The 288,358-nt window shown below is 40.6% G+C and overlaps 1 protein-coding gene across 1 annotated transcript; it reads right to left on the reverse strand.

The window, feature by feature from the left end:
• Positions 1-14,979: 14,979 nt before the first annotated feature.
• PLXND1 (plexin D1) lies at positions 14,980-237,488 on the reverse strand. The gene is made up of 36 exons (XM_089512571.1): positions 235,932-237,488; positions 181,790-181,966; positions 175,893-176,024; positions 171,170-171,270; positions 159,739-159,868; positions 157,523-157,697; positions 153,830-153,938; positions 151,920-152,022; positions 132,343-132,447; positions 127,948-128,037; positions 127,256-127,349; positions 122,579-122,742; positions 119,020-119,171; positions 111,966-112,065; positions 106,427-106,566; positions 104,529-104,696; positions 99,571-99,661; positions 96,628-96,894; positions 94,738-94,887; positions 83,738-83,852; positions 77,279-77,386; positions 76,122-76,234; positions 72,161-72,268; positions 70,510-70,640; positions 68,828-69,026; positions 49,829-49,975; positions 46,689-46,845; positions 44,780-44,883; positions 42,707-42,770; positions 32,020-32,054; positions 30,960-31,064; positions 29,040-29,203; positions 27,144-27,291; positions 20,442-20,582; positions 19,710-19,784; positions 14,980-17,422 (listed from the first exon to the last, which is right to left on the reverse strand). The coding sequence occupies exons 1-36, from the start codon at positions 237,486-237,488 to the stop codon at positions 17,306-17,308; spliced, it is 6,036 nt and encodes a 2,011-aa protein (XP_089368697.1). The 3' UTR covers positions 14,980-17,305.
• Positions 237,489-288,358: the final 50,870 nt, after the last annotated feature.

Below are 288,358 nucleotides of genomic sequence, written 5' to 3' on the forward strand. Positions count from 1 at the left end.
GGCACACCACAGCTACAACAACATATGAGTTATATAAATATGAGTTCTATATTTGTATTTAGCAGGATTCCATTCAATTTCCATTTATAATGCATTGCAAAGCAGGTAAATGAAGCAACAACTGGTTGAGTTAGAGGCTTAGGACTGGAGGATTTTTTTTTAAATGAAAATAAAATATGGGAGAGTGGTGTTAATGGATAAACAGGTTTGCCATACTGGAGTATATTGCGTGTGTGTATGTGTGTGTGTGGTATGTGTGAGCATCTTTACACAAAGGAACACCTTTTCAGACTTTTCAGATAATTAGTCATGTAAGTCTTTTGCAGGAAAAAATAGAAGAATCTTCTGGAATTTTAAAGATTAATAAACTTTTATTTGACATTATGGTGCATTGTTGTCATTGCCTCCAGCTGTCCTACTACCTGATGTGGAAGTAGAGGTACCATACCCAGCAGATTCACTAGTAACATAGCCTAGAAGGGGAAGCCACAAAAAGCCAGTTAGCCTGGCATCAATGTCAGGAAAGATTCTAGAACAGATTATTAAACAGTCTGTGAACATTTAGAAATCAAAATGGGTTCCTGAGAAATAGGTAATGCCAGACTAATCTTATCTCTTTTCTTGATGAAATTACCAGTTTGGAAGATGAAGCAAATGCTGTGGATATAGCATATCCTGATTTCAGTAAAGTGATTGACAAAGTCCCCCAAGATATTCTTGCAAACAAACTAGTAAAATTTAGGCTAGACAATGCAACTGTTAGGTGGATTTGTAATTGGTTGACTAGCTGAACCCAAAGAGTGCTCAGCAATGGCTCCTTTTCATCTTGGAGAGAAGTGGGGTGCCACAGTGTTCATTCTTAGGCCCAGTGCTATTCTACATCTTTATCAATGTGAAGTCGAAAGCTTTCATGGACGGCATCCATAGTTTTTTGTGGGTTTTTCGGGCTATGTGGCCATGTTCTATAAGAGTTTATTCCTGACGTTTCACCAGCATCTGTGGCTGACATCTTCAGAGAATGCTAACCTGGAAGAGAGTGGGTATATACTGTATATACTGTGTGAACCTGGGTGAGGAGGAGTGATTCCCATGTTAATTTGTGTATTGTTCTGTTGTTGACATCACCAACATTTAATATTGTTCATATTGGGCCTAGGGTTTTAGCCTATTCTATGAGTTCCTCCCGCTCTATGCCATCTCTGGAGTTAACTTCCCTCTGGAGGGGTGACTTAGGGTAGCAGACCCCTTTCTCCAAATGTTCCCATTCAGCTTTCTCAAAGGCCACATCCTACCTTCCAGCACCATCCTCAGACCTCCCACAGAGTGGTCTCTTGGTGCAATGATTCCCAAGACACTGTGGACCTAGGTGTGGCTCAGTCCTTGGTCGCAGAACCTTTGGCCCTTTCTTGTATGTCCCAAGGAGCATCTCTGGCAATCGTCTCATCCCATGCTCCTAAGGAAGCTCATGTGGGTCCTTGCCCTCTCCCAACATGGAGTAAACTTGCTGATGAGCCTTGGCATTTTTCTCCAACTCCACTTGTTCTTTACCTGTTCCTGGATGTTATTCCACCCCTCTAGCTCCACCTGCCCTCCTGACTCCACCTTTCCCTCACCTCATTTCCAACTCTTCTCCCTCCTTAACTCTCAATGGCTCCCTCCCCCTTGCCCAAAAAGCTGTGTCTCTTATCCTGTTCCAGGTACCCCATGTCCAGTTTGTCTCCATGGTTGCTGCCTATGGTCCCAGAAATTTCCAGCTTGTGTGAGATCTCCCTCACATAGCAAGGACACCCGACTCTCTCGGCAGTATGCCATAGAAGCATAGAAAACTGGCTATGTTTTATGGCATCTTTTCTTTCCAGTCAATTATGAAAGAACTCTTATCTACTCCCCTCCTTAATCCAATTCATTTCAAGCCTCACTGATCTTTTGTTTTGTGTGTGTAGTGTCTTCTTCTGGTCTTATTACACACAGCTAGAGGTTACCGAAACAGAAGATGAGCATAACCAGCAGGGCTATCCTCCCACAGAAATGGGGAGTTGAAAGAAAGCATATTCTTAATTGTACTTATGACTGAGAGTGTATCTCCAATATCCAGATAAAGTAGTTCAATTTTCTCCCCTGGGCTACAACATTAGAGCTATCTATCAGGAAATTTTAAGACTCTAAGCAATCCGCAAAATCCCAGGATTCTGTAGGATGGAGGTATAGCCATTCAAGCAACATAAAAGAGGCCTCGGCCTCCTCAGAGGCCGGGAAGGAGAGGGGAGGCCGCAGGGAGGCGGGGAGGGTGGCGCGGCCACGCACAGGAGGCACCACCTCCACCTTCGTCTCCTCCGCCCCAGGCCGTGCGGCCTTCCTCTTCCTCCGTCTCCTCCGCACAGCCATGCATGGTGGAGGAGGAGGAGGAGGGCAGCGAGGCCCCAGCCACGGCGCAACCCAGCTGCAACCGGGGTTGTCCCAGTTTTTGACGGCACCCGGGACAGGAGGGGCCCGGTACCGCCAAAACCGGGACAATCCCGGTCGCAGCCGGGTTATGGCAACCCTACGTGATATAGACTGTGCAAAAACACCATGCTGGTGCTGATTTTTGGGTTAGGGCCCGCACGGCAACTACATGGTCCCTATCCCTGACATGGAGTGGCACTGTAACAATGGCGCGCCCCATGTTCATGGGCATCGCCATTGTTACATAAGCGCCATGCAGCGTCTGCACATCACCGCACGGCACTCATTACGTTGCACCTTTGGTGCAAAAAGAAGCCAGGTTTTTTGGCTTCTTTTTCCTGCGGAGGGAAGCCGCTTCCCTCCAGAGGAAATTAGGCCTCCGGCAGGCCACCCTTTTTGGGCGGTCTGTCCTGTGGCTTAGTGAGACTTTTTAAGGGGAAGGTTCCTCAAAGGATAGAGACAGCTAAGTCTCAGTTTTCAAATTTAAATAGATGTACTTCTGATGTCCAGCTTGGTGTAGCAGTTGGGGTATTGGACTATGACTATGGAGAATGGGGTTTAAATCCATAAACCTAGTAGGGGACCTTGGGCAAGTCATACTCTCTCAGCCTCAGAAGATGCCAATGGCAACTCCTCCCCCAAGAAACTTGCTAAAAAAATCCCATGATAGGTTTGCCTTAGGGTCACTATAGGTCGGAAATGACTTGAAGGCACACAACAACAACAGGTACTGAGGTACACATAGCTAAGCCAAGCTGCCATTGAGAAGAAAATGCCTGCTAAGACATTGGTGGGTCACACAAAGAGAACTCAGTCACAAAAGCAACAACTCTAGGTAAACTCTGAGAGAATGGTTTTCCTCCAGAAAGAAAAAAATGGAGGAAGAGCGTGGGTAGATTGTCAGATACACAGAATGCAAAATCCACCAGGATCCTTTCCAATGACTTCTCCTGTCAGCAATACATGTTTTTTATATAAAATCATGACGGTAGTACTTTCTGGGTTTCTCATCCAGGCTTCCCTGGAACCCTAGGGTCCTATGAGAGGTTATGATTGGAAAAACAAAAACAAAGCAAAAACCATTTCCCCCCTGAACTGTAGATATAATACTTTTTACGCAGGGGTTCTCTGAGACGTGAACATTAGTTCAAGGGTTTTTCAGGGTAAAAAAGTTGAGAAAGGCTGCAGTGTTCTGTCCCTGTATCAGTAATCTGACTAATATAGGTTTAAAATCATTCTTATAAATTGGAAAAAGATGTAACCCTTTTATTTCCAGTAACAGACAGCCTGTTTTGTTAGTGGAATAATTTAACCTATCTTTAGTGTTTGTATATGTGTGTGTGTGTGTGTTTGTTCCTGTATAAAAGCCATAAAAGTTCATGAGGGAAATAGAGGCAGCCAGGATGAGAAGGCACCCAGAGCTACACAACTTTGTTCTAGAGGTGGGGTTGAACCCAGATTTCTTAGTCAAGTGTAAAATCCTTCAGGATGTCTCACTCCCCAGAGGTTCAAATGAAACCTGACCTCTGTTTGGTACACTAAGGTGAAAGGTTTATCAGCCACTTTATACCCAGGCCAGTGTCATTTTGTGGGAATTAGCACCCTTGCCCTATGAAGTGAAGCATTTTCTTTTTGTCTTAGATTCTTTATTCCTGCTAAAAGCTTTCATGAGACCTGAATGAGGCCCCAGCTGTGATACATTCAATCTTTCCTTGCCCTTGTTAATTAGAACAATGATAAATGCCAGTTGGGTGAAATAGAGCTAAGCTGAATGTGTGTGGCAATCTTCCAGTCCTAAGGAAAGAATAACATGTGACTAATTAACAAAATTCAATCAAGGGTTGCTCTACAAGGGCAGCCACATTCATTTCCTTTAGCAGCTGAAGGTGGTGTCTGTTGGACTACCACAACATCCTAAACTACGTGTTAGTTTCTAAACAGTTAATTAAAACAATCCAGATATACAATTGAGTCATTCAAAGTAGTGCGAGTATATGCATGTACAAAGAATGATTCCAGTCCAGACCAGGGGTAGAAGATGAGTTTTTCCTTCTGGTGGCAAAATATATAGGGGCAGATTCATGTACTTATAGCCATCCTTTGGTTGCAACACAAACATGTTTGTGTCAATGGTCCATTATAGAGCTAAGGCCACAAGCTGGACCTGATATAAACCCAAATGCATTTCTTTCTTTCTTTCTTTCTTTCTTTCTTTCTTTCTTTTTAATTATGCCATTTCCAAACAGCATCCTAATCACATTTGGGAAAATCCAGGGCTGCACAGTGAGGTATATGTGGACTAAAACTAGGCTATCACTGGATTCTGGTAAAGGGAAGGGACTCTGTGGAGCAGTCCTTTTGTGAACGAGTTAGAAGACCCTGTTTACGTAAAAGAATGAAGCTGGCACCTGCAGAACCTGACCTTATTTTCTTCCATGCTTAATCTTTGATAGTGGCACCACAGGAAAGTGTAGTTCCAAGGCTGTTGTTGTAGGCTATATCCAGTTTTCTCAACTAATATAGAATCATGATGGTGTAATAGATCATACTGAGGATCCAGAAGACCAAGATTCAAATCTCTCCTCTGTCACATAGCTGTCACAGGATTGCTGTGGCAATACAGTGGTATTGGGCAGATCATATGAACTAATTTGGAGTGCCTTGATTCAAGATATTTTCTTAGATAACAAAATTCCACCACTTCTATCTCTGCAAGCTAGGCCCTGAGGGTGTTTTGAACAAAGATGCTCTCAGAAGTAGATAAAGTAACCCAAGCAAATGCAGGGCTGCCTCTGGTTCTTTGTGAAAGTCCTCACCCAACAGAGTGGGGAAATACTGCTGGAATTTTAAATTGAAATATGATATCCCTTGATCCACTTCAAATTAGTTTTACACCAAGTGTTGAGACTGAGACCTTAGTGGCCCCAAGTGATTCTCTTTATCTGAAATTATAAAGGGAGCTGTAGTCCCCATCACCTTGTATGGATGTGATAGCTAGACAGTTAAGAAAGGAGATAGGGGAAAAAATCAATTCACTTGAGATATGGTGCTAGAGAAGAGTGCTGAGAATACCATGGACAAAAAGACAAAGAAATGGTTCCTTAAATGGATCAAAACTGAGACTGTGGTATTTTGGATACATCATGAGAAGGCATGACTCATTAGAAAAGTCAATAATGCTAGGAAAGGTGGAGGGAAGCAGAAAGAGAAAGGCTACATGCTAGATGGATGGACTCTATTAGGGAGGTCGCAGGTATGAATTTACAGGAACTAAGCAGAACAGTGGAGGACAGAAGATGATGGAGATGTCTCATCCATAGGGTCACATGAGTTGTGGTTGACTCAAAGGCAGCTAACAACAAAAGAGGGTAATAATAATAATAATAATAATGATGATGATGATGATAATAGGATTTATTTATATGCCGCCCAATCACTGGGAATCCGGGCGGCTTACAACAGAGGGGATAATAGACAGTTCCCTGCCCTCAGGCTTACAATCTAAAAAGACACGACACAAAAGGAGAAGGGAATGGTGAGGGGGGAGGGGATCAGGTCCAACATTCTTCTCTCCCTCTGAGGCCTGGACCAAGGCAGATGGACTAGAGAGAGGGCTCTTCTTCTTCAGGCTAGCCCTGGTGCCTGTTAGTATCTAACTCTCAAGAACACTGTACATCATAGATCTGGGGCAGGCAAATTGCATCCCTGGGATTATATGTAGCCCAAAGTACTATTTTACAACCCTCGTCCTTAATCCTACTGGCACTGTAAACCAGAGCAGACCCACAGAATCAATGGAATTTACATGAGCTCACCATTCAATCATGAATTCAGTGAAACTGCTCCAGTGGAGATTAGCAATAGGATTCAGCCCATTGACTCCCCTAGATGGCCATTTTTGACAAAAAGTGTAAATCCCCTGTATTTGGCAGATATTCCTCACATTATTTGCCCAGAAAGTGAACCCGTATACCATATCCTCCAACATTTCGCAGAAGAAAACTGAAATACATGTGGCCAAGCAACATCAGAGTGCCGTCAAGATGGCAAAAGTTATTAGTGAGGAAGCAGAGACAAGCTAGAAGAGGTTGCAGCTGTTTGCTTTTTCCTGAGTCTACTGGGAAAGGTGAGATTTCACCCATTCCCTCCCCTCCCCTCCCCTCCCTTGTCCTACTTTTGCATTTTGAACTCAGTTTGCAGAAACTGAAGAAGAAGCAGGGAAGTGGGAGAATGAGAAAGAAATTGGGATACTTCAAAAACAGCTGGAAAAGGTGGATGGCAGAGGATTAATCAGGACTAATCCTACTGAGGATATGCTTCTCTTGTCTCCTGACTGATGCATTAAAACTACCACATTTTTCCTGTACTCACTGAGTACAAGATACAAGTAGAAAAATGGTCCTTCCCCCACACCCAGAACCCTCATTAGTTGCATATGAACTTCTTGTTTTTTAAAAAAGGAAAATGCAGTTTTCTCATTGTATCTAGTACATTTCTCCACCATGTAAATGCTGGGATAGTAGTTGTGGTTTGCTATTTATGAAATGCTTGCACTATTGGGGCTGTTCCTACTAAATCAGGATGGATGGAGGACATCATGTCTGAAATCATCTGTAGGCAGTGGTAGTCACACTCATGTTCATCAGCAACAGATCAATTACAGGAATCATTTAGCCTAGCAGTTCTTAACCTGTGGGTCGCGACCCCTTTGGAGATCGAACAACCTTTTCACAGGGGTCGCCCAAGACCATTGGAAAACATATATTTCAGATGGTTTTAGGAACTGAGACACTGCTCTTCTATGGTTGGGGGTCACCACAACATGAGGAACTGTATTAAAGGGTTGTGGCATTAGGAAGGTTGAGAACCACTGATTTAGCTCATGGGCCACTTGCCGAACCCTAAAGGATTTTTACTACCTTTCATCTTCACCCAGATCCTCCTAATTTTAAAAAAGAGGGATGTTTTCCACTCCCAGATCATCCGCATAGCTCCTGGAGACCCCAGGAGAGGTTAGTCCCATGCAATCTTCCTATACTTTCTAGCCCCCAAACAATGGATGAACCAGGAAGTCACAACTGAAAGTGACTTTTTGATGAGATCCCTGGCCATAAGATGGTGTGGACCAAAAAGTGGCCTCAAACCTTTAACTCATGTCCACCCCTGTTATGCAAATAATGCCCACCCTGAGGCAAGAGCACTGTAGTGACAAAACCAAAGAGGAATGCCAGCATTTAAATTCTATTTAAAACCAGAACAGTATATGTCTAGAACACCTTCAAGTACTCCAAGCTGGTTAAAATTAGAATGCTGGGTCTTCAAACTGAATGAGTCTCTAAGGAGAGAAAATTCCAGAGCTATTAAGCACAGGCTGTAATTGCTAATGTATGTGCTCTCTTTCAAATCTAGATTGCTGTTTTTCTGAGACGTTTGGGACAATGCAATGTTTGAGGAAATGTCAGGAGTGTAAATGACAGAAAAACTAAAACAAATGCAGGCTATAGTTGATTGTTTTTCAGAGGACTTTGTAGAACTCTGATGATAGCAATGCACTTTTCTGCTGTCATTCTGTCTGGTCAGGGTTGTTGGCCCATTATTCTTTTCCATACATTTCAGTAATTAATCAGTCTTGTAGCATCTTAAACACTGACAGATTTATTATGATATAAGCTACACTAACACAAACATCATTGTGCAAGTAGCTGTGCTTTCTCAGAGGTTGAGTAAGTGTGGTCCATAGTGTTGCCAATAATTTCACAGGCACACACATGGTCCTGTTTCTCACTCTTTCACTTGGTGTGTGGGGAGCTACAATGGGTGAAAATAAGGAGAAACGGCACCCATTGGGATGCAGCCATGGACTCCCCAACATACTTGCACTGGGTACATTTGTGCTATACTGAAATATATATATATATATATATATATATATATATATATGATCTTGGTATTATTGTTTAGGTGCCACAAGAGATCCAATATGGTGTCTTGGTCAAAACGTCAGAAAATGACTAGGTAAACTTGGGTTCCAGTCCCTTTTTGTTGTTGTTGTGTGCCTTAAAGTCCATTCTGAATTATGACAATGCTAAGGTGAACCTATCATTCAATTTTCTTGGCATGATGTTTTCAAAGGGGATTGCCTTTGCTTTCCTCTGAGGCTGAGAGAGTGTGACTTGCCCAAGGTCACATAGGCCCAAAACCCCCACAAAAAACTAAAGACTCCTACCATATATGAAGCAAAAAATCCTCAAGTTGCCTCCACATCTCATTGCCTTTCGGCTGAGGACAAGAGGCTGAAGTCAGGACTGAATATGGAGAAAAAGAATGGTTCTGAATCAGCAAAGGGGTCAGGCAAGACTGTATTCAGTCTCCCTAGTTATACAACCTGTATGCAGAAAATATTGTATGCAGAGGCAGGAGGAGTGAAGATCAGAGCAAGGCACATTTAACATCCTAAGATATACAGGTATACAGATATACAACCTAAGATAAATAAACAAAGACCTGAAGCAATTACAGAAAAGGTCAAGGTGGAAAGTGCCAAGATAGGCTTAATGCTGAATGTTAAGAAAACAAAAATAATGACAATGGAAGGTCTACAAGAATTCATTCTAGATAACAAGAAAATCAAATAGTCAATGAGTTTCAATATTTTGGATCAAATCTTGATCCCAGTGGAGATGGCAATCAAGAAACTAGAAGATTAGAATTGGGAAGGGCAACTCTGATATAACTCAGTGAGGGTCGTCCAGGATATTGTATTCCCAATCACTGTGTGAGAGCTGGACAGTGCAAAAGGCCAACAGAAAGAAAATAAACTCATTTGAGCTGTGGTGCTGGAGAAGACTGCTTAGAATACCATGGACAGCCGAAAAGACAAACAAATGAGCTCTAGAACAGTTCAAGCCTGAACTCTTCCTGGAATCCAGGATGACTAAATGGAGGCTGTCATCTTTTGGCTACATGATGTGAAACCATGAATTACTGGAAAAACAAAAATGCCAGGGAAGGTAGAGGGCAGCAGAAACAGAGGAAGATCACATACCAGATGATTAGACTCAATCAGAGAAACCATGATCATGAATCTGCAGGACCTGAGCAGAGCAGTGGAAGACAGGCGGTCTTGGAGATGTCTCATCCACAGGATTGCTGTAAGTTGAGGTTAACAACAACAGCAGCAGCAACAATGTGCCTTCAAATTGCCCGCCAATTTATGGCAAAGTGGAAAGGTCAAGATGGAAAGTGCCAAGATAGGCTTAATGTTCAATGTTAAGAACACAAAAATAATGACAATGGATTTCATGAATTTCATAGTCAAAGGATAGTCAAAGGTAGTTTTGCCAGTTCCTTTTTCTGAAATATAGCTACAGTACCAGGTAACTCCTTGGCGATCTCCCATCCATGTACCCCTGCTTAGCTCCTAACATTACACAGGATCTGCTGCCTTTAGGGTAAGTTGGCCCTGTGGTTGTTGTACTGTTGTGTTATTGGAATAATGTACTAATATGCATTAGTATTTTTGTATTGGCATTTCCTTGTTGTAAGCTACCTTGTTATCAGAACATATTGTGTGGCAAAGCAGTAGACAAATGGGTGAATAGAAGCAGCAGGACGATGGTAAGTCTAATGTGCCTCATATAGCTTTTATAAAAGGACCACCTAGTGTATTACTCAGAATTGCTTAGAGGAAAGGTGAGATTAAATAAAACCATGTTGTGTGTGTAATTTAGGGCCATCTAGTAGTTGTTGTGACATTGTTGTGTACCTTGAAGTTATGATTTATGGCAACCCTATCATGGGGGTTTCTTGGCAAGAGGAGGTTTGCTTTTGCCTTCCTCTGGGTCTGAGTGAATGTGACTTGCCGAAGGTCACTCAGTGGGTTTTTCATGGCTGAGCAAGGATTTGAACCCTGGTCTCCAGACTCATAATCCAACACTCAAACCATGACACCACACTAGTACTAGCCGTACACAAAAGAAGGGATTTGAATTCTTGTTTCCTTGATCCAAGGAAAACACTCCTTTGGAATGGGGTTAAAAAATGGAATGGGATGGCGGACAGCCTTCACCAGTTATGGGTTCTGAAAGCCAATAGCTGTCACTATCCACCTATAAATGCTGTCCTTGTAGACTGACTGTGGTTTGCCCTAGCCAGAGTTCAGGCAAGAGCTGAGTGAAATTGTTTTCAGAGACTGCAAGCTGGCTGTTTCCTGGTTGATACAGGTTTAATTGGACTGAGGATTGTATTCTCCTTAGGCAGTCATAATGTAATAATAGCAACCAGAGATGCTCTATGTAACTTCTTCAGCATTTAAGCCAACTGTTAGTATTTTCAAGTGTGAAAATATTGATGTGGTATGTAGGTGAAACAACACAGACCTATTGTGTTGAATATCTGTGGCGTTTATCAGACGAGGTTTCTGCAGCTCAGATCTGGGGCTTCTGCAGATTGGGCCATTCGCATTGACATGATAAGGAGACTGTATTTTCATACCTGGTAGCTTTAAAAGTGAGCCCCTTCAGCGGGACTTGTGAACGGAATCCTTACTGACTCCTCATTTTCTGACGATTTGGCAAGTTCGCTAAATAAGTGGATTGACACAATTCACATTGGGGCTCAGTTCGAACTCATTGCGAATTGGTCTGGTGTGGAATCCCAATCCTGAACACGATCGCAAGACCCCCAGGTTGCAAATCTCCCATGATGCCCTGCTGAAATGTGTCCCATTTACTTCCGGTGGCTCTTTTTGCTTTCAGGGCAACCGAGGCTCCATTGGAGTTCTCTCTCTGCTTCCCCCTCTTCCCTGATGCAACTTCGGCAGAGCAGCCAGGCTAGCAGCGCTTTCTCCCTCTCTGCCTCTCTCTCTCTCTCTCACACACACACATATCCCTGGCAGCCAAATTCAAAGGGATCCTGTGTCAGAGCCCCATCCATTTCATCCTCATGTACATCTATCCAAAGGATGTATACTAATGTTTGCAAAATAGATGTGAAGGAAATGAAACATGAGGATGGAGGGAGAGATGGAACTCCCAGAATTCCATAGCCTCGAGTCAAGGACCCCACAACAAACTCCAACTTCCATAATAGTAATACTTTATTTTTATGATGATAATAATAATAATAATAATAATAATAATAATTCAGGTTACTAGTTGGCCGAGCTCTCTGGCAGAGAAGGCTCAATGTCAATTTCATGCAAATCTACATCCAACCTCCTGTCAATCTCAACATCTATCTCACACACATACACACACATACACTCATACACACACATGTATACACACACACACACACACACACACACACTCATACATACATACAGACACACACATATATATACACACATGTACACCAGAGCTCTCTGACAGAGAAGGCTCAATGTCTCTGGACACTACAGTTCCCAGAATTCCATAGCACTGAGCCAGGATAGTTAAACTGGAGTTAAACTGGATTATCTCCCCAGTGTGGATGCAACCTAAGAGAAGGCAACTGAATGACAGGATGGTTGTAGATAATATATAGATATAGATATAGCTCTTTAAGGGCTTTTGGACTTCAGCTCCCAGAATCCCAGGCTATTGGCCAACATGGCTGAGGCTTCTGGGAGCTGAAGTCCAGGATCCTTTAAAGGGCACAGTTTGGGGACCACTGGGATAGATATAGATAGATATAGATGTGGATAAATTGGCTCGAGGCTGTGACATGGAAGACCCTTTGAATTTGGCTGCCAAGGAAGGGAAACTAGAAGGGAGGAAGAAAAAAGGGGTAGCTGTCATTCAGGTGAGGCTAGCATTCGCATGAAAGTGGAGCCTGGCTCCCTTCTTAGCCCCGGAAGTGCAAAGGTTCAGGATGCCTTCAGGGCCCCACTGAGCATGTGCAAGGGTCCCAATTCGAATCATTGAATACCCCATGGTATGCACCGGTATGGAACTACAATTTGCACTCACTCCGCTTTCCCTGAATCCGCATCATGTGACTTCCTTCAATTCGATTCCTCCTCAGTTCGGAAGGGCAACAGAAGAGCAACCTTATCATGTCAATGCGAATGGCCCAATCTGCAGAAGCCCAGATCTGAGCTGCAGAAACCTCGTCTGATAAACGCCTATGTCTTCTTTCTTTGTATTGCAGACATCTGTGCGTGTTCATGTGAGTAGAAATAAATGCTTTAGACTGGCAGGTGTGTGACTCTTCTCTAATGTCTACATATCCAAAGATTCAGTCTGCATGGATCTTTAGCACACAGCTTACCATACTGAATGATCCCTACTTTTCAGGGAGCTCACCTGAGCCTATGCGTTTGAGTGATGTGTCCTTGAACAAGTAATCTGGAAGAGGCTCAGTTCCGCCTCCATTCATTCATTTCTACAAGGATGAACCCCTGAACAAGGATATTATTTCCTGTGAAAAATAACTAACAATAAGTTGACACATCGAGCAGCTAAAATCTATCTTAGCATGACCAGTTGCAAAGAACAGGATTCATACCAATTATTGTGCAAAAGAGCAGACTCCAACAGGTTTATATCTTCTCATATGACTTCTGCCATCTTTGATATACTCTGTTCTATATTAAAGATAGGCACCCAACGTACCTTTATATATGGTTACGATTACAGTGTATTGAATCATCACAGATCTTTTATATTTCTGTGAAAAGGGTCTTATTTTGGGGTACTTAGTCTGTGATATTCAAAGTTAATGAGCCAGAGTAATGCAAGTGGAGATGGAGTCTTTGCCACAGACTCGCGAAAGCTGCAATTCAAGTGAGAGCTTTAATTGCCACAGAAAAAAACACCATTCTTTACACTTCTCTTTGAACTCCAGTCTGCTTTTTTTTTGACAGATCTCAGCAGTTGTGGGAGGTCTAGAACGTCATTTCTCCTGGCTGATTCAGCCTCAATTGCATTTAAATTGCCCGTGATACATACTGACTTCAATCAATTGTACAGAGACCATCATTCATTAGGTGTGGGGATTTGTGACCACTGAGTGCTCTATAAAATGTTTAGATAATGAAGTAGGATTTACCAACAATAATTCTTCAGTTCCTTGTTTTGATAGCATGGATGGAGGGCTGGAGGCGGCCCTAGTTGGTAGTTCAACGGGGGCAGGCTGCTGACAAGATGTAGCAATCTACTTCCTAGGGAAAAAGCTGTTTACATTGTAGTCACGAAGGGAAGAGGTTGCTACCAATGTGCTGTAGAAACTTACCAAGATTCAGGTTGCCTAAAGAAAACAGGACTGAGCAATGGATTTCAAGGCTGGAAATTGAGCAACGATAGATACTGGGGGAAGAGAGATGCACAACTGAATTCAACATTCCCTTCTGTGTACAGTCGGCTCTCCGTATGCATGGATTCCTTATCAATGGCTTTAAAATATTTTTAAAAGCATATAAATTCCAAAAGGGAAACCTCGATTTTGCCATTTTACATAACAGACATCATTTTACTGTGCCATTGTATTTAATGGGACCAGAGCATCTATGGATGTTAGTATCCACAGGGATCCTGGAACCAAACCCCATCAGATACAAAGGCCCACTGTACTTTGAAGATCAAAACATTTTTAATAGTCTGAAAGTAGAATCCATAGGTGATCAGTAAGGCTCAAGATGCAATTAGTTTAAAAAACTGCTTAGAATTAACCTAACACACAGGTCATGAAGTGCTGTAGATGTACTGAGCAATGGGCTATGATCCTTCAGGTCGGCACTCACTTGGCAAGGTGAGTGGTGGCAGCACCAGAGTTTACCTGCTTTCCTACATAGTAGTAACAGTTGTGCCTTCTGAATGACACTTCTGCTGCCAATACTGAGGCACATGCTGGCAAGGAGAGGTAGATCCTGGTTTAGCCCTGGATTTGTCTTATGCCTATTGCCTATAAAGCAGGCACCCTCTAATAAGTATTCACTACCACTGTCTCAGTCTCTTAAGATTCAATCAAGAAGTTGAGTTTGTTTGGACTCCAGGGTAATTTTTTTCCAGGTGGTGGAGTGTGTGTGAATATACCCACCCAGTTTAGAAACTGACTTATCCCTTGGGTTTTCCTCCGACCCAGAGGGGAAGAGTTTCGATTTTGTTATGCAAGGCTTGTGGTGTGCAGAAGGTTCACCAGGATTTGCTTGTAGATCCCTAGATTTGTGATGGATCAGAAAGGATTTCTGACTTGCAACTGTTTAACAATGGCAACATAAAAATGACTCTTCTTGCCTCCTCCTCAAAGCATACTATGTACTGTAACCAGAAGTAGATTTTTATGAGGAAGGAATGTGAGGTAGGTTTTATTCTGGTACTAAAACAAATCCCTGGGGGTTTATTGTACTTGTATATATGACTTTTGCACCTGGCTCTGATTGGTGATCTCAGCATTTTAGTAAAAAAACCAGTGTTGACTTTGTCAAGCATGAAGTCTGTGAAGCCCTGGGCTAGGCTACTTCAAGAGCATATACAGCTGAACAAACTGTGCTCTAATTTGCTTTTGTTCCTTCCCCAAAGGCTTCGAATGGATACATCCCCACACAAATTTGATAATCTTGTTTTATTACAAAGATATTCCCGCAGCAAAGATTCCACCACTTAAAACAGCAGGTAAGGAAAAAATGCACCCAACAATAACTTGACAAAGATAAAAATATATTACAATGGAGTGGGGTTTCTGGGCAACAGCACCAACCCTCAGCTTCTGGTTTGTAGATGTTTCTTTTCAATGGTTGTAGCAAATATTTGGACGAAGAATTAAATAATAAAGCAGTTGCTGTTAATACCCATGTGCCAAGCACATCACTTGGAACCCATACACACATACTCAGGATATAAAGAGCAATCCCTCTGGTCTAGGGCCTGTCCAGACACTGTCCTTTTGCACCCCTAAATAGGTGCTAAAACTTTGTTAATGCTTCACCAAATTATAGCTGTCTGAACAATATGGACTAGGAAAACCCCAATTTCTGTATACTTTCAACTCTCTCTTCTTAACCAGTGGTCCAGGAGGCTTCCATTTTATATTCCTGAGTTGACCCTATGTGAGCATATGTGTAACTGGCAGCTCTTCACAGTTAAAAAAAAGTATTTTAAAGAAAAAAACCCAACTCTTTCAAAGTTAAATGTAGCCCAGCTACATTCTTAAAAGTTTCTCTTCTGCAGCCACTTTCTCAGCAAACATCACTTCCTCTGTCTTTTACAGTTCCTTTTTCACGTTTTATATTCCTCTTTATTTTTTCAGTGGATAAAATCTGTACTTCTCATATATTGATATATAAAATTAATTATGACAGATCAGTTCCCCATATAATTTACTACACTACACATTTCTGAAAGATATACCTGACAAAAGATAATCATTTATAACAACCAAATTTTGACTGAAAAAAATTTAAACCATTCAATTCCCACCCAAGTGAACAAATCTTAGCCTCTTAAATTGTGGCAATTCCCCTTCAGACCTTGCCTTTGGTGAGGTAGTGTAGTATTCTTAAGCTTTATTTGGCAGTTTATGAGCTTGGCATTGTCAGCAGCATTAGCTGGCTTCATTGCTCACAATAAGTTTGGGTTTCCCTGTCTGGAACAGCCATTGCCTTCAGGAAGCTACCTAAAATGCTGAAGAGGAATTCCAAGGGAGAGAGCTAAGAATACTGAGGTTCTTCCTCACAGCAGAGTTAATGCTTCCTAGTGTAGTCAGTGTAAAGGCAGACAGAGAATAGTTAAGGGGCATCACATGGGGGATAAATGTTACAAGAGACGGCACAAATGGATGCTACCTTATCGTAGAAACTAAAGCAGAGACAGACATTTTTCTTTTCTTTTTGCGTTAGTGAAATCCAGTGGTCTTGTATTAAGCCAGCTGTGGATTTATGCTGAGCTGAGAGTTCAGCTCTGTATATTCCCTCTAAAGTAATTGGGGGGCGGGGGGAACAAAAGGAAGGAAGTGCATCCCTGTGACCCTTGTCATGTATATATTTTTCTCCTTCTAGGGAAAACTATTTGTAGAGCCAGATGGGCATTTAGAGGAGAATTTGTCAAGTGCAATTCAGTCTGCACACACATCTGGGAAGCTTTGGGAAGTGGGAACAGCTGCACTGATTTGTTCCTTTCCGACATTGTCTGCTATACAATAACGATCCCTCCAGCAAGGTAACAGCCATTTCCGTTGTTGGGGTAAAGTGCTTTCACATGTCATGACTACTTAGGAAGCAACAGCATTGTCTGTGGGGGTTCCCACCTCTTTCCAATCTTGGAGGAAGGCGTGGTTATGTTTACATGTACAGTAGAAAAATAAAAGGCACAAAATACATCTAATGCAGCAGACTGTGTACAGTAAATGGGTTCCCTGATATTTAAAGTACACAGAAGGAAGAGGGGCACTGTTAGAGGGAGCTCAGCTGTTGCTCCAAGGGCCTTTTGAAACCTCCATTCATTGTTCCCTTAGGTACTTCTGCTTTTCTCTTAACCATCTCAGCACTATTTCCATATCCTGATATCTGCTTTACAGCAGTCTCACTGGGAAAATGAATGAAGGAAAAGACAGTCACTTTGAATAAGAGTAGGAGCTCTTTAGAAGAAGCTACTACATTTCGCGGCCCAGGTATTGTGCCTCTGTCTTAAAGATCAAATAGATTATGGGTGCCATGCAGTGCAGACCACATAAAGGATTCCAGGCTGCTGGGTGGACAACCCTCATTTTACCAGGTGGTTTAAGGAGATTGGCCAGACTCACCATCAAGTTGGTTTCTTAATCACCATATACATACAATAGGCTACATATTGACACACAGATACTTTGAAAGGGTGTTCCATAAAAGACAGTGCACTGTAGAGAAGGTCACTTCTAGACATAGAAAAAAGGTCCGGGTTGCCACCTATGCTTCACTGCAACACTCATAAATATTGTCTTCCATAAGTGCAATCACTTGTTCAAATTTGTGCTGCAGCTGTGTACGCCTTGTTGTGGGATTGGAGTCCAATGCATTCACTATCTGAGGGAATAAGGAATTGAAAAACAGAGAAACTGGGCTTTAGACTGGAGCTGGTTTGAGATTCTTGTATTCTGACAGTGCAGTGCAGTACTATATATGTCTTCTTGCCACTGAATTTGATGGTAGAAAACAGTACAGGACCAAAGAGTAGAGAATGAACGCCCCCCCCCCCCCAATTAGTCACTCAACACCTTAAATCGCCACCTCTTTAAGTCCATGTATTTCCTGAATCTTTCAGTAATCCTCTTTTCCATAATTCACTGACTTACCTTTTTTACTACTGTTTCCCACTAAATTCAATAATTATTTTAAAATTGTTTTAAGAATTATTCAAACTACACATTGAAACAAACTGGTTCCAAAGTGGCTGTAACTTTTTGGGAAATAAGTTATGATAGAAATGCCATTAAAAATGCCAGCAAGGAGAATCAGTGGCACTTACTACTGAATAGACATGACTACACATATATTCTTAATGTGATAATGTCATTCGGTAACATTTTCACTCCAGGGTCTAGGTGAGGGATGGATAATGTTGTGAAGACATATTTTACAGCAACTGGGTTGAAAATAATATTGCTGCCCAACCTTGTTCTGCACCCTGGTACAATGGCATTTCCCCAAATACTACAGCAACAGCAGCTGTGTTCAGATGCGAATGCTCTAAAATTATGAGCAAATCTGCTCAGATACACAGTTTACCAGTTGTGTGTATGTTCAGTGAATAAAAATAGCATCAAACTTAGTTTGTATTACTAATATTTTGAATACTGTTCTGATTATATTTTTAAAGCTTTGCTCTGAAGTCCTTAAATGTAGGAGTATATCACATGGGGGAAAATATAGAGTTAAAACAGTGATTAACATGTGGAAATGGTGCAATTGACATTAAAACACAATTAAAATGAGATTAACACAAGAGCCATTGTCCTGTGAATAACCAGGGAATAACCATGCAATAAACAGCAAAAAGTCATTCATGGAAAAATCCCATGAATGATGTGCTGCCATTTCTTGCCTTGTTATTCACGGGATACTGGCACTTTAATTATGTTTCATCTTGACATTGTGTGAAAACCATTAGTGCAATTGCGGGATTATCATGGGTTATTCATGGGATAATAGTGCTTTGAACATGACGTTGTATTTTTTTTTTTTTTTTTTAGAGTTAAGCAACAGTTTATTTTAGTAATTTGTTTAAGCCACCCTTCATCTTTGCAATATCATATACAAATTGTACAGAGATGATTAAAAAAACATGACGTTGTATGAAAACCATTGCAGCATTATCATGGGTTAATCACCGTTTATACTTCCAGTTGTCCCTCGTGTGATAAACACCCTAGAAACAAAAGCTCCGTGCAAATGGGGTGCGGGGGGGGGGGGGGGAGAGGGATGAAACTTTACGAACTACTTTAACTACATGGACATTATTTTTTCTTTCATTGTCTTTTAAAAACTTTCTGTGTCAATCTGTCTTTTGTAATCTGGCCTGATGGAGACATCTGGAGGTCTTGAAATCTCAAATATAGTTGCACCAATACAATGCACCAATACAGATTTGGAACTAGACAGAACCCTCCCTCCTGTACATCTGGAATAAAATTCTTTTGTATATGTATGGGAGGGGGAAGCTAAAACAGGTATGCTAGAAAAAAAGCTTTTTAAAAATTGGAAGCTGTGTGGTGCATTTTCAGCAACTGGAACAAATGCTTAAAAATCCCAAAGGCACATCACAGACTCATAGAAATGGGAAGTCTAAATACAGTCTGAATTGTGTGGCCTTCTTTGTTCCAGGGCCAAAGATCCTCTAGAATAATTATTATAAGTCATTAATAAATTCAGAGCTCTGTTTGCTGAAATATATCTCAAGGTATTGGGGGTTACTTTGTGAACTGTTCGTATGAATACATTGTTTTGCATTTTAACAAAAGCTTCTGGTAACTATTTATCAGTGACTTAACAAAAAATCATGCACTGAAACAAAAACATACAAACCAGAATCTGGATTAAACAGAGGCTGGATGGCCATCTGTCGGGGATGCTTTGATTTAGATTTCCTGCATGGCAGGGGGTTGGACTGGATGGCCCTTGGTCTCTTCCAACTCTATGATTTCTTTAAAAAAGCATCAGTGCAGTGGGCACAGGATGAAACCTCACATGACTGTTTCCTCATCCATGAACAATCCAGCCTAGTTACATTCAACCCACATCAGCCCAAGGCCATGTGAATCTGTAGTGAAAGGTGAAAACTGTCTCTGCCTATTAGACAAAAGAGTGTATTTACCTGACTGCGGTATCTCTTGGCATATTTGTAGATTTCAGTCATGGCAACATTGGTGTTAAACTCATTCCGATATTTCTTCATAAAGGAAAAACAAACAAACAAACGGGGGAAGAATATTAATCAACATACAACAAGTGAGATCCATTCTGTTTGACAGAAATCAATTGCACTAAAATGGTACTTGGATTTGATTTTGCGTTCTAAACCAACATCAGCATATTTCAGCTCAGGTTCTCTTTGAAGATAATTAATATGTGACATATATAACTTCTGAGTTGTGGGGGAAATTGAAAGTCTAGTGTAACCAAGGTCAATCACTTGATTGATTTATACATGGTTTAGCTCATGCACACATTAATTTGATTCCTCATTTTGTTTTTAATACTTTCTCTTAGCTTCCCATGGATATAGAATGGTGTGGGAACTGCATACTTCTATATCTTGTGGGACTTTATGTCCTATTAGCCCTAGCCAGTATTACTAATAGTGACCAAATGCTAGGAGTTGCAGTTGAACAACATCTGAAGAGCTCCACAATACCCATCATTGCTATAAATATAGAACTTGACATTATTTGTATTGATTTGAATTCAATATTTTATAATTTGGAGGAAAATGATATAATTGTTGATATCATAAGCTACTGCTTTGTTTTGTTGATATCATAAGCTACTGCCATGAGTGCTATACAGAAATTTGAATAATAATACACTAGAAGAGCTGTTTTCTTACCCTAGATTCCTCTGCTAGGTGTGCATTCATTTCTTGTTCACTGAGAGGTGGCATGTCATGGATCTGTTTGTAATACTTCTGAACTATTTTTCTATACTCAGGAATTTCCTTGGCATATAATAGTTTATTAGTAGGCGAGTCCTAGAAAGAAACAGCCAAAGAGAAAGCACTGATAAATCACTGTAAGCATGAGAGTGCACATATGAACAATTACATGAATGTGTGTGTGAATGAATGGATGAGTGCTAATTGTGAGTAAGGATATAGGTGTCCCTTACTAGTTGACATATATAAACATTTTGTGTGTGATGGCCCTTCCCACTGCTGTCTTTGTGCCTTCCTGCTTTTTGCAGGACTCCCACTCACCTCATGTGTGTGGGCCAAAAAGAGGGTTCTTACCTCTGATTTATACAAACAGTATTGTCAACGCTACAAGGAAGAAGAGAAAGAAAGGGACCACTGCACTACTCTAGCAAGAACTGACAGTTTGCAAGTGAAATTGTCCATGGTAAAGCTGAGCAGCCACATTGGTTAGAATCACTATTTCTTAGTTGAATCTACCACTGTTCTCGACTGTTGAGATTTTTTCTAAAAGGGTGACAGGGCCCATATAGACAGGCCAAAATAAAGCTGCTTCAGGTCACTTTGGAGGTATGCTGTTTAAATGATGCATGTGTCCTAAGAGGCCAGAAGTCATGCCGAAGCCACGCTACAGTCCTAAGGATTGGAGCACAGCTTTGGCGCAGCTTCTGGCCTCTTACGATGCCTGTGAGGCTGTACAGACTCACCTGGAAGTGTAGGATTGGGGCCACGGTAACTGCACACGCAGCCCTGTGGCCCTAATCCAGCATTTTTCCAGGCCAAAGAGCCATTATGCTACTTCTCTTCGGCCTGGAAAAGCGGTGCCCTTGCGGCTTCATGCCCGGTGGCACCCTGTCCCTAAAGAGGAGAAAGGGGTGTCCCCTTTCTTCTCTGCATCGTTGGTGTAGTTGTGTAGTTGCCACGTCAGCAATGTACCACTGGTAAGGCGCATTAAGTGGCCTCCAGCATGCCGGTGACGGCAGCGCCCACATGTACTAGGGTTAGGGAGCATGCAGTTACTGTGCACTCCCAAACCCTAGTATCGGCGGTGGCATGCTGCTTTTGGCCCGTGTGTACCGGGTCTGTGTCATTTAAACAGCATACCTCCAAAGTGACCTGAAGCAGCTTTATTTTGGCCTGTCTGTTCGGGCTCTAACTTTCAGTTAGACCTCTGGATAAACCCACTGACAGACTCCACTGAAGTCTGTGGTCTTTCCCTTTAAATCGGGGGGGGGGGGGGGAAAGAAGAATGGGCCCACACAAGTAATGACATACTGCATACACATGCAATTTTATTTTGATGCTAGGGATTTATTTCTCCCATTTATTCAACAATGCCTTCTTTTGTGCAATTGTATTTCTGAAAACATTTCCATCTGCTGTCTGACCCCAACTGACCTACTCTGTCTTAACTTACAGTCTGACAAGTTAAAAAAAGTTTTTCATAATAGATGAAAAAAAGCCTGCAGAAACCCAAGCACCCACAAGACTGGCACCTCTCATTAGAACTTCACCCCATATTAATCTGTCTTGAGGAAGAGGTTCCTGGGGCTTTCAAGCGAAGAATCAAATGCACAGTGGTGGTGTTGCATAGGGACCTCTCCACCTTACAGCTCTGCTTCATGCACACTATGTGCCAGTACTGAGCGGGTTGTAATTTACAACATTCCCTAATAAAACATATTGATGCTGGAAAGTTTCAGATGTCAGCATCAAACTCAGCAAAGCCATAAGGACAATAAAACACACATGCCTTTCTAGTTTGCAGACTGAGCTTGTTCCTGAATATGCTCTTGTTCCAGGAGCTTTTATATAGAAACAGAATAAGGTGTATGCTCAGTAGGCCACAATCCAGAAATATCTTTTACATGGAATTTGTAATATTTTATTGGATTGGAATTTGTATAATTTTATTGGATTGGAATTTGTATGACAACACTTGCATTATTTCCTCCATCCTAATGACAGCATACAACTCCTTCCTCCTCATCTTCCTGAAACTGGTTAACTGAGCTACAGTAGAATTTATCACCATACACCAGTCATTTAACTGTGGTTTAGCCTTAAGCTTTCCTGGCCTTATCTGGGTTGTAGGTAGTAATTTTCATAAGGGATTCCCAACTAAACCTGGCTATACTGGAAGAGTGGTTTCCTACTGAATACCTCCTTTGACAAAGAGCTTTAATACATAATAATACAATAACTACTTTCATGAATAATTATCTTTACATGATCTTAATCTGTTCTTTCACCAGGAGAATACTAAGGCCTGACAATAAGATAAAGGAAATATGTCTAAGATCATAAACTCCTTATTCCCTTCTGGAGTAGATTCTATGAACTACTAATATACCCCAGCTAAATCTTAAGCTCCTTTTAAACAAAATGCAGGTTCATAAGGAAGTCTCTGCAGGATAATGAATGCAATCACTTGAATACCCAAAGGCAAAACATGACAGCTTAATAAATAGTAGATGTATTTCAAATGAACTTATTAAAGTGTAATTCAGATGATGATAATAGAGCAGTACACAATTTTTGTGGCTAAAAATTCTGTTGTTACAATTAATGGTTATAGCAATCAAAAATACAACCCATAAATCAGTGTTAGGCTTCCTGGAGTCAGGAAGCTTCCTAGAACCCAGCATATAATATCCTGTTAGCTGAACAAGAAAGAAGAAGAGAATCAAGGTCACAACCCTCAAACTTGCCCTTCCAGCTGTCTGAACAAAGAGAATTTGAATTGATGTGACACCTATTGCTCCACAAAATATTGCTTCTGCCTTATCTTAGTGAAAAAAGTTAGTTTGTGATAAACAGGTGATTCTCCTTTAAAAATTGGGCTATTGCTCTTAAAGTGGCTTTAAAACTGTAAAGTACACATAAAATATTAATCACAAGAGAAATACATTCACACCCTCTTGAAAGAATCTGGCATGAAAAAAGCCAATTTGAAAACAGTTACATCAAAAACTGCAATAACTTTTATTCCAGCAGAGTGGAAATAATTTTAAATCAAACTTTCAACCTTAATAGCACCCTTTTACTGTTCCTTTTTCAAACTAGAAAATGATGAAATATTTGAAGTTCTAAAACAGCAGCAGCAGCAACAACAAAACTAAAAGATCATGCCCATTGATAAATTCACAAACTGAGTTACATGGCTGGCTTTTCTTGGGCAGGGAATGAATGGGGATGACATGGTAATCCAGAGATCAACAGGAGCCAGAGCTTATATGTGTTGAATTCTGCTTCTCAATTGCTAATGCTTGCTGCAGGAACCAACAAATGAAACATGGTGCTTCATTCCATCATTTATTTATTGTGCCATCCAAATGCAAGCTCTTTCCTTTCTCAAGTTTGTTTCTTTTCCAGTAAACCAGAGATGAAATACTGTATCTAATCTGTGTGTTGGTCTGCTGTTGAATGGCAAGGCCTCAGAGTGTCCATTTAATTAGTGATCCATTGTCTGCTGGGAAACCCCCTGACCCTGGGTGGTTTCCATTTGCACTTGCTGGGTCTTGATTTTGGTGTTTTTCAGGACTGACAGCCAATCTTTGTTCACTTTAAGGGTTTCTTCTTTCCTGTTGAAGGTGTTTGTGGATTTCAATGGCTTCTCTGTGCATTCTGACCTGATAGTTGGTCCAGCATTTCAGTGTTTTCAAATAGAACTTTATCACTTCCACCCACTGCTCTGACCACATCTCTCCTGTGTTGGCATCCCTTCACTGGCTCCCTCTCCCTTTCCGCATTCAGTATAAGCTCCTGCTGTTGACATTCAAAGCCTTCCATGGGCTGGCCCCTCCTTACTTATCAGACTTTCTTTCTCCTCACCTTCCCACTCGGGCCCTCCGTTCTGGTAGTCAAGGGTTCCTGTCTCAGCCCAGGATTTCCTCTGCCCCATCCCGGATTCGCCCCTTTTCACTTGCTGCCCCTCACTCCTGGAACCTTCTTCCCCCACAAGCAAGAGCCATCACTTCTTTAACCAGCTTCAAAACGGAGTTGAAAACCATCCTGTTCAGAGAAGCCTTTCCAGGCATTGCATAATTGTCGCTTATTATCTGATGTTCTTTTGTTGCCTGTTTATCGATCCATTTCCTGTATTGCTATGTATTATCCTACTTGAGAGTATGTATTTTCCCTGGATGAAGATTAACCTTCCATTTTGAAGCCAAGCCCTCCCTCCAGTCCATCTGCCTTGGTCCAGGCCTCGGAGGTAGAGGGGAAATGCTGGACCTCTTACCCTTTCCCGCCACCACTCCCTTCTCCTTTTGTGTCATGTCTTTTTAGATTGTAAGCCCGAGGGCAGGGAACCGTCTAACTAAAAAGATTGCATGTACAGAGCTGTGTAAATTTACAGCGCTTCATAAATAAAGGTTAATAATAATAATAATAATAATAAGTCCAGTATGGTTTATAACATGTCCTGCTACTGCTTTTTCTGGCTAACTCAGTCTGCAGTGTCTCTCATGTTCCTTGATTTGTGTTTGAACACTGCATTTGGTGGTCCCTATGTAGACTTGTCTGCAGCTGCATGGCATGCGGTAAACTCCTGTGACCCTGAGAGGTCTCCCTTGTCCTTCACTGAGTGCAGCATTTGCTGGATTTTCATGGTTGGTCTGTAGATCATTTGGAGGTTGTGTTTCCTCACCAGTTTCCCTTTTCTGTCTGTAACTCCTTTGGTGTATGATAAAAATACCTTCCCTTTGGGTGGGTGGTTGTCTTCACTCCTATGGGTTTTTCTGGGTCTGGCAGTCCTTCTGATGTCTGAGCTGGAGTAACCATTAGCCTGTAGAGCCCAGTCTAGGTGCTTCAATTCATCTTCCAGGAAATGGGGTTCACAGATCCTTTTTGCCTGGTCTACCAGTGTTTTTATTGTGCTTCTTTTTTGTCCTGGGTGATGGCTCTACAGGCTGCCAGGAGTAACCATTAGCTTATAGAGCCATCACCCAAGGAGGCTTACAAATTAAAACAAAGACAATACAGTGAAAATATATGAAAGATCAACAGTAAAATAGAGTTAAACCAATGATAACTTTAAAACAAATTAAAACACACAATTAAAAATAATAAAAAGCTGTTTAAAAATGGTAGAACTGAACATTAAAATTAAACACAGCATTCAAAATCCATTTAGTTCTCCAAAACCTGTTGCAATAATAATAAAAAAAATCTTTGCCTGCTAATGAAGAACAGCAAGGACAGTGTCCTTCTAGCCTCCTAGGAACGGAGTTCCAGAGCCCAAGGGCAGCTATGAGAATGTCCTAGATGTTGCCATTGTAAAAGCCAAGATCCATGTTGCATTTTTCACTAGGTGAAGCTTTGGGACAATTTTCAAAGCTAACCCCATATACTGAATAACTCTGGGCAACAAGGTCTCAGCTTCAGTTGCTGCAAGAGCTGATCGTTCAGAGACACTAGGGCCCCTTTCACAGTGGCGCTTTTGCACTGGGTAGATCCGGTCAGATTTGTTAATCCAATACCCGAATCTGTCTGGAATGGAGTTCCCACTACCTAATCCTGATTGAACCTCCCTGGTGCAATTTACCCTGCTTGATATTCACACTTAAAAAGGAACAATTTAGGATGGAGCCTCCTTATAACTTGCAGTTATCAATCACTTGCATATTCACTTCTGCTGTTGTTAATGATGACATTTCATGTATCTGCTGCAGCCATTTGCCATTGGCATGGGTGCTTTCCCCTCCTGCTTTTTTAAAAATTATTTTTAAAAATCTAGCGGCAATGTTCGCATATTCTATCACTGTGTCAAATATAATGCCAGCCCTGGCAGCATCCCAGCAAAAAGTGTATGCAAACTTGTATTTTGGTTGCAGTGGCGGGAACAAGCGAAAAGGAAATATATGTAGCAGAAGCATTCACATATTCTATCAATTTGTGTAATTAAAAAAAAATGCCAGCCTCGGCAACATCTGAGCAAAAAAGTTAAAACTTTTATTTTGGCTCCAGTAGCAAAAGGGAAAAATGTTAGCACAAGCATTTGTATAGTCCATCCGAGAATTAAAATTTTAAAATAAGCCACTTGCAAAGTGACTGGTGCAAGAGGGGAGGCATGTTCTGCCCACTGCCCACCCTCTGACCTTTATCTCTCCCCCTAAGTGACCAGATCATGATTGGGGACAAGTTCCCATTTGCCAGCACCATGGAAGAACCGGGTTTTCTGAAAAGAAACGGGGAAAAACCCGATATAAGAAAACCCGCGCTGAGGGAGATTTGCCCCAGTTCGAGTGTGCAAAACCCCAATCCAGGTGTGCAAAAACTCGTGCCAGTGGGAACAACCCACTTATAATCCGGTTTGAAATTCGGTCTATATTGCAATGTGAATGGCCCTTTGGATGATTATTTATTTGAGCAACATGAATGGGACCTGTTTGTTATCAATCATTTCAGCAATCAGCACTGATGAATGGATTACCATATTGATGATGATGATGATGTAAGTGTAAATATAAGCTTATGTATCTTTAAAATATATTATAACTCTCAGTTTGCACATTTCCTTGCAAACCTATGACCACATGTTAAAGCCCTACAAGTTCTAGAGAAAGATGCTTCTTCAGAAGAGCTAACAAAACCATCAACTTTTTGGTAGATATATACCTTTCCCAATTGCAGATCTGAGATGGAACAGGCATCAATAAAGGCCTGGGCAATTACAGAAAGACAGGCATCTATGTGGTCAGTTTTGTCAATGTCAAAGACGAACTGGGGATTCTTCAGAATGTTGACCCAAAATCTCAGAGGTAGGCTGCACAGATAAAACACAAAATTGATAGGCATGGTTATCATGATCGGTTCTTGTTCCCTCCACTGTAGGCTGACAGAAATAATATGGGACCAGGGCCATAATAAAATAGATACTGGTTTCTATAGTGATGGGACTGTTACCAAGAGAAAGTTTCCTGGGTTTTTTATTCATTACTCTATCCAGGTATTATTATTTTTTGTAAGTATGTAAAGACAGCTGGAGAGTGTGCCCCCATCCTGGTTGCTCCACCCCACTTTCCAAATCTCTCCCCTCTTGTTGACAGTGAAGGAACTGCAACCATGATCATTTAAACAGAACTCAACATAATTGGGACTGTATGCATTATCAGGTTTCTTTATGTCATGGAGCTCTGTAATCTACATGTTACATGTTTTTGCAGAACTTCCCCATCAACATGGGGACTTGAGAATGGAGGGGACAGGACTGAAACACTACATGCTCAACATTCATTCCAAATACACAAACAACAAATACTTTTGGATTCTAACTATTCTGTCTTTCTGAAAATACACATATTGACTGGCTTAGAAAACAAGAACTGTCAGTGTTGTTGTTGCCACATCACACTTGCCAAAGAACATGGGTTCATCTACATTGGCTCAGCTTTATTAGATCTATTTGTAAAGGACATATCTAATGAAGAAGGGGTGTGGTGGCCTAGTGGTTAAGATGCCAGTTCTGATGATCAGAATATCAGAAGGTTGGCAGTTCAAGGCCCGAGTGCTGCATGGTGGAGTGAACTTCTGTCATTAATAATAATAATAATAATAATAATAATAATAATAATTTATTTATATACCACCTCTCACTGTATTGGATTAGTCCCACCAAAAGCACGTAGATAGATAGATACCACTTAAGTGGGAATGTAACAGCATTTGGTGCAGTCATGCTGGCCACATGACCACCAGAGCAATCCTTGGACAACACTGGCTCTTCAGCTTAGTAACAGAGGTGAGCACAGTACCTTAGACATTCATGTCAAGGGACTACCTTTACCATTTTATCTAATGAATAATAGGGGGAAAACACCCTACTAATTACTGGCAAATGGAATAGGATAATATAAGGGGATAGATTTGCTCCCCACCTTTAATGAGTCTGTCCACATTTGTCATCAAGTACAAGAAATATAAAGAATGGTATGAATTTGCACAAATATCTGTGGTAACCTATATTTATATGAACTTGCTGACATTCCATTTTGATTTATTTTCGAACTTGGAGCTGGAATATTTGTTTCCCTTGAGACAGCTTGAAAGGCACTTCTTTAATATTCTCGGAGGAGCATAGAATTTTCACTGCTGAGCAGTCCTGAAGCTATTTCCTGCTCCCTTGCCATTTTCCTCCAACTCCTCTTCTGTATAAGCTGTCTCTAGAGAAACTACAACTGGAATCAATGAGCTTCTCAAGGATGAGTATATGTCAAAATTATAGCAGTATTCTCCTTTTTTATTTGTTTACCTCAATTTTCTAGTCTTGTAACTCAGACTTTATACATTAAAAATGATTACATGTTCCCTTCTTTGCTCAGTACGATTGCTCCTTGCTCCCACCCAGTTCCACATCTTTCAAGTCTAGGGGCTCAAGCATTCCAGCTCTTTCCATATACTTTGATTAAGAATTCTAGTAATTAAAATTATACAAACCATTACTCCACATATCAGATTTTAAAAAACAAGCAAATTATTGCAAAAAGCAAAAGGAATATAATTTCTTATTCTAACCTGTTCGTTTTCCAAATGTGCAATGTGTCTGGGTCAGAAATTCCCCGTTTCTCTGCTTGTTCTTCCAGGAAATCAAAGAAATACTTGATAGCCACAGGTGGCTTCTCATCTCGGATGCTCAGAATGGCTTTGAATAGGTCATCCAGGAATTTTTGCAGTGTGCCCTGAAGAATAAGTATGAGAATATGGCTTAAGAAAGCAACTATGGTAATTCTGCTCTTATTACAACATGATTATTATTTTTCAAACTAAGTTGAAGAAATCTCGCCATACACGACTGAGAGAAGGCAACGTAGACACATGGGTTAATTTTGAACATAGTGATATAATTAGTTTTCGCTTGCATTTAATCTCTTTTGGCACTGAGATTCTCCTTCTCTGGTGCTGGAATCAGAGAGCACATCTGTGATTGTTCTATGTGGTAAACAGTGGAAAAGCTACAGACCCCTGGCAACTCTTGTGATCTCTCCTCCAATTATGAATCACAAAGCAGTGGAATTACAGAATGGCTGAAAGCCAAACTCTGTGTCCAAGTCCATTAAGAGTAATCGTACTGATGCTGTAAAGTGGTGTTTCTCAGTGCAGACTGGACTATTCACCACCACTGCATCAAACTTTTCCAGATGCTGCATAAGTTTAGTGCTATATTTCAGATCCTAGTCTGGCCTGCACACTTCCCATGAGTGTTAAATGCAGGGCTTGAAAACATGCTATTGTATTTCCCAGAGAGTGCTGGTCCCATTTAAGCAATAACACAAGAAGCAGATTTCATGACAGACAAATGCTTGACTTACACTGGTGTAATCTCATAAAAAAAAATTTTTTTTAAGTGCTGCATATTGGTAATTGTAGGCTAGTGATAAACCACATTATTTTTTTCTGTTGTGTATTTAATCTAGTCTTGCAATTAATCTGCACAATTTGTTTTTAACTAGTCTATATATGTCATGTTATTTATTTGTAAGCTGTTGAGGAGCTAAATCTGTGTTGAACACCAGCATTCCCAGCATTTTATCAGCAAAAGTACTTTTGCAGGATAGTTTGAATTGGAGAAGTGAAAGGGAGGTGCACTTCATCTTTCTCCTTCCACTGCTATTCACCTTAACCCCATCCAAACTGTTTCTAATTCATTCAAAATATTTATATTAAAATTCTATTTAAAAATTTCAAGTTTTGCAAACCTATGTTTGGAACCCATGGGAGCTGGGTTTTTTTTAAAATAAAATAAAATAAAGTGGAACAGCAGTAAACTGGGAGAGGATTAAGCATATCTTGGCCCCATACAGACTGGCCAAAATAAAGCTGCTTCGGGTCACTTTGGAGTATGCTGTTTAAATGATGCATGCATCCTAAGAGTCCAGAAGCCATGCCAAAGCCACGATCCAGTCCTAAGGACTAGAACGCAGTTTTGGCGCAGCTTCTGGACTCTTAGGATGCATGCATCACTTAAACAGCATACTCCAAAGTGACCCAAAGTGGCTTTATTTTGGCCAGTCTGTATGGGGCCCTTGATCCCTATTTCTATCAGATATTTTCCAAAATGGTGGGATCCAATGGAGGCACTGTACATGACTGTCTATGAATGCAATTCTATGCAGAACTTCAAAAAACAAAACAAAACAAAAACCTTTCCCCCCAAACAACAACAACAACAACAAAAAACCAAACAAACATAAGTGGACTTTCTGTGAATTCAACTATTCTCTCGATGTTAGACAAAGAAAACAAAACAAAACACAAAGCTGAACAGCTCAAGGTTGCCTCTTGAAGGACTTGACTACTGTCTTTTTTCTCCATCTACTGGGATGTGGAGACTGGTGAGATAAGTATTTGACACCAAGATAGATGCAAAGTGGGTTGGTCTGTGGCAGCTTTCAATGCTCTGTTCTTTATGCTAAGCTCAGACCTCAAGTCTCCTACCTTTGTGGACAGCAATCTGGTCAGGTAGATTTCTGGAAGGACTTTTTTTCTATGACTCTGCCGATGAGATTTTTTATTGTCATTCAACTCATCTGTGGGAAGGACCTAAAGACAAGATTATATACAGTTAAAATGATTTAAAGTAAACGCTGCCAAAAAGCATTCTTGTTTAAAACAACAATGGCAAAGGTGAGGAAAGAATGTTATCCCATGCAATAAACCAGAGCATTCAGATTATGAACACCAAGAATATTAATAATAAATTGTAATATTTGCCAGCTGTGATCCTTGTTTCCTTTTGCTTTCTAGCTCTCTCATTTTCTCACTTAATGAAGACTTTTGCTAAATACTTAACTTACAATGAACTCGGCTGTCTAAAACATCACCATACAGAATGCTCCTTTTCTTTCTGATAACTGACAGTCATCCGAAAGGTAAAATATGTTAAAGTATACATACAAGATTATGATTTAAGATAAAAATGGGTTTCTTCCCCCTTTCCTGCCAAACATAGTGTGTGTTCAATTATTATCTTATTATGCAAAGACAGAAGAACCACAAGGGTCTCAATCAACCCCTTGATGGGTCTGATCCTAGGCCAGGATGCTGGCCAGCTGACAATTGCATCAGTCTGCATACACTGTACATATGGAAGGCGTTCCTAGATTTGCCTTTGACAATAAACTATATGCAGCATTACTGCCCTTTTGCTGTACATTGCTAAACTATGGGAGTGGAAGGTGGGCTTGTTTCCTAACAAACACACTTTGCAAATTTCATTGGACCAGATCTACCTCCCACCCATCAAACCATTTGGTTAAGCAATTATGTCTACAGTTTTACATAAAACCATTGAGATTTGTGAGTATATGCTGACTGGACTTTCCTTAAGTTATCATGTCATTCACACACTATCTTGGTGTGTGGGTCCAATTCCCAAAAAGACATTTCCTACAGAGGAAATAGGGGAGAGGAGGAGAAATGATCCCATAAGGGCAATATCCCAGGCCCACCCACAGTAGGAGAGTCAATTATCCTGTTCTTGGAACAGGATACTTACCAAGTGAAAGTATTTTTCAGTGTCCAAATCTTTCACTGAAAAAAGAAAAAGAAAAGGTTTGAAAAAAATGAATTAAAGAAAATGGCAATTTTGCACAATAATCTTTTCTAAGAGAGGATGTTTGGGTATTTCTTCTCCTGAGTATAAGCAACAATAATAAGGCATGGTACACTTACAGCACTCATAACTTAAATAACATGGACCAATGAAACATTAACTAACCCGTATTATATTTATATGGAGTCTGGTAGTTAAATCCATGTTTATAATTTGAGAACTTGGTGCTGGGCCTGAACTGATCTGGCAATGCAGATTTTGGCTTCCAGTCTCACTTTCCAATTGCTAGGCTTCAAATGGGTTTAGCAATATTTGGCCTTGGCTGTCCTTCACCACTAAACATTTGTCAACTTCTTTCAAAATTCCTTGAACCAACTTTTAGGTTATTTTAGTTATATAAATGAGGATGAAACAATTGTATGTAATCAGAAACTTTTTACTCAACAGTAAATAACTGAAATAGATATTTGATTGTATTACCCTTCAGTCACAGCCATACATCAAGAAAATCATTCAAAAAAGGAAGAAGAACCTAACATTATTCTACTATTCTTGCACTGGCAACAGGAGACTTGCTAGATTTCATACAGAAGTACAGAATCCTAGAATTATAGAATCCTAGAGTTGGAAGAGACCACAGGGGTCATCCAGTCCAACCCCTGCCATGCAGGAAATCTCAAATCAAAGCATCCTCAACAGTTGGCCATCCAGCCTCTGTTTAAAGACCTCCAATGAAAGAGACTCTACTACACTTTGAGGGAGTGTGTTCCACTGTCAAACAGCCCTTACTGTCAGGAAGTTCCTCCAAATGTTGAGGCAGAATCTCTTTTCCTGGAGCTTGAATCCATTGCTCTGGGTCCTTGTCTCCAGAGCAGCAGAAAACAAGCTTGCTCCCTCCTCAATATGACATCTCTTCAAATATTTAAACAGGGCTATCATATCACCTCCTAACCTTCTCTTCTCCAGGCTAAACATCCTCAGCTCCCTAAGTCGTTCCTCATAGGGTATGGTTTCCAGACCCTTTGCCATTTTGGTCGCCCTCCTTTGGACATGCTCCAGTTTCTCCACAGCCTTTTTAAATTGTGGTGCCCAGAACTGGACACAATATTCCAGATAGGGCCTGACCAGAGCAGAATAGAGTGGCACTATTACTTCTCTTGATCTAAACACTATACTTCTACTGATGAAGCCTAAAATCACATTGGCCTTGTTAGCTGCCGCATCACACTGTTGACTCATGTTCAATTTGTGGTCTACTTGGACTTCCAGATCCCTTTCACACGTAGTCTTGTTCAGCCAGGTGTCGCCTATCCTATATCTGTGCATTTCATTTTTCTGCCCAAGTGCAGTACTTTACATTTCTCTGTGTTGAAATTTATTTTATTAGCTTTGGACCAGCTTTCTAATCTATTAAGGTTATTATGAATTTTTATCCCGTCCTCAGGGGTATTAGCTACTCCTGCACCATCAAATCTGCTACACTAAGGCCCGGGACAGGCAGACAGGAGGCACCATCCTCGGGCCAATTCTAGGGCTCCAGAGTACGGGCAACTGAACACTCCGGAACCCTAGAACGTGCCGCTGCCGTCATCATGCTGGACTCCCGTCCACACGGGGCCGCCATCTTGATGTAAGCGATGTACTGCGCATGGATGTCGCTGCGCATCGTTTACATCATGAGTGCTCAAAAGGCACATTTGTGATATGGGCGCATCATCCGAAAAAGAACCTGCAGGAAATCCTCCGCAGGAAAACTGGCCACCCCCAGCCCACCTTTTTGGGGCAGTCTGTTTTGCACCTAAAATACTTAAAAATAGTGTTAAGGGTCCTGCTCTTGAGTAGGAGAGGGGAAATTGCCCAAATTCTAGCAGCCGTGAGCACCCAATAATGTTTGCATCCTGAGATCTAGTGACTTACTGGCAAGTCACTGAGGGGTTTAACTTGCCCTTTTCCCACCTCTGACTGCAGAGACTTCCCCTACCCTTCTCACTGAAAATGAGAATCCTACACACAAATGTACATATCCACACCCAGCAAAGGCACATGGAAAGAGAGTGGAAAGGTGGAAATCTTTTAAGGAAAGCTTTGATTCTAAGCAACCTAACTTACATTAGCAATAGGCATGCAGTACATGAAGGCACCTTCCTTCAGGTGTTACTAATGAGTAGTTACAAAGTTACAAAACAGTCTGAAATCCTATTCATCGGACAAAGACAGCAAGCCCTATTCTACTCATGATACAGATGGTTTTCTGGGTTTTTGGATGATCATGGGAACCTAGGAGTCTGGAGGCCCTTGGCCAACCTACAACCAAGTTTCCCAAAGGATGGTAAAGCAGGAAGCACCTCTTCTACCCCTCCATCATCCTCCACAATCTCTCATGCCTCATGGTGTCGTGTTTTATAACCTTCATCACTGAAATGTTTGGAAGTTTTCACACCTCTCACAAGTAGGTTACCTTTACCGGGTTGTTGTCCCTCATAGTTTCTGCTGATCCTATGTAATGGTGAGGCTACTAAATGTAATTTAACACTAATGTCATTAACTCTTTATTTCCCTGGAGGTGAGCCCACAGTGGTATTGCCCCTGATAAATGGCAGAGCCTATTATCACAGTTGCATTCATATAAATGTTGACCTAGGAATACCCGTTGCTGAATTCAGTGGGTCTTACTTCTACACAGAAATGTATTTCTAACCCAAATAAAGTTAGAAACAAACTAAAAACAAAACACCAAAACACTTTTCTTTGCTGGATGCCTCATAGTTATTTTTGAGACTTTTATTTTCTGAGGAAAGGAAACGAGCAGAAAAGCAGTGTCTTCCTGTTTTGCGAATGACCTTGGGAATTTTTCTTTTATCAAGTTTTGTCAGTTTCCACCTCAAAGTGTCACAGTGACTGCTGAAAATGTGATATGCCTTCTTTGTAGGCCACTTATCCAGCTAAAAGCCATTCTGCCTGATGTGTGAAGTGGGTGGAGATTCCAAGTTGGCATTGTCACAATGGAAAAAGACAGCCATTACAGTACAAAGGTCAACAAACAAGTCTATTTAGTAACAGTGTGGAGGATGACCTCATAACATCCAGTCTGATAACCAAAGCTATATTATATTTATGGATGGCTCCAGGCCGGAGTCTCCTTAGAGTTTTGCCAAAAAACTGCTTGCTGCTCTTTGGACACCCATTCCCTCCCTCCTTCCCCTCCAGATTGCTGGCTGCCATTCAGAGAATGTCATGCACTGTAGTGAACAGGGCACTAAGTGTCTCTGCTCTGCCTTTCTGTCTCTTTGTCTGGCCATCAATCCTACTGTGGAGGATGTTGAAGGCTTTTAGATGAATGGCAGGATTCAACAACATAAATTACTGTAGCTTAATCACTGTAACTGTCACAGTGATGTGAGTCTTGCTAAATCGTAGTTACAACAAAGTAATGTCACGAGGGCTGATTACATCAAAGCCATAGACATTTCTGACAGTGTCAGGAGTGCTTTCACTTTGGATGGGAAGACAAAAAATATTTTTACAAATGAGGCTTAAAGTGCCTTTGATTTATCTTGTGATAGGTATATGAATGTTTAATAATGATTAATCCAAAATGAAAAGTGGGAGGGATCCTTCTGACAATATAAGATTTACAAATTCAACTGATGACTGTAAATCTCATATACAAATATACCTGAAGAGTGTGTTATTTTAGCTAATTTGTTTCAACTTACATTATAAATTGCTTTGAGTCCTACTCTGGGACAAAGGATAAATGCATTTTATAAAGGTCGGGGAGGCCTGGTAGACTTTCAGATCAGGGCCAGACAAATTTTTTCATGGGACAGAGTTATGAAATTCCAGTTCCACTCATCTTTACAGTGAATTAACTTTTTCCTCTCTTAGGGACCAACTAGCAAAATCGTATCCAGTTCCATAGCCCCCGTCTTCCCAGAGGAGAAACACTTGACATTACTAATTTATAAAAATAATTCTATATTGTCTTTTGGCTTTAACAGAAAACTGAAGGGAGTTTACAAAAACATTCCTCAAAACCAAATTTAAAATTAGAAACAAAAACAAAACAAAACAAAATGAGAGTATTTGAACCAAAAGGAACAGAGGTAACAATATTCATTCTCAGAATAAAATGTGCTAAACTCTGGGGATGCTGCCACAAAAAGGACCTGTTCCTTTGTTCTCATTAACCAATCTTTTCCTAGTCTCTCTCTCTCTCTCTCTCTCTCTCTCTCTCTCTCTCCATGTGTATGTGTGTATATATATATGTATATGTATATATATATGTATATGTATATGTATATATAAAAACATGCTCTCAGAAGACTGTGGCAAGCTATGGGCAGGCTCATACAGGTGGAAATAATCTTCCAGTTATTATGACCATAAGAAATTTAGGGCTTAACAGATAAACACCAGCACCTTGAAATGAGCCCAGAAACAACATGGAAACTGGTGTTATTGATATAAAACAATATGCAATGGGAGGCTGGGTTAAAATACAATGGAAAGCAATCTGGCTGCCAAATTTTACATCAGCTATAGTTTCTGAAATTCTAGAGGCAGCTTCACTTAGTGTGTGTTGCAGTAGTCTAATGTTTCATTGTGCCAGATCTACATAACCTAAGAGGAAATGCTGCTGCTGTGCCACCACAATTGGACAAAAGGCACTTCTAGCCACACTAGCCACCTGGTCATCCAGCATCAGTGCTGGAGCCAAGAACGCTCTCCAAATGCAAGCCTGCTCTTTCAAAGGAAATACAATCTTATTCAGAATTTATCCTGTATACTACCAACAGAGCCACTATTTTGCCTGGACGGAACCTCTACTTGTAAGCCTACATCCAATCCATTACTGCATTTAAGCAATGGTTCAGAACCTCTATAGCCTTGAGAACAGGTTTGTTACTGTAAGTGTACTGAGAAGACCCAAACCATGGATCTCTCTCAGCAGCTTCATTCTGTCAGAAGAAAAAACAAAGGCCTGAGATCAGGGAGGTGAGTAAAAGTGCTCCAGCACTACTTCCTGAACCACAAAAATAATGGTGTTGCTGAGTCTGATGCTTGATGCAGAAAGGTCCAGCAGAACCAACAAAGAAGCACTCTCAAGGTAACCATGGATGTTTCAGTCCCCAAACCAAATCTGAACACAGACAGGAAAGAATCCAAATACTCAATTTTGTGCAAGACAGCTGGTGGTTGAGTGATTTGTACCAGCCAACAACAACAACTTCTTACCCACTATCTTGTCTGGATTCAGGTTCAGTTTATATTTCCTCTCCCAGCTAATTACTGCCTCCAGACTTTCATTCAGAGGAGATACACTATCCTTAGCACTATCCTTAACTGATGCTATTTTTGAAGATATGGGGATGTGTATTTGGAGAACCATGCTCCAAAAAGAAAGATTGGAGACTGGTCAATAATTATCAATTATTGGTCAGAACCAATGCGGATTTGTTTAACAATGATCTTGGCATTGCTCACTTAAGGACACATGGTCACAATCCTCCTGCAAGCAAGCTTTTATCATCACCATCACCCCATTTCGACAGTCCTCATCTGGCAAGGATGGGCCCAGATCCAATAAGTAAGTTGTTGAGCCCACCCATCAGAACGACCTGTCCACATCGTTACATTGAATTCATCAAGTGCCATACACTGAGAGAACATGTGTTTGTGGAGCATCTGAAATAGAAGATATTGTGCATGTCCTATTTAACTGACAGCTATATGCCTCCATAAGGGCCCAGTACCTACACACAATACTGGACAGAACTATATACTGGGAACATAACAAATGGTTATCTTATTTCCTTCTGGGTACAAATACATATGTAGTCATTAGAACTGCCAAGTTCATAGTTAGGGCTGTCGAGCTGAGAGCACCTTTTATTGAACATACTGGGGTTGCATGAAAAGATGATGAACTTGCTTAAAATATGTTGCTTTGTATTTTATTATCTTTTACCTTATTACAACATGACAATTTATTATTATAAGTATTATCTTATACTATTTCATTTTACCTATATTTTTATTTTATTCATCTTACCTTTTTCATTATATTTTATTTTACTTTAATCTGATTTATCTCATTTCATTGTATTTCACTCACTGTACCATTTTGTATGAGAGCCAGAATGGCATAGTAGTTTGAGTGTTGGACTAGGACACTGGGAGAACAGGGTTCGAATCCTGGCTTGGCCATGGAAACCCACTGTATGACCTTGGGCAAGGAACATTTTCTCAGCCTCAGAAGATGGCAATGGCAAACCCCCTCTAAAGAAACTTGGCATGAAAGCCCCATGATAGGTGAATGCCTTAGGGTCACCAAAAGTCGGAAGCAACTTGAAGGAGCACAACAACAACAGCTCTTCTGTATTTATAATAATGCTAATTGCATAATTATAGGGATGCGGCGGCTCAAGTGGTTAAGACGCTGACTCTGTTGATTGTAAGATCAGAAGGTTGGCATTTCGAAGCCCAAGTGCTGTGTGATGGGGTGAGCTCCCATCACTAGTCCCAGCTTCTACCAATCTAGCAGTTCAAAAGCATGCAAATGCAAGTAGATAAACAGGTACCACTCCAGTGGGAAGGTAAATAACTGTCTGTGCAGTCATGCTGGCCACATGACCTACAGAGTAGTCTTTGACAACTCTGGCTCTTTGGCTTAGTAATGGAGATGAGCACCACCCTCTACAGTCAGACACAACTTGACAACCTTGTCAAAGGGGAATACCTTTCAGTTTACCTTTAATTTCATAGCATGGTCAATTGACTCATCAATGGATTTTAACTAATTAACTAACTAACATTACATTGAATTAGATTAAATCCATCCTCCTAATTCAGATAAACAGACACTTTAGTCATTACTCCTTCAATCCTGCTACGAATACTGGGTCCAAGCCAAAGTAAACATGAACCATTTTGCCAGTTAAATATTTTGGAAACATGAGTCAGTTGAAAAGAGTTAATTTACATTTTTCTGGGATCTAAAATGTATCAGCCCACTTTCACTACACTAAGTAACTCTGTTTAGTGTCACTGCATTGATATTTGTGGCATCACTGTCACAGAATAGATCTTAAAATGGATTCTACTCCAGGTTCAGCAGGTTTTCCTATTCCATCATTCTACCCAAGCACTTCATTAGCTCCTCAGAAAATGAAGGAGCCCAAGCTGTCTTTCATGAGAGTATCTGGGGAAGTAGAACAAGTCTACGAAAACCTATGATACAACTGCTTTCACTTAGTCTCAAAGGTGCTACAAGATCTCTTTGCATACTAATATTCCAGACTAACATGGCTATGTCTCTTAATTATACCTTGTTGAGACAGGGCACTTACAGTGTGAAAATAATTTGGGGAAGGAGAAAAGAGACAAAAAGAAATGAGGCTATAAGGAGGGCTTCCCATCTTAGGCTCCAGTGTTCTAATTATTGTTGTTGTTTGCCTTCAAATTGTTTCTGATTTATGTCAACCCTAAGGCAAACCTATCATGGGATTTTCTTGGCAGGTTTCATCAGAGGATGTTTGTCACTGATATCCTCTGAGATTGAAAGAGTGTGACTTGCACAAGGTCACCCAGTGGGTTTCCATGGCTGAGGCGGTATTCAAATCCTGGTCTCCAGAGTCAGTCCAATGCTCAAACCACTACACCACACTGGCATCCTAGTGTCCAATAGGTACTCCCATTGTCTGTCCATCTTGAATCAGAGTACACTTTGAAAGAGGACTGTCCTAATAAAACTATCTGCAATAAAAATCTAAAGGTAACAGAAGATTAAGATAATTCAGTACTATACTTATCATGAATACAGGAAGGACAAATACCGTTTCTAACACCGTAGAAACGGTGTTACTATGGCATTTTTTTAGACCCTGCCTGCTGCATTTTGAAGTTGCTTCAGTTGTTTTGCAATAGCAGTGGCAGCAGAAGAATAAACAGACCAGGATTTAAGAGGACTATTGTGGAGTGGTAATTAGTGTTGGATTAAAACTCCATTTCAAATTTTAAGCCAGGCTTGAAGCTCACTTGGTATACTTTGCCAACTGCTATTGATCAGCCTAATCTACTACAGTAGGTTGTTGTGAGAATAATAATAATAAAAAATCCTTGAAGAAAAAGTGGAATATAAACATAGTGCATAAAAAGGTCACTTGATGGAGGACAAGTTGTTTGCCAACGTCTCCCCTCCATAGCCACAATATACTCCCTGCTCTTATTAAGCTTAGAAAAAGGTTAAGGGTAACAACATCTCTCTCTGTGTATTTATCTACAGTTTTTGTCAGGATTGTGGCTGGCAAGGGAAATTCCCTTCTCATACACTGCAATCCCAGGTAAAAGTGCATCCTGTCCCACCCCCAAGCCAACATGGTATAATGGTTTGAGTGTTGGATTACAACCCTGGAGACCAAGGTTCAAATTCCCGCTCGGCCATGGAAACCCACTGGATGACTTTGGGCAAGTCACATTCTCACAGTCTCAGAGGAAGGCAAAGGCAAACCCTTCTCTGAACAAGTCTTGCCAAGAAAACCTCTGATAGGTTTCATCATAGCCTTAGGATTGCCATAAATCAGAAATGACTTGAAGGCACACAACAACATTAACAACCCTAACCCATGCTAGCTACTATATTTAAAACTGCTGACATTTATTTTTTGTGTATGTAGTTTTTATGTAGAGATTGGTATTCTCTTCCACCTTCTGCAATAACCAAAGCCCCTCTCTCCAAGGACTCAACAATCCTCCTCCTCCTCCTCCTCCTTTATTGTGGGTAACAAACCATAAGGCAGGCCTTATGGCTCTGCTGAACAGCCATTCTGTAATTGATGGAGAATGAAAGAGGGAGGATTGCCATTGGCCTATGTCTGGGTATGGGGTATAGCTAGACACTTCTCCAAAATCCCCCACCCCCAGGCCAACTATTCACTAGGCATAGAATGACCATTCAGGATTGCTACTGCAACAGAACTGGGAGTCATGGGTGTGTGTAAGGGGAAGCCATAACTGAGTTCTGCCTGGATAATGTAGGATTTCAGCCATAGACTATAATGCCACTTTAGCAATGACACTAGCACATCTAGTTTGACCCTCAGAATGTTATGCTTGGCAAACCTCAGAGCATACTTCCGCGCTTAACATGATTTGAAAAGGTGGTGGTCATAGTGTGACAATAGCTATGTTATGCTCAAAGGCAAAACTATGTGTGATAGTAAGTTTAATGTCATCAAACAGGCTAGAAACCTTCAAAGCTCTGACTTCTCCATAGTTTTGCTGTAGGTGACAATGCAGCAAGAAAATGAAATGCAATATCTCAAAGAGAAAATTATTCCAAAGGGAAAAGACAGAGAGAGAGAGAGAGAGAGAGAGAGAGAGAGAGAGAGAGAGAGAGGACAGCTCTGCAAGCTTTTTCTCTGAGAGCAAAATGGAGATGTTCCAGCAGATGAAAAAAGAACTGAATAGGGTGCCCTACTAGAAGAATGCATGCTGGAGCAGGAGAACAGTTCCTGCTGGAATGCTCTGTTCCAGAGGGTCCCAAACAAGGTCTTTGTGCAGGCACAGAATCCACATCCATGATTCACAGAGACCATGATTAAGAACAACTTAGTATGGGACACATGCAATTGTCCTCCTGACTAAAATGCTCAGGGTGATCTTCAGATGGATAATTAAATCAGGGAGATATGATAGAGGTTTGTAATATTAGACATGATGAGAAAAAAAGTAGAGATGTTCTCCTTCTCTTATAATATTTGGATTTGGGATAATTCAATGAAGCTGAATGGTGGAAGATTTGGGACAAATAAAGGAACGTATTTCCTCACAAAATGCAAACTTAATCTGCTGAATTTGCTCCCACAAGTTGAAATGATGCCCAAAGCTTTAAAATGCAACTGGACAAATTTTGGAAGTATTGGTTGTGCTTGTGTCTTACTCATGGCCTCAATATGCTGAGCAAGATAGACCTTTGGTATGAGTCAGTACAGCTTTAATGTTCTTTTTGTCTCAGACTGCTGCCATACTGCAGAATTAATGCAGTTGGCCACCACTTTAACTGTTATGGTTCAATGCTATGTATTTCTGGGATTTGTAGCTTGTTGTGGCACCAGAGCAATCCATCAAAGAAGGCTAAATATCTCACGAAATTACAAACCTCAGAATTCTATAGCACTGAGCCATGGCAGTTAAGGTGGTGTCAAATGGCATTAATTCTGCAATGTAGATGCAGCCCCCAATTTTTATTTATTTGTTTGTTTTTACAAAATGCAAATATGGAAGCTGCAAAACAAATGAGAAGATTTATTTATTTATTTAGGTATTTATATCCCGCCCTTCAGCCCTAATGGCTCTCAGGGCGGCTTATAATATTATTGATATTAGGGGAGAAAATTCCTAACTTTTTAGTCTCAGGTTGTCTTTGCTAAAATCTCTGTGCCAGCTGCTTATTGTCCTGAGGCAAATAAAGCTTCGATGGCTGTTTTTTTTAAAAAAAATAAAAATAAAGCAAATATATAATTTGGTCTTCAGGTAGTGGTCTGGAAACACTTGCTTTTCCTGATTTCATTCTGGGCACACCCCCAGTTCTATTAGTGTTGGGGAAAGAGAAAGAATAGCAACTTACCTCTACTTAAAGTAGTATCTTTATTATCAGTTAAACTCATAGCTAGGGAGGCACCATCAGGGATCTGTAAGTGAAAGGGATGCAAAATAATTAGAGTCTATCAGAGACAAATATTTTATTACACTGTGATTCTCATGTAAAAGTCCCTGGAAGGTTTATTTACAGAAGGCAAAACAGTAAGTACCAAAGGAATTAAGCATCTAGTTTGGGTCACAGGCCAAAATAAAGCTGCTTCGGGTCACTTTGGAGGTATGCTGTTTAAATGATACACGCATCTTAAGAGGCCAGAACCTGTGGCAAAGCTGTGCTTTACTGCTTAGGACTAGAGCATGGCTTTGGCGCACCTTCCAGCCTCTTAGGACACATGCAACATTTAAACAGCATACCTCCAAAGTGACCCGAAGCAGCTTTATTTTGGCCTGTCTATTCGGGCCCATTGTTTGGTTCTTCAGCTCTAAATATACATGCATTTTCTGCATATAACAATTTGTTAAAATACATATAGACAAATCTTCAGAGCTCCAGCACTAGAGGGGAAGTGCTTCACAAAAGATTATTTTGCCTTTAGAAAATGCAACCATTTCCACAAATGTTCTAGTCAAAAGTCTTATACTAATTCTTTTCACAGCTATGGTCCTGACTCTTCTGTTATTAAATTTTAAAAGTGCTATAAATGTGTGCAATTTCATTATATTCACTATTTGTTGTCGCTGCTGTGTGCTTTCAAGTTGTTTCTGACTTATGGTGACCCTATCATGAGATCTTCCTAGCAAGTTTCTTTATAGGGAGTTGTCATTACCATCCTCTGGAGCTGAGAGTGCAACTTGCCCACAGTCATCCAGTGGGTTTATATGGCTGAGCTGGGATTCAAACCTTGGTTTCCAGAGTCATAGTCCAACATTCAAACCACTACATCATGCTGGCTCATATTCACTATAGACATGAGACACAATTAATTTGACAAAAGCTACATTTCATTATGTAGTGATTTAATCTTAAGATTTCCTCCCTTTCATGCTGTATCAAATTTGTCAGGATCTGTTTCATGTTCCCAAGAAACAGTGATTTTAAGTTTTGAGGGGAAATACGTAAAGATCAGTGGAGGGACACAAAACACAAAACAAATAAAATGTGACAAGACTTCTAGCCAAAATGCATTCTTAAGGCTACAATTCCACCCAGATGTGCTAGTGTGTAAGCCCTTTGAACACACTGGACTTACTTCTGGGTAAATACACATAGAAATACACTGTTAAAGTAATTTCCAATATATAATATACTCTTCTGGAATGAAATGCTGGTCAAAGAAATGATAAAAGTTGCATGAATTTTGCAAGAAAGACCCATGAACAGGAGAGGGGAGAAATCTAATATTCTGTTTGCAGATCCCTCCTGAAAGATACACATGAATTTTTCATTATGTTAACAACATTTGTATATGTATGCCTTGATGGGGCTTATCCCAAAGGCTGCTGCAGCGGCAGCCAATCATATAGTTGGCTGGCCATAATGGTCAAAATATGGGTTTCACTTGATATAACTTGTATGAAATTGCTTTCTCCAGCACCAGCATCAAATAAAAGCAATGGTAGTCCTGTGCTTGTCACTATCTGCATGAAATTACTGAATGTGCATGAAATTACTTCAGATACAGGCTTAAATTAACCTACTGTCTCTTCAAATGAAATTAATTCCTGATAAAAGACATGTAAAAAAAGGACCATTTGAGGGCAAACCAGGTTCCCATAAGAGACCAATGGGAACTCTGACATCACTGTCAACATGAGGAATGGTATGATTTTAATTAGGATGGATAGCGGCCACTGGGAAAAGGTTTTTTTTTCCCTAGCAATAACTTGTTTTGCATGAAGAGCTTTTAATTAGTCTCGATGTGTTGCAATATTAACGAGTTTCTCGCCAGGGCAGATGTCTATTCCCCGGAAGGTCTCATGGAGTTATGGCAACCTTCCTGCTTGCTTCTGCTAATCCTGCTTAGAAAGCAACTCGTGGCATTCCCCAAGGAATGGCAGGCCCAAAGGAAGGGGAAGTTCTTGGAGCATTCACACTTTTTACCTTATAATGTGCTAACGTGTTCAGTTTCTTCCTGCCATCTTCCATCACTGAAGTGTCATCAAGGTCCCGAAGGATGTAGCTGTCAGTGCTTGTGGCAAACCATTCTAAATAAAGAAAATGGAGAAATGGAAACCCTGCCTGAACACAGCATGTGCTAGTAAGAACACAAATGGCTTCTCTTATTCTGATGCCACGTTTGATGAGGGACACAGGTGTTTTCAGTGTCAAACTCTGCAACTCTGAAGGGGCATTCTTGTGCCACAGGACTCAGATGCAGAGACCTTTCAGCACCCACGAAAAAGCTTTCAAGATGATGATGAGTAGGTAAAAATGAAATCACTGTATTGTATTCTGTGGGGTAATTTACGTTTCCTAAGGCTTCAGCCTTTGCTATGGAAACAAAAATATTAAATGTCAAAAATGTCAAAGCCAAGCCTGTTAGGGTCTAGCTTTAAATTAGCAGAGTAGCAGAAATGTGCTCTTGTCTATGCTTTCCTAAGAACTGAGACTGACTCCAAAAACAACAACAAACACATAGCTTGCAGTTTAAAACAAAAGTTTACTAATGGGTTTAATCTATATTTACATAAAGGCTATATCCTAATCTAGCTAGTGAGTAGTTCAGGTAGAGAAAAAGTTTTTATTTCACTATCTTTCCAAAGAAAGACGAGAGAGGAGGAAGGCTGCATCAATAAAAGTATAGTGTCTAGATCAAGGGTAGTAATGGTGCCACTATATTCTGCTCTGGTCAGGCCGCACCTGGAATATTGTGTCCAGTTCTGGGCATCACAATTCAAAAAGGATGTGGAGAAACTGGAGCATGTCCAAAGGAGAGTGACTAAAATGGTGAAGGGTCTGGAAGCCATGCCCTATGAGGAATGACTAAAGGAGCTGGGAATGTTCAGCCTGAAGAAGAGAAGGTTAAGAGGTGATATGATAGTCCTGTTTAAATATTTGAAGGGATGTCATATCGAGGAGGGAGCAAACTTGTTTTCTGCTGCTCCAGAGACTAGGACCTGGAGCAATGGATGCAAGCTCCAGGAAAAGAGATTCCACCTCAACATTAGGAAGAACTTCCTGACAGTAAGGGCTGTCCAACAGTGGAACACATTCCCTCGGAGTGTAGTGGAATCTCCCTCCTTGGAGGTCTTTAAACAGAGGCTGGATGGCCATCTGTTGGGGATGCTTTGATTTGGATTTCCTGCTTGGCAGGGGGTTGGACTGGATGGCCCTTATGGTCTCTTCCAACTCTATGATTATATGGGAGGGCCAACAGCTCAGTTGAAAATCTTGAGAGAGAATGTCAGTTAGTCCCAAAGGAGGAGTGACCTAAGTCACATGGTTAGTCTGAATGAGAGAAAAGAGAGTTTACATGCAGGAATTCCCTATCTATCTAAGGAGGGGAAAAGGGAATGCAAAAATCTTCCAACATATTCTGATACATTAGAACTCTGACATTATATTTCCTACAGTAATTTAAACACCAATCACAGATGTCTGTAGTGTACAAATACAAGGCACCTGGCTGCAGAGTAAAAGCAAATGTAAATCTGGCTTTCCATTATGTGGTTTAATTTTTAAACAAACAAAGAAAATCTTATATTGAACCCATTTAGGTGGAAGTAAGTTCAATTGATTTCAAAAGTATATTTTGTATCACAGATTGAGAACTATAAACAAAGCTAACACCTATTCTTTACAAGCATATCTTGCCATCTGCTTATATGCATCTCTGTCTGGTTTCAGCTCAGCACTTTTCCCTAGTGGGAAATTCAAATTTCCTCTGGTCTTCTAGCAAATGTAAAATACTGAGTGTAAATATTGCATGTTTGAACAGTATGCTTTTGTATGATGAGTATTTGTTCCTAAAATAAGGACTGGTGCTCCTGAATAAGGAAAAAATATTTACCTAGATCAACATCTTCAACTCTTGGCCATTGGGAATATGGAATATTCTTGCAAAAAGCTTCAAGTATCTTCTCTTTAACTTGGCTGAGAGTGTCTGTATCCATGACCCGAACACTCAAAGAGTCCATTCCACAGCCTTGGAAAGATACATTAAGATTCTGTGGAGAAAGATGGTTGCTTAGGGTCTAGATGATATGCATGGATTGCAAGACATAAAAAGCCTGTTAGCTATAAGATGGGGGGAAAAATCTTGGCACATTATATGCACTGCACTAAGAAAGGGCAACATTCTACAGCTAGTGAGAAGAGCTGATTTATAGCCCTGTATGTGGGAATCAGCTATTTTATTCAAAGAGCTTCTCTTGAAATGTCCTGTCTATGAACCTAAACCCTGAACCGCAGGAGCAATCTTAGCAGGAGGCAGGAAAAATAACTATTATCATTTCCTTTTGTAAATATGCTTTATTACTGAAGGAAAAATGGATATTTGGCAACAGGGAACATGGATATACATGGATATTAGCTGCAATGGCAGCTAATCAACTTAATTTGGTTTACAATTATGATGCCATAAGTGTTGAATCACTGTACAGTATCACATATAGTAATAAAAAGAGTATGTAGATAAAACATGGTCTTCTCTGACCATGTTTGTTCTCTGAGTAAGGAAAGAAATGAATCACCTCAGCTACTATGTCTCCGTGTTGCTACTACAGTTGCAGATATAGTCAGCTCTCCACCTTTGCGGCTTTAACATTTGTGACTTTGATTATTTGCAGATAGAATTAATATGTTCTCTCTAGAAATCTCTTGGTCCTCCAGCATGACTCTGCCAGACATTGGTAGACTCTGCCAGCTGGTATAGTCATGCTGGAAGACCTAGAGATTCCTAGAAAAAACATTTATCTAAGCATTTATAGGGCTTCCAGCGTGATTCTATGGTCAGCTTCTGGTGGATGTTGACCACAGAATTGTGTTGGAGGACCTAGAGATTCCTAGACAAGCGTTCTCTTAGGTTTTAAAACTTTTTTAAAAAAATTGTGCTTTTCCCACTGTCATGTGGGTCATGTGCACCTAACCCTGCAAATGTGGATCTATTTTTCATGTGTTAAACCTGTATTTTAACTGCACTGTTTCAAACATGAAATGACACCTGACATGATGGAGAAAATCGCGCATCCAAAGCTGAGTAGCATGAGGTAACTAGAAGCAGAATTTGAGACAATACACATGCAGAATCTACGCAAGGGAAGGGATAAGTCTGGCCCTCTAGATAGTGCTGGAACCCATCAACCCAAGCCAACATAGACAAAGATGATGGAAACTGCAGTCCAACATTATCTCTATAAAAAGCAACAGGTTCAGAGATGGCATTTCCACTTATCTCAAACAGCACGGGTAGCAAAGATTTTGCTTGATATCCTAGACAGCAACTACAAGTTTCAAATTAGTGGTCTGGCTCAAGGTTTATGAGGAATGGATGGAAGAGAAGTGTAATAAGAGGTGGAGATAACTGATTGACAAAATAATTTTGGGTATCTCTAAAAGTCTGCTAATGGCTTTTTATAATGTGCTTGGAACATGGGACACGGCAGAAGGGTAGATATGTATTACTGTCTTAGCTACAGGACACCACTGTAGCTATCAAGACAAGTACCCATTGTGCCATTACAGTTAAGCTGTACACATTTCTGTGACCAGGGTATTTAATAAACGGTCTGTGACCGAATTAAAAGTGTGAAGTGATTACAAATTTTGAAACAAAATCAAGTTAATTATGCTTGGGGGGCTATTCATGAGCAATCTGCATAAACTTGATTTACCATCACCTGGGAAAGGGTGAATTCACTTTCAGTTCAGTTACATGTAAACAAGAGTCAGCAGTGCGTTACCAGGTTGTTCTTATACCGTTATCTCTGCAAAGAGTAAGTTAACATTCATGTCCCTGCTGCTAACCTTTTTAGCTATGCATCATACATTATAGATCAGTCAGTAATGGGAAACTGCAGCAAAGAACACAGTGCCAAAAACCTGTTCTCATTTACACCATCATAGCTCCTCAGTGACCCCACTGATTCTGGGAGAGCTACTCCAGATTTATGCCATGTAATCAAAAGCAGAATTTAGTTTGGACTTTGCAAAGGTCTGTCTATTGCATTTACTGTCAAGCTGAAGTTAACATATTCCTCCAGACTCTACATTTTTAGTATAAGATAGTCCCACAAGAAACATTTTACAGCATTACTTTTCAGCACAATTCCTGTAACACCCTGTATGAAAGCCTTCATCATTGTCTCAGCTTTACAAGCAGCAACTTTTCTCAGTGGCATGAAAGTCACTGTTTTGCCAGAAGCTGTAAAGATGAGATTATTCCTCAAAAAAGAAAACAAAAAACCCCAAGCTAATTCATTGTTACACAGCAAATGATACTGGCATATTTATTTTTTTCAGGATATCCTGAATCTCAGCCAATCTGACATAATTCGCTAGACTTGTATTCTCAGCCTTTCTGTTTTTAGTGCCCAAATATTTTAAAGTTAGATACCCATCCGCATGCAATCTGACTGGAAATTTGATATATGATAGAATAAGTATTTCTGATTGCTAGTCTGAAAACACCGATATTGGATATGTACAATTCATAAGGGGGTTGTGTGGTGTGCATAAGCTTCTGTGTATCTTGACTTGTAAATCTCATTGATGTTGTGACTTATTAGTCATCTGCCCAATGGTTTTGTTCTATTTTCAGGAGCAACTTGCTGCTCCTGACTTGGAAGATGTCCCACTCCTGCTTAATGCAGTGCTCCTACTAAACCTCAATGGTCAGGAAAAATGTTTATCTTCTGGACCAGATGGGCATACGGACTCTTATTCTAGGTTCCATGTTTGCTATTGTTGCCTATGGACACTACTTCATGCATTCTGCCTATCAAGGGAATAAGCAAACTTAATTGTGGTGGCTCAGAAATCAGATGAATTCTCCACTTTACTTCCAGAACTAAAGAAGTTCCAGATGAAAACCTAGAAAGATGACATTCATCAAAATTTCGTCCATTCTTAAAGCTGGTACTAATTACTCAAGCTTCAAATATAGTCATGGAAATAAGAAGCTGTTTCTACTGAAGTACAGAAATACCTTACCCTTGGTTTTGCTTCAATGTTCTCTCTCAAAAGCCATTCTTCATTCAGTGTGTACCTGGCTTTTCCTGTGATGGCATCTATTGATCCTTTATTGATCTGTTGCTTGATGGCACAGAGCAGAAGAAAGAAGGGCTCCCCAACGGTTTCCTGTGAGGTGAAAAAGCAGGATATAATTTGCTGATCAGGAACCAGCGAAGGCAGTTCCTCACTAAACTGCCCATACGTTTGCAGAATCATTTTTATTTCCAGTTATAAATTTTACCCTTCAGAAAGATTGGAATGTTATAAGCAAAGTTTTCTTAAAATCTTGATGAGGGAAGGCAGTTCAAACATGTTCAGATTTTAATTCCACATTTAGTTTATATGGCTGCACTTCTATACTGCTGTCAATCAAACTAGACAACAGTAACTTTATACATATTATCAAAACACCTTTTCAAAGATTCAAAAGCCAGTTTTATAGATCCAGTTTTGAATGACTGCAAGCTGACCATAATGTATTTTCTTAATTAAGAAATCCTTTCTATATCAACCTCCTTAATTATCCTCCATATTTTTTCCAAGTAAAAAATATTTATATTAATTTAGATTTTTGTAATTCAGTTTTCCTTTTTACCTCATGAATGCATGCATGTACAATCACACTTCTGAATCTCTTCATTGCTCAGGGCAAAAGAAATACAATTACTGTAAAAATGTTTCAGAAATTCAAGTGGCCAGCATCTGTTCTGATTTCTTTGCTTGATTAGTGCTAAAATGGTTAAAGGTTTTTACCACTACAAGAGCTAGGTTAATGTCAGCTTTGCCTTTCTAGGACTTTAGGTACCACTGCACAACTATAAACAGATACACACCATCTGTTCTGTAGTATCAAGATCTAATTTGCCATGATTAATATTAACAACAACAACAACAACGATAATAACATCATCATCATCATCATTATCATCATCTGTGTATCATCATCCATGCAGCAATTGCACGGCCTGCTCTTAAAGTAGGCTGCCATCATGGTCCCAAATAGGCTGCTGCCAAGGAGCACTTTTCCCATTCTTCTTTTTCCAGTGGCCCTGGAGTGGCTTCTAACCGATCCGCTGGCATGCAGCATCTGCATGCTACACCCCCCCAGATGTTTTTTGTTGCCCATGTATTTCGGGCCCCTGAGCCATAGCTAAGTTAGTCTGGAATATCAGAATGCAAAGATCTTGCAGTACCTCTGAGACTGACTGATTGAAAGAAGTTGCAGCATCTGCAGATTTGGTCTACTTCCCCAAATGCATAGAGTGGATACCATGCAACTGAGGAAGCAGACCTTGCATCAAGGGAAGACCAAGCATCTGAGAAAGTAGATCAAGTCTCCAAAAGCTCATGTTACAACTTCTTTCACTCATTTGGTGTTAAAGGTGCTGCAAGATCCCTTTGCATATTTATAAGATCTGTTGAACTCATCCATTTACGACATAATTTTATTTCCTTGATTTTTTTGTATGAGTCACACAGCAGTTTCATAAAAAAGCAAAATTGCCACTGAATGGGAAAAAAGTTTAAAAAGTAGGGTGGAACCAATTCCTGATCAACAAAATCAAGAATCTTGAACCCTAGTAGCAATGAAGACTACTATACACCAACATAACGTACTTCTTAAGCTATCTGATCTGCAGGACCAGATATTGTATATATATTGGCACCAATCATATTGGTGCCAATGGTCTACAACTGTTTCTTTCTCTCCTGGAGATGCTCTAGGGACTGGCAGCCAATGGCTCAGGGAATGTCACTGAGTATCACTACTTTTGAGTATCATTAGCTCAGAGTATAAAGGATGCATTGCCTCTGGATATCTACATATCTAGGGAGAAAAGAATAACAAGTTTTCTTGTAAGCTAGTTTTTATGAGATTTTAGAAGATCAGAATTGTCCCCGTGTCTGATTTTTATAGCATAATTCTATACATGCTTACTTAGAAACAAGAATGCTTCCAAACGAATTTTTCATCATGCAATCATCCTGGCTCACTAAGGGAATTTTATGGAGTGGGGGTGAGGGCTAAATTTAGACAACATTGGTAAACCCCTGCATTTTCCCATTCCTTCTTCCATCTTTTATCTCATCACAAAAACATCTGTTCAGGAAAAGATAGACCAGTTGAACAATATTTTAGACTGGTAGCACCAGGAGCTCCTACTCTCTCTCTCTGGAGGCATGGTAAATTCCACTGTACTAAATATAACTTAATCCCTTAATTAGTATGCTTATGACTGCAGCCTTAGTCTTGGCTGTGAACCTGGGCAGTGTGTAGGTGGGGAACTTTTGTTGAAAAGCTAGACTATATTATAAAATGCTCCTAGCATATAGAGAATGATTATATCTTAAATTCAGATTAAGACCTTCACAAGCATCAAGGTCATTTGTGGGTCTGGATCTAGATTGGGATTTCGATCCATTCTCCAATACATCAAAGCATGTGACTGAATCTCTACTACAGAATATGTCAAAGTCTCAGAGAAAGACAAATTAAACATGAATCAAAAAGCTGTTTTGAAAGCCAGTAAAGGTCTTCTGCAAGAACACCACACTGACAGAGCTGGTGTTTACAGCCCTCTTGAATAACTTACATTATATATTATTAAGTAGAGTAGGTGAGCAGTTCTTTTTCTGTGTCCAGCCTGCCACAGAAAGAAATCGCTAAATGTTGCTGCAGTGTTAATACTGTAGACTTTACAAGAAGAATTACTATACAAGAAATAAACTACAAGGCCCAGTCTCTGGCATGCTATTCCTTTATTCATTTTTTTGACTCTGAATTTCAGAAATCATGGGTTGTTGTGAAAATCTGCAGAAACAAAGACAATATATCTAAAAGATGGGAAAGGAAGTGGACAGTCAGGGGCTACAAATGAAATGGCTCAATTGGAATTCATTTCAGAACCACTGTGGGGAAACTGGTTTGGAAATAAAACAAAATCATCCTCAGACCAAGCTTTTTGTTACGGGGGAGGGAGTTTAATGTGCTTATTCAGGGGAAAAATAGATCTTTTGAATACATTAACAGAACACATTTTATTCTCTATTGTATTTCTTTCTTCTTAAAAACAAAAAAACAAGATGCTCAGTGATTTCTGACCACAATGTTATGGGGTTGTAAAACTAGCCCGAGGCATCAAATAACTTTGCATTAATGAAAACTAAAATTAGTGTTGGCATGCTTTGAACTTTTCCATATAAGATGTGTGAAGCTATGTTTCTAAATGTCTGGATTTTAAAACCTCTGTTAAAAAAAATTGAATGCTTAGGGTACATTTACATGCTACTCTTGAAATGAGACTGATATGTTAGAGAAGACTTATTGGTAACATATTATAGACAGCTTAATCCAGCCTAAGGGCAAACACCAAACTATTCAAGTTCACCAATTCAAAGTCATTTCCTACCAGATCCGATTATTTACTGAATGGAAGCCAACAATGTGCATAGGCAGCAATCGTCAGTGTCTTCAGTCTACAATACTGGCTTCATATTCTAGCTTTTTGCCTAGATCCAGTTCTGTTACAACAAAAATTAAATCTGAATTCCTGCCTCTTTCCCTCCCTGTTTTCTGTTGACATTTGCACATTAAACTTTGTTTTAATGTTCATGTCCTAATATGATACACCACATACTTTTAGTTTTGTGCTTATTTATCCAGAGGACTACAAATAGTGTCCCTCCAGGTTCCATATTAAGCATCACTAAGATTGGTTTAGAATTTCTATTCATGTCTCAGCATAGACTGAAAGGATTAGAAGAATCATGCTAATACTATCTTAACTTAAGAGGACAAAGGAATGCTTCGAGGACATTAATTTACATTGAGCAAACTTAGGTTCTATCTATAATCACAACATTTCTTGGTTCTATCAAGGAAGGGAGAAGGTAAAAATGTAATTTAGGAAGGGCTCCTTTATTACTATTTATTTTAAGGGAGAATGAGCACCGGTCCACAGAACACAGTGGGTGGAAGTCAACCCCTTTCCTCCATGCTGTGGCTCACAGAAAATAAACCTCTCTTCTCTGAAATATATTTTAACTTTACAGAATCTCCCACTGCAGTCAATTAAAATATATCTTCTAGATCAGGATGACTAGCACCTTTGGGGTAAAAATGAAAGGAGTCTGGTGGAATTGTCACGTGAAAAGGGGGGCATATCCACTCCCTCATCTCCAATCTTGACCCTCCCATGAGCTATTTAAAATCTGAATACAATGGCTAGCATCCTGTTAGTGACTTACTAAGTGCAGCTTACACATGTATATGTCCCTTTTTGGATTGGGTGCAGAGCACTATTCTCTTACCCTTACGGTCCATCCAAAAACCTCCCTAGAGGGGCTACTCTGGCTCCTTTTTACTAGGGAGAAGGAGGGGGACATGATTCAGACCACAAAGATCCTGCTGCTCTGAGCTCCCAGGGCATTACATTGGAGAACAGACCTAATTTCTCTCCCCATCCAAATAAACTGAGACCATCTGCTTTCCTATGGTTTGCATCATCTTGCCACTCTCTCCCACCAGTAAGTGACAGCAACAGGGATCTCTCCTGGGGGTTGACAGTTGCTAGATAGTAGGAGGACATGTGTACATGTAGGATCTAGGCTGACATGTTAAAAGCAACCATGCAATTAAGGCCATCGCTCATTTGGCCTTCATTGTATGGGTATGTATCATCTCCAGTATCAGGGGAGTGCAAGACAGGTGATAAACCTGCACTCCTATATTGCTGGTGCACCACCAACAGCCACCCTTTTGGTCACTGGATAAACAGAACTTTGGTCTGATTCAGCATGATTGTTCTCATGTTCCTATTATAAAGCAACATATTTCTGTGGCTTCTTGAGTTAACTTTGACTCATGGTGACCCTATGGATGAGACATCTCAAATGCCACTTGTCATTAACCTCTGTGCTCAGGTCCTGCAGGCCCATGCCTGTGTACTCCCTAATTGAGTCTAACCAACCATCTGGCATGTGGTTTTCCTCTCTTTCTAATGCCTGCCACCTTCCTAGCATCATTGCCTTTTTTACTGATTCATTTATTCTCATGATGTGGCCAAAGATAGCCTCAGTTTAATCATCCTGGCTTCCAGGGATAGTTCAGTCCTGATCTGTGCTAGAATCTGTTTGTCTTCTTGGCCATCCATGGTCACTGTTCGTATGTTTCTTCATCCCATGTTTCACCCATCCTTTCACATTTTTAATGTAGTTTTTCTTGATATTGTTTCCATCTTTTTATTTTATCATGGTCATGTGTTACGTTATTCTACTGATTGTACAGCATTCAGACCCTTCGTGTATATTTTTCTTTGATTACATATTCTTGTGGAAGAGGTTTCTTGTTCTTCATTTTTTGTCATCAGCTTCTATTTCTTTGCATTGATTGTTGTTGTACCTGTAATTCTATTTGTCCTTTTTTGCTAACGACTGGACAGTAGCATTCATATTTTGATTGTGTCCTTGTCTCCATTTTTTTTTTTTTGCTTCTTGTCTTTCTTTCACTGCTTGAAGTGTTTCATCTGTCATTCATTGTTACAGATTAATTACAGATTGGTACAGAAAAATAAAACTTTATGTTTGTTTAAGGAACCTAAGTTTCTGGTGAGCAACTTCCAAATTCTAGTAAAAAAATAATACACATTCAGTTGGAATTTTTCTGCATGAGTCATACAACAGCTTCACAGTACGCTCCTGGCAGCAACATCTCTTTTTTATGAATCTATCTGTGACACACTATATCATAGTTTAGACCTTAAACCAGAGGTAAGAATTTCATGGTCCTCCAGATGTTTGACTGAAACTCCTGGCATTCCTCACCACTGGCTAGAGTTGTAGTTCCGCAACTGCAACTAGACAGATGCGAAATTACTAGAGAGATGCAAAATTACTTACTTTTATCTTCTATTTTATCTTCCATTTCTTCTGTGAAGTGCAAGGGGTTTTGGGCATGAACTGTAGTTATGGCATGACATTAATTCAAATAACACTAAACCACAGGAAGCACAAAACCTCTTTTGATTTAGCTACAGTAGACCAACATGACTACCTCTTTAGAAAATACATTATGAGTAAAGTGTTTCTGATACAGGTTTGCTGAATAACTGCAAACCCCAAATTATCAATTCAGATACCACACCACACACACTAGAAGGTCCTCTAGCCGTGATTTGGTGTGATGCTATAACTGAGATAGTGTGGAGTGTTTTTTTTCTTTTAAATATTTTCAGTTACTAATAATGATTTTAAAACTCCCTGTATTTTTCTGAACCTACAATATTCACAATAGCAAAATTTGATCCCTCAGCACTTGGCCAGAACCTGAACACATTCACAATAAATACTCTTGAGAATCTGTCTTCTATGGGCTAAACTAGATATAATGGCATTTATGCCATAAGCAATTACTATTTCAAGGAATGGAGCTCATACCAAGTTGTATACAATATTAATATGGCCTGGCAGTACACATTTTGGAAAAAAAATCTAGATACACTAGATGTTGCTTCCAAGGCCCAGCACCACAGACAAAAGTCTTTAAGTCCATCTAAAGCCAGCATGGTGTAGTGGTTTGAGTGTTGGACTTCTACTCTGGAAACCAGGGTTCCAATCTCCACTTGGCCATAAAAACCCGCTGGGTGACTTTGGGCAAGACACACTCTTTCAGCTTCAGAGGATAGCAATGGAAATGTCCCTTTGAAAAAAGTTGCCAAGAAAGCCATTTGATAGATCCACCTTAGGGTTGCCATACATCAGAAATGACACCACACACACACACACACACACTCCACTCTATATAAAATGTTAGTAGCAATTTCACAGCAAGAGGGTGCAACAACCCACTAGATGAGATGACAGGTTAGGTAGAAACACCAGGAATTCTAAAACTGTGGGAACTAAATATGGCAGCGGTGGCATATCTAGAGACTCAGTAAAGTGAAGACAACATCAGCACCTAAGTTCATATAAGCAATGTGTAGCAGGTTGTGCACTGCATCCCATATTTGGTTTCCACACAGTGAGATGCAGAGTAGCTAGGTCTTAGTAATGGTGTATTTTCCCAGATTCTTGGATCAGAAGATCTTGATCTTTCAGAAGCGTTATGATGCAGTGAATGGGAGGAAGTGTTGCAAACCACAACTGTCTGGACTACAAGAGGTAGCCAGTATGTATAGAATCATAGAGTTGGAAGAGACCGCACGGGCCATCCAGTCCAACCCCCTGCCATGCAGGAAATCCAAATCAAAGCATCCCCGACAGATGGCCATCTAGCCTCTGCTTAAAGACCTCCAAGGAAGGAGACTCCACTACACTCCGAGGGAATTTGTTCCACTGTCGAGGTGGAATCTCTTTTCCTGCAGTCTGTATCCATTGTTCTGGGTCCTGTTCTCTGGAGCAGCAGAAAACAAGCTTGCTCCCTCCTCAATATGAAATCCTTTCAAATATTTAAACAGGGCTATCATATCACCTCTTAACCTTCTCTTCTCCAGGCTAAACATCCCCAGCTCCCTAAGTCGTTCCTCATATAGGGATGCCATATCCCGCCTGGGGGCGGGACTTTCCCGGTTTGGGGCGGGTCCGCACGGTCCCACCCCGGTTTGGCCCCGCCCCCGGGACACCCCCCCTGCGACGGACGCCAGGCAGGGAAAGGAGCCTCGCATGAGCGAGGCCCCTTCCCTGCTTGGCCTCCGCCGTCGAGGGAGGTGGCCTGGCTCTCCTCCCTCTTTCCCGGCCTCTGTGAAGGCCAAGCCTCCACAGAGGCCGGGAAGGGGAGGGGGGCTGCCCGCGATTGTGGCGATCGCGGGCACGCTCCTGGCTCTTTCCCGGCCTCTGTGAAGGCCAAGCCTCCACAGAGGCTGGGAAGGGGAGGGGGGCTGCCCGCGATCACGGCGATCGCGGGAGCTCTCCTCCTCCTTTCCCGGCCTCTGTGAAGGCCAAGCCTCCACAGAGGCCGGGAAAGGGAGCGGATTCCTTCTCCGCTTGGGCTCCGTGAACGGAGCCCAAGCAGAGAAGGAATCCTCGCTGAGCGGAGGGATTCTTTTCCCCTTGGGCTCCGTTGGCAAAAACGGAGTCCAATGGGAAAAGAATGCCTCCCTGGGGGCGGATTCCTTCTCCGCTTGGGCTCCGTGAACGGAGCCCAAGCGCAGAAGGAATCCTCCCCTCAGCGAGGCTCTTTTTCAAATGTAGGACCCCAAAAACATAGGTCCTACATTTGAAAATTTTGTCCTACATTTGTCCCGGTTTGGAGGCCCTGACTAATGGCAACCCTATCCTCATAGGACATGGTTTCCAGACATTTCACCATTTTAGTCGCCCTCCTTTGGACACGCTCCAGTTTCTCCACATTCTTTTTTAATTGTGGTGCCCAGAACTGGACACAATATTCTAGGTGGGGCCTGACCAAAGCAGAATACAGTGGCACTATTACTTCTCTTGATCTAGAAGTTTACTTCATTGTTCTAAACATCAACTAACACCCCTGTGATCACAAGAAAGGTAGAAAACATGCATAACAAGAGGCTGATAGTTGCCAAGAGGATGTAGTTTCGCCTAGCAACTACTATACCATATATGTAGTTTGTCCTTCTGGTTCTATGCATATATACTTTGTTGTGGCATTTTCTGCCAACCTTCAAGCTCATAGAAGAGATGTCTCTTCTATGATCCCTTTGGTAACATCTCAGATGGTAAAGCATGCCAGGGAATGTGGCTTCAGGTTGGTCCTTCTGACAACCTCAATCACAACTTCTGTTGGTGACAGATATGACACAGAAGTGTTGAGGGGATGCACTGCAAAGGCCTATGCATAAATGGCAAGTAGTTGCTAGGCAAAAATACACCTTTCTGGCAGCTATCAGCCTCTTTGTTACGTGAGTTTTTCCCTTTCCTGTAATCCCAAGGGTGTTAATCAATGTCTGGAATCAATGAAGCAAACCACATACTAATTACCCATTAAAGTAAAACTTTAAACTGATAAAGTCATCAGTACAATTCAAACTGGAAGAGCCTGCAATGATCTTGGCAAATGCCAATATGAGTCTTTAAAATATATTACTGCACATCTGTCCCCTTGAAATAGCAAGGGAGGAAAGGAAGCCAATATCACCTTATGAAATTTCTTGGGTGTGATGTAACAATTCACACTGCTCCGATCCAAAACAAGTCTGAGGCCACTGCATAACAGAACATGAATCTGCACAGCAGTATCAGTTCTATGGCTTCTTTCTTAAGAAAAGTAGCATTTTTTCCTCCAATAAAAGAGTGGATTAGTAGCTTTTTCAAATGGCGAGCTATCAAAATCTATGGCATTACCCTTCAGAGTGTTAAAACAATGGTTAAAACTGAAGCAATGCTGTAGCCTGCCCACTGGAGATGGAAATGATGGGTGGTGAGCTGAAAGTAGAAAATCAAAGGCTGTGTTTTGACTTTCGGGAAAGAATGCTTAGGGAAGCTATAAAGATACTTCAGTTGCTTTTGACTGAGATGAAACTTGAAAATTGCAAAGGAGAGCTAGGTTAACATAGAATGTAGACAAATGATGCCATAGAGTTTATGCATGTTTGACACCTGAGTTTATGAGTGAATATCCATCTTCTTGTCTTTTATGGTCCATGAAGTCATCTATCCTAGCACTAAGATTAATCAGAAGATCTTCAACACATACATACATATCTTCTGTGACCTCTGCAGATTTTGGCTACCTGTGTTTTCTTAACACAATGAATTTTACCATCATCTCTCAGGCGCACAGCCACAGGCATGCCATCCAGCATGAACTTGCTGGCAAGCAAATTTATGGATTTCTGCTTAGAAGAGTAGTGTGATATTTCTTTCCTCTTCCTGGAGACATTGCAAGAAAAGGGCGATCTGCAATAGCAATTTCTCACTTGTTCATATAAGCCTGGCATTTACAGATTCAATGGACCCCAAACAGAAATCGGTGAAAAATAAAAGTGTTTGTCCATTAAATCAAAGTTATTTTCTACCTTTTTTACTGGTGTGATGTTGTGTTTCCTACCAACTTTTATCTGAAAGGCCTCAACCAGTTTGAAACCAGATGCTGAAAAAGAAATATGGCAGATTCTTATTGTATATAGTACAGATTCTTAATAAATCTAGATGTGGGATGCACTGATTACAGCTTAATCCATTATTATTGTACTAGGTGAATCAGAGCTTGTCATAACAGAATCATAGCTTGTTGCAAAGATGCCTTCTTCACTCTAATGAATACTTGAATAAGGCTGGTAGAACTGGTGTTATGATGACTTCAATCCCTAGAGATTTAGCCACAGTATCTGTTCCAAGTATGAACAAATGTTTTCTGAAAGGGACAGTGGTGATGAATCTTCCACTGGCAGATCTAGAGATTATGTTAAAGAAAAAACCTATTCTGGAGATGAGGAATCAGAATCAGAATCCTCTGCAAAAGATGCAAGCTCTTCTTGTGCAGATGAAGATTACTAATCAGTATAAAGTAAAACTTCCATGCCCACTGTTACTAATAAATCAGTGGTAATTATCTATGTCAATACCAACGAAGCAGATAAGTAAGTATCTATGTCAGTACTAAAGACTGAGTAGCAACCTGTGCTGAAGATCAAGTCATAAATATCAAAGTTTGAGCATGTCCACTTGTTGTCAATTTAGAAGCAGATAGGATGAGCTATTGGGATGGTGACAACACAAGAGACACAGATCAAACCCATGATTCAACACCATATCCACACACTGTACAGCAGTATCCAGTAGTCTCAATATAATAGTTGAAAAGTGATGCCTTTTCCCATGGCAATATGATGAAGCAGAATGACATCAGTAAAAAAAGCCATGGCCATGGTGATGATGGCACTCCTCTGTATTCAGCAAATAAGTGTATGACCATCCTCCTTTTCAAGATTAAACAGATGTAAGACAACTTTGTAAGGATGAATATTGATCCCAACTTGAAGAGAACGGGAAAAGGAACTAGTCAAAAGCTGTCTCCAAGCTGGTTCTCATACATACTGACAATATCATGGGTCCTTAAGAGATATCCTTTCTGCCTATATTTGCAATTGTTTCTATAACAGCAAGGTGAATGTTTGAAGGACATTTGAATACTGCACCTCACTTAAAACTGAGATAGGACAATTTCACTTTTTGAACAGGAACCCATACATTTCCTCTAAATATCAACAGCCTACATTTGGGCCAGCTGCTGAGGTGGAGGATTGTGGTGGAGTTCCACTGACGTTCCAGTGCTAATGGTCTGAATAGCATCATCCTCCGGATGCATATGCTGCTGTATAGCTTGATGGTGGTCTTCTGTGCTCTATTTTCTCTGTTTTGGTTGAACTAATGCTGACTTCCCCAGGGTTGGAGGGGAATACTTTAATTCCTGCAATGGTTCAGAAGCTGTACCAGCAGACCTGTTAATTGAGCACTCCGACAGAAGTGAGTCATGCTACAACATCTGCATTGGGATCAGTTCTGCCAGTGTCAAAACTGATGGGATAAATAAAATTTATATAGAAGCAGGAGTTTCTGGCAAAGTTGATGGGGCTCTTGAGACATATTCGGTACCAAAGTTGAAGTCATTTTCTTGAAGGAGTAAGGGAAGTTCTTTTAAAATAGCAGGTATGTTAAAGACTGAGAGAGGCAGTATGGAATAGGTGATGTTGAGCCACTTGATCTACCTCTCAATAGTGATCCTAAAGTGAGAGATTCTGTTTTGAAGGGCTTGTTTGGTGAAGCCTTGGCAGACTGAAGAGGTACACATGTTAGGGCCTGCCTCTAAGCATAACAGACAGAGGCAGTGGTCATCCTTTGGTACTATTTTTCTTCCATAGAAGGGACAACACTTGAATAAAGCCTTAGAGACATACAAAACTGAAACTCTGTGTGTATTGTAGCTGTTCAATTGAAATATCATCTGTTCCTGGTAATTACACAGACAAAATGAACTCTAGTGTTAACCAGCATATGCCAACAAATATGGAAAACAAAATGGTGGCCAACAGATTGGAAATAATCAATACACATCTACAAAAAAGAAGACACAAAAGACTGAAACACTATAGGACCACAGCATTAATTTCTCATGCAAGCAAAATAATGTTCAAAATTCTACAGCACAGAGTCCAACCATACATGGAGAGAGAAATCCTAGAGGTGCAAGTGGGGTTCAGGAAAGAAAGAGGCACTAGGGACCACATTGCAAATGTACAATTGTTAATGGAGAGTACCAAGGAATTCCAAAAGAAAACCAGCATGTGTTATATAGACTATAGCAAAGCCATTGACTGCATAGTTTATGAAAAGCTATGGAATGCTCTTGAAGACATGGTAGTGCACCACATCTGATAGTCCTAATGAGAAATGTGTACATAGGACAAGAGACTATTGTTAGAACAGAATATGGAGGGACAGAATGGTTCCCAATTGGCAAAAGGCTTCATGTTCCAAAACTAGTTAATTTGCTTCAGAGTTACCAAATCAATGAACAATAAGGGACTTGAGACTTGCCCAGGCTAATCTATCTTGACTGGGTTAATAGAAATGCACTGAACATAATATAGTCTGGTGACAATAAGAGAGTTTTGTGTCAGCCAGCTTTACGTTTGGGCGGAAGACATTATTTGTGAACGAACCTAAAAACATTTGTTGTTGTTGTGTGCCTTCAAGCTGTTTAGAACTTATGGAGACCCTAAGGTGATGCTATCACTGGGGTTTCTTAGCAAGAATTGTTCAGAAGGGGTTTGCCTTTGCTTTCCTTTGAGGCTGAGAGAAAGTGACTTGCTCAAGGTTACCGAGTAGGTTTTCACAACTGAGTGGGAATTAAAGCCATGGTTTCCAGTCATAGTACAATAGTCAAACCACTACAACATGCTGACTCACCCCAAAAATACCCTACCACTTTTTATAATGGTACTGTCTCTTTATAATGAATTAACTAGTCAAGCTCACCATCACAGTTACTCTCTGCCTAGACCGTAGCGAACGACCGTAGCGAACGACTGTTGACTATTTTGAATGTTTCCATTTTTAGATGCCTTGCTCTTCAACCTTCCATTTCTGTAGCACAAATGGATAGATTGTTTGGCACAGCATTAATATAAAACAAATGTTTAAATCCTGTAATGCTAACTTATGAGGAAAAATACAAGCAGCTGGAATTTTTCCACTGCACAATTGTTAAGGACCTTTTGCAGCAGCTGCTTCAAATAGATGTTGTGATTAATGGGATAATTCAAGAACTAAAAACAGACCCATCGTCACATATGTCTCAAGGACCAGTTCTACAGGATGGCTAGTAAACTTTTTTAACTCCCCCCCCCCCCAAATGCCTGCATAAGTACAGATGTTTTACTAAAAGAAAAAAGGTACACAGTGGTGGTATTTGACTACCATGTAGCATTTAAATTGCAGACTGACCCACAAATATCCTGCTGATGAGTCTGGAAGTAATGCCACTAAGTTCAGTAGATTAACTTTCCAAAACTTTGCCACTAACACAAACACTTGTCTCTCAATTTTTTCTTCCTGATGTGACACATCTGTGCATCTCCTAATGCCCTTGTGATTTCAAGACGAATATGTATCCTAGATTCTTTTGATGAGTAGTTCTATCAAATCTTGCTTTTGCAGCTCTTTGCACCAGGCCAGTGGCTCTAGCTCACCTATCCGTGGCCAACATCTAACTTTCAATAGATCTCAGTGAGGTGATTTTCTCAACAAAGGAGCTGCCCTACTATGTACAAAACCCCGACCCAGAATGATGTCATCTAAAAATGATTTAGTGCTGGGTTCCCAGTGAACATGTGCTGTGCTATGGGCGAGAGGCAACCCCTTCTGGCCGAGCTCTGCTCTTGAGTTGAATGGATATTGGTACAGTATAATATGTGCCTCCATATTATATTGGTACAGTACAGTAGGTGTCTCCAAATATGCAATCCACTTCTGATCAAAATGTGGATTTTTGTTGCACTTACTTTTATACTGGAGGCACAAAACCAATATAGAGTCTCATATTTGCTGTTCAACTGTGCATGAAGAAATGGAGAAGCCTTCTAGAATGTGCAGCTACTTATGACTTCTTTTCTGCGACCCAGAGAAACTGTTGAGTGGATTCTGGGATATCACTGGAAAATTCATGTGTGGGCAGAAATGTTCTCGGTAGTAATTATGACCAGTTTTAACACAAACCTCTCAACAGTAACCACAAATAAATGGATCACTAAACAATACAATGAGAATAGTTTGTAAACACATTTGGCTAGGAGAAATATGGCTCCCAAACTTATAATTTCATTAGCACTGCCCTCTTCCTGAAAGCTTTTTGAGAAGAGCTAATATAAACTGGATGAATGACTTTTCCCTCAGGACAAACCCATCAGTCAACATTAATGAATTTCTTCAGCTTCTTCAAGAAAGGGACCATTCTGTCTTGTTGCATCATCCATCACAGAATGTGGGCTTGAAGAGGGAGCTCATAGGCTGAGAGCTAGCAGGGTCCAAGAATTTCCTTTACACAGGAAGGAACAAGAATCTATAACCCCAATCTTTGTGCTTGGCAAGGAATATAAGGCCTCTGATTGACTATGCCAGATACCAGATAAATATCTGGCCATTTTCCCTTGCCTGATCATCACAAGAATCCTATTTCCTGAAAAACAGGAAAATGCCTTCTGTACTCAAGCCTTGTCTCAATTCCAGACTAAAGAACCCGAGGATGGAAAATACACACTGAAGGTAGATATCACTGCCCAAAGCACCAGAGAAAAACAGAAGTCATCCACAAAATGAAGTTTAGGTAGTTCCCCCACCATCACCTGGGACAGGATAATTTACCCTACTGAAAAGCAGTACATAGACTTTTCTCTTTTCAAACATCATCCTTAATGTTGACTTTTAAAATAGATACCCACAACATCTGGTGGTCTGGGTAGTCATGAGAAACTTGTAGCCATCATCTCCAGTCCTGCTTTTCCTCCAGCTTTGATATAGACAGGAGATGTATTGCTTTTGACATGGAGAGGCATATGGGAACATTGAGAACACTCTCTGCTTCAGAGCAGGCACAGAGCTTAGTGTCACTCTGTAATAGTTCTTCCAGTGTTGGACTTATAGCTTTAGTTCTGCTGGACATTAGAGATGCTCCAAAACAAGGTGGTGGTTAAGAAACCATGGTTTCCATTTATCTCTGAAAGTCAACTCTGATGCTTTGGGATTTCATAGAATCATAGAGTAGGAAGAGACCACAAGGGCCATCCAGTCCAACCCCCTGCCATGCAGGAAATCACAACCAGACAGATGGCCACCCAGCCTCTGTTTAAATACCTCCAAGGAAGGAGATTTCACCACACTCCAAGGGAGTGTGTTCCATTGTTAAACAGCTCTTACTGTCAAGAAGTTCTTCCCAATATTGAGGCGGAATCTCTTTTCCTGTGGCTTGCATCCATAGTTTCATGTTCTAGTCTCTGGAGCAGCAGAAAACAAGCTTGCTCTAGCCTCAATGTGATACCCCTTCAAATACTTTAACAGAATGAAAACAAAAATAAACAAAATGTTTTGGTAGGTGATATATAGCTTAAAACTGTTTTCACATCCATGACTGCAATCATATCGGATTTATGATGTTCATGCTTGACACACAGTGGATGTGAGTTGGACGTGAGCCCATTCATTCGATGTGTAACTCAGTCTCTGGTATCTCAACTGGATGTGGCAAAAAGGACATCTTTCAAAGCCCTTGCAGATGGGCTGAGGATTTACTGATGGTACCGTCCGGTCATCTATTCATCTCAGAGTGATCTATAGGTTATTGTTCAAATCATTAAGCAAGGGAAGTCCATGGTAGCTATTCTGCTTGGTTTTTAATGAGACACAGTCTCACCACTAAGGCAAAATTAGAACATGCTATCTCTTCCAAAATTACTAATGTATGTGACTATTGTCATATTTTTTTGAAAACTGAATGTTAATGAAAACTGCCGTGTAATTGCATATGTATATACACATACAATATGCAATAATACTGCATGCCATCACATCAGTCCTCTTGTTCTATAGCTACATGGACAAGAGCTGATTTTCAGCAGAACAAACAACAGCAGATGGAGAGGTGGCACTGTCTCACCCTTGTAAAAATCAGCCTCCTTCCAAGTAGTCTAGTTTACTGGCAGGCTTTCTCTGGATTCAGCCAGTAATCGGTTGTTCCAGAAAATACCACAAGAATTAAAGCATTATCACAGCCCACATGTATAATCAACGTATGTCCATAACATCTGTCTTTTATCTTTTAATAGTTGAGACTATGCCAAGTTTAAAAGATGGGGACAGGGTGGACAAATTATTTACAAGCCAGCTTCATGTTTTAGATTAACTTTTAAGAATCTCAATTTGTGCTTCACTCTCCTGCCACAGCATCTGTTATCTTCCTTCCTGGCAGTATATATGAAACTCTTCCTATGAGATATTTCTTCTGCTCTCAGATTGGCATAAGGTGGAATCTGACGTTCTAAAAATGTTTGTGAACAGATACTGAGGTTTTCCCTTCCTTTTTACAATGATTAAGGAATTACAAGAAAAAGAGTTCAGAAGAACTTGGAAACTACAAGAACTGCAGATGCTATTGATTTCTTTTGTAAACCATCCCACTCATAAAATCTCATAAAGTAAATCTCAATCCTTTCCCTTTCCCCAGGAAAGCTTTCTTGCATAATATCACCCTTCAGAAGAAATTAAGCAGTTGATTTGGGCTGTATCAGGTTCCAGATGCATCACGTACTCCCACAAGTGCTCTCCACTTTCATAATGGGGAGACCCTGTCTATGGAACATCAGCAGAATTTAGTAATGTAGTGTGTAACTGCAAAAAAACTAAACTGAACAAACCCCCCCAGCACATACACACTTTCAACATATGTCCTACATCTTTTACTTTTAAGGATTGTTGAATGTCTACCACCAACCAAACATGAACAAACAGATCTTATTTAAATGTATGGTGTATTTGAGACCATGAGAGTGTATAGTCAAATAGTACAATTATTTTTCTCTTTAACCAGGGAATTCTAGATAATTCATATAGAGTTTTAAATTCAACATTATAACTAATGATGAACAGCCTTTTTTGCAAGCATTCTCATGATAAAGCTGGATAATTAAGTAATACATTGTTTTGAGTAAATTTTGAAATTCTATGCACAGTGATTCTACATTTATGCAATAGCTGGCAATCCTAATACATATTTACCTGGGATTAGAGAGGGATGAGTCAGTTTTGCATTTTACAGTGTTCACGTTTTTTACCACCAACACAAACTCTTTGTTTTCACTTTTGCATCATTTTGCATATTTAAAAAAATACATATGAAATTGTGTAGTAATAAGTTCACACAAATGAAAATTTGCATACACATTTTGCACATGATTTCCCTAATATGTATAATTTCTGCAGGCAATTTCCTCTAGGGAACATATAATATGCGAACATTTTTAAATAGAGTGCTATTGCAAAATTCAGAGGCATATGAAAATCAAAGGATAACTGCATTGAGGTTCATGATTTAGGTCAACCTGTATTAAAATGCGAACCACACAATTTTTTTCCTACATCCCTGCTTGGAACTAAGTCCCACTGACCTTAATGGAACTTATTTCTAAGGAGATGTGAATAAACTTGTATTGTTCTTTGTCAAATATGTGTTTGTCAGGGTTCCAAAGTGGGTGAAGATGAAGTAATGTAAGGGATACTGCTTAGTGTATGTAAGGGACATTGCTGAGTATAGCAATGCACATTTGGGACAACAATAATCACTGATTATGTTTAAAAACTTAAGCTACATTTTGAAAAATACATTTAAGACTATTTTTTGAAAGCAAACTTCAAACTTCAAGTACTTTGGAAGCCAACATTTGCCAACAGCACACAGACAGTATTTGTAAGTGCTGCCAATTACTAAATTTGCATAAACAGGTGCAGCCTTTGTGTTCAGTTTTGGATTTCTTATGTTAGCTAAGCTATGGAAATATCTGTCTCACAATTTTCTAAGAGCAAACAAAACTCCTTGGAAAGAAATGTGGCCAATACCAACAGTTTTCATTAAAATATGATTTTGAAACTTGAGTGATTCTGACACAAAATCTGTGTCTGACACTTGGCATTTGAGAATTTCTACAGAAGCAGTGTAGAAATATATTTTTCCTAGAAAAGCCAAATCTTGGAAGCAGGATGCTATGCAAGGGACCCTTGTGTAATATAATAGTTATTAATTTACTTGGTACTATATTATAATGGTAAAATGAATGTTCTGCTAAATATAAATACGTTAACTCTTTCAAAAACACAGTGTGATAGAAGGTTTACAAAATCTCTGCTTTTGTGTAATAGCTTATGCATTTTCTATAGCCTTCTAGCAGTCTGAAATCCCTACTCAGCCATGTTTTCTGGATGGACCTGTACAACTTGCTGTCCATCAGCCTAATGTGTGCCAAGGTGTTGCTGTGAAGATTAAGCTAGATAATATATCTTAATCATTCACTTGTGCTGCTATTCCCTAAAAATAGACCAGGAACAAAGTTTAAATCCTCTGACTGTGGATTAGTGAATTATAAAAGGGTTGTGCACAAATCTTCAAACCACAGTCCCCATCCTAATTCCCAACACAAGGTAATATATTTGAATAGCTTTATTTGTGATTGTGATTAGAGATATCATTAAAAAATGACAGGATATCCTGAACCAAAATTACAGTGCTAGGAATGAAATATCTTCTAATACCACCAAAGGGATAGAGGGTACTAGGAGAAATTTTGACTTGTCAGTTTTGATTTCAAGGAAACATTCTGAAATATTTCATATTTTGTCTCCACTAAATACTGGACAACCACCTAGTGAGGTATTTGAAAAGCTAAACATCTGATCTCTCTTCTATATTAATGATTTAGGATGCTAGCCAGAGACATTTTAAAACTTCATTTATGTTCTTACTCTGAGAAAGCTGTACATGCAGATGGACATCCAGTTGGTCAGCATCTTCTCAACCACAGACTCTGTCCTCCTCAGCATAAGCTTGGGATTTTTAGAGGCAGAGGCATCAATGAGATCCACCAAGAGGTCCTTCATAATACTGGTATAGTACTCCAGTTTCCCATGCAGTGCAATGGTAAGCAAAGAAGCTAGGTTGCATCTGAAGGAAGAGTTAACAGAAGATACTGAGATTGATGGAACAAGATGGGATTCATCAATCAACATGAGAGAAATTAAAACCATGGTAACATTCCAGATTGTTTTCACAAAGCCTCTCAAAAGTGTTGAAGTTTCAAGCCATTTGTATCACAGCTGTGCATAATCACATTGTATTATGCCACCCTTCGATGGAAATGGATGCCAATCGTTCAACGAAGAAATCCTCCCTGCTATTCTGGCACTCTCAGTAATAATAGAGAAGGTTAACACCTGCAAGTTGAAAAACAGCATAACTTTCTTCTAAGAATAATAATTAAAAAAAAGGAACAACAGTGTGAAGACTTGATGTTTTGGTAGATATGGCATTTTGTTATAGAGCCCTTGAAATGCTATGGTACCAGTTCTGTACTGTACTTTAAAACTTTTTTAAAAGACACACACAACTATTTCAGTTCTTCCCATCTTTTCTTGCTCCATTAGACAATCTTAGTTGTCATTTTTTGGCTTTTTAAAAGGGTATTTCTTATAGTACAATTAAGGAAAATATATTGCATCTCTTGCTTACCGTTAGAGACATTCAAAGAATGTACTTCAGTGCGCTTTAATGCTGTTTTATTAACACTAACACCACTGAGGTCACTTGGCTAGTGACTCTAGAGAAAGTGTAAATAACTACTAAAAAGGCCTTAATACCACTTGCTGTAGAAATGGTGCAGCACAGACAGGATGCAAATAAATTTTTAAAACATTATTTAAACCAGATTATTTGTTTTGCAATGGTGGAGAAGGGATCTTGCCCTCCAAGAATATTGATCATATCCTCCCTCCTTTCCCATATCCCATGATTCTTGTATGTGGAGGAAAGATATAATATTTTCTTCTACTGGAAGTGTGGATTAGCTTGTCTCTAGAAGGTAGTATTTGTATGATATATTTAAGGCAAAATATTAACAATTTCCTAGTGTCTTTCTCTTTCAGTAATCAGAATGTTCCAAATTACATATGCATCAGGTTTTGGTGGAAGTAATTTTTGTAGCAGTTCTGAAAATCCTATGAGTGACAATTGTTTCTTATATATGAGTCATAAGAATTATATACATAGTTATGAAGAACTATATACGTAGTTATAAATACTTGTTTCATGCAACAAAATCCAGAATCAGCAGTCAGCAGCTGATTTAGTTAGTTATACCGCTAACCTCTCTTGTTCTTTACAAAATCTGAACAGGTTTGCAACCGTCTTTAAAATACTGAGCTGCTCTAACACTTTTCTTTTTAAAAAAAACCATCTGGAAGCATTCAGTCCTTGATAAACACAGATCTGTGGATCAGAAAAATAGAGAGCAATTGCTCAGACAAAATTATATAAAGCTGAAAGACAGTGCAGAATCCATCCAGGTTTTTCGGGAGAAATAAAAGTGTAGTCCAGTTTGTCCCAATCTCAAAAATAAGAAGTTTACACTGAAATCTCAGAAGAATCTTACCTGTCTCTGACAGCAAAGTCTTTCTGCTGCTCAAGGGCGTGGACAAAAACAATGAGAAAGTGCTTGTTGTTGAGCAAAGTGGAAAATAATGCAATTCCTTCTTCCATATTGGGTCTACAGTTTTCAGGTATCTAAGACAAAACCAGCAACGTGGATGAGAAAGGCATACTTCTTTCCCCTCTTATTACTCTCTTTTAAAGTGGCCTGTCATTCTATTTTAATATTATATACAGCTGTTGTTTAACTGCCTTGAGTTGACTTTGACTCACAGCGATCTTGGGAATGAGACACCTCCAAGCCCCCGTGTCCTCAACCGCTCTGCTCAGGTCCTGCAGGTTCAGGCCTGTGGCCTCCCTTACTGAGTCTAACCACTTGGCATATGATCTCCCTCTCTCCTATTGCCTTCTACCTTTCCCAGCATTATTGTCTTTTCTAATGATTCATGCCTTCTCATTATGTAGCCAAAGGTACAACAGCTTCAATTTAGTCATCTTAGGGGTCATTCCAAAAGGACAGAACAGAATAAGCCAGAACAGAATTCATTGTTTCTGTGGGGAGGGACAAATGGCAGAGGAATGTGTTTTTGTTTGTTTGTTTTAAATAATTTTTTTTAAAACAAGTGTGTCCCCTGTCTTCCTCCTCCTGGGTCCCCCGACCTTGCCTTCATGCCCTCCGGCTTTGGCTCCCCCCCTGCCGGCCTCCTTGCTGTCCCTGCCGGCCTTGGCTCTCTTCCCCCCGCCAGCTTGTGCTCCATCCCCCATCCCCAGCTTGAAGTGGCGCAAACTATAAATGGGGATGAAAAATAAAAAACGATTCAACCAGCATAAAAAAGATCCCCCTTTACAGCGAGAATGAGAGATCTTTTGAAATCGGGTACAGACATGGAGCAGAGCTGAATCACAACCCACGTTATTTTGCCAGTGGGAATGACCTACTAGTTTCTAGGGACAGTTCAAGCTTGATCTGTTCAAGAACTCATTTGTTTATCTTACTGGCCGTCCATGGTGCTGAAGAAACCATGGATAGCCAAAAAGACAAACAGATCCTTGAACAAGTCTTGGAAGCCAAAATGATTAAATTGAGGCTCTTGTCCTTTAGCCACATCATAAGCATGACTTATTAGAAAAGACGATAATGCTAGGAAAGGGGGAAGGCAGTAGAAACAGAGGAACACCACACACCAGATGAATAGACTGAATCAGGGAGATTACAGGAATGAATTTACAGGACCTAAGTAGAGCAGTGGAGGATAGGGGATCTTGGAGATATCTCATCCACAGGGTTGACATGAGTTGGAGTCTACTTAAGGGCAATTAACAAGTTAACAAATTAGTGGTGATCTATACCTAAACCAGGCCCAGTTCTCTAGCTGAAGATAATTGCTCAAGACATTAAGTACAGTATGATGAACCTAGGGATATAGGATATAAAATCGGTCAGTAGAGGTAAATGTCATGAATAAATGAAGAAACAAAATTTATTTCCACCCCTATCTGGAGCCAAACTTGATTGGTAAACCCATCTTTCCTTTTCTGCTACCATAAACACATTTTATTTCTCATGAATACTTGAGACACTATAATTAAGTGATCTATACTATAGTTCCATGTGCTAGCATTAGTTAATCTGGTTTTACTTGAGAACTACTTACTTTCCATTCCCCCAAAAGCAATGGGTGAGTTTCTTGGACCTGTGATCCCATCTGTGTATTGAGATGCTGAGAAGGCAGAATGTAACGCTCCTCATAGAGTGAGGAACACTGAAAAATAAAAAAATAAAAATTACAAAACAAAACAAAAAATAACAAAAACAGAAAACATATCTAAAACATATTTTGTTACTTGCTAAAGGGCATGTTGGAATTATTTACGTCTTCTCTACGTCCTGTACCAACAAAGCATCATTGTTTAAGAGTGGTAAGAAGAGATGTCATAATGACTTGCGGCCACTCACAAGTAAGAAATAATTTGGTGTGTTTTATGGAAGCTCTCTTAGCAAGAGGCTTTTGAATGAACAAATACAAGAACTTAAAGGGAAGACATGCATTTTGGGAGAAACAAGGCATTCACAGTACTGAAGTTATGAACTAGCTAATCTGACATTCTTGACTCCTCAGTTAAGGGGGAATTATTCAGGAATAAGCCATGGTCAGTGGTTAATGGCTATCTGTATCTTCCTAGGTGAAAGCAGGAAACTATTTTATTCTCTTACAGAAAGGGTAAAGTTTTGTGTAACCTGCAAGAAAATACCAATTTTGCATACAGAAACTATTTGCAAAAAAAAAAAAAAAAAAGAAAAAAAAAAAAGGAAAATTGGAGCTGTAATGGTCTACCGTGGTTCCATCTCCCTGATAAGATGCCCTCTCTCACAGTCTACTGGTTTTGAGTGTGTATACCTAAAGATGGGTAGCCAGGACAGAATAGGGATTTTGTTGGTGCACCGCCCACACTACTGCTCAACAGTCTCTCTTTCTGAGCTGAGATGGTCTTGGGGTTGGGGTTGGAGTCCCATGGCTACTAGTGCGGGGGGACTTCAACATCCACACTGAGACTGCCCTTTTAGGAGTGGCTCAGGAGTTCATGGCCTCCAGGACAACCATTGGTCTGTCCCAAGTGGTATCTGGTCCTGCACATACTGCTTGGCACACTCTGGACCTTGTTTTCTGTGCTGGGTGGGGTGACAGTGATCTTGATGTGGAGGAACTTCCCATTGTTCCATTATCATGGGAAAATCATTATCTGGTCAGGTTTAGAGTTCCTGGGATTTGGAGCCTCTGCAGGGGTGGGGGACTAATTAGGATGGTCTGCCCCAGGAGGCTGATGGATCTGGATGGATTCCTGAGGGCTCTTAAGGAGTTTCCTGTCACCTCGGCAGATGATTCTGTTGAAGCTCTGGCCAACCTTTGGAATGGGGAAATGGCCAGGGCAGTGGACACAATTGCTCCTGAACATTACCTCTTATAGAGTGCAGCCAAACCAGCCTCCTGCTTCTCCAGGGGATTAGCAGTGATGAAGTGAGTGAGACAGAGACTATAATGACATTTGGTGGAAGAATTGAAGCAAATCTGACTGAACATGGGCTAGAGCCTATCTGAATGCTTACTCTGTGACAATGTGGCCAGCAAAGAAATTATTTATTTATTTTGCTGCCAGCAGTGCATCTGCAGGGAGTCATCCAGCAAAGCCATTCCAAGTGGTCAGGGGTCTCTTGCACACACACTCTCAAGCAGAAAATACAGATCACATGGCACCTCGCTGTGAAGAATTTGCACATCACTTTGCAGATAAACTCATTAAGCTCTGCTCTGACTTGGATGGTGTAGTTGATTACAGTGCCTATGGATGCAACCTTGGTGCCTGTTTGTCCAGTGTCAATGGATACTTAACAATTTGTGCAGCCTGATGATGTGGACATGATCCTTGGAGAGATGAGAACCATCACATGTCTGTTAGACCCTTGTCCTTCTTGGCTTATCAAACTGGCCAAGACTTGCTTAGTGGGTAAAAGGGGTAGTCAATGACTCCCTACAACAGCAGCATTCCAACTTGCCTAAAAGAGGTAGTTGTGTGGCCTTTGTAGAAAAAGCCCTATATCCCATTATAGTGGATAATTATCAGCCAGTGTCCAACCTATCATTCTTTGGCAAAGTAAGGGATGTGTGGTGGTTTTCCAACTCCAGGGGTTTCTCGATGGAATGGATTATCTAGATTCATTTCAATCTGGTTTCAGGCTTGATTGTGGAACAGAGACAGCCTTGGTAGCTTTGGTGGATGACCTAACCAGGGAACTGGACAGGAGGAATGTGTCCTTGTTAATCCTGCTGGACCTCTCAGTGGCTTTCAATACCATTGACCATGATAACTTTCTGGGTCACCTCCCTGGGATGAGATTTGGAGGTACTGCATTACAGTGGCTCCATTCCTTCCTGGAAGGGCGAACTCAGAGGGTGGTGCTGGAGAATCCTGCTCGACCCCCTGGCCATTGGCCTGTGGGGTCCCTCAGAGTTCTGTGTTGCTCTCTATACTATTTAACATATACCTGAAACCACTGGGAGAGGTCATCCCGAGTTTTGGGGTGACATGCCACCAGCTCTACTACTCCTTTCCATCCCAATCTAAAGAGGCTGTTCTGGTCCTAAACCAGTGTCTGTCATCAGTAATGGACGGGATGAGGGAAAAACAAGTTGAAATTTAATTCAGACAAGACAGAGGTACTCCTGGTCAACTGGAAGGCAGATCAGGGAATAGGGAAACAGCCTGTGTTAGATGGGGTTACACTCCCGCTAAAGATGCAGGTTCACAGTTTGGTGTGTGTGCCCAGGAGGCAAAAGCTGAGTGAGCACAAGGAATGGTCATTGTCTCACTAAATACCTCACTAAAACAAGACTGAATGCCATTATGCCTAAAGAAGGCAATTATAAGACCACTGTTGAAAAAGTACCCCCGCCCGTACCAATACTACCGCTTTGGACAACTATTGACAAATTTCCAATATTCTATTTCTGAGTTAAGTACTGGAGCATATGGTGGCAATCCAGTTCCAAGGATATCTGGATGAAATGGATTACCAACTGCAAGGGAGAAGCTTCTCCCCAGGGAGTGGGGACTCTCAAGCCTTCACTGAGGCAGAGAAAGGCGCAGCTGGTGTGTACGTAAGGGGTTTACAGAGGCCACATGTTCTGGACTGGAGACTGGTGTGGCCCAGAAAGGGAGAGATTTTAACTACAGGAGCTACTCCAAGATGAAAGTCTTTTTCCAAGAATTGAGCACAGATACCCCTTCCTCAGAGACATGTCTTCCTCAAACAGCTTCAAGTGTCCACTCTCCCACAAAAAATTGTTTCTTCTGCTAACTTTTCTCTCAGCCTGTGTGATGAAAGAAAGCAGGCACACCAATGCAATTCCAATCTGCTAGCCAAATCCCAGCAAAGCTCACAAAGCTAAAGCAGGATCCCAAATCTGAAAGCTCCCTTTTGCCGCCACTTCTCTCCCACCACTATGTGCTCTAACTCTTTGCTCCGGTCTGTCCCAAAATGGTGTCACTCTGAGCCACAAGAGTGATGCCCTGTGCCCAAGCCTCACAAGAGTTTTCTAGTTGCCACTACTAGCAAAAGATGCCGGTAAGGGAGTGAACTCATTTGGGCAGGCAAAGAGCAGGAGACAGCAGCACACAAAATGATTAGCAAGGCTGTGTGGTTGCTTTCTGGGAACTTTGTAAAGATGTTTAATGACATCCTCACCCACACCAGGGTCCTAAAAACCACTGCGTCTTCTTGTCTTTCCTGAACACCAATACTTTGACAGGGCTCCCTGTCACCTCTTTTTCCCCCTCACCACCCCCTACCTGGATCCTTCCACCGCCCACAAGAGGGGCTTATCACCCACTTTGGGAATCATTGGTCTAATGGAAAATTGCCTTCCAGTTATCCACAAGGTGTACTAGGCAAGAAGCGAAGGTGAAGTAGTATGCCTCTGGAAAGCTTAATATGATTAATATCTAGCACCATAACTATTGGGGGATGGAATTAAGCCTTATTATAAAAGTCAGCAATGTGCAGAACTATAAAAAACAACATGCATCATTAGGCTTCCATTGTATGTCATATTGTCTTACTTTGGGAAAGAAGGTTCGGGTCACAAAGTATTTGTATTCCAGGAATGGAATTCCTTGGCTGCGATTTAGCTCCTTGGTTAGGTCTGTCATATCTGTCTGAAGTTCAGCAAAACCTGATCCAAACCACAATCAAAGCAATGGGTCACATTCATGTAATGTACAGATTTTTTCATATGTCACAGCAACCTAGCAGTAGTTATTATTAATTTTTGACAAAAGTAACATCCTAAGTTATTTTCTGAACCAAATTATATATGGTGGAAAATCTGTGAAGCTCTGTGTGATAAATAACCCCACCCCATCCCCTATCCCCCGGTAGCTTTTCCAGGAAACCAAATGTTATGCAATTTTGCTCCTTGTATTAGTGGATTCAAGAGCAAGATCGAGGCTTATCAGTCTTTTCATGAAGTATTAAGTGCCATTTCATCACTTCTCTTATATAGAAACAAAAAACTAGAGATCCTCTACATGTGGGGTTTTGCTTTTTTTTTTGCCTTCAAGTTGTTTTTGATTGATGACAACCCTAAGGCTAACCCCTCTACCAGTCATCAATTTATGTCTTCAGTTTATAAGATTACACTGAAAAAATCTACAGACAAGAACAGATGTAGGCTGAATCCACACTGCATCCACACCACTTTAACTGCCATGGCTCAATGGAATTCTGGGAATTGTAGATTATTGTGACACTAGAGATCTCTGACAGAGAAGATGAAATGTCTCCAAATACAATTCTCAGGATTCTATAGCACAGTTAAGGTGGTGTCAAGCTAAATTAATTCTGCAGTGTGGATACAATCCTAGTGTTCCTAGGATTCCCTCATATCCATGAAGCATGTTCCAATCAAACCTCTTGGCATTCACCCATTAGGCTGTGGTTTGTTATTTCAGAATATCTGTTTACAACTCCTTAAATTCAACAAACATGATTACGAATTTAAATCACAACATAGGGCTGCAGCTTCCATTTTGTTGTTCTGCAGTCATCAAAGAAGCTGATCTCAAACTGTGGTCCCTGCTGTTTTTGTACATGTTAATTCTGTAAAGCAATAAGTACGAAGAGTATCTCAGGACTGAAAATGCCCACTAGAGCATACCAGAAAATTCTTTGATGTGTGAGGGCACTGAATCCACTCTTCCAAAATACAGACGTTTACCTTTGCGGATTTCTTCTCGGATCTGGGATTCCATCTCTTCCATCTGTAGCAGAGTTTTCTGCCAGTAACGCTCAGCCCTGCGGCTCTTGGTGCAAAACACAAAGAGAGCTGGGGGGAATGAAAGTCAAGATGATAAGAAATCATAGCTATGATAGGTATGCAGTTTTCTATGAAGACAGCACTGACTTAAATATTGTTTGTTAAGAAAAATGCAAACCCTCCTCCAATAGGAGAACTGTTCTCCAGTAAACATGGCCACTTGGAAAGAAAAATAATTGACAGAGCTGAGATTCAAAGTTAGCCCTTTGAATCATATATCATGAAAGGATTCCAGGAGTTAGGAAGATTCAGTTATTTCCACTGAAAAGGCAGATGTCACTGTGACCCATTCTGGACCTTATGAGATGAGCACATTTGTATTTTATTGACAGAGTGTATATGAGTGTGGTCTATTTATCCATGTTATATTCAAAAAACAATAGAATTTGGAGCTGAGGAGGTATGCCATGCAGTTACCAATGAAACAGAAGAAAGTTGTTTTGCCTTTGCTTATTATTATTATTTCCTTTATGAATTCTTATTTATTCCATATTTACTTATATAACTCTGCCTTACAAATATCTTCTCAGGGCACTTACAATAAAAGATTTAAAACACTACAGAATTAATAATACATATGTTTCCTCTATTATTTAAAGGTAATAAGGTATCTGTATGATTTACAAATCTATAAAGCAGCAACCACATAAAATAGATCAAAACAAGTTAAAAACCATGGGGTCATTAACACTATGAAAACAACACGGTGTGAAAATGGGTTATTTCCTTGGTGTTCACACTATCCCTGAATACATCCAGTGCACTACTGTGGGGGGGGGGGGGGGGCTGCCCAAAACCCCACTTAACCCAGGATATTTGATATTGAGAGTTTTCCTACGTCTTTTTGAAAGATCCAAAACGCTGTAAATGATAATAATAATAATAATAATAATAATAATAATAATAAATTTATTTATATACCGCTATTCCAGCGATCATAGTGGTGTACAACAATATAAAAAGAATGTAAAAACAGTTTAAAACCATCGAGACCCCAAACCCCATCATATTACACATAAAAATCCATAAAACACTTCAAAAACAGATATAAACAACAGGCTGTGAAGATGGAATTATCTCACAACACATTGGGAGGGGGATGACCAAAGGGGTTCACGTGGGAAAAGCCTGGCGGAATAAGTACGTCTTCAGATTTTTCTTAAAGACTTCAAGGGAGCTAGACGTACGGAGCTCATTCGGGAGAGAGTTCCAGAGTTGCGGGGCACAGATCGAAAAGGCCCTCCGAGAGGTTACATAATGCGCCTCTGGGACTAACAGAAGATGTTTAGCTCCCGACCTAAGAGTGCGGGGCGGACTATATGGGGAGAGGCGGTCCTTCAAGTACCCTGGGCCCAAGCCATTTAGGGCTTTATAGGTGATAACCAACACCTTGTATTCGGCCCGGAAGCGGATAGGCAGCCAATGGAGATCTTTCAGCACAGGTGTAATATGGCCGGACCTGGAACAGCCAGTGACCAGCCTAGCAGCCATATTCTGCACTAATTGTAGCTTCCGAGATTGGTACAAGGGTTGCCCCATGTAGAGCGCATTGCAGAAATCTAATCGAGAGGTTACCAGAGCGTGTACGACAGTTTCAAGGTCCCCCCGGTCCAAGAAGGGTCGCAGTTGGCGTATCAGCTGAAGCTGATAACAGGTGCTCCTAACCGTCGCATCCACCTGAGATGTAAGGTGAAGCGACGAGTCCAGGAGCACCCCCAAGCTGCGAACCGAGTCCTTCATAGGGAGCGTGACCCCATTCAGGACAGGTGGAAAAATTTCCTTACCCGGACCAGGAGAGCCTATCACCAGTACTTCCGTTTTCTCTGGATTCAGGCTGAGTCTGTTTTCCCCCATCCAGCCCATTACCGACTCCAAGCAGGCATTAAGAGGAGAGATGCCATCCTTAGTTACTGCATCAGTCGGAGACATAGAGAAAACTATTTGGGTGTCATCAGCGTACTGATAACACCGCGCCCCATGTCTCCGGATGATCTCTCCCAGCAGCTTCATGTAAATGTTGAACAGCATGGGGGACAAAATCGCTCCCTGAGGGACCCCAGATGTAAGGGCCCTCTTATCAGAGCGACAGTCCCCCAGCTCCACCATCTGGAATCTACCCGAGAGGTAGGAACGGAACCACTGCAAAGCAGAGCCCCCTGATCCCCAACTCCCTCAGGCGATCCAGAAGGATACCATGGTCAATGGTATCGAAGGCCGCCGAGATGTTCAAAAGCACTAACAGGGACACGCTTCCCCTGTCCATGCCCAGACGGAGATCATCAACCAAGGCGACCATGGCAGTCTCAACTCCATAGCCCACCCGGAACCCGGTTTGAAATGGGTCCAGATAATCCGTTTCATCCAGGACTCCCTGAAGCTGAAAGGCAATGTGCTGTTGAATTGATTCAGAGCACTAAATGATCTTTCCTAAAAAAGATGGGAGGGGTTTTGTGAGCAGGGGTGGTCCTTTGCCTCATGGACATAGATGTGGCTCAGTTCCCCTCTTTCTCTAGGGGCTTTTCCAGGCATCTTAATCAAAGCAGCAGTGCGGTAGAGGACTGAGAGAGCTGACGGTGGAGGAAGAAGGTGATGGAGAGGCAGTTATCTGATCTGGGGAGCTGCTCTGAGCCAGGAATCCTCCATCCCAGATGAGTCTCATCTATTCCCCCCTTCAGCCAAAAAGAGGGGAAAGGAGAGTGGCAGGTTTGGAGAGGTGCCTGGGAGACATAGAGGAGCAGGATGAGCTGGTACTTACCTTCAGCCAAAGAAGGACAGAAAGGGTGTCCCTTTAGCATTCCCGGAGGTTATATGAGAAGTGCTCACTAATCACCAAACAGCTGTTTCGGGCAATGGCAAGCTATTTTCGGGCAATGGAAAGTCAGTTCAAATGCAATTCGAATTCATGTAAATTCGCTGAACTAGCAAATTCACGTGAATGCGTTCTGCCTCCACTTTCTTTTCATTTGAAATTAAGAGAAATTCCTCCCATGTGATAAACTCCTGCCTTGGACTTTGTTGCTGGACCCCTTGCTTCCTAGACCTCGGATTGACCTAGAACTCTTGACCCCAGACTAGCTCGCTGACCTGCTGTCCGGAACCCTGGACCTTGGACTGGCTTCTGTTTTTGCTCTCATATTGTGCTCATAGATCTGCTTCCTTGTTGCTGCAAAGCTGTGTATTATTTGCATTGGCCTGCCTCAGTGTTATCAGCTTCTCCAGCTTTCCCGGACATCAAGCTTGAAGGTCTTTAAAGATCAAGGATAGTCCTTTAAATTGAGAATGGACTAGATAAATTTATCAAACTGAGATCCCCCCCCCATGGCCATGATTTAAAGAAGCGTTTATTTAGAAAGTGGTGGTATTACTATGTGGCATTTGCACAGGTTTCAAGACAGCATGGCTATGTCTGCCACTATAGTTTAGCACTTAGATGCCAGTTCTGACGATCAGAAGATAGGAAGGTTGGCAGTTCGAGGGCCGAGTGCTGTATGATGAGGTGAGCTCCTGTCACTAGTCCCAGCTTCTGCCTACCTAGCAGTTCAAAAGCATACAAATAGATAAATAGTTACCACTTCTCAGTGGGAAGGTAGCAGTGTTTGGTGCAGTCATGCTGGCCACACGACCACCAGAGGAGTCCTCGGACAACGCTGGCTTTTCAGCTTAGAAATGGAGATGAGCACTGCCCCCTACAATTGGTTACAACTAGACATTCATGTCAAGGGACTACCTTTACCTTTTACCTTAGTTCAGCTTTTTAAAATTTCTAGCAAAGCCACAAGGAAGAGGTTAGATGTATTTAGTAACACTGTCAACTAACTGTCATTGTAATTATGTCCCAATCTAGACCAATTTTGGTTAGTGTTAACTGCTTTATTGAAAAAGCTTTAGACTATGGTTATCAATATTAGATTACTTCAATAGTCTTCTGTTAACACTAGACACAGTTCCTGCTTTCAGACACAACAACAATGGTCCTTTGAAAATGGATGAAATCTCTTCTAATCACCTCCTCATGAACATGGTGGAAGAATAGAGGGGAGTCCTATGCACTGACATACAACAAAGGATACAAACTTCACCAAATCTATTGGTTAATTTCTTACTACTATAGCAAGCAAGCAACATTCTCACAGAGATGCTATTTTCATTGATCCCACCTGTGCCAAGCAGAACTGCTGAAATGACAACTGCTGTGCTTTCCATTCTCACCCATCCCTTGGAAGGAACTGTCAAAATATCCAATTTTACCATGGTGGACTTCCTGTCACTCCAACAGAAACCAGTGAGATAGCTGACTTTCTATTTATTGGGCTCTGTAGTGTAGAGGGACACTCCATTACCCTCCTCCTTCATATAGCAGCTACAGCTGCCACCAAATTTCAATGGTTAATGTGGCTATAGGGAAAGAATGCTGTTGCTGAAGGATTCTGGGAGATATATGCAACCATTAAACTTGCCTATCCCTGTTTTAGTGTTACATGTAAACTGAACTAGCAGCTGAACGCTGAGTAAAATGCTCTCAGAATACAATTTAAACTCCTGTAGACTTTGCTGATATATTGTGTTTTTCAAGGCAAAAACTCTGACATCTTGATCAGGTTCATTAAAATGCAGCCTGCAGTAAAACTTGGAATGATTTATCAGCATATAATGACAAAAAAGACAACTTTAAGTGAGGAATGAAGCACAATATATTGGAGAGGAAGCAATGAAACAGGAATTCAAACGTGATTTTGAGTATAAGAATTGTTATTTAGTGAAAACGTAAAAAATATGTTTGCTTATCCCTATAGAATCAATTGACAGCTGATGAAACTGTGTTGATTATCTATATTGTCATTAAAATAGCTAGAAACCACAATCACAAAATTAACAACTCTGTCAAATTTAGGCCTAAATATTTTATATGTGGAAAGATGTATTGTAAACAATCTTTAACAAGTGAATATTTTAGATAGAAACAGATAGTGGTTTCTATCCATTGGGAGCTTTGTATTAGAGCAGGCATGATGAATCTCCAAGGATCAGTTAAAGAGGAAGGCTGAGAAATACAGCCCCTCCTCAGATGATCAGCATGATTATATGAAAGGGAAGAGTTTGGCAGAGTTGCATATGAACTGGGTGTGCATACATGCATGGAGTCTTTCTCTTTGTGAATGCAGCGTGGCAAGGTAGACTGCCTACATTCACTCTGGTCTCTGACCATGCCAACTGCAGCATTCAGTTCTTGGAGGGCTTCCCAACTGGCAATCTGTTGTGAGTTGTACTCTTGAACAACTTACAACATCCGGTCTTCATTGACAACTCCTGCAACACCCCCCCCCCCCAGCTTCTCCTGACAGTTCTGAGACCATATTTTTTGTGGTTATGTGGCTGTGTTCTGGAAGAATTTATTTCTGATGTTTCGCCTGCATCTGTGGCTTGGCATCTCCAGAGATCCTTTGTGCAGGATAGGAAATGGCACAGAAGACTGCAGTCTCTCTGTCTTTCTCTCTTTCCCTCTGTGGGCAGGGGAGACCAGCAAAAACCTGTAAGCCTCTGCAAGCCTAAAAAAACCCCTGTAAACTACTGCAAGCCACTTCTGCCAAGTCACCACTGCATACAATCCTTGTGTGCCTTACCTCCAGAAATATGTGTTTAATTATAATAAACAACAAGTACTAAAATAAATCACAGTTAGCACATACTACCTTTTTTCAATAATATACAAGGTTTTTGTTGTAGAAGAAAGTGTGAGGAAGGTCAAAGGACAACTTCCACAAATTAGATCTATGACCAACTAAGCCTCTCTTTTTGAGCAGAAATGTTCAAATGTTAGAGCAGAAGAATAGCAGTTCCACTAGTGTCAGCAGAGCAGTCAAGTGAAGGCAGGGATATAGTCTGGGTCAGTAAGGAGTGGAATCCTATCAGATTTATGGGTCAAGGCTCACTGAAGTTTGTGTGCATTCATGTGTATGTAGTGAGTGCTAATCAGGAAACAGCATAGGTTTACAGGAACACAAAGAAGAAGAGGTCAAGTGAGATAGGATTAAAAGGACTCTCAAGTTTAACAGTAACATCTAGGGGGAAAGGGCAAAAAACAACAAGACACCATTTCAAGACCTTGCCAGAACACCAGAATGCCTATGATTGGCCTCAGTTCTTTCCTCACATTTCTGTGTTTTTCTGTTTCATTTCAATAGTAAGGAAGTAAAAGTGGCTAACAGTTCAGCTTTTTAAAAACCTTGAAATATTCATTAGTAGAGTTCTGGCACACTTATAATTCAAAAGAAAGTTGTATTAATAAATCTATGGAACCTGCATCATGAAAAAGCTTTGGTTAGGTGGAGCCACCAATGAGCATCAGGATTTGCATCTTACCTACAACAGACAGCAGGAGCAAGATACTGCAGATGACTATGGAAACTGTGATGGCTGTCTCACTTCCTCCAAGGTGCAACATAGCAATTGTTTGATTGAATTTCCCAACTTGAATCTAAGAAAGAACAGGAAGGAGCTGTCACCAAGTTATTTAATAAAAATTTAGATGCAGTACAGAAATCTAGTTACAGGGGAGGGATGTTCTGCACAAAGAAATAGGCTTAACAAGTCATATAGTTTCTGGTTTTGCAGTAATAAATGAATCACAGTCCTGTGATTTAATAACAGGACTTATTTTGATTAGCATTGCTAGGTCTGATGAGGTCTGATGGTAGTTTCCAAAAGTGTTTGTGTACGTGCACATTTGAAAATGGGTTTGAGCATAACCTTCAGATACATCAGTAGCAAATGAGCATCTCTAATTGCTAAGCTGGACAATTAGAACTTAAGCCTCAAGTTTATATTATTGTTCAGCAAGACTGGACAATGTGTTCAGGTTCTATCTGTCCACTGCACTTAAAAAGTACTGGTGCACTTTCAGGTGTCATATCCATGCTTGAAGGTGAATGCTAGAACTATAAAAACACATATGTCCCACAAAAATAACAATATGACTGAGGGCCCTATCACTTGTAGTTAAAAGAGCGGCTTACCTTTCCCAAATTCAGTGTTAATTTGGGAGGCAGACGGTTCCTATCACACATAAATCGCTGCCAAATTGCTACCCAGGTCTGTCCTGGATGCAGCCAGGGTCATCTAAGTCACTTCCACAGCCATTTTTAGAAGTCGGAAGATTTGTGTGTGATAGGAACCGGCTGCCTCCCAAATTAACGCTGAATTCAGGAAAGATAAGCCGCTCTTTTAAACTCATGCAATAGAATCCTGAATAAAACTTCAGGAAAAACTTCCTATTCCGAGGTTCTCTCTAAATCAGGAGACAGAAGACAAGATGCTTAATGCTATTTTAGTTTGCACACCACTTCATTTATTACTATTTCATTTGTTCTTGTTAATTGTTGCCAAGTCCATTTTGACTTATGGCAACCATATGAATGAGAGACTTCCAAGCCACCCTCACATCAACTGTTCAGGTCTTGTAGACTCAGGGCTGTAGCTTCCTTGACTGAGTCTGTCCATCTGCAATGGCCTCTTCCTTTTTCTTACTGCCATCTACCTTGCTAAGCATTGCTGTCTTTTCTAGTGAGTCATATTTTCTCATGATGTGGCCAAAGTGTGACAGTTTCAGTTTAGTCTTCTTGGCTCCTAGAGGGTTCAGCCTTTTTTGCTCTTGAACCCACTTATTTGTCTTTTTGGGAATCCATGGTATCCACAGAACTCTCCTCCAGCACCCTATTTCAAATGTGTCGATTCTCTTCCTATGAGCCTTTTTCATTGTCCAGCTTTCACACCCAAACATAGAATGTGGAAATACAACAGCATGGACAATCCTGACTTTGGTAGAGTGGGACCTCAGTATTCGCAAGAGATCTGTTCCAGACACCCTTGCAAATATCAAAATCCACAGATGCTCAAGCCCAAGTTGTACCCAATGGTGGCATGTGTACACAGCTGTGCCACCATTATGGACAACGGGACTTCAGATGAAGCCCCGTTGTCCCCAATGGTGGCATGGCTGCATGCAAACACTGCCACTGGAGACAATGGGGCTGCTCCTAATGGCAGTGCAGCTGCGTGCACACACCGCCATTGGGGACAATGCAGGCTTGCTGTCTGCGGATGCTCAAATCCATGAATGGCAAGTCCATGAATACCGAAGTCCCACTGCATTCAATTATATACCTTTGTACTTTCTTCTAGAATGGGAGGGACACTTTGATACTTTTTAAACTGAAAACTGGATTATTTTATTTATTATTTATTGATGGTATTTATACCCCGCTCTTCAGACCTAAAGGCTACCAGAGCGGCTTACAATTATTATTTTTAATTAGACGGTTCCCTGCCCTCAGGCTTACAATCTAAAAGACATGACACAAAAGGAGAAGGGAATGGTGGTGGGAAAGAGGATCAGGTCCAGTGGTTCTTCTCTCCCTCTGGACCAAGGCAGATGGATTGGAGGGAGGGCTCCCTTTCTTTGGGCTAGCCCTGGTGGAATTGGGCCTTCCTGTTCACTCCCTCACAGGCCAAAGGATGACAGTTATCATGGAGGGAGGGCTCTCTATCTTCAGGCTAGCCCTGGTGGAGCTGGGTCTGCCTGTTCACTCGCTCACAGGCTGAAGGATGACATATTAGAAATATTATAATCACAAATAAATCCATAAATGTGTTCTAGCTTCTGGTTCTGATATCATGCAAATAGAAATTTGTGACTAATTCGCAAGACATACCTATATCTTTTTAACAGAAGTATCATCTTATACTCTCAGTTTTCTGATTGGCTATGGGAAAGAATTAGTCAGCTCCCATTACTTCATCTTTAAGACTGCATTTTCAGGTTTCTCTCTTAGCAACACAACAACATCTGCAGTGGATAATCATATTTGACTTTGCAAAGTTCTATAGATTATTTTCCACCCCCTCTCCTGACATTTGATTTGGAACAGAAAGGGAAAAAATGCACAACAACTCAAATAGGTTCAGCACCTTGGAGAGTCAGTTTGGAACAAAACCTAGAGTGGATTCACCACATTTCTGACACTGGAGCCACCAACTGCTGTTGGACAAAGGATGAGAGGTATTTAGTAAATTCCACATAACTGGTACGAATGGTGAACAGAATGAATTCAGAATTCAGTGTGAACTGTCATATGATATTAGGACAAGACTCTATGCAAGTTCAAACAGGATTAATGTTATGTTTGCAAACACATACAGAAGAGCTAGATTTTGAGCATTTTGAAAGAGACCGTTGTATAGCTCTGTTTCAGTGTAAAAATAAAGGAACTTGGGATGGGGAGGAGTCTTATAGCAACTTTATTTATTTTAGGACATGTTTTCTGGGATTAAAATAATTTCCTCAGAGGCATCAAGGAAAACAGAATATTAATTGCATTGCTCAGAAGATTCATATTAAAGGCACTGCTAAGAAGTTCCAGCTATATTATTTTTACTATGATATTAACCAAGGCCTGAATCAGAATCAGACTTCCTGATAGGTGCAACATATTTGATTTTTTAAACAACAACAACAACAATGTAGTGCATCACAACTGTGTGACTCTGTTATTAAGCCTGCACATTTAAATGAGCACAATTTGACAGTAACTACTGTAAGAAGTTTGGATAATTTAAAATGAGTTGGAAAACGCCAAGTCAAAAAATAGAACAAACCATGAAGTAAAGTGATATGGACACATTGATGGATTAGTAATGATTTAGGGGTTATGAGACAGTGGAGGGAAGGAGAACAGTTGACTTTTGCTTCTTCAAATGTGATTGCAAGAAAACGTCTTCTGCTTCTTTATCAGAATACTAAGGAGCTTAACATTTGTCCAGGGAAAATCTGGGGATTGGCAGCTTAGTTTGTTAATTGCCATGAAGCAGTAGACGAAAATATCCTTGGAACAGCTAAAAATATGTGACAATTTCACTTTTAGAAACTTGAGTTTCACTTCTGCAAAGAGAATGACATGGGGAGAAAAATCTGTACAACTTTCTTGCAAACCAGGTATCTGCTGCAAATTCACTTCTGGTTTACTCTGTGCATAGGCAACTGCAGACTTCTAGTAAAGATTACCAGAAACTGCCAAAAATTTCACAAATGATCATGTTTATACAGCAAACAAGAGAGGAAAGGAATGGTGCTTTAAATAGTCTTACATCTTGTAGGGTTACTCAGCATATTCCCTTGTAGCCTGTAAATATAGTGTGGCTCTCATCTCTATCAAAGAAGCTATCTCTGTCAAATATGTTTATAATTATAAATTAGCTGTGGGTAATTTAATTTAATAGTATTTGTAACTGGAAAGTTCCCTGGATAGAATTTATTTCCTTTAAAAATAGTATAAGAATTATTTGATTCACTATTTCCCACATGCTTTAAAATGTGGTTTGGTGTCATGATAACCTTGATATATCTGTCAAGAGAAAAGCTATCAGGTGACTACTTTCTAAACTTTCTCAAATAATTCATATGTCTCAGTTTTCCAAACTTTTGATTGGGAACAGAAGAAGAATCATACAGTACCCTAAATAACCAAAACGAAGCTTTTGCCATTCATTAGATAAGAAAAACAGACTAATATATTCAATAAGCTCTTTACAGGCTTTGGCAGAGTATTCCAACATATAATAATGATGGGAATGCGGCAGCCAGCAAAAGCAATACCTTGGGGTTTTCACATGCTTTGTCTAAGAAAATTGCAATGCAGAGTCTCCATTTTCATGCTTGATTTTTTACGTTCTTGCCAAGCTGCCCTGAACTGACATTACTGTGAGCTGCAAAAGCCCCAAATGTTATATTTAAAGATCTGCACTATTCATCCTACATACTTAAGTGCAAACTTTTCAAGCTATTCCAATAATGTCACTATTAATGTATGTAACCAGATAACATTAATAAAAATCCTCTCCGAAGAAGTTTACAATCTAAATCCGGATAATGATGGAGACAATAAAAATAATTAAATAAAAAGAAGTATTACTGGATGCCTTTTGGAAAAAAAAGTAGCTGTTTAAAGTCCCAATCTGGATCAAGACTGTGGTGAACACTGAGATTTAAGCCTTTCCTCCCTGCCTTATAAGCCTTCTTTTTCTGCCAAAAATAACCTACAAATGATTTTTCTCCATGAAGGTGAACAAGAGTACCTATGGAAGAAATAGCAATAGAGAGGAGGGAGGGCAGAACTTTCAGTGTGAAAATGAAAGACAGAGGACTGGATTAAGTCCCCTTCCTCATGTGTTGTAGTTCTGTTCTATACTGAGGCCCTGCATGGAAGCCCCCTCCCCCCCCAAAAAAAATAAGTCATGAGAATTAATTATTCGTTAGATTACATGTAGTTTAACCTTCACAGATTAAGCTGGTGAATTGATAAGGTAGTCGGGAATTGATGATGGACTTTGTTCTTTGACCTGGGTATGGAGGGGTGTGATAAAGTCCATGCTTAAAAGGTGTCCTGCGGCGAGGTCGGGACAGAAGGATGGAAAAGGGCAGTGCAATAATCTCCTCTGTTTCTCTCTTTCTCATGACTTGTCAAATACGTAATTAATCTCCTATGTTTATCAAGACATCAAATATATACCTGGTATGATACATCTAGTTTGGTGATCGACACACTGCTAAATTGCTAAGTGGAACCCTGGTAGCACAGTAGTTAAATGCTAGTACAGCAGCCACACACCCACAGTCACAAGGTTGTGAGTTCGATCCCAGCCAGAGGCTCAGGGTCGACTCAGCCTGGCATCCTTCCGAGGTCACTAAAATGAGTACCCAGCTTGTTGGGGACAATTAGCTTACAGTTGTAAGTCATTTAAAGACTGCTTAGTGTGGTATGAAGCAATATACAAATGAAGCAGTTATTGCTATTGCTAAATGTAACTGATACACTGAACTCTTAAAAGCAAAGAAATACACATGGTATTAGATATAATATACTATATTATTGCCATTGTTGTTGTAAAGAGATCACAAATTCTGTTCCTTGTTTAAAAATGCCACCCCCATTTTAAAAGTTACCATTAAATATGGAATTTCCTTATTTTATAGGTTACTGTAACAATGGATCAGGAAATTCAGACTCTTTCTATTTCTGTCCATATTTATTTTGATTTACAATGAAATTCCATGTATAAAGACCCAAAATAACAAAATAACACCCTCCCCTCAGATGCAGTACTTAGAAATACTCGTTTCTCCTGAAGTTTCCATCCCATAATTGTGAACTGTTCTGCTTCTGGGGAAAAATTTGGCCACAGGCTTCTTAGGTCCCAATAGGCTCCTTCCCTCACAGAGAAAGCCATGTCTGGCTGCCAATTTAATATTAACACATTTACTGGAAAAAGGAACAACTGTAGTTTGGGGGTAGGGAAAGAAAGCAAGCTATAATTTGTCAGACCTAATATCTTCACCTGTCTCACAGTGTGAAAAGTTTTGAACTCACCCCTAAGTGATCCAAGGATTGTACAAAAAATAAAAGAAAGAACAAAGAAGGGAGAAAAATTAGTGACACCATCTGGGGCGGGGGGACTGTACCCAATAATAAAGACTCATAAAATTACAGATACAAACCATTATACTGAAGAAAGCTTTTGCAGAAGAGCAAAACCTTCCTGGAAGTGATAAAGGACAAGGAAATGAATACTAAGATTGAGAAGGTTAAACTACACATGACACTACTTGTGACATTAGGACTTTTTCAGATTTTGAATAGTTATCTCAGTCCCCTGCCCTCCAAATTTTCAGCTGGACCACAGCTCATGAGGCAAATACCCCCCCCCCCCCCCATTTTCATCAGCATGGAAACATGTGAGGACGTGAAGTTTAAACATTCATTTCCCAGCTGTAATTGCACACACCCCTGACGGCTATCAGGCTAGAAAAGCTGGCACAAATGGAAGCTTTCTAAAAAGTGTCAAACCCAAGAAGTTAGGATTTTAACTAGGGTGACTGTTAATTAAACCTGCCCTTTCCACACACTGTGGACTTGATGAAAATGGAAGGGGGGCATTTAAATAAATTTATTTCAAATGTATTAAAGAAGTGTTATAATCTGACAAAGTTCTTAATGACCCATTTAGTTTCACATATAAACTGACCATGGGAAGCCAGCCCTGGGAACTGATTTCTCCAATGCAGAACTGACTTAAATTTCTCTGTGCTTCCCCCACATCTACAGAATATCTCTCTTGGTTGTAAAAAAGGCTCTCACATCCACATAGCCCCCAGGTCACCAATGAGAGCAGTAGTAAGAATGCCAGCTCACATTAAACCTGTGAGAAATTACCATACTGATTATACAAGTGTAGAGGAAGGCAAAGCATATTTAAGGAAAGGATTACATGACAGACAGCACCTGCAATTCTACACTGTTACTCTGCCATCTGGGAATAGGCTTTATCCTATATCCAACTTCATTTTTATTTAATTTATTGCTCCTCAGAAAAATCAGTTACTTTTTAATTGGTCATGATTCCACCAGACAGTCATTAATGAGTTTTAGTTACTTGTGGCCTGCAGGGCATCTCTGCCTTTCTTCACTCTTTCTCTTCCTCTCTCTCCAAGTCTCTCTTTCTTGCCAAAATTCTGTCATACTTTAGCATAACATTTGAGTCACAAAGAAAAAGAACTCAAAGAAATAAAGCTTTAGACTGGATTTCAGTCTAAAGCATAGTTCAGTGGTCTGGATGACAAGATGACAAAGTTAACCATTGCATTTCTGGCCTTTTCCCCAAGTTCATACCTTTGGTTCACCCATATAAAGGAACAGCTGTCATACATTTTGAGGGGAGGGGACAAAGAAGGTAACTGTGCAACAAAGTCAAAACCTTCACCTTATCTTCCCAGTTGCCTCCTACTTGCATTTTCCCTTTTGTTTTTGTTGCTATTGACTGCCCTCGAGTTGATTGTGACTCCTGTGGATGAGACATCTCCAAGACTCCCTGTCCTCCACTGTTCGGCTTAGTTCCCGCAAAGTCATACCCGAGAACTCCTTAATAGAGTCCATCTATCTAGCACATGGTCTTCTTCTCTTTTTACTTCCCTCCACCTTTCCCAGCATGATTGTTTTTCTCCAGTAAGTCGTGCTTTCTTATGGTGCATCTGAAGTATGACAACCTCAGTTTTGTCATCTTGGCTTCGACAGATTTCTGGCTTGATCTGTTATAGGACCCATTTATTTGTCTTCTTAGCTGTCCATGGCATCCTCACTGCCCTTCTCTATTACCACATCTCAAATCAATTGATTTTCTTCCTATCTTCTTTCTGAACTGTCCAGCTCTCACATCTATACATGGAAATATGGAATACAATGACTTGTATGATTCTAACCTTTGTACTCAGTTGTTTATCTTTGCATTTTAGGATCTTTTCTAATTCTTTCATAGGCACTCTCCCCATTCTTCAGCTTCTTCTGATTTCCTGGCTGCAATCGCTGTTCCTATCAATGTTTGATCCCAGGTATGAGAACACTTTTACTATTTCTATTTCTTCATTTTCTAGGTTGAATTTGTGTAGATTCTCCATGGTCATTATTTTTGTTGCTGGTCTGTATACGAGTTGCCTTTCAGTTAAGAAACCAATATGGGATCATTGATACATAAAGCTAAAAACAATTCATTAGATTGTAATTGTAGTTGAGAGCCAGTGTGCTGCAGTGGTCTGAGCACTGGAGAGCAGGGTTTGAATCCCCACTCAGCCAAGGAAACCCACTGGGTGACTTCAGAAAACTCATGCCCTCTCAGCCTTGGAGAAAGGAAAAGGCAGCTGCCCTGAGCAAATCTTGCCAAGAAAACCCCATGATACAATCATCTTAGGGTTGCCGTAAGTTAGAAACAACTTGAAGGCATAAAACAACAATAATTTTTTGTTGTTGTTATGTCCCATCAAGGTGGCAAGGTAGTTCTTCCTCTTTTCAATTGCCTTCAACTTTTCCTTGCACTATTGTCTTTCTCACTGAGTGTTGCTTTCACATGATGTGTCCAAAGTATAATAGCATCAACGTAATAATTTTGGCTTGTACTGAGTTCAGGTTTAGTTTGCTTTCATACCCATATATTAATCTTTTTGGCAGCCCATGTTATCTGTAAAAAAAAAACCCTCTTTTATCTAGCACCATGTTTCAAATGGTATTTCCCCTGCCACCTTTCTTAATTGGCCAACTTGCATATCCATACATAGACATATGAAATACTATGTTATGAGTTATAATGAATTTAGTATTCAAAAATGTATCTTTTCATTTCAGGATATAATCCAGCTCCTTTATCCATGCCCTTCCAAATCATTGCTGACTACACTTAGGTCCCACACTGGAAAAAAGACAGCTATAAATGTAATAAATAATGAAATAAATGAAATAAATAATACACTATTCCTTTTGACTGATAATTTAGCCAAGGTACATAAATTCCTTAACCATTTTGATGTCTTAACTATTCCCTTTAAGTTATGTAAATTCTGTGTTTTTTATTTCTGTATTTTTAATATTCAGCAGTAATTCTGGTTTTCTTCCTTAACTTTTGTTAGCATCGGCAAAGTGGCATATAGGGGCCGTGGCGTGCAGTTGCTGTGGCCCTGATCCGGCACTAAAAGGGGTGGCAGGATGCCGCTCCAAAGGGGTGGTCTGTCGAGCCCGTAAATTGGATTTAGAAAAGGAAGAGACAACAGGAATCATATTGCAAACATGCACACTCCTTTTAGCGCCTGCAAAAAGGTTCACTTGCTGCTGGTGGCAGCTTTTTGGCGCAGAGCATGTAAATGCTGCGCCAACAGAGCACTGTGACATCCACCGCTGTGTGGTTGAGTCTGCAGCATGATGTTGGTGTGGGGGCAGCCAGCATGAGTACGCCACACGCTGCCTCACACTGTCCCACACTAGTGTATAACGCTGGTCTGTTTAGCTCCTTAGACATCTCACATTTCTTGAGGTCTGTGTGGTAAAAGTCTTTGTTATAAAAACTTGAGCATCACTTTGGTTGAATAGGAGATTAATTCAATAGTCTGATAGTTACTACAACTCTATTAAAAACAAACAAATAAAAATAATAACAGTTAGTGCATTGCCAGCCATGTTAAAAGCTCCTAGATGACATATTACGGAGCAGCCAGACTGGTGTCAGGTGTGAATTTTGGGGACCATAAAACAACAAGAACTACACTGGCTTCCAATCTGCTTCCAAACTAAATTCAAGGTGCTGTGTGATGAAGCTGTAAACAACTTGGGGTCATGATATCTGAAAGACCGTCTCTTCCCACATGATCCTGCCAGAACATGTCGCAATACCTTGAGAGATTAGATTGCTGGGTATGTGTAACAGGGATTTCTCTGTAGAAGTTACTCAACTGTGGAACTCCATAACAAAGGAAAATTTTAAAATGTTTTTATCTCTATTTTGCTTTAATTGCATCTTATTTGTTCATCACCGCAGGAGTACTTGTGGGCTGAGAGGTGATACAAAATCGATAAAATATATTAAAAATACTAATAAAGAAGCAACAATGTCCAGCTTCTGTAGTATCAAAATCAGCCATCAGAGCACTGCTGGAGGACAGGTGATGGTCGGGCGGCAGCGCAGCAGCAATTTTGTGTGTAGTAAAATCAGTTTTAACCTGTTCCAGCCTGACCCCATCCTGTGTCTGGGTCGGCGTGAAAATTACATGCAATAAACTCCCCAACTCAGCAGATCTGATCCAAAGCTCATTCTTGTGAAACATTAAGGACCCTAAGAAACTCATTTATATATTGTCTACTACAGAGATGCTTCATATGTGCTGTTTTTGTTATATGTATTGTGTACTCTTGACCAATTGGACCATCCATTTCACAACTTATTTTAGGAACTTCTTTATTCTTGAAAGCATCATTTGAAAAGTGGCTAGGAATATGATTTTTGATTCTGAATGCTCCAGAGATTTAGGAGACAAGCAACATATACAATAAAATAAAAGGGGTGCTACCCTGTAAGTGGGACAATCATGCAAATGCCTACCTAAATGCCATTTCATCACACAGCTAGCTAACCTATGAGAGTACTTTCAAATTGACAAATTAAAAGCTCTGACGGGGAAACTGTTTCAGTCTTGAAGTGTTTCTATCTGTCTTATAGTTAAGTGAGATCAATAAATCTGTTTGTCTTTAAAGTGCCACAAGATTCCTTGTTCTTTTTGGTGCGACAGGCTAACCCACTCTAGAAGTACCTTTTAGATGATTTGACATTTTCTTTAAAAACACGTTGCTTGCTCATCTTAAAATAAAAAAGGGGATTGCTTCAATTTTTTGAACACTGTATTAGAAGCCAAATTTCATGGTGCCACAATGAGTGTACATAAACTAGAAGGCAGATTAAATATATGCAGGTAAATACTTTCATCTACTACCACTTACCGTAACAGGGAGCTGTCTTTCCGAGGTACTCAGAGATTCATTGACTGAGCAGTGAATGACTTTGTCTGAAACTATCTGGATCTCACAGGAAATTAGACCAATTTTAACCTCATACTCATTGCTTTCCAGGCCAAGGTTGTCAGGCTCTTTCTAATTATGGAAACAAACCAAGAAGTAAATAACCAAAAACAATGTGACTGACAGCAAATAAATCATTCTTTCTCTGTAATGGCCACTTTGTGAAAGCCCCACACTGTTTTTATTCTTTCCAAAGCTTTCAGCTAGCATACTTTATCTTTGCAAGACAAAAGGAAATACAGCACTCTCTTCTCATTCCTTGCCACATTTTGAATGGGATAGAAACACAGTGAAAATAAGGAAGTGTTTTCCAATTCCTTCCTATTTCCCAGAATGGAATACACCAGAGCCAAAAAGCCTTTAGGGCTTGGGTACAATGCCTTTGATCTTCTCATTCTATACATCAAATGACCCTGATTAAAACTAATCATAAGCCTTAATAGGAATTATTGGGAAACAGGGTAGATGGTGCTTAGATTGCCTGCTGATGAGTGCCCCAAACAATGTTTTTGAAGTCCATGATATCAGTGAGGACATCCTGCAGCAGACAAAACCATTCAATTAGCATTGTTCATTGGCCAAACCATTCAGTTCTGTTTGACCACATTATTTAACAGGAACTATCAGAATAATGCACAAGTTTCTGAATCAAAATGATCCTTCAACCTCCATTCTTCTCTCCAATTTCTCTCTCTCTCTTTTTTTCTATTACAGTTTTCTATTACTATTGTTGGATTTTTCACCATTAGTGGGAGGAGTTGTTAAGAAAGTACAGAGTCTTCGCAGACTTTGTATGTTTAAATTTTGTGTCTTTTAAATGAAATACGAAAAGCATGCTCTGCTTCATATACATTGTCTTAATCAATGAGTGACTACAGGTGGCAGTACTCCTGTGAATTAATGCAGTGGTTGAAATCCTGGGAAGTCACATACAGACCACCTCCTCATGATCAGAGATGAAAAAAGATTTCATAAATATGTACTTCCCCACTTTCTCATTTCTTAAATACTAATCTGCCTGCTCTGAACTCCAAAATAAGAGTCAGGCAGTTTACATGATTCTGTATATGATCTGAATGTGCAAAGAGCAGAAAGTCCAAGTTGTCTCATACTTCTTTTGTGTCTGCCCTGATTGGAAAACGTGCAAAAACCCTGCCTCATTACCACAGCTTGCCCTTTTTTCAGATAGACATGAATCTCATGTATCTGCCAACTTCTCGGTGGTTGCTCCCACCCTTTGGAATGCCCTTCCAAGGGAAGCTAGGCTTGCCCCCTCCCTGCCTGATTTTCATTGGCAAGCCAAGACATTTTTATTTAACCAAGCATTTGGTATATGCCATATCAGGGTGGTTTTTATGGAGAAGGTTTTAGCTATGCTTTTAACTTTTGGATATTTTTGTGTGAATATATTGTGTGTGGATTTTCACTGCTTTGATTATTAGTGAGATTTTAAATGTTTTTTTTCCCTGTGAGCCTCCTTGGCTCCCTATGGGGAGAAAGGTGGCATACAAATGAAATAAATAAATAAATATAAATATGGAGATACAGAAGAAAATTATCTCCATTCCAACATTGCCTGAATTATATTTAGGAATTACAGTGTGTGTATGTTTTAATTTAGGGACAGTCACTGTGACAAAGTTTTAAAATTTTTATTCACTTCATTGTAACTTCTCATTGTTAATTTCTAATCATCACCGCCTCTTTCTACCAACATGAATTTTCTGGCCACTGTAAACCTCAAAACAAAATGATCTGATCGAAAATCTCAGTGTATAAGAAGTCAGTGCATTTTATGTGTTATATTCTTACATGTATGACTAGAGTCAAGGGCTCTCCAGGATGATGTTTGATCCACTTCTCCTTCTTGGCTGTGAAGAACTGGGGGTCTGGGTAGTATTCCAAGTGAAACTTGCTAATATGAACAGCCTCCTCATGATGGTCAAAGGGGGAATGGTTGTCATCAGTATATAGGCGTCCATTAATGTAGAAGTCCACTGAAGCTGGCTTGCTCCCAGTGAGATTGGAGGCAGCTGGAGAGGGGCAGGTAATCACAGTGTCGGAGTGAACCTTACAGTTCTGAAAGCAGGAGAAAAGCATGCACATCAAACACTGATAAACTTTATTTGTATTAACATATAAACAAAAACTGCAGGAAGTCAGTAGCAATTACAGTATTTGCATCAGTTGAAGACAAATCCATCAAAGTGTCACATAAATAGAAAAAAAATGAGTGAAATAGAGCCTTGCTGTTAATGTGATTCAAGAGAGAGTAGGTAAATGTTAGTGAATCCTAAACCATTCAATGTATTTCTTGAGTAGAAAGTTTATTTCAAAAGAGCAGATCAATTATGCAAACTTTAACTGCCTCTTTTGGAACACTGTAACTCATAATCAAAAATTACAGAGAACTTATATGTTGGCAAATGGATATTATAAAAACTCTTATCAAGAAAATGTTAAGGGGAAAGATTTTTTCAAAACATAAAAATCAACATTCACTAGACACATTTTCAAAGAGAAAAAAATAACCCTAATAGCCAGGAGGGTTAAATAAGGATTGGGCAAAGTGTGACCTCATAAAGTACCCCCATATGCCTTAAAAAAAACTTTTAAATTCAGAATGAATCAAAACCCACCCTAGATAGTGGTGGGGGCAATTTTGCCATGTTTTGGACCCTCTTGGGTTTTTGTTTGTTTGTTTGTTTAACAAGGAAGTAAACCAGTGTTCCTAAAGCAGTCCAGTTCCCCTAAAACATGGTGAAAATACTCTAATCACCAGGTGTTGTGGTATGTATATTTTAAACCATACATACATACATACATACAAAACTAAGGACAAGGAGCATGGCACTCCATAATCCTGCCAATGTGTCCTAGCCATGGCAGTTCCTCACTCCTAAAAGATCATAAAGTCAAATTGCAGGATCCCTACAACTGACACTCAACAATACCATTAACAGATAATGAACATTGTGCAAAAATTGAGAGAGACCATTAGCTAACAGAGAACCTTTTTTGGCTAGAGTACAGGAGCTTACTCCAGCTCTCCCTGAACAGTCAAGAAGTACCTTGATTGACCTTTCTGCATAATCCCCTTTCCTGGATTTTAGTGAGAGTAGTAAGGGTTTGGGGGTCAATAAAGAGAATAAAACAGTTATGCCATCCTGAGTTCATTAGAGGAACAACAGGCCAGAAATTTAATGAATAAAGTAATCTGACATAATTCTACATATGGCTGCAAATCAGATACTGTGGACTAGGACCATCCTATTTGAGGTTTTGACCTCTAATAAAGGTAAAGCATTTCTTCTTCTTCTTAAATTTGGAATGGATTGGCATGTTTTACCTCAACACCACCAAAAGTTTTCCTGAAGCACAGAAGCTTCTTGAGAAATCCAGTGTCCTCTGCCTTAAAAAGAGGCCTGAGGCCTCACAAGGATGGAGACATATTGGATTGCAAAGGAAATGTCTTTGTTGTGATGCAAATGGATGTTACATTTCCCAGACTTTGAAAATCTCCCAGTTGCCATATGGTCAGAAGGAGGAGGCGCCAGCCTGCAAGATATGCATGCCGCTTCATACCATCTTAAGAAGAGAAAAAGCAAAATGAAGGCCTATGACTAACAGCTTCAATTTATTTCCCTCCTGTTTAGTTTGTAACACGTTGCCTGATGAAGAATCCAGTGAAGCTTCAAAACATGTATACTGTGGTTGGCCAATAAAGGTATCATTGCTTGGTGGATTTATGATTGGATTTGCTAAATGGCCAACACAGCTATCATCCTTGGATGTTTTCTGGAATAGTAGTACAAGTTTCAGCAGACATAGATTTGGGCATGGAGGGAAGGAGATATGAATTGAAAGGCCAAAATAAAAACCATGCAGTATTCATATCAAATAAATGAACAAACTCTTGGAATATAAGACATTGTTCTGGAGGGCAGGGGAAACCTCTAGAGCAGGTATTTGTGCCACAGAGGAATGCAGAGGAAAGGAAAAGGAGAAGAAAGTCCTAATCCAATGTTGTAAGAGTGCCATGGGATTTAGTGATATATTAAGAGCTTGAACACTGGCTGTTTCCAATCAGCATGTGAGATATAGGTGAGGTACTCCCTCAAGGCTATTTTTTTATTCCACAAGTCTCCCAGCCCCTCCCCCTTGCAATTTTGCTGGGGACAAATTATTATTGTTTATTTAATTTATATCCTGCCTTTCTCCTTATATGGGATCCAAAGCAGCAAACAACAAGGTTAAAACAAGATACAACTGCAAAACTGATGCAAATAAAGAAAACAATTAAATAAATGATCCTATTAAAACATGACTAATTAAAAACAGCATAAAACAATTTAGAAACACAACAACAAGGGTAAAAATACAGCACACATGTAGAATCCTTAAAGCCTCTGGGGTGTGATTCACTATTTTACTTCATCTTCAGTCCCTCCATCCTGTTTTAGGCCAGCGGGCACATTTTTTCAAAAGAAGAAATGACGATCTAGACTAGGCTGGGGGGAGGATGTATAGGACATATTTTTGGTGAAAAAAATGCTAGCGATTTTTAAAAAAATAATTTTATTTGGAATGGGCAGGAATGAAAATAGAGAACTGGCCCTCCAGGTCCTTCAGGGACAGATGCAGACTTCCACCCCTGGTGTAAAACCTATATACTTTGCTTGGTCTTCCATATTGTTTGCCTCTTTGCCTCTACTGTAGTCTTTCTATTGTCATGCCACACTGATGAAGACTTACCGTTTGTCCTTTACCAATAGTGTGAACAACCATAGACACATTCTGAGCCATCAAAAATCCATTTCCTTCCACAGTGATGATTCTGCCTCCACTTTTAAATGACAACAAACAAGGAAAGAGATCAGATAAGGAACAGGTCACATTTATCACTCTTAAAATTACAAAGTGAATCAACAAGAAAGAAGTCTGTTGTCCTATTTACTCCACTACCACTAACACCATCAAAGACTTACAACATCTCTCTAAAGTCATTGGAAATTATCACACATAGATAGGATAAGGACGGGATCACTTCCCTGTCCTTATCCCGTCTTTGCAATCCCATGAAAGGGATTTTAATTAATTTTAAAACCAAGGACCCTCAGGGTACATGTCCTAGGGTTCATTTAGTATATATGTCAAGTTTAAATTATGCAGGTTTCATAGTCTTTGAACTGTAGCTTTCATAAAGAGCCATACAAACATTGTTTTGCATTCTTATAAACCGACTTATAGGCTTGGGAGCTTTCTTATGCTATCTTCAGAATTTTCCAAATGTGTCCAACAAATCCTATGTGGCATTTGTTCTAGTCTTCCAAAATGAAAACTTTTCAAACTCCAGGGGCACATAGGCTCAGTATTGTTTTGAAGAAATGGTCACTAAGGCCCAGTACACATGAGTAGGAAGTGGCGTGGCAGCGCTGATTCTAGGGTTATGGAACCCTAGGATGTGCTGCTGCCACCCTCCCATCCATATGGGGGCTGCCATCGTGACATAAGCAACACGCAGCATATAGACATTGCTGTACGTTGCTTATGTCACGAGTGCGCCAATGGCGCACTCATGACATGCGCACAGCGTCCCAAAAAGAACCTGTTTTTTCCAGGGGTTTTTTTGGGGGTGGAGGGATGCCACACAGTTTGGCTGCTGCGGTGCCCCTCCGCAGGAAAACTGGCCATCTCCAGCCTGCCCTTTCTGGGAGGTATGTATCGTGCCTAAGAAACCAAGCAAGACTTAGGAGTTTATCACACTAGCGAGATCCCGTGGGAAAATGGGATTTAAACGAGAGTTAAATTAGATAAACCCAAAAATGCCCAAAGTTTATCACACAACATCGCTGTTAACGGAAATAATGAGAAGTTAAATTGAAGTTAAACCGGAAGAAAATGGCAGCTTTTTACTTTCAGGAAATTCTGAAAGTAAAAAGGTGGTGTTTTTCTCTGCTTTAACTTCGGTTTAACTTGGCATCATTTCACTTTAGCAGTGTGACAAACTTTCCGAATGTGCGGATTCTGTTTAAATTTGAATTTAATTTAACTCTAGTTCAAATCCTGTTTTACCTAGTGTGATAAAGCTCTAGTTCAACTCTTGTTTAAATCCTGTTTTCAGCTAGTGTGATAAAGCTCTTACTGAATATGCTCAAAAAAGGGCATTTGACCCCTGGTCCAATCACAGCACACACACAAATGAGCTTTTTGAGAAATAGCCAGAGAACAGCTGCTTGTGACAGACCTGTGTTATGAAATGTTGCAGATACTATGAAAGCGACTGTCTAAAGTTCTAACTACAGTACTTGTTTTAGTAAGAGTTTGGGATGTCAGTGGCCTGCATCTCCCTGATATTGTGTAACTGGGGGCAGGGGGGTAGACAAAATAAAGGCTGATGAGATGCCAGCAAGTTGTCACTGTTCATCTCTTCTCGTGGTTTGCCTCACACGGCAAACAATAAATAAGATTAATTACATGTACTTTTAAAAAACTGTTACTAGAATGGTGGTTTGTGAGGTGAGAGTGCTGAAGAGAAGAGAAAGAGAAAATGTGGTCTCACCCTTGTGACTATTGGTCTCCTTGAAGTGTAGACCTAAGATGAATGCTCACATTTTCCTTGCTTGCACAAAATGACGATAAACGTACAATTTACTTGGAGGACTAGTAAAGAAAATAACTCTGGGCCCCTAAGGTTAGTTGTACACAGTGTGCATATATCTTGCTACCTGCACTGCAAACCAAAAATAAGTAGCTGCACCATCACAAATCCTAGATCATTCAATTAAAAAGTAAAATATTTTGGTTTTTTTCTTGGATAAGCTGCCTGAGGAATGCTAAATGTGGCACCATCAATGTGAAATCAATTAAAGAAAATAATGAGATGGCTCTAGCACATGTCACCAGTGCCGAGAGAAGGAAAGAGAAACGGCTTGTCTCCATTGGTTACCAAAACTACATCCAGACTTTACCCTGCATGTGGCCTTTCATTACTTCAGCTGTTTCATGTTCTACTTGCTTTAATTATATTGCAACATCAGGTATCTCATCAGGGAATTCAGGAAGATAGTGATTTATCCACCTTGCCTCTAAAAGACACTCAAACCCACAGCGTTAACGTACAGGACTCTTACAAGCACAGACTTCACAAGTCATTTAAGGCTTCTCTAACACCTCAGCATGCTGCAGTTATGCATATTCATAGGCATTCTGTAGCTTATACCACATCTGTGAAACTACTTGGCGTATGTGGTCTTTGAAAAAAACAACAACATTCTGAATGGTGGTTTTAGCATTGTAAAAAAATCATGATAGATTCAATTATCCATTCAAGAAACAAAGCCACAACAATACAATAAGAGGAAACACTGAGATGCCATGTGGAAATCTGCAGTATATATTTCTAAGCAGCTCACTATCCCCTTAGGTTGTTCTGCACTAATAATGTCATTTACATATACACCACAATGCCATTTATACCCAGTTCTGTCCCTCCTCATAGTCAGAAGACTGAACTTCACATCAAATTCTGAAAACTGGATATGTTGCTACAGGGTGTTGTTGTTTTTTTTACAAAGCATTTCACCACATATTTCAATTTACTTCTTATTTTGTGATCTTAATTCACAATTCACTAAACGTCTGAGTAATAATAGGGCACCTATCCTAGGTAATAGTATATACATTGTGAGCTACTTGTTTGTAGGATACTTGCTGATTTCTCCAACTTCTTTATACAGATTATGTTGTTATACTTCCAAGTCTGTATTAAGCAAGGAGTAATTTCACGGAGAAATTAAAAAAAGGAACAGGAGCCCTAAGGGCTTCAGGGAGAAAATGAAATCCAAAGCAACATGTTTGAAGAATGAATTTGTTGGCCTTGCAGGTTCTTTTGAATAAGAAATTGCAAACTGCATCAGCAATGAGAGCTGGTAAGAAGAGTATGATTTTAACATGAACTTTGGTCTGAATTTCTACATGCTTTGAAACACATCAAATTAGCATTTCCCCTTATTACCAGTGTGCATTTGGGTGCTACTAGCCAGAACTGAGTTTACAATGAACAAGCATTCTGTCTGGCTCAGCAGCTCTATTCTTCTCAGCAACATGTCTATAATCCTAGGTTCAGAGTGATATGCAAGCCTCCATTAGAAGCACTAGTCCCTCATCTGCCACTTATTATTAACAAAGAAACATTCTACCTTACTCTCAATATGAGATGCAAATTAGCTCAGGGCTTTGATTAAAACAGGATATAACTAAAACCAATGATAATCATGAACAACTAAAACCAATTAAATTAATTATCCTAGTGAAAATAGCTGTAATTTAAAACAGATCATAAGCATTTATAACATAACAATGAGGATAAAAGTACAATATTCTCCCAACGCTGGAGATTATCACACTGGGGTAAAAAGTGGAACAATAGCAGCACTAAAATATTACTGAGGGAGGATGATGTCAAGATCACCCCATGGTCAGTGTACCTTGAAATCATTATTACTGCATGACTCTGCATTAACAATAAATTCCCATGAATCAGAACCCAATATTGCTACCATTTTGGAATGCATTAGTGCAGAAGCAAATAATGCTATGCTCTCACTATCACATAGCTGATGTAGTACAGAACACAATTAGGACTTCCTGCTCAAAAATGCATGCATGTAACAATACAATAATGATTCACTTGTGGAGAACAGAAGCTGTGCTAAATACGTCCCTCTCATGCATCTACAACCCAGTGTAATATAGTAATTGCGAAACTGTATGGAACGGAAGAGCATTTTATTGCACAAGTCCGATAGTTGTGCAAATGACCCCAGTGTGATAATCTCCACTATTACTTCTTTGCAAGATCATTACTGCTTGGGACCAGAAGTGTGCTGTATGCTGGGGTTTTTTTTATTTTAGAATATCTGTATTCCATAAACATAATGAGACATAATGAGGCTGGAGAAAGTCTGAAGATCTGTGAAATGGAAAGACTCCAAGTGTAGTGCTTGGTGTGAATCCATTACACAGATTCTTGCATCTCTCCCTAGCTGCATCTTTCTCCAACTTAGCTCAAAGTATGAGCCAGTGTGGGGTAGTGGTTTGAGTGTTGGACTATGACTCTACAGACCAGAGTTCAAATACTGGCTTGGGCATGGGAACCCACTGGGTGATTCTGGGCAAGTAACACTCTTAGCCTCAGAGGATGACAGTGGCAAACCACATCTGAAGAAACTTGCTTCATGATAGGCTTGCCTTAGGGTTGTCATAAGTTGGAAACACCTTGAAGGCACCCAACAACAATGTAGCTCAAAAAGTTTTGGATTTTGGAGTATTTCAGATTTTGGAATTTTAGATAACGGATACTCAACCTTTATTAATGTAATCCTTTTAGTGCAGGCAACAGTTTCCAGAGAATATATAGTTTTTTGTGTTTTTTCAGGCTATGAGGTTGTGTTCTAAAAGAGTTTATTCCTGACGTTTCACCAGCAGCTGTGGCTGGCATCTTCAATCCAGAATCAAGATTATACTTGCACTGTACTTGACAGATTCTCTGAAGATACCAGCCACAGCTGCTTGCGAAATGTCAGGAACAAACTCTTCTAAAACAGGGCCTCATAGCTGAAAAACCTCACAAAAAAAACTATGGATGCCAGCCATGAAAGCCTTCAACTTCACAAAGTTACCAGAGAGTCACCCATAGAAGGATCTCTTACCTGATCTGACTCTTTTTGGGGTTGATATCCATTATACTTGGATTTTTCTCATAGTTGAAATTGTTGTTGTCACCAATGCAAGATTTATTTTCAAACTGGACACAGACACTTGCAGTAGTAGTAAATTCTACACTTGGCATGGTACAAGTGATGGTGGTATCAGTTCGACTAAAAAGAAAAGACACATTAAGTTGGTGAGTACAGACTGTACAGTGCAAGTATAATCTTGATTCTGGACTTAACTATGCTGCTTGCTATCAACTGGAAGGTTTTAAAATGGTACAGCACTACAGAACTGGGACTAGTGCAGAAAGGGTAAGTAGTAATGTATTCCCTCCCACATAAGAGCAAAATGGAGGATCATTTAATGAAACTGATTAACATTTTTCCACTTCATCAAGATTTTTACTCCAAAGGTTTTAGAGCAGCCCAGATGAAACTAATATGAATTTAAATAACTATACAAGTTAAGCACCTGTATGAGTTTTGTAAGGGGGTGAGAAAGCCAGGGAAGTTCACCCTTTTCACACTTCTGACATATGTAGTTTAGAAAATAAATAGTTTTAAGGAAAAACAACAGAATAGAGAAAGAAGAGGAGGAGAAAAACATTTTAAAAGACAGCTATAAAGTGCTACATATACAACTATCTTCTTGAAGGGCAAAAGTTGTGTATGCATGTTTGGTGCAATGAGTTCCTGGTCCTCAGAGAAGTAGTCCATTCATTTGAAGCCAAGGTTGTTGACTTGGAGCTGCAGGGAAGCCTGTAGATGAGGCCTTTTGGGATGCAATAACAATATCTCTGTTACGGTTTCTTGGCTGTCATGAACAATGAGGACATTAGAGAACATCATTCAAAGGGAGATGGAAATGATTTCTTAGTGCAGGTATGGGCAACTTGTATGCTGCAGGTCCTGGATAAGTTTTGACCAAATTTCATGAAGCCCTCCATCTGATTTCAAAACCCCTCTGCAAGCTATCAGCTCAGACTGCTGGCAACAACATTCTGTTCCTTCCTTGGCAACATGCCTCATAGAAAGAGGAGGGAGGGAGGGAGAGAAAGGGGGTTGCAAACACTGAGTGAAAACCAACAAAAGCTGGGGAGTATCCATTTTAGGCTGAATTATCCCTAAGGGCTGAGAGAGAGATGGTTTTGATTGCTCAAATAGGAACAAGATGGAAACAGACCATGACCATATAAACCAACAGTGAAAGAGGCCAAAGAAACACAGAGAAAAATGTATACACGATAAGATATTTGAAGAGAAACATTGCATATAGGTGTTTCTGTTGTAATGCTAGAAAACTGTGAGCCAAAATGGGAGAACTGGTGTGTGCTTTTAAGTAAGAACTTAGAAATATTGGGTACAATAGAAAGCAGGTAAAATGAAGACAACTAGTGGGATATGGCCATCTCCAAAGAGGACATACTATTAACCAAGCTAGAAATCTCAGTTTGGTTTCTTGTCAACCCAGCATGTATTTGCTGTGGAAAAGGCAAATTTAATGTTGAGGATCATTAGAAAAGGAATCAAAGGCAAAACTTCCAATATCATAATATTTGTATACAAACCTATGGTTTATCACACTTAGATTAACTATGGGCTGAAATAGATGGGCCAAAAGCTGTGGCTTCTGGCCACTTTGGGGGCATGGCCTGCAGATGACACATGCTCCTGACACAATTGGAAGCTATTCGGAGGCCGCTTAAGGTGGCCTGAGGCCGGCAGCAAAAGGAGCAACAAAAATCCACTTCTTGAAGGTGGCTCGTTTGGGACCATGGCGGTGGCCTGACACAATTTATTTATACTATGGAACGTGTATTTTCATTAGACAATGTTCTCACAGGAAAGCATAATTGCCAGTCTTCACAGATGAGTTATAGTTCAACAGCACCTACCTGAGGTCTGTGCATTCTTTTGTACCATTAACCAAAACTCGGAGCTCAGATCCCACACTGAGGTTGCTTCCTGTGATGGTTACTTTAGTTCCTCCTGCTTTAGGGCCAGTAGATGGAGACATAAACTTCACTACTGGAAGCTAAGATGATGAAAGAGAAGAAGGTCCAGGTGAGACATTGTCTGATTTTAAAGATCAAAGCAGCAATGTTAATCTTTTCATATTTTTGTTCTCACATGCAAGAACTGATAATTTTAAAAAGTTTTTCTCCTTTCTGGGCACAATGATAAAAACAATTCATGCATTTTCAATGTTTTTTTTTACCCTTTGGGATTTTTTTTGTTATTTAAAAAAACTTGGTTTTGCACAAAAATGCACAAAAACAATAACTTTATCAAAGAAAAGTATATGGTGCGAGATGCCTTTTCTACAGAAAAAAATGTTTTCTATATAAAAATGCATTTCTGCATTTCACAAAAAAGTCTTTCATGAAAGGTAATTATTTTTTCCATTGGGTTTCTTAGTACCAAAACACCTTTTCTTGTTGTGGAGAAGAATATTGCTGTGTATTCTTTACACCATCCATTTGTGGCAACATCATAGATTAGCATACAGAATATTCAATTACCAAAGAGTTACTTGCGAAAGATCCTATAATAATTTTACAGGAAGAAATAAAAAAGGCACATTTTGCAAAGAAAGGAAATATTTCTATTCAAATCTACTTGGAGCAGCCCCCTCTAATGATTTAGCAGGCCTAACAAGCCTGTTCAATGAGATTGTCTTTCTATAGCTCACAAATTGAATATGTAAAGAATTTGTATGGCAGCATAGGTATATGTCAAGGCAAAAAATACATTTAAAAGTGTAATCAATACACTATAATGCTACTGAAAACCATTAACATTTCTTTTTTATAGCCACCAAAAGCATCTGAGGAAGTAGATTGAAGTCTATGAAAGCTCATGCTCCCAAATTCTTTCTGCTCCAAGATCTCTCTAGGTACCAATTCTACAGACTAACATATCTGTATCTTTGGGCCCGTACAGACAGGCCAAAATAAAGCTGCTTTGGATCACTTTGGACATATGCTGTTTAAATGACACACAGAGGCCGGAAGCTACGCCAAAGCTGTGCTCCAGTCCTTAGGACTGGAGCATTGCTTTGGTGCGGCTTCTGGCCTCTTAGGACGCATGTATCATTTAAACAGCATACTTCCAAAGTGACCTGAAGCAGCTTTATTTTGGCCTGTTTGTACAGGCTCTTTGATTTCTTTTTCATGTTTGAATTTGGGGAAGCACAAAGTTGCTCTTTGGGGACAACTAGAATTGACGCTGAAGATGAACAAACTGAAGCTAAATCTTGTTAAACTGAAATGATTGTTTGCAGGTGGTTTGTCTAGTCAGTGAGGTGGCACCCTATCTATAGAATACTCTCCCCAAGAAATTGCCTATTCATTTGGGCTCCAAAACCTTTTTTAAAAATAGTGCTGCCCTAGCACAACAGTCATTACTCCCCCCCCCCCCCCAATAAAAAAGAATGCTCCTTTAGCCCTTTATTTTGCCAAGGCTTAAAACTATCTGATAGTCAAAGAAATTCTCCTGAATTTTTGGAGCAGAAAAAAAACACATATCAGTTAAACTGCTCGTGTCCTACTCGTTTTTGTATTTCTTGGTGGGTAGACTTTGGCTGCTTTGATTTGTTCATTAGAATAATATCCACAATAGACAGTAAAACTGGGGTAAGTCTTGCAATTTGGAAGAAACGTGTTTGAAGAAAAATGGCTAAACACCATAAGAGTTCTTTCTTTTTCAGGCCACAGGAAATAGATTCAATTGTGTTTTAGTTCAGTTTGATCTTGTACAGCAACATTTAGTACTGAAGGGCATAATATACAATAACACTGAAACTCTAAAAGGTTTATTTTTAACAGCAAAGTACTGGCTTACACAGAATGTTTTAGATCCTTTTTTGAGGCAAAGTTCCTTTTATTTTGAAAAAAAATATTGTAAAAGAATAATTTATATAATCGTTTTATATTGAGAATTTTAAAAGGCTAAACTAGACAACAACAAAAATATTGTTTTCTTCCTGTTTTCTTCTTTTTTTGAGAACTGGTAAGTGGCAAGAAGCGAGAGTAGGTTTGTATGAAGCCTCTGGTGGTAGGACAGAAGTCTAAATTTATTCTATCCCTTGCCTTGTATCTGACTTAAATTGCATTATCAAAGCTGCTAAACTACCTTAAGGAGGAAAAGGAAACACTACAGGTCTGGATATTTGTAAGTTGCCCTCTTTCTTGCATTATTAATTACATCTTTTGTTAATGTCATGTTTTCTATATTTTCCTCTTAAGTAAATATTATCAGAAAAATTAAAGACAACAAATGGCAAAACAGAGCTTTTTGTTTTCCCATTTGTTGTCTTTAATGTATGGGATTTTTGTGGTTTCTATCATACCATTTTTAATTAATATTGCTTTGTCACCTAACCTTTAGTCAGTATCCTTGATGAACATTTATTGTCTATTTGTTTTTCAGCTTTCAGCCTGCCAGCACACATAAGGCAATGTACAGCAAATAAAAGAGAACAAGTAACAGCACACATTAAAAATGGACTGAAACATGTGCAGTCCAAACAACCAGAAAAGTCACCCCCTTTTTTTTGTCCCACCACTCTCACAGGTACAGCTGGTAGGAATATGGCAGAGGATCTTCTTGGTGGCTGCTCCCAGACTCTGGAAAAGCTAGACTGGCCCCCTCCAAGATGTCTTTCTGAATCCCATGAAGCCCCCCCCCCCATCAGGTTGTAACCCCAATTCCAGGTTAGTTTTCTACTAACAAATATAATTTCCATCTTGTTGGATTGAGTTTCAATTTATTCACTCACATCCAATCCTCCATAGACAATGGTTCAGGACTTTCATAATCTCCTGGCACTAGCTGTAAAAGGTAAATAGATCTGTGTGTTATCAGCATATTGATGACTCCTAACACCAGAACTCTGGAAGACCTCATCCAGCAGGTTGATCCAGATGTTAACAAGCACAGATATGCTTTTTGTGGAATCGCATGGATGAAAGGCCATGAGACTGAGCAACAGTTCCCCAGAACCACATTCTGGGAATATTCATACCAAAAAAGATCTGAACCATAGCAAACCAGTGCCCCAGAGTCCTATATCATTTAAATGACTACTATAACTGATATTATAAAATACCACTGAAACAGAGTCCAGCAGAACCAACAAGTATCTCCTCCCACTGCCCAGTACCTGGTGTACTTTCTATCCCATAATTAAAGAAATCCAGGTAATCAGTTTTATCCTAGGAAGTTGCACTGTTACCACTCTCTCTAAAACTTTAATTAGAAAATAAAGATTAGAAACATGCCAAAATTTACCTAGGTTAGTGGGATTCAATGAAGGTCTGCCATTGGAGCACAGCCCTCTTTCAAAGAACCATTTACAACCTCTACTATCCAGCTGACCAGCACTCCTCGGGCAGCAATAAACAGCCATGATGGGCATGGGTCTAACCAACATATCGTGTCACTGTACCAAATACCTAACACAAGAATTAGTGCTTGGATGTTTGTTTTCATTAATCCCATTAAGAATTTTTGCATGCAGTACTTATAATCCACATTGTTTTTGAGATGACTAGTCTGTACACCATGACTTTTAGCTTCAGTAATCTATTATAACCTTTGCTGGGCAAGTGATGGTGTAGAACAATAGGAAGGTATGATTAATGTGATTTTTCCTCTTGGGAGCAAATGAAGTAGCCTCATTTGCTTTCTACTTTAGGAATATATCCTAATCTGATCAAAGGCCCAAGTATCCTACATCTATCATTAAAGGAAGGATTACATCTGAAGAACAGACTTTTATATTTGCTTCTTTGTTTGGAGTAAGTACTTCAGGTGTTTCCTGATTATGTACGTTCCTGTAGCACCGTCAATAGCTTTGTAACATCCTCATCCTCTTTACTCTCTGTTCACGACTATAATCATTTTGACAGCAGGTTCCATTTTCGTGAGCTCTAATAGAATATGCTATATTGTATTATCTAGCCGATTTAGTACTTCTATGTAAAATTTATAGAAAAAGGTTTTTCTAAGCAAAAGAAGACAAGATTTGCTTTAAATCATTTCAGCTTATTTCAAATACACTTGGATATACTTGTTTTCAACATAGCATTGTTGTTGTTGTTGTTCTGTGCTGCCAAATTGACTGATTTATGGCAACCTATCACAAGGTTTTGTTGGCAAGATTTGTTCATGGGAGAGTTGCCACTGTCTTCTTTTTAGGCTGAGAAAGTGCGCCTCGCTCAAGATCACCAAGTAGGTTTAAACGAATGAGCAGGGATTTGATTCCTGGTCTCTCTGAATCCTACTCCAACACTGAGACCACTCTGTCACACTGGCTCTTGCTTAAAGCCCTATAGTACTCAAATTTACAAGTGGCAGTATTCTACTTTGCAAATAGCTTCCCATTTCTTTCAACACAGGAAGTAAAATCACAGCATTTTAAGAGCTGGAAGGGACCATGGCAATCTAGTCCAACGCCACCACCACCAGCAGCATGCAGGAATACACAACTGAAAGATGTCCATCCAATCTTTTTTTAAAGAGTTCTGAAGATGGAGAGTCCACCATCCTAAACAAAAAAAAGTCTTCCATTGCAGAACATCCCATACAGTAAAAAAAAAAAAAAAGAAGAAGTTCTTCCTAATATTAGGTGGAAGCTCTTTTCTTGTGATTTGTAATTTCTATTACTTCATGCTCTAGTTTCTGAAAGAATAGAAAACAAGCTTGCTCCATCTTTTACATGACATCCCTTCAGATATAAAAATAAATAGGATATTTAAAGATAGTTATCATGTCACCTTTCAGTCTTCTCTTCTTCAAGATAAATATAGCCAGCTCCAAAGTCACTCATCATAAGGCTTGGTTTCCAGACCTTTGATCAACTTGGTTGCTCTTCTGTGAGCATGTTCTAGTTCTGGTTAGTCCACTAATCCTTATAGGCAAGACTTGTAAAAGTCTGAAAACTATGGGCCAAAACAGATGGCTCTAAAGGGGCGGCATCCCTTTGAGAGCCAACCACACACCATGGCCCTGATCTGGCATTTTTCTGGCCCCAAAAGAAGCAGAAAAATGCCACTCCTTTTGGGAGTGGGAAAAGGGTGCCTTTGCCACTGTGGCAGCACCTTTTGGCACTCTTTTTGGAGTGTAGTATCTGAACGCTACACCAAAGGAGCACCGTAATGCCGCCTGGTGTGTGGTCAGGTGGGCAGCAGACGACAGCTTGGGGGTGAAGTTGGGGCATGTAGCCGCCATGCCCCCACTCTACCCCAATGCTGGCTCTTTTGGTTGGTCTGTTTCACCTCTATGTTCCATCTAATTCATTTTGTGACTCATATTCCTTGTATATATCAAGCTAAATCCAGTGTCAAACTGAACATTACCAACTCTGGCAAAAATTAATTAATAATAATAATAATAATAATAATAATAATACTTCTCATGATGATTACTTACCACATAAGAGTATCGTTCTCTGGATTTTCCTTCTTTGCTTAGATTAACTGTCACTACATCAGAAAATTCTTCTACAGCTTCTCCAGTCCAGCATACAATTCTAGAGAGAAATATATTACAGTTTAGAAGGAAAATCTAACTAGATCAAGAGCAGTAGCTTACATATTCACTGATGGACATGTGGTGCACCTACACTGCTGAAATAATGCAGTTCGACACCACTTTAACTGCCATGGCTCCATCCTACAGAATCCTAGAATTTGTAGTTTTGTGAGGCACCAGTACTATTTGACAGTGAAGGCTAAAGGCCTTGTAAAACTACAAATCCCAGGATTCCACAGGATGGAGCTACAGCACTTAAAGTGATGTCAAACTGCATTTTTATAAAGCGTAGATGCACCCTTGGTGACATGGTCAAACTAGGCTCTTTTAAACATCTTTCTATATTTACATTATCTGACAAAAAGCATCATTCCATATTCAAAGTGGAGCCAGATACTTCTCACATGATGCTGTGTAACCACTATTCAAGGGGACAAAAGGCACTTCTCATGATGATTCACCTAGCTCAGTATTGTCAATATTGACTGGTAGTAGTTCTTTAGGGTTTTTTCCTTGGCCTTACCTGGAGATGATGGGGATTGGCTTCTGCATCCAAAGCAAGTGCTACAGAGACACTGGGCTATTGACACCTCCCTAATATTTAGATATGGGTTCCTCTCCCTAAATATCCACATTTACGAAATTCATTGTGGATGAGTGATATGAGCTAGCACTTTGGAAGAAAGTGTTCAACACAGATTATTATGGCATGGACCTTTCATTCACTTTTCCCTATTTATAGTTTACTAGACTATATGCATGCATGAGAGAGGAAGTTCAGAATCTGGGGAGTGCTCTTCTTCATCCCAAACCAGGATAAAGTAGACACTGTAGGTCTAACTCTTCCCCAACTTCAAAAAGGGAAGAGGATCCCAACAATTATTGTCCAGTTAGTCTGACATCAATACCAGGAAAGATTCTAGAGCAGTTCATTAGGCAGAGAGTCTGTGAACATTTAGAAGGCTATTCCATAATCACAAAGAATCAACATGGGTTTCAGAGAAACAAGTCATACCAGACCAATCTGATCTCTTTTACTGATAAAATTACCATCTTGGTAGATGCTGTAGACAAAGCATAATCTACAGGGCTATATAAATAAAGCATAATAATAACAACAACAACAACAACAATAATAATAATAATAATAATTTCAGTAAGGCCTTTGAAAAGGTTTCCCATGATATTCTTGCAAAGAAGCTAGTAAAATGTGGGCTTGACAATGCAGCTGTTAAATGGATTTGTAATTAGTTGACCAGCTGAACCCAAAGTGTATTCAGCAATGGCTCCTCTTCATTCTCGAGAGAAGCAACTAATGGGGTACCACAGGGTTCTGTCCTGGGCCTAGTGCTATTCAACATCTTTATCAGTGACTTGGACAAAAGAAAGGGGGCATGCTTATCAGATTTTCAGATGACACCAAATTAGGAGGAGTAGCTAATACCCCAGAAGAGAGGATCAAAATTCAAAATAACCTGAATAGATTAGAAAGCTGGGTCAAAACTAACAAAATGAACTTCAACAGGGAGAAATGTAAGGTACTGCACTTAGGGAGAAAAAAATGAAATGTACAGATATAGGATGGGGGACACCTGGCTTAAGAACAGTACATGTGAAAGGGATTTAGGAGTTCTAGTGGACCACAAATTAAGCACAAGTCAACAGTGTGATGCAGCAGCTAAAAAGGCCAATACGATTCTAGGCTGCATCAATAGACGTATACTGTCTAGATCAAGAGAAGTAATAGTGCTACTCTATTCTGCTTGGTCAGACCTCATGTGAAATACTGTGTCCAGTTCTGGGCACCACAATTAAAAAAGGATGTTGAGAAGCTAGAGCGTGCCCAGAGGAGGGTGACCAAAATGGTGAAGGATCTGGAAATCATGCCCTATGAAGAGTGACATAAGGAGCTGGATATGTTTAGCCTGGAAAAGAGATGGTTAAGAGGTGATATGATAACCCTGTTCAAGTATTTGAAGGGATGCCAGATTGAAGATGATGCAAGCTTGTTTTCTGCTGCTACAGGAAGAACTACCTGACAGTAAGGACTGTTTGACAGTGGAACACACTCCCTTGGAGAGTGGTAGAGTCTTCTTCTTTGGAGGTTTTTAAACAGTGGCTGGATGGCCATCTGTCGAGGGTGCTTTGATTGTGAGTTCCTGTATGGTAGGGAGTGGATTGGACTTTGTAGTCTCTTCCAACTCTATGATTGTATGGTTCTTTGATTCCATCTAAATCAAATTGCTTGTTCCAAACAGAGTACCTACTGAATAAACAGGAACTTGGTAACACCTATGGAAGTACCATTGATTTTATGGGTTTACTCTAGTAAGAATTTGGATTTAGGGATTTGTATGGATTTTTAGTCACAGTAATTGACCAACCAATGTTTTCGTACTTTTGTTAGTAATTCTCATGACCAAACAATTTTATCAACTCTACATCTTGACAATAAGACTCATCAAAAACTTTTTTCTACTTCATTCTTTTGGTTATAGGAAAAATACGATTTGTTCAGAAACCAAAGAGGCAAAATAAATATGTATTTTTATTAGCATACGGTATCCAGTGGTTTTGGTTTATGATCTACTTGTGCTTGGAATTTGATATGAGGGATACAAATTATGTTTGCACCAGCAACCTTTGCCATTCTTTAATTAATAAATGCTTAGCATTTTAATTTGTTCCCTCTCATCCCAGTGCTGTTGTTTGTACATATCTTGTCCAGACATGCATTTTCATCTTGGGACTGTAAATTTCTTCAGGTAATTACCTTAGTAAACAGCTACAAGACAGAGCTGAATATTTACACAGATAACTCTTGTACATATATATGTTGTTAACTTCCCTCAAGTCTGCCTCAACTCATGGTGATCCTGTGAATGAGAATCATCCAACCCCACCCCACCCTGCCTTGGTCTTCAGCTGCTCTGCTCAGGTCTGTAGGCTCAGGGCCATGGCCTCCTTGATTGAGCCCATCCATCTGGCATGTGGTTCTCTTCTCTTTATACTGCCTTCTGTCTTTAATAACTTCATTGTCTTTTCTAATGAGTTGTACTTCATTATGATGTAGCTAAAGTATGACAGCCTCAAGTTAGTCATCTTGGCTCTCATGGAATGTTCAGGCTTGATCTGTCCTAGACCCATTTATTTGTCTTTCTGACCATCCACGGTATCCTCAGTACTCAAATACAATGGCTTAGACAATTCTGACTTTAGTGTTCAGCTGTATATCTTTACACTTCAGGAATTGGTCTGCTTCTTTCATAGATACTCTTCCCATTCTTAATCTTCGTCTGATTTCTTGAATGCAGTCTCTGATCTGATCAATGTTTGACCCAAGGTATGGGAAATCTTTAACTATTTTGATTTTCTCATGATCTAGGCTGAATTTATGTCAGTCCTCTGTTGTCATTATTCTTGTCTTCTTTATGTTTAACATTAGGCCTGTCTATGCACTTTCTTATTTCACTTTCTTTAGTGATTGCTTCAAGTCTGTGATGTTTTTTTGCTAGTAATGTGGGGTAGCAATGACTCTGTCTAGAGGGATTTTTAATTTACCTGTATACCAAGAGAAAAGAGATCAAAGGAATATTGCAGAGGCAGAATTCTTCAACTGAAGTGTTTGTTTTACTAAGAGGGAAAATCACACAACAAGCCACGTTCACTCACACATACATGCCAGGACTAAGGAAATCAGGAATTAGCTTGGAATAGTTGGAGGCTGAACTAATGGCAATACACTGGTCCCTTCCCTTATGTGGGGGATCCATTCCTCCTCCTTTTCCCCCCATGGGGCTCATGCCTTCCGCGGCGTGCGGTAGCATGTGCGATGGGCGTGCCCCCCATTATTCTTTCCAGTGCATGGTGCTGCTTCTTCCAGCATGGCTTTCAGCATATGCTGCAAGCCATGTATATCACACCAAAATATGACACAGGCACACTGTACTTACACAAGATTAGCCTTGTCTCTGGACCCAATTGTGAGGGGGATGGTGTGGGATATGGCTGTTTGGGTGAGCAGTGACAGAGTGTCCCCGTGCCTTCTAATTAGCCCAGTAACAAGGGATTTGGGGGATCTTGTAAAGGCAAAAACTAGCCTGAAGGCAAAGGTGTTTGTCCTACATCAAAGGAAATCAAATCTACATTGTAAAGGATTGCCTGGTCTGGTAATGTCCGGGGTGAGAATGAATAAATCAGCCTTATGGCAAAACATCCTGCCTCAAACACCTTTCTTCCTGACTTCAGAGGTGTTGAAAAGTTTCTCAGTTGCAACTCCCAAATTGTTCTGTTTGATATGTATATGGGGTAGTGTGGACATTAGCACTTGCCTCAGAAATCATGGTTGCCCAAAGTACAGTGTCCATTTGGGGCCATAGGGAAAGCACTCACATCAAAATTCAGAAGGTTTCAGGTTGGCATAACAGATCACAAACTATTCATTTCAAAAATAAAATTAAAACTCAAGAAGAGAACAAAACCAATCATCATACCAAAATATGATTCAAACATTTCCACAGAATTGATTGACAATATAAGGAACAGATTTGCAGTATTAAGAATAATAGATTATGAACCGGAAGAGCTTTGGTCTGAAGCCAGGGGCATAATAAAAGAAGAATGCATAAAGACACTTCCAACAGACAAAAGGAAAGTAAAGAAACCATGGATGACAGATAAAATGCTACAAGGAATTAAGGAAAGAAGAGAAACAAAACAAAAAGGAGACAGGAATAAACTAAGAACCATGAATGCCACAGTACAACGGCTAGTGCGCAAAGATATGGAAAATTTGCAGAACATATTTATTGTAAGGAAAACAGGCTTGGACATGGAAGAGGGAGGAGTGAGGATAGGAGGAAGAAATATCAACAATTTGAGATATGCTGAGGACACCATAATGCTAGCAGAAAACCTCACAGACCTGGAACAATTACTAAGGAAGATCAAAGAAGAAAGTGCAAAGGCAGGCTTACTGTTGAACATAAAGAAAACAAAAATGATGACCACAGAGAACTTACATATATTCAAACTAGACAATGAAGTAATAGAAATAGTAAAAGAGTTCTCATATCTGGGATCAAGCATTGATTGGAATGGGGACTACAGCCAGGAAATCAGAAGAAGATTAAGAATGGGGAGGGCAGCTATGAAAGAACTAGAAGAGATCCTAAAATGCTAAGACATACAACCAGCACAAAAGTCAGAATCCTACTGTACAAGCCTTATTAAAATGTATGGATGTGAGAGCTGGACAGTCAAGAAAGAGGATAGGAGGAAACTCAACTGATTTGAAATGTGGTACTGGGTAAGAGTGCTGAGGATTGGACAGCCAAAAGGACAAACAAATGAGTCCTAGAGCAGATCAAGCCTAAACTCTCCTGGAAGCCAAAATGACTAAACTGAGGCTGTTATAATTCAGCCACATCATGAGAAGAGATACCATATTAGAAAAGGCAATAATGTTAGGAAATATGGAGGGCAGTAAAAAAAGAGGAAGACCATGAACCAGATGGATAGACTCACTCAAGGAGGCCACAGGTTTGAACCTGTAGGACCTGAGCAAAGGCTGAGAATAGGGAAACATGGAGATGCCTCATTCCCAGGGTCGCCATGTGTCAAACTCGACTCGAAGGCAGCTAACAACATATGCTCTACCATATGACAAAAACAAAAAGCCAACAATTGCAACAACAAAACCCATTGAAATAGGGGGACATTTTCATAGGATAATTCAAACAGCCAGGATGATGAGAGAAAATGAATATTTAATAAGGCACTGCATTTCATTCAAACAAATCCAGAATTTACTTATCTCAGGGGCAGAACCCGAGATAAAGACTACACTAAACTCACAATATGTCCAAGCACACAATGAGAAAAAAGCTGATGCTGACACACATTAAATGCAGAACATTTCTGGATACCCCAGATATGTTTTCCTATTCCCAAGTAGAAATATAATCTTTTAAATAATTGTTATCCAGCTATTTCCTTGTGAAACCTCAATTTCTTTACAAATTAGATATTACTATGTTGCTTGTATCAACAGCACACCTCAAGGCAAATGCATTCTAGATCATGTGATCAGTTGATGTTGGTGGCCTCAGTACCATTATCTTGTGAATTTCTCCTTGGTTTTTGTAGATGGTTTCATTTCAAAGCTGCAGGCAGTCACCTTAGCTGCTCTCTGATGCCTGTCTTGCACTGATAACAGACAATTTTATAAAAAGTATTATGCATGTGAAGCTAGTAAAAGGTTTGACAGCACTGGGGAAGTTTCCCAGTTGTTTCCCAGTACCGCATGGATAGCAGTTGTGCAAGTTTTGAATATGCTTGCCACTCTAAGCTGCTGAATGCATTCATACAAGAGTGATGGATGCTTAGGATTTTGTGGAGATCCTTGGTAGTAATTAGGAAGTCAGTTCATTCATGATATTTCAGTTTTCATTCACAGGAACAATTTAGCTTATGAAAACTTCTCCTCCTAGAGATCTATATGTGATTTTATTTCTCCTTAAAAAAACAGAGAGGATCTAAGTAACTTTCCAGTTATATTTGTGTAATCACTCCAAAGATAATCACTCTGCAGAGCATCAATCTAAGAAATTGAGTATGTGATTGCTGCAGCTCAATTCTTCTTGGGGAAAGATCACTAAAGAGTTCCAAATGCATCAAACAAGACAAAACAAAACAAACCTTACCCTTTTTGGAAATGAGCTAATTGAAAATCAGTTTGGTCAGAAAACAAACCATAGCAGCTATTATTAACATCTAGGAGGCTAGTGGATAAGAACATTCTCAGTTTACACACGTCCATGCAATCATCCATTTACTGTTATCAAGCCATCAAATTCATAATCACTGAAGAAAGACCACTGAAAAGGGTCAATCAGCTGAAAATGGGAAGATGAATGATCAGAAATGCTCTCCTTCCACTTGAATTACTTACTCCTCAGAGACGATATATCTTTCCTGGAGTGGGGAACATTTCACATTCCCTATTTTGACAGCATTAACAATATCACTGAATCTACGGCCTAGATTTCTTCCTCGTATTGTAACCATGGTGCCTCCTTCCAGCGGTCCACTCAGAGGTTCAATCTGCAAGTTCAAAAGAAAGGGGATGAAGGTAGTTTAAAAAAAAACATGGGGGAGGAGGGAGTCATTCAATTTGATACTTGTCTCCGTATCCGTTTTGTGCTCCTTGTTCTACAGAATTTTTGGAAGGTATGTCCCACTTTTAATTTTATGGCACCTCTTTCTCAGTACTGACACGATTCCATACACCATTGAAAATATTGTATTCGTCAAATACAATTATCACTTAAAACACTGCTCAGCAGTTTAAGGAACCAGAAAGGAAAAGGATTTGATCAGTAGGAAATAGCAATAGTTTTAATACTAGAAATTCTTTACATTGGACACAATCACAATCCTTTCTATGAACTGTGTGTTGTGCCTCCCTTTCAGATGGTAGCAGACATGGCTAAGTGAAGTGTAAGTGGCCCAGCAATTCAGGTGCTGGAACCAATGTTTGTAGCCCTTGATCTTGAAAATATCCTTGCCAGCTCTGAGATTTGGCCTTGATTTCTGTGACACTTAGAAATGAATTCTTCACTGACACTCTCAGCTTCTTGACCTTGGACTGCTAATGACCAATGCTAACTGTGGCTTATCAGCTCCACTCAGTAATTTACAACACTGAGCACTTTAAACATCATTATGATGAATATAATAGGCCTAAATGGATTATTGTTTCCGTGCCTTTGTATTTAATTTCCAGCTGTCAATTCAGAAAGAAGACTATCTAATTATTACTAAGAGGATTTTCATTTAAACCCCAATATTCAAGTTTTTCTGCAATGGGACTACAGTTTTAAAAGTCAGGGCAAGAGGTTGAAATTGACATTTTCCACTACAGAATATTCGGGGGATATTTCATTTTCCACCAGTCCTTCTGCATCTAGCCAGAAAGCCATGTTGATTTTACTGGACATCTAAGCTAGCTTAATGCCCTACATTTAGAAAGGGCCTTTTTAGCTGCAACAAACATACAAAAATCAAGCCAGTGAAAGCAGCACGGGAACAGCAGCCTTCTTTCCTCAAAGTACAGTTAAGAGAAGCTGCAGCTTGCCATACACTATAGTTGCTGCCAACATAACATGACGTAACCCAAAGAGTTGAAGGTCAAGAGTGGAGGGTCCTTCTTCCGCCAAGCTGCTTAGAGCTGATTATGTCTCCTTACTAAGTTCAGTGCCCATTCCAATAGAATTATGGTTGCCTTCTTTGTCCCAAGACAAATATGTAGACACTAAAGAAATGCTTGTGTTTTTTTTAATGAGCAGTTTGAATTGAACACACAGTATCTGCTAAGGAAAAGGCACCCCACAGTTCTTTGGGTTTGCTTTCACTGTCGTCATCATCATCATCATCATCATCATCATCATCCCACTTTTTCCCCACAGTCAAAATGGCTTACAATGATTTTAAAAAAAACAACAGTGTTACAAATCCACAGGATAAAAAAGTTAAAACTCAAACAATCAGATAAAATTAAAACTAGATTAGAATATATATCATTAAAAAACACAAACACAAGCACAACACTTAGCGATATTCAGCATATTTTATAAAATGGGCCTTATATAATCATTCATCAAATGCCTATCGGAAAAGAAGACTTTGGTTGTCTGCAAAGTGGGGGGGGGTGTGTGTGTGCCAGTCCAACTTCTCTGGGAAGGGAGTCCCAGAGCCTGGTGGCAGCCATTGAGAGATCTTCTCTGTGTTCCCACCAAATGTAATTGTGAGTGAGGTGAGACAGAGAGAAGGGCTTCCCCTGAAAAGAGCACAGTCTGGTTAGTAAGAGAATACAATCCTTCAAATAACTTGAACCTGAGCTGCATAGGTCTTTAACACTTTGAACTGTGCCCAGAAACTGCCAGTGGAGCTGTTGCAACAAGGGAGTTGTGTACTTCCAGTACCCAGCATCTGTTAGCTGTTTGGACCTGTAGAGGTTTCTAAACACTCGAATCCAACTGGGATGTACGTAAGGCATGTGTCCTCAAGGCCAGATCTAATGTCACAAGGAAAGGGTACAGCTGGCACACAAGTTTGAACAGTGCAAATGTACTCCTACCCATCACTGGAATTTGAGCTTCCAGGCTCAGAGTTGAATCCAGGAGCACACTCAAGCTGTGAATTTGTGTCTTCAAGGGGAGTGTAGCCCCATCCAGCACAGTTATTTTTGTGAGAGGACAGGTTAAATTTCCTATACAGTGAAGCTGAGGCAGTGTCTTTCATGTTTCCTCTTTACTGCTGTACTTGAAAAACGAGTATAGATATTAAAAATAAATCACCACTGGATTGTATTACGAATAGAGTGAGATCCAACTTATCCCCATCTTTAAATTTATTCATTGTTCTCTTTTGGTTGGTCAGATTATTATTATTTATCCATTCTCTTACAGCTGATTCACATGACACTAATTTCCTATACAGAAATCACATCTGTGAAAGTATCTGTGTATATCTCTCTTGTAAACTGTGACCAGTGACATAAGCATGGGAATGTTTCACCACATTTAAATCTGTTGGGAAATTGAGCTGCAGTGCTGGCATACATAGACACTGATTGTATGTGTCCCTATGCATGTGGGTTTACTCCTACACTTAACTATATACATTGGGGCAATTTGCTCTGTGAGAAGCTGTCCCTAGGCATTTTAAATGCACCTTTTATTTTCTATACTAGAACAAGACTCTCCTGCCTTACCCTTCTTCCATTGAAATCAATGGAATTTAAAAATGCTTATTTTTTTGTTGGCTGAAGCTCAGTATTTGAAAGGTTCGGGTCTGTATGTATAAACTGGGGTGTTCTTTAAAACAGACAGAATGAACTGTAGATTACACTTAATCCAACAACAAAATTCTTACCAGCTTTAATAGAGCCAAGTTTTCATTAATGTCATGAAAATGTTTGCATCACCATCTTAAAATCTGTGCTTTCACCCTGTTTGAAGTTTATATGCAAGATCTTCAATTGGTTTGCCAAAGAATTCCATAGTATTCCCCACTTGCCTTACTGGTACTTGATTCTGTCATTTTCAGCTAGCCTAATGTATTTGTTATTAAGGCCAAGGCTAATTAATGTAGTTTGACACCACTTTAACTGTCATGGCTCCATCCTATGGAATCCTGGGATTTGTAATTTGTTGTGGCACCAGAACTCTCTGACAGAGAAGGCTAAATGTCTCACAAAACAACACACCCCAGAATTCCACAGCATTGAGCCATGACAGTTAAAGAAGTGTCAATTTCAAACTAAATTAATTCTGCAGTGTAGATGCAGCCCAGAATGCAGATCCCTATCTCAAAGTTCTTACATTTTGTCCAGGGCTGGTGTATCTGTTACCCTTTCTTTAGGTGCAAATCTCACAACTATTTAGATTTGCTGAGTCAAAACTAGGTGGAGCAGAATGCCTCTTTCTTTGCTGTGCCCTAAGTCTTACCTTCCTAATCTCCGGTGGAGGGCATGTTCCTGGGATCTGGAGGGCCTCAGTGTTTAGTCTGCAACTGGAACTACTGTCACTCCAAATGCACTGATGACCCAGATCTTCTCTCCCAAGACATTGAGAACAGTCAGCACTTCCAGTTGCACAATTATAAATTTCCACTGGGGGAAAAAGAAAACATATTCTAAGATGGTAGCATACATGACTTTGGTGTGCAAGCATACCCCTTCCCTGTGAAATATAACATAAAAATCACACAGACAAAGAGAAGATTCTGGACATACAATAAGTTTGGGGGCATTTTGGCTGTGTTCCTAAAGATTTCCCAGAAGTTCTAGGCACTTATTCCTACTGCAACATAATTTAGTACTTGGGAGAAAACATTATACCTCTGACAATTGTACTACATTTTAAAAATTCTAGCTATCCACAAGAGAGGCAGCTGATTCCATCTAGTAAGCAAAAACGTTTTCAACTCTACAATGGTACATACAATGCCTGGAATTTCCCCATCAATTCTCAAGTGACAGTGTTTAGCTCTCTTATATATGCCCATCCTTGTTTCACTGTCTTGTTACCTTCTCATTAGAGTATTAAAATCTCTATCTTTCTATTTCAGTTTGGGGACTTTTGCCCTTGAAAGATGGGAAATCCATTAATGACCTATAGATAGTATCAGGAAATATTTCTCTTAAATTATAGAATAAATTTAAATCACATAGAAAGTGACCATCAACTCCTTGTGGATGGAGGGAGATTTGCTTTAATAATTGGGAGAAGAATGCCATAGACTGGTGTCCTATTACAACAAGGATTCTGGATCAAAGCAAAAGTCCCTCTGTTATAGCATTCCACATTTGACAGTGGGATGTTGTTAACATCTGCCCAATTTGACTGCCTTCAGAATCTTATGATTAGAGGAGTATTGTCTTTGACTATAGATGGTTCATATAAATATTATGTCTATTATCTATGTATACACCTATGCTCCATGAACATATTCACTCATTTTAAACCATTTAAAATGGCCTAGAGCAGTGGTTCCCAACTTCCTAGGTGCTCCAAGGCCACTCCAGGAAAATGAAAGAAAAAAAATAATGAAATTTAAGAGTAAGAAACAAAAAGTAACACTACTCCTAAACACCATTAACTTGTAAGACATAGGGTAGGCCTCTTAGGGGCTCCGCCACAGAAACTGGTTCTAAAAAGTGCTCAGTGAGTCAAAAAGGTTGGAAACCCCTGGCCTAGAGGAATTATTATTACCACTAAACTGTTTTATCTGGGACCACCCTGGTAGTATGTAAAAACAACTACTTGTGTAGTTTTGCCATACTACACAATTACAGCTGAGTATCCATGATTCTTATGCAATTGGAAAATGTTTTGTTGGAGAGATGGTTTGGAGCACGCCCAATCATGGTGAAATAGAACTTCAGCATAGCAACAACACTAAAGTATGCCATAAAGCTAGTCACCTCTAAGCTACTGGTCCACTTAAACTGTACTAATCAGTTATGCTTCAGTCCAACGAAACCAATTCCTATGTAAGCTCCACTAAAACCAAACTCAACCATTTTGATAACAATATTAAATGGGAACAGTTAGTCACAATTAATTTACATCAATTCATTTCAATGGGACTTGAGAAAATCTCTATCTGATTTAGGGTTCACAGGTTAATTACACATTATTTATACTCCCCCCTGGGCTATCATGGATGTAATGCCAATTTTTATAGTTTATTTTATTAAAAAAATTTTGAAAATCTAAATATTTGACATTTTCTACAATACTACTTTTAAAGAATTCTTGAAAACAATAATCAAGATTTACTGTTGCTGAAAAGCCATACTGGTCTTTCACAGACAGGTAAGTTATATCCCTCTATATATTACTAGTTCTAGCCATAACAATGTCTTAGCATAAGACAAAATTTGACAGATAGAGCCCTCATTTCTTGGCCAGTTTCCAGCACTTTGATAAGGAGACTGATTTCAATTATGCTGAAATGAATAGGGTTTAACAATGCTTAGCTTTGGCTGGCATTTGCCATTGATTGTTACCCAAGCACAAAGATAAGCAGGACTGATTTAGGATGTTTGCCACAGCAGTCAATTGAGGGAAAAAACAGAGAGAAAATGGTGAAAAATAAAATAAAGATAGTGTGAAATATATGTGAGGACAAAACAGTTGTGCATCCCTAATGTACCATAACCAGTTGAGCCAATGAGGTAGATAACCTGTGGCTCTTTATATGTTGTTGGGCTGATGCTTCCAGCAGCTGAGACAATAGTGAAGAATTTTGGAATTTACAGTTCTGCAACATCCTCAGGGCTGTAAGCTGCCTGCCCTGATTTATGTTCACTGTCATCAATAGAACCTGAGCAGATGATTGATCGTGGTCCGCTGCCTAATTTCTAGTGGACCGTCTAGTCCCTGCTGTTTGTTGAATTCTGACAAAAGTTCTGAATCATGTGTAATCTAGAAAGGCCTGTCTTGTCTTTTCTTAGATGTATTGTTCCATAAATATTAAGAAACATTGACTATGCAGTCTTGAATTAAAATAAATGTGAAATATATTTATGGATGATAGACATTCTAATTTTTATAAAGCATGCCATGCAGACTGGTCAGATAAAATCTCTTCTATTCCACTTTTTGTCACTTTATTGCAAAAGAAAATCTTGAACACCTTATTGTGAATGAAGTGCAAACTTGATTCATTTTTTAAAGTTAAGAAGTAAAGAGTGAGCTAGGAATAAATTAAGAACCTAAGAATTACTTTAAGAATATTTGCCTGGATTAGTACTATATAAAAGTGACAGAATGAGCAGCAGAATCACATTTACATATTTGTTTCTTCCTAGCACTGAAAAAGCATATGTTTCAAATGTAATCATCATTGACATTATGTACCGATAAACATTTCTCCTAAATTCCCTCCCTCTGTATCTGGAAATTGATTTTCTTTGAACAAAATCCCATAACTGACCCTAGGCAATCTCTTATTTTTCCTAGAACTGTCACTCCAAATATCTATATATTCTAAGGCCCTTATAACACAAGGGATTTTGCAGCTCAGATCTGGAGTCACTGGTCCAACCATGCGAATTCATGTTAAAACGTGATGCATTATCACATGTGATTGCTTTCTATGGGGGGTCGTTCCGAGGCAGATCCACAGTCAGTCCGAAGTGACTCCTCATTTTTGTGAATCTGGTAACACACGAATTCAAAAAAAATTGTTTCCAAGCTCAATGCGATTTCAATCCGAATTGGTCTGGTGTGGAATGCAACTTTGATTCCATCCTGGTACACCCCCCCAAACCTCGAAGGTCCCACATTTCCCATGATGCTGTGCTGCAATTTTGCCCCATTTGCTTCTGGTACTTCATCTGCTTCCATTGCTGCCGAGGGGGAAATGCTGCTGGGGAAAGGGCAGAGAGCTACTGGGGAATGAATGTATTCACGTTTTAACGTGGACAGAGCTAACGGCGAGCAGTGGGTGCTGGTTTGAATGCAAAAATGGACTCCAGAGCCCATAGAAAAGGCTGCTGATTTGAATGCAAAACCGGATTCCTGAGCCCATAGAAAAGGTTGCTGGTTAGGATGAAAAAACGGACTCCAAAGTCCATAGAAAAGGCTGCTGGTTAGGATAAAAAAATGGACTCCAAAGCCCATAGAAAAGGCTGCTGGTTAGGATGAAAAAACGGACCTCAAAGCCCATAGAAAGAGTGCTGGATGTTTCAGGGAGGAATGGAAGACTGTCAAGGAGGGCACGTTTGGGTGATGCTGGGAGGGTTTTGGGGACTGGCAAGGATGGCACATTTGGATGTTTCAGGGGAAATAAAATAGAAGGGAAGAGGAAACATGAAGCTGTCATTCATATGAGGCAAGCATTCACGTGAAACTGGAACCAGGAAGTGGCCACTTCTTCACCTCGGAAGTGCAAAGGTTCACAATGTGTTCAGACCCCCACTGAGCAGGCACAAGGGTCTCATGCGGATTGATGAATCTGCATGGTGTGTACTGGTGTGGTAATTCAGTGTGCACTGGCTCCGCTTTGACTCAGTAATGACCACAATTTTGTTCTTCATGTGTGATAATTCAGCACGTGAATTGCCTTGGATTCGAATTGACTCTATTTCTCCTTCACTTCGGATTGGGTCTGGATTTGAGTTCCAGTCTCATGTGTGATAAGGGCCTGAGATATTTTGAATGTATGCCTATGCATGTTTTCTCAGAAATAAGCCCCACTGAGTTCAGTTCTGCTTGCTCCCAGCTAAATATTTACAGAGTATGGCTTCAAACTAAATATGAAAATAGTTTCATATTTGGATGATTCCACAGATAGAAGCATTTTATTTTTATGTGTGACCCTTCTACAGATACAACTGGCTATTACTATACGTTGCATATGAATTGTACTTTGCATATGAACTATCTAATTCTTTTCTGGAGCAGAGTGAGATATTATCTATGAGAGACATTTTAATATTCGAAGATTTATCTGCAAACATTGTTTATATGATCTGATTTCATAAAATCTGTTAACATATTTGAAGAAACTTTAGGAGGTGAAATGTACCAACTACCCAAGTGTATGTATCCTCTTTTTAGGAAAACCTATCCTTTCCAAATTAGAAAAAAGTGAGAAATATATTTAGAGCAAACCTGTCATCATCTGAGGACTATCAATAAATCGACCAGGTTTTTCCTTCAGTTGAAGGTTTACCAGAAAGAGGTGCCTTTTGTCTGAAGTGTGAAGCTGTATGAAGAAAGTGCAGAAAGAGTTATTCCATTTCATGAAACATCAGACCAAAGTGACAGAATATAGATTTGTTTTATAGCTGTCATCACAGGAGCACTTCTATATTATAACAAGATGTTTCTTGGGAAACGAGATTCAGATTTTCAGGAGGATGGGGCAAACAAAAGGTTTTATTCTGTCTTTATTAAGCAGGCCTCAGTAACAGAGAACCAAGCCACCATGGAAGCAAAATTCATACTTTAGTTTCCAAGTTCTGTGTACAACCTGGAAACATGATCAGCTTTAATTTTTCCAAATGTCTCTAACTCAACAAGTAGTGAGTAAAGCTTAAAACCACAAGTGTAACTGGCCTTTACAACAATCTTCAGTTACAGTTTTACTTTTGAACAAATGATCCACTATTGGCTTATGTTAGAAAGAGCAATAAAAGTCTTGAGACTGAATGTAGTTAATGCTGGAGTTCACAGACCTAGATCCAGAAATCAAGGATCTAACACTGAAACAAACAGGATGCATACAGACCATGACTGTATCACAAGGATATGCAAAACAGACTTTAAAAGAGCTGAAAAATACTTGTTAGCCATCAACTCACCTGGACATTGTTACACTGAACAGCAGATGAATTTATCCATCGGGCCTCAAATACCCTGTCAGTTTCAAAGTGGCATTCCAAAGGCATCTCCTAGATAATGATAAGACAGGCAGTGATTACAGTGGGCCCTTGTTATCTGCTGGGGTTTGGTTCCAGGACCTTCCACAGACACCAAAATCTATGGATGCTCAAGTCCCATTAAATATAATGGCATAGTAAAATTGTGTCCTGTATAAATAATGGCAAAATTAAGGTTTGCTATTTGGAATTAATACTTTTTTGGAGTATTTTCAAGCCGTGGATGCTTGAATCCATGGATAAAAAAATCCATGGCTGTACATGCCAATATCCTTTTAATATTTTGCCAGTAAAAACAAGAAAGAGCTTTGCATATCACACTTATCAAGAATTTAAAGAGCCAAATCCTGAACATTTCCTTAAATATAATAAGAATATCAAGAACAATTACTTGTTCAATGCAGTTCAATAGTCCTAAAAAACTTGAAGTTTACAGGAATTTAATTTTCATCTTACTGATTCTGAACTGGAAGATCTACTAAAGAGGCTACACCGCAATTGTAGAGGTACAGCATTTGTAAGCATTGGATGGCATTCTTGTTACTAATTACTGTTAAACAGGCTATAAATCCCACACCAGCCTTGGAGAACCACTGTGTGTAAAAATTGACAATACCAGGCCAGATGGCTCATTATTAGGACTTTTTTATTCAGCACATTCTACAGAAACAACTGAAATATGATGTGTGCTCTTAGAAGACTGAAAGTTTTTATAGGGTGTCCTAAATCAGGGGTGGGCAAAGTGCAGCCCATGGAGCTCATGTGACCCCCCCCCCCCGCCATTTTCCTGATGTCCAAGGGTAAATAATTAACCTCCAAATGATCTTTAGGAGCATGAGACATTTTTGCCATGTTTTGCCCCGCTGGAACATTTAGGCCCAAGAGAAGTCTTTTTCAAAACAGGACATTAATAGAAATGACTCCTGGACATCTTCTGTTGCTAATGAAGAACTCTTTTGGATGTCAAAAAGCCCAAGGGAGGGGGAACATGGCAAAAACATCCCCACATTCCCTAGAAGACCCAAAGACTCAGGTTTCAATTCATTAATCAGATAGTCACTATTTCTTATTACAAGCAAGAGATGAGGTTATCTACAATGTGTACTTTGGTAAGTTTATCAAGGGGCAACAATATGGTGTTGTTGTGGCGTAGGGTTGGCAAATAATGTAAGGAATGCTATAGTCTGATAACTCAATAAATTTAGTTTATTTAACCCATTCTAAATTCCTGGAGGGATTTTGTGTTCCTGAAATTGAGGCATGATTCCTGGTGTGGAGGCCTAAATTGGTCCATCTGTTCAGCTGTGCACTTCCTATTGAAGCAGCTGCTGCTCTCTCTCTCCCTTTTTCTCTCAAAACAAAAGCAAAACAACAAAACATCTGTAAGATGCTGTCACATATGGAAGCAGCCTTTCTTTCCTTGCTTTTAAACAAAAGTCAGAGCTCTAGCTGCCACTAAGTTGTTGCTGCTATCATGTAGGAGGAAGTATTCCTAGAGGAATGAATCATGATGTGTGCTATGTGAATAGGTAAAGTATGAAGGGTCGGGGCTGCATAGTCAAGCTGCCTGCAACCACATCATGATGGGATTTCATCCATATCTAGGACATGATAGACCATCATTTGAGGCTGACAAAAAGGGGGGTGTCTGGGTATGTTTAGCCTGGGGAAGAGAGGATTAAGAGGTGACATGATAGTCATATTTAAATATTTGAAGAGATATCATATTGAGGATGGAACAAGATTATATTTTGCTGCTCCAGAGAATAGGACATGGAGGCAATGGATTCAAGCTACAGGAAAAGAGATTCCACCCCAACATTAGGAAGAACTTCCTGACAGTGAGAGCCATTCGACAGTGGAACACACACTCTCAGAGAGTAGTGAAATCTCCTTCTCTGGAGGTTTTTAAACATAGGCTGGATACTTGTTAAGAAAAGTGGGAAGAAGGTTCATGGATGATGGTTAAAGAGTTCAAAAATGTAGGTGACTTTTGATTATGAATGTTTGTACATACAGGTTGAATCTCCCTTATCCAGACTTCCAAAATTCAAAATACTCCAAAACCCAAAACATTTTCAATGGGTGGCTGAGACAGTGACACTTTTGTTTTCTGATGGTTCAGTGTACACAAACTTTGCACAAAATTATTTAAAATATTGCATAAAATTATCTCCAGTCTTTGTTTATATAAGGTGCATATGAAACATAAATGAATGTTGTATTTAGACTTGGGTCCCATCTCCAAGATATCTCACTATGTCCATATATACAAATAAATATTCCAAAATTTAAAAACATCCAAAATCCAAAACACTTCTGGTCCCAAGCATTTTGCTATGGGATACTCAACTTGTATAGGCAAAGAAATTATTAGCTTATTAAAAAAAACACAGAAAAATAAAATGTTATTAATCTCGTCTAGTTTTTACAGACAGGCCGAGAAAAAGCCAGACTGTAAAGTGGTTGTCTGGAATTGTCATTTGGGAACGGAGGTTCTTCAGTAGCTTTCCTGTTTATTTCACCTCTTATCAAGTTACACACAGAATTTCTTCCTCTGTAGTCACCTTACAGCACCCCAAAGGAAGCCAGTGTTTTTTCCTTTTTTTTTCTGCTGACAATGTAGTGGCACATCCTTATTTATCAGTGCCAGACCTTAGGGAAGCAACTGTAATAAAGCTACAGTACAAAGAGTTTTCTTTGCTGGTGTTGCAAGCAAACTGAGCCTTTGTCTACAACTTGTTAAGTTCCTCTGTAGGGTACTGCTACTGCTTCAAAAACTGTCAATAAAGGCAATTTAAGAAGCTTTTGAAGCACTCTTTTGCTCTCAGCAGAAAAAGGAGAGACCATGAGCATGTACAATTATGAGCATGGGAAGTGTTTTTTTGGGTAAGCCCACAATTAAATAAGGCCTGCAATTCTACATGATGGTTTAAGAAAATGACTCATTATGAAACACTTTAACCACTAACTTTTTCCCAACTATAACCTTCTCTATTAGGATTTTCTGATCAAGCACATATACCAGCTCTGTCCCATCTCTCCTAGGAACCTGAGGAAAAGAAGACACTTAAGGCAGGATGTTTAGTATATCTACCCTTATCTCTAATACCTTAAGTGGAATATCCACTCTTGGTTTTTACCATTTCTTCTCCCACAGCTGCTCTGAGTTGTAAGGGAGTCTGCAAGTGATGGACCCTGTCCTTCAGAGAAATATTCTGTTCTAGTAAATATTATTATGGATCTATGAACTGTATAATATATTGTACAGCTGAGGGCATTAAGTGGATATGGCACCCTCACTGTAGTGGATCCATCTGCTGCATCTGCATGGAGTATTTGTTTAATATCCTGTGTTAGTAAAGCACCCCACATTAATTAATGCAGGATAATCCAGAATATTGGTTAGTAGAGGATATTCCTTTGTCCCAGTATAAATATTGTGGTATATTTTTTAATCAGCTCACATAATGTCTCCTTTTAGAAATTTAAGAGGAAGAGCAAAACAGTATATGGTAATAATGCAGTTATTCATTACTGGCTTTCTGTATGAATACTTGAGAATGGTTGATTAATGTATTGTAATGTAATGCAGAAGAAGTAATTCTAAAATTATTTGCTTGATCAAATCCACAACAGGTGTGTGAACAGAACACAAATCTTACTAAATGTAAAAAAATTATATCACAACCCAGAATATAATTTCAGAGAAGGAATAAACTTATTTCTGATTTTCATTCAGTTACAAGCATTGATTTTTCAACTTGCTGCTTTTGAAAAGATGTTTCCCATTTCTTTCTTTCTTTGGCATGGGGTTTATGGCACTGCAAGCAATATGGTTTAGTGTATTTTCTCCTGTGAGAACCACTGCACACCTGCAAAGCTCACTGTCTGAAACTGGGGAGAGGGCTCAAGTGTATGAAGTTGAGTTTCCCCCAAACATTCTGTTTTAGTGAATGTTTTACAATGTTGTAAATCCATGCATTGTATAAATACCATGAAGGTTCTTGAATTACATGTAACAGTTCCCTAGTTAAATTCTGCATAAAGACAGAACACCCTTTTTTCTTTTTTCTCTGTTTAAGCCCACCCAGTCATTTGCCAAAGTGGCTGTTTTCTATTAATATACTCTGATGTGATGACTATTCCTGCTATTATGAATGGGGTGAAAGACAGGTTGTATATTACCTTTATTTTAGTTATGAACTGAGATTGGTCCTCCATTAACAGTCCCTGTTTTCCAACTCATGGTGTAGATGTAGAATCCATCTGTTCAGCTGATTCATGCATTTCTACAATGCCTGTCTAGTTCATTACCTTTATAAAAGCTGCATTCATCAAAGTGATGGCAATGTCCTGAGAATCCCCGGTTGACACTGGGGCAACAGAGGCAGGCACAATCTGTGGACAATCAGTACTGTTCTGTATCTCGAGAAAAAAAAATGAAATGAAGGTTAATATGAAGCCTCTGGAGCCTTCGTAACATAGAAGCAACAAAGGTACCTCTTTAGACTGAATTTGAAAATTACTAATGGTTAGTCCAAATTTACAACATCGTTTTGCTGTAAACATTCTGGCTTGCACACTTACAGTCTCATCCTGTGCATAAAAGTAAATCCCATTATAACCAATGGGATTTGTTCCTTGGTAAGCGCCTTTACAACTGCAGCTTTAGCAATGTAATTATAAGTATTCCACCGCCACATTTCCAGTAATGCTTCCTGCATTGTACAATTGTGATTCCTAAAGTCCATGGGCAGCTGCCAACTGCATGAGTGATATAGAGCTGGTGCTAGTTATTCCTATGCCAATCGAGCAATAAATCTGCTCTGGGTTTTAGTCCAAATTTTAAAGGAATTATCCAAGCTACTGGATTTATTTGGGTGGATAAATGGGGGGGGGGGGGGACACAGGTGGTGAATACCAGCCTTCCTTAAAAGACCAAAAGAAAACTCAGAACAGACTCACCACCACTCTGACATAGAAACCAGTTGCACAGATCCAGAATATATCAGTGTGAAAACAAGAAATTTCATAAATATCTTTCCTGGGATGAGAGCTTGTAAAACATGTACTGTTATTTTTCCCATTCATTATCTGTCCTACAGATAAACACTAAGCTTTTAAACATGAGTTGAATGATTTATCAATCTGGGATTTTTCACAGTAAAATTAATTTGCTCACAAAATAAATGGAAAACAATATGCTCTCATCAGCTGCCAGTCTGACATAGCTACTATATCCATGATTACAATGGAAAAATGGAACCAAATGATACTAATAAGATAAGAGTGAATTTTCCAAAGAAACAGAAATTCCTGCAAGGATCTTCTTGGAAAGAAACAAAACATTTGGCTGTTTTTAGTATGCATTTTGTGATGAATTTTATCAATGCATGCACATAGACGCATAGACGCAATAACTCCTCAGAGACTTAGATATAGTACTATTAAGCTGTCACTGCCAATTGAACACAGTTTACATTCTCATCAAGCCATGCTCTTGGACAAACTGATTTTACAACTCTCATAGCACTTCAGTATCTGCCCTGGAAAAACTCAAATAAGCTTATCAAAAGCATGTCCAGCACTGTTACTGGTAGTTATGTGCCTTATTTGCTGTGACTGCATAGGCAGTATATACTGGACAGAATCCAAGATGAGCAAACCATTTTCCATGCAAATTAAGACAGAACTGTTTTTACAATGGCTTGAGAAATAATTATTTCACCATCCATTTTCTGGACAACTGCACTGCTTTCATTTTGATATGTTTACAACACTACTTGGCTCCAGGTAAGATCCACCTTTATACAGTCCTTTAAAACACAGGTGTTGAATACCAGGTTGGTAAATAAAAAGGGGCTGACCACTTCTAACCTGATCCATGAAGAGTGTGCCAAATTGTCTTGTCTAAGGACAGTCATGTTGATAAGAAAGGTATATATATCTCCAATATTTTCACCAACTCTTTCACCACAAGCATGACTTGAGACACAGGGGTATGCAGTGACCACAATACATAAGAATAACATCTTCTTGACCATGTCAACTGGCTTGAATATCTTCACTTGGTTCTGTTAGCTAGTTTGTCCCAACTACAGAGCCATGTTGGCAATATAATAACTAGGCTGCTGACTAGCAAGTAAGACATTATCATTATAGGGCTCAGGCTGGGATGGTGACAAAAAAACTGACATTTTCACCTCCACCACCATATCCATTTGCACTATACTGGAGAGCAAAGCTTTTTGCAAAGAGCCTGTAGCACAGAGGCTAAGATAATCATTTGACAGAATATTCCCAAAAGACCACCACGATCAATTTGCATTGTATTTTGTAGGTATAAATGAATTTATGAGTTCTGATTTGGATACTATAGAGATGCTGTCTACATGAACAGAATGATCCAGAGAATATTATAGCCATTGGAACTGTTCAGTGTACAGCCTTCTTGTTCTTAATTTTAGCCCTGGCTGCTCTTAATTCTCTCCCAACAGAAACTTGTGTAACAGGTGAATATCAACATAGTGACATCAAAAAGAGTTCCACTGGACTACGTTTAGCCCTATTAAAAAGTGCAAAGGCTTATAAATCTATACAGAAGGTGAAAGCATCCTTATGTTAAATGAGAAAAAAGCCCCTTTCCTTTCTCTCTAAAACATATCACTTAAATTGATGGACAGACACAAGATTTGATTATTATGTGACCAACTTTTATAATCATTTTGAAGTCAGCATGACATTTTAGGCTCAAACAGGTCTGACAGATTTCATGTCAAAAGCCAATTCACTTTTTAAAAATCCACAAAACATACATAAACAGATTATGAATGTCTTAATGGGTAAAATAAATTAAGAGTATCAAGACTTTCCAGTTCTTTTTTGTATTTGCTTATTCATAGGCTTGCATCCAGTCTGTTTCTTGAAATATCATTGGTCTCTTTCCTGTTCGCCTCTCCTTCCCCATCTCCCTAGTTAAACAGTAGGATCGTTTTATTTTAGAGAACATTCCTCTTTCCCTTTTAAAATTTCTGTTGAATTTGTGTTCTGGAAGCAATAGCTTTGTTTGCTTGGCAGCTTGCAAGATAGTAGAAATATACAGACAAGAACAGACACAATTAATTTAAGAAAGTACAGGGATTAATGCAAATTGACCTGCGGGTGGGTGGGATGGGAGTGAAAAGTCTTTCCTAAATTTCAAGAGCTGCTGGTAAGTATTTTTGAATGAGAAAAATATCATATGGGCTCCAAAATAAAATGGTTTGCACAGGAACAGAATCTGGAACTTCCAGATACTCCCCCCCCCCCCAAATTTGGAGGTGCCCTATGATACTTAAGAGAGAAAACACTGTACCTCCTGGTACAATATGAGCCAATTGTACACACCGGCACTTTGTGATGGCCTGTGGCGGAGTTATGGCATAGTGTCCACATACTGCATGCCCTAACCCTGCCCCCAGGGCAACATTTTGGCATGCACCGGTCCACATGGCACACACCATGATGACACCCCTCCGGGGTTACATCCACATGATGCAACACTGAAGTGGCATCATAAAGCCGTGCCACTGCAGCTATGACACCCCTTGGAGGGTGCAAAAAGGAGCTGCTTTCTGTGGCTCCTTTTTCTGCTCTCTGGAGGCCAGATCAGGGCCATGGTGTGCGGTTGCTGTGGCCCTGAACCGGCTAGTAGAGGAGCAGCTGCATGCCACCCATCTGTACAGCCTCTATGTCTTTTTCTCTTACTTTTGCCATTGGCTGACTTCTGGTTTGTACTGCAGCAGCAAGATAACTAAAGAAACAAACAAACTACATAATACTATAAAACAGAATAGAACATTTCTTTGCCATGAAAGCTGTGAACAAAAGACTCTGAGCTTACAATGTCTTTCCCATCAGTCCTAAGCTCATCTACAAGGTTTCTCAATTATATTTAAGTATCTTTTGATTGGGAAAAACATTATTCTGAGCTTATCAGGACACTGGTCTTAACCACACATCTTCCAAGGCTGCCTCAGCACGGAGATAAAATAACAGAGATATGTAAGTTTAGAAATAAATCAACAAAGAGAAAGTGCTGTGACTCTGATCTGTGAGACTCCTTAATATGAGCAAAGGGTGAAAGCAAACTCAGCAGGGAACTGAGCATAGTGTGCTGTATGTCCTTGTATGTCAAAGCATCAAGCTCAGACGGCTAGAAAAACAAACAACAGGGAAGAGATTAATTCACTGCCTCACAGTTCCTTTCCCTGCCTTTCGTAGTAGAACTTTCCAACTGATACCTTCTTTTATGGTTGTCTAAAGGAGAAGAGAGTGAATGTTCAAAATACTACTATATATTTGGGCTTGTCTCCAGTCTGTCCAGTTTTCCAAGCAATAATTTTTCTGTCACTGGTCTATCTTCTTCCTCCCCATGTTACTTTTGTTCAAAATAGGAAGAGTAGATGTCTGGGAGATAAAGAGACATCAAATGGAAGGGAAACCTTTTTTCTGGAGCTAGACATTGAAGAAAAAATGGATAGGAGGGCTTCAGGTGATCTTTCAAAGTCATGTATATTATTCAATATACAACTCTCCAATTCTCATAAAATGTAACTAGCCTTCAGCAAATTAATGGCTGCCCTCCAAGTATCAAAAACAAGAAAATTCAAATATTAGAGGAAATAGTAGGATTCTAAAGCTGTCAACAGATGTGCACTGACTGCTTAATTTAAAAAAAAATAGATTTGCTTTCTCTTCATTGTTTTAATACTTAATATTCCCTTCAACAGGCCAAAACATTGGCTACAATTGAAAATTCTCCAGGTTTTTGATGCATACATGGAGTTCTTTTGTAAGCAAGAGTTGTACCAATTTCTTCAGTACAAATGAAAGCATTTTCACTGGCTAATGAAGCTGTTAATGGAGCCAACAACACAAGAAAGAGGATCTCAAATACCTTGTTGAACAGCTGAATCCTACCACACAATGGAAATACAACAACTGGGTTAATTTTCAGTGGTAGAACTTGGAGAATTCTGCTGGACTACCCCTCTTCATCTTCTGATGATGATTAAGATGATATTTGCTCATGCCCTATACCAGTGATGATGAACCTTTTAGAGGCCGAGTGCCCAAATTGCAACCAAATTGCAAAGTGCCGTGTCCCTCTGGCTTTCCAATAACAAACTCTGGCAAACTCTGTGCTGGGGCGACAGCACATGTGCCCACGGAGAGGGCTCTGAGTGCCACCTCTGGCACCTGTGGTTCACCCTATACACTGGGACTTTGGTATACACTGGGGTTTGGTTCAAAAAAAACTCTGTGGATACCAAAGTCCATGGACACTCAATTCATATTGTATATAATGGTGTGTTAAATGGTGTCCCTTATAAAAACAGGCGAAATCAAGGTTTGTCTTTTTGGATTTTGGGGAGGGGGTATTTTCAAGCTGTGGATGCTTGAATCCGTGGATACAATATCTGTTAATATGGAGGGCCAACTGTGTATGTATGTATGAGGCTGTTTTCTTATGACCACTTGTTTTCTTTTTATTCATTTTATTTTATTTTGTTTTAAATTTTATTTTATTTTAAATTTCATTGATTGTACTATCCAATGTTGCTCAGAAAAATTATTAACCATCATTAACAATTATTCAGTTTCAAATACACTGGAGGAAGAGAGCCTATCTTTTAGATATTCAAACATTTCTCATGTTGCACACCCATCTCAGCAGACCTTGAGAGAATACACATCACTTCATCAGCTACCAATATTCAACATGAATGAAAAAATAATTAGAGTACCCCCATCCTAAGTGAATTTTGTGTATGCCACATAGCTTATATATTAAGACAACCCCAAATTTCTTCTCAAAATTAGGTGGAGACTCACCAACAATTATACCTGATACCACAACAATAGGCACCAACTTATTTATTTACAGTTATAGCAAAACTTAATTTTTTCCCCAATGCATCATATTTAAATCTTTCAGTTGATGTGCCACAATACACTCTATGAATTAGAAAATTTTGGGGATACCCCCAGGGCCCCCAATAGCCATTTTCACATGATATAATAAATTTAATTTTATTTATATAAATATACCATTGGTGAGGGACAGACCACCCAAAATAGGCGGCCTGCCAGCAGCCTAATTTCCTCTGGAGGGAAGCTGCAGCCGTCAAACGGCACAGCTTCCCTATGGAGGAAAATGAACCCGGCAAAAACAGGTTCTTTTTGAGCCACAGGGGCGGCGTAACAAGTGCGCCACTGGCACACTTGTTACATAAGCACCACGCAGCAATGTGTGGATGCCACGTGGTGCTTATGTAACAATGGCGGTGTCCGTGTACACAGGGTTCTGCCATTGTTACGGCACCACGGCATTTTAGGGTTAGGGATCTTGTGGTTGCTGCTCGGTCCCTAACCCAAAAGCCGGCGCCAGCATGGCGCTTCATGCCCGTTTGTATCAGGCCTTAGTTAAAGATGCAAATGTGCTACTGGGCATTACTTCTTTAACAGAGAATTTGATACTAGAGGCCAAAATAACACAGCAAGAATGGAGATAGTGTTTCAGCAAGTTGCTTATCCTTGATATATGCCTATATGAAACGAAGCAGCCAAGTCAGGTAAGCCTTGTATAAGTAAACAAAAACATTCTGAACCTTCTAAAGACCACCTGTAGGATTTTTCAAAAATGCATCCAGGGATTGTGTTTTCTTTTACCAGCCTCCACTCTTCTTATATTTTCTCTTTTAATAGCCAAACTATTTAATAGACAAATCTATGCTTTTTAACATGCTGGTCATAGCTGGTGAGGCAGGTTTATGAACTTTCCCCCTTTCACTATGTTTTACTATTTATGCATGCTCAATAAGGGATTCTGGAAGCAGCTGCCATTTACCTTACCTTTTTTTAGGCAGGCAAAGACAGCTACAGTAAGATTAGCTACAGAAGAATCCCATTCTTTCCCAATTCAAGCTTTATTGCAGTACAGTCCATTCTCCATATCCATGGACTTGCCACCTGCAGATCTGAGCAGGTGGGGGGGGGTGAAGCAGTGGAGGAGGAGGACGGAGGAGGAGGAGGCAGGAAAAGGAGGATGAGTGGTGGCAGCGGTGACTGATGGGGTGAGGAGAAAAAAAGGAGGAAGAAAAGCAGAGACGGTGGCCAGGTGAAGAGGAGGAGGAGGAAGGAAAAGGAGGAAGAAGAGTGGAGATGGAGGCCGAGTGAAGAGGAAGGAAAAGGGGGAGGTAGAGTGGCGGAGGCAGCGAAGAGAAGGAGGAGGAGGAAGGAAAAGGAGGAAAAGCTGTGGCAGAAGCAACGGGAGGGGAGAGAGGGAAAGAGGAGGAGGCAGGGAAAAGAAGGAAGAAAAGGTAGCCCCCTGCCACCCGCCATGGTGAGAGCAGTGAGGCTGGCTTTGGGGGAAGGATGGGGGGCAAAGTACCATTGTCCCCATTGAGTACTATGGGACTTGAGAATCTGCGGATTTTGGTATCTGCGGGGGGATCTGGAATGGATCCCCCGTAGATACCCAGGGCCCACTGTATTTACTGTAGATATGCTACTGCAACCTGACAGATTCTGTTTCTCCCGTCCTCTTTCACCAAGCTGCTAACAAAAATTTTAGCTAGATAGATGACAGGAAGAAAATGGGTGGCATGGGCAGATGTAAAAAGCTTTCATAAAGAGGAACTTCTTTGTCAGAGATTTTGCTAACTGTACAGATATTAACCGAATACACTGCTATTTAACTAGTACTGTCTAAACTGAAGGCTGGAGCTTGATTTTAAGTGCAAATGTTGCTGTTTTAAGGGTGGAATAGGTGAGCTCCTACACTGAAAAAAACGAGTTCCAACACTGAACAATAGACATCTGAACAATGGATACAATTTCACCCCAGTTTCTAAAATAGCAATTACCATTAGAACAGAAGGATGACCCACATTCCTTCTTTATTTGGTAAAACACTTCTCCAAACAATCTGAATAACCACACATTTGGTTCATCTGTACTGTAGAAATAATGCAGTTTGACATCACTTTAACTGTCATGGCTCCATCCTACAGAATCCTGGGATTTGTTGTTTTGTGAGGCACCAGTACTCTTTGGCAGGGAAATTGTGCACAAACTGCAGCAGGTCCAGAATGCTGCATCCAGAAAGCTGACCAGCGTCAGTTACAGGAAGCATATAACTCCCTTGTTGAAACAGTTTCACTGGCTACCAGGCACAATTCAGAGTGCTGGTTATGACCTATAAAGCCCTATATGGCTTAGGTCCAGATTATTTGAAGAATGGTATCTCCCTATATGAACCTGTCAGAACATTCAGTTCTTTAGGGGAAGTCTTTTTCTCAGTCCCATCACCACCCCAGGCTCATTTGGTGAGGACACGAGAGAGAGCCATCTTGGTGGCTGCTCCCACCTTCTGGAATGCTTTTCCGTGGGAAGCTATGGTGGCCCCCTCCCTGCTTGCCTTTTGTTGTCAAGCAAAAATGTTTTATTCATGCAAGTTTTTATTATACAATCATGTCAGGGTGGCTTTTGGGTGGTGTGTGTGTTTTACTTATGCCTTTTAACTTTTGTATATTTTATGTGGTTTTATACTATTTTTAGATTATTTTAATTGTTTTAAGTTTTTATGGTAATTTAAAAAAATGTTTTTGATCTGTGAGCTGCCTTGGGTCCTTTCTGGAAGAAAGGTGGCATACAAATGAAATAAATAAATAAATACCTTGTAAAACTACAAATCCCAAGATTCCAAAGGATGGAAATACAGCTGCATTTTAAACAACATTTTTTTTTGGGGGGGGGTGTAGATACACCCTGTGTCTCCTTTAAAGTGACAGTCATCACTTTGAAGGGAGTAAATGTTTTCATTCTGGCAATGCATACCCTGAAACATCACCAAAACAGCCCCTGTCCCTTTTGGGTAGAAAAGATTCTACAAAAACAGGAGTCCTTGTTTGAACTTATTACAGTGCTAGCACACATACCATGCACATTACAAATGTTATTAAGGGTTAAGCTACTAAATCCTGGTTCTCAACTACCTCCTTTTCAGTGCTACTGTCTTTTGTTTCCAGCCCAAGGTAACCAACTGAACACTGCAGCCCACACATCCTGATGTTTAATCACCCCAGCAAACACATTCTAGATGGATGAACCTGGTACATTCATTCGCACAGCAGGTATACTTTGCCTGAATGTACCTGAGACAGAAAAGACCTTTTCACATTTGGTATTTAATCCTTGAGAAATCTGTTATTATTATGCATTTAAATAGTTTCTTTGATCTTGGGCTAGGAAGCAGTTATTTTTAAGCATTAATTTTTGCAGCTGGATAGGTTTTAAAAAATCATTTTGCACTAGGGACACTGAGACAGAATGAAAGATAAGTGATGCATTCAAAGTCACAAACAAGCTAGTGTAAAAGACAGGGAAAGGACTCCAGCTGCCAAGCCTCATATTTTCATCACAGTTCACTGACACAGCAGAAAGGATGGGCTCAACGTTTAACTGCATCTGGACATTCAGTACAGCTTTTCATATAAATCCAGGGTTCCCACAGTATATCTTAGTGACACATAAGATAAAACATTGCCAGCTGACACATGTAAATGTACATTTAAATGGCTAGACATGACATTTGCTTCAGTGAAAGCAACCTGATAGATTTCTGAATACATATCTCAGGACTGCTAGTGCAGGAATTGTATGCTTTGAATAAAGGCACACTGCGTGACTGGTAGGAGTGGGTAAAAGAGTGGGCATGGGAAGCTCCATGGTCATTTTTGTGACCCTTGACCCTTCCAGACTTCCTCAACTGCCCCTTTTCTGCCCCTCCTCCAGGAGCAGCAAGTCACCTTTTAAATAGCTTGCTGGGGCCCTAGCATTTTTCAGCATTAACCCACCCACCCCTCCAAAAAACCCTGGCAACTTAAGACGTAGACAAAAAACTTTCAGTAATCTGGCACTCTTTGGAGCTGTGCAGACCGGCTATTATGTCTGGCCTGGGGGTGGAGTTGGTGCGTGGCGTCCATACGAACCACGCCCTGACTCTGCCCCCATAACAGCATGATGTCGCGCACTACACCACATGGTGCATGGCATCACGGCACTTTTCTGCTGCTGTGTTTAGATGAGACAGTGCCAAAAGAGCGTTATAAAGCCACAGTGTGGTGGCTACCGGGGCTGCAGCATGTGGTTGCTGCGGCCCCAATCTGGTGAAGATGGAGATGGCTGCAGGCCTGCAAAGCCCCTTTGTGGCCTTGGAAAGTACTGGGGCAGAAAACTTCCTCCAGCTCATTGCATTTCCCCAGCCCTGGTACAGAGAAAGGGAGACAAACAATTGTTTCCATATCCCCCTGATAAAGTCTTCAACTTGGATCTTTAATCTAGCTACAGGTCCTATGGTTTTAACACCTAGCCGGAATGATTTTTGGGGTTACTTTTCTGTTTCTCTCTCAGCCTGATGAAAAGCCCCCAAGGACTCAGTAGCTTGCCGTTCATGACATTTACTAGATTAATGAAAAAATTAATTACCTAGGCTTGTTTTCAGATAACCTACCCAGGGGTTGTCTGCATGGGGAATAAAAAGCAATTTCACCTGGTTTTGAGCCTCAGTTGTTTAGACAGCACACAAGGCTGAAATGGGGTGAAACTGGGGTGAAGTTTCACTTTGAGGTGAAAAAATGGATATCCATTTGTTCTGCTCTGATGAGGAAAAGTGCATGCTATCACATCAGCAGCACAACACAAGTGTGGAAATGCAGGAAAGCCCAGGCGGCGTAAGCAGTCTGGGGCATGCGCCCTGAGACCAGTGAGACACAGCCACTGGCCCCATTGCTCACCAAACTGTTTTTTTAATTTGTCAAGAGTACAGGGACATGAATGGCCTGCTGCACCATTGACCCATCACACCATTGAGCTAGTACACACCCCATGACACAAAACTACAAGCACAGCAGGTCACCAACAATGCAATGGATGTCATTAAAACATACACAAACCAGACAGTCCAACAAGGGGTCATGGGGTGAAGGGGGCTCATATGGTGGGTTTCCATGATTGCACTTTGCCAATATGCAACTGTGTGGCCGGTCACACAAGGCATCCAATGAGATGGCAGCTGGATGGGAAAGAGAGGTAATTGGCAGTAGCAGGCAGTATGTTCGTGCGACAGTGCACATGCATGAGAGGAGTGGGGAAAAATCATTGTGGAGCAGTTTGACACTGTGTGTTGCAGACTGCCCATGAATGTTTGGCCTGCCTTGAGAGTGGGCCATGTGGACAGTGGTGGTTCCACCTGATTTGGGTTTGGAAACCTAACTTGGTATCTGTGAATAATAGGAACCAAGATTCATTGTAGAAATCTATTACTTCAAAATGAAAAAGGAATTTGTGCCAAATTACCCTTCCTACTGTTCCAGTGAGTCTTTTAACCCATATGAGCAGATTTCCAGGTACACAGGTCTGTAGGATGAGAAGGAATAAGTGAATATTATCTCTCCTCTTTTCAAGTGGTAGGAGTATACATGAGTGGAAATCAGCTCAGGAGAAACCCATGCCATAGGAAGTATACTCAGAATCTCAGCCATCAGTGGGACTCACATCTTAATGAGATGGGAGTCAACTCACAGATACTTGTAAGTGTATACATGTGTTAACTCCTGTGTTACATTTATGAATGTATGACTCCTGTGTTAACATTTCTGAAAAGAACTAACCATTTAGGAAAGCAGGACTTTTTATGTTTGCGCATTCAAATACTGATATGCCTATCTATTAAAATTCACTAAAACATAATTTGAAACTTTCTCCCCCTGCCCCAGGAAGTAACATCTGTTAACTCAAGCCATTATATGAATTTCAGATTAATGCAAATCTTCAGAGCTTTGACCACTCCCCTCCCTCCTGAGTCCACCTTACTGCTGCAAAAATTTCTCCTGACTCCAGGAGATTTAAAGGGTATATAACAGTGAGCACATGGGTTCCTAGATTAGCCTTGCTGACCCCTTTTGAAGATGATCCCTCCTTGGATGTCCCGGATTCATCTGCTTAGTTTAATCCTTAACAGTTTAGGCAGTTTGTTTTGCTGATACCGCAAGGATTCTAGAGGCCAGAAAAGGTGAAACTGTGGTCAAGGGGCCACTGAAAATGTTATACCTTTCCTAAAGGAGTTGGTGTGAAATGGTAAAGCAGAACATATGCCTTCCAAATTATGCTTCATGGAGGAAAGGGTTTCCAGAACTCAAGCAGTATTTTTCTTGCTGCTTGTATTGAGATTTCCAAGGAACCATGTAGTTAGATTTTGTGAAATTACTGAGTCATCTTTGTTTTCTGTATTACAGCTTTACTTTACCCATCATGGTTGTGTTTACTCCAACTACATCATTAATTTATCTCAGCTTTCAGCACAGGACTGTCTGTTTCTGTTGGTTTAGCATTCTGTAGCATATTGTTGCACACAGGGACACTATGGAGATTTTCACACAGGTACGGGATAGGAATGGGATTACTCACTCGTCCTTATCCCATGCTTAACCCATCTGTGACTGCGATGGCATGAAAGGCTTTCAAATTGTAGCACTCATTCCTGCATTAACCTGTGATTAAAGCGGCATTGTATTAATGCGAACTTTCGTTAATGCAAAATGCTGGCCGATGTTACTTTAATCGCAGGTTTATGGCGGAATAATGACAGAATCTGTGTGACTTCGTCTGAAAGCCTGTTGCGCGATTGCCGTCATTCGCACTTATCCCAGATGGGATAAGTGCGAATTCCATCTGAAAGTCCTTCCTGCAATTTCACGGGAAGGATGAGAAAATGACAGGACAGGGATGTCTCTTGACTGATACTCTCCTATATTTTGGCACTATGTGGGTATTCTTCATGTGTATACTTGTATATACAATTTAGTATTCATTGAATGTTTTTGTGGCTCTGGATTTGTGTATCATGATTTTGTAATTACACAATTTACTACTTAGTTTTTTACACAGTCAAGTGCTTTTATAGCATTTTGCTTGTTGTCTACCACTATTTATAAATTGGTGCAAGTGGGTTACAGGTTGTTAAAAGGGGAGGGGCAACCAAGTTTCTGAACCAAGTGTTCATCTTCTTCTGCACTGGATGTTGAATGAGAAGAAAGGAACTTGCTTCAGCAATACTTCATATACATAACAGTATTAGGAGCACAGATGGATTTGACCACATAATAAAAACTGGAAACACAGTGGCCATTCACTGATTGCAGGAACTCAGTATTGAATAATATGAAATTATTTACAGAATGCCGATTTTCAGTGTGGCAAGTTGGCTCAGATCAGAGTGCGTAAAGTAAAGTCCCTGGAACTACCAGCACACAAAAAATGGTTTCAATTATTTTTGCCACAAATGAAGGGGAGAGATTTTGCAATAACCTCAAGCTATTTTATGCACATGAAAAGCCTTTCTCAGAAAGTAGGAAGTGAATCGGAACCAGTTGACTTTGTTTTTATTTCAAGGACATTCCTGGGCCTAAAATGGCCCACCCCACCCACTCCAAAATGTAGTCAATGCCCCCCATGGTTCCAGGGGATGTGGTGACACAGTTTGGCCACAAAATTCAGAAAAGTTAAAAAAAAAAAAAACCAGACATAGGGAAGTGTTGAGTGCATAGCCCTGGTTTCCACAGAAGTCCAATTCAGCCCCTGAAACCCTGATAGTTCCTTGGTCCAGTCTTAGCTTCTAAACTTCAAAATTATTTATGAATGAGGCTGCTGAAGATTTTGAAGAATGGATCCCATCCTTGGTATTACCCAACAACTCCTCCAAACTTGGAGAATAATGTTCCTAATTTTGACTAATTCTTGATGAATCTGTAGTGATCCTACAAACTGGATCTCTATTAGAAACAATAATGAAAAGTGTTACTGGCAGAGCTAAGAGAGGAATCAGAGCTATGTTTGAAGAAGCTGGAATAGAACATTTGAATTAAGTGAGAATCAGTGTAACATTGGGGGCTGGTGCAAAGACAGTTATAGGAAACTGTAAGCCCCTACAAATGAGGTTACTTATATAGAACTGGAATTGACAACATCTTAGTGAATATAAAGGCTTGGACAGAAATGCTGTCCATCAGAGCTCTTCCAGCAACCATTCCTGTAGTGCCCCAGCCTGCACATAAGGAAATCTGAGTTTAGCTGAAGGAAGTCTAAGGACTGAACTGAAGTTATGTCTCTCAATATTCCACACAGAAGCCAGTGGAGCCAGAATGTGACTTGTACTGTAGCACTAAGAGGATCTCAGTTGTCTGAAGACTTCCATTCTGAAGCATGATCTTGATAACAGTAACAGACTTATTGGGATGAGTATTCCTTATAGAATAAATGAGATTCATGAAGTGGACTCAGTCTGCAGAGCTCAGACAACAACATAGGTTGAATATGCTGAATGGGAACTACTACCAAATGAGCTTCTACTTCGATGGATCTTGTCTTCATTCTTGTGGAATGAAGAAATTGTCTTTCCAATTTAGTACTAAAGACTGAGAATGGAGTACAAGACAAATACAGAAGAGCTTGAATACCATAAGACAGGCTCAGCTTTCATAAAGATTTATGTTAAAATGCTTGGAATAGAGCTATAGTGGACACATTCTATAATTAGGTTCTGAGATAGTAAGTGTTAGTGCAACCATAGCAGGTAAAATTATTGGGTCATTATCTTACAATTGGAATACAAAGATTTGTGGAGGACTAAACATCTGGCTAAATGTATTTCCATCTAGAGACTGTAGGTTCTATTCTTTATAAAGCATTAGGGACTGTCATTAATAATAATAATAATAATAGTTTTTATTTTTACCCCGCCTTTCCAATTGCATGATCAAGGCGGCTTACAAGACAAAGAATAATAAAATACAGTTAAAAACATTACAATATAAATTTAAAAACATCATTACAAGGGGTATGAATGGGAATCTATACAAATCGCAATTCACTAGGGGCAAGAAATGGACAATATATTGCACTAGTCTGGGGTCGAAAAACAAAGAACAAGGAGCAGAGAAAAAACACTATTACCTAAAGTGAAAAAGCCAGCTGGAATAGATGTGTTTTTAATTGTTTCTTAAAAGAAACTAAAGATGCAGAGGAACGGAGCTCTACAGGGAGCTTATTCCACAATGAGGGGGCGACGATAGTAAAAGCCCTCTGTGAGGTCCTCGCCAAGTGGGATTTAGGGACCTCCAACAAATTTGTCCCAGATGTTCTGAGTGTGCGGGGCGGATTATATGGGGAGAGACGGTCCTCCAAGTACCCTGGGCCCAAGCCATTTAGGGCTTTATAGGTCAAAACCAACACCTTGTATTGAGCTCGGAAGCGAACAGGTAGCCAGTGGAGATCTTTTAAAATAGGTGTGATGTGGTCCGTCCTGGAACTACCAGCGACCAGTCTGGCTGCGATATTCTGCACCAGTTGAAGCTTCCGGGTTTGGTACAAGGGTTGCCCCATGTAGAGCGCATTGCAGAAATCCAATCGAGAGGTTACCAAAGCATGTACAACAGTTTCAAGGTCCCGATGGTCCAGGTAGGGGCGCAGCTGGCGTATCAGCCGAAGCTGATGACAAGCACTCCTGACCGTCGCATCCACCTGAGATATTAGCTGGAGCGACGAATCAAGGAGTACTCCCAAGCTGTGCACCGAGTCCCTCAAGGGGAGCGTGACCCCATTCAGGACAGGCTGACAAACCTCACCACCCGGAACCGAGGGACCTATCACCAGTACTTCCGTTTTCCCTGGATTCACACTGAGTTTGTTCTCCCTCATCCAGCCCATTACCGACGCCAAGCAGGCATCTAGAGGAGAGATGCCATCCTTAGTTACTGCATCAGTCGGAGACACAGAGAAAATTATTTGGGTGTCATCAGCGTACTGATAACACCGCGCCCCGTGTCTCCGGATGATCTCTCCCAGCGGTTTCATGTAGATGTTAAAAAGCATAGAGGACAAAATCGCTCCCTGAGGGACACCAGATGTAAGGGCCCTCTTATCGGAGCGACAGTCCCCCAGCTCCACCATCTGGAATCTACCTGAGAGGTAGGACCGGAACCACTGCAAAGCAGTGCCCCCGATACCCAACTCCCCCAGGCGTTCCAGAAGGATACCATGGTCGATGGTATTGAAAGCCGCTGAGATGTCCAGGAGCACTAACAGGGACACGCTTCCCCTGTCCATGCTCAGACGGAGGTCATCAACTAAGGCGACCATGGCAGTCTCAACTCCATAGCCCGCCCGGAAGCCAGTTTGAAATGGGTCCAGAAAATCGGTGTCATCCAAGATCGATTGAAGCTGGAAGGCGACTGCTCTCTCGATCACCTTCCCCAAAAAAGGTAGCAGCGAGATGGGCCGATAGTTGTTATGAATCAGGGGGTCTAAGGAGGGTTTCTTGAGCAAGGGTTTAACCACTGCCACTTTCAATTTGGATGGAAACTGACCCTCTCTTAGAGATGTGTTAACGATGCGGTGCAACATAGTCAACACCGCATCTCCCCCCTGAGCTGCCAACCATGAGGGACAGGGATCAAGAGAGCACGTCGTCTTCCTAACGCTTCGAAGGATCTTGTCCACTTCATCGGTACTAACAAACTCAAAGTGATCCAGTATAACTGGGGCCACGGACGCTTCGGACGCTTCTCTTACAGGATCTGCATAAGTACTGGCGTCAAGATCAGCCCTAACCTGAGAGATTTTATCCGCAAAGAAGTTGTTAAAATCGTCACAGCAGGCTTTAGATGGTACCAGAATAGGGCTCAGGGAGGGAGGGAGCTGAGTCAGCTCTCTCACAACCCTGAACAGCTCTGCTGGACGCGACTCTGCGGACGCAATATGTGCAGCATAGAACGAATTCTTTGCTGCACCTATTGCCACTCCATAGGCCTTCAAATGAGAGCGAAGGAGTGTCCTGTCAGATAAGCCAAAAAAACCCAAAAAGAATAGTATGCCTAAATACCCCAAAGGTACCAGATCCTGTTTGGAAGTTAAGCAGTATCTGTCCTGGTTAGTACTTGGATGGGGAACCAGCAACAGAGGAAATAACTGGCAAAACTACCTCTGAGTATTTCTTGTCTAAGAAAACCCAGTGAAATTCATGGGCTTGCCATAAATCGATGGGTGACTTGAAGGTACATCAGTAATTCACATCTTTGCCAGTCAATAATTCCATTTCATGCACCTTCTCAGTAGAATGTGGCTGATGAAAATTCACCCTAAACAATATATTTATATGTAGATATACATACTTAGATTTAAAGTACCTCCCAGAGGGCATTTTCCATTGTGGCCCCCAGACTATGGAACGGCCTGCCGGATGAGATCCGTCTACTTACATCCTTAGACAGCTTTAAAAAGGCTGTTAAGACAGATCTCTTCCGGTAGGCCTTCCCAGAATAGAGAACCCTGCCTTAGAAAAACGTCTGGGAAAGATACTGCTGCTCCCACTGATTGCTTGTTGGTATGATATTGTTGACCTTCTGGTCAGTTTTTAACTTGTATGTTTGTTTGTTTGTTGTTGTTTTTTGTTCTGTTTTTTAAATATTGCATTGGATTTAATACTTTTTTAAGTAGGGGAGGGTACCAGAGATTTTATATGTTTTGTATTTTTAACTTGGTTAGCCGCCCCGATTGTTCTCAGAGGGGCGGGATACAAATAAATTTTATTATTATTATTATTATTATTATTATTATTATTATTATGATTAAAGTGGGGGGAGGAACAATTCAGACATAGCACTAAGCTATGGTTTAGCATTACATGAATGAGCAGCAGCATGTCCCTTCTCTAGTGCAGATGTCAAGAGGCAATTGGAAGCATCTCCTTCTTGATTTAAATAAACTGGGATTTCTCATTAATACCAATCAAACGAAGCAAACTGAATGAAGCAAAAACTATTTTGATGAAGCCATGTAGTTATCACATGTAAAACCTTGTATGTAATAAATGTACACTGTACAAATCCTATCTTCTTTGTCTGCATCTCAGTGATTCACACTAATTGAGGTAGAGTACAACAAAATAAAAATAGGACTGTGAAAGTAAATATGGAAAATACGATATAAAGACCACAGCTTTCTCTAAGTTTTTTGTGGGTTTTTCAGGCTATATGACCATGTTTTGGAAGAGTTTATTCCTGATGTTTCACCAGTATCTGTGGCTGGCATTTTCAGAGAATGCTGGCATGGAAGTGAGTGGGGTATATATACTGTGTGACCCTTGATTGAGAGGAAGTCATTTACATGTTAATCTCTGTGTTGGTTTGTTGTTGAATAGCAAGGCCTCATGGTGTCTATTTAATTAGTGACTGCACCTATGGGTAAAAAATGAAATGCATAGATATAGGATGGAGCCGTGGTGGCGTAGTAGCTAAATGCTTGAACTGCAGCCACTCACTCACAAACCACAAGGTTGTGAGTTCAATACCAGCCAGGGGCTCTGGCTCAACTCAACCTGGCATCCTTCCGTAGGTTGCTACAATGAGTACCCAGCTTGTTGGGGGCAATTAAGCTTACACTTTGTAAACCGTTTAGTACATTGGTAAGCGGTATAGAAATGTACTAGCTGTTGTTAGGATGGGGGACACCTAGCTTAACAACAGTACACGTGAAAGGGATCTAAGGAGTCCTAGTAGACCACAAGTTGAACATGAGTCAACAGTGTGATGCAGCAGCTGAAAAGGCCAATGTGATTCTAGGCTGCACCAACAGCGGTATATCATCTAGATCAAGGGAAGTAATAGTGCCACTCTATTCTAGTTTGGTCAAGCCTCACCTGGAATACTGTGTCCAGTTCTGGGCCCTACAATTCAAAAATGATGTTGAGAAGCTAGAGCATGTCCAGAAGAGGGTGACCAAAATGGTGAAGGGCGTGGAAACTATGCCTTGTGAGGAGAGACTTAGGGACCTGGGTGTGTTTACCTTGGAGAAGGTTTAGTGGTGACATGGCAGTCCTATTTAAGTATTTGAAAGGGTGTCATATTGAGGATGGAGCAAGCTTGTTTTCTGTTGCTTCAACGAATAGGAGATGGAACAATGGATGCACGCTACAGGAAAAGAGATCCCACCTAAACATTTGGAGGAACTTCATGAAAGTATGAGTAGAACATATTCCCTCAGAGAGAGGTGGAGTTTCCTTCTTTGGAGGTTTTTAAACAGAGGCTGGGTGGCCATCTGTTGGGAGTGCTTTGATTGTGAGTTCCTGCATGGCAGGGGGTTGGGCTGGATGGCCCTTGTGGTCTCTTCCAGCTCTATGATTCAATGATTCTATAAGTAGTTTCAATTTTAAAAACAATTAAAATAATCACAATTAAAACAATAAAAAATTACTTTGAAACATACAAAAGTTAACAAATAAAAATAAAACATATAATGTGAAATCCAAAAAGATGAAGAATTTCAGATATGGTCAATGAAAAACTCAGTGATGTTAGGAAAATATGAACAGAAACTCTCCAAAATTAAGAATAATCTACCTTGAAAGTCATTCAGCTCTTCCATGTAGATTACCAGGCAAGTCCCACAGAACCCCAATGTGTGCATCCTAACAGATCATGTTATCTCTTCATAGCTCAAACCACTGTCCATTTATTTGTCTTTATCCTAGACATGCATGCACATTTGGAAAAGAAAGTACTGGAGGCTTGGGAAGGGTGTGCTCAGCATGCAAGCAAGGAATGTACCCAATTGTAATTTATGTGACAAATAGAAATCAAAACTTTGCCTCACTTTCATACATAACTTTTTGTATAACACTTTCCCAAGGCTATTTCCAGAATCCATAGAATTTCTACTGCCTAAAGGGAAAGTAGACAAAATATTGTTGCAATGAAAAAAGTAGTACAAATTAGTAAGTGTTATATGCTTACATTCATCTGTATTGAGTCCGCACACTCAGTTGCATTAGAGACACAAGTGTATTTTCTAGTACACCAGTGACACTTCCATTTAGCTGAGAAACAGCTAATACACCTGAAATGAATAAAAGGCATGCATATGTATTTGTTAATAACAACATAATGCAGATTCTTCTCTAAAGCTATATATCCCTCCCAAGTCTTCACATTCTTCATTAAATAATTCATTTAATGAAGAATGTGAAGACTTTTTTATGTAAATGTTTAAAGGTTGTTCATCTGTCATTCTATTGAAGCCATGGACTATATGTAGAGATATTTAAAAAATGTTCATATTTTTTTCCATCTAAGACAAAAAAATAGTGTGTCTTCCATATTGTTCTGTGCATTTTGTAACTTTGCAGGACATTTTCATTTGCACAAAACACTGTATTTTGTGCAGAATGCATTCTTTAGGGACAATACTACATTCTATGCAAAACACAATGCTTATGCACAAATGAAATCTCTCAGTGATTTACCTCTTTTTCTGCATTACTGCTGCAGCAAATACTGCTTTCAGAGGTTTATACAGGTAACTGCAATTACAGGGCAGTGAATAATCCTGGCTTTCGCTGGATACCCAATACCATCACTACCTATCTCTTGGCCATTTTAGAAGAAGAAGAAATCTTAAGGTAAAACCCATTTATTTGTCTTTTGGGCTGTCCACAGTATCCACAGAATTCTCCTCCAGCACTGCATTTCGAAAGAGGTGATTCTCTTCCTATCAGTTTTAATCACTATCCAGCTTTCACAACCATACATAGATATTGGAAAAACGATTTCTACTTGACATTAAAAAATGCTGCCAATCATCATGGGAATATTACCACAAACATCTAAACTTTAATTTTTTAAAAATTGAGTTTGTTAGCTGCAAGTATACACTAACAACCACAGTTAGGGTCTTAAATGGCATTTTCTAAATACAAATAACTAGATGACATATGAATACAGGCAGCATTGTTCACCCAGTAAACATTTGTCAGCTTGTATGCTCTGAAAACATGTTACTCTCATGCTTTCAGTGCTGATCCAAACAAGCATGTTATTCTGGAAGAATACTGGATTTTTTCTTCTTCTAGAGCACTTACTTGGCAAGCATCCATATTGTCCCCCCCCCCCCCCCCACAAGATTATATATGTTCTCACCTTTACTGTTGTTCCCACCCACAATTGCCTCCCTACAGTTCTCACATGTACTGCAAAAGTGACAGTTACACTAAAGGAATCAATGTTGAGTCTAGCAAACCATTCTATGGAATTTTTAGCAATACTGGCAGTGACAAATGAAGAATAATTATATTTAAAATTTTAATAACCAGTCATTTCCACAAATCTGTAGAAGCCACATAACATTCAGGATTATTGGATCCACTCAATATATCTTCTGCTGTATAGTACAGCAGATTGAGCAACAATTAAGTATATAGCGTTTCTCCCTTGACAGTTAAGTGGAGTTCTTAGGGTTAAATTCAAAGCTTTCAGATAAAAAAAATATTATTCATATTTAAAACATAAAAGGAAAAAAATGCCAAAAAACCATCAAAGTGGCCATATTGTCTGAAAGGCTCGAAGACCCTTTCTCTGCAAACCTTGGCAAGCTATACCATCTTCCCTGCCAAATCCTGCCCAGGACTCAAAATATCTGGTTGATAACAAAGTATTTCTTACTTAATTAACCCTGTAGAATAATCACTCCTGGGTGATGAATGCACACTTTTTAAAAAAGATTACTCAATTTACAATCCCTTCCCTACTTTAAAAAAGGAAGGAAGGAAGGAAAGGGTCTGATGCAAGGTACAGCCAAGCAACCTACTGTTTGTTAGTGACCTGCCACCCCTTCTCCATTGTAATTTACAATCTATAGGATCACTCACGCTGTCTTTGGATAAATGTTTCCCGTTCTCTTGCAATCATAGATAGTGAAATTGGCCTGCACAATATTTTTGCCGTTGACTCTTACAGCAGTTTGAACAATCACATGGTCTGAGGGGGAAAAAGCCAAAAGATATCAGGTCACAAGAGAGTTATTTTCATATTTTTCTTTGATTTCATGACAAGATAAATGCATACAAATCCCCCCCCCTACTCTTTTTCTTAGAGGACGAGGTTGCTTCTCAAAACTCAAGAGTTCTTATTTAAACCAACTACTTTAAACTATGTTTCTCCAAGCCAGTCAGTTACATTTAAGAATTACCGTATTTTCTGGTGTATAAGACGACTGGGCGTATAAGACGACCCCCAACTTTTCCAGTTAAAATACAGAGTATAAGAATATACAGTCTTATACTCACTGTATAAGACTACCCCACTTCCAATGCACACCAAATAAAAATTAAAAAAAACATCAGATTTGATTTCGATATGGTAATTTTAATTCAAATGGCGTGCAGGTACTTAGCAGGAAACCTTGTTGTATACAAAGCCTGCTTGGATTGGTCAGCTCTCCCTGCCTGCCCAGCCTTTCCTGTCTCCAAGACTATCAGAGTGGTAGCTGCTTTCATACGATAGTCATATATGGTGGGGATGTGGCCGCAACTGTTTTTGAGCTCCCCCTACCATATGCAGCGACTGCAGATTCTCCAGTCCGGTTTCAGCACCTGCCCTATAAGATGACACCTGGCGTATAAGACGACCCCCGACTTTTGAGAAGATTTTCCTGGGTTAAAAAGTAGTCTTATACGCCAGAAAATACAGTAACTAGAAAAGACAGTGTGTGTCATAAGTTTAATTCTGTGAACTCTACAAATCTGAAATTTGGCATGGATACTTAGGAGGTGACTGCCTCTCCAGGTTAGTTGGTTTTTAATGGATCAATTTTATTCCACTATGCCATAGACCACAGCCAAAGGCATAGTTAGTTAATAATAATAATAATAATAATAATAATAATAAAACTTATTTATATTTTCCGCCTCTCCCTGCAGATCATTAATGTTAGATGAGTCAAACAGGATCACAAACTTTGTGGAATTCCCCTTTACTAGGAAAGCTAAACTTGTCTAACATCTGTATTTCCTGTTGATCTTCAAATGACACAGATCCAGAGCTAGCTGTGTTGGCCATGTAGCAAAGTTTAATAACATCCAGTATCCACAAAGGAGTGATACCTTTATTGGAACAATCAAAATGCACAAAATGCAATATCAGAGGATGTTATTGTACTTAAAAAGACAATGGAGGTTTGTAATGGGGAAGGGTGTTTAAAAAGTGGTAGTTGAGTACATATGTTTACAAAGAATCTAAACAGGTTTTTGTGGGTACCTGTACTTTGGGAACTTAGAGAGAGAGAGAGAGAGAGAAGTATGTGAGTGATTCTGACAGACTTGAATGCTGGTACCTAGTAAGGCTGCAGAGTAGATGAAAGACTCAGTAAGCATCAATATGAAGGCTGAGAAGGAGAAGGGGGGGCAGGGAGAAACAGCACTGGGCAAGTAAGGATCTACATGATTTGGGTCCAGGTTACCTACAGGACTGCCTCCTCCCATATAATCTGTTCCATACACTCAGGTCCACTGGAGAACATTTACTCCAGTCAGCCTGGACTAGGCTGGCAAGTGTTACCAAGGCGTGTTACAGACCGCCTAAAAGCGGCAGTCTGCCGGTGCTGCTGGTTGCTCCGTGAGGGAGCGGTAGCAGCCAAACCGTGCAGCTCCCGCATAGAGCAAAAAAGAAGCCCCAAAATGGTGCTTCTTCCCACGTCACGGTTATGACGCCGTGAGGCGCCAATGGCGCACTCGTGACGTCATAAGCGCCATGCGACGTGCGGACGCTATGCATCCGACACGTAATAATGGCGGCACCTGTGTGTATAGGGCGCCGCCATTATTACGCCCCCATCACGTGATGGGGTGAGGCCGGTGTGGACGCTAGGTCCCCGGCCAACCCCTAGCATGTGATGGGGGCGCCTCAAGAGCCCGTCTGTAATGGGCCCCAGAGGACTTTTTCTTCAACTACCCCTAGACTATGGAACAACCAGTTGGAAGTGATTTGACATCTGAATACACTGTCTGAAATTAAACAGCATTACAGACAGTCTCTTCTAGTAGGCTTATCCAGATGATTTTTAAATTGTGAATTTTAAATTATTAATTTTAAACTATGGATTGATTGTTTTAATATGTACTAGTCTTGTTTGTTCCTTTAAATTTCTATTATATATTCTAATTAGTTTGTGTGTTTTTAACTGATTTTATCTGTTTTATATTAACCCATGGGGAGAGGTGGGCAATAATAATAATAATAATAATAATAATAATAATAATATATTATTATTATTATTATTATTATTATTATTATTTTGGCCATCAAGTAATGTAAGGTGATGTCCATATAGACAGTTGTTTCTTTGGCTTTTTGAAGAATGTGTTTGTGATGAACAAACTTTTAGTCTTGTAAAATTCATTCTCCTGCTTAATTTCTTGATCCTAGGCCAAATTTTCCTACAATTTTCTATTATGTTCTGTTACTTCCTTTTGCACTCCAGTCACTTATGATTTTTGCATTCCAATCACTTATTATTAACAAGAATAATCTTGGTGTGTGATCAATTTCCTCCTGGATTCCAGAACATAATTTTTTGATTTATTCTTTTTCTGTCCCTGTAGCATAAATTTGGAATATGGTTATATTGATGGATTGTCCCTGAATCTTACTGATATGATTTATTCAGACATTGCATTATATCCTTTCACTGTTTTTGCTATATCTCTCTACACTATTAATGCCACCCTACATCTTAGATTTTCATTTCCTTTAGCTCACTCATCCTATGTATTTCAATGTTTAAAGGTTCCGTTTCTTGTTCCAATCTGTCTAGCTTCCCCTGATTCCTTCTCACATTCCATGTTCCTATAATATGTGTTGTACAGCTGCAGACGTTCATCTCTGAGCACACCTGAATGTCCTTCAGGCTTGAATCCAGTGACATCATTAGTCACAGTGCTACTCATAGTTGTTGCCTGCTGTAGCCCAGTAGCCCTTTGAATAGTCCTTCCAACCCTGGGAGTTTGATCTTCTGGCACTGTCCATTGTTTCATTTTGGATTCTCTCACCATAAGGCTTCTGTGATTAAAGACATTCAAAAGGAGCTTGCCATGCCTTTCTCTGCACAGTGCTAACAAGTATTAGATATAGTGTCACTACCACTGAGAGATCACTGGTGTCACCTCCATTACTGCTGCAGCCCAGCAGTGGTTTAGCACATTTAATTTGGCTCCTCAGAAAAAGCCTGTCTGACGCGGGAGACCCTACCAGCAGCACTGCTGCCATGAGCATAGATTCTTGCTCATATGAGCATGTACTCCCACCACTGTGAAAAAATAATGCGATAGATGAGATTTTTTAAGTACTTTGTTTGATTGAAACAAAATACTGAATAATCCTGAAAGCGGCAATGTTTTCAAAAATTTTAGCACTAATTTAACATAATATTTGAGCACTGTAGAAGTTCATATTACTAAACAAATAAATACAGACAACCCCAGAAAAGTTGAATTTAGCCCAAAGGGAAATGCTGCATCCCTAAAGTTTTTTTTTTTAATGTGCTAACGTAATTGTTTATTACATACCTTGATTGGATGGAAAAGCTGGATATTTTTCTCTGGGAAGAAAATTGCAATAAACATATTGGTTCAAAGGCTGTGTAAGAACTTTAGCTACAGTTTCGATATTATTTCCATAATCACAAGACATCTTCATTCCGTTCAGACTTGGAATATTTCCATTTATTTGAATTATCATGCCCTAAGTATGGACAAAAAAGATTTATTGCTCTAGTAAAAGATTGATAGTATTTTAAACTGATCAACTGGGTTAGTTAGGTTTTTAAATTTTTCCTTTTACAACATACTAATTAGAAAAAAAGAATATATGTAAACCATTGCTAGTACAATTTTTTTTCAGAGATTCTAGAATTCTGTGCTTAAAGCCCAACTTTTAAGACCAGAAGAAATACATTTTCCAAATGAAATAAGCCATCACAATTGGGACTGAGACATGGGAACAGACATGTTTGGCATACCTAATTATTTTAAAGGACAGGATCAACCTACTAGTTATCAACTTTGAGCATTGTTTTTTATTTTTCAACAGAAAACAGTAGGAAAACAAATAGAAAATTAAATTTTACTAGTGTACTCCAACTGAAAAGCAAATAATTTTTTGCCCTCACTTCTAAAGACAGGTTTAAATTAATCAAATGAAATATGGGGATGATTCTCCATTACATATCACACAACAGGGAAGGTATTTGGATTTGCCTCCTAAACCATGTTCAGATCTAATCTCCTGAAATTTTGAGAAAATGCATTCTGTTCACTAATTACAGCGTCCTAAACCTGACATGGTAATTATTCCAATCCATGTTTACAGTCATTACACAATTGCAATGAACAAAAATGCTCCTAAAATATTTCTGAAGCCCTTCAGCCCCCCCCCCGCAACCCGCCCACCACATGGAGGAGATTATCAGACGGGGATGGGAGCAAAACTGATCGCTCTCCCATCTTTATCGCGATCATGCAAAAGACTATCATAAATAATAATAATAATAATAATAATAATAAGTTTTATTTATATTTCCCGCCTCTCCCTGCAGATCAAGGCGGGATTACAACAAAAATAAAATCAACAATACAGAATACAAAATACCATATTATCTAAAAATACTGTCAATAAAACAAACATCAATACTGCTACCAATCTTTAAAATGACCAAGCCATTGTCTGTTTTCCATGCTATCAAAATCAGAAGTGGGAATGTTCTATGAGATCAGCTATAGAAGATCAGAGGGATAGGCCCACTGGAAGAGAGCCATCTTAAGTCTTATTACCATCTTAAAGGCTGCTAAGATGGTAGTAAGACGGATCTCTTCCAGTAAGTTGTTCCATAGTTTAGGGGCCTGGGAAGTTGTAATTAGTCTAGTTTTCGTATAGTCCAATAAAATGTCGTGCTTATCCAGCCATTATCCTGTCAGAGAAGTGCAATTGTCCTGCCACTAGTATTAATGGGTTCTTCCATTATTAAAAAATGAAGGGAAATGACGAGACAATTTCACCTCACCGATGGGACAATGCTGGGATCAACACAGCATGATCAGAAAGTCTTTTGTGCAATCACAGACAATTGCACTTTACAGACAGGATAATGTCCGGATAAGTATGATGTCATTAGAAAGTGTTTCACCTATTTCACAATAAGGATGGGAAAAGGATGGGACAAGGATCTCCTCAAGAGACATACAGCTGTGACAGGATCCCAACAGCACCCCAAAGGGACCTCTTCAGTAGTCTGTTTCAGCACATCCTGTGACTGAGGGTACATCCACACTGCAGAATTAAAGCAGATCGATACCACTTTAACTGCCATGACTCTATCTTGCAGAATCCTGGGATTTGTAGCTTGGCAAGGTATTCAGCCTGGTCTGTCTGGTGCCTCACCAAACTACAAATCTCAGGATTCTGCAAGATGGAGTCAAGGCAGTTATCTGCTTTAATTCTGCAGTGTGGATACATCAAGAGAGGACTGGATATGTCACTACTCACCCCTCCGCTCTCCAGTGCTTCAGACTACTTGGTTCTTAGACTGACTATTCTGAGTGAATCTGCTGCTTCAGTAAATAAAAATCCCAGAAACACAATGTAACAAAACACCACACTTAAAGAGGCCAGTTTGTCTTGGCTCCAGTTAAGATGGTGAAACATCAATGTCTTATAATTATTGTGCATCAATTGCACTCCTTATGAAATAAACTCCAGATATAGTGTAAATCCTGTTTTAACATACCGTGTTCTCCTTCTCAATGTTTATTTCTGAAGGTATTATGGTCATTGAAGGACACTGCTGCACTCCTTCACTTGCACTTATCCAATAATAGGGCTCATCAGAATTAGCACACTCGTGTTGCAGTGAACACCTAAAATAATTAAAAACATTTATGGAATCAAGTTTTTAAAATCACTTTTTTACTGCAACCACCCTCGCCTTTGTCACTTTACTAATGCTCATTTTAAATAATCAATGTTATCTCCATACTGGAATGTTAGCTTCAACACCAAACTATACACAAGTGAAAATTAGAAATGCTTCGTTCATTGCGCTTTCTCTGTATTTTTCCACAAACTCATTTTCTAAATCTGATGTGGAAAAAATGACTCTTTAATCCATGTAAACTAGAAATTAAGCTTTTGACCTTTGCTCTGAGGAGGCACTGTCAGCTAACTATGCAATTTTCCTCTTTTATTTCAAATGGTCTATTTCTGTTTATCTGATTTCTCTTTAAATAAATATATTGTTCTTGCAAAGCAAATTGATTGTTCTGCTCTGGTTATCTTTACTATGTTCTGGTCTGTTTCATATAAAGACTTTTGTTTAGCCTTATGCTGGTGTACTGTTCTTAAAAGTTTAAAAGACAACTCTTTTACCCTTGAGCCAGAAAATGCTGTTGCATACATTCATTAGTCCACAAATCATTCCCAAGATTGATGGCCATTATCTAGTTTGAAATTTCTATGTGAAAAATGTAAAACCTAGCCTAAACTAGGTTTTGATCTATTTAAAATCAGACTTGATAAGGTGGGGGAGGTGGTTCTTAACTTCTAAATCATGTTCTTAAAATAGTTGTCTGTGAAATCACATGATTCTTTGCCTACAAAAGCCTTTAGAAGTCCATCAACATACCCAATGCTCCCATATCTGTTTCAGAAATAGAGTGACTGCACAGCCAAAAAAATAAAATAAAAATAAAATAAAATAAAATAAGGGAAAGGCTATATACCTGCAATAATTTCAACAATGTAAATTACAAATTACAAATGAGCAGCTTGTCTACTTAATATTCCGTGTACAGTCTCTCTTGCCTGGATAATGGATGTTAGCGTCCTCATAGAAAAAGAAAACGTAGATTAGACCTTCTAAAGCAGTGATACCCAAAGTGGTACAAGATAGGACCATGGTAGAGATGAGGGTTGCATGAAACTTCTTTTCAGGGTCCCTTAAAACCACTATGAAGCCTCTCTTCATGTGGTGGTATCTCCTGCTCTTCATCTGGCTGTGCAAGCTCACTCTCTTAGCTGTATCTTTCACTAGTAGTGGCAGGAAACTCTCACGAGGGATGGATGCAAAGCATAATTTCTATTGTTTGGAGTGGCACATTTTAGGACAAACTCACTGACTGGAGCAAGGAGTTAGAACATGTGGCAGTGGGAAAGCAGCAGCAGCAGCAAAAGGAGCTTTCAATTTTGAAACCATGCTTAAGCATTTGTGTGCTCCAGCCTGCTCATGCTTTCTTTCATCCGTCAGGTTGAGAGGAGAGGTCTCCAATCCAGAGCATGTAGCCTCTGTAAACCCACTGTACACACACTGGCTGCACCCCTCTTCACCCTGACAAAGGATTGAAAGTCCTTCTTTGCTGAGGAGAAATTTCTCCCTTTGCACTTGGTCATCTTGGAAGCAGTGATCGAGCAGCTGGCTGAACAGTGTCCAAGCACTGGCCTTTCTGACAAAGCTGGAATGGGTGAGAGGCTTCTCTGTCACTGCTCATCCTGCTGCATGGTTGCTACCCGATGGTGTAAAGGGAGTAGCTGATGCAGGTAGGAGGCTTCTTGGTAACTAACTACTCAGGCAGCTGCTTGGTTGCTGCTCCCAAGGTGGCTGGGTGCAAAGAGAGCAGCAATCAAGATAAATTGTTTTAAATTTGCAGCAGACTTAATATCATTAAATAGGGGTGTGTGTATGTGTGTGGGGTGCTAGGGTAGTCACACAAGAGGAAAGGTGGATGGTGGCCCAAAAAGTTTGGAGACCATTGTTCTAAAGTATCAGGATGAGCCTGGATAGTGAAGGTACAGTGCTAAATGAAGGTTGGTGGGGTTGACCAAATAGGCAGCTACAGTATCCCACAAGGTAATATGAGGGATGGCAGGTGTTAGCACAGAATGAGATGGGGGGCACCTGGCATGTTGATAGTAAAGGAGAATAGTCAGGTCAATCCTATAAAAGACTCTTTGTGATAACAATAATAATAAATAAAAATTATTTATATCCCACCCCCTCTGCACTCAGGCAATCGGGGTGGCTTACATAATTAAAAAATTATACAAATCATATCCCCCAACTCTCCCTCCCTTAATGATGAAACGTATTTCTCTTTGCCAGGTGATACACAGCACATAAAACACTGTTAGTCCTTTCTATGAACACAGAAGTAACAGTTCTGCATGTCCAGTATGTTCACGTCTGGTTGAGGTTCAAGAAAGAACAACAAAGTTTAATGTTACAGTTTAGGAGGAAGATCAAAGAACTGTGGTGTTAGCCAGCATTTTCCACACAGTATTCTGTATGGTGTACAGATTAATATTAGATTAGTGAGGTATTACAAATGGTTTTCATTTTTTTGTCACAACAGTGATTGGTGGTCTGGGCACATGTTTGCATCCAATTTGAGGTTAAGGCATAGTTTGAATGTTTACATACTCCTCTTTTGAGATCCCCCTGCTCAATCTTGGATGCGATAGCATTAAGGGGATGCCCAGATTTGAAGCCACTCTTGCCTATATTCAGGTGGCATACAGTAGCAGATGGCTGAGTGGATCCCAGTTATTGCCATCCCAGTGGTTTTCCAGGAGGCAGTCTGGAATGTTGGCCCCTATCTTGGCAAGCAGGTTGACCAATACCTGAAAGCATTACCATATGTTGTTCCAATCCTCTAGCACAGTGATGGTGAACCTTTTAGAGACCGAGTGCCTAAACTCAAAGGTGTTCCCGCAATGGGGTACCCAGTGCCGGGAGGGGGACTTCCATCTTCTGGGGATGGAACGTCTGCCTTCTGGGGGTGGGACTTCCCCAGAGACAACTATAGGCCCGGGACAGGGGAAGAACAGGAACAGGCACACACCTGTTCCTATTCTTCCCCTTGCCCTCCTGGGCCTTTAGCTGTCTCTGGAGAGGCAGCAAAAGACATAGGAGACTGGGGGAAGAGTAGGAACAGGTGCGTGCCTGTTTCTACTCTTCCCCCATTTTCCCATCTCTTTGTGTACCCTCAAAAATTGCTTCATGTGCCAGAGAGGACATGCATGCCATAGGTTCAACACCACAGATCTAGCATCTGTAACCAATAAATTACAGCATCCTCTAGGAAATCAAGGTGAGGAAGAAAAAGAAGAGAGCCTTCCTTTCATGCCCCCTTGCAAGCTATGTATATCTGTATAAGGTTGCTGACAGAAACCCAACCAAGTGCAAATGCACACCAAGCAGCTGCCATCTCTCCTATCTTCTGTGTTTCAAGGCTCTGGGAGAGACTCCACCTCTCCTTTCCACCAAGAAGGTTAAAAAAAAAAGAAGACAAAACAGGGTTACAGAATGAGTCTGCACACAAATTCTTCCCAGCAAAAAGGACTTCCCCACTTCAGTAAATTCAAAAGTAAAGAATGCAAAACTCTCAAAAGCTCGGTTTTTCCAACTTCAACAAGGTGCCAATTATAATAAGTGCCTCTGCCCTCATCATGAGGAAGAGATGTTGCTGAAATTGGTTCCCTCCAACCTCACCTTCCTGACAGAGAAACAGGAGTCACTTGAAGACAAAATCTACTCTCCTCACTAAGAATTAAACAATCTTGTCTCTCTCCCACACATACAACAGCACATACAACAGCAAATTTCATTTACATGTAAAGAGTGCCAGAGAGGTAGGTGTGTGTGTGTGTGAGAGAGAGAGAGAGAGAGAGAGAGAGAGAGTTATTCCCTTGAAAGTGTGCCTCTGACTGTCATCCCAAATCCATTAAGCAATGACCCTCCATAGAATTCAATGGGTCTTGTTCCACAGGTTTGGAGCTGATCCAAACTAATGGCTCTTTAATTCCTTTTCATTCCAGGTTCTGCAGACTGAAAGAGCCTTTTCATTTTGCTCTTATATATCACCCCTTGCATTTTTAAAGAACATCCTCTTTGTCCCATCCCATTCTATTCTATTCCTTGTGCTCCCTTTTATTTTCCCATTGAATAATTTGAAAAGGGAGAAAAAGCTACCATGCCAAGTTCAGAAAAGGGGGGGAAATATGAAGGTGGGGGGGGGGAGGGAGGATTATGGCGCAAAGAGGAGTTGCTGCTGTGTTCTTCTTCTTAAATAATAATAATAAATAAAAATTTTATTTGTATACTGCCCTTCCATCGATCAGGGTGGTGAACAACATAATAAAATCATATACAATAATAATAAACAACAGCCAAATAACAATATACACATATTAAAAACAAATTAAAAACACAATCAGCCGACCATCTTGCCGACAGGAGAGGAAGGAAGGCTATCTGGAGCTTTATTCGGGGAATGCAGCTCGAAATAGGAAGGTTTTTAAATCCCTTCTAAACTGAGCCAGGGAGGAAGCTGAGCGGAGCTCTGTGGGCAGCGTGTTCCAAAGGGTTGGGGCAGCGATGGAATATGTCCTCCTCGTCGTGGAGGTAAGTCTAGCCCCTGGAACCCTGAGTAATTGCTGCTCAGAAGTTCTGAGGGTGCGGGGCGGAATGTATGGGGAGAGGCGGTCCTTCAGGTATCCTGGGCCCAAGCCATGGAGGGCTTTATAGGTAATCACCAACACCTTGTACTGTGTCCGGAAGCGAATAGGCAGCCAATGTAGCTCTTTAAGCACAGGTGTAATATGGCTGGCCCTGGAAGTACCAGTGACCAGCCTGGCTGCCATATTCTGTACCAGCTGTAGCTTCCGGATCTGGTACAAGGGTTGCCCCATGTAGAGCGCATTGCAGAAGTCCAATCTAGAGGTTACCAGAGCATGTACCACCGTTTCAAGGTCCCTCTGGGCCAGGTATGCAAGTAATCCCCCATCCCAAAAATGTGGCCTTAAATGTGGATGAGGTGGAATCAGAGTGGGCAAGACTTTGGTACTGAGGCCAGAATGTCTCATACTGGGAGGGGTACAAAAGGAACAAGAGCTCATGGGACAGCAAAACATATCCCCGAATAAGTAAAACCTATACATTGTTCCTTTTACCATACAAAGGAAAAGATGCTGCTGATGGCATGAGACAAGAATGATTACAGCTGAGTTCTGATGTTTGCTTTCAGAATTCAAATAATCAGGAAATGTACAATCAGGAATGTCACTATATGAAAGCTAGTGTAACTTTTGTTCTGTAAAAAAAGATGCAGGACTATATAAACTGAAGAGCAAAAAAGGCTTTGACTGTCATCCTGAGATAACAGTTAAGGACATTCAAAGCAGAGGTTGTATTGGGTGGAAGTTGGGGCTACCATGGGTGGGTCAGAAGAAGCTGTGTTTCTTCAAAGTAAGATCCAAGTGCTTGGATGAAGCTTAGACCATCAGGCTGTTCACATAAGCAAAAAGAAGAGGTTGATCCCTCTTTTGAACCCTACCTGTTTAAATGACACCCACAACCAAAATGTGAAGAAACTGGAATGAAGCCATGCTTCAGGGCTAAACATTGCAGCAAAATAACCCTCAGCTTGCTCCAGAAAGTGCTAACTATCGCACCAACACCATTGCTGCCCATAGCTTTTTGGTCATCCACCTGCAAATTGATCACACATGTGCACGAGTGGTGCTGCAGCACTGACCCATTATACACCCCAAGACGTTAAATGATGACTAACAGGGCAGGTTGTCAACAATACAATGGATTTAATAAAACATTAACAAATTGGGTGGGCCAACAGCGGTCATGGGAGAAGGGAGGAAAGAGGGCACATACTCCAAGATTATGCTGTGCCAATGTATCACTGAGTACATTAATGTGCCATATAGGTAGTCAATGCTTGTGTGGTCAAGTGGCCGGCTGCACAGAATAAGCTAGCAGCAGGATGGGACAAGGGAGATAATTGGTGGCCACTGGCAGAACATCCCTGTGGGCACATGGGTGCATGTGTTTGGGGCAGAACAGAAAAAAAACAATGCTGCCCCACAGCTTTTACCTGTTAATGTCCTGTTTTTGTTTGTCTGTCCTCACAGAAGGGGGTGGTGCAGACTGCCTATGGGTGTTTGGCCCATTGTGGGAGCCAGTGGTGTGGACAACAGGCTGTCCCTGCAAATCTGGAAACCCTGAAGGTAAGCCAGCCTTTCTGCTCCACCTGCTCAGTGCTGTAATTGCACTCTTAAGATTGCTTAGGAGTTTATCACATAGGACACATACCACTGCCCAAACGCTGCCCAAGTGTTACCCAAACGTTTCAGAAGTGCCTGAGGTGGGATCATCCGTTGTGCTTCTGAAATGTCATAGAGGTTTCCCACTTTCCTTCCGTCGCGGAAACGTTCACAGGGAAGCCTCAGAAAAGCTATTTTTATTAACAGGATTTTAGTTAATAAAATGGCTTTTTTGAGGCTTCCCCATGAATGCTTCCACGACAGAAGAGAAGCGGAAGCCTCTACGACGTTTCAGAAGCATGACGGATGATCCTACCTCCAGCGCTTCTGAAACGTTTGGGTAACATTTGGGCAGCATTTGGGCAGCTGTAAGTGCCCTGTGTGATAAACTCCTTAGAATCTGGCCTTTTCTGCCTGTATCAAATCCTCAGAAGCTGCAAAGACATTGAGATTTAAGTCATGGGGCAATAAAAACATAGTATTCAAGCCCTACTGCAGTTCACCAATAAAAAATAGAACAAGTCGAGGCCTTCTCCTACAGCAAAGTGCAAAGACATTTTCTTCAGGTCTATGATGAATTTTTTACAGTGAAGACATCACTCCATATTATGATCCTTTCCAAAGGAAACAAAGTTTCTATCCATCAAATGTGGAGACTCTCTTTCCATAGTCTTTTTGAAGATGTCCTGCTGAGGCACAGGCATCAAAGAGAAAAAAGGAGGTCAGCACATCAAAATGGAACTGAAAAATTGCTTATGGTAGTAATGTCCTTAATACATAGCAAAATGTCCAATATGTTTCAGTGAAGACTTTCTTTAAAATCTTTCTAAGCATATAGTTTTTCTGTTGTTTGAGCAAGGCCTCAATAAAAATCTTTACTGAAACATGCTACGCATTTCACTTTCTTATAAGGAGATTTTATTATTTTGTAAAATTAAAAAATCCAGGACCACTTCAAGGCATTACTTCTCCCCCCCTTCACTTACTTCTCTGGGCATTTATAAGTTAAATAAAGGAAGCTTCACACCAATGGACAGAGTTTGGGAAGAGCCAGAAGTCTTAGTGCAGGAAGATAATTATGACTTTATAGGCATAACGAAGACCTGGTGGGATGGCTCCTATGACTAGAATATTACAAATGAAGGGTATAGTGTATTAAAAAAGAATAGATGTGGAAGAAAAGGAGGGGGAGCAGCATTATAGTTAAAGACAAATTCAGTTCTACAGTTGAGAGTATTTGAGTAAAAATAATTAGAGAAAGAAAGAAATGCAACTTTGTGGTAGAAGTTTAATACAGGCCACCAAACCAAGAAGAGGTGGTGGATGATGCTTTTTAGAAACAGATCTCAGAAATCTCAAAGATGTAAAAATTAGAGGTAATAGAGGACTTCAATTACCCTGTTATCTGCTGGAAGATTAACTCTGATAAGCATAGGCTCTCCAACTAATTCCTGATGTGCCTTGCAGGTAATTTCTTATTTCAAAAGAGAGAGGAAGGAACAAGGGGGTGAGAAATCCTGGATTTAACCCTAACCAATAGAGAAGAGTTGGCTGCTGGATCAAAGTAGTCAATATTTTATGCTGAAGTGACCATGTAATGCTAGAATTCACAATTCTATGGGGCATTATAGGGCAGGGCAAAAAAGAATATAGTCAAAACACGGACCCTGGATTTCAAGAAAGCTGATTTTAACATGTTCAGGGATTTACTGGGTGAAACCCAAAGGCTAGACATGTTAAAGGAAAAGGACACCCAGCAAGGGAGGGAATTCTTGAAGAAAGAGTTGCAAAAGGCACAATCAAAAACAATCTCACGGAAGAAGAAAAATGAGAAACATTTGAAAAAAACTAATGTGGGTACACAGCAAAATCAAGGAGTAAGTGAAAAGAAAAAAGAGTATGGATATGGAATGGAAGGAGGGAAGGAAAGACAAATCACCCCGGATGTGTAGCCTAAGCTTGCAAGAATAGTATAAGGAAAGCTAATGTTCAAAATCAGCTGAGTCTGGCTAGGCAAGCAATGAGAAACAGAATGCCAGATACATTCAAGACAAGAGAATGACCAAGGTAACAGATTACAATGGAAAGGCAGAACCTCTCAACACCTATTTTGCTTTAATTTTTCTCCAAAAAGAGAACTTTATACTTCCATGCAGCAGCAGAGACCTTGGCAAAGAATCTGGGTTGCAAATCAGGATCCATAGGGAGTTAATGAACCCAAATCCAAATGAGTTCAAATCTCCAGGGCCAGAGGAACTACATCCCAAACAGGGACGTAGCCAAGGGGGGGTTCTTGGGGTACGCCCCCCCCTTCCATTAGAAAAACGAATGGTGTGTGCTGCTGCGCCGCCGCACCCAAGCCCCATTATAATGGTGGCACTTAGTCTGGACCCCCCCCCCACTTCCTAACATCCTAGCTACGTCCCTGTTCCAAAGTAGTGAAAGAACTTTTCAATGTACTTTCTGGACCCCTTGCCATCATTTCTGAGAATTATTGGAGAACAGATGAGGTGCCAAAGGACTTTTAAAAAGGCAAAAAGAAAGAAAGAAAGAAAGAAAGAAAGAAAGAAAGGAAGGAAGAAGAAAATAAATTCCAGGGAACTACAGATGAGTCAGCCTCACCTTAATACCAGGAAAAATATTAGAACAGATTATGCAGATGTCCATCTGCAAGTATTTCGATGAAAATGCAGTAACTAATGGGAACCAACATGGTTTTGTCAAGAACAAATTCTGCTAGACTAAACTTAATCTTTTTCAAACACATCACTAGTTTAATAGATGGTGGGAATGCTGTGAATCACTGACATCTATCTTGATTTCAGCAAAGCATTTAATAAGATCCCCCATAATGCTTTGATTGACAAACTGATTAAATGTTGAATAGATGGGAACACAGTCAGATGGATGCATAACTGGTTTGAAAACCACGCTCAAAGAGTCATCATCAATGACTGCAATTCAAACTGGAAAGAGGTTATGACAGGCATGCCTCAAGGTTCTGTTCCATGGCCACAACAGGTTAACATTTTTATCAGTGAGTTAGATGTGGGATGGAAAGAATTCTTATCAGGTTTGCAGAGGACACAAAACTGGGAGGGGGGCTAAAACTACAACCATTCTTTATTACAGTCCAGAGAGCCAAAAAAAAATCAAATTTACAACATACAAAATAAATTAAAAGCACAATGAACAATTAATTAATTCAGACAGACAGAGCTTATTTCAGACATTCTCTTCTAGTACGGAAGTTAGCTGCTCTCTGATTTTGACCTCCTCTGATAAGAATTTGGCAACCACCAAAGTCACCCTGGGAATCTTATCTTCTAATAAGCATTTGACATAAGTTTGGAGGGTGGTTAACAAATTGCAAGACAGGAACAGAATTCAAAAGGACCTAGATAAAGTAGAAATTTGGGCAGATATTAATAAAATGAAATTCACTGGAGACAAATGCAAAATTTTACTTTTAGGCCACGAAAACCAAATGCACAGGCATAGAACGGGGCGGCTCAGCAGTACTACATGTGAAAAGAACCTTGGGATTATTGTTGACCATAAAATGTATATTAGCCAATAGTGTAAGCAAAGCTCTGGTGCCACAGCTAACTATACTTCCCAGAATTCCATAGCTTTGAGCCATGGCAGTTAAAGTGGCATCAAACCAGATTATTTCTGCAGTGCAGTTGCAGTGATAAAAAAATCCTTATCAAATGTTTTCATGGTACTAACAAATAGGATGTATATTTGATAAGATGAGGAACTTTCATAATTTTATTTCCTAACCATATCACCGGGCACAAATAAATAACTGGAGCAAATAATAACCTTTTTGCTTTTACATCAACAGACTAATTCAACATGTGGCAAGTTGAAATATGGTTGATTCAATCCATCCTAGTGCCAAGTGCATGATAGTATAGGCCTTGGGACCATTGACTTGATCCTGAGTGGCTTTGCTTGGCTTAGAAAATATATTCAGAAATAGCTATCATGCAGCCAAATATAAAAATATCCCAAATCCACAAAACAGGAACAAATAACATGCATAGAATATATCATGCAAGCTTTTGAAGCTTCACTGGATTCTTCACCAGTCAAAAAAGGGAAAAATCATACAGGATTTTGTCTCAGATGTTACTTCTGTTGCCAGTTACATTTTAGCTGGTCTAATAAAGGCATCACTGTTTTGTGGAATTCTGATTTTGTCTTGGTTACAAATAGGTTAGTCTCACATTTTCAATAGTTATAATCTAATAATGTAACTTTTAAAGAAACTGCTAGATTTACTGACTGCACACCATCATCATCTCAAATATTCAGAATAAGGAGAGTTCTAACATTATTCAGTCAAAAGCGAGGTATACATAAATATATATATATATAAGAATTATAAATGAAATGCATAACTGAAATATTCCTGACATGTGCATGAGTTTCCTAAGCAAAGAGTTCCATGATTACACTGGATAATATATTGGACTAAAAATAAATAAATTAAAAGCCACTTATTCCCCAATTTTATGTTGCTCCTTTAAAATACCTAGTGAAAAGTTTTTTTTAATCTCATCCTAATTTTGTAGTACCCGTTATTATCACATGCATCTTCTTGAGATTATTTTGATTTAAATGAAGCTACTTCAAAATGACCTCGACAAATCTATCTAAAACATCTATTGTATGGCATCATAATACCAACAGTGATTTTAATTAGAGACTGAACTTTTTTTATTCTTGTCAAATTCAATATTGTCTGTTACAGCTTATTTTATTGTGATGTAGTTTTAATTGTTTATGAATTTCTTCTTCATAAACAATTATGCTTATGAAGAAGATAGCCTTATGAAAAAGTGTTAATTGTTCACATAATGTATCCTGAATGCCTTTTCAAAGTGTAGGTTTTTACCGTGATAATTACTACTTCAAAATAAGCAATGAAAATTAGAAATGATTGTCAAAGACTGTGTAAACAACTCTAGCACTGTTACAAGAGTAAGGCACAGAGTGATGAAAATGACAAGACTAGTAATTTCCCTTAATACTGACACTAACATTTCTTCCCAGAGTAGATTTTACTAAGAGGCTTGTAGTGTACAAAAATATTCCACCTGGTCTCCAAGGTGCACCATCCACAGTAAGCATCAGCGGCAGCCAAGCACTCTGTACACACAGTATATTGATTGCAGGCAGCTACTTTTACACGGGCTATCTGTATAAGGGGAAAAAATGACCCATGACAGCATAATTTTAAAACAACCACACAGTTTGAGACATATCACTACATTAATCCATCAAATAAATAGTGGAACAACAATTGAATAAATGCTTACACAGAATTTCTAGGATTTTAATCTTTTAGCTATAAAATTTTCCACCCATAAGAAAGCCTCTTTTCCTATAGAAGAAGTGGCTTCTGCAGGTGGGAATGCTCTTCCTTTGAAAGAACTGGCATTTGTAAGTTGGAAATGCTCTCACTTTGATATCAAGAGTTTAAGTCCTCACTTGGCCATGAAAACTCAGAGGGTGACCTTGGGTAAGTCACACACTCTCAGCCCCAGAAGAAGGCAATCACAAACCCTCTCTGAATAAATCTTGGCAGGATAGCCATAATAGGATCACCTTAATGTCACCATAAGTCCAAAATGATTTGAAGACACACATACATACAGTACAAGCAATGGAATCTCCCAACCAGGGTAATCTGTAAAGTCTAAATTGTCCTGAACAAGTGCCTAATATTTAGTTGCAGTGTGCAAAAGACAGATAATCTTTTCAAGGGCTGGGTTTTCCTCTTAATTATTTGCTAATTACATTCATAACTGTTCAAGTTAATTGCTTGTAACCATTGGTCATCACAATGCAATATCAAAGCAGTTATACAAATAACAAAGTTAAAATATAACATAGAATTTCCAACTCCATTTCTAATACTACTAATCTTACCAGTAAAAATTAAAAATACAAAATAAAATCTTTGGAACAGTAAGACTTCAGACTTTGGGAATGCCTTAGACTTAGGCTGGGTTTTGCTAAAGCCACTAAGAAATTGGCAACTTTTCAAGTAACATGAGAATCTTTATTGAAAAGCAAACATTTTACTTTTTGGCAGACTGAACAATTATTTTTAACTGATAGGAACCCAACAAGGTATTTTCCTCTGATTCCTTGTGACTAAAAAAATAATGATGGAGGTCCTCAACTACATCCAGACCACAGACCACTACGACAGTAGCATAAATGGTAAGAAAGCTTAGCTAGTCTGCCATCCAAAATTATGGAGGGTATTAGCTTGAATCTAGCTAATGTTAGCTCCCTTCTTAAACAAAACTTTTCAGTTTTAAGTAGGTAGTCCTCTGGGGCTGGAAGGTGTTTGAGTAAATTATACCATGGGAAGATTTTGATAGAAGAGAGAAAAGCCAGTCTTCTTGTAAGAACATGTCATTAACACATAAAGTGAATTCTTTCTTTGCTGGTTAATTATCATTCTGGGAAAAATAAATTTCTGAAAAATAACATTTGCTGCAGAGGGAAGTCACCAATGAAAACCAAAACACAGGGTTGGAGGAAAGGCCACAACTTTATTCAACCAAACAGCACAGAGGTAGGGTTGGCCAAAATCATAAGGTTCGGATCTGACATCGATCAACCCTGGTTGGTCAATGAACCGAATTGCTTGGTCACAGCCTAGCTTTGGGATGACATAGGGGCAACGAAAATGCCCTCTCAAGACATGCAACCGGTCGATCGCATGTTCTCAGTTGAGCCCCTAGTTACTGGGAGATGTTGAATCGATGTGGCCCCCGTAATTGCCACACTGCATGCCCTTAGCGCTCCCAGGTCCCGAAGGACTCCCGATCCAGTGCTATGCAGCCCTGGAAACCACCCACCAGATCCAGGATCTATGCAACCTCCCACCAAAAGTTGCGACAATACAGCACCCTGAACCAAGGGAGGGAGACCTGAGAAAGAATGGCGCCCACACAGGATGCCACGTGGCCTTATATAGGCCTAACTACCAATCAGGGGCAGGAAAAAGGAGGTGACACCGCCTACCTGGCCCCTTAAACCAATCAGCTGGCCCGGGAGACTGTGGCAGCCAATCCTCCAAAGCAGCAGGCCTGCCTGGCCCCAGCAAGCCATGCTAGGGGCCCGAGCAGGCCTACCAGGCCCTGGCATAAGCGGCTCCCAACCCCCAGCAGCAACCAGGCCAGCCCCAGTAAGTCAGGGCGGCACCATTTATGGAGATGTGATATTTTGATACCAGACCAGGAAGTTTTTTTTATAGAGGAGCTAAGACCCAGCTGTTACAGAAAACTTGGGTGGGTTACAGACTGCCCGTTTGGGGCGGCCTGCACCCGCCCCTTTCCCCGCTGTATCGGGGCCTCAGCTGCCAGAACGGCAGCCTCCGAGGCCCCAATCCGCCGCTTTCCAGGCCGCGGGGAAGCGGCAAAAGGCCTGGAAAGGGGTGTCCTTGGGGCTTCAAGCCCCAAGGACACCCGGCGATGGCGGGGAGGAGGAGAAATGGGTCGCTTGGCCCCTTTCTCCTCTGCGTCGCTGGGCGCTGCCATGTAAAGGCTGCGCCCTGCGACACAAACCCCAGAAGGAGCTCCGAAATGGAGCTCCTTCTGGGGCCGCAGAAAGGGCACTCTAGGCACCCTCGCATGGCCCCACTACATCACAACCGTGCCGCCCCGTTTAGAGGCGGTGCGGTCGTGACGTTGTAATGGTGGCCCCCGTGTGGAACGGGAGCTGCTATTTTGTATGTGCTGAGCACGTACTAGGGTTGGGGGCATCCGGAAGGGATGCCCCTTTCTAACCCTAGTACATGCTGAGCATGTACTTGTATGCCCATCTGTAACGGGCCATAGTTTTGCTAGGCAATTCTCTGCCATTCCTTTTAGTCTTAACTAGAACTGAACAACAGACAGGTAGATCTTCATGAGCCAGGGCTGTGATCCTGTTTCCAGTTGCAGGTACTGTACCAGGATACATTTATAATTATAATTGTATTTATGTATTTTGTCGAAAAGGGGGCCTAAATACCCTAAAGGCACCTGATCCCATCTGATTTTGGAAGTGAGGCAGGATAAGCCATGGATTGTACTTGAATGGGAGGCCATCAACAAATACCAGGTGCTGTAGGTTACATTTCAGAGGAAGGAACTGACAAAATCACTCCACAGTATTCCTTGCCTAAACAAACACTATTAAATTTATAATAAGTCAACAGCTGACTTGAAGGCATACACACACACACACACACACACACACACACACACACATTTCTCCAATAAAATTTAAAGGGGGCATACAAAGGGTTTCCATGAAGCCTCTTATGCAGAACCTGACCAGAATCAAACCTGTATAATTTCAGCAATACGGCAACAACGTTTTGGCTGAGATCCTGCACTGGGAGATACAGCTATGATGATGCAGCTGCATCTCTCAAGGCTATAAGACAACAACAGCCCTGTCACTGCCCTGATGCCCAGAGCAGGGTACACCACTACCAGGTGAGGGCTGGACACATCATCACTCACTCTTGAGGGCTTCAGAAATTCCTCTGTTGTGTGTGTATGGTGTGGTGGTGGGGTGCTGCATGTATGCTTTGGAAGTCACTTCTAGTGTTTATTGTGGTAAACTAACAAAACTATTTTGGATTTACAACATTGCAATTATATAACATGGTGCCAGCTATGATTTCAGCCATAACCATAGCTTTTCCATGGAATTTTGGTCATGCTATTTTTTAATTATTAAATTTATATAACTTGAATGCAATTTTCTGTCAAAAAGGTTCTCAATAAAGTTACTGTTTAGACTATCTGCTACTTCTACCTTGGCAAATTTCTCAAAAACTAAGTATCTATGTGTGTGTGTGTGTGGGAGGGCACAAAGTTAGGCAGCGAAGAGATGAATGTTATCAATTGATGCCTTGTGCTCTTAGTGCTTGCTGACAGGACAGTGTGACCTATGCTGGGTAAACTCTTATGTTCTGATATATTGGTGGGATACAGCAAAAATTTATATTGCCCTCAGAGGACTCTCATAAGTTCTGCACAGTGGGAATGGGCACTGTGTAAGGAATTACAGCTGGAGAATTTAAATACCAACTATAAAATTACTGGTTGCACATCTGTTTCAGCAGATTTAAAAAGAATGCAGGTTAGATCACTAGTGCCTCAAAAATTTGTTTCTCTTCATCTAGCAGTTTTGAGACACCATGAAAGAAGTAATTACAAAAAGAGAACCTTTTATGTGCCAGATAATTATGCACAATGGTTTCTATTTGATTACACAGAACTGTGTACTGAGAAAGGTCTCTTACAGTAACCATTTTAGCACAACAAATTGTGCTAAAATTCTGTGATAACTAAATTAATTTATTGTTTACATTTACAAAAAATGAGAGCATGAATATCTCTTACCTTTCAAGAAATTACAAATGAACAATATAGCAGGGACTTACTATATTCAATGACAATTGTATCCAGAACTAGACTGAAAAACTGAAATAAGAGGTATATCTGTATTTTCATGATCTGCCCCAAAATGAAAGTAGATATTACCAATAAGACAATTATATCAAAGACATTTATTTTCAGGACATTATGTAAGATAGGCTTTATAATATCAGCTGCCTAGAAGTTAAAAACTCAAAAGGAATAAATGATATAAAAAGCATTTGGACACACCTGATCATTTGGACACTTGATCAGGGTCATATTTTTACAGCTTCTTATCTCCACTGATCTCCATAATATCTGTATTCTTCCCTAGTTCTACTGAATACATGGTGTTGAGAGAATATGTTTTGCAAAACTGTCTTACCTGGTGAGAAGTCATTAAATACAGGTAGCTAGAATCGGAAGGATCAAACTGCATGACGGGGTGGACAGGCTCACTATAAGCCACAGTAATTGATTCTCTGCTCATCACATCCATAGAACTGTTCAGGTTAATCTGCCACGGAGAGAAAGATGGATCAGCCTAAAATCATAAGCTTTTTTTTTCTTTTTATGGAAGAAGGAAAATAAGAGACATTGTTCCTTTTGCTAGTTGTTTATGTCACAGCTATTAGTATTACATTCAGTGGTATATGGAAATTACAATTTATGAATAACATTAGTGCAAAAAAGCATTACTAAGAATTCTGTAGCAATGGACAAGGTAAAAAGCAAGAGTTGGTAGCTAACCCTGCTTTATCTAGACCTAGCATGAAAGGAGGAAATGTGAAGGCCATCTTGTAATGCTCTCAGGCTGGAACTACTATGTCCCTATGTTGTCAAAACAGTAGGATAGTTTAACAAAATATTCATATATATTAATAGTACTACTATGTCTTAGCCAAAAAGATCTGTCTTCTCACAGAGTGCTCAAATATCCTATCCTTTCACACAGCTCTGGAAGCATGGCTGCTTTTTTTTGTTGCTAATGAATCTCTTGAATGTGCCATTGATAATGGCCCCTGTGAAATGTCATTCTGTGGTGTACTTGATAATTTACCGGATCAGATTAATTCCCTATGTGATAGGAAATCATAATTGCTGCTTGGGGAACTGGCTGAACATTGCTTATGCCTCTTTTATTCTCTTGTCTTGGATGGAAAACCTGAATTATAACTCATACCAAGTATTCTGTATTCCATGCCAAGTAACAAGGAGCCCCCAAGGTAAAAAAGCTTCTGGTTGTGCAGCTGTGTAGTAGAATTAGATTACCACTATCTGAACAAATTATCCCAGCAAAGAGCAGCCAGGAGCCTTTCTCTAATGGAGGCTTAGCAGATAAAACTAATATGATAATGGAAGGACTGTTACTACTGTGTGAACACTAACGGTGTAAGGAATGTATCTGCACCCACTGTCCTGTGCTGCTGATTCTGCAGCCAGATGCCTAGCACTATGTTGTGTAACCTGTGCCTTCAAGCAAATATCAGCCCAGAGAGCCTCAGCTATCTTTCCCACCTTCCTGCTAGGAACATTTGGAAAGCCGTGGAAGAAATTGGATTCCCTTCTCTTCTACACCCGCCCTCCCTTCTGATCTAATATTCCACATTATGTGTTATTATCTCCAGACTGATACAAAGCAGATTCTAGTCATGTCTTTCCTTAAGGGGTGACATGTACTTAATAGATTTACTATTGAAGCAGCTACAACAAATCGCTATTTCAATTGGCAAACCTTTTCTTCAGTAAGTGGTATATATAGGGAGTATTGTAGCTTGTGGCTGTTCTCAACTTGAAGACATATTTATAGTGCCTTAAATCTTGGCTTCTATTGTTTCAACATAGATAAAATAGGCATATCATATACATGCTTCCAATGCTACCTCTATAGCTGCGCAATAGGAAGGACCAATCAGTAAGTGTTTATTCAAAGGAGAGAGTGTACCAGCATGAATGTGTGTGAGCATCTGCTTGTGTCTTTTACAAGTACCAATCAAGGCAGGGCACAATTTATAAGAGGTCATTGTTAATAACTAAAAGCTCTGCAATAGCATTTCAGCTACAGACATTTATTTCTGCAATATATTAAATGGCATCTTGATTGCGCTACAGCCACAAGTGCTGATTAAAAGTTAAAAATTAGTAGATATTGTATATCACTATAGAGCTTAAAACCATATCCAATTGCTTTTTACTGGAGAATAAATGCTTATGCAGTAAGCTTCTCAAGTGATGAATTTTTTGTTTAAGTGGAAAGGGTCATGGACCAACATGCTAGTCTTACATTTAACAAGCAGGAATTCTTTAATTATATTATCAGTTGTGTGATCATGTATGTTCTACATCAGCACAACTTTGGCCACATTGTCCTATCAACTAGTGGGAAATAGGAGGGATTGTACTGGATCTCTCAAGCAGAGTAACTAATGCACTTAGTAAGAATTAGGCAGCATCTACACTTGAAAGGTAAGGCAGTTTGACATCACATTAACTGCAATAACTCAATACTATGAAATTTTTGGATCTGTAATTTTGTGAGATATTTAGTCTTCTCAGACAGCTCTGGTGCCACTACAAGCTACAAATCCCAGTATTTGATAGGATGGAGCCATGACAGTTAAAGTGGTATAAAACTGCATTAATTCTGCAGTGTGCTAGCAGTCAAAATCTTCTTTGTAAGGTAATTTTATTCATGAACACTTGTGCATAATTTAGACTTGTTCTTCTTCTTGAAGAACAGCTAAGAAGAGAAAAAGTACTACATAGTAGTACTATGTTTCAGCATCTTACCTAGAGAAGCACATGCTTTATGGAAGACAGGCAGGGTGAGAGAGACAGGCCTGAAACACAAGGCCTAAATAAAGAGCCTTTTGGGAGCTTTGAGGGTGTGGTGTTCAAATGACATATACTCCCAAACTACCTGGAAATCACTCCAAGGCTGCATAAGGTGGCCCACAGCCAGCCCAAAAAGGAACAGCAAAAAGCTGCACCTACTGGCAGCCCGTTTAGGACTACTGCAGCAGTCAGCTTCAGGACCACGGCATCCAGTCGCTGCTGTCCCAGAGTGATCGGGGCCAGAGCAGCCTCTGTCCACTTCTTTTGTCCCGTCTGCTGCATATAAGTAGCCTGGAATTCCAAGACTTAAGAATGCTCAAGTAGAATGTTGACCTTAATTTGGTCTGTCTGGTTTAACCACTATCATGAGTTGGGCAATTAGGGATGAAAGGTTTATACAGGTGACCCCAGACAGAATTCAGAAATAACAGACAAGTGTCAAGGATCCTCTACCTGTCAGTCTAAGACATGTCTTGGGGAACCATTCCTGTTTCAGGTGGAACCCAGGATGGGACAAGGAGCAACTAAAACCACTCTGAAGAGGGAGCTGCTGCAGTTAAATCACCAACTTATTAAATAGTCATTTATGGGCAATTGAGAAATGCTAGAACTAATATGAAAAAATCTAGATAACCTAAGCAGAGAGCAGGCTCTTTGGTACTGTTAGGCTGTTTTATTATATGCATTTATTCTCCTTAGGAAGAAACACAGACATAGCAATGTCTGTACACTTTAGCTTCACTGTACTCCGTTACAAGTATATAAAGTATCATACATTTCATTACATCATGTTATGGCCATAAAAATGTTACTGCTTCATCAGGACATTTCATAGAACATTTTCTCTCTATTCATCTCTTTAACAGGCTTGGTAACAATTAACAGCTAAACTATTATACATAACCATCATCATCATCACCTCCACCACCACCACCACCCTGAACTGTCTTAATAATACAACCTGGACTATAATCCCTTCAGTGATGAGCCCCGGGGGTGCTGTGGTTAAATGCCTGTACTGCAGCCACTCACTCACAAACCACAAGGTTTATGGTTCAAGACCAGCCCGGGGCTCAGGGTCATCTCAGCCTGGCATCCTTCCAGGGTCACAAAAATGAGTACCCAGCTTGTTGAGGGCAATTAGCTTACACATTGTAAACCGCTTAGGGAGTACTTGAATGCACTGAAAAGCAGTATAGAGATGTACTTACTATTGCTATTGCTATTCAGCTATACATTCTCATCTGTCTGAGGCATTACATAGGTCTAACAGACTTCCGTGAAACATGGTATTCAAGGGTTAATCTCCTTGTTAAACCTTCATAACATGCATTACTACATAAGTATATTTATAGCTTTACCAGCATAAGTCAGCATTTTAGGGCAGCTTGTCAGGGTTATCAGGATCTGAGGCCACTGTTTATCAACAGTGTCTTTTGCTTTGTAGACCAGTCATAAGGCAGTCTGATAAGAGTTACTTCTTCGGCTTCTTTTTATTCTCTCCTTATGTCCTCTCAGCACTGCTGCTGACCAATCAACACAGACCATACCAGAGAGGTTCACTGTCTTTGCTCCTCTGTTTAAAACCCATCTATTACCTTTAACTCCACCTTTTGCACACTTGTCTTATGTCACATCTCACAGGGTGAGGGTAGTATACAATCGTGGAGGTATTTCTTATCTTTGTTTACATTACAGAACACAGACTGTAATCAATTCCTTAATTATCCTGACTGATACAGACATACTCTCACAGAGCTAACTGCCTCAATTAAACCTTATGCCATTTATTTTACACTCTCTAGGCTATATTATGGCAAGTTCCATCCTTTAAAGTTATATGAGTAGGCCAAAAAGTTGACAACTGAATATACTTGGCCTATAACATAGTATTCAAGTGTTTATCTACAATTTGGCAAGGGTAGCACACTCAATAATGCCAATCAGTTGGTGGGAGAGAAATTTGGTTGATCTAAAATGTCAAATAATTAAATATTATTGTACATTCAAGAAAGTGCTTGGGGATTTTGAGGTTTAGAAAGTACATTTACAAAAAATGTTATTTAGCAAAAGTGCATAAATTACCATTTTACTATTTATGAGAAGTGCATGGGATCTTTAACAGCCACAAGCACTCAGGACCTCTTATAGCTACTTTGAAAATCTACTCTGAAAATAATTCAACCAACAAAGAAACCTGTAGTACTTTAAAGACTAACAAATTTATTATAGTTTGCAGTTTTGTGGATGATAGACCACTTCATTAGGTACATGATTATCCAGACATTCATTACAAACCTACTCCAGTCAACAAAGTCACTGACAAAGAAGCTCTATTTTACAAAGTATTTTATGACCCATAGCACTCTTTTCTCCTTGTCTTCTGTCTAGCTGGACGTTTTTTACCAGTACTGGCACTGGGAAGATGGTGGAGGAAGGCTGGAGAAACACCAACTGTCAGTGTTCTGTTGCAGCAGTCTGTCTGCTGTAAATAATGCAATAAAAGCTTGAACCTGTAAAGAATGGAATTCTACTCTAGCAGATCCTACTGTAACTGTGTAGACATGCCTACAACAAGCAAAATAAATAGCTGCTACCTCCAAAATCCCTTTATTGATCATGTGTGATCAGCAAAACAGAGAGAAAAGGGGACAACAGAGAAGCTTGCCTCCTAGCCCTGCTCCAATATGTTAAGAAAGCAGAGGTTGGTAATTCTGGCCATTGAAATTGAAATCTGCTTATAGTCCCAGTTTTGAGAGAAAAAAAGAGATATAAATCAATCAATCAATCAAAAGAAAAATAAAGGCTGTTGAGAGAATGTGTTGCTGGCCACATTTTGGAAGAATCCTTCAAGAAGTCTCTAGAAGGCTCAACATTTTTTGGTTTACTTAAGCAAGGTTAGTGTGTATATTTGAATGCTTTGAACAAAACATGTTGACCTGCGCTTTTTTTTTTTTTGGTGTAACAACCTATCCTTATTCGTTCTATGTTATTTCTGTCTCCAAAATTTTCTGTTAAAGAAGCAATGTCCAGGAACATATCTGAGGTATACCTGTATTTACATACAGTATACACAATTGAGGAAGGGTAAATTGTGGGATCACAGGGAAATTAAATGCAGAAAGCAGAGACAGTGACAATAGTTTAGTGGTTCAGTATTCCATAACAATAAGGTAGACCAGAATTACTAAAACAAGCTTCTTCTTTCAACAGGTACCTGGCAGCTACCAATGTAAGAACTAAACTAGATTGACCCTTTTTACTATGGATGATAAAAACATAAAGGAGAGGCGGCAGTTCAATAGCTTTCAAATTGTCTCAGTATGGCTGGCTGCCTATTGTCAAGGGCCTATGTTAAGGGGTTCACAATGGAAAAATGCCATATCCTATTATTGTTTGTGACACATAAGATGCTTGGTATCCTGTTATGTATCCTGTTATGTTTACCTTAAGCAATCTTCCATTGGCTGTTCCCAGAAATACAACTGTGTAATTGTTGACGCTGGAGACTGCCACTGATGTAAGCCCTGGTGAAGTGAACACTGGCTTGGCTTTGATAGGCTGCAGTATTGACAGAGGATGCTGGAGATGTGCTGCACCACAATCCAACTGTTCTGGTTGCAACTGAAAAGAGAAGAAGACTTTAGTAAATACATGATTGAACACTACAGACAGAACCCTGCTAGTGGCTGTACTTTTCCTGGGTTGTACAATAGTGATGTGAGTTATTGGTTTGGCCCTGGGATATAACAGGCTGCTTGGAATTTTTTTGGGACAGGGCAATGCATATGTGTAAAATATAACATATAATTTGTCTCACTGGTAGTGTGTATGTGTGCGCGCGTGAGTATGTGGTTGTGTTTCCATTATGCAATTATAATTAACCCCACAGATCTCAGAAAGAGGTACAGTGGTGAGGAACAGCAGTTAAAAACTAATGGCTTGGGTCAACCTATCTCTCAAGTGCCTTACTTTCTGTAACACTGTTGTACATGTCGTCTTTCTCCTCCTACTATCATAACCAGAGTAGTGCACCAACAGGATTCTCACCTATAAGTGCCTGTAGTAATGTACTGTACATTAATATTATATTAAATGTAGCTCTATTGTTCTCTATTTTTAAAAAAACAGCAAAGGTAGCTCCAGGAAACAACAACAAACAAATAGATGACAAGGTAGATTCTTAAGCAGATTCTTATCTTGCATAAATAATGTTCCTGCATAGAAATAAGTCAAGATGTCATTTTTTTTTTTACTTCTGTTAAGATTGTTTTGTGCCACCTTGTGAGATTTTGCCTTAATGGGATCTTGTAGCACCTTTGAGACTGTGTGAAATAACTTGTAGCGTAAGCTTTTGTAGACTTCTATGCATCTGAGGAAGTAGACCACATCTACAAAAACTTATAGTTACAAGTTAGTCTCAAAAGTGTTGCAAGATCCCTTTGCATATTTATTTATTTACTATTTATTTAATATACATATTTCCATACTGTTCTTCCACCATATTCCATGTGTGGTTTACAAGGAAAATGTAAATATTAAAAAATATAGGAAATAAAATCAATCACAAAAATGGGAATATTTTGAATTTGGTATAAATATGGATGGCTATTTAATCTTGTTATATGCAGAACTGAGAATGACTCCTCTTTCAATTGTCACTGAAACAGTTTGGTGTAACACAGATGTGCATAACAGTTCGTTAAAATATATTGTTCAATAGATTATATTTGTCCCAGTGGAAGAAAATAAAACAGTCAAAGCTAATATTATACATTGTAAAGATCCATGATTTAATTTGTGTAAGTAGTCTCTCAATCAATGCACACTGTAACTATTCCACACTACTGGAATTATTAGTATGTTCATAGTTGTGTCCAGTTCATCTCATGACAACTAACATTCTAATTTCAAGGTACTATATATACTACTAAGAACTAGCATGATGTAGTGGTCTAAGTGTGGGAATTTCCTAAAATCCTAGCTACATCCCTGCACCACAAGTCAGAAAGGACTTTAAGGCACACAACAACAAAAACAAAAACAACATACACACTATTTGGAAGTAAACCCTGCTACAAACCCAGATGCCAACCCTTTCCCCACATCTACTCTGGGAACAATATTTTAGGGGCTAATATCACCCACAATATCAGGAGAATATTTACTTGCTTATTCTCCAATGTGATATGTGCCATCCTATATCAGCAACATCCCTCTATATTCTACATTGGACAAACAGGACAATCTTTACACAAGAGGATAAATGGATATAAATCTGATATTAGAAATAGCAGTACCCCAAAACCAATTGTATTTCAAACCTCCTCAACATAAAATATGGGATTTACAAAGAAATTACAAGGAAATTACAAAGGAACTCTGGAAAGACAAACAGCTAAATACAGTTGTATACACAAATTTCAATTCATCCACAGAGGTATGAACAAAGATAGTGGTTCCACGGTACTTATATATATTAATAAATGAGTCCTCACAACTGCACAAATAACAAAAGGAATCTCTCAGACAAGTTTTTGACCCCAAGGAAACTCACTTCTGGAAATATAAAGATCTGAAAAAACACAAATAGCACATTTACGATTTAAGGTGAGGGTTCCACCTTTCTGGCTCTGATTACATTCTATCCCATTCCCACAAATGTATAAATATACTTAATATCCTGAGGCTTTAACATCACTCTGTCCTGCATTTGGTGAAGTGAATGAAATCCACAAAAACTCATGCTAAAATATAGTGGACCATTGGTATCCATTGGGGTTTCATTGCATCATCCAAAATGAATACCAAAATTCATGGATGCTCATGTCCAGTCACATCCAATAGCATAGTAAAATGGCATCACTTATATAGTAGGCCCTCTATATCCACGGAATCCTGATCCATGGATTCAACCAACCATGGCTTGAAAATATTTTAAAAATATATAAATTCAGAAATGTAAACTCTGATATTACCATTTTATATAAGGGAGACCATTTTACTACGCCATTGTATATAATGGTACTTGCACATCCGCAGATTTTAATATCCATGGGGAGTCCTGGAACCAAATCCCAGTGAATACCAAGGGCCCACTGTATCAAACAGCAAAATCAAGGTTTGTTTTTTGCACGTGTGTTGGGAGTCAACATATACTGACTCTCCCCAAAGCTGTTTATTCAGTAAACAATAAAAGGCCAATCACAGCTTTATTGTTATTTTTTTTAAAGGTTACTTACCTGTAACTGGAATTTTTCTAGGGAATCCTTATGGATTCCATGACTGTGCAGAGTCCCATTTGGGAAAGTTCTATGGGCTAGAGTATTGGCATACTCCAACTGCAAGTTGCAATGCTTTCACCTTCTGGCTTAGTTCAACATCTGACTGAAGCAGCAGTTGTTTAAAAAAAATGGAAGCAAGGTGAGAATACAAGTACAACAGAACATGCAATGGAATAGGAGGATGTGTTGTGTAACTGCCTAAATGGATAGCTGAAGAACTGTAGTTAGAGGAAAGCAACCTCTCTTTCTTACCTATTCATCTGATTCATTTATATTTACTTATGCACAATCTTACCTACTAGAACTCTTCTTACTGGGTTACAATCTGACTTTCTTCTTACTGACTTACTGGTTTTCTGTTCTGCCTTTCTCTCAAAATCGAGACACAGAGCAGATCACATAATATTAAGGCCTTATCACAAGAAAAAAGAAAGCCGAAACAGAGAGGAAGGACAGCAGCTTTCTTCGTACCTCTCTGCATGCTGTCATAGCACTTCCAAGACAACATACGTAATAAAATTATTATACACTCTCTCTCTCTCACCATATATATATATATATATATATATATATATTCTTATTATTATAGTATATATTATTATACTATAGTATTATAGATTTTTGCCTGTACCTATGGGAGGTTAGGCAGGTTGCAGTCCTATTCTCTCCATATTTACTTAGAAATGAGTCTCATTTTGTTCAATAGTTTTCACACACTTTTGGACTTTGTTAAGAAAAAAGTCTGAAATGCAGTAATTGACATTACCATACCTAGCTAAACTTTTGCTTTAGGCAAAGTTAGTAAGCAGATTTAAAAAAGGAAAAAGCAGTGCCTCACAAATAGTGGCCCAAGTACAAATGCAGAATTATAGCTAGAACTGATAGGTAGAGGATTTCTGGGAAGCAATAAAAATCTGGGCTATCGCTGGAGAAACAGCTCTAGCTCCCCCTTAGGTCTTCAGTTGCCTTTGATGACTTCAGCAAATATAATAAAGTTGACTTATAATATGCTTCCTGTTCAAATGCATCATTAATAATCTGCTTTCATCTTGAACCATTGCCAGTACAAAATAAAAGATTTCTAGATCTTCTTTCCTTATCAGCTCTCAGTGAAAATTTATTACTACAAACCAGAGCGCATCCTTCAACCAAAGAAACAAACATGATGTTCAGTCGTCCCCCCCTCCCAGGAGGCATTAGGCCAGGAGTTAACTGACTTTGTAAGTTACATTGTTACAACATGATGGTAAGGGCTAATTTAAAAACCTTTTGTACAAGAACAAATGCCAAAAGGGACTAACATATCAAGGATATGGCACAGTTTGTAAAAAACCACATAGAAAAGATAATGTGCTATGAACATGAGGATTTCTGCAAAATGTATTTTGCAGTTCCTAACTATTTAATTCTTTTTTTAAAAAAGCCAGACTGACTTGATGCTTGAATCAGCATTTATATTTCTTCTGTAACTGGGCAACACTATTTCTTTTTATAATACTAATACTAATAATAATAATAATAATAATTTTTATTTATATTTCCCGCCTCTCCCTACGGATCGAGGTGGGATTACAGCAACAAAACTAAAATTACAATTCAGTTAAAATTACACTTCTTATAAAATACAATCCATAAAATCACAACATTATGTCAATTCTATAAAATATAAAATTATGAATGGTTCCTTTTGGGTTTTTTCCCCTAGGGATATTTCCTTTATTAAGCCACATTTTATAAGTATCTGGCTACAGTGCTATATAAATCATCATCATCATCATCTCTTAACAACTGGTAGTCTGATGCACAGCTGTCAAACCATATACCTGACTTAGCTGATCAGTTTCACTGACTGTAATGGCACATGGTTCAAACATTTGATAAGCTGCATTTACACATAAGACTAAACCAGAAACCTTGACTTAATGATACACAAAGTGAACAAGAAGTGTGCTGATACACTTAGCACATTTCTTCACTTATCCCTTCTTGCAAGCAGATAAATGAGGAAGGAACAATTGTGTTTCACATCCAAACCCAAGATTATGATTTAGTCAGCTCAAAGAATCCAAGATCATAAACTCGAGTTAAATTTTGTTCTTTGTTTATTAATCATGGCTTGTTTGGATACAATAAATTATAACCCCACATTTGCAGAGACGATAAACTATGTTCCTTCCTGTTTTGCTTAATCAAAAAGGAGCAAAGGAGCTTGAGTTGTTTACAATGTGGCTTATTCAACCAAGATTCCTGGCACAGAATGACATGCAAAAAATAAATAAAGCAAACATCAGGCTGAGCAATGTGCTGAAGGCTACAGAACTACACTCCCCACCGATATGATAGATATATTGATTCTTGTCTACATGAGTTTTTCTCAAAAGGTAGGTTCTAGGTACCATGTGTATGATCTGCCAGAACAAACAGCTAAAGCAAGGCACCAAAATCATGTGGCAATCAGGCGGAAGGGAGTTAACAGGTGAATCTTTTGAAGTAGAAAATCGTACTTAGCTGCCAGCGAGTAGTTCCTGAAGTATAAATCAGGCAACTCCAGAAACAGCAGGGTTTTTCCCCTGGCCCATCTTTGTGCCTACCTGATTCAGTTTAGAAAGTATAGTGTTAAATTAATCCACAGCCTTTACTTTTGCAATTTAGTACAGTACTAGAGGCTGTACAATGCAGAAACAAGATACATCTGTAATAAAAGTGTTACCTAGGCAAAACACATACAGACAGTACACTATAAATTGGAAACAAATGTACATTGTATTTTCAGTTTTTAAAAAATGAGAATATGGAAAGCCCTTGGGAAAATCGCAAACAGCTGCTTTCTTTACTTAACAGCTTTGAATTTGGCAATCACTGGTGAAGATAATTGTTTCCTTAGATAGAAGATCCAAATTTCTTCTTTGAAATGGGTAAAGGGTAGCTTTGATCCCTTACAAGAAAAGAATCAGAGTCAGAGGACCCAATTCTAATTGCAGTGTATAGAATAACTGATACTTTTCATACATATATCATATATAATGTCCAGCGATATTGAAAGAGAAAGAGACCATACCTGTTTGTGCCATATCACTGCAGTGGTGTAATCAACCAAAGAATTTAAATTTATTCCAAATAAATAAATACTCACTTCAAAGGGGAAAAATAATAAAGCAGCCGAGTGCATGAATAGCAGACTATAGGAGAAAATGACATGTAGGTTTGGCTTTGGACTTGCTTCAGCAAATTATGTCTTCTCTTAACTGACTATTCATCTTTTGAAGATACCTCATTTTAGCCACAAAAGGGAAATTCTAAAGAAGAGGAAACCAAAGGACTGAGACTTACCGGGAAGTCTTTGAGGTTTCTACATCCAATAAAGTTGAATCTTTTGTGGCATGGGGTGTGTATGTGTGTATTTGGTGGGTTTTCCAAAATGGCCTCTAAATGTTTTTCAAGTTGTTTCCAACTTATGGCAACCCTAAGATAAACTACCATGGTGTTTTCGTGGCAGAATTTGTTCAGAGGGGGTTTCCTTTGCCTTCCTCTGAGGCTGAAAGAGTGTGACTTGCTTAAGGTCACCTAGTGGGTTTCCATGGCTGAGGGGGGATTCAAACCCTAGTCTCCCAGAGTCTTAGTACAGCACTCAAACCACTACACTGGGCCATTCTCTCCCTAAGAGTTTGCACAATTGAAAATAAATGCATAGTCCATAAATCTTTTCAGAGTAGTAGCCCTCTGTCATCGTCATCAGTGTTGCCAATTTCTGAGGATTTCCTCAGAATCCAGGGAATTTAATTAATTTTTTTCCGAGGATTCTGACTGAATAATAATAAATATTGGGGAATTCTGGGGATTTTTGGTAAAATATTCCAGGAAATATCTTTGAGGCTTGTTGGCAACACCGAATCATTCGCTATCCAAGAATAGAAATGGCAGCAAAAGGAAAGGTGCTATATCCTGAGCCGTGTTGAGATAGTGGTAGGAGAATAAGACTACTCTGTGACATTTCATTGACTTTGCTTTCTAGGTTAAACTCCTAAACTGTATGAAATTTGGCAACATCACTTTGCTGATGAAGCTGACAAAGAAGAGCAGGAGAAGAGTTACTGGACAGTGCTCCCTACTGGGCTACTGTATATCCCTAGAAACAGGGCTGCAAACCTCCTAAGCACCCAATTAACTAGAGATGTTAGGGCCTCCTAAAAACTAATGCTGGCACTTGTCTCTTCTGATCTCACAACCATATAAGGTCCAAGGCACACAACAAACAAATAAAGTGATGTCCAGATGCAAACTGCAAATTTTATACATTCCTAAACAAATGTAACCTGGCAGAGAGTCAACTAAGTGAATGTGACAGTACTGTTATTAACAAAAAGTGAAACCAGAATCAAATATTTCTAGTCCATTAATATGGTCATGGAGAGGAAGATCCCATATAATACTATAACATCTCTTATGACCCAAATGCATTTTTGTCTAATTTCAAAGATTTAAAGATAAGACTAAAATATTAACCACAGTTCCTGCCATAGGGAAGATTAATTAAACTGGGGGAGCGAGTTTTAAGAAAGTCTGTTTCTGAAGGAGAGAGGAAGAGGAGCAGCAAAACAACACTCAGGAAATAATGAATTGAATAGATTTTTGTTTCCTGTAGTTTGTGAACTTAAAACAGTTCTCGCCCAGCATGAGATGTGTGTGTGTTGTGAAACAGAAGTAAGCTTCTCTGTACAGGAAGCCGACATATAAATTTCTATTCTCCTAAGCCTTTTCTCTTTGTTTGCTGCCAAAAGTCAGAACTGTCACAATGCACAAGTAAGTCAGAGGGGTTTCTTCAAGCCCTCTTCATGCATCTTTATCAGAAGATTAAACTGCTGGCTGCTAGCATTTCTCAATCTGGGAAAGTGACACAGTAAGCATCAGATTATCTTTTCTGAACTTGCTGATTTGTGGGTCATAACCGCAGCCATCATATGTTCAACATTTGGCATTTGCTTCTGCATAAATGACTTTACTATTAATTTGTATGGTAATTTTAATGATAAAAAGAGACTAAATTTGCGAATGTAAAATATTCATTCGTACTAAAGGGAAATATCACTTAGGAAGTTTATTAAATCAAGACAATATTTTGGGGGGAGGCTTTTCTAATTTGAAAATATGGCCAGTCAAGCAACAACAACAACAACAACAAAAACAAACCCTCACCAGATTCAAACGATTCTATCCTATAACAATGAATCACTCAAATATAGCATATTTTAATGACCATGAAAAATATGACAACAATGACACACTTATAGAACTATACATTGAAAAACATTTTTAAATACAAAAATGCATCCCTACTTTTGCTAAAGGTAATAGTAAATGTGACTTATAGACTTCAAGTGCTTATTAATTCTAGTCTTTCCAAATAAACTGCATCCATGTTTTCAAATGCATCTTACTATTACTGCCAACCAGCCTTCTCTACCTGTATAAATTGTTTTCCTTAAAGCACAAGACACACCTTTTAACCTGCAGTATCACTCTGAATAGGAAAAAAATATGGTTACATCCCAGATTCTTAACTGAAATTGTCTCTTTTTTAATGTTGCAAAGCAGCATAGTTACTTGACTACAAGTAGAACAAAATTCAGCGTGCAGAACCTTAAACAGTTTGAGATCCCTATAAGCTAATGAACCAAAGTGAACTTGTTTCTGTGCAGTGAAAAAATAGTTCAAACACAGAAAGCTTGCTATTCTGCTGAGCGGAAGACCATTTATTGCTACTCTCTTTAGGAATGTGACGGGGCTAGTGAGTAAGGTCTACATTGCAATCCCAAAGGAATCCAAGCAAAAAAAAAAAAGAGGCTGTTTGGCTATTTATATGGAGAAAAAACTTAGCTTCCACCATGTGAAAATAAACAAATGATCAACACACATTTAAAATGGAAACTTTCAAATCAAAGTCAGAAGACTTAACGGCTAAATGCATGAATGTAACTGCTTATGTAAAATCATTAACCCATTTCCTCTGTCAACCCCTAATGAATCATCATTGTACTTACAAATGAGCATTCACTGTACAACAGCCAGTGACATCAAGTCAAATCACTGGAATTAGTTGTGGAAAGCAAATAGCTGTTTCATCAGCGCTGTCTAGCTACCACAATAGATGAGTGAATTTTGTTAGCTCAATAGACTTCAAAGTGTTTGCTTTCATTCTTTTCCACTGATTTTTCCTTTCTCGTTTAATTTTTTCCCATTGACAAGAGTGCATAAAACCCCTTCAGATTCACAATAATTTAGGGACAAATTGTGATCTTAATTGCTCCAACGGGAATTTCCACTGAACAAAAATTTAAAAGAGATGCATATGGGATGGAAACAAGCTCAGGGCAGAGAGGTTTTCATCCCATTTGCATCCACAAACATTAAGGCAGTAAAGACAATTTAACTTTCAGTACAACTTTAGAGAATGCAAGAAATGTGATTTGCTGTTGTGTGTCTTGAAGTAATTTCTGACTTAAGGCGAACCTAAACTAAACTTATTGCAGGGTTCTCTTGGCAAGATTTGTTCAGAGGTGGGTTTGCACTTGCCTTCCTCTGAGTCTTTCGATGCATCAACATTGTTGAAATAATGCGATTTGACACCACTTGAAGTGCTGCAGCTCCATCCTATGAAATCCTTGTATTTGTCGTTTTACAGGGTCTTTAGCCTTCTTTCAAAGAGTGCTGATGCCACACAAAACTACAAATCCCAGGATTCTGTAGGCTGGAGCCATGGCAGTTAAAGTTGTTTCAAACGGCATTATTTCGACAGTGCAGATGCACCCTGAGAAGATTTTATTTTCCCAAGGTCACCCAGTGAATTTCCATGGCTGAGCAGGGATTCAAACCCTTGCCTCCAACACCCAAACCAATACACCACATTGGCTCCTAGAAATGTGATATTCATGTCAAAATATATGTATATTATTAAAACAAAAGGACTGAGCATCAGGGTGTTTTAAAATCCAGAGATATAACAGACATTGTAAATAACAAGTTTCCAAAAGTAGTGCTTCTCAGAATACAGGTAGGATAAATAATGATAACTTTAAAACCTAATACTGTAGAATGATGAGAGTATTAAAGTTATTGTCTATAAATGTTAGTGGACTAAATAATCCAAAATTGTCAGTAGCCCCACAAAAACTGCAAAAATATTTAGAATATTTGTTGGTCTGCTGGAGGCTGGTAGAAGAGGGAATGGAGAGTTCTGGCCCTTTTGCAGTACAGTATATATCTATGCTGGTCAAAGAAAGACAGATTACACTCCTTGAGCAGCCCATGATTTCTGTGACTAGCCCTGGGAGAAAGGCAGAGCATTGTGCTCCTTCCTTGGCAGCCTACTGCTTTCCTTCTGCGTGGAATCCCATGTAATAACTTAGCATGAAGACAAAATGATGGACTGCTGAAGCTTTTAAAAATCAGGCATAATTACTTATATTTAAACACTTCAGTTTACAGTGGTTGGGAGACGTTTATTACTTACAATCCTAATCCACTCTATTGGATATCTGGGAAACGAAAAGAGAAAGGTCAGAGATCAAGCTCTGCTGAATATCATTACTCTTGCAAAACATCATAAGGCAATCACTGAAAACGTGTTTGTTTTTTTAAAAAAATATTCTCACTCTATATGTGACAATTTCTGGGTATAAGATAAATGTGTGTAAAACTGCACTATTAACCTTAAAATATCCCATCTGCAGAAAAGCAAGCAATCACTCATCTATTGAAAATCCCTAGAAATTAACCCTGATTGTCTGTCTAGGGATCAGGTTTACTTCTAGTTGTACTAACAGTCAGTTATAAACCAGCTGTAAACAGTATGAAGAAGGGAGTTCCTTACATCTGAACAGGTGGAAGTATGTCCTAGATGGAAACAATAGTTTTGTTTTGTTTTTTAAAAGGATAGCTCCAAAGATCTTGGTCTTCTTTTTGAATTTTCCATTAAAAAAATTAAAAGACTTCCAGTAACACTGTTGCTTTGAGCTCCTCAGGCCAGTTAATTACTGTGACTTTTATTGATTTTTATTTTATCTTAACTCTTCCATTGTTTTGTCATTCTTGCCATTTTATGGTTTTCACGGTTTTTTATCATTAAAAAAATAATGGCATAAATAATTAGGGACTAGCCGGCATCTGATAAGAAGTCTCAAGTGTGATACCAAGTTACACAACATAAAATAAAAGGCATCCTTCTAGTAATAATAATACTTTAGCACAAGTCTTTGGGATCAATTCATACACCAAAATTTTCCCATGTAAGATGGTAGGATTTCCTTTTTACAGAAATATTAGCTGTCAAAAGAGCCAGGTTTTCAACAACTGGTTTGAGCAATTGCTATAGGAAAACCTAATACCTCTCTCTCTATAAAAATTCCATTATTTCTTTTCATCACTATATATCTTTCTCAACTATTTTTCCTCAAAGGAATATGAAAGAATCTACACTAACCATTACAGAGAAAAGCCTTGATCACATAAAACCTCTTGCTCAGTTATTTTTGCACTGAAGTGTACTGTCAACAAAATCCACAAATATGTTAGAAGTGCAGTCCAAAGAATTTGTTGTTAAGTACTGTCAAGTTGGCTTCAGCTTATAGTGACCCAATAAATAAGAGACTTCCAAGACACATTGGGGCTGTGCAGACCGCCCCTGAAGGTGCGGCCTGCAGCTGCCTCCATCTTCTCCAGATCGGGGCCATGGCAACTGCAAGCTGCGGCCCTTCCAGGGTTCAATAGCCATGACTTCAAGGCGCTCCTTTGGGGCTGTGTTGTGTAAACGCAGTGCCAGAGGAGCACCATGATGCCATGCACTGTGTGGAGTGGTACGCGGCATCATGCCGCTATGGGGTGTAATCGGGGTGTGTCTCGTATGGATGCCACATCCTGACTCCACCCCCAGGCTGGCCTTAATGGCTGGTCTGCACAGCCCCAATATTAAGTTAACAGTGTTGCAAACTCAGGGCCATGGCCTCCTTGATTGAGTCAATCTACCTGTAATTTGGTATTTCTGTTTTCAAACTGTCTTCTACATTACTAAAGATTATCGAGGGTTGTTCCTAGTTAGTCATTTGGGCGTGTTACAGAGCGCTGAAAAGCGGCGCTCTGCCTGCACCGTCATTAGCTGTGCCGAGAAGCCTCAGCGGCCAAACCGCGAGGCTTCCCAGCGCAGCTAAAAAGAAGAGCCAAAATGGCACTTCTTCTTGCGTCACGGAAATGACACAACGAGGCAGCAATGGCGCACTCGACGCGTCATTTTTGTGATGCTACGTGCGGACGCTAAGCATCCGGCACGTAAAAATGGCCGCGCCCGTGTGTATAGGGCGCGGCCATTTTTACGCCCCCATCACGTGCTAGGAGTGAGGCTGGTATGGACGTTAGGTCCTCGGCCAACCCCTAGCACGTGACAGGGGTGCCGCAAAGGCCTATGCGGAACGGGCCATTGTTTCATGAATAAAGTACAACCGCCTCAGTTTAGTCATTTTGGCTTCTAATAAAAAGTGAAGGTTGATTTGCTATTAGACCCAGCTATTTGGGATGTGTTGTTGTTGTTGTTGTTTGAGCGATCTATGGTGTCTATAGACTCTTCCTCCAGAACCACAAATCCACTTTCACAATAACTAATCCACAGACAATAAATTTAAGACTGTTCCTTTAAACGAGTTACTTCCTATAGAACAACTGAGAACTACAACCTATTATGGACAATAATGCTGCCTTCTCAGGCCTTTATTTACTTAAAAATAGCCTCCCAATCTCAAACAGCTACTTAACTATAGGAGAACACACAATATGGATTAGGAGATGGGTACGAGATTTGCTACAAATACAGATGCCTACTCTGCTCACACATTTACTAGTGAAATGTCATCACAGGACCTAGACACATCATCCACTGGGTAAGACACTTGCTCATCCTCTAATGTGATATATGCCACATACCCTGTTCTTTTGCACTCTAAACTGGACAAACAGACCAATCTTTGCTCCAGAGGATAAATGGACATAAATCAAACCTTAGGAATGAGACTTTAGGAATGAGAATACACAAAACCCAGTTGTAGAACACTACAATTTTCCTGGATATTTCATCTCAGACTTCAGAACAACAACAACAACAAAGCTACAAAGTAAGACTGGAAAAAGAAATAGCAGAACTGGAATATATCCACAAACTCCAGTCCATTGAACAGACACAATGGTTTCCTGGCACACTACACACATTATAACACTAGCTAACACCCCAGCCTCATGAGGGGTCTTGGCCAGCTGACTGCATTTTCTTTCTGGTTCCCAGGAAGCATCATACAGTATTACATCCCAATAACTCCCTTCACTTTAGGCAATATCTTTCCTCTCACTCTTGTCCCCCAGTGACCATCATTTAAAGTGAATTTGTCACCTCCTCACCATACCCACAAGTTTTGCATTTCTGTTGCTATTCACACACACAGTCTGTTTCTAGGTACTAAGCATCGGATGAAGTAGACTTAATCTATGAAAGCTTATGCTACCAAATTCTTTCTCTGTTAGTTTCAAAGGTGAGACAAGATAGACAAGATAGAGACAAGTTTAAATTACATCCTTCTTTCAACATTTCAATAACGTCCCAACAGCTCTTGCTGTAATAAATTTGTTAATCTTAATAGTTTCACAATATACTTGTGCTGTTTTTGTTTTAAAATTTTGTATGTATAACCTTCTGGAAATACTTTCATGAGGGATGTTTAACAAAATGATTTCATAAAAACACTTAAACTGACATATTCTTAAAAGGCTATCTAAAAATTGCATGTCCATAATATATACACATTGACGTTTAAGGCTCAAAGTTAACATGACCAATAACATTTCAATCATTAGTACCTTTCTCTTTGACTGTGTCAATGTTCTCAGATTCTTTGAAATAAAAAAGGTTTTCTTTGAGTGACAAGAGTTATAGAGCAAGCCATAAGGAATGTGAGTCTAATGTCACTTGCTTAACAGGGTTTTCTCTATGTACAACTGCCTACATTTTTAAACTGAAGAACTATAATGCATCATTACAGCAGTTCCCTCTATGTTTAGCATAGCTATATCTATGTGGTGTACAGGCAGGTGTTTGTGTTATAAAGGAGGAGGATGGATGTGGCTTCCATGTAATGAAGACAGAAAGACTCATATAACTAGAGCTGTTGTGAAGATGTCTGTTCTTTCTAGAAAATGTCTATTCTTTACATTGCTCTGGTCAGGCTGGTTATTCTTCATGTTACAATACTAGAAGATTACACAATGAAATCTCAGAACAATAAACGGACTGATGAAATAATGAATAACAGTCTCTAAAAGGGCTGTTATAGTCAAAATATTATATGTTTAAGCAATGAAATCCTTTGTGTCCTCTAAAACCACCCTTCTCAGAAAATACAATTTTTCTGTCCATGGTCTCCTGGGATAGAAGACATAAGTCAAAGCACCTCTTTGCAAGGGCATTCCACCAATTTAGAAAGCTCAGCTAAAATGTCACTTTTGAAATTGTTTGGAAAAAGCCATCTGATTTATTCAGACTATACTATATTATTCAGGCTATATTTTCTTAGCTGCTCTGTTCTCAAGGGACACCCCCCCCCCCCTTTTTACCATTCAAGCTGTGTTTCTCATTTATGTTTAGCTTTGGCTTTGGTAACAGACTTCAAAATATCCTGACTTTCCCAGAGGAGAGAATTTCGGACTGACGGTAAATTTGGCTTCTTACACTTGGAGGATATATTCTTAATACAGCTACTAATACACTGTCTCTCTGATCTTCAAAGTGCTTCAGAAGCAATAAAGTACAGCTCTGTTCTGAAAAAATACCCATGTACAAATAACATCTTTGTAGTCATTATGACTATTCCTTACTTGTACTTAATCATGTGTCTGTTTAGTTTAGAAAAATGCTGGATCTCTGCACATCTTTCCTTGCTAATCTTGCATGGCCAACAGAATTGTGGGAAAGGGCAGAGGATTTCATCCCTGCTCAGACTGCATAATTTATTGAATATTGAGGATAACTGATGTTGCACAGTTTTTTACAAGATTATTTCCTGACATACAAAGTTCTCTCACTATGGTGGCAGACTTTAGATATATCACTTAACCCTGAAAGATAATAAAGATAAGAGATACATTTCAGAAAACAAGTTTTATTGGGTACAGGCAACAATGGTCCATCTTTAGGGCTTGGGCCTTATTTCTCATAGAATCATAGAGTTGGAAGACACCACAATGGCCATCCAGTCCAACCCCCTGCCATGCAGGAACACACAATCAAAGCACTCCCAACAAATGGCCATCCAGACTCTGTTTAAAAACATACAAAGAAGAAGGCTCCACTACACTCTGAGGAAGAGTGTTCCACTATCGAACAGCCCTTACTATCAGGAAGGAAGTTCCTCCTAATGTTGAGGTAGAATCTCTTTTCCAGTAGCTTGCATCCATTGCTCCGGTTCCTAGTTTCTGGAACATCAGAAAACAAGCTTGCTCCCTCCTCAATATGACATCCCTTCAAATATTGAAACAGGGCTATCATATAACTTTTTAACCTTCTCTTCTCCAGGCTAAACATACCCAGCTCCCTAAGTCTCTCCTCATAGGATGTGGTTTCCAGACCCTTTACCATTTTAGTCACCCTCCTCTGGACATGCTCCAGCTTCAACAAATCCCATCACCCATCTGCTTCTGCCTTGCAAAGGAACCCTGCCAACGGCATCCACAGTGGGCTGAATCTGCAGATTGGCCTAGAGTTATCCATAGTTTTACCACTTTTACAGGTTCCTACACCCTTAACCCCAGTGAATGTGAAGGGCTGATGGTATTCTGTTCCATCTTTTCCCCACTTCCCTCACCATAGACGTGACCTACCATGCTAGAGTCAGTACTGTGCTTTCTGCATTTTATCATTGCTTTGGTGTCTCTGTCAACATCTGCCTCTATTTCTGCCTGCCTGCCTGCCTGCCCACCCTCACTCAGAGATCACAAAGAACCAGAGAGCTGAAGATTATGTCATATAGCACTCAAGAGTGGAATTCCCAGATTCCAATGAGCCTAATTCTGTGAGAATTATCAAGGAGTGTGGAAGAGTGCTGGGTTTGAGCCACACTTTATCATTGTCTAGCAAGCAGAAGCAACAATTCCCTCTCGCCCCATTAAACTGAAATTAAGTATGAAGGATAACATATAATCGAAAGAACTACAGTTGGCTCTCTGTATCCTGGGATTCATTATCCACAGATTCAACCACCCACAGTTTGACAATATTTTAAATTATATATAAATTCCAAAAAACAAACCTTCATTTTGCCATTTTATATAAGGGACACCATTTCAACATACCATGCCATTTAATAAGATTTGACCGCTTTAACTGCCATGTCTGTATCCTACAAGATTCTGGAATGTATGGTTCCCAGGACTGTGAGGCACTGGCACACTTTGGCAGAAAAGGCTAAAGACCTTGTAAAACTATAAATCCCAGGATTCCATAGGATGGAGCTACAGCACTTAAAGTGGTGTCAAACTGCATTATTTCTATAGTATAGATGCAGCCTAGGCCTCTTAATGACTAAGAATCAGAAATAATGGCTTTATTCCTGAAAAACAGGAGTATGTGAAGAGACAAATACAGTGTAAGCATGAAGCAAACTGGAGACAGTAGTATTTAGAAACATTTAACAAATAAAACAGGGATGGGGAGAACGAGATCCAAATATACCAAAGAATTGGATATGTAAATGATAAACGTTGATAGCTAGCCCAGCATCCTCCTTGCTCCTTTTTGCACTGCTTTACTATTTTGTATTACTTTGGCATTATCACTAGCATTGCTAATATTTTGGACTGTCTGAGTGACTGGAACATCTGGGGGAGTTGAGGGAATGGGAAATACATCAAATGGGAATAAAGAGGTATCCAGTAGGTAAATGATTTATAATAAAGTTATGATACAAAAAAGCAACCCTAAAACAGAAACAATTTTCCTGAGGACATAAGGTATCCTACAAAAGAGAAACCATGATGAGCATCCACAGAAATTGATGGAGGTCAATGTTCAATGCCTTAATCTCAAGATTCCCAGCTTTTGAAAAAGTCTCCAGCAACATAAGTGCAGCCCTTGTAGAAGCTAAGATATGATGAAAACATATAGTCCTAGTCTACACGTTCATTTTGGACCAACTTTCATTTTGTTCTCACAAGCCAGTGTTTTTAGTCAATGACTAAAGTTATAGCAATGGTTATGCCTTACTGTTCTGGAAAACACACTTTCTAGTTCAGGGTTCGGCAACCTCCGGCCCGTGGAGGCCTTTTGGCCGACCCCTGCCCACTCCTGCCGCCGCTGCCGATTGCAGCTTTTCGCCGCTCCGGGCACCGCCATTTTAATTCTCAAAATGGCAGCGAAGTCTCACGCGACCTTTCCGGAGGTTGCGCGAGACTTCACCGCCATTTTGAGAAACAAAGTGGTGGCGGCCTAGAGGCGAAGTCTCGTGCGACCACAGAAAGGTTGTGCGAGACTTCGCCGCCATTGGCAGCAGCCCCTAGGAGGCCCGCTGCGGCTGCCGGAGCCCTCGAACAGGGCTCTGGCAGCGGCAGCGGGCCTCTGGGAGGCCCGTTGCGGTCGCTGGGGCCCTGCTACAGGGCTCCGACAGCGGCAGTGGGCCTCTGCCAGAGGAGGCCTCCAGCACTGGCGGCCCCTGCCGGCTTTTTTGCCGGCCTCTGACGGGGCCGGCAAAGAGGGGGAGGTCTCCAGCACTGGCGGCCCCCACCGGCTCTTTCCCGGCCTCTGACAGGGCCTGGGGCCCCGTCAGGGGCCGACAAAGAGGAGGAGGCCTGGCCCCCAGAGGGTGGAAGCTCCACCCCCCGGCTTCAGCCCCCCAGTTGTCTGAGGGACTGCAACCCAGCTCCTGGCTCCAAAAGGTTGCCTACCCCTGTTCTAGTTGATTTCAGAGGTCTCCCCGCTTGGCCTTCCTGATAGGTAATGAATGCAGTCTCATTAAAACAATCAGAAATCCAAGATTTTAGGGTGGCTGTGATTGGACAGCTGTTTGCCTACCTAAGAACAATCAGCAACCCTGAGTTCCATTCTATCTCAAGACAGCTTTTTTAAAATTGTGTAAACATATCAAAAATAATCCTGCCAATGCATACAGATAGTTAATCATTATTATGATACTGAAAAAGAAAATTCTATAGCTGAGGGATTGTGGATTATGCCAGCATTTCAAATTGACCCAGCATTGTTACGCTCATTTTTCTGGAGACAATGCGGAGTTTTAGTAGTGAATGACAGCCTTGTAGTCTGTCTAGTATTGTTTTCCAGTTTCCTTGTGAATTAATTACAAAGCAACAGTAATGAGTTACTTTTTAAAGGTAATTAACAAAGAACATCAAATTTCTTTTAAAAGTAACACTTCACACTCTAAATTTGTTAAAAGGTGACTAGTATTCATTATGTACTGTACCTGAAGAAATGGGTTTATATCCATTAAAGCTCATACAAAAAAAGTAAAAACCAGTTAGTTCTAAAGATGCTGCTACATTCCTTTTCCAGATATTCCTGGGCTGCAGTGCCAGGCATTGCTCACCACTGACCATAGAGTTGGGCAGGAAAAAGTGGCCAGGGAACACTCCACCCACAATTGCCTGGTGATCACTTGGGGACTGCAGCAACTGCACAGTCTGCTCTTAAAGTGTCCCAAATGGGCAACCAGCAAGGAGAGCTTTTACCCCACTCCTTTTTCCAGCAGCCTTAGGTCGCCTTTGGTGGTCCCAGAGAAGCTTCTGAGTCCATGCCCCCAATGTGGCTGGAAGCCACTCTTTCCTGCCAGTCTGTTTCAGGCCTATGTTGGCTAGGGGTGATGAGATGTGTAGGTCAGCAACATCAGGAAGGCCACACTTTGCCCACTAGGTGGTTGCCACTGCCCACTACTCATTCATTGCTTGAAGAAAAATGGTGCAACTTTTAATACCTCTTTCCTCTTGATTTTGCCCTTTTATATAAGGGACATTATTTTATTATATCATTGGGATTTGAGCATCCATGCAGTATCCATGGGGGGGGGGGTTCCTGGAACCAAAGACCCACTGTATATTATACTTCAATAAAACAGTAAATAATCCTTCATTGCTTTCCCCAAAGGAGTCTGGAAACTGTAGTTTGGTGAGGTACTTAGAATTAATTTTCCTGAAAAGAAGGACTGTTACACCAGTTTTACTTTTGTAGGGTGGATATGCTCCAATTGTACAGAGGAGCCAATCTCAAAATAATCCAGGACTCAATAAATATTTAAGATCTTTTCAACAGCAGCAGGGGTGGTGGTGATAGGAAAACTCAAGGATAAAGCAATTCAAACTCATTCCAACATTTTAAAAGGTTCATACTGAGGTAAGGTCATTCTTAAAATTCCTACAACTTAAACTAGACCTCCATCACTAATTTCTTGTCTTTCAGTTTTCTTTAGGCAATGTTAGCCTAGCTCATAATTATGCAGTGAATAGAAGCAAGATAGAGATTTACAAGTCTGAGGGTTAGATCTAGATTAGTTACACTTAGGTTCCATTAAATCAAGTCATGTTAGCTGATTAAGTGAGCTGCTTTCAACTGGATTTAAGCATAGCTAACTATGCTTAATAATAATAGGAATAGTAAAATTCAATAGTAAAATTACCAACTTAGGTCTGCAGTCATGATGTTAAAGAGTATTTTTTCCATGTTTTACGGTGCTTTTGTAATTTTTCTATGAGTTACAGATGTTTCCAAGAATATTTGTGAGGATCAAATAAATATATCAAATCCAGTTTGTGTCATGTACCAGGACTTGGTAAAGTCAGGATAAAGTTACGGATGAATAAGAGGCAAAGTCGTATTTCAGATTCATATCCTAAACTTTAGGACTTTCAGTTCAGTCATATAATAGTACACAGTCACTCACTTTACTAAACAATAAGAAAGATGGATGTCTCACTCAACAATGATTGTTATGGTGAAGACTTCAGTTAACACCTCCGAATTAAGGTTGCTCTTTCCTTTTTATACATTTTGCAAGCAAAACAGATGTAATAAAAAAGAGAAATACCACTCAACTCACTCTTTTTTTTAAAAAAAACCCCAAAGATCATAAGGTGTTGATAGTAAAAACAGAAAGCAATATTTTAATGCAATATTTTAATATTTCAACATAAAGAAGATAAGACGAAAAACTAATTTGGCTTTGAACATTGTATATTTTGTGTTCTGTCTGGATTTTGAAGGGAATTTTCTTTATTCCCAGTTCTAGTTTGAACACATTTGCAATCTTTTGAATCCTTAATAATTTAGACCAGAAATGTGATGAATTGGTGGCCAGCAAATAATTTAATAAAATTTCTATCAAGATAACCTGATTTCAAAAGGAATTTGCTCAAATCCAGAGTGTATTTCTTTTAAAGATAGCTGCTTAACCAATCAGAAAATATTTTTGCTGAGAACCTTGAAAACTGGATTTTCCAAAATATGCAATTTATGAAAATACATTCATGTTAGTAATGGACAATAAGATGTTCAGTTTCATTAAATGTTGCCTCCAATAATCAAAACCTTTAACTGCGTCAAAGTTTGAAATACAGTCACCCCTTTGAACTCATGGAGGATCCATTCCAGACTCCCACCCCCACAAATTTGAAATATTGCACATATTCAAGCCCCATAGGCTTAAATGGAGCGTATGCATGTAGGGCGGTCTCCCCTCCACAATTTCCAGGTCTACACATTTCAAGTCCACGGACTTGGAGGGGCGACTGTATTGGGTGTTCTGCTACCCAAAAACAATGAATCTCAGCAGCTTATCTGCTAAAAGCCAATGTCATGCTTTTAAAAATGGATGCTAAACCGAAAAGTTACGTACTTACTGTTTATTTATATACTTAAATGTATACAGTATTTGCATACAGTACTTTATTTCAAACAAAACTCTAGATCAGTTCTATTCAAAAAGTTCCTGCCAGAATCACAAGACTTGTGTCTGCAAGATTTATACTGTCTCCTGTAAGATTTTTGGCAGCATTTGTTCCTTTACAGTCTCAACAGACTTCAATCTGGATCCCTCCTGGATTTAATTTTTCCATAAACTGGAATTTATTCCAAACTTCATTCATACACAAGCTTTAGCTCCCAGCTTTTTCATCCTAATGACAGATTTTATAGTGTTATTTACTGTATCGACTGAACATTTGGAACGATGTGAATTAGGCAAAAACATATTTAATATGACTGACGTTTCTCTACTAGTGTAGAAAGAGGGAAATAACACCAATGGCATAGTTGGACATATGGAGAAAAAGGGTGATATAACTATATATTTCTTCTTTCTGAGACAGCTGCCTCTCTGATCACTAAAGATATGATCAGGACTGAGTAATCCGTACACTGAAAAAATATGTTACTGCCCAGAATTAAATTCTGGCATCTATAAAAAATAATGCAAAGTAATCTAATTTGCATCCGTTAATTATTTGTAATTATTTTGCTTCTACTGTTCATTAGATGGAACAACGTTTCTGGAAATATACCTTTCTTCATCTTCTTAGATTCTGCCAAATCTTGCACACCAGAAATTTCAAAACCTGTTGCCACAAAAAACTAAAAATCTCTCTTTTAAAATGAGAACTAAGATTCTTGCTGTCACATTGTGCACTAACACTGACCAAATTCATAAAGCACTAGCTCAAAGCTTGACAAGTTATTTTTTATAATAATTTTAAAACAGTTGTAGTGTAAATAGATAAATAAATACATTTGATGAGTTTAATTAAACTGTTCATTTAATTTTTTAACTTTTATATTAAACAAGATTTTAGTGTACAGTGGGCCATTGGTATCTGCTGGATTTTTGTTCTAAGATTCCCTGTGGATACCAAAATCCATGGATGCACATTAAAAAGAATAGCATTGTAAAATGGTACCCTTTATATAAAAGGGCAAAATCAAGCTTTGCTTTTTGGAATTTATATACTTTAAAAAAATACTTTCAAGCCATGGATAATGGAATCTGTGGATAAAGAATCCATGGATATGGAAGGGTGACTGTGCTTTATTCTTAACTCGATGTAAGCTGCATTGGATCTATCCTGAGAGAAAGGTGAACTGTAAATAAATAAATAAATAAATAAATAAGAGTGAGTATATGTAAGGGACCTTCAGATTCCTGGGGGGGGGGGGGGTTGCACATGCCTCCCTCAGGACCTTAAAAGTCTGTATCTATTCCCATGCCCTAACTTCCCCCAATGTTTTACTTGAAAAGTCTCCTCACACCCTCTAAGGTTGTAGAGAGGCAATTTTACCACATTGTCACCCAAGCTGTTTTAGCCTCAGGAGCACATTTTTCTATGATTGAAAGTCACTTTCAGCTCTGAAATAATCTTCACTCAGGATCAAAACAGCTCAGGATTGCAAAACTGCCCTTGAAAGAGCTATGAAGGTAGGAGCATCTTTTTCAAAGTAAAAAAAAATGGAGGTTGTCAGCAGCCATGGAGACCACAGTGTAGGCACTCAAATTGAAACAGGAGCTCTATTGCAAGGCATGGTTCCCCACCCTATATCTTTAAACTAAGGGATTGAGGGGCCTTTGTCAGCTAATCTGTATCTGTCTGAGGTTCTTATTATCACCATCTAGTTGCCTGGGTGTCCAACTTGTAATCAATGGTAAAATACAGACCGGCAGAGTTAACATCAATACTTCTTAAGTATTGGAATCTCAAGATATTTAAATGAGAAAAAGAGTAGGCTCTCTGTTAGTGTTTTAGGCTATTTATTATACGTAGTCAAAGACATACCATGGCCAAAAAGAAAAAGAAGAGACAATGGATAACAGATGAAACACTTCAAGCAGCTGAGGAAAGAAGAAAAGAAAGGGGGGGGGGGGGAGACAAGAACAAAATCAGAACCATGAATGCAACAGTTCAATGACTAGCGTGCAAGGATACAGGCTGGAATGCTGTGTGATATGAATAGAGCCCACCAAGGAATTCTAAAAGAAAATCACCATGTACTTTTATAGACTATAGCAAAGCCATTGACTGCATTGATCACAAAAAGATATGGAATACTCTCAAAGACGTTAGAGTCCCACTACTTCTGACAATTCTGGTGAGAAATCTGTACTCAGAACAAGAGGCCACTTTTAAAACAGAATATGGAGAAAGAGAATGGTTTCCAGTTGGCAAAGGGGTAAGGCAAAGATGCATTATATCACCCTATTTGTTCAACTTGCATGAAGAAAATATCATACAAAGAGCAGGTTTAGACTTAGAAGGAGGAGAAGTGAAGATAGGAGGAAGGAACATCAACAATCTAACATATGAGGACGACATCATATTATTAGTGGAAAACATCATGGACTTGGAACAGTTACTGAGGAAAGTCAAGGAAGAAAGTGCAAAGGCAGTCTTGATGATGGACATAAAGAAAACAAAAATAATGACCACATAGGACCTACATAAATTCAACCTTGACAATGAGGTAATCAAAATAGTTACAAGATTTGTCATACCTTGAGTCAAACACTGGTCAGACTGGAAACTGCAATCAAGAGATAAGAAGAAGACTAGGAATGGGAAGGGCAGTGATGTCAGAACTAGACAAGCTATTAAAGAGCAAAGATACTGTACACAATTGAGCACCAAAGTTAGAATCATCCAAGCCAAGGTATTCCTCATCACTATGTATGGATGTGAGAGCTGGACAGAAAACCATCTTATGAGATGCGATGCTGGAAAAGAGTGGCATGAACTGCCCTGGGCCTAACTTAAAGGCATAGTCAGGGGACTCAGACTCTGAAGAAATGGAGGAGGCTGAGACAGAGGCAGATCTGGGACTGCCTGGATCAGCAGGCTCAGGAAGCTGCTGAGGGAGAAACAGACTTTACACTGCAGGTGCTAGTACCTGTGAAGAGAAGGCAGGTCAAGGAGTCCTTGAGGAGGTCTTCCAGGCTGGAAGCCAAGAGGAGAGCTAATAGGTTTCAGTTAAGAGAAGCAGAAGCCTTTAAAAGACCTCCAGCTGTAGAGATTCCTTGCAGCTAACAATCAGTCTTGCAGCCTTGTTGTTCCTGTATTCCTTGCTCTTGGATTCAAGTTATCTGATCTCTGCACTTGCCTTGTGACTATGCTCTTGCTTCTGCCCTTTGCTGTAACTGACTCATTGGTATTGTGTGACCTTTGGACTGGACTCTGGACTACTCCTTGGCATATTGCCCTGCTGTGATGCCCTCAGTAAATAGGACAAAGAGTGCTGAGGATACCATGGATAGCCAAAATGACAAATGGAGCTTTGAACAGATCAAGCCTGTTGAAGAGAGAAGCCAAGATGATCAAACTGAGGCTGTCATATTTTGGCCACATCATAAGAAGGCATGACTCATTATAGAAGACAATAACACTAGGAAGGCTTGAGGGTAGTAGAAAGAGAGGGTCACTGCTAGATTCAATTAGGGAGGTCATAGGCATTTATCTACAAGACTTAAGCAGAGCAATAGAAGACAGTGGATCTTGGTGATGTTTCATCCACAGAGTCACCATGAGTTGAGATCAACTTGAGAGCAGTTAACAACAACAAAGTCATGGATATACAAACATATACACCTCCATTAGGGATAAACAAGCATTTTAGTATCAGGTACATTGCTTTCATTATGTTACACAGCATGTAAGGTATCATACATTTATTATACAACAGTATATGGCTGGTAAAATGTTGGGCTTTCATAAGGGCTGAGGGCCTGAGCAGACAAATGTCTTTCTTTCAGTAAGTATCAAAGTGCTACAAGATCCTGTTGCATACTGATTTTTCAGCTGAACATGGCTATAGCTTTGAATTCTATCCCTTAATGGGACTATAAACTAAGAAAGCCATAATAATCCCTCTACAAACAAGGAAATCACCAATACCAGAGCACCTCAGAAAAGTAAGACAGTAGCATTTCAGACTTCAGGTATTTGCTGAGCGTGAATTGGGCCAAAGGCGGATGACAGTATGATGCATTGTGGCTTTATATAGAAAATACCCTCCACATAGAAAATGGCAAGGGGCATATCTGTGGATACCCTTAGAATTACCTAAAGTGACTTTCTCACTCATTTTTTCTTAGCACATTTAACTCATGTAATTCTTACTATTGGGGCTTGTAAGGGGGCAGAGCTAAAAGGGCATGTCCCTCATGTTGCTGCTGTGCATCATTTTATTCCCAGGTAGACTAGTGTGCAGTAGTCATGGAGGGAGCACAGAGCACCCACCCTCCCTGCTGCATGTCAGTTTACTCAAGAGTAAAATGGTGTGTAGCAGGCAGGGAGAGTGCCCAGAACACCCTCTCTTCCTGCTGCACCCCAGTTTACTTGGCCTTCAAATTGGCATGTGGCAAGCAGTGTGGGTACTCTGGGCACTCTCCCTCCCTGCTGTGTGCCAGTTTACTCATGAGTAAACTTGCACGTGGCAAGGTGGGGGTGTGCTCAGCCGGGTGTCATCCCTCTTCTGAGCTATCACTCAGTGTCGTCCATACCCCCAAGTGATGCCACTGCTACTGAGAATGTTCCAGTGCAATGGAATATTTGTCAGTATTACAAAATGAAACCTCAGGTCCATTCACAGCACACAATTATGCCACCATATTCCACTTTAGCTGCCATGGCAACATCCCAAGTAATCCTGGAATTGGTAGTTTAAAGGGAGGGATTATTCAGAATTCTGAGCCACCTAACTACAAAACCCCAGGATTCCATAGGATGCAGCCATGATAGCTGAAGCAGAATGTAGTGCTATATGTGTGTAGGATGACTGGACCCTTGGTTTCTTAACCTGTCCACATTTCCTGTCACATTTCTTTGTTCTACTCAAAAAGAGGATAAAATAAATCTAAATTCAGTGAGAGACTATCCTTTTCTGTTCCATGTGATATTTAGTACCTGAATAACTCTAAAATAAAAAAATGGGGAAAACAGTGATTATATTTATTATGGGAAAACTGCAGTTTTCAACTGACATGCCGTGTGCAAAACAGCACATGCAGCCTCTCCTTCTCCAGCTAATGCCTTATCTTCTCCCCTCTGCCAGGAGAAAAAGTTATCTTTATCCCAAAACAACTATAGGAGGTAGGTGATGTCATGCGTATAATTGGACTGTTGTTGAACTCACCTGAGAGTGAAAAGAGACTTTTTAACCTTAATATTTCAAGACTCTGCTATAGCTAAGTACTTTACTGAACTTTGGCAAGGAACTTCATATATGCTATAGTCGGAGGGATAATTACTGCAGTAAAAATTGTTATGTAAGTGTGTATTACCACAACAGAACTGTTTAGATGTGCCCAGCATTGTATCACATGCAAGGGTAGAGGTGGTCATGAATTTTGATATAAATAACCATTTGATGGTAGGGCCATCAGGGAGCATTTCACCACCGGAATTGTTGAAGTGGGCCTAGCCTAATGAATACTGACCAAAAATGAAATTTGGTGTCCTGGGCATCAGAAAAAATTATTCCTGAACTGAAAGATGACAGGGTACCAAAAATGTTCATGGATCATCTGAAAATATTACAATTAAACAAATCTGGTGGAATGAGCAACAATGTTACACCAGACTTGTATCAATGTCTATAAAGGTTATAGAGACTTTGGACATAGTCTGCTGGATTTTTTCTCTCTCAGGCCTTGGTGCAATGAAAAAAGGAAAAGTTTTTCTAAGTTATATGCATATGGTGTAATGTGCTTCTTAGAGTTGTCCATTTAAGGCATAGGCACACATGCACCGTTTGCCCATTCTTACAGTCTCTATATTTCATGAAATATCATACAAATTCAGTAGCATAGTAGTACTGTGCTGCTATTTTCTAAGATTCCATCTTTGCATACTTTGAAAGAGAATCACACTCCCAGACGAACATTTCTCCTTTAAGCCATGCTTTGTTTCAAGTAAAAATACTCAAGACAAAAGGAAAAAATAAGGGGAAAAAGACATGGACATCTGGTTACCTCTTCCACTGAATTCTGAGAATGGGGTATGTGTACAGTCTTGGTGGTGGAAGCGAGAAATAGCACACAGACCCAATGAAGTTGTCCAGCAACAATTTAAAATATGCTAGAGCAGTAACCTTCTAAACCAGTGATTCCCAAACTTTGATCCCCCAGATGTTTTAGACTTCAGCTCCCAGAATTCCTGATTGTTGGCCAAGTCAGCTAGGACTTCTCGGAGTTGAAGTCTAAAACACCTGGAGGACCAAAGTCTGTGAATCGTTGTTCTAAACTAAGGAAACTCTATCCACAAATTCCAAAACTGTGAAATATCCTAAGCCTATTTGCCCACATTCGCCCATACTTCTTATTTTCCCACCACAGTTTCCTCTCTCTAAGTACACAAAACAGAGTACTTATTCCTGGCCAAATGATCTTCAAGAGATGCTGCTCCCCCTCCTTCCCCCCCCCTTTTTTTTGAATGAATGGATATATGTAAAGACCCTGCCTGTCTCTGCATGTGTCCAGTTTATTCTTAGCCTGATAGAGGTTAGAAAAGAGGCAGAGAAAATGGAAATGTCCCAAGTTCTAAATCTGCCTCTAAGGCTAATAGTTAAGATTACAATGATTTAGAGTAAGGAAAGGAGTCCAGAGCTGAGTGTGTTTTATCATTCATCATGTCTCCCTGACATTTATTCCTGCTCTCTCTTGCCCTATGAAAATAGTTCTTTCAGGGCTCATTTCCAATAGAGTTCCATTGCTGATTAAGATTCCGATGTGCAATGAATTACAATTCTCTTGCAATAGGAAATGAATTGCAGGCAGAATGTCAGTACTGAAGCAAAGTTATCAAGAGCAGTATTCTCAGCCTTTGTGATCTGCATGTCACATCAGAAATACACCCACAGATTTGCAGCTTCAGGTCAGTCTGTTCTGAAGCCAGAGTTCCAGAGATTCCTAGAAGCTTCACACTGTCAGAACCCACCAAAGTTATAGAACAGATGTTTCATTTGAATGTTGCTCTTTCTGTTCAAGTATGTCAATAAATTCGATTATTCTTCTCAAGAAAGGGATCATTTAAAGAGATTTTTCTTCATTTACTTTTAGATTGTTTCTTCCCAGCTGGTAACGTAGGAGACCTGAAACCATTACTCAGCAAACACTTCATATTCTTGCCTAGAAGTGACTACTTGTGTCTGACATATGTCCAGTATGACTGAACTTTTTTATTTTCTCATGGGCCAGAATGACTAGTTGAACATATAGGTGGAAAATTAGAATCTTCAAGCTATAATTTTTCTAGCTATGAAACAATGGAAGGGGAGATTTTCGATGGCAAAGGTAGGTTAACCTTCTGTGAGTTGAGGTGATTTCCACACCAAACCATCTGTAAAGTGGGTGGGGCAGTGTGTGTGTTGTGTGCCTTCACACTGCTTCCGATTTATGGCAACCCTAAGGCTATACCACTGATGTGATCAAAGCATTGGCTAGAGCTTCTCTAGAGATAACACTTGGGTTGTGGACATGGCTTCACCCTGCCTTCACCTTCTCCACATGCGAAAAGGCAGGGTTATTCCATCTTAAATGTATAGCCATTAAACAGCTTAAACTTGAAAGAGTATGATGTAGCCAAGGTCTTACAGTGTAGTTTGATTCTTGGCTAAACGTCATCTGAAAGCCAGGTTTTCCACTTTTAATTATAATGCTCTATTCCTTTATTCGACTTGCTCTCCACAGTTCTCCATCTTGTATGTCCAAAGACTTCACTGTCCTTGAGAATCTTATACTGCATTACTAAGCACATATATGCAGAAGTGAGTGTCACTGAAACGTTTAGCATCATCAACATTAATATGTTTCACATCACTATGTTAGGCCTGACATTTGTGTCACTTAGCTAAAATACTGAATGCCAGACATTGCAAGAATCCATGAGGATTAATATGAATCTGAATTCCCTCAAAATAGAATGCAGTATGTGGTTTTACATCAGAAATAGATAAGATCACAAGACTGATATCGGGTGTGATTTCATAATTCACAAAGCAAGACAATAATTCAAACTGAGTTACATTTTGAACAGGGCTCAATTGAACCTATATAGCAAAGATAAGTAAGGCGGGATACAGACCGGCACTTTGTGCCAGCCTGTGGGCAGAGTCACGGTGCAGCGTTGGCACACTGGATGCCATGACTCCATGGTGCCACTTTGGTGTGCCCCTGTTTACACGGCGCATGCCATTATGATGCCACTATGGTGCAGCGCCCAAATGGCACAAGATGGGAGGGACGTCATGATGCCGCACTGCGGTGCTTATGACACCCCTTCCAGGGAGCTGCTTTTTGCTCCTTGCAGGGAGCAGATCAGTGCCACTGCGTGTGGTTGCAGTGGCACTGATCTGGGGTGAAAAGAGGCAGCTGCATGCTGCCCATCTATACAGCCCCTTAGAATCAGACTGAAATTTCAGCAAGAATACAAAACCGTGACACATCACACATTTTTAGTTTTAAAGCTTTATAATGAATTGAACATAGAGAAATCACATTTTGAAATACAAACTAGTGTCTCTTGCTCTTGTGTAAGTGTCCATTAGCATACTCTATTTTTGCCTTCATTTTCAAAGGCTTTGACTTAAACTTTTCTCTCCTGTAATTTGATCCAACCAATCTAAGCATGACAAATAATACACTTCAGGCAAGGGATACTAATATTTATTTGCCTGCAAAGAAAGTATTCTAATATTTATTGTGATATGGAACTATGTCAGCTACATTATTTAAAAACCAGCAATTTGGTTGAAGACATGAAGTTAACAGAGCAGAAATAAGCCTCTGAGATTGAATCCCAGTAAGTATCTTTAAGATTGCAGCCTTATTTGCACAGGAATTATTGCTTTAATCTTAAAGTTTAAATTAAGTGCAAATTTCCATTTTCTTTTTCATGGAAATTCAGCAAGAAAGAGCGATAAAAATTCATTTTCATGTTTTGATTTTCTGGATTAATATAAATTAGAACTTCAAAGTAACACAATTCCTTTAAAACTCAATCTAGTTGAGAGGCTTGAGTATATTTGGACAGTAAGCAGATGTTTTTTCATATTCCCATGTGGATTTAACTTTAACTTTGGGAACATTTTCTTGGGCTAACTTCAGTTTCCCAAATGTACACATACAGAAAATGTTTATATAATTTATCCAAGCAGTACACTTTATTTAACAACTCATTATTGTACAAGTCACTGTTTGCTGTCCAGTCACTAAACCACAAAAATACCATTTTCAAATGATGCTCTGGGCCTGACAGCAAACCACAAGAGCCAAGAAATTCAGAGTTAACATTAAAATCCCCCCACCCCGGTTACATGCTATTTTCTAAAGTATTTGAAGCACAATGCTATGCATGATTACTTCAAGCAAGGACTATTGTGTTCAATAAGGCTTATTTGCCAAATTAACAAGTAAAGCAGTTGGGATTGTAAACAGAAAAAAACAGTCCTGAAACTACATGGGTAGAAAAATCTGGAGTATCACTATTTTTTCATTCAAGTTAGTTAGCTTGTGTCATTTATGAAATGACTATAGCAATCTTTTCACTTACAAAAGTCTGTGCTTGAAGGAAAGTATGATAAACTATTAGATCATAACTGTACAAGCACCAGGCTGTGCACTGTTTTCACATTAGATACATCTCCAAAGTGCAGTAAACACAATGTACACTTCTGGCAAGATGAGTGTTCACCAGATGTGTGCTGACACACAACCAAGCCACAAGATTTTCAGTGTAGACTGATGAGATCAATATGACAGTCTGGTTCCAGCAATAGTCAAGAATCTAGATATTACTGCATCTTCTCATAAAGCAGGGATTTTGAAGCAAACTAACACAACATTAGTTTTTTGTGGGTTTTTCGGGCTATGTGGCCATGTTCTAGAAGAGTTTCTTCCTGACATTTCGCCAGCATCTAGAAACTTTTCTAGAACATGGCCACATAGTCCGAAAAACCCACAAAAAACTATGGATGCCTGCCATGAAAGCCTTCAACTTAACACAGCGTTAATCTAAGCCTCCCTTTGTTGTTACCTACAGCTTTCTATTGCTTTGCACAAGATATGCAGGACTTTTAAACTATTTGTGCAGGGTTTTTCAAGAGCTGTGGCAACACAAAATTATAGAAGGGACTGCAAGGCTGTCTAGTCCAACCTCCATGCCATGCAGGAACAAACAATCAAAGCACTCCTGACAGATGGCCATCCTGCCTCTGTTTAAAAACCTTTAAAGGAGAGTGATATTGATACAACTTAGAATTGGATCAGCTGCCACATCACACTGTTGACTCATGTTCAGCTTGTGATCTACTAAGATACCTAGATCCCTTTCACATATACTGTGTTCAAGATAGGCATCCACCATCTGATATCTGTGCATTTCATCCCCCCCCCCCCCAAGTGTACTACTTTACATTTCTCCCTGTTGAAATTCATTTTGTTAGTTTTGGCCAAGTTCTCTAATCTGTCAAGGTCATTTTGAATTTTGATTCTGTCTTCAGGGGTATTAGCTACTCCTCTTAATTTGGTGTAATCTGCAAATTTAATAAGCATGCCCTCTATTCCATCCTCCAAATCATTTGTAAAGTTACTGAGCAGCACTGGGCCAAAGACAGACCCCTGTGGCACCCCACTGGTCACTTCTCTCCAGGATGAAGAGTAGCCATTGGTGAGCACCATTTGGGTTCAGTCAATCAACCAATTACAAATCAACCTAATAGTACCACTGTCTAGCCCACATGTTACTAGCTTGTCTGCAAGGATACCATAGGGGACCTTGTCAAAGGCCTTACATTCCCTGGTGGTGCAGTGTTTAAATGCCTGTACTGCAGCTGTACTGCAGCCACTCACTCAAAACCACAAGGTTGCGAGTTCAAGACCAGCAAAAGGGCTCAAGCTTGACTCAGGCTTGCATCCTTCCAAGGTTGCTAAAATGAGTACCCAGACTGTTGGGGGCAAATTAGCTTACAGTTATAAACCGCTTAGACACTGCTTAGGCGGTATGAAGTGGTATATAAATGAAGCTTGTTTGTTTGTTTAAATCAGTTTTCTTAAAGTCTAGAATGTGGCCAAGTCTGCACAGACCAGAATACTCCAGGAGCAGCCCACAATATTGTAGCCCAGGAGCTGTCCTGACATTCACCAGTTACCTGGGGTCTTCTATTGTGCTGCTGGGTGGGCAGCTGTTTGCACACATGTCCTGCTGTGGGGCCCAGTGTTGCTGCTGCCATGGCAAATTGCTTGCTCTGAACAAGTTGCCTAGCATTGTTCATATGGCTTCGCACCCCATTCTGACTTCAGACCAAGAGACACATCATAGCCACAGCAGCACCGGGAGCCACAGAAGAACACATTGTAAACAGCTGCTCAGTGCCACAGAGGGCTTCAGATCATTCAGGAAGATCTAGATCAAAATGTGGGTTTAAAAAAAAAGGGGGGGGGGTTATACAGTAGGTTCAGTGCTGGACAGGCTGAATATTGTCCGGACAGTTCACACCAGAACTGAGGATTGAACTATGTGTTGTCCAGACTGTGTACCAAGAGGATAGGGGCAGATGTTTTATTTGGCCTGTGCAGACAGCCCCTGCATGTCAACTATCCTTGGCTTCCCCTTTCCAATCTATAGCAAACTCCAGGAGAACACGGTCACTCTCACTTAAGGATCTCACCACTTCCACCCTAACAACCAGGTCATCTAAAATTGCTGATTTTCTTATATTTTTCACCTTCTGGACAATGACATTTTCTGCTAGGCAAGTGAAGAATTTGTTGGACCTTATATTCTTAGCAGAGTTTGACTTCCAACAAATATCAGGATAACTGAAATCTCCCATCACTACTATATCTCTCCTTTCTGAATGTGTGGCCATGTGTTCGAGTAAGTTATTATTCAAGTACTCAGTCTGGCTTGGGGTCTGTAACAGACCTCTACAATGACATAACTGTTGTTTCTCTCCCTCTTAATTTTTACCCAGATGCTTTCAGGATTTAAGACATGGATCTTATCACTAGTATAAACATCCTTGACAAATAATACTACTCCAACTAATTTGTTATCTGGTCTATTTCTCTGAAACAGGTTATACTCTTCTGTTACTACATTCCAGTTATGAAACTCATCCCACCAGGTTTCAGTGATGCCTATTATATTTGCTTTGCTGTTTTAAGAATTAAAGTTCATCTTGTTTATTTTCCATGTTCTGTGCATTAGTGTAGAGACAATTAAGACCATGGGTCATTTCCCCTAGCTGCTTATTTAAGGCTTTTTTCTGTCCCACTGTTGGGTTCTTATACTATTCACCCAGTTCTTTCCATAACATTCGAACTATTATCTCCAGGCCATGATGAACTCCTGCCCTCAAGAATACTGGTTCCCTCCCCAGCATAACTCAATTTAAAGCCCTATTCAGAACAGTTCTCAAAAATCACATCCTCTGGGATGGATTGAGAATGGAAGGGAAAGGAATGAGTGAGGGACTTCCTGTGTGCAGTAAAATGTGTCCCCCATTCGTTCTGTTCCCTTCCCAGCTCCTTTTGGACCGTTCTCGTACTGTCCCAGGAGCCTTGTATGGTAAGGTCCTATGTCAGTCTTCTCTGTTCTTATGCACCCCAATATGCTGAATAGTAGATACATGGGCCTCAGGTTGCTGGACCTTCTTTCCAAAAGGGCAACCAACTTGCACTTGCTGCAGATGTAGTTCCTTACATCAAGAACACAAACATATCACAGCTGTTACAGGTGACTACAGCAGCTCCTTCACTATGTATATCCAATGTCTTAAGTGGGCATTGGAACAGAACTCCAGGCCACCACCTCAAAACTTCCCTGCTAATGCCCACTCAAAATGCCCCTTGGCCTTGCCTGTTCACCAAGCTCCAGGAACTAAGCCTGTAGCTGTATAGAAGGGTAGGAGCTTATCCCATGGATAAGTCATTCGATTTATCTCTGTCTGGTTTAAACCTTAATTCGTGCAGCATCTTGATATTATCAGATGGTTTTTGCTGCCTAATATGCTGCCTGAATACCCAATTCCAGGAGCGCTCGACTTGCCATTTTCTCAAGCCAGAAAACTCTCAGATTTTAAAAGAGCCAGGAGGAGCAGCTCTGGAAGTGGGGATGGACCCGGAAAACTTTCCGATAAAATTGCAATGCCACCCGAATTAAGTTTTAATCTGGATAGAGGTAAACTGAATTAATACGCCACGGGATAAGCTCCTTTGTGTCTGCCAATTCCTCTTACAGACACTAAGGAGCTGTACAACCAAGTCTTTGATTTATTTCCTCTCAGCAGATGCCCTGCCCTCTGAAGCCATGTGCTCAGGCAGATGACCTAGGCCTACCTACAACTGAACAATGGAACACTGGAACCAAACACAAAGCTAGCCTCCACTTAGCTCACACAAACAATCAGCCTTAACGTTCTCTTAACCAACTCCACCAAGATGTGCCAGGGTGAAAACTGGCTTCAACCATAGGCCCCATTCAAACTGGCATAAAAAATCTGTTAGGAACTGGGCTGATTCGGATGCCCCTCCCCCGAATCTCTCCGTTAGCAAGTGCCCACTACAAAAAGAGGGGCATTTTAAATCCAATGCATTCTGTGCCTACTGTGAAGGTGCCTGCTGTCAATAAAGCGATCGTCATGGGGATGTTCTGCAGGGGCATTCGAAGTGTCCTCCCCCCTCCTTTTTTTTAAAGAGCCATGCCCAAAATGCCCCAAGTGTCATTTTTTTAAAAAACCTCTTTTTTGTGTGTTGTGTGTATGTGTGGGCATTTGGGTCAGATCTGCCCCTGTCTCCATTTTCAATCCCATGCAAGCTAATTCATCCCCCACTCCTTGCCCCCCAGAATGCCTCTTACACATGAAATAATAATGATGATAATAATAATAATAATAATAATAGTAATTTCCTCACCTCAGAAGTGCCAGCAAAGGATGCAATTACCATGCATTCCTTTTTTTTCCTTTTTTCTTTTTTTGCTTTTAAAAGCAATTCAGGGCTGCCTCTGATTCAGTAGCAAAAGCATGTATCATTATCTAATTGACAAGAGCAAAAAATGTAACATTCCGATTGTAAAAGTCTAGCCCTTTGCAACATTTGTAACATTCCCCTTTGCTTGAAGCAAGCAGAGAAACCCCTTGCACAAGCTGCTAGCCCTGCTCTATCTGCCTCAAGGAAAAAAATTCATGCGCATATTTGGTCAAAAATAATTATTAAAAAATATGAAAAGGGGGGGGGGGGTGCCTGATGTGAGCTCCGTTCGTGCCCTGCCTTTGACCTGACCTGACCCTTTTCCTCCTGCTAGAGGAGCTTTGCCATTGCCTTCCACTGAGGCTGAGAGAGTGTGACCTGTTCAGTTCCAACTAAAGTAGACCCATGGAATCAATTGGGAATAAAATGGAAATGCAGCGCAGGCATTCCTGTAGCATCCTCATATAACACAAATAATAAGAATAAGAATAATCCAGGAGCAAGAGGAAAGTAGAACAAGCAAGCACCCCAAAAATAATGTGCATAAGTTGTCAAAAGAGGTTGATTTCTCTACATCCCCCAGCTTGGACCCACAGCCTACTTCCCTGGGCAATCCTCCTTCCTTCCGACCCTCACCTCCCTTTGAGCTTTCTCCACCACCCCTACCTCCCTTTGACAATAATCCAGGAGCAACAGGGAATGAAAGTAGAACAAGCAGCCTGATTTCCCTACATGCCCCAGTGCAGCCCCACAACCCAATTCCCCCTGGAAATCCTCCTCCTCCTCCTCCTCCTCCCTTCAGACCCTCGGGGATGCCCACTGACCCTTTCCCCCAGCTCCTTCCTCCTCCTCCTCCTCCTCCTCCTCCTCCTCCTCCTCCTCCTCCTCCTGCTCTGTTTTAGGATCCCCTCCATGGCTCCCTTCCTCCCACAGCCCCTTTCTCCTCCTCCTCTTCCTCCTCCTCCTTCATCACTTTCTCCACCCCACCTCTCTCCGACAGCCTTCTGCAGCCCAAAAGTCACCCCTGATTTCCCCCTTTCTCCTGTCACCCTTTGCATCCAGCGATTCCCCTTTTTTTCGTCTCTTTCCTCCTTCTCCTCCTCCCCCTCCCTTCTGATGATGGGAGGGAATGCTCTGACCTCTGCCCACCCCCTGACCCTAATCCCTCCCTAATTTGCCCCGATCATGATCGAGGGCAAGTTCAAATTTGGCGCAACCCGAGTCTTTTGAGAAAAGACGGATTTTAGCCCGAATCTGGATACCCCAGGGTAAGGGGCATTTCCTTGTGCAAGCCCCGACATGGATTGTGACAGAATCGGGCCCAATATGAACTTCACGTGGAAGAATCGATTTCAAACCCGTTTTTTTCTGTAGTATGAATGGCCCCTTAGTTGCCCACTATTGTCTGCACTGTATGTCTGCACTCACAGACAGCACTTCTCCAAGATGTCATGCTGAGATCTTTCCCGTCGCCTACTATTTTTTCAACTACCAAGGATTAAGGCTGGAATTTTCTAAATGCAAAATAAGTAGCTCCTCCAACATACAGCAATGACTGCTCCTTTAAGATAAATTTCTTGAGATATGCCAGAAAGTAAAGTAACACACACAAGAGGTTTGTTACACTTATTTTCTTTAATTTTTATCTGGCCTATTTATCAGGACAGAGTACATTGTTCTTTGCAGCATTTTTATCTTCTTAACAACTCTGGGACTCTACAGACTGGTGCTTTGTGCCGTCATGTAAGCGCGGTGAGGGCTGAGCGCATGCCATGATGACACTCATTGTGTGCAGCACCCCTTCCGGGTTCTTTTTGGTCCCTCCAGAGGCTGTGGCCTGTGGTTTCTGCAGCCTCCTTCTGGGGCATAAAATGGGTGGTGTTTAGCCGCCTGTCTGCGCAGCCCCCCTGAGAGGTAGGCTGGATTGAAAGACAGCCATGATACAGGTTAACTCTTGCTACAGTCTAATTCATTTACTCATGAATATGGGTCCTCCCCCCTCCCCCCCAAGTTGAATTTTATTTATGCATTTATCTTCCTTGCACAGGACTCAAAGTACGATTTACTTCCTTCTCAAGATACAAAGATGAATTGCAATGTCAGTGAGCTTTGTGACTGGCTGAGCCAGAGTGTTCCTACACCCAGATGAAAAAGCTTTGTTATTGTTATTGTTGTGTGCCTTCAAGTCATTTCAGACTTGTAGTGACCCTAAGGTGAACCTGTCATGGGACTTACTTTGCAAGATTTATTCAGTGGAGGTTTGCCATTGCCTTCCTTTAAGGCTGAGAGAATGTAGTTTGCCCAGTAGGTTTCATGGCCAAATGGGGAATCGAACCTTGGTTTCCAGAGTCATAGTCCAACACTCAAAACTACTATGCCATGCTGGCTCTAGACAAGCAGGCTAGCATTGTGCATATCACCTCTGAACGGGGTGGGCAAATTCTAGAGGTCCACAAGGTACACCCACCCTCCTGGGACCTTGAGTGAACCCCCTTCAACAGTCTTTCTGGCACACACACACACCCCATTCCACTAATCCTTTTTGCAACTTTTTGATCCCAAAAGACCAACAATAGCTTTTAGGTAGAACAACAGATAATCCCACATTAGTCCTGTGGAAGTCTTTTCCTCCCCCAAACTAGATAGGACCACCAAATGACCCTCCATGCTAAAAACATGCTGAGGGAATAGGGGAACTGGGTTGTTGAATTCCCCATAGGTTGCATTTGGCCACAAAAAATAAAATAAAATAAAATGGTAGGGTAGCATTGGAGTCTCTGGAGACCACATGTAATTCACTTACCACACCTTGTATGCCACGTTGTAAACATTTTACACAAAATAAAATGTTTGCTTGAGGTCCAGGACAGCAAACTCCCATATGCCAAAACTACAGCCAGCTTACAACTGGGATACCTTCAGCATGAGGCAGAAAGAGAAGAAAGGAGGAAGAATGCTGGCAGAGATTTAGTTCTCTGGTGATCTTGCTCATTAAAAAAAAAAAAAAAAAAGGAGAGGGCAAGAAAAGTTTTCTTTCCAAAGGGACAGAAGACAAGAGGCTTCAAGAGAACATGCTCAATGTTCAAAGACTCAGGAGTTCAAATTAATGAGGCATCTACAAATACTAACCAAAAGCAAACAACAATAGCATGTTCCACACTGGGCATTTTAAATCCTTAAATTCTAAATTATCAAAGGACTTTCAAAACATGTTTTTCACCCACTGAGGCATGCTTGGTAATAATAATATGACTATTTTGACAGATCAGAAAATCAGAGCATGCAGAGAATGAATACTGTATTTTGGAAAAGCCCTAAGTAGCATGGGGTGTAAACTTCAAAGTTCTTTCTCCAAAATGCTTCCACTACCTTCAATGACACTGCTCTGTAGTAGGTAATTTCTATGCACTGCCTGTTCTGTGTTGTATTGCTTAGAAACAGCAGCGCCCATGCACTACAGGACTAGGTAAAAGAGCAGAAAAGCAAGGATCTTTGTATATAAGGAAAAGAATGGGAAAAGACAGAGAGTTAGAGGCTCACTGAGGTAGAGAGGACCACTTGAGGTCTGGAGAGTACTTCCAAGGCTCTAACAACAGACCTGTATGTCTCAAAATAACCCCCAGCCTTTATTTGGTATGAGCTTGTTTCTCTATGTATAAAGGTAGTCCCTTTACATGAATGTCTAGTCGTAATCGACTGTAGGGCGTGGTGCTCATCTCTGTTTCTAAGCCAAAGAGCCAGCGTTGTCTGAGGACTCCTCTGGTGGTCATGTGGCCAGCATGACTGTACCGAACGTGGTTACCTTCCCACTGAGAAGTGGTATCTATCTACTTGCATTTGCATGCTTTCAAACTGTTAAGTTGACAGAAGCTGAGACTAGTGACAGAGCTCACCCCATCATGCAACACACAGGCCTTGAACTGCCAACCTTCTGATCATCAGAACTGGTGTCTTAACCACTAAGCCACTGCATCAATGGGTCTGTCTACTGTACTACTACTAGCATAAGCAGAGGTTTTCTTAAAACAGTTCTTGACAGGATCAGGATCAGATATTCTGTACCGTACTGCTACAGTACAGTGGGCTCTCCTTATAAGCGGACTTGCCATCCACAGATTTTAGCATCCACAGAGGGCAAGCCTGTGGGGGGGGGGGGGGGCAGAAGAGAAAGAGGAGGAGAAAGGGATGGCATGGAAGGAGGAGGAGGACAAGGTGAGGTGGTGGAGGAGGAAGGCGCCGCCTGAAGTGGGAGAAGGAGGAAGAGAAGGAGGAAGGTGAGGTGAGGTGAGAGGAGGAGGAGGAGGAGGAGGAAGGCACAGTGAGAAAGAGGAGGAATAAGAAGGTGAAGCACAAGGAAGAGGATGAGGAAGGTGTGGTATGAGGTGGGAGGAAGAGGAGGGATGTGAGGTGAGGCAGGAGGAGAAGGAGTAGGAGGAAAGCACACCGAGGCAAGGTGGGAGAAGGCAGAGGAAGGTGTGGTGCAGTGTGAGGTGGAAGGAAGAGGAGGATGGGGAAGAGGTGGAGAAGAAGAGAGGAGAAAAAGGCGCAGGGGTGAGAGGAGGGGGAAGAGGAAGCAGCTCCTTCAAATTGCCATTGAAGTAAATGGGACTTGAGCATATGCTGATTTTGGCATCTGCAGGGGTGGGGGTCTGGGATGGATCCCCCACAGATACTGAGGGCCCACTGTATTACAATACATGCTGGTGTAATGGTTTGAGCATTGGATTAGGACTCTGGAGACCAGCACTCAAATTCTCACTCAGCATGGAAACCTATTGGGTGACCTTGGGCAAGCCATATTCTATCAGCTCCAGAGGAACGCAAAAACAAAGACAAATCCCTTCTGAACAAATCTTGCTAAAAAAACAACATAACAGGTTCTTGGTAGAGTTGCCAGAAGTGTGAGATGACTTGAAGGCACACAATAGTAGTATTAGTCAGAGGTTATCAGAAGTTTGATATCTGACAGCATGTTTAGGTAGACACACACATTGAGTCTTAGGAGGTCTTCAACAGAGAAGTCTCAGTAAATACTTGTTTACTGCCACAAAATTCTTTTCTCAGGAATTTAATTAACATCCATGCTGACTCATTATCTTAAACCTCTTAAACATATTTGTAGCTGTTTCCAGATATTTACTAAATCTTATATACTGTACTTTTCAACAGAATCACGATCTGAACAGTTTACAGTAAAAGGAAACTGAAAATAAACAATGTAATGCCATAAAAATAAAGACAGTCATGAAAGGCAAAATCATACAGATCTATACCTACAAAGAACTCTATCAGATCAGATCCGAGGTCTTTATTTTTGCTATGTTTCTCACACCCAACTGGATGTCTCTAGCATACCCATAAGCTGGACGTTAGAATACCCTCCATTTGTTTGTTTCCCAGTAACTAGTATTCAGAAGGATGCTACTTCTGATCCTTGCTGTAGTATAGAATATACATGATTAGTAGCCACTGCAAGCATTATCTTTCACAAATTTGTCCAAATCCCTTTTAAAGCTATCCAAGTTGGTAACCATCACTACACTTTATGACAACTAATTCCACTGCTTAATTATGTGAAATATGAATAAGTGCTTCCTTTTGTCTGTCCTCAGTCTCCCTCCATTCATCTTCATTGGATAATCTTGGATTCTTGAACAATGATAGAGGAAGAACTTCATTCCCTTCCCTTCAGACTGTATATAATTTTTATAAATCCCTGTCAAAAACTAAAAATCACAGATGCTGTAACCATTCCTCACAAGGGAATTACTCCAGCCCCTTGATGATTCTTGCTACCTTTTTCTTTACCTTTACAATATATAATAATATGATTCTGCCAGGTGCTGAATACAATATGAAACTGTGTAATTGTTAAATAATTTCTAATTGCTATGAAAACTAGATGAGATACAGAGTTCTGTTTTTATATCTATTAAATTTTACGGGTGTTATTTTCAAAGGCCTGAAAGTAGCATCTATTCCGTGCCTAAACACATTGACTTGGAAATATGTCCCATTAATATCCATGGAACCTACTTTCAAATAAATTGCTTCAGAAAGCAGCCTTAGGGCTCTAGGTTCTACTAAAAATGTATGGCCCATATACTCTAGGAATGGCTTTAAGTCATTCTGGAGCTTTAACTATTTCTCTTGATGATAATCAACTAATCAAAAGCTTACACATACATTCAATTTAATCATCTCATATATTTCATTCTTTGATTTGGGTTTTAGACTTAGGGCCAAACTACACATTACATGCAGTTGCTAATAAGTTTCCCCCAACTTTTTAAAAGCAAAAACCAGGTACAAAAGGCAGAAAATTTCAGCAGACTTTATTTATTTATTTGAAGATTTGTTCACCATCTTTAACCTTGCAGGGCTCTTAAGGAAACGTACAGATGAAAAAAAACCACTTAAAGCATTAAAACAGATAGATAAAAGAGCCTAAATCATTATTTAAAAATAGACTAAAACAATTTCTTTAAAAATAGTTCATAAAAAACACATACAACTAAAATAATCAGAGAGGCCACCTGTGGTTTTAAGGACATTTGAAAGATTGGATTGTAATTGCATGCTAAAGGTTTAGGAGGAATGGACCCACCTTGACTTTACTCAAGTGGAAATTGCGCATTTGTTATGCCAGTGGGGGAAAAAGGTCTGTCACCTATACTCACCAACTCTTAAGGGTGGTGGAGCATGCAGCAGGGCTCAAAACTAGCATGAGATAAAAAGCACTAAGCCTGCTTAGTACTTGGATGAGAGATTCAGGGGATTCGGGGTTCTGTGGATGAAATGAAATTGAACCTTGTGTCACATCCATAAAACAGTCCAACTTATGCACACCACTTTTAGGACCAAAGTATATGCAACTTTAAAGGATTTTTTGTCTAATCCTGCCATACTGCTGAATTTCTATAGCATGGCAGTGAGATGGTAGATACAGCACTCTCTGTGTTAAAATGGTGATAATACAGCCCTTGGTCCCTAGACATTGTCCTGCTTTAATAGCACATTTTTTAAAAAAAATATTTATACTGACCACAAAATTTCCCTCTATCCAATCAGAAACTTTTCAGAATAAAAATTTTATCAGTAAAAAAAATGTCTGCTGTTGTCCCATTTTAAAAACCTCAGACAATGGGGAAAACAGCTCTGTGTGTGTGTGTGTGTGTGTGTGTGTGTGTGTGTTAGGAAGAAAAAATCCTCCTTGGTTGTACCAGTGTGTTTTTGAATTATATGCTTAGGCATGTTTAGTCTGACCCTTCAAGGTACTGTAGTACAAATTCAAATACCACTTCCATATCTCATTCTATACAACAGTAAGCGGACAAAAGGAGCGTGATTTTGCTCTTCCTTGCTACATATGAAACCAGTGTTTAATGGGCAAACCCCAGAAATGAAGTATATTGGCTTCATTACAGGATATAGTCATACAACTGAGGTATGTTAAATTTGTGGTTGAACCATCATATGCTTAGCCACAGACAAGAAGAGTTATTTAACTGAACCCGGGGGAGGGGGGGGGGCGGACAAGAGATTGATTCCATCAAAGCTCCTAACAGGTATTTTGGAACAAAACAGCTCTATATATTCATAATTGGTACTCCAGCCACAACGCTGTGGTACTGCCTCCACAACATTGTCAATTTGATTCTAGAGGAGGGCTCCAAGGTCCACTCAGTCTTCCATCCTTTTGTAGCTTGGTAAAATGAGTACCCAGCTTCTTGGGGGCAATTAGATTACACATTGTAAACCGCTTAGGAAATGCTAGTTCACTGAAAAGCGGTATAGAAATGTACTTGCTATTGCTTTCTATTGCTGTATAATTCAGATAGCTGACATGCAACTTCTAAAAAATATATTATACTGAGCTACAGAGATTACTTATAAGCTGTTAAAATCAGCTAATACCATTTGGGGTAGCTTGTGTTTACAAAACGTACTGAAAACAAGATGCAGTTCATCAACTGGGAGTCAATTTGATAAGCAGTGATTTGCTTAAGATAAGAAAGACCTTAGTTATAACTGCTCCTTGTCCATTCACTGAGTGAAGGGCAGGACACAAATACATAAAAAATAGCCCCCTTTCAACTAGCAAGCCCCCCTTTTTCCTACTCCCTACATATTATACTGAAGTAAATTGAGGTAGGTGACACCAAGGGTTGCAGCAACCACAAGACTAATCTCCCATGCAAGCAAAGTGATGCTCCAAATTCTACAACAAAGACTTTTACCATATATGGAGTGAGAAATGCTAGATGACCAAGAAGGATTCAGGTAAGGAAGAGACACCCAGGATCATATTGAAAACATAGGGGCTCTAGAAACAGCCTGTTCAGGGGCGGCTCTATGCCGCCCCTGAACAGGCTGGGTTGGAGACACGGCAGCCGCACGCCATGCCCTTATGATGCCCCTCAGGCACAGCACCATTTAGATACTGTACATGAGGGATGTCATCATGGTGCGCACCATCTGTATGGATGCATGCAAAGATGGTGCCTCAGGCACGCGTTAGGGTTTCTGAGTGTGTAAACGCTCAGCCCCCGCACAACCCTAGTTCGGGCCCAGGCTGACACAAAGTGCTGGTCTGTCTAGGCCCATAATCTCAATAATAGAGCATACCAAAGAATTTCAGAAGAAAATCAACCTGTGCTTTATAGATTACAGCAAAGCTTTTGATTGTGTAGATCATTAAAAACTATGGATCAGTCATAAAGAAATAGATGTGCTTAACATTTTATTGTCCTGATGCATAACTTGTACTCAGAACAAATGATTACAGTTAGGGCAGAACAAAGATAAACAGAATAGTTTCCAATTGACAAGGGAGTCAGGCAAGACTTCATGTTATCACTCTCTGTTTAATTTGTATGCTGAAAATATAATACATAAAGCAGGATTAGACTAGGAGGAAAGAGGTGTGAAAACTGGAGGAAGGAACATCAACAGTTTAAGATAAGCAAATGACACCATACTACTAGCAGAAGACAGCAAAGACTTCTCTACAGTTGAACATTTAATACAGTTGAACAAAAATAATGACCGCAGATGATTTATATGCAAGTTGGCTCAGAAATTAATCAGAGTGGAGATTGCAGTCAAGAAATCTGAAGAAGTCTAGGGCTGGGAAGAGCAGCTATAAAGGAAGTAGGCAAGAGCCTGAAAAGTAAAGATATATTATTGAATACTAAAGTTTGGGTTGTCCATGCCATCATATTTCCCATTTCTATGTATGGTTGTGAAAGCTGGAGAGTGAAGAAAGCAGATAGGAAGAGAGTCAAATAAATTGAAATCTGGTGCTGGTTAGTTCCACAGATAGTGTGGAATCCAAAAAAAGGCAAATGGGTGGTAAAGCAAATCAAACCTGTCCTCTCCATAGATGCCAAAATGACTAAACTGAGGCTGACATACTTTAGTCATATCATGAGAAGACATGACTCATTAGAAAAGACAATAATGCTAAAGGCAGTAGGAAAAGAGGAAGAATGCACTCCAAGTAGACAGACTGAGGCTGCATGTGCACTGCAGAAATAATCCAGTTTGGTACTACTTTAACTGCCATGGCTCAGTGCTATGGAATTCTGGGAATTGTAGTTTGCTGTGGCACCAGAGCTCTCTGACAGAGAAGGCTAAATGTCTCACAAAACTACAATCTGCAGAATTCCACAGGATGGCAGTTAAAGTAGTGTCAAACTGGATTATTTCTGCAGTGTGGATGCAGCCTCAGTCAAGGAAGTTACAGCTCTGTGTCTGCAAGACAGCAAGGCTGTTGATAAAGGGTGAGTACTTTTAGCAGTGAATATTAGTCAAAATCATTTTTCAAATAGCACTGAAAATACACTGAGATAGTTTTAATGTGGGGTAGAAATTGTAAATATGAATCCATATGCATATATCATTTATATACAGTCAGATCTCTATATCCATGGGGATCCATTCCAGACCTTCCCCCCTGCAGATACTAAAATCCATTGGTGCTCAAGCCCACACTGTCCCCAATGGAGGCATGGTCACACAGCCGTGCCACCATTAGGTACAGCCCCCATTGTCTCGTGGTGGCGCATGCATGCAGCTGTGCCACGGCTGGGGACAGTGTAGGCTTGCCATCCACAAATGCTTGGATCCGCGGATGGCAAGTCAATGGATACTGAGGGCCGACTGTAACAAAGAGCTGGTGAAATCATCTCAAATGTTTTGTATTTAACAATTCATCTAATGGTGATTGACTGGTGACCAAGAATTTCCTGCAACCAGTTCCTTCCAGACAAGTGAGAACAGAGGAAAAGAGGGCTTGAGCAACTTCTGTACTGGGTATTAAGGAAATGATTTCCTGCATGGCAGGGGGCTGGACTGGATGGCCCTTGTGGTCTCTTCCAACTCTATGATTCTATGATTCTATGAAGTCCCTTCTTCTGCATTTAGCAACAAAAGGCAAAGAAGGGTCAGGTCATACTGTCCCTCCTTTGCTAACTGACTTGGTTTCCACACTGGCCATAGTCAGAGGATGGGTTTTACTTCATTCAGCGCCAGTATGGAAGCCAAGAAGTCTGGTATGGAAGCCAAAGCAGAAAAAGAAAGCTCTGTTTTTTCATCAGCCCACTCTGCTTCTTTGTACTGATCACAGAGGAAGTGAAGGCCATTCTTCCACAGCCAACAGGAAAAATGCAGCAGAATGGTCAAGGAGAAATGGAGAATAAAAAGGAGGTGAGTAATATTTTATGCAGGCTTGTAACTTGAGGGGGTGGTGGCAGTAACACTGGCTAAACATGCCTCTTTTTTTTTAAGAATTTCTCTTTCAGAAGATTTCCCACAGAATATTCATCCACATTACTCCTTAAACTCAGCAAAATTCAGAAGATAGTTTGGAGATAATACTTTCAAGGAGATAAGCTACCAGTGGGTATGTGTTATCTACCCCCCCCCCCCAAATTCTACTTTTAAAAAAAGTTTCAGATGAAATTGCACACTGCTTGTTGGAATACAGGAAACCTAAAGAGCAACTGAACTTCTAACTTTAGAGAAAAGTTATTCTTTAAAATGGGACGCATGTGCAGTTTGTATGCACACGGTGCTTCTGATCTTGGCCATATTCATAGCTTTTTGCCTTCATTCCCAATCATATATAATATCAATCATTATAAACTTATCTTTATTTTACAGCATATACTGAGGCTATAAGGCAGGGGTAGGCAACCTTTTTGAGCCGGGGGCCGGGTTGCTGTCCCTCAGGCGACTGGGGGGCTGAAGCCGGGGGTGGAGCTTCCACCCTCCGGGGCGGGGCCGCGTGCCGGGGGTGGAGCTTCCACCCTCTGGGCGCGAGGACTCCCCATGTTTGCTGGCCCCTGACGGGGCCCCAGGCCCCGTCAGAGACCGGCAAAAAAGCTGGGGGGGCCGCCAGCGCTGGAAGGCCCCCTGGAGGGCCCCAGAGACGACACCGGGCCTCCCAGAGGCCCCCTGCCGCCCTCGGAGCCCTCCTGGAGGGCCCCAGAGACGACACCGGGCCTCCCAGAGGCCCCCTGCCGCCCTCGGAGCCCTCCTGGAGGGCCCCAGAGACGACACCGGGCCTCCCAGAGGCCCCCTGCCGCCCTCGGAGCCCTCCTGGAGGGCCCCAGCGACGGCACCGGGCCTCCCAGAGGTCCCCTGCCGCCCTCGGAGCCCTCCTGGAGGGCCCCAGCGATGGCACCGGGCCTCCCAGAGGCCCCCTGCCGCCCTCAGAGCCCTCCTGGAGGGCCCCGGGGACGGCAATGGGCCCCCCAGAGGCCCCCTGCCGCCCTCGGAGCCCTCCTGGAGGGCCCCGGAGATGGCAATGGGCCCCCCAGAGGCCCCCTGCCGCCCTCGGAGCCCTCCTGGAGGGCCCCGGAGACGGCAATGGGCCCCCCAGAGGCCCCCTGCCGCCCTCGGAGCCCTCCTGGAGGGCTCCGGAGACGGCAGCGGGCCTCTTAGAGGTCCGCCGCTGCGGCCGCCCATCGCAGCTTTTCGCCGCTCTGGGTTGCGCGAGACTTCGCCGCCATTTTGGGCGAAAAATGGCGGCGCCCATGGCAGCCTCTGGGGCTATGGGCACCGCCATTTTGCTGCCCAAAATGGCGGTGCCCAGAGTGGCGAAAAGCCGTGACGGGCGGCGGCGGCGGCGGCAACAGCAGCCAGGGGCCGGTCGCCAGGCCTCCGCGGGCCGCATCCGGCCCACGGGCCGGAGGTTGCCGACCCCTGCTATAAGGAATACATCTTTAAGCTCATTTTAGAAGGAAAGTCAATATCTTTAAAGAATTAATATATTCATCATTATTTAATACAGAAGTGGTTACTGTACAGTAAAGTTAGACATCAGACAGTCCAGGAACACAATAAAAACTTCCAGTTAACCCTGCCTTCTCGTTAGGCCCTTTTCAACATGCAACAAATCTGTGCTTTATCCTACAAAGAACTGGAGGTGTGATTCTTAACTGGATGTCAGTGGCTTAGCCACTGTAAAAATCAGAATCTTAGCGTACTTAAATTAGTTACAGTGGAACGCATGATTGCATGTGTGAGCATACTTAGTGTATTCACCCTTAAGGAATTAACGGAATCACCATCTAATTATCAAACGTCTTGGCTCTGGGTGCTTAAAACCTGTACTTGAACCTTATTAATGCTTATCTATGAATGACTGCAATGACCCCACAAATTTTAGCACAGCATTGAAGCTGCCATGCCAAATGCATTTGGTTAACAGAAGAAACCGTTCTGACATTGCCTGTGGAAGGAAGAAACTTTTTGTCATCTATCTTGCTTGTGAAATCAAATAGATGTTTTATGGTCCTTGGTAGGTACAGGTTGCATGTCTTTCTCAGAAGAGGAAGAAAATCAAATCCTACTGTGATTTGATGTTCACTTTTCAAAAATGGAAAGCAGACACATCTGTTACTAGCCTTTGCCTCCACTTAGTAATGTATTGTAACAAAGCAAACTTTCACCCTAAAAGCAGTAAAGAAAAGCAGCCTGTGTCTCTACACCCTGAACTTTACACATCCAGTACTGTGCCAATGCAGGGATGCACAGGCCAGGGGATGTGGGAAGGGAGCAATAATAACTGGACACACATTCTCAGAGCTGCCTTCCTTCAGTTTCTGTGCAATGAGAAATAACCAAAAGTGGGCGGGGGAAGGGGGAAACAAAACTCTGAGTCACTTGGGATGGAGAATATGGGAAGAAAGAAGCTTCTTGAGAAACAGCGGGGTGGAGGGGCTGTTTAAATTCTTTGTGCATGTATGTGTTTGAAACCACTGCACATTTGGCTTCAAGGCAGACTGCAATGAAATCTAGTGGACTTTCACAATGTATGCAGCGTCGGTAGATGATACTGTGTGAACATAAACTTTGTGGGGAAAGATTATCACTGTACTCACCCTGTTTTTTCCATTTTTCTAACAGAAATCCCATGTGCTGTAATTATACAGTACACTCATGTAACAACAATATGCCTGTAACATCTAACACAAAGCTGTGATTTTGCTTCAAAAAGTATACACACAAAAGACATGTGTGCAGAGGGACTGAGATAATCATGCGGCTGTCTGAATTCTTCAGGGGGGGGGAACAAATCAAAAGTTGAACCCTTGTGAAGATTATATTCCTTCCTCACTCCTCCATTGTATGTAGACCTAGAAGTGCCCTTTCACTTTCTCCCCTATACTATGTTTCCTCTCACTCCAGTTGCCACAGAGAGAAGGGAATGACCAGACTAGGAGTCTGACTGTTTATCTGCATATGTTTACTGTTTACTAATACATTTACTGTTGCATGGCTAGGTTCTGTGTTTAAATAAATTTGGGATCTTCCAACATGTTGTTCATTTTTGTGCCTTGGACCAGTGAAGAGAGAATGAAGTTCTAAGACCTACACCTAATATCTTCTCAGCTACAGTTCGTAAGAGGAAATATCTCAGAGACTTTGAACAGGCCTTCAGTGTGCTAAATGACAAACTAAAGATATAGACAACTAGTTTCATATCCCCATAAGGCATGTTCCAGTAAACACAGTGTTAACACAGTAAGGCAGTATAAGTGTAAACTGACAGACTAGATCCAAACCTCATCCTAACCTACCACACAATGCTGTTGTGAAGATAAAATTAGGGAAAATTAGAATTATGCACGCTACCTTGAGCTCCTTGGTGAAAAGGCAGAACATAAACTATTCTTATTAAACAACAGGGGAAAAAAACATTCACACACAGTCACACATCGATTTGGCAAACAGAATCCAAATATAAAGATTAAATCCTCAAAGCTGAATGGAATTCGGACTAATTTTATTGATTCAGTCTACTCATGTCAAGGAGGCTCTCAGCAGTTTTGTAAAAGTGCACTGTTTGCAGTACAAAAGAAGTGAAGTACTGAAGAACTACCTAGAAATGGCTTTCATCATTAGAGCTCCAGTAGTTTCTGGAAGAAAATGATCACCTAGATCAGTGACTCCCTAACTGGGTGGCACACTCCCTCCCCAGGGGGCAGTGGGAAGATCCAGGGGGATGGTGAGGTAGAAAAGGGGCAGCAGGGGGAGAGAGAGAGGGGAAAGGGGGTGGCAGGGGGACCTTCAGTCAGGGTATTCGTGCACAAGAAGGACAAGGGGAACTAGCAGCCTTTAGGACCATGGTGGGCATGAAACTTCTTTTTAGGGTCCCTTAAAACCACAAGGCAGCCTCACTGATAATTTCATGTGGTGGTGTGTCCTGCTCTTTGCCTGCTGGCATGAGCTCACTCCCTTAGCTGCATCTTTCACTGGTGGTGGCAGTGGTGATGGCGGTTGGGAAACTCTTGTGAGGATTGGGCACAAGATATCACTTCTATGGCTTGGAGTGGCACCAATTTGGGACAGACTGACTGGAGTAAATAAAGCACATGGCAGTGCGGGGAAAGCAGTGGCAAAAAAGAACTTTCAGATTTGGGGTCCTGCTTAAGCTTTGTGAGTTTTGCTGAGATTTGGCTGGAAGGTTGGAGCAGCTCTGCTGTTCCGGTTTTCTTTCAGCAGACAGGGTGAAAGAGGTAACAGATGAAGCAATGTTTGTGCATGTATTGAGAGGGGGGGACACTTGGAGCTGTGTGGGGAAGACATGCCTCTGGTGAAAGAGAGGGAGGAATATCTGGGGTTGATTCTTGGAGAGCGTCCTTTATTTTGGAGGGCTCTTGTAGTTAAAATCTCTCCCTTTTCCCCATCTGTGCCAGTCTCCAGTCCAGGGCACGTGGCCTCTCTAAACCCCATAAATACACTGACTGTGTTCATCTCCATCCCAATGAAGAAGGACTGAGAGTCCTTCCTCACCAGGGAGGAGCCCTGGTAGTGCAGTGTTTAAATGCATGTATTATACCCACTCACTCACAAACCACAAGGTTGTGAGTCCAATCCCAGCCAGGGGCTCAGGGTTGACTCAGGCTTGCATCCTTCCGAGGTCACTTGTTATGGGCAACTAGCTTACACTTGCAAACTGTTTAGGGAGTGCTTAGGGCACTTATAAGCGGTATAGAAATGTACTTGCTATTGCTATTGTACAGGTCACCTTGGGAGCAGCAACTGAGCAGCTGGCCAAGCAGTGATTGAAAGGCCTTTTGTCCACACTGGCCTTTGCCACAAGGCTTGCATGGATGATAGGCTTCTTGGTTGCTGTTCAACCAGCTTGGTTGGTTGCTACTCCTAGGGTGACCAGATGTAAAAGGAGCAGTGACCAAGATTGGTTGTTTTGAATTTGCAGTAGAACAGTAGACCTAATATCAAGAAATACATATTGGGGGGGGGGGGGGGGGACACTAGGATCGTCAACCAAGATAACGGGGTGGTAGCTAGAAAAAGTTTTGGGGCCACTGATCTAGATATATTTAAGTTTGGATTCTGGTCTCTTTATAGTACAGATATTGCTTTTGTCACCTAAGCGGATTATCTCCCCAATGAAATGAATGGGGATAGTATATTCATGTTGATTCCACTGGCTGTCTTAGCTACTTTCACTACCATTAACCAGGATATCTTTCTGGTTTGCTTCTTTGAGATGGCATTTGGAAGTCCTGAATCCTTCTTAAAGTAGCAAGTTCAGAAGGTGTACTAGGAGAAACCTCTTCAATATCACAAGTATCTATACCTATTTACCATATGTGTAAAACTGCACAGAGGTAACCTGGAGTTTGGGAGTTCACGGCCACCAGCATGCTCAGCTCTGTATCTCCTTTCCAATAAATCCAAGGAAAGCATTGTGGTTCTTAATCATTGTCAGATCTCAGTAAATAGGCTATATTAGGGGAAACAAAATGAAGCTTAATCCAAACATAACAGAGCCAGCCCTGATCAGTCAAAAGGCACTCAAGAGATGAGAGAATAAGGTGATTTTCAACTCCCTTGAAAACTTGGGTTTGCAGTTTGAGTGTATTCCTGGAACCCCGATGCCCAGGTTTCAGTGGTGGCAAAGAGAGTATTTTCACATTTAAAGTTACTGTACCAATTATGCCAATCTGGAAGATATTTGGCCACAGTGTCACATGCATTAGTTACAGTCCATTTGGACCACTGTCATGCATTTCACATGAGGCTGCATCTGAAGAGTGTTCAGATGTTTCAGCTGGTCTAGAATGCTGTGGCCAGACTGCTGATCAGGTTATAGGGGGCATGTGACTGCCTTGTTATAACAACTCCGCAAGCTACTAGTCTATTTCTGGGTTCGGCTCAAAATGATGGTTATGCGCTATAAAGCTCTATGCAATTTATAATCTGGCTGTTCCAAAGATCATCTTCTTCCTCATCAGCCTATCCAGATTTTAAGGTCTCTGGGAGATGGTTTTCTCTGGAGCCCTAGCACACTCAGAGGCACATGTGGCGGAGATGTGCAGAAGGCTTTCTGGGTGGCCACTCAGGCCTAGAAATGCTGAGAGAGTTGGCCTCCTCTCTGTTGTCTTTCTGCCAGAAAGCCAAGATCTTTTTATTCCAACATATGTTTGACATCTAATCTGGGTTTTAGGTGAAAGATCCATTGTTTCTTTCTATTTGTTTGTTTTTAACTGTGGTTTATAAGGCTTTCTTCTATTTGCTGTTTGCACTGTGTTTATGTATCTGCTATCTTCACTGTATTTCCTGTTTTCCCTGTGTTTAATCGTGTGGGTTATTTGTTTTCTTTGTATCTGCTTTATGTGAATTTCACTCTTGTTAAGTGTTTTTAGCATAAAGGAAGAGAGAGGGAGAGAGAGAAAGGGAGAAGGATAGACATTTAATAAGTAAATAGTAGCCTAATGAGTCTTTTAATACTAGTAATTCTTTGGACATCCAACCTGCATGAGACATTAATTTCTGAATTGCTAAAAATGAACCATGAAGTGCACAGGTTCTACATCCAATGCCTGCATAGAATAACAGACTCTTTGGAAGGGGCCACAAGCGCCATCTAATCCAACTCTGATTGTCCTCTACAGAATCAGTACTGAGAAAAGTACAAAACATCACTCAGATACATATATCCAGGATTTATGGAGCAGTATTTTCCACCCAAAATTAGCTAGCCTTAGTCCCAAGACTAACAGACTACTATGTCAGAAAGAATGCCAAATACAACTGGTCATGAGACTCTGCTGTACATGTGTGAGAGAGTATTCTTTTCACCATCTCAGCCACACATTTGCTTTCTAATGGATGCTTAGCCACGTGTAAAACCTGCCTCTCGCTCTCCATCTAGTAGCAGCTATACTCATGGAACAGGATTATTGTCAAAAAGTGTCTGGTTGTAGCAGGTTTCCTACTCCCCCAACGTTCTTCTGATACTTAAGATGAAAATGTTCTTAAGGAAACAAGCATGCTGCTAAAATGGGTGAATGCCTATGAAGTCTAGCATCCTGTCCCAAGTCAGACAGGTCCAAAGGCAATTGTGTCACGACCTCCTACTTGGCCCCCAGTAAAAGGCATTGCGAAGCCACATCCTCTAAACAAGAAGCTATCCTTGATGGTCCTGCTGGTCATGATGGATTTGCCTAATAATTCCCTTTTAAAGTCACCGAAATCAGTTGCCATCACCACATCATGTGTCAGCAGACTCTATACAACAATGATTCACTGCACAAAGAAACACAAACGACTGCTCAGAGAACCTTTGCTGCAATTAATTTCATTTGGAGACCCTGGGTTGTAGTGTTGTGACAGGGAGCAGCTAATCTCTATTTACGTTTCCCAAACCATACATAACCCTGCAAATTGTTACTCACCTAGCCTTTAGCAGTCTTTTCTGTGAATGAAGACCAGCAGGTGCTTTTTGGCCATTCCTCAAGGGAAAGCTGCTCTGACACTTTTTCCACCTCTTTTCCAACTTCCCAAGAAAAATTCCTCTCTGCTGCTGATAACCAGAAAGGTGCTACTAACCTCCTAAAGTTGCAGGAAACTCAGTGCTTTGGTAGTAATACACCAGTTGCCGGGCCAGAAGCCTGCCCTGAAGCCTTGGTCCCCATTCCAGATCTGTGGGGGGCCAGCTGTCCTTGGTGGGTTAGGCAAACCTCTTCTGAACAAATCTTGCCAAGAAAACCCCAGGATAGGTTTTGCCTTGGGTCACCACCAAATGCATCTGAGGAAGTAGACTGAAGCCTAGGAAAGCTCATGCTGCCAATGTCTTTCCTTCCGTTAGTCTCATAGGTGCTACAATATGTCTCTGCGTACTGATGCTACAGACTAACATGGATATAGCTTTGAATTCTACCATAAGTCTGAAAGTACTTGGAGGCAAACAACCAATGGGAGCCCAGGTGGGCAGGAAGAAAGTGTTACTTAATAACTGGAACCTCCAGGTAGCTTAAGACTATTTTGCTCTCACTTAATGGTCATGGAGGGGGGGGGGGAGTACTGCACCATTGGGGAGAGGAGGAATGAATGGATGAATGAAATGTATTATGGTCAATGACCAGTACAATGGGGAGAGGATGGTGAAACCTTCCCTCCCCGGCTGCAATCCCCCATTGAAAATCGGCCTCCAAGTGGGGAAGAACTTCCCATCATTGCAGGCAGACATTCAGGGCTCTCCACCACAGTGGCTCACACACGCTGAATACCTCCCCAAACTAGAAATCCCAGGATCCCACAGGAGAGAGCCCTGACAGCTCAAGTGGTTGGAAGAGAGCCCAAAGGCCACCCAGTGACCACCATGAAAGCACCTCCACCCAGCCTCTGTTCAAAGACCTCCAGGCGGAGGAGGCGATGCTACCACCACTTTTTGGGGCAGCGTCACAGAGCTCTTTTACCGGCCGAAAGGTTCCTGCTGCTGCTGCTCACCTGGATCTTCCTCCTCTCGCAGGCGGGTCCGGTGCCTTGGACGACGCTGTCGAGGACGGTGACCAGCCGGGCGTCGGGGGCCACGAAGCAGGAGTTCCTGGCCACCCGGATGGCCTCCTCGATCTGGGCGAAGCGGAAGGCGCAGAGGGCCGAGGGCTGGGCTCCTGGGCGGCCCCCCGAGGGGGAAGATTTCTCGAAGACCCCGAAGAGCAGCTCCTGGGGCTCCGGGGAAGGAGGAGGAGGAGGAGGAGGGAGGCCCCCTTGGGAGCCCAAATGGAGGGCGGCTTGGGCCGGGAAGACCGACACCAAGCGGTTGAAGAGCTCCCCTCCGGCGCTGCTGCACTGGAGCCCCATCTGGATGTAGGACTCGGTGAGTTTCTTGGTCTCCCCGACGGGGAGGGAGGCGGCGGCGGCGGCGGCGCCTTCCTCCTTCTTCTCTCCCTCCTCCTCCTCCTCCTCCTCCTCTTCCTTGGCGTCCCCTAAGCAGATGCGGGCCAGGAGGCTCTGCGAGGGGCTCTCCTTCTCCCGGGCGTTGGCCTCGCTGTTCAGGGCCAGGTAGGCATAGGCGGGGCTCCGCCGTCGGGGCCAAGAGGAAGGGCCCCCCTTCTCCGTCGCCTTCCCCTTCTCCTTCTTCTCTGCGGAGGACGGAGGGCCTCTGCCGCTGCCCCGGTGGAGGAAGGCCCGGACGAAGCTGAGCTTGTGCCTCTCCTTGGCGCCCTGCTTGATCTTGAAGACGTTGTCGTCGGAGGGGTTGATGTCGAAGGTGAAGAGGCGCCCGGGGTCCCCGCCGCGGGCCTCCAGGCTCCGGATGGCGATCTCGGGGGTGTTCTCGAAGCGGTGGTCCTCCAGGCTGGCGTTGCGCGGGAAGAAGGGGCTGCCCAGGCCGGTGTAGGTGGCCGCCACCAGCAGACGGGTCCCCAGCCCTCCCCGGCGCCGCAGGAGCAGCCCCACCGTCGAGGCGTTGGCGTGGTTGGCGGCCACGTTCAGCATGCTGGGGAAGACGGTCACCGGGGCCTGGCTGCTCCCGCCGGCCCCCGGCCCCTCCATCTCCTCCTGCCCTGGGCCCGGGGGAAAGGCCACGGCCACCACCGAGATGTTGTCGAGGCTGCGGAGCTGGCAGAAGCCCTGGAAGAGCGAGCCGCAGACCACCAGCAGGCCCTGCTCGGGGTCCGGCTGCAGGAGCTTGTTGTAGTTGTCGGTGGGGCGCTTGGGGTGCTCGCAGGAGGCCTGGGGCAGCTGGGGCGCGTGGCAGAGCGGGCTGTCCGCCTCCGGACCCAGCGCCTCCCAGGCCTCCAGAGACAGGTTGGGCCCCGACAGCTGGAAGAGACGGTTCACCGAGGCCAGGTACACCTTGGCCGGCCCCAGGGCGAAGTTGTTGGTGGCCGTCGGGGAGAGGAAGCGGTGCTCCACCTCCAGCGCCCGGCAGCCCCCGGGGAAGCCCCACAGCAGCAGGGCGCCCACCAAGGGCCACCAGGGAGCCCCGGGCGGAGGGGCCAGCAGCCGAGCCCCATCAGCGCCCCGCCGCCGCTCCCCCGCAGCCCTCCTCCGGACGCCCATGCTGCCGACGCCGCTGCTGCCGCTGCTCCTGGCGCAGGTGATGCTGCTGCTGCTGCTGCTTCCTCTGCCTGCTCCTCCTCCTCCTCCTGGGCATGGGGACCGAGAGGGAAGCAGCTCTACCAGCAGCGCCCAGGGAAGAGGCCAGAGGGAGACCTGTGCCTCTCTCTCTCTCTCTCTCTCAATCTCGGCTCCTTCCTCAGTGACGCCTTCCAAAGGGAAGTCCCGCGCAGCCTTGGTGGCCAACCATCGCCTGTCCTCCTCTCTCTCTCTCTCTCTCTCTCTCTCTGTGTGTGTATGTTGTGTGTGTTCCTTGCTTTCCTCTCTGGACCGACGTCTCTGGAGTGGGGCGAAAGCTGCACCTCTGGAGGGGAAGCAGCGAGCGCCCTGCCCTCCTCCGTCTGACAGCTTCGCCTCCTTCCCTCCCTTTCCCCACCCACCCACTCTCTCTCTCTCTCTCTCTCTTGCTCCCCACTCTTTCCCCCCTTTTCCTCCACCCTCTCTCTCTCTCTCTCTCTCTTCCTCCTTCCTCTGTTCCCTTCCTCCTCTCTTTCTCCCCCTCTCTCTTCCCCTTCTTTCCCCTCTCTCTTTCTTGCCCCTTTCTTTTCCCACCACTCTATCTATCTGTCTATCTATCTAATTTCCCCTTTCTTTCCCATCCTCTCTCTCTCCTTCTTGCCCCGTCCCTCTTTGCCCCACCCTCCTCTCTCTCTCTTTCCCCTCTCTTTCCCACTCCCCCACTCTCTCTCTCTTTCCCCTTCACTCTTTCTTGACCCTTCTCTTTTCCTACCACCCCTTTATCTCTTTGTATCGCTTCCCCTTCTCTCTCCCCAGCCTTCTTTCCCTCTCTTCCCTCAGCCCTCCTCTCTCTCTCTCTCTCTCTCTCTCTCTTCCTTTCTTCCCCACTCTCTCTCTCTCTCTCTCTCTCTCTTCCTTTCTTCCCCACTCTCTCTCTCTCTCTCTCTCTCTCTTTCTCTGCCTAGGGACAAGCTGTTGCTCTCCGACTCCTCCGCGGTCCTTCTCTTTCTCTCTTTCTCTCTTCCCCACCCTCCTTCTCTCCTCTTCTCTTTAGGGTTTGTCATGTGAATACGATTAAAGCGGAGGCCGTTGCTTTTCTCCCCTCAAAAAGAGAGAGAGAGAGAGAGAGAAGGGCTGGGGGAGGCGAGGGCAGCCCCGAAAGACAAAGGCGCCGCTCTGGAGAGCCAGCCGCTTCTGGGCGAACAAATAACTCTTCTGTTGGCGGGGAAATCTTTCTGAGGAGTTATATATTTATTTATGAAGAAGGAGAAATGTTGGCAAGGACTGGCGGAGAGAAGAGCTTGGGCTGCCTCCACACTGGAGAGATACCCCGGTTTGGCACCGCTTTAACTTGTTGTCTGGCTGTTTGCTATGGAATTCTGGGAGTTGGAGTTTGTTATGGGGCCCAGAGCGGAGCGGAGCTCTGGGCCCCACAACAAACTCCAACTCCCAGAATTCCATAGCAAACAGCCAGACAACAAGTTAAAGCGGTACCAAACCGGAGTATCTCTCCAGTGTAGATGAAGCCCTGAAGTAGAAAATAGAGCCACCCATCCCTTCCTGGCCCCCACCCCTAGGGTTTCAACAAGGAAGGATAACAAAGTGGAGAAGGTCAGGCTGTCTGGGGTTTGGGGGGGTCAGGGATAATAAAGGAACAGGGCAAGCATGCCAAGCATGTCAGGGCAGGGAGGAGGGAGGGAGGCCTTGGCTCCCTCTGGGCCTCTGCCAGGCAGCACGGAGCTGGGGACTTTCTTCCTTCACAAACTACTGCAGTCCCAGCAAGAGGAGACTACTTTAGTCAGTTGACCATTCGTGACTCCACATGTAGCTCCAGCCTCTCCAGAGGAGGGTGACTAAAATGGTGAAGGGTCTGGAAACCATGCCCTGTGAGGAGAGACCTAAGGAGCTAGGTATGTTTAACCTGGAGAAGAGATGGCTAAGAGGTGATGAGATAGCCCCGTTTCAGTATTTGAATGGATGTCATGTTGACACCCCTGTCTTAACAAGACTACATGTGAAACAGATAGAGGAGTTCAAGTAGACCACAAGTTGAACATGAGTCAGCAGTGTGATGCAGCAGCTAAAAAGGCCAATGCAATTCTAGGCTGCATCAATAAAAGTAGAGTCTAGATCAAGGGAGGTAATAGTGCCACTCTATTCTGCTCTGGTCAGGCCCCACCTGGAATACTGTGTCCAGTTCTGGGCGCCACAATTCAAAAAGGACACTGAGAAACTGGAGCATATCCAAAGGAGAGTAACTAAAATGGTGAAAGGTCTGGAAACCATGCCCTATGAGAAATGACTAAAGGAGCTGGGGATGTTTAGGCTGGAGAAGAAAAGGTTAAGAGGTGATATGATAGCCCTGTTTAAGTATTTGAACAGATGTCATATTGAGGATGGAGCAAGCTTGTTTTCTGCTGCTCCAGAGACTAGGACCCGGAACAATGGATACAAGCTGCAGGAAAAGAGATTCCACCTCAACATTAGGAGGAACTTCCTGACAGTCAGGGCTGTTCAACAGTGGAACAAACTCTCTTAGGGAGTGGTGGAGTCTCCTTCTTCAGAGGTTTTTAAACAGAGGCTGGATGGCCATCTATCAGGAGTGCTTTGATTGTGAGTTCCTGCATGGCAAAGGATTGGACATGTTGATCCTTGTCTCTTCCAGCTCTACAATTCTGTGATTCTAAATCCAATGGATTCAGTGGGTATACTCTTTGTACTTATGTGCCTTCAAGTCCCAATAAGGACTAGAAGAGAATTTAAGGCTGCATCTGCACTGCAGAAATAATGCAGCTTGACACTGGTTTAACCATGATGGCTCAATGATCCTGAGAGCTGTAGTTTGTTGTGGCACCAGAGCTCTCTGACAGAGAAGGCTCACAAAACAACAAATCCCCAAATTCCATAGCATAGAACTGTGGCAGTTAAAGTCAAACCCCATAGCTCCAAAATTCCATAGCACTGAGCCCAATCCAGTCAAAATGCATTAATTCTGCAGTGCAGATGCAGCCTAAGCCTAGGTATGGCACAGCTCTGACTTGTTTCTCGTTTATCCCCTAGTATTCTCTGCACACGAAAGAGCCATTTTTGACAGTACACCTTCTGTGGGGACCCAAAGTAGTTTGAGCATTGGACTGTGACTTTGCAGACCAAGGTTCAAATTGCTGCTTGGCCGTGGAAGCCCACTGGGTGACCTTGGGCCAGTCACACTCTCTCAGCCTCAGAGGATGGCAATGGCAAATCCCCTCTGATGAAACTTACCATGAAAACTTATGATAGGTTTACCTTAGGGTTGCCATGTTAGAAATGACTTGAAGTCACACCACAACAACAACTTATGTGGAAACCTAAGATCTTCTTAGCACCAGGGCCAGCTCTGTTGTTAGGCAAAGCGAAGTGGCATCCTCCAGCAGTAGGTTTGATAGTGCATTTAAACTAGCAGATGTAGAGACGAGTGCCTTGGAGATTTTCTGTCTGAGGTGCAAAAGTAACTTGATTGATCAAGGGTAAGGGTTAGGGTGATACTAGCAACTTTTAGTGTACAGCTTCAAAACTACTGTGATGTACTACTGCACAGAGTGTTGTTAGACTGTGTTCTGGAAGACGTAAAAATATCTCCATTTTGACCACAAAACTTTTTGGGTCATTACTGTCTCTCTCCAACCTAAGTCACTGTACTGGCATGAAGACAAAGAGGAGAGTGCTCCATGTTCATTGACCTGAGCTTCTCAAACAAGGGTTGAAGGGATACAAACATTCAAAGTAAGTATTTTCATAGATTAAATCTGTAACTATGATTAGGGCATTTCAAACTTGCCTGGTTCTCTCATACATTGTCCAATCGTTCCTCATTGGTTTCAAGTTTCTCTTTATCCTTATGTGAAAAAAACAACAACAAAAGAGTGGTTTGCAAAAATGCAAAAGAGTAACAAGTAGCTTTCTTCATGAATCCTGCCTGAAACTCATATTCCTAAAATGGCAGGGTTTGCAGCAAAAATTGAGTTTCAAATATATGATAAAAGTAGTAAGCTGAGAGACAAATCAAGGCACCACCCGCAATTAGTTTCCCAATTCCCATCCACGGCCTACACCAAAATTTAAGGAATTCTCCTTCAATTACTTACTTAATTAATAATTGCCTTCCTAGATCAAATTCAAAAGTTGCATATGTATACCTGTGCACAATTCTGTTGGATATCTTCAAAATTCTGTATGCAAAGGGATCTTGTAGCACCTTTGAGAATGAGTAACTGAACAAAAGAACTTGTAGCATAAGCTTTGGCAGACTTGATCATCCAGTTAGTCTGACATCTATACCAGGAAAGATTCTAGAGCAGATCATTAAACAAAAAGTCTGTGAACATCTAGAAGGCAATGCCATAATCACAAAAAGTCAACATGGGTTTCAGAGAAAGAAGTCATGCCAGACAAATCTAATCTCTTTCTTTGATACAATTACCAGCTTGGTAGATGAAGGGAATGCTGTGGATATAGCATATCTTGATTTCAGTAAGGCCTTTGACAAGGTTCCCCATGACATGTGTAAATTTACAGCGCTTTATAAATAAAGGTTAATAATAATAATAATTCTTGCAAACAAGCTTGTAAAATGTGGGCTAGACAAAGGAACTGTTACATGGATCTGTAATTGGTTGACCGGCCGAACCCAAAGGGTGCTCAACAATGGCTCTTTTTCATCCTGGAGAGAAGTGACCAGTGGGGTCCCACAAGGCTCTGTCCTGGGCCCAGTGCTATTCAACATCTTTATCAATGACTTGGATGAAAGAATTGGGAGCATACTTATCAAATTTGCAGATGACACCAAATTAGGAGGAATAGCTAATACCCCTGAGGACAGGATCAAAATTCAAAATGACTTGAATAGGCTTGAAAGCTGGGCCAAAGCTAACAAAACAAAATTCAACACGGAGAAATTTAAGGTACTGCACTTAGGGCAGAAAAATAAAATGCACAGATATAGGATGGGGGACACCTGGCTGAATGAAACTACAAGTGAAAGGGATCTTGGAGTCCAAGTAGACCACAAGTTGAACATGAGTGAACAGTGCGATGCGGCAGCTAAAAAGGCAAATGCAATTTTAGGCTGCATCAATAAAAGCATAGTGTCTGGATCAAGAGAAGTAATAGTACCACTCTATTCTGCTCTGGTCAGGCCCCACCTGGAATATTGTGTCCAGTTCTGGGCACCACAATTCACAAAGGACATTGAAAAACTGGAGCGTGTCCAAAAGAGGGCGACTAAAATGGTGAAAGGTCTGGAAACCATGCCCTACGAGGAACAACTCAGGGAGCTGGGGATGTTTAGCCTGGAGAAAAGAAGGTTAAGGGGTGATATGATAGATCTGTTTAAATATTTGAAAGGATGTCATATTGAGGAGGGAGCCAGCTTTTTTTTCTGCTGCTCCAGAGGCTAGGACCCGGAGCAATGGATGCAAGCTACAGGAAAAAAGATTCCACCTCAACATTAGGAAGAACTTCCTGACAGTAAGGGCTGTTCAACAGTGGAACACACTCCCCGGAGTGTAGTGGAGTCTCCCTCCTAGGAGGTCTTCAAACGGAGGCTGGATGGCCATCTGTCGGGGATGCTTTGATTTGGATTTCCTGCATGGCAGGGGGTTGGACTGGATGGCCCTTGTGGTCTCTTCCATCTCTATGATTCTATGATTGGTCTGCTTGCTCAGATGCAGCGTAGAAGACACAGAAGGAGATGGGAAAGAGAAAATGGAACAGGGAAAAAGGCAGCAGAGGTGGGTGGGTTGAATAATGTATCTCTCCTTTTCTGTGCTGTACTGTTTCTGAAGTGGTCTCTCCATGTGGTTGGGCAATATCCATAGACACACACATACAGAGAATGACAGAAAGAGACTGGAAGGCACAGCCAGTGCAGACTAGGATGCATCACCTTGAATATGACTTCCATATAATACACAGAACAGTGAAAATAGGTTAATGTGGAGGTGGTAACTGTGCATCCTGGAAAGATTATTGATTATTTTCCTTCCCACCTGGATTCCCTTCCAAGTTAGCACAAAATTGGCCCCTAAGTGACAAGTCAAGGGGAAGAACTTCCAATCAGTGCAGATAGACATTCAAAGCTCTGAACAACAGATCTGGGATTGTGACCTAGCAACGGACATGCCCATTGCTCTGCTCTCGCTGCTTCATGCCAACTTTGCAGACTCTTAGATTAGTCCTCCCTGTAAGCTGCTTTCATAACTTTCTGGCCCTAACAGGAGGGCAACAAATCAAGTCATTTGACACATTTTCCTGAAAAGATACCTCAAGAGTAGATGTTCCAGGGATAAAAGACTATTCTATTCACCTCCAGCAGGAACACACACTTGTAAGAATAGGAGTTACGTGCCTTGAATAACTTATTCTTTATCTAGTATATGAAACCAAGCAGAAACAATCAGCTGCACAGGTTTAATTCTTCAGCTCTTTGTAGTTTTTATTTTAATAAAGTCTTGATCAGAACATGCGCCTAATAATTATGGCCACTTTTTATAAATGAAAAACTGCTTTAGGGGGCTGTAGATTTAATTGAGGAAATAGTTAGCAAAGGGTTACTTATCCCTTTTCTACTTTTTCCGTTTTTCTGATAAAATCCCCCAGCTACTTTTCACTCACTGCAGAATCAGAAGTTACTAGATATGCGTATCTTTTCTCCTAAAGGTAGAAAACCCAAGTCTGATTCCCCGGAAAGTAATAGGTTAAACACACCATCTCTAGTATTTTTCAGATCAAATTTTTAGCTTTTCATTTTAACACACACACACACACACACACACACACACACGTCATGAGACGGTTGCTCCTGCCTCATGTGTAACATCTAATTTGGCCCAGAACCACCTCGATGAACTTGTTGAATGCCCCTTCATAATTCATCCTTGCTTGAAGAGTTCTTTGTGATTTTTCAAGAGTTAATCTTTCTGCGACGTTCTGTATAGAAGCAGCTGCTGGCATTGAGCCAGAATATTGCCCTTTAGGAAATGGGAGGTGACTTGTAGTTGGCATGCTAAACTAGATTGCTAGATTGATTCAATCAGAGGAGAAAGAACTGGATCATTTTGTTCACTCTGAGCCTTGCTGGGTGTTTCGAGTTGTCAGTGTTACACAGTCGTCATGTGATCATAGGACTCCCTTAACCTTAAAATTACAATTCCATGTTAAATTATGAGAACCTGAATTCTAGTAGTAATTGTTATTGTTGTTATATTTTCTTTAATGCAATATTGTAATTCTCCAGGTGGAGAAAAATCCAATAATGTGACTGTAGTGTCCCCTAAAGGCCTGGAACCAAGAAAGGAAAACACCCTAACATGCTTTCTTTATTACTGATGTTCCAGTGTCAATATTGCTGTTGTTATAAGCATAGGGAGGAACTGTGTGAGAAAGACAGTTTTTGTTTTTTGACGACTGGGAAACTTTGTCCCATATGTTATGACCCCTACAGCCACTTTGTAGATTCCTTCTCCTTTGGAGATGCTATGTAATGGAATGGGGTTGTTGTTTTAACTAAAGAAAGCTGTGGTTTCAGCACTAAAAAAACACCTTCTCTTTTATGGATGGTTGTTACATCTTTGGGCCCGAACAGACAGGCCAAAATAAAGCTGCTTCGGGTCACTTTGGATGTATGCTGTTTAAATGACACATGCATCTTAAAAGGCCAGTCCTTGGCTTTGGCACGGCTTCCGGCCTCTTAGGATGCATGCATCATTTAAACAGCATACCTCCAAAGAGACTCAAAGTAGCTTTACTTTGGCCTGTCTGTTTGGACCCTTTGTTAGCACTGAAAACTCACCTGCCAGAAGGTCATCATGCTTGTGCTGAAAAGCTCCGTATCCTATTTTCAGCACCCCTGGGCCTTCTCTGTGTATGTCCCTGATCTCATGTTACCCAAGTTAATTTCACTTGTACAAAACAAAAAATTAGGCTGATGGGAATTTTCAATGATTCATGGTCAGGATAGGGAAAAGAAAACAAAAACCCTCTCCGCCGTTGTGTAATTGTATTTCTACACTTGCCAGCTTGTGTTACCCTCTTCCCAGCCTTTTCTCCTTCTCTAGATCACTAATTAATACATAACAGCAGTGGCTAGCTCATGTCCAGAGAAAATGTGCATTAAATTAAATACAGATCCCCCGCCCCGTCTGTCGATCTCATTGTTCATGCTAATCATATTCCTAATAGGCAGAGTTTTAACTCCTTTTTTTTTTAAATGTAGAACTCCTATAATTGCTATGATTCTGCATTTTCAATTTCTGGGTTTCAAATCCAACTGAGCAGGAAATAAACATTAGTATTTTGAAGATAACAACACCTTATGTTTAACACCTTTTATTGAAAAGTGTCAAAGGAATTTAAATGCAAAAGTTAATTAAACTTTATGATATCCAGCTGAGCTACAGAAGAATCATTAGCCACATTTCACAAAAGGATAGAATAAGATATGGGTTCCTACTATTTTAAGTGTCAGTGCTGATTTGTGAGCCTTTCTTTTTGGGGTATCCAATACTGTGTGTGTGTGTGTGTGTTGTGTCCCTTCAACGTATGGCGACCCCAAGGCAAACCTATAACAGGGTTTGCCTGGCAAGTTTCTTCACAGGGGGTTTGCCATTGCCATCCTCTGAGGCTAAGGGTGTGTGACTTGCCCAAGGTCACCCAGTGGGTTTTCATGACCAAGAGGGGATTCGAACCCTGGTCTCCAGAGTCATAGTCCAATGTTCAAACCACTATACCATGCTGGCTCTCTGTTCAGTTAATTTTGGGGCAATGGTCACAAATTACTTATATCAAAAATAAGAGTAAAGCTGAAGAAGACTAAAAAAAACAGTGATTATACTGAAATATGATCTGAACAACATCTCAACAGAATTTACTGACAACATAAGAAACAGATTTGAACTATTAAACACAATCAACAAGGAACCAGAAGAACTATGATCAGAAGCCAGGGACATAATAAAGGAAGAATGCAAACACACACTTTCTGTGGACAAAAAGAAAGAGAAGAAATCAGGAATGACAGATAAAATGCTACAAGCAATAAAGGAAAGAAGAGAAGCAAAACAAAAAGAAGATAGGAACAAACTAAGAACCATGAATGCAACAGTACAATAGTTAGTGCAAAAAGATAAAGAAAACTATTATAATGACCAATGTGAAGAAACAGAAGATAACAACAAAAAGGGAAGAATGAGAGATCTATTCCACAAGATCTGGGAAATCAAAGGATAGTTCAAACCAAGAACCTGCATGGTTTATGACAATAAAAAGAACACAATTCAAGATTAGGAAGGAATAAAAAGATGCTGGAGGCAATACACAGAAGAGTTATATAAAAGAGATGACAAAATGAAGGACACATGGAACAAAGAGCCATATGAAGATGAACCCCAAATTCTAAAAAGTGAGGTGGAAGCAGCAATAAGAGAAACAGCAAAAACCCCAAATAATCAGGAACAGATGATATTCCAATCGAACTGCTGCAATCCACATTGACAGAACCAACTCTACCAGCATATATCAACAGATATGGAAAACAAAACAATGGCCAACAGATTGGAAATGATCAATATACATCCCCATCCATAAAAAAAGAGACACAAAAGGACGCAACACATCAGATAGTCCAGATGAGAATCTGTATTTCGGACAAGAGGCCACTGTCAGAACAAAACACAGTGAAACAGAATGGTTCCCAATTGGCAAAGGGGTCAGGAAAGGCTGTATCCTTTCCCTCTTTCTGTTCAACTTGTATGCAGAACTTGTATGTAAGGAAAGCAGGCCTGAACACAGAAAGAAGAGGAGTGAAAATAGGAGGATGGAATATCAACAATCTAAGCTACGCAACTGACACCATAATACTGCAGAAAACCTCCCAGACCTGGAACAACTACTAAGAAAGATCAAAGAAGAAAGTGCAAAGACAGGTTCACTGTTGAACATAAAGAAAACAAAAATAATCACAACGGAGAATCTAGACAAATTTAACCTAGACAATGAAGAAATAGAAGTAGTAAAAGAATTCTCATGCCTGGAATCAAACATTGATAGAAACAGGGACTGTAGACAAGAAATCAGAAGAAGATTAAGAATGGGGAGAGCGGCTGTGAAAGAATTAGAAAAGATTCTTAAATGCAAAGATGTACAACTGAACACAAAAATCAGAATTATACAAGCCATTGTTTTCCCTACTACCATGTATGGATGTGAGAGCTGGACAATTAAGAAAGAAGATGGGAGAGAAATTGATTCATTTAAGATGTGGTGCTGAAGAAGAGTGCTAAGGATAACCTGACAGACAAAAAGGCAAACAAATGGATTCTAGATCAGATCAAGCCAGAAATCTCCCATGAAGCCAAGATGACAAAACTGAGGCTGTTTTACTTCAGACACATCATGAAATGGCATTGGGGAAAAAACCTCAATAATGCTAGGATAGGAGGAGGGAAGTAGAAAGAGAGAAAGGTTGCATGGACACTATTAGGGAAGTCATGTGTATGAGTTTGTAGGACCTAATCAGCGCAATGGAGGACAGGGGTCTCAGGGAGGTCTCATCCAGAGGGTCGCCATGGGTCAAGCTCGACTCAGGGAAAGTAAACAACAACAAACAACAAAGAAATCAGGCTTCAGTTAGAGACCCTCTAAAGAATTTTATATTCACTATAAGAAGAATTCTAGACGAGACTATAATAATAGACTATAGGGCATCACAGTAGGCAGCAGCTCCACTGAATTACTCTGATTTAACATAGTCTTGATATTCTGCCCAATAAACAGCAGAGTCAACAGCACAATGCTAGCAGCAGCAAAATACAGGATTAGGGATAGATAAAAGCACATATTACAAATGAGCAGGAAAAGGAGACTGGTCTCTACATAATAATAATAATAATAATAATAATAATAATAATAATAATAATTTATTTCTATACCGCTATTCCAGGGATCACAGTGGTGTACAACAGCAAGTAAAACATACATCATATCTTAAAAATACAACAATTAACAATTAAAAACAATTAAAACCCTACAAAACAACCCCATACAAATGGCTGGATAGATGGAATCTGCCAATTACATTGCCAGGGGAGAAAAGATGACAACAGGCTCATGGGGGGAAAGCCTGGCGAAATAAAATGGTCTTCAGGTTCTTCTTAAAACCATCAAGGGTGGTGACTGTACGGAGCTCATGGGGGAGAGAGTTCCAGAGCTGAGGGGCCGAAACTGAAAATGCCCTCTGAGATGAACTAAATCGAGCATCTGGAACTCTCAAAAGATGTTTCCCACCCAACCTGAGAGTGCGGGGAGGACTGTATGGGGAGAGGCGGTCCTCCAAGTACCCTGGGCCCAAGCCATTTAGGGCTTTATAGGTAATAACCAACACCTTGTATTCGGCCCGGAAGCGAATAGGCAGCCAATGGAGATCTTTCAATACTGGTGTTATATGGCTGGCCCTGGAACATCCAGTAACTAGCCTAGCAGCCATATTCTGCACTAATTGAAGCTTCCGAGTTTAGTACAAGGGTTGCCCCATGTAAAGCGCATTACAGAAATCCAACCGAGAGGTTACCAGAGCATGTACCACGGTTTCAAGGTCCCCCCGGCCCAGGAAGGGACGCAGCTGGCGTATCAGCCGAAGCTGATAACAAGTGCTCCTGACCACCGCATCCACCTGAGATGTTAGGTGGAGTGACGAGTCCAGAAGCACCCCCAGACTGCGAGCAGAGTCCTTCACGGGGAGCGTGACCCCATTCAGGACAGGTGGGAAAATTTCCTTACCCGGGCCTTACATGATTATGGATGGTCTGAATTTCATATTTAAAAGCCCAACATGTTTCACTATCAAGTCCAATGACTCCTGAAGCTCAGAAATCCTGGCTTCAGTAGTAAAACTCAAAAAACCTTTATTCAGTAACTAGAGAGCTACACCAGAGATGTTTGTTGTTAGAACTAAGTATAAGTATAATTAATAAGCAAGTATAATTAAGTATACAGTTTCAAATCATTGGCAGACTATTTTCTCATTCCTCACAAATGCCAATCAATCTTCTTCCTCTTGGTTCCCATGACCTCCCCCCTCCTTATTTCTTCTACTTGCATTCCCAGGGAAATTATGGCCAGGGACAGACCGCCCCAAAAGAGCGGCCTGCCGGTGGCATATTTTCCTCCGCAGGGATGGCACAGCCCCCAAACAGCATGCCATCATGCAGAGGAAAAAGAACCCGGTACTTCTGGGTTTTTTGGGGGGCACCGCAATTATGTCGCAAGTGCGCCAATGTCACACTCATGATGTAAGCAACGCACAGCCCCGTGCAGACGCTGCATGGTGCTTACATCACAATGGCAGCACCCATGTGGACGAGACGCTTCCATTGTTACGCCGCCTGCACATAGTAGGGTTAGGGAGCGTGTGGTTGGTGAGAACTCCCTAACCCTAGAATTGGCGCTGGTATGCCGCTTTATGGCGGTCTGTACTGCGCCTACCTTAGGTAGTCTGAAGCCAAGCCCAAGTTCCTTCTCTCTTTTATTTCAGCACAAAAGAATTTGATCAACAATCCCTCACAGTAAACACCACACTGCATGTGCCATCATCACTGTATAACACATTAACCTGTTATTAAACCTATGGCAGCCAAGATGCATGATGCAGCTCTTGACATTCTGTCCTCCCAGCTACATCCCTCCCCTTTACACACGAAGTTAGTGTAAAACAACAAAAAAACATGCAGTTACATGAATTAAACTATTATGGATACATTTCAAACAGTTTAAGAACTGTTTCACCCAAGACCTGTTTTTCCAAATCAACAACAACAAAATAACAACAAACAATTGAGTTGTGTTAATAGAATATTAGATGGAATAGGCCCTTGTTGTGATTCAGTGTGGCTTTTCCAATGTTCTTAGCAGTATGTTCTATATTCTTTAGGAACAATCTTAGCTAAGGTTTGCAAATTGACATTAGGAGTGGTCTGTTTGATTATGGAGGCAGCAAGAAAATACATGCAAAGAAAGCAGCCATCAATTTCTTAATAAGATTTTGGAATGATATATTCAACCATGTTTTTGCTGGAATAAGTACAGAACCAAGCTGCTTCCATAATTTCGTAAGTCATTTGGAAGTAGACAGTAAACTTATTAAATTTATAGATGATGCTAAACTACATAATAAATTATGACTGTAGACACTAGAAGACAGTTTCATAGAATCATAGAGTTGGGAGAGACCACAAGGACAATAATAATAATAATAATAATAATAATAATAATAATAATTTATATCCCGCCTCTTCCGATTGAGGATTGAGGTGGGTAACAACAAAGAAAATACAATATACAACAATAAAAACAACAAACCCCACAAAATCCCGACCCAACCCTCCCTCCCAACTATAAAATTAAACAGTAAAAAAAATGTTTAAAAAGTACATAACAATACATTAAAGTTAAAAACAAATCACAAGTAAGAAAAATAATAAAAGGGGGATTCAATTGGTTCTGGACATTATCAATCGGGGAAGGCCTGCTGGAAGAGAAAGGTTTTTGTCACCTTTTTAAAAGCCTCGAGTGAGGATAATTGGCCAATCTCTTCTGGCAGGTCATTCCAAGTTTTTGGAGCGGTGACAAAGAAGGACCTCCGGGAGGTCACCGCCAGTCTAGTCTTTCTAGATTGTAAAAGGTTTTCCCCGGAGGATTGGAGTGTATGGGAAGGATTGTATGGGAGGAGTAGACTGGACCCAGGCCATGTAGGGCTTTATAGGCGATAACCAACACCTTGTACTGTGCCCGGAAGCTAATAGGCAGCCAATGTAGTGATTTTAAAATAGGTGTAATATGGTCGAACTTGGATTTTCTAGCGACCAGTCTGGCTGCCATGTTTTGTATCAATAGGAGCTTCCGGATGTGGCACAAAAGTTGCCCCATGTAGAGCGCATTGCAGAAATCAAGGCAAGAGGTTAGTAGAGCATGTATGACCATTTCTAGGTCCCGCTGCTCCAGGTAAGGGCGCAACTGGTGTAACAGGCACTCCTGGCTGTCACATCAATCTGAAAAGACAGTTGAAGTGATGAATCCAGGAGCACCCCTAAGCTGCAGACGCAGTCTTTCAGGGGAAGTGTAACCCCATTTAGAACTGGCGAACTTATCTCCATACCCGGATTGGGGTTAACTATCATGAGTACCTCCGTTTTATTTGGATTCAGCTTAAGTCTATTTTCCCTCATCCAATCCATTACCGACTTCAGGCAGTCATTCAGACCATCCAGTCCAACCCTCATTTAATGTAGTTTAGTGCAGTGTTTCTCAAAACCTTTTTAATTTGGGGGTATTTTCCTAAACATACAGTGTGAACTCAGTCACTTTAGGCTGACCTGGTAACGTATGAAACTCACTGCTGTGTGTAGCATGATCTCTGGACTGGGTCACTAATTCCATGCTCAAATTAGAGGAGAACTAGAACATCTTAAAACTCCTTTTAAAAAAAAAAGACAGCCAGGGAAGAATGCAGTAAAGATTTCGGCTATATCTCTGCTGCAAGATTGTTCCCTGGGTTTGTTACATGCGCTCTTTGCCACATCACACCCAGTAGAAGCAGCTCCATAGTATCAGACCCACTGGATTTAAACACTTTACCAACACCGCAGGATTTATGAACAACAGTAAATAGGAAAATGAATGGATCTTGATTATTATTTTTACATAGCACTATTAGTGATCATTCTTCTGTGTAAAGAAACGTAAGTGATATGTGGATAATGTTTAAATCATTACAAGATTTCAAAAGAGAAAAAGCTCAATCAATGTGGAAGGGGCAAGAAGCAAGTATTTAAGCTCAAAAAAGGTTGGTTTACGATAACTACTTGGAAATATCCTATTTGTAAAAGTAGTTCATACTTATTTAGGACAGGTTGCCTAGAGATGTTATTGGTACAAATTTGTTCATTTTCCCTTTGGAGATTCTCAGCAAGCTTGCATCTGCTGTGTATGTATGCTTTCATTTTAAGAAACAGGTCACAAGAGACCAGACAGGTTACAAGAGATTAGACTAAGCTTATCCAGTGTCCCTTGATATTAAATCACCAGTCACAAAAATTTTAAATCATTTCATACTGAGGTGGTTAGGGACTTTGGGAAAAGCAGTCCTTCACTCTGTCAGACCCAGACCTAGTAGTTTTGTGGCCTGAGCATATCTCTGCACTAGCAACTGCAATTAAGACAAGTCAAGGAAGGTTGGATTTTGCAGGACACTTTTAATTAACATTTCACTTTCACTGCTCATCAAAAACTGCTGTGAGGTTAATGCTTTCAAAAATAATTTCCGTACAATATTATTTGTAGAACTGGGAGCAGCCTAGTAGACATGAGTAATTAATGAGATAGATGATACTGGGGTATTTAGGGTAATAAAATCCAATTAATTTAAATACCCTATAGGCACCCAAACCCATCTGATCTTGGAAGCTAAGCAGGGTCAGCTCTGGCTAGTACTTCAATGGGAGACCACCAATAATTACCAGGTGCTGTAGACAATATGTCAGAAGAAGGAACTGGCAAAACCACCTCTGAGCATTCCTTGCCTAAGAAATTAATCACCTATGAAATGAATGGGGTCACCATAAGTTGACAGGCAATTTGAAGGCACACACAAACACACACACCCAATTATGAACTGATCCACAATGGAAAGGAGGGAACAACAAAATTTAGGGGATGAGATTAAAGGCTGGTGAGTGCTAATCAATGCAATCAACATGTCACTTTTGCTTTTTGAATCTGCTGTAGCAGTCTCTTTAAAACCTTTTTACAAAGAACACAGCAGTGGTAACCACTGCTGTGGTCCAAGTTAGATCTAGTAGTGAGTCATAACCCACCAGTTGAACACTAATGAGTTTTTCAAAGGTCCAGTTGATTTTAGTGGCTAAATCTGACTAAATCTGAATCTCACTCTTTATAAAGAAAAAGCCAAAATAAAAATAACATATCATGAATAATAAATAGATGTTCAACATATATATACAGGTACATGTTTATTTTTGTGAAATGACTCAGAAAGAAAATTTTGATTGACTTGAATCCCATGGAACAATGTGTTGGGTAGATCTCCTTGTGTGGAACTCCATGCTTCAGTCCTCAGCTTGTGTGACATACTATCATCGTAATTAAGTGTGTGAATTTGAAGGCAATGAAGATGTGTTGGATACCTAAATAAAACATTTGCTGATTCCTTCCAGCTCTGCCGTTCTATTTCATTGCACAATGGAAGGAGGGAACCTTGATTCCACAAAAGTATGGACAAAAAAGTCAGAACAAAAGTATGTCCTAGGTGACCAGATGTCCTAACCACCAAGGAGGATAAGGCATCACAAAATGTAGGACATTCAAGAAAAATGTAGGACATGACCAAGAAAAGCTGCAAACACTCATATAAGTGTAAATTCATGCTTCTTAGTCATGTTCAGAATTGAAGACATTTTGAAATTCCTCCTGGAGTTGAAGGCTGAAATGGAAGACAGGTTCTGGAAAAGGAGGATGTCCTTTACAAGATCAGGAAATCTTGATAATTGGTGTTTATACCCCTATCAATAACAAATCTGCTTTTTATAAAAATTTAGAAAAGGAAATATCTAAACAAAAAATTACAAACATATTAATGGAAGGGGATTGGAACGGGGTAATACAACCTACTCGTGATAGGAAATGTACTAAGAAAATAATAATAATAATAATAATAATAATAATACAAGGAAAATTTCCCATCTCCTTCTTTAAGCTGTGTGAACAATTTGATTTGGAAGACGTTTGGACTAAGCTATATGGTCAAACGCCCAGATATACTTTCTTCTCACATCAGTACAATAATATGTTCCTAACAACAAATACATTTATGAAAAAAATTGATAATATATGCATATTACTGAGAACAGAGTCTGATCATAAACCAATATATCTTGAGTTGAAGATAAACAAAATTCAATATAATTGGAGATTAAATAAAAAATCTTTTGGACGATGAAGAATTTTTGAAAGATTTGAAACTGAAACTTAAAATGTTTTTCCAAGATAACAACAATTCAGAAACAAAAAAGAATGTGATATGGGACACCAGTAAAGCATTTGCTCGTGGTCTCCTAATTCAGCGAGGTGTCTATATGAAAGAAATAAGGAATGAGACACAGAAAAAAAAAGAGAGGAAGAAATACAACAAAAAGAGAAGGAGTCAGTACAAAACCCAGCCTTAAGAAAGACAAAGACCCAATTGAAATCCCTTCAGAAACAACTAAAAACTGAACTGACCAGAGAAGCAGGAAAAAATCTTAAACTAACCAAACAAAAGAAATTTCAGTATGTTAATAAAAATGGAAAATGGCTAGTACAAAAATTAAAACAAAACAGGAAAAGGAATCTAATTGAAAAAATACAAGATAACAACGAAATTATAACAGCGCAAGAAGAAATAAAGAAAAAAATATTCAATTCTATGTTAATCTATATAAGAAAGAGGATCGTTCAGAAGAAAAAGAAAAACTAATAAAAGAAAACATTGCCAAACAATAATGTGAAGAAATACCAGAAGAACAATATAACAAATTGAATGCAGAATTTACTGAAGAAGAAATAAGAAAAGCTATCAGAAACCTTAAACCGAACAAATCTCCGGGTCCAGATGGTTTTACAGCCATGTATTATAAAAAAACTTGAAGACGTCTTAATAACACCCTTAAAAATACGTTAAATGTGATCTCAGAAGAGGGAATCCCAAACATATGGACAATGAATGACATAACGTTAATCCCCAAAGAAGATAAAGACAATACTAATGTTGAAAATTATAGACCAATTTCCTTACTCAACTTAGATTACAAGATATTTGCCTTTATTTTGGCTGAGCGTTTAAAACCTGTTCTAATTTCACAAACTGAGCAAGATCAAACAGGCTGCAAGACATGTAAAACAGAATATAAGAGTTATGTTAAATCACATTGAATATTTTGAAAAAAACAACCATAAGAAATTTGGAATGTTCTTCATAGATGCATATACAGCATTTGATAGCCTCAACTGGAGTTATATGTTACGAACTTTGAGTAATCTAGGAGTTGGTGGTAGATATCTTAGCTGTATACAAAGCATTTATACTAATCAAACTGCAAGGCTCTTAATTAATGGAGAGAGAACTCAGCAGTGTAGCATACAAAAAGGGACAAGGCAGGAGTGCTCCCTGTCCCCCTTACTATTTATAACTGTTTTGGAAGACCTTAACAACAAAATTAGAAATGACACAGAAATTACTGGAGTAAACATTAAGAAATACAAATTCAAACTCAAAGCCTATGCGGACGATCTTGTTATTTTCTAAGAAGACCCAGCTATTTGTTTATACAATTAACAATTCTGGTATTGCATCAGGATTCAGAATAAACACCCAGAAATCGGTGATTATAACAAAAAAATGTAACATCAGCTGAAGAAAAGGAAATACAAGACCGTATGAAATGCAATGTTGTGAAAAAGACCAAATATTTAGGAATATGGATCACCAATAGAAATACTGAACTCTTTGAGAACAATTACAAGCCTATATGGAAAAAATAAATAAATAAGATTTTATGAAATGGTCTAAATTAAACTTATCATTTTCTGGAAGAATCACTGCAGTCAAAATGTCTGTGCTGCCAAAACTCAGCTATCTTTTCATTAATATCCCAGTCATTTTGAATCTGAAAATATTAGAAGAATGGAATAAAGAAATAAGTAAGTTTGTTTGGGCGGAAAAGAAACCACATGTAAAATGGAAACCCCTAATTGATACACATATAAATGGTGTCTGTAGTCTACCAGATCTTCAGTTATATTTTAAAGCTAACAGTTTAATTTGGGTGAAAGAGTGGATAAATTTGAATGACAATAAGTTGCTCGCTTTGGAGGGATTTAACATCCGTTATGGTTGGCACACGTACCTATGGTATGAAAAACACAAAATCAACAGAGATCCTTCATTGGCGTAAAATTCTCTACATGACTACAGTTGGAAGGCTGCTTCTGGTACAATAGTGGAAACTAAACAAGATCCCAACTACTGATGAGTGGTTATTAAAACTCTATGATATGATGGAAATAGGCCATTTGACAAGCATTATTCTTGGAAAGGAAGAGGAAAAAATTGAAAAAGAATGGGAGACACCAAAGATTTTTTTGTGATAAACGATGGAAAGAAGTGTAATAGAGAACAGTTAGGAATGTACACCTATAAGCAAGTTGTATTTTACTATAAGAATAATAGGGATGGGTAAATTAATAAAGCGAGAAATATACAGAAGTTATCTAGAGATATCAAATACATAGGGAAACAATGTAAGATGGCAGACACACAAGACAAATGTTAAATGAAGGAAGTATACTTATTTAATTTTTTTAAAAATGAGAACAGATGTAAGTTTCTTTTGAAATTCAATTTATTTCAAATGTTTGTAACTGTTTGATTTTATGTGCAATAAAATTTATAAAAAAAGAAAAAGAAAAAGAAAAGGAGGATGGATGCCTGGTCACCCTGAATATGTCCAGTGTATGTAAAATAAATTTCTGTTGTAAAAGTATATTCATCACATTTGGCATACATGTATAGTTTTTCCCCCTCTTCCAGACATATATTTACATCAGAAGCTTGCTGTGCATTTACCAACTTTTGTCTGAAGCATTTAATCAAAATTTATGCAAAATTTTTAATCTCCCTTTTCAAAGGTGTGTGATAAGTGGATTTTTAAACCAAGATCCTATGTCATGCTTGCAATGTGTCATTAAACTGAGTGGCATCACTAGGCTTGGCATCACCCGATGTGGTAACTCATGGTGTTGTCCCCTCTCATATTAATATTACTCATAAATCGTAATTCCCATATATCACTGAAAATTATGGCAATAGTTGTGACATAAACAACTAGAAAAATTAAAATTATACTTTCAAACAACAATATCATATGCACAGCCTAAATGTATTTATATGTACATAGTTTCATATGGCTAAAATGAAAATTTGGTAAAGTGTAATGTTTTTATATAAAATTTTAAAATAATAAAAATATTTATTTTTTAAAAAAAACATAAAACTTCAATTTACTTTTTTAAAAAAAGAAACCTGGGGCATCCCCTTTCTCCTTCCAGTGAGTGTCACCACACTTACACCATTTCATCAGCATTTTAGGGAGCCTTGGTGGCACAGTGGTTAAATGCCAGTACTGCAGCCACTCACTCACAAACCACAAGACTGTGAGTTCAGTACCAGCCAGGGGCTCCGTGCATCCTTCTGTAGGACGCTAAAATGAGTACCCAGCTTGTTGGGGGCAATTAGCTTACTCTTTGTAAACTACTTAGTACATTGGTAAGTGGTACAGAAATGTACTTGCTATTGCTATTAAACAATTCATGTGAATGCCACAGCTTTTGTCTGCCCAAAGGCAGGTGGTTGGGAAGCAGTGATGTCACCCACTCACTTGGGGTGATCCAACCCTCCAGCCCCCTTGTGACACCCTTGGTTGTGCTACAGTAGCCTTCTATTGAATACCAAGATTGTGCAACTGACTATCTATCTGCCAGTGTGTTAGCTTATTGTCCCATTGTACAAGGAGTAATGCACAGTGGTTTTTCCTTCAATCTCAGTGAATAAAGTGGTACAGTGAAGGCGCTGATGAATAATTACATATCATCTAAGAATATGAAACTGCATAGCTAGAATATTCTTGTTTAGCGCCAACCAGAGTAGATCCATTAAAGCAATTGTTCAATGGTGAGTCACTTTGTAGATAAATCTAATTGGTTCATCACTTTACTCTAGTTAGGACTAACAATAGGATTTAAGCCCATCTGAAAGGGTTACATTTGTGTAACTCTGCTGACACCATAATGAACTGAATACACTGTGCCCTGGTGGCGCAGTGGTTAAATGCCTGTACTGCAGCCACTCATTCATAAACCACAAGGTTGTGAGTACAGTCCCAGCCAGGTGCTCAGCCTGGTATCCTTCCGAGGTGGCTCAGGTAGTGTACACAAACTTTGTTTCATGCACAACATTACTAAAGAATATTGTTTATAAAATTACCTTAATTAGGCTATGTGTATAAGATGTGTTGTTGCATTATTGTTAACTGCCCTTGAGTTGTCTTTCATTCATTGCAACTCTGTGGATGAGACATCTTCAAGCCTACCTATCTCCTCTGCTCTGCTTAGGTCCTGAAGATTCAGGCCCATGACCTCTTAGGTCCTGCAGAGTCAGGCCCATGAGTCTAGCCATTTGGTGGGTGGTCTTCCTCTCTTTCTAGTACCCTCAACCTTTCCCAACATTACTGTCTTTTCTAATGAGTTGTGCCTTCTTATGATGTGGCCAAAGTATGACAGCATCAATCTGATCATCCTGGCTTCCAAGGAGATTTCAGGTTTGATTTGTTTTAGGACACTTTTGGTTGTCTATGTGGCTGGTCACAATATCCTCAGCACTCTTCTGCAGCTCAGCATCTCCAAAGAGTTGATTTTTTAAATGCACTTTCTTCACTATCCAGCTCTCACATCTGTACATGGTGTGGGAGAGCCCAACGGCTTGAGTGATTCTACTTTAGTGCTCAGTTGTATATCTTTACACTTTAGAATTTTGTCTAGTTCTTTCATAGCTGCCCTTCCTGTTCCTAGGGGTCATTCCCACTGGCCTATAAAGTGGGTCTGGATGTGAATCATGGGTGCATCGTTTACATTTGAGCGCGAATCCGACCTGCATTGCTCTGAAATAGTTCCCACTGAGATTCGAATCTGATTCGATTTATCTAGGAAAACCTGAATTATAGGTCGATAAATCGGTTTAAAAAAACAGTGGTTTTAAAGCGAGTTTTCCTGTGCCTCCTGAGTCTAATTCAGGGCAAATGAATGAAAACGAAAGGGTGTCTGATTCGGGAACCTGGAGATGGGAGGAGCAGCGCTCAAGGGGCTGGCCTGGGGGTGTCACCCTCTTTGGTGTGCCACCAGGAGCCCTGGTGGCGCAGTAGTTAAATTTCTGTACTGCAGCCATTCACTCAAAACCACAAGGTTGCGAGTTCAAGACCAGCAAAAGGGCCCAAGCTCGACTCAGGCTTGCATCCTTCCGAGGTCGGTAAAATGAGTACCCAAACTGTTGGGGGCAAATTAGCTTACTTGCTAATTAGCTTACTTGCTGTTCACCGCTATGATCTTTGGAATAGCGGTATATAAATAAAACAAATTATTAAATTATTATTATTTGTTCTCTTTCTGCATCGCCAGCACCATTTTCTTCCATTCGCATAGCCTTTTACCCCAGTGGATTGCAACCTCCCCTCTGCTCCACATTCATAGACCAGTGTGTGAGGAGACCCATTGAACACCATTTTTAACTATTATTTTTTATTTTTTCACCTCTGCCTGAGCGCCTGAGCAGCAGATGGGCTTTGCAGTACATGCCTGCTTGATCGCCCCCCAGACAGCCCAGGGAGCAATGGGGGAGGCAAAGGGATTTGGGGGAATGGAGGCTCCTTCTCTCTTTCCCAGAGGAACTATGGAAAGACGCAGGAGAGCCTGGACACCCAGGGATCTGAGGGGGGGGGGGGGGAAATCGAGCCTTCTCTTCTCTCTTTCCCAAAGGGAATCTGGGGAGACACAGAAGAGTCTTTGCAGCTGATTTTCATTGGCTGCCCAAAAAACAACAACAACAAACAAACAGAAATGGGAAAGGGGAGCAAACTGTGTCAAAGTGTTTCGAATCAGGTGACGACACCTGTGACATCTCAAGCCTACGCGCTTGATTGACAGCTTTCAGACACAAAAGGAACAGGGAGCAAATTAATCCGCTTTAAAATACAGCGATTTAAAATAAATGGAAACAAAAACAGGGTCTAAATAAATCAAGGTAATTTGCCCCTTTTTGTAATGGAAACGATGGAAAAAATTAGAATTAGTCTCAGAACATAATCTGAATCAGAATTGTGCCAATATAATCTGTTTTATCTGCCATGTGGGAATGGCACCTACATCTTCTTCTGATTCCTTGACTGCAGTCTCTATTTGATCAATATTTGGTCAAAGGCATAGGAAATCTTTAACTATTTTGATTTCCTCATTATCTAGGTTGAATGCAAGTAGATTCTATGTTGTCATGATTTTTGTGCTCTTTATGTTCAGAGCCAGTGTGGTGTAGTGGTTTTAACATCGCACTATGACTCTGGAGAGCAAGGTTTGAATCCCGGTTTGGCCATGGAAACCCATTGGGTTACCTTGGGCAAGTCATGCTCAGTCTCAGAGGATGGCAATGGCAAATTCCCTCTCAACAAATCTTGCAAAAAACAAAGAAACAACAACAACAACAAAAACCATGATAGGTTCACCTTAGGATTGCCACAGGTAGTAAACAACTTTAAGGCAGACAACAACAACAATATGAAACATAAACGAATGTCATGTTTAGATTTGGGTCCCATCTTCAACATAGCTTATTATATATATGCAAATATTCCAAAATTTAAAAATCTGCAGAATACAAAATTGTTCTGGTCACAAGCATTTCGGGTAAGGGAGAGTCAACCTGTATGGAGAGAACATTAATTTTCAGTTGCAGAAGGGAAAAATAGAGCAAATCCTGAGACGTGTTTATCCTAAATGAATTGCCTTTAGGGAGTGCGAGAAAGGAGTATGGCTTCTGTCTATAAGAGCCTAGTGCATGCTGAACTTCTTCAGCTTTCCTGTCTCTCCCACCCCCAGAAAGAAAAGTGAGCCTTTCTTGACAGGGACATGAAGAAAAATATTCATCTTGAAGTTCTGTAGCGCAATATGCTATATCTAAAAATGGAAATATAGATTGTTTTTTGTTGTGCAAGTTGTACCTGGAAACGACTGGCACATTCCCCAACCTGAATTAAATGCTGCTAGTGTGTACATGTGTGGGAGGCTTACTAAATAAATATCTGCTAGATTCAATTGTTGCCTGGAAGGAGGGGAGAAAAGCAAAGGCCATATGGTTCTGTCCCATCTGGTTGATCCGTGTTTCCCTTGTCAAGCAAACTGAGAAAAATGGATTAATTTAATGGTGAGGAAATGTGCAGGGCAGTATAATAACATCCCAAACCCACAAAACAGTGATACCTTTAATTGGTCAACCAAAATGCATAAAATATGTGATGCAAGCTTTCAAAGCTCAGCTGACTTCTTCACCAGGCAAAGGTGTTAAGAATCATGCAAGAGAAAATTATAATTTATAAAATGATGATGTCAGTCATAGGCATGCATGTTCTCAAGGTGTTCTTGTGTGATGTTCTTTGGAATCTATGCAAGCCAGAACAAAGCATTCCAAAGTCCAGGCAATAAAATTTGAATTCCATTAGCAATGCAAAAAAGTACTTCTTCAAAGATCTCAGATTTATCCATCCTTTGTGAGGTCACATCCCATTTTGACTTGCTTCGATAACCCTCCAAAGAATATCAACCACACCCTGCTTAAAAAAAACCCCTGCTCTTTAAAAACCACCCTGCTATGCATTATATGCCAAATGCCTGCCTGCAGAAAAATGTTTTACTTGCCGGCAAAAGACCAGGGAAGGGGCAGCCTAGCCTCCTGAGGAAGAGCATTCCACAGGGTGGGAGCAGCCAACTAGAAGGCTCTCTCTTGTGTCCTCAAAAAGCAAGCCTGTGATCTTGGCAGGACTGACAGAAAGCCTTCTCCTGAAGATCTTAGGGCTCTAGCAGGTTCATATGAGGAGATAGGATCTCTCAAATAGTCTGAATCTAAGCCATGTAGGGCTTTATGGGTCATGACCAGCACCTTGAATTGTGCCTGGAAATGATCTGGTAGCCAGTGAAGCTGTTTTATCAAGGGAGTTACTGGCCCCAGTGAGCATTCCAAAACAAGTATCACTGTTTTCTGAATTTTGGATGTTATTGTACTTTACTGTACAGCCAACACAGCTACCCCTGAATAAGTACAAGGGAGTGTTATTCATAAGGCTTTTCATTGCTTCTGCAAACATGTTGCTTGATCAGTCCTCAGTATGGCATTCTTTTAAATCTTTAAGCATGGCTTTAAACATGGCTATCGTGTCACCTCTTAACCTTCTCTTCTCCAGGCTCAACATTCCAGCTCCTTAGGCTTCATCCTGTAGGGCATGGCTTCCAGACCATTTTGGTTACCTCCACCTTTGGACATGTTCTAGCTTGTCATCCTTGTTGAACTGTGGTGCCCAGAACTGGACACAGTATTCAAGGTGATGTCTGGCCAAAGCAGAACAAAGTGATAATAAAATGGTACTACTGTATTATCTTCCCTCAGTCTAGACAGTATACTCCTCTTGATGCAGCCTAGAATCATATTGGATTCTTTTTAAGCTGTTGCATTACATTGCTGACTCATGTTCAACTTGTGGTCTACTAGGGGATCATTCCCACTGGCCTATAACGCGGGTCAGGATACGAATCATGGGTGTATCGTTTCCATTTGAGTGCGAATTCAACCCGCATTGCTCTAATATCGTTCCCATTGAGATTCGAATCTGAATTGATTTATCTAGGAAAATCCCAGAATTCCATAGCATTCAACCATGGCAGTTAAAGCGGTGTCAAACTGCATTCATTCTGCGGCTTAAGTACACCATACACAACATCTTTCTCATGTTTAAATATGGCTATTCTCCTTTGTTGGTTGTACCAGTTGTAATAACCCATATATCTGCCATTTTCCCAGTCTCCCACTCACACTACTAGAGGATTGTGCCAGTTGCCTAGAAGTGCTATATGGCCTGCAGCGGTTGTATGTGCTGAACCAGTGCATTACAGCTCTGAAGAAGAGGGGGGGACACCCTCTGTGGGGGCAGGCCATTTATGCTCCTGAGCACTAACTTCAACTTCCCCCCAACAGTGCCTAATTTGGTTCCACTTTGTCCTGCTAGCTGCTCAAGAAAGGAAAACCAGCATGAGCCACATTAAAGCCGAGAGAGCAGAACAGCTCCAGCCCATGCAAGCCAAGTGTAAAAGGTAAATCTGGAGTGGTGAAAGCAACAGTTTTCACTTTGTCTGTTTCTCTTATCCATGGGAGTGATTAGCACAAAAAAGAATCTTGCTTTCAAAAGCCCCTTGGAATCTCCCATAGCAAAATTGAATGTTTATTCATTTAAAATATATTCCCAGCCCTACCCAGTAGGCTCAAGGTGGTTTATAGTTTATTAAAAGATAATAAACCCCCACTATAAATGGTGTAGAAAAATAAGATATCCTTTCCTTCACCACCACCAAAGGAAATTCTAATAAAATAACCCCCTTGCTTATCATCAGCCACCAAATGCTTGCTCTGAAAATACTCAGGTGGACCTGAAAGGGAAAGGAAGGGAAAGCCAATCCTAAAAGGCAGCCATTGAAAACAGTTTTCTGGATGTTCTGCCATTTGAATACTTGAATTTCAGCTCCTTGATCACAACTCAAAAATTATTTGAGGGTCACTACATGATGCCACAAAAACAGTTGGGTGGGAGGAAATTATTATTCAAGGAGAAGATAGAAAAATAGCATGCACTGCACTGATTTTCACTAAGAAATAGAGTGGGGATGGGCATTCTCATTTCCTACTGATTACGGTCCAAAACACACTGTAAAAGTAATCCAGTCTGAGACTGCTTTAACTGCCTTGGCTCACTACTAGGCAATCTTGGGAATTGTATTTTATTGTGGCACCAGAGCTCTCTGACAGAGAAGGCTAAATGTCTCACAAAACTACCGTTTCCATAATTCCCTAGCATCAAGCCAGGACAATTAAAGAGGTCTCAAACTGGATCATTTCTGCAGTTGAATCCAAAGTGAGGATCCAGTTTGTTTATCTTTTGTTTACATACATATTTTGTTTATTCCAGAATATCAACTCCCAGTTTGATTAGAGACATTTTTATACCTGCTGCCCAGGTCAGTTTATTTTAACCCAATATAAAATTGGAAACAATCAGAACAAAATCAGAGGCTTTTCAATCAGTCTGGATAAGATCCAAGTTGTTCTCAGGCAAAGAATGCTAACTACTTAGGATATGCATGTTAGGACCAATAACAAAACTTTGCACAAGAAAATCCTGCAAACCATAATGGGCAGGTGGAATATTAGTGAATAAATGATAGATTGGGGGGTTGTGGGGTTAGACAGCATTCTTCTTCTCCAAAGTGGTTTAATCTTGAAAACTGCACCTGTAATTCTGGGGACAGCTGCAGTGAAAGAAGTTACAATAGAAAAATGCAAGGCAAGGAAATGGGTAAACTAACACCTGCAGTTTCTCCACTAGCAATCCATCCTTTCAGTGCTTCTTTGCAGAAAAAAGTAGACTACAGGGTTTTCTGAAATCAGGCTGTGCATAAAAGGTGGTTTTCTGTACATGGCAGCTGTTGGGCTGGTGGTAAGGGACTCCCATATGCAGAGCAATGGATTTAGGAATGAAAAATGCAGTATAAGAGACCAATTTATCAGTTCTGTTGTTTTTGACAGAACTGCATGTGATATTTTTTCTGGCCTGATCAGATGACCTATTTTTTCTCCCATTATGTTCATTTTTAGACTAGGATGCTTCGCCAAAAGCTATCCCAAAATGCTTTCTCACAGTCAGGGCATTTTCATATCATTCTGTGACAAAGTTTGGTAAAAATAAGATCCTTGCAGGCACCTGTGTTTTTCTTCATTAAAAAGAAAATGCCTCATGCATTACTAAATATTCAAGAATAAAACCCTTTAGCTGAACACCGTCAAAGATTCTAGCACTATTATCAACCTTAATTTTCATTAGAATGGTAACTTACACCTAAATTAGGCAGATTTCATGAGCTGTCAATATTATTGATTTATCAAGCCTTAGCAGCCTGCAAGGCACTTAGTGGTAAGCCTTAGACAGGTTGCTTTTCCCAGAGTATTTCCAGCCTAAACAGAATCCAAAGAGTCGTCTTCAGCTTCGTTACAAACAAATCATGCAGATGTTAGTTCCAAGGGCAGAAGAGTCACGTATGATCAGTGTGGTTCCAGTGGCGCTAAGCTGCAGCCTGCAAGTGCTTCTTTGAACAAGATGGTGATTTATTAGGGCCCTGAGGAGATTTCTGAGTGGTAATCATGCTTTCCCCTCAAAAGTCCTTGTATTTAAAAGATGAGCCTTTTCTGATGCAACACAGAGCCTTACAAACTATTTACTGCTGAAAATCAGTCACAGCAGTGCCTCCTGGACACAGTGCTCTAATAGATTTAAAGGGAAATATTTGACTGTGGGGGAAGCGACACAGTTATTGATTGTTACCATGAAAATATTTTTCATGGACAAGCCTGTATTGGTGGAAACCTAATAACTAATAGCATTATTCTTTTTCCAGTTCAAAAGTATCCGATAAGAAAAAGCTACTTTAAAGTACATTCAACAGGAGAGAGCAGTCTTCTCCAACCTGATGCCTTCTAGGTGTTTTAGACTTCAAATCTCCTCATCTCTGATAGCTAGCCATGTGACTAGGGACAAGAGAATATAGCAAAGAACACTTGGAGGGCACCAGGTTTCAGAAGGCTGGGATTGTGCAATGTGTGTGTGTGTGTGTGTGTGTTTTGTGCTTTCAAGTGACCTGACAGTTTATGGCAACTCCATGAATTTCATAAAGGTTTTTTGAGAAAGGAATACTCAGAGATGGTTTTGCCAATTCTTTCCTCTAAAATACAGTGGGCCCTTGGTATCCGCTGTGGTTAGGTTCCAGGACCTCTCATGGATACCAAAAACCATGGATGTAAAATGGTGGATAGTAAAATGGTGCCCTGTGGCTGATTGAATCCATGGATATGGAGGGCTGACAGTATGGCTTATAGCACCTGGTATTTGTTGGCAGTCTCCCATCTGAGTCACTAACCAGGGCTGACCCTACTTAGTTTCCAAGATCAGACAGGATCTGGTGTCTTTAGAGTATTTGGGCATTAGTCGTAATCACTGTGGGGGGCTGTGGGGGCAAACTGAATGAAACCCACTCCTGTCATTAATTTCTTATATAATCCAACCTCTACATAATGAAGACAGAAAATTCAATTGGTATTTGCTGTGTCCATGATGAAATAGCACAATACAGTCTACAACTGTAATGCCATTTCCTTGAGCATAGTTGCCATTTTAAAAGCAACGGGACTTACTTCCAAATATATATGTTTAAGCTTGAGTTATTCACATTCTCTTACAATGCACATAGTAGGAAAATTGCGGGGAAATGGAATCATCAAATGTAGGCTCCAGCATAGGATATAACAATGACAAGTTGGGTGACTAGAGCCAGAATGGCATAGTGGCTTGAGTGTTGGAGTAGGATCAAGGGAGACTACGTTTCAAATTCCCAATCAGCCACAGAAATCCACTTGGTGAACTTGGGCAAGTCACATTCTCTCAGCATAAGATGGCAAAGCTCCTCTGAATAAATTTTGCCAAGAAAACACTAGGGAGTTTATCACACGGGGAAAAATTGGAAGTTTAAAATGGTAAGAACCTATTATTAACTCACAATTGCTCAAATGGTTTGCACATGCAAAGCGCTGTTATCCCATGCAGAATCCGAGATTAACCCACACTTACGTGCAAATGAGCAAATGGTTTTCACATGACGGGACCAAATGTGCCTCCATCCCGATAACGATGAAAGCACGCGCATCCCACAAAAGTGAGCAAATGTGCAAATGATCTTCACATGTAGACTGTGACAAATCTGTGTGTGTGTTCCTGCCTTCCCTTAGCAGCTGTTCCTTTAAGAGCCTTGGCTATGGGGGAAGGCTGAAGCAGGAGACAGACATACAAAGGAAAGAGCGAGGGGGAACTCAACCTTTTCTCCATCTCACTTGCTCTATCCATGCCTTTGCCTCAGTAACTGTTTTTTAAAGCACTCTGGCTAAACGCGAAGGCTGAAGTGATCCTCAAACTGTGCCCTTTAAGGGATTTTGGACTTCAGCTCCCACGTTGGCCAATAGCTGAAGTCCAAAATCCCTTAAAGGGGATAGTTTGGGGATCACTGCGCTCTGGCTAGGAGGGAAGGTTTAAGCAGGACACACACACACACACACACACAGAGAGAGAGAGAGAGAGAGAGAGAGAGAGAGAGAGAGAGGGAGGAGCATGTGAAGACTCAGACTGGGAGGCAAGCATTAATTCACCCCTCCCCCCTGCCCTTGCATCAGCTGTTTGTTTTAAGAGCTCTGGCTACGAAGAATGGTGGGTACTTATTTTAGGAGCTTTATAAGCAGTATTGCGGTATTGCCCCACATTGCCCCAGAACACTAGAAGTAAACTTGCCCCATAAGAATCATGGGAATTCTGGCAACAAACACAAAAACAGGGAGAATCCTGTGAATAAACTACAAGTAGCTTTCACACTACAGCAATTGCGCAAAAAAGCGAATTCGTGAATGAAATGGAAATGAATTCACAATATTTTCCCAGAAATGCCTATTTGCTGGTTCTTGTCGGATTCTATGCAGTTTGCATACAATTTCGTGTGAAAACCATTTGTGCATTTGCACCTAATATGCTGTATAATCATGGGTTCTTACCCATTTAAACTTCCAATTTTCCCTGTGTGATAAACTTCTAGGATAAGCTTGGCAGAAGCTGGGGTCAACTTGGAGACACACCACCACCACTTCCACCACAACAGTAACACAAAGTGACTTGCTGACGATCACACTGCAAAAAAGAAAAGAAAGACAAAGACAGATGTGGCTTCCCAACCTGGTTCTTTCTTATAAACATACTAATATCTTCTATCAAATATCTTCCAGCAGAACATTGTCTTTCACAGTTCCTTGGGGGGTGGGCTTGGGGTAGAGAATAGTAAGATAAATTGGCAACATCTGCTTTGATACTTGCCAGTCATTAAGTTCTTTGTGCCAGAAGCATTTTGCTGCTTTCTAAAGAAATTTTGCCAGTTGAGAATTTAATTGGTTTGGCATTTTAAAAACCAGTTATTATGATTCAGAGATTATTGAGGTGTTTCCCAGTATTAGGAAAAGAGAGTGTTAAGAGACATCTGGTAATAGAGTGGGAATGGATCTGTGGTACCTTGGGCAAGTCATACTCTCTCAGCCTCAGATGAAGGCAAAGGCAATCCCCTCTGAATAAAGCTTGCCAAGAAAAGCCCCATGACAGGTTTGCCTTAGGATCACCATAAAGCAGTAGTGACTTGAAGGCCCACAACAACACTTTCAGATGATATCTTCAGAAAGCCACAAGGAACACCAATTCTAACTAAAAGCATTAAATACACAAGCATCATTTGGCTAGTGTGATCTAAACTTTAACAATCTGGGGTATTTTTGTGACAGGGATTGGTTGGGTGAATTACTATCCTATCATAGAAAGTTCACCCACAAAATGTTTGTGGGGGGAATGAGGCTATTGTCAGTTGACTGTTATGTGAGGAAGATAAAAAGTCAGTTGGCAAGAGACTAAAATTTCACAAAGGGAAACAGGAATCTGAATGAAAAGGGTGTCAAGAACTGCTCTTCCCCCCACACTTCAGTGAACACACTTCTGTCGTTCAAACGGTAAAACTTTATTCCAGTAACTATAATAAACTAAATAAATAAACTGTTTATTTTTATACTGCTTTTCCTTGAGATCAAAGCGGTGTACATCTATAAGAGCGATCACATACAATATAAAAACAGTTAAAAACATTTCAATAATAATCACGATTATTCAATAAAATTATCTAAAAACAGCTATAAAATATCGATTAATCTAAATTGGGGAATAAGTTCTCTACAGTGAGTCAGGAGGGTATGCTTGCTGGAAGAGATAAGTTTTTAACACCTTTTTGAAGGCTTCCAGTGTACTGCTCAGGCGGATCTCTTCAAGAAGTGCATTCCAAAGAGTAGGAGCTATCGCTGAGTAAGCTCTTTGATGGGTTGTTGCCAGTCGTACCTTAGGGTGTTCGAGTAGCAATTTCCCCGATGTTCTCAAAGTGCGGGGCGGATTGTGTAGGGAGAGGCGTTCCCTCAAGTAACTCGGGCCCAAGCCATGTAGGGCTTTAAAGGTAATAACGAACACTTTGTACTGGGACCGGAAGCGAATTGGCAGCCAGTGGAGAGATTTTAATAAGGGAGTTATATGGTCCGATCTAGACGTGCCCGTGACCAGTCTGGCTACAGCATTTTGAATCAATTGAAGCTTCTGAACCTGGTACAAAGGTAGCCCCATGTAGAGCGCGTTACAAAAATCCAAACGAGAGGTTACCAGTGCATGTACTACCGTTTCTAGGTCTTTTCGATCCAGACAGTGGCATAGTTGGTATATCAGCCGAAGCTGGTACCAAGCACTCTTGGCCATTGCATCTACTTGAGATGATAACTGTAGAGATGGATCCAAGAGTACTCCCAAACTATGAACTTTGTCCTTTAGGGGAAGTGTAACCCCGTCCAGGACAGGATGGCAAATTTCCTTATCTGGATTCGGAGCACCTATCACGAGTACCTCTGTTTTCTCTGGATTCAGCTTGAGTTTGTTTTTCCTCATCCAGCCCATTACTGACCCCAGGCAGGCGTCCAGAGGGGAGATGCCTTCCTTAGTCACTGTATCAGTCGGAGACATGGAGAGATAGATCTGGGTGCCATTAGCGTACTGATAACACCGAGCGCCATGCTTCCGGATGATCTCTCCCAGCGGCTTCATGTAAATGTTAAATAGCATGGGGGACAGAATGGCGCCTTGTGGGACGCCATATGTAAGCTCTCTTTTACGAGAGCAACTGTCCCCCAGCTTCACCATCTGGAATCTTCCTGAGAGATAGGACCGGAACCACTGGAGCGCAGTGCCCCTGATACCTAAATCTCTCAGACGTTCCAGAAGGATACCATGGTCGATGGTATCGAAGGCCGCTGAGATGTCCAAGAGCACCAACAGGGTTGCACTTCCCCTGTCAGTGGCCAGACGGAGGTCATCGACTAAGGCGACCATGGCAGTCTCAACTCCGTAGCCCGCCCTGAAGCCAGTTTGAAATGGGTCCAGAGAATCAGTGTCATCCAAGACAGCTTGGAGCTGAGAAGCAACTGCCCTCTTGATCGCCTTGCCCAAGAATGGTAATAAGGAGACCGGCCTATAATTACACATTAAAAGGGGATCAAGAGAAGGTGTTAGCAGGACAACATCTGCAGACAGAACTGTTATCTTTTCCATACACCTGCCCCATCCTTTTGCAGGCTTTTAAAACAATTTGTCCATAAATCAAGACAACTCTGTGTACCACCCTTGTTAAATTGCTCAGCTCCCTTTACTACTTTCAGTTTACATTCAACAGTACTCTCCCATAGGAAGCAGCATCCCTCCACCTCTGTGTATTCCTCAACCAGGCAATTACTGTATATATTCATGTATAAGTCTAGAAATTTAGGTTAAAAAATTGACCCAAAAAACCTGAGTCGACTTATTCATGGGTCAATGTAAGTACTGCATTTTAACTGTTATTTAAAAGAAGGAACCATCCCCTGGTGAAAAGCAAGAGTATAATCTGTCCTGGAAGCACTGACCCTCTGTATTCTCTCATCCTTAAGACTAAGCACAAAGAGTTATGTCTGCTGGAATTTTGTAAGTTATTTGACATTGTTTTACTTTGCTTCATCCTTTAGATCAGTGGTCCCCAAACTGTGCCTTTTAATCAATTGTGGACTTCAGCTCCCAGAAGCCTCAGGCATGTTGGCCAATGACCTAGGATTCTGGGAGCTGAAGACCAAAATTCCTTAAAGAACATAGTTTGGGGACCACTGCATTAGATCCTTTGCTATATGCCCCTGAGTTTTACCCTTGGCTTATCCATGGGTCATAGCAAAATGCATAATTTTGGCCCCAAAACATGTCTTCGACTTATTCATGAGATTGACTTATAGTCGAGTATATATGATATCTTTAACACAAGGTACCAGCCGATGTCTGGGTTATTCTATCATTACACCTCCTGTCATTCAGATACACATATGTATACCCTAGAACATTATATTAATAACCATTAAGTGTTGTTGCTGTTGTGGTTGTTGTGTGCCTTCAAGTTGCTTCTGACTTATGGCAACCTTAAGGTGAACCTATCATAGGATTTTCTTGGCAAACTTCTTCAGGGGAAGTTTGCCATTGCTTTGCTGTGAGGCTGAGAGAGTATGGCTTGTTCAAGGTCACCCAGTGGACTTACCTGGCTAAGCCAGGATTTGACCCCTGGTCTCCAGAGTGATTGTCCAATGCTCAAACCACTACATCATGCTTGCTTCTATTAAACAGTAACCATAACTATTAAACATAAACATTAAACAGAAATCAAAATCAACAATACATGACAGAGACAATGAGATCCTAACAAAGGGGATCCTATGAAGGAGGAAGACAATTCAAAAGCAAGTGGCTGAAAGATGGGGGAGAACAGGCAAAGACCTATGTAGGAAGAGTATGAAAATGGTACCTACCCTCGTAAAGAAGATGGGTGATGAAAGAGGATACCAGTGAAAGAGGCTACCACACTGAAGAATTAATGCAGTTTGACACCACTTTAACTGCCATGCTCAATGCTATGGAATCCTGGGATTATGTAGTCCATCCTGTGGAAGCCTGGGGTTTGCACTTTGTTGTGGCACCAGAACACTTTGACAGAGAAGGCTAAATAGCTCACAAAATTACAGATCCCAGAATGCTATAGCACTGAGCCATGGAAGTTAAAGAGGTGTCAGACTGTATTAATTCTGCAATGTAGATGCAGCCAGAGAAGCACTTATATGTGTGTATATGGAGAGATGTATTTAAAATAAAGTAATAAGCAAAACTATATATAGTAGTCAGGATAATTTGCATATCATTTCATTAACAAATCAAACATAAAGCTGCTGCTGAGTGATCAGTAAAATTTATTCTGTTATAATATTTACTCTGGAATTTCCCATGCATTAAATTTGAAAAATTTTGCATAATCCCCTCCAAAAACGTTAAACTGGAGTATATAATAGTAGTAGTTCAATTTATTTATTTATTTCGCATTTATTTAATGTATCAACACCTGCTTCCCCCCAATAATACGCAAAGTGACATACAAAGGAGATATAAAACGGTAAAATATGAACTAAACATTACAAGAGCAAAAACTCCAGATAAAACCTTATTAGCAACAAAAACAAACAGCCTCCCCCTCAGAACAATAAAATATGAAATATTTTTGCACACTGTAGGTGAGAACAAGTACTGTTAGAGTATGTAGGAGGCTGAAGAGGCCTGTATCCATATTCCAGGATGAAATTTAAAGGTGACCATGTGCTAGTAACCATTGATCAGCCCAATAGCAATAGCAATAGGAGATACATTTCTATACCACTTATCAGTGCACTTAAGCACTCCCTACACAGTTCACAATGTGTAAGCTAATTGTCCCAAACAAACTGGGTACTCATTTTAGTGACCTACGGAAGGATGCCAGGCTGAGTCAACCCTGGAGCCCCTGGCTGTTATCAAACTCACAGCCTTGCGACTGTGGCTGCAGTACTGGGATAAATGTGGTAGGAATGACTTGTATAGACTATCTTGAACACCTTTGAAGAAAAGCATTCTACTTGGCACTTGAAGGATGTAAGTACGGTGCCATATTTCTCCTTAAGACACATTAGTGAATCAAAAGACATGTCATGAAAATATTGTTTTGAATAATGTGGCATAGTAAGCTGTCTTGTTGAATTTGTATTTCAGCTGGAAAAGAGTCTCTTCAGAATTTACAGTGCCTCATCATATTCCACAGGAACTGGGACCTCTCAGTTAATGGAATCTGATCCTAAATATTTTCACTGGTGGGAGCACACTCCATCTTGTGCATATACATGCTGTCACTGCACATCTACTGATCAGGCTGTCAGCTATGCTGTCTTTCCAATCAGAGGTAGCATGATATATTGCCTTTGCTGAAAATACTTGGTAATTACTCCTGTGGGATTACTCATTAATGAGTGTTTGTAGGATGGACAGACATAGTAAATAGTTTTTATGATTGGGTCCATATTTGACCTTGAGAAGTTGGTTATAGCAAGTCAAGCCATGCTATATGGTTCTTCCACATTTCTTTGATAAATTACTAAAATCCTAACATTTGCCTGCCATTTTTCTTTGACTACTTTTCTAATTGTACATGATTAAAACCAAATATGTAACTAGGTGAAGAACCAGCATGGTGTAGTTGTTTGAGCATTGGATAAAGGACTTTATCACACGGGGGGAAATCAGGGGTTTAAACTAACAATATCCCATGAAAATCGTGTGATCATGATGAAGATTTTCATACACATTGTGGTTAAAGAGGACTTATCCCAGGAATAACCAGGTAATAACCAGCAACAAATCATTCACAGGATTTCCCCATGTATTATTTGTTGCTAGTTATTACCTGGTTATTGCCAGGATAAGTCCCCTTTAATCGTGACGTCATGTAAAAATCTTCACCGCAACCACACGATTTTCACAGGATAATGTCCGTTTAAAGCCCTGGTTTCCCCCAATTTCCCGCCTGAGACCAGAGTTTGAATTCCTGTTTGGCCATTCAAACCCACTGGGTGATCTTGAGCATGTCACACTCTCTCCATAGCAAACCCCGTCTAAACAAATCTTGCCAAGAAAATCCTGTAATAGGTTCACTTTAAGGTCACCATAGGCTAAAAACACTTGAAGGCACACCACCACAACAAATATAACTAGGTAGGCATTTAATCTTTGTATAAATGGTTTAGCTTTTACAGCTTTCTTATTGCCTCATTTTCTAGTTTTAAATGCTTTTCCTGTATATTATGAGTTCAGACTAATTTAGCTGTCTTGAATTTTTACATTGTCTTGCTCCCCTGTATGGTAGAGCACTTTGTTAGGAATTCATTCTTCTTACCAAGATCTAAGAATAATTAACTAATTACAATGTATGGGTGTGCTTGAGTTAACTCAGCTTGATACAACAATGTTTTTTTCCTCCTAAATTACTGATAAGAACCCTCATATCTGCAAAATGCTAAGTTGCCCATGCCAGACATGAAACAACCAACAGCTCATTCATTGTTTGCTAACACTTCTCTTATATTTTACTACTTTTTAGTATCACTTTAATTTGCAAATATTGCAGTCTTCATTACAATTCCATGAGGTAGATCACTGTTATCCTTATTTAACACTTGAGGAACTGAGACTAGCATAACCAAGGTTACATGAGGCATCTGTAGCTGGGGTAGGATTTGAATTTGGAAAGCTTAGAACTGTTCAACTGGCTACTAAACTTGGAGCAGGGCTACTAAACAGGAGTAGCAGTTGTATCTATGTCCTGTGTATGCTGGCTTTACATAGAAAGCATGAAGTTGGCTACCAAGGAGAACAGGACCTGGATAGACCTTTGGTCTGACCCAGCAGGGCCCTTGTGTTACAATGTGCTACAGCAGTTCATGGGGGGGTGGGGGTGGGGGGGTGGAGTTTGCAGCCTAGTAAAGGGCAGTGTATGAATGAGTTTAAGCATCTCTTTGTGCTTACTGTGCTATTGTTAGAAACACTAGACCTCTTTGTTAGTTTTACTAAGAAACATGAAATGTTTTTATTCCTAATCTTAGGAGACACCACTGTCTCCAGCTCTGAGATAAAGCCTGACCTTTGGGAGGCTGGGCAGCATGTGTTTTACATTCACACTAATAGATGTTCCACATTGTAATGTCATTTGTAGAGTGTCATCTAATGCTGCATGTCTTTTTGACAGATCTGAATAGCTTGATCTTTTCCTTGACATCTCCTCTGCGATTAAGTCAATGGCTAGAGTCATATCTGGAGCATGAGCTTTATACATTTATTCACATTTGCTGCCAGCATATTAATGGGTGAGGTATTAAAAAGACACTGCCGGGTGGCATTATGCCAAAAGTCTAGGGGACATGTAAAGACCCATGAGTACAAAACATATAAGGTAATGTCTTGCACACACAGCTGACCATTAAACAAATAACAAATGTGTGTCACAAACACACAAAGTACTAAAATATCTGATAACTTCTCTTCTGTATGTGAAGCCAGCTATCTCTCTGAATATAAGCATGTGCAAATTTTAGTAGTAATGAGAACACAGAGCTGAAACTGGCAAAAGCTAAAAATGGAACGGTGACTTTCCCTGTAGGTTCTCATTGTTTGAAAAATCCTTGAGGTTTATCTATTTTTATTTTATTTTATTTTATTTATATTCAGCTTGTCTCCCAATATGGGACCCAAGGTGGCTAGCAATATGAGTTAAAACAAAAAAAAGTTGAAGTTGTATGTTTCAGCCATGCAAAGGCAAATCCTTACTACTAGTACAGCTAATAATACCAATGTTTTTGCCTGTGCTTTATACATTACTGCAAAGTCTTTGACTTTGTTGATAATGAGAAATTATGGTTCTATCTAATAGAAATGAGAACTCCACAACATCTGATTCTCCTGATGTTAGGGTTGCCATATCCCGCCGGGGGGCGGGACAATCCCGGTTTGGGCGGTGCCATCCCGGTCCCAGTCCGGTTTGGCACCCAAACCGGGACGGCCCCGCCCACCGCGGCCACCTCAGCCCCCGCGGCGGCTCCAAGGCCTTGCTGAGGCCTGGGAAGGCTCTCCGCGGTTGGAGCTCCAGCCGCGGAGACGCTCCCTCCCGGGCCCCAGCGAGGCCTTGGAGGCAGCTCCGCGGTCGGAGCTCCGGCCGCGGGGTCCTCAAGGCCTCCGCGAGGCCAAGGAGGAGGAGGAGGCCGCTTCCCACTGCGGCGATCGCCACGATGAGGGGCGGCCCCCGCCTCCTTCCCGGCCTGGGAGCCGGCCGAGGCTTCCTCCCAGACCGGGAGGAGGAGGAGGCCGCTTCCCACCTCGGTGATCGCCGCGATGAGGGGCGGCCCCCGCCTCCTTCCCGGCCTGGGAGCCAGGCCCAGGCTTCCTCCTAAGCCGGGGAGGAAGCGGAGACTGCTCTCATCGCAGCGATCGCCGCAATGAGGAGCGGCCCCTGCCTCCTTCCCAGCCTGGGAGCAGGCCTAGGCTTCCTCCCAAGCTGGGAGGAGGATGAGGCTGCTTGGCACCGCGGCGATCGCTGCGATTCCAAGCGGCCCCCGTTCCTCCTCCCGGCTTGGGAGCCGGCCTAGGCGTCCTCCGAAGCCGGGAGGAGGAGGAGGAGGACAGGGTTTGAAAATGTAGGACTTTTGAAAATGTAGGAAATTAAAAAAAAGTCCTACATTTTAAAACCCGGTCCTACATTTGTCCCGGTTTGGAGGTCCTCCATTATGGCAACCCTACCTGATACTCTGGACAAGACTACAGTGCCAGAATATGAAGACTACAATGCCAGAATATGAAGAAACAGAATGGTTTCTGACTGGGAAGGAGGGCAGACAACATGACATGTTATCACTCTGTCTGCTTAATTATATGTAGTTCATTATACGGAAAGCAGGATGAGACTCAGAGGAAGCAGGTGTGAAAATAGTTAAGATTGGCTCAGTCATTAATCAAAATGGAGATAACACTCAAGAAATCAGAAGAAAACTAGGGCTGCATCTGCACTGCTGAAACAATGCACTTTGACATCATTTTAATTGCCATGGCTCAGTGCTAAGGAATTTTAGGATTCATAGTTTTCTTAGATATTTAGCCTTCTCTGTCAGAGAGGTCTGATGCCAAAACAAACTCCAAATCCCAGGATTCCATTGCACTGAAAAGAAAAAAAGTTAAAGTGGTGTCAAGCTCCATTATTTCTGCAGTTCAGATACAGACTTAGACCTGGAAAGGGCAGCCATAAGGAGCTAGATAAACTCCTCAAGTGTGAAGATATATCAATACTAAAGTCAAAATCATCCTGGCCATCATAATTCCAGTTTCTATGTATGGTTGTGAAAGATGGATAGTGAAGAAAGCTGACAGGAAGAAAATTACTTTGCTAAGCACGGAAAAGAAGCATTTTTAGCTAACTACGAGAGAAGTACCGATATGGCATGGGATCGTAATGATCTGGGCATGGAGCTGTGCAATAAGACACGGTTTCAGCCTGGTCTCAGCCCATGCCCAGATTGTGAAAAGACAGCCAGTGCGATAGACTCAAAGGTGTTACAAAGTCCCTTTGTAAATTGAGGCTGTTCTACTTTGGATATATCATGAGACAGGGCATCTCATAGGAGGAATGACTCGACAGCAGCCTTGAGTCCCTGCACCGGGAGGAAGGTGGTATATAAATAAATAAATAAATTTGCAAGAACTGAACAAGGCTGTTGATGAACATCAGAAACATAAACAATTAGAAGATCTATTTCCTTGTAGGAAACCCTGGAAATTACCATTTTGGAAGGAACAGTCTGTAATTTTTAACAGCACCTCACCAAACTCCAATTCCTAGCATTCTTTGGGAGTGGCCATGGCAGGGTATTTTTATTTACAAATTTTATTTTATTCTTATTCCTCCTTGCTTCCAAATTTGAGATCCGCTTAAGCTTCTTTGTTACTGTTGCTGGAGTGGCTGATGTTCTTTGTTCTTGCAGCAGTATTTCTTGAGTAGATACGGCAAACTGTGATACCATCTTTGTGCACACCAACATAGATACCTGCCCCTCAGCTCAGAGCACATGAAATGCGGAATGGTGCTGTTAAGCTCTGCCTCTTAACTGGCAGTCTGAAAAACTCCAGATGGGCATTTTGGCTTCATAGGATGCTTTTTAACTATTTTTTCAAAGCACACAATTTGGGAAATGTTGGCTTAACTCACCAGGGAAAGACGAGGTTGGAAGCACCTTCCTTTATGTATTTCCCACATGCAGGGAGCTGTTTGTTGCTTTAGATACAAAGAAGCAGATAACCATGCAGCTTTCTCTTGCACTCTGCATTTATGTAGTCTCTAGCGCTGAATTAGATTCTATATGTTAAATCCACAGCACACAAGGAAAGCTTGCTTTCATACTTCCTAATAAGTTTCTGAGGTTGTTGTTGTGTGCCTTCAAGTTGCTTTCAACTCTTAGTGACCCTAAGGTGAAGCTATTATGGGGTTTTCTGAGGTTTTGTGTCTTACCCAAGGTCACCCAGTGGGTTTCCATGGCTTAGTGGGGATTCAAATCCTGGTCTCCAGAGTCATAGCCCAACTGTCTGTGAGCCAGTCTGGATTGTGACTGCTTCCTGCAGATAGAGGAAGTTAAGCCCCAGCCATTTCACCCCTTAGAGCTGCACTCCTATATGTGTGAAGGCTAACATTATGTGTAAAAACAAATTCCATTGCTTCTTGTAAGTTATTTAACTTGGCTGTATGGATTTACCATCTAATGAGAAAAGGTAAACAAACCCTACAAACAGTAGGAAAGAACATAAGATTTTTTTTTTTTTAAAAAAACTGTCAGTTTGGATCATCGTTGGCTCTTTAAATTTATTAATTTTAACTTCATGCCATTCCTTGTAAGATTCAGCTGTCTGCTGCTGTGGCATTTGACTGTTTCTGGTGATGATGGGTGACCTTTCCTGGGGCTCTTTAACATGTACTTACCATTGCTGTGTGCCATCCATTTTGTTGTAGAATGAAGCCTGTGTGACAACTGGGGAAGGGGGGAATTGCCAAGATTAAATATTACCATTCATCTCCACCTGTTTTTCTAAACTACAGTTGGAGTCCAGAACTAAGAGCACATGTGCAAAAGTTTGTGCATACAGATTTGAATATTACTGAAGGTTTTTTCCCCCTTCCCTTTAGTGGCTCCCAACATCAAACTTTAAACAGCTTTTGAAAAATCACCTTGGTAAGAAAGCAACTGGGCTGGAAGCTGTTGTGGGAAAACCACAGAAAAACCTTGATGTTGGCACAGACCAAGCCCATACAGATCTGGGAACTGAAGCTGATGTGTTCTGAGATGTAACATTGCCCCTAAGCAGGAAATGTGGTCAGCACTTTTTTTGCCCACAACATCTTTCCCTACGTATCCAAATTCAGGCCTTTTCTCCTCCCTCAGCCCTCTGACACTTTATTGGTGAAGCTTGACAAACTGACCTGAATAGACTAGAAAGCTGGGCCAAAGCTAACAAAATGAAATTTTGTTGTCCAAAGGAGGGCAACTAAAATGGTGAAGGGTCTGGAAACCAGGTCCTATGAGGAATGACTTAGGGAGCTGGGGATGTTTAGCCTGGAGAAGAGAAGGTTAAGAGGTGATATGATAGCCCTGTTTAAACATTTGAAGGGATGTCACATTGAGAAGGGAACAAGCTTGCTTTCTGCTGCTCCAGAGAACAGGACCTGGAACAATGGATGTAAGCTCCAGGAAAAGATTCCACCTCAACATTAGGAGGAACTTCCTGACAGTAAGGGCTGTTCGACAGTCGAACACACTCCCTTGGAGAGTGGTGGATTCTCCTTCTTTGGAGGTCTTTAAACAGAGGCTGGATGGCCATCTGTCAGGTATGCTTTGACTGAGATTTCCTGCATGGCAGGAGGTTAGACTGGATGGCCCTTGTGGTCTCTTTTAACTCTACGATTCTATGATTCTATGAAAACATGTTCTTATTTGTTGTTGTGTGCCTTCAAGTTGCTTCAGGCTTAGGGCGATCCTTAGGTGACCCTATCATGTGGTTTTCTCAGCAAATTTCTTCAGAGGGGGGGTTGCCATGTCCATTCTCCGAGGCTGAGAGAGTGTGACTTGTCCAAGGTCACCCAGTGGGATTCAAACCCTGGTCTCCAGTCATAGTCTAGCACTCAAACCAGTACACCATGCTGGCTCTTATTTACTAGTTTACTTAAAACTTGACCTTGCCTTTAAAAATAACAGGTATTTTTTTACAAAGTAGATTGTAAATGTTCTTTGGCCATTTGGTTTACTGTGAGCCAGGAGTACACACAAACCAGTTAGTCATAAAGACCATTGTGATGCCTTGTCCTGGAAAATAAGTCAGCTCTTTGGTCACAGTGGTGCTAAGCAACCATCCCACAGCCCCAGCGGCCCTGTGGTCAGTGGTTCATTCAGATTTGGCAAGGCACGGTTCATTCCTTGTTCCTTTTGTTCTGCAGAATGTGAAGCTGCTGTTTATCAAGAAATAAAACAACTCTGCAGTCAGTTCTTGTCTGTGTTAAAGCACATTTAATGCTCACAGAATATGGCAAATTAACATTAACTTCTCGCTTTATCACAGCACAAGTGGAAAAAAACTGTTTATTTCAGTGGCAGTTTCTAGGTTTTGTATCCCATCCTTTCTCATTGATTGAGGACTATAAAGAACACTCTGGCCTGTTACAGACGGCCAAAATAAAGCTGCTTTGGGTCTCTTTGGAGGTATGCTATTTAAATGATGCATGGGTCCTAAGAGTCCAGAGGTCGCGCCAAAGCCACACTCCATTCCTAAGCACTGGAGTGCAGCTTTGGTGCAGCTTCCGGATTCTTAGGATGCATGCATCATTTAAACAGCGTACCTCCAAAGAGACCTGAAGCAGCTTTATTTTGGCAGTCTGTAACAGGTCTCTGATTTCTTCATTCGCTCCTGCCTGTGCCTCTGCATCAATCCAGAGAAATCTCACCTGACACCAGTGCAAGACATCTTCTTCATAGGTGCCTGATGAGCGCCTCATGGTAGACATGGGTTATCCCACTTGCCCTTCCAGGGGAGGCAAGACTGGCCTCTTCCCTGCTGGTCTTTCACCAGCAGGTAATGACATTCCTATGCAGCCAGACTTCAAAAAGTCATGCAAGCCTGATTTTATTTCATGGGGGTTGTTTTAGATTCTTTCTAACTTTTCTATATTTTATGTGATTTTATATTAGATATATTTTAATTGTTTTGAATTTTATTGCCATTTAAAATGTTTTATCTGCAAAATGAATAAATGAAATAAATAAATAAGCAACAGCTTGCATTTGTACCATGGCCAGACACATCCTCCCATCAAAGGTTTCCACAGTAGGTGGGCTACATCATCATGCTAGTAGGCCACATGACATTGATGCTTCAAAACTTCACATCAGACCATTAGAACTGCTTTGGAAGGGTGACTCTGTGCAAGTGCAGACTCATACGTGTGAATGTACAGCTGGCCACTCATCCCTTCAGATATGCAAAGACAGCTATTGTGTCACACCTCTCAATCTTTTCTTTTCTAAGCTAAACATACCCAACTCCCTAAATCATTCCTCATGTGGCTTGGTTTCCAGACCTTTGATCATCTTGGTCACTCTTCGCTGGACATGTTCCAGCTTGTCAATATCCTTATTGAACTGTGATGCCCAGAGTGGACACAATATACCTAGTAAGGTCTCATGGTTTTGTTTTTTGATTTCAGGATATTAGGGAGATTGAATAGCTCAAACAAGCCTCTAGCAAAAGGTTTGGGGGTTTGAGGATTAAGGAAGACACTTTTTGTAGAAGTAACAGGCTCTGGCAAATAAGCCTAGATTCTTTCTAGTAGGACAAGTGTCGTATCATGGTTGTGCATCTGCAGAAGAAAAGCACCCGGCCCACTAACTCCCATTAGTTACTGACTCCCATTAGTTACTTACTCCTCTTCTTTGGCCTCCTCCTCCTCCTCCTCCAAAACCCGGTCTCGTCAACTTAAATATTAAAGTAAACACACTATACCTAGAGGATACAAACGGTTAATGTTAAAATGTAACTTAATTGTCAATAACATTGAAATTAAATCAAAACATGCAATTAATAATTTTGAAAGAATTGAAAAGCAGTACATTTAAATGCAGCACAGCACCCTGTTCAATACCTTTTCCTTAAAAACATTCGGCCCTTGAAAGCTGGCTGTTTTTCAAAAGTATTTTGTACTTCTGTAGACCTCAGAGTTACCCAAGCATGCCAATATCTCCATTTTATTTCTCAGTGGCAAGAATTAGTGGTCTATTTACAACAGGAAAATTCAACTCTTCTGTCCCAAAATTATTTCCACTTCAATGATATTATTGATTAACAAAATGTATTTGGCACTGTCAAATACTCAGCTATGAAATGTCAATACTGAGAATTTGGCAACACAGGCCAATGTGTACCGATTGGAAATCTCCTGCATCTGCTTAGCTGGTTGGAAGGAAAACGCCTTGCAGACATGGAGAAATGATCTCATGTTTTCAAGAGTCACATAGCATGCACAATCTGAGCCTCTCTTCTATCATCTACTGTCCTGTTGTACACTTACACAACTGACAGGAATACCTAGTTATAGAGAGCTCTTATAGCACCCTCAATACTAACTGAAAGAAAGAAATTGGCAGCATGAACTTTTGTAGACTAAATTCTACTTCCTCAAATGCATCTGAGGAAGTAGACTTTAGTCTACAAAAGCTCATATTGGCAACTTCTTTCTTTCAGTTAGTCTCAAAGGTGCTACAACATCTCTCTACAATTGATTCTACAGACTAACACGGCTATATCTTTGAATTCTACCAGGAACAGCTAGTATTTGCCACAGGTGGTGCATTAATTGTTACATGTTTTGGATGGAACAGTAGGAATAACCTTTGTCCTCAAATCCTTCCCTTCTCTCTGAGAGTGCTTGCACACTCTCAGAAAAGAGTGCCCGAGATATGAGAACCAGAAGCAAGGCTAGGAGATTCTTGTGAGGCTTACTATTAAGTTATCTAGACCTCAATCCACAAGCAAGGCAAGCAATGCTCTTATGAGGCAACAGATCACCATGCTTCAGCTGTACTCAGTGAGTGCAGGATAGGGCTAGAAAATGTTTTATGGGAAAAGGGTGTCAAAAGAAGATAAAGCCACCCTCACAGAAAGGTGTCCTTTCATGCTACTATTTCTGGAGGCAAAAGGCATGGGTGATTGAAGTAGAGGGAATGGCAGACAGTTGCAAGCAACTGCTGCTTCATTTTGATATGGATGTTTGTTCTCTCCTCCCCCCCCCCCCCCCACACACACATCTGCAATTCAGCAACTGGTTATAATCTGGCACTAGCTGCAACCATCCCAAAATACATATGTCATATTTTCACAGTAAAGGCGAACACCATCATGAAGCTGATTTTTCAAATGAGGTTGTTATTAACTGCATGTCTTGACATTTTGCCAAAAGGTCTCCTTAGCTGTCCTTCGAACTGTAGAAAGGAAGAATGCCATATCTTTTATTCAGTTTTTTTTTAAATCCCCAAATTGTGCCTTGTCTTATAAAACAGAAAAGTAATACTAATTTACTTCTGTGCTTTTGAGTTATCTAGTTGCCTTAAAGATCACTGTGGGAAAACATTTACCCCTTCCTCTAAAACATTATGATGAAAATTTACCAGTCAAGTCACAATTTTTTTGTTGCTAACTCTGTTCCTGAGTCATGGATCCCCATTAAAAAAAATTAATTCTTTAGACTATTTTTATCATAGTTGCAACTGAAAATGTATGATAGGCCCAGAATCCTGTTAGCCTTGATGTCCTAGTGTGTCATGTCCACCAAGTGAGGTTGAGTTACACCTAATCATCACTGAATCATCAGAGAGCATCTTGTCTGGGTGACAGATTAGAGCAGGGTGGAATTATCATATAGCTGGGTACACCACACTGCCCTGTAATAGCAAGAGATGAAGAAATTACATAGCTGCTGGAATCTCCCACCGAGACGACTGTCTCATTCTCTGAGCTAGTTCTGAGCTAATTTTGGCACACAAATCAATCTGGTGATCAGCCTATATGTAATATTAAGTTGTTTTTTTTAAACTGTCATGATTAAAGCAATTCAAAGTATACTGCGTGTTCTGTGGAATATGCAGAACACTTACAAAAGCTGGCTTTCCCACCCACTTCACTGAAGTGGTCTGTTATTGAAATTACCTCCTGGTCCCCACTGACAGAACAGCTGAGCTCCTAGGCCTATAAGAAGTTTATGACTGGAATGAATAAATCTATTTTAAAAATATGGATTTTTTTTTTTGTACTGCAGATTTAAGATGTAAGAATCCATTGTCCTCTTTAGCTCAACCACCTTTAGTTTTATCACTATACCTGCCAAGTTTGTTTGAGGGGGAAGCATCCATCTGTAAGGAAAACAAACCTGGAAGTTTGATAAGTGTAGGGATATAATGGAGGAGAACACTTGTTGAGGAGGAATTAGGAGACACTTTGCTTTGTTTGCAACATTTAATTGCAGCCACACATCTTGCTCTCAAAGCAATTCTAAGGAGGCGTGAAATTGGCTAGATTAAGAGTTCAGGGTGCTTCTGTTTTAGTCAGCTTCTTTCTAGTTGAAAGGAACATTTTGTATGCCCCACTATCATTTTCAAAAGCTACCTAGACACATATACAGAACTGCATTTATCCTTTCACATGTTATTATATTCTTTTTTTAAATGTTGGAATTTCTCAGGGCATTTCAAGAGTGGAAAAGGTGTACATCTGCTGTGTGTATTTGTGTGTGTGTGCATTGAAGTCACCTGCTGACTTTCTCTGAACCCATGAATATAATACATTTTTCTTAGGCAAAGAATACTCAGAGGTGGCTTGCCATTGTTTTCCTCTGAAATTTAGCCTAACGCACCTGGCATTCATTCACATCAAAATATAAATACATTTAAATATTAGTACTGCCTTCATCTGGCAGGGGTAAAAAAAAAGCTCCTTCAAAAAGTGTTCCAAGGTACAGACTGGAGTATTATGCAAACTTGTAAAACTAAATTTAACAGACAATGTGACTGGACAGAGGCTACATCAGGGGTAGGCAACTGCATCAGGGATGAGGGCCAATTCTGCTGTCCATGCCCCTGGGATGGTATGCACCAGCCATTTCTAAGCTCCAAATCACAAACAATTACATTCAACCAGAGGCTGTAACCAGAAGACACTTCCAGTTACAACTTCCAACTTTTTGAAAGCATCTCCAGGAATGGGAGGTGGTGATTCCTATATAATCTGCTGCAGCCATGCACAATGTGCCACACACAGAACTTTGCTACTGCATCATTAAACTAAATATTACTATTCTGAATGCAAACAAAATGTCCAACTACTTTCATAGAGGAACTCTTATCCTTCAGCCGTCCCTTTGGCAGAGAGAATCCCAGTTAATCCTGTGCCATCCCACTGTTCCCCAGATTCTCTCTCTTGCTTCCATTTCCTCCCTTTGCCTTCAGCTTTCTTCAATTGCAAATCGAATTCAAAGTGCAAAAGTAGTTTAGAATAAATTAACTCAGTGGGAGGCGGTGGAGAGGAGAGGGTGAAATCTTCTCCGTCCCAGTAGGCTTGGGCAAAAGCAAACTGCTGTAGCCTCTTCTAATTTGTATACTTTTCCTTATTAATAATTTTTGCCATTTTGACCACACTCTTATGTTGCTTGACCACATATGTCCCAATTTTCATCTGTTACATGGAAATTTACCAAGACATAACAGTATCCCAGCCATTCTTCCCACCATGACACACAGAGAAGAGATGGAGACCTGCTTTTAATTGCAGAAGGGTCATTCAAGTGCCAAGTGCAAATGCATCCCAGAGCTTTTCTCTTTGCAATCTGCCCCAGAGGTGGTTTCCTTCTTAGCTGCTGCAGGTGACATCTGATGGTTACAGTGCTCTGGGAAGAATTTGGACTGCATCACCTGCTCGCCCCTTTTGCTGTTCATATCAGACTCCTCTCTGTGTTCACACAGTTTGAACACATAGGACTGCCACTATCAGGTGCAAACAATGGAGGAGAAAGAGATAGACTTCGTCCTCTTTTCTGTTTCACTATGGATTACTTGTGTTTCATATGTCTTCTGCAACATGTCAGCTGTGCAGTGTAGTGGGCAGGCTGATATTTGCAGCTGATGCCAAGCTCTGGGGAACAAAGGCAAGGGGTGAGTTTTGCTTTTTGAATCCTTAGACTATGCAGATACCTCTCTTCTGCTTGGTTGCAGCTGATATTTCACTGGCAGACAAATGATATGTCTGCTACTAGCACCCTGTGGTATTTTTACTCTGTAGAGCTTTATCCTCAGGGACTATCTGACTGGCACCGTCAGCTAGCATTATATCCCTGCGACAACCACTGGGAGCTAAAAGTTATTAATGTGCTCTTCTTGCTGTTATCATTCCCCATTTCTATCATTTTTCTCAGCCATTTCCATTGGGACTCTTCTCTCCTACCACCACCATCTCTCTCCGGTGAATACCTGTGTGAGTTATATACACATGGAAGGAGAAGAAATATTTCCTCTTTAGGAAAGAAATCAATCTAGGCTAAAATAGTTCAGATTACACCTTAGGGCAAAACAGAGCTGATCTCCCCAAGAAATAAGGTAGAAAAGGCTTAGAGAAAGCAATCCAGTTTACCTGTTCTCTATAATCACCTCATACTCCTATATATGAAACGACATGAGGAAGAATAACAGGATGCAACTGACTTTTGCTTCCTGGGCTCATCAGTCTTGTCAGAAATTGATCTTGACCTCTTTTCCATATTCCATTTATAAACCAAAATGTCTGGAGTGTCCTGAACCAAGCACTGAAATCACTATACAGAATAACCTTGTTCTTGCATTTCAATAAAGGTCTGCCTCCCCTCTTATTTGTTGAACAGGAAAAAATAATATGGACATAAGGGAGGATCTAGAGATTAATCATATTTACTTGTGTAATATGACCCTGTCTGAGCTTTCATTGATCATCAAAGCAAATGACCTGTGAAGTGAGCTGCATAGCCAAGGGTAAGAAGGTCTTTTTAGTGGTTTCCCCTACACTCTGGAATTATCTTTCCTGGAAGAGCCATTGGTCTCCTTCTTCTCTTGGCTTTCTAGAAGGTCTTTGGTACCTATTTTTTGCCTATTTATTAATAGGTGGTTTCTGCTACTTACTTTCTCACCTATTCAGTCTTTTTAGTTGATTATACAGCTACATTGTTTTATAATTATCATTTGCAGTGTATTATTGCTAACTTTTTAAAACAATTTAATTTGTTAGTGAATTAGGCACTTTATGAAATAAAGGTTAGATTAAAATAATATTAATTAAAATAAATACTATAACGAATGCTGATGGCAATACCTGTTAAATCTATATTTTTAAGTATGTTATTGGAATTTCCAGTGGGGCCTTTGGGAAGCAAACGTGTGCAGAAGGCAATGGATGTAAACAGCACTCAGTAGAGAGACGGATGTGAGGCCATCCAGGATGCAGGTGTTCTGTCCCCTTCCATTCCAATGAGCCAGTCCACCCACTTCCACTCACTTCCCTTTTGGTTTCTGAGCCTTTGAATTGTGTCTTTCAGTGGGCAATTTCTCACATATTTCCAAGGCTTCCTCTTCAGCTTAAAGGGGGAAGTTTAGTCTTGTTTTGTTTTGTTTTTGGTATTTTTAGTGTTTAGTTGTTGGATTTTAATTGCCTGCATTCTCAAAGGCTCAGCAAATTCCACACTGAAAAGTAATGTTGATTACTTTCTGGGTTCAGGATGGGAGGAAGGGGAAAGAAAGAGAGAGAGAGAGAAGGAAGGAAGGAAGGAAGGAAAGAAAGAAAGAAGGCATTTTAGTAGAACTGTCTAAAACAGTTCTCTGACCAGAACTTTTCAAATTCTGATAAATAATGGGAAGGGGCTTATAAAAAGGTGTGCATGTTTTATTCTTATTACGGCATCTGCCTTCTAATACAGTATCAGCTCAAGTTGTATGGTTTAAGCCAATAAAAGGAAAAAACAGTGCCATGATGAGTGGGCAACAGATATGTCAGTGTAGATGGAAAGGATACTGTAGGGAGCTATGGAAAGAAGGATGAGAAGAACTGAAGTAATCCAAGTGATCTCTGTCAACCAATTACCAGTTCTGTTCCTATTTCTCCCAGTTAGCCCAGATATAATAAATGAGAAAACACACACTTTGCCCAATTCCCCCCTTCCCCCCCCCCCACAGAAAAGTT

Source organism: Sceloporus occidentalis, unplaced genomic scaffold, assembly GCF_023333645.1.
Source record: "Sceloporus occidentalis isolate IW3139 unplaced genomic scaffold, rSceOcc1.0.p SCAF_1, whole genome shotgun sequence".
NCBI classification, from domain to species: Eukaryota; Metazoa; Chordata; class Lepidosauria; order Squamata; family Phrynosomatidae; genus Sceloporus; species Sceloporus occidentalis.

Excerpts from the sequence above, each read along its gene's own strand:
- PLXND1 (XM_089512571.1), bottom strand. The coding sequence starts at position 237,488 with ATGGGCGTCCGGAGGAGGGCTGCGGGGGAGCGGCGGCGGGGCGCTGAT. Across the intron at positions 72,269-76,121 it reads CCCGAACCTTCTTTCCCAAA|TGTTCCTCACTCTATGAGGA; the intron begins GTAAGACAATAT and ends TTTATTTTTCAG. Across the intron at positions 46,846-49,828 it reads ACATTGAAGCAAAACCAAGG|AATCTTAATGTATCTTTCCA; the intron begins GTAAGGTATTTC and ends CTTTCTCCACAG.